Source organism: Sciurus vulgaris (assembly GCF_902686455.1).
Source record: "Sciurus vulgaris genome assembly, chromosome: 15".
Lineage (NCBI taxonomy): Eukaryota > Metazoa > Chordata > Mammalia > Rodentia > Sciuridae > Sciurus > Sciurus vulgaris.
In genome coordinates, this window is record NC_136476.1 from 69770004 (window position 1) to 70044371 (window position 274368).

The window sequence follows — 274368 nt, forward strand, 5'->3', positions numbered from 1 at the left end:
AAGGATCTGCTTTTCTCTCCTTGGATTCCTGGGTCTCAAATCCCATATCTTTCTCTTTCTTAGTTCACATCCTCATTTTAAGGAAGAACAACCTTAAAGAGCTTCCTAGGTCATAGTACACAGGAAATGTGTTGAGATTCTGCAGGTCTGAAAATCTCTTTTATTCTGTCATCACTTTCAATTTTTCATTTGACTGAATATAGAATTCTGACTGGGATGTCATTTTCCACTCAGAACCTGGAAGGCATCCTTCGACTGTCTTTTCATTTCCAGGTCTGCTGTGGAGAATTCCAAAGTCATTCTGATGCCAAATCAGATTTTTATCTTCTGCACTTTCGTTCTTCTGGTAGATTGCAGAATTTTACTTTTTCTTCTCTTTTCTGAAGTTTTATGATGATATGCTTTATTGTGGTTCATTTTTCTTTCTTTCCTTCTTCATTGTGCTGTACTTTTGGGAATTCCTTTTGGTACGAAACTTGTACATTTCAGTTCCAGAAAATTGTTTAAAATTGTTTCATTGATAATTTTCAGGTCCTCTGTTTTATTCTCTTTTTGGAACCCTTCTAATTTCCTTTCTTCTCATCTTTCCATCTCTTTGCTTCTTACTGTGCTTTTTGAGAAATTTTCACAAGTTGTTTTCCCCAAAAACCTATTGAACTTTTTAATCCTGCCAATTAATTTGACTTGGTTTTAATTTCCAAGTCACCCTGTGTTTCTGCCCTTTTAAAAATAGGATCCTGTCTTTTGTGGATGCATTGTCTTCTCTCTCTGAGGACATTAGGACATTAGTGCTAGTGGTTCTTCTTCATGAACTTCTTTCTGTTTCAATTTCCTCTAATTGCTTTCTTCTATTGATTTGTTCATCTGTCTTTTATGTATCCTTTTAATGTCCAGTAATCTGTGGCAGTCTCTTGATTGAGAGTGAGAGACTAAAAGTTTTATTAGGTGAAAGGTATAAGGAGATTGCATGTGTATCTCTGCAACATTTCTCAAATTATTCCATACTAAAGAGTTTAAAAAAAAAAAAAAAAAAAAAAGACTGGAAGTTCTGAGTGTTGGCTGGGGCTTTTAACTGGGTTCTCTACTGAAGGTTAATATTTCTGGATCTTTTGTTGGGAAATCCCCATTATCAGTCTTTGTGTTTTTTTCTTCTTGGGCTGTTTACATTCCCAAGAGGAGACTTCTAAATGCCTCTGTCTGCTGGGCTTCTAGGAACTGTGGACCTTAAGAAAAGCTGGATCTCCAAGGAAGGTCTTAAGTGGCATACTGGATACAAATTCAAAATGGAGTCTGGTAACTGTTTGCTGACTGTGGGTCATTCACACTGTGTCCCTGGAGGCAATGCAAACTTAACTTTGTGGCATTTGCCTGGGCATGTTCCTGTCTCAGTTGCCAAGATAACACACCTCTGGAATGTTCCATTTTACTACCTGGATGTAACCAATGGGCTATGCCCTGCAACCGACCGATCAGTACTGAGTGCTTCTCCCACACTGTACCCTTCATTTAGACAGTGGACCAGGGTGGAAGCCTGAGTGGGAACTTTCTCCGTATGAGAGTTGAGAACAGGGTGATATCTGTGCAGCTAACTGTCTTAATCACCAGGATGCAGGCAGTTGCAACTGCACCCTCAAAAGCCAATACAGCGCAAACAGGACTGCTGGGCCCCCGTGCTTATTGAGGTTGTTAAGAAATATTTGCCTGAGAAATGTGCAGCTGCCTAGAAACCTTATCTATCAAGGACAGGGGGGGCCTAACTCCAACTCAACTCCTGCACAGTTCACCCCTTCCCTCCTCCCTTCTTCCTCTAGGACCGTTCAGTTCTGGTGGGACCCAATGAGAATCAAATAGATTGGCAGGACCCAACCAAAGGAGGACTAATGTTTAGCTGTTCAAATGTTAACCAATTAAAAAGAACACTGTAAAACTGTTTGCCTTTCATTATAAAAGCCTGCTCAACAAAGGCTCAGGGCCTCTTAGCGTCACTGGTTACCGAGTGCGTGGAGGACCAGGCTCGAGCTTGCTAATAAATGACTCTTTGTTGCTTGCATTGATCGTGGTCTCTGGTGGTCTTTGTGGGGTCTCGAGCCGCTGGGCACAACATGAGCAAACCCCTCTCTTTGTTCCTTTGGAGTATGCTTTCCTTTTGTATTAAAGGCTGTGTCCTCCTGAGGTAGGAATTTGGGATTGAAGGGAAAGATCCTGACTCTCAGAGAAAGCACCCACAAGCCACTGAAATGCGGAGAGCACCCATAAGCAATTGTGACTCCTGAGTGACATGCCCTTGTAACCTGAGTACAATGCTCAAATGTGGGAAGAAGTGGCATGAAATTGTGTAGTTCCACCTCTAGTCCAGTCCCTGGTGATGACCTTCTATCAATCCTAATACCCCACAGGTGGCTATCTCTCTTGAAATTTCCCCCATTCTCCCTTGAATGTGTTCAACTTTCCTAAATAAACCTCTGTCTATGCTTTTGAATGCCATGTGCTGAAATTCTTTTCGGTCACATATGCCAAGAATCCCTCTGGTTCTTCTCTCTGGAAACTCCTCGGACCCTTCAGAGACACGTCTTCTCCTGTGACATTCCCAGTTTGCAAACTACTTTTTGAAATAAAGCCTTCTTTTAATTCTTTCCTAGTGAATTTTTGTTAGAAGAACTGTCACTGTACAGGGTTCCAAGGGAGACCTCGACTTGAACTTTCTACGTACTTGACTATTGCAGAAAGGAATTTAAGGACAAGTCAGCTCTTAGTATCAAAGATGGATGTTTATTACAGAAAACGGAAGTAGACAGTCTCAGAGTAGAACGAGGATAATCTTGAGAGCAAGGCACTATGTGAAGGCTGACGTTCAAGTTTTTATTAGGGTACATAATTTAGTTGACTATGTATGATCTGAAGGAGCTGGGTTTCTCATGGCTGGGAAATATTGAGCAAGATGGTGTTCACCCACTCGGGAGTCTGGTCTGGTAAGTAGGCTTCAGCTTACATCAGAGTCTGGCAGTCAAGTGGTTGATGGGGTGAAAGGGCCAAAGGGTCATGGTCCAATCCAGTATCAGCTCCTGGTCTCATGAGGTTAATGTCTCTTTCTATTGAGGTCTCATTCCTGTTTTGCTACATTCCAGAAAACTTATAAGGAACTGGAAAGTTACAAAGTGATTTATGGGCTAGCTGTTCACTGTGTCCTTACATTTTGGCCCTTTTTTGTTCCTTCAGCTTCTTTATCTGGTTCACAAACTGTTTATTGATTGTTTGTTCTATATTTTAACAAGGATATTTATCCTTTTGCGACTCAGTGTTCTCTCATTATCCCTGAATTTCTAACTCAGAATCAAGAGTGGAAGGAGGCTAGGAAACTCAGAATTCAGTATGTATAGTAGTCCCTGGGAATCCGGGGATTGAGTGCAGGACATTCCCCTCCCATACCTGAATCCCTTACATCAAATGGCACTGTATTTGCATATAGCCTGTGCATAACCCCCCGTAATCATAAGTAATCATCTCTAGCTTACTTATAATACCTAATACAATGTAAATGTTATGTAAATAGTTCTTATACCTTATTGTTTAGGGAATTACAAGAACAGAATGATGGGCTAGTTTAGTACAGAAGCAATTTTTTTAGAATATTTTTTATCTACAGTTGGTAAGTGTTTTAGTCAGTTTTCTTTTTTTCCTGCTGTGACCAAAAGACCTGTCAAGAACAATTTTAGAGAAGGGAATTTAGGGGATGAAAATTTGGGGGGGCTCATGGTTTCAGAGGTCTCAGTCCACAGTGGAACATGTGGACCCCAGGATCTGGCACCAAGAAGCAGAGAGAGAGAGCTCTGCTCAACAAAAACAAAATATATACCCCCAAAGCACCCCCACAAGGAACCCACCTCCTCTAGCCACATCCTACCTGCCTACAGTTACCACCCAGTTAATCCCTATCAGGGGATTAATTCACTGATTGGGTTAAGGGTCTCGACCCAATCATTTCACCTCTAAACCTTCTGTGTTGTCTCACACATGAGCTTTTGGACACATATCTAAACCATAACAGTAAGATCCACAGAAACACAACCCACTGATATGAAGGGCCAACTCCATGTAGTCACTGATCTACCCTCGTGTAGGTCTGGTATCTCCAATCCAGGGGCCTTTCTATGCTTTTGCTGGAATGCATAGGGATATTTCCCTACCAGAAGGAAGTAGAAGGATCTATAAATCTAAACTGCTTAAACAGCTTCTGACCTTTCCGTTTCCCTTCTGGACTCATTCCAGAGTTACCCAAGGCTATTAGTTCCTGAGCATCTTGCAAACTCGTGAATCAATTTTCTTCTCATCCCCACTACCTGCAAAAGATTCCATTTTCCAGTTTTCAAAATGTCACCACTGCTGCTGTGTGCTGTCTTATTCCCTGTCCTTGAGCTTTTGTCTCATTTTCTACCTTTAAAAAAAAAAATCCCTCTATTACAATTTTAGTGGGACTTTAGAGGAATCAAAATCTGTTGTGCATGTTTAGTTTGTTACCTTTGTCTTTTTCTTTTGCACAGTTTTTACATGATTATGGAATATTAGCCTCCCAGAAACAACAGTAAGAAAAAAGACACAAACACGCTCTGAATTGCTTCCTGTCTCTTTGGCAAGCGTGCTTGTTCCCCTTTTTCTGTTGGATGTTTGTGTAGACAGTTGATAGTAAAGGAAGAAAATACTTGGTGTTTTCGGAAGCAGTGACTCTCACAGGTGTGCCTGGACTTTTCTGAGGAGGCCTGGGACCAGCGAAGCCTGTTCAGAGGAAAACTGAGGAGAGACGTGATGCCGGAGAATTAGAAGAAAGTGGTCATAGTGGGTATGGGCAACTCCTCACCCCTAAATATCCACCAGGTGGCATGACTGCACCTTAAAATTGCTAAAAACCGGGGTTCATGAAATACTTCAAAGTATGGGATTCAGCTTCAAGAGTTGTACTTTTTCTTCTGCCTTTTCAAGGACAAGGATAAAATGTTTCTGGTCCTTTCAGACAACATAAAGGTATTTACACTTTAGAGTTATAAATGTGCATTTCTGAACCATTATTTGACCCAGTCATCCCATTCCTAGATTTATACACAAAGGACTTAAAATCAGCATACTATAGTGATACAGCCACATCAATGTTTATAGCAGCTCAATTCACATAATCTAAACTATGGAACCAACCTAGGTGCCCTTCAATAGATGAATGGATAGAGAAACTGTGGTATATATACGCAATGGAATATTACTCAGTCTTAAAGAAGAATGAAATTATGGAAATTGCTGGTAAATGGATGGAACTGGAGAATATTATGCTAAGCGAAATAAGCCAATCCCAAGAACCAAAGGCCAAATGTTTTCCCTGATATGTGGATGCTAATTCATAATAAGTATGTTGGGAGGGGAAAGAATAGAGGTATTTTGGACTAGACAGAGGGGAGTGAAGGGTGGGGAGGGGATACGGCAGTAGGAATGATAGTAGAATGAATCAGACATTATTACCCTATGTGCATATCTGATTACATGACCTGTGTAACTCTACATCATGTACAACCAGTCAAATGAGAAGTTATTCTCCATTTATGTATGATACATCAAAATGCATTCTACTGTCATGTATGACACTTGTTTTGCTATTATTCACTACCAAAACCTTGGTAAGGTGCCCTTAGTTGTTAAATGAGGAAAGCAAACTACAGTAAATCTGTACAGTGTGCTCCCATTTTCTAGAATCACATGCTTATCTTTGTGGATGTTTAGAAAAAGTTCTCAGACCAGATACCAAACTGTAAACAGTTAGTTCCTCTAGCAAATGTGATGAAGGGTTATATTATAAACATTGCTCTTCTATTCTTTTGTACTACTTGATTTTTATAATAAGGATGTATTTTTATTGAAAATGAAAATCTAAAATCTTGTTTCCGATCCTATTGCTTTTCCTTCTTAAAATGTATTTTACTGTGACCATTTACTTGTCTATCTTCCAGCTTGCTGTAAGCATGCTTAGGGTGAGGTGCTGTCCACCTTGGTCTCTCTGAATCCCTAACACTTGGCACTGAATCTGACACCTAATGAGTACTCAGTTAATATTTTTCGAATACCTCTTCTTAATATTTCTGGACTCTCTCCTGTTCCACTTTGTTGCGGGTACAGACAATGTGTACACACATGTAGGATGTGGTAGATACTCTAGTGGACTGTGTATAAGGTATGGTAGCAGAGAGTGAGGGGCAGAGGAGGAAGTGGCTGATTCCATTAGAGATAGCACATTTCTGAAAGTTCTTCACAGAGGTTGTGATGCTTTAAGTTTTGTTTGGGAGAGAATATACTGGAGAAATGCCAGACTCGAAGCAAGTATCCCTAATCCACCTTTGAATGTTTGAATGTTTATCTGTGTAACACCTAACATAGCCTGCTTCCAGATCTGTAACATCTGTAACATTAGAACATCATGAAAATCTAGTGTAGTGGTGAAGGTCACTTTAGTAATGAATGTACTCAATATTGTCATTTAAAAAGCACACAGATTCTGGCAGAGGGGGTCAGTAGGGAGCGGGAAAGGCATTCAGCTTCAGACTACCTGTGCTTGAAAGAATTCCTGAAGTATTCCTTTGAATCTACTGTCGGAAAATCCAGCCTTCCTCGGAGCTGTCCACGGTGCTGATCTCACTAAGGGCTTTAACACTTGCTACTTTGTAAAGTAGCACAGCTCTCAGTCGTGGTATTCTACTGGGGGTCTGCATTGTTGCCTCCACCTCGTCCATAAGGTGTTTATTTACTTATTTATTTATTTTGGTTTTGTTAATATTCCTTATTTTAGCATTTCTGTAATCACAAAAATGAATTTTAAACATCAGATATACCAAAGTTAGTCTGGTATACCTGGCTTAAGCACTCTACAACACAATGTTTAATCTTCAAGTTCAGCTATGATACTTAAGTTGTCACCAATTTCACTCCCAGTAATTAGTAATACCAATCACCATTACCACCCAAATTTGGTTTAGTATTCTAGGCACAGGTGATGTAAGAATATCTTCATGCAAAACCAGCAATTGCCTGCACATCTTTATTTGTGTACTCCTAATCTCACTATCTGCCATCCTGTTACTCAACATTATCTGGACAGCACAGAGTTTGTGCAAAACTGGAAGTGTCACGAAGAACAGTGACTGTTGCCTGGGTTCATTCATATCTTCTTGTTGACTGTGAGTCTCAGCAATCAGACCTCAGCATCTTCCTCCTCAACAACCACTTCATCACCTTTGGGAGCCACTCCCACCAGCTATGTTCTCCCAGCAGGCCCTGCACTCCCCTCATCCAGAAGATTTTAGCTACAGGAAGTGTGCCCATCTTCTGAGCCCTGTCATTGGCTCAACCTCATGCCTTACCCATTCCCTGTCTGCCAATTCAGCCCTGTGAGCCTTGTGGAAGAAGGGCTGACTCAGACATGTTAGATGATAGATGGGAGTTCGCAGCACCCACTCATGGTTCTGCAAAGGCAGGGTGGAGCAACTTGTATTTTTCCATATTCTCTGGCTTCCTGAGAGGAGGGTCAGTCTTTACTTTTTTATTTATTTATTTATTTGGTCAGCAGGGATTGAACCCAGGAGTACTTAAACATTGAACCACATCCCCAGTTCCCTTTTTTTATTTTGAAATGGGCCTCACTAAGTTGCTTAGGGCCTTGCTAAACTGCTAAGACTGGCCTTGAACTTTCAATCCTCCTGCCTCAACCTCCTGAGTTGCTGGGATGAGAGGCATGTACCACCATGCTGGGTTCCAGTCTCTAATTTTAAACTTCTGTGGAGGAAACTCCCATAAAAACTAAGGAAGTGTTTAGCTCCTAAAGAGCAGTGGTTCTCAACCATTGAAACTTGGCAATGCCTAGAGAAGTTTTAGGTGCCACATTTTCACAACCCAGGTATAAGAACCACTTCCTGAAGATCCAAGATGGCGGACTAGAGGGAGGCTGTGTTCCTTTGCTCTGTAACGCTGGATTCAAGCAGAGGATATCTGTTTCTTGGTGAGGCAGTTTTGCTGCTTATCGATCCCCTGGTGTTTACCCATTTGTCTGCTGTGATGACCTGCAGTCTGCCAGAATGACACCTTTTTTGAGAGCAGATTGCTCACTGTCAGGTGTCTATCATCCGCCATTTGCCTGCCCCTCACCTGTCCATCACCTGCCTTACTCCTATCCATCACCCAACGCTCGAGGTTCACCTCCCAATCGTTCGACAACAGCCAGCAAACTGATCGCCAACCGCCAGTGGAGCACCAGCTGCCTGCTGCTGCCTGGAAGTTCACTGTCACAGTACTTGCAGGTTTGATCACACGTGGCTGCCACCATTTTGAGACAACAGCCAGGCCCCATAGGACCCCTGGCCGGACTGACTGAGCCCCGTCTCCAGGATCCCTCAGCCCAACTGATCACTCCCTGCCTCTGGGGCACATCGACTGACTGCTCCCTGCTGCCAGGACCCCCAGACCAACGGACTGCGCCCTATCACCGGGACCCCAGACCGACTGATTGCACCTGGCCTCCAGGATCCCACAACCACACCAAACACACAGGACCTCCAGGACCCCTGCCAGACCAACTGCATCCCGTCTCCAGGACCTCCAGCTGACCACGTCCACCCGTGAGCTGCAGCTCCCCATTTGCCAACACATTTCGAAGCCAGAGCAGCCATCTTGGATAATCCTGGAAGCTGTAGCTCTGATCTTCGGGTGGGACAAATCCCATCCTGAGACACCTACTGGAGGCTTGAAGTTCATTGTCAGGTACTTCTCATGCATCAGGCTACTGAACACTGGGAGGTTTCATTAGTATATGACTGCTATACGGTAGATTTTCTTTTTTCTCCTTTTTTTAAAAAAATTAAGTTTTTATTTCTTTACTTTTCTTGCTCTCTTTTCCTTTTGTTTACCTGTTCCCTCAGAGTCTCTTTCTCCCTTTTTTGCATGCTAACATCCGATTTCTTTTGATTACACTCTCACCGTTTCTATTTTCTAGAACTTCTGTATATTCTTTTCTGATTTCATTAACAGCCACATTCTACATCCCTCTGCATCCTCTTTGTCCTCCATTAGAAACTGCAGACCTTATTACAAACCTGTTTGTTTTACCAAAGATAATATTTGAACTCACTTTGTTTATTATGACAATTTTGTTATTGTCCCCATAGGGGCTATTTGGTCTAGGATTGCATAGTGTCTGAATTGGGCACTGCTAATATTGATCTTCCCTTAAAGAAAGGGTTTTGGAAACCTATAGGGCCACTATAAGCCTATAGGGGGAAATCTGCAATACCCCAGATCTGCACTGCTAGAGGGGAAGATACATGAACAACATGAAAAAACAAGGGAAGAAAATGATCCAAACAAATCTAGATTCTATAGTAATAGAATCCAATGACAGTATGTTAGAAGAAATGTCAGAAAAGGACTTCAGACTATACATGATTAAGATGATTCGCGAAGGAAAGGATGAGATAAGAGAGCAAATGCAGGCAATGAATAATAATACCAATAAGCTGAAAGAGCACCTGCAGGAAGCAAAAGATCATTTCAACAAAGAGATAGAGATTCTCAAAAAAACCAAATGGAAATCCTTGAAATGAAGGAGACAATAAACCAAATAAAAAACTCAATGGAAAGCATCACCAAAAGACTAGACCACTTGGAAGACAGAACCTCAGACAATGAAGACAAAATATTTAATCTTCAAAATAAAGTCACCCAAACAGAAAAGGTAGTAAGAAATCATGAACAGAATCTCCAAGAACTATGGGACATCATGAAAAGACCAAATTTAAGAATTATTGGGATTGAGGAAGGCCCAGAGATACAAACCAAAGGAATGAACAACCTATTCAATAAAATAATAGCAGAAAATTTCCCAAACCTGAAGAATGAAATGGAAAATCAAATACAAGAGGCTTACAGAACACCAAATGCACAGAATCACAACAGATCCACACCAAGGCACATTATAATGAAAATGCCTAACATTCAAAATAAAGATAGGATTTTGAAGGCCGCGAGAGAAAAGCATCAGATTACATATAGGGGGAGACCAATATGGATAGCAGCAGACTTCTCAACCCAGACTCTAAAAGCTAGAAGGGCCTGGACCAACATATTTCAAGCTCTGAAAGAACATGGTTGCCAACCAAGAATCTTATACCCAGCAAAACTAACCTTCAGATTTGAAGAACCACTCCTATTGGCTTTTAAAGGATATGAGCCAGGAATAATATTAAATGTTCAATCACACATAGAGGAGCCCCCTACAACATAGAATTATCTGTTCCTAAATGTCAGTAGTGTCAAGATTGAGAAACCCTTCCCTCAAGTTGAGGCTTTGGGGATGGTAACTAGGACTTTTCTGGACATACTAAGGTCTGGCTCAATGTTCTAGATTTATCAGTAACCACCTTGGATAAGTCACTGAACTGTTCTGAGATTTATTTTTTTGTTGTTTTTGGAGGGTTTTTTTGTTTTGTTTTGTTGATACCAGGCATTGAACCTTGAAGCACTTAACCACTTAGCCACATCCCCAGACCTTTTTAATATTTTATTTAGAATCAGGGTCTCACTAAATTGCTTAGGACCTTGCTAAGTTGCTGAGACTGGATTTGAACTTGTGATCCTCCTGCTTTAGCCTCCCAAGCTCTTGGGATTACAGGCATGCGCCACTGTGCCTGGCTCATTTTTTTGTTTTTTTTTTTTTTGTTTGTTTTTGTTTTGTTTTTTGCGATGGGAGCTTGCTATGTTTTCCAGGCTGGTCTTGAACTCTTGGGTTCAAGAAACCCTCCTGTTGTATTCTGAACTTTTTCTCTGACACACCTTTCAGTCATGATGCTCTGCCTCATCTTGGGCCCAGAGCTGTGGAGTCAATTAGCCATGGACTGAACTTCTGAAACTATGAGCAAAAATAAAGTTTTCCTCCTGTAGATTGTTCTCATCGGGTCTTTTGTTCACAGTAACATAAAACTGACTAAAACAAGCAATGACTGAAACAAAGACAATGAGAAGAGAGGTGGGGACCAGACAGTCCAGTGAAATGAATGGTGACCTATAGTAGGACCAAAGGGCAATGGTTATCCCCACTCTAGCAGGAAGAGTTGGAGATAAACATGGTGGTGGATCCATTACTGCATATTTCAAACCTGAGAAGGGGGCTGCCTGAGAGAAACTGAATTCCCCCTTACTTGCTACTCAGGTGTGAACTTTGGAAGAAATTCCATAAAGGAGACTCAGACTTCAGATGGAATGGAGGAGATGCCTTTCAGTCCAGACTGTCTATTATTCTCTGCCTCTGTCTCACTGCACAGGGATGAACTCTTTGACACCTCTCATGGTCTTTCTCTCCCTTCTGCAGGTAAAGCTGGTCAGCTGCCAGATATCCATTTTGGGAAACCAGGAAAGAATCCAAAACCAGCCTCTGAAATACTGGACTTAAGAAGACTTCTATGACCAAGCTGGAATGGGGCACATAGTCCCCTGGATGCTGGGCTACCTAAAATTACCAGAATGTTCTTCATAGAACATGAGTGTGTGGCACTGGGGGTGTGGGCCTGTGTGTATACTTTTGTTCACATGTACATATACATATATGTTTACTGCACACATTTATTTACACTCATAGAGGTATCTCAGTGCATAGCTACACGTGCAAATAGAAATCGACCTTGTGCATGTAGATTCCCTGAGGTCACAGTGCGCCTCTGTTTTTCAAAGCAAGCCCATTGCTGTGTAAGGAGACCTGTTCTTACCTTTGGCCATGGGTCAACTGACTGTTTGTTGATGACCCCTGGGGCTGTGTTCCAGACTGATCTCCCAGAGATTTCTTTCCAGATTAATGTGGAGGAGGAGGCGATAGCCTTGAGCTCCATGGACAGAGCAAAGCCATCACTGCTTCTGTTAACCCAGGGATCAGCATCAGCACCCATAAGGGGTTCAACTCCAGAGCTGCAAAAGCCCAAGTGTACTGTTCGCCAATCCCAAAGAGAGAACTTGGAGAACTCGATGGAGAGGGTTTGGGCATCTTATTACTCTCCTGCTCCTCAGTAGCAGTGGGCAAGGGCAATATGGAGGGCCACACCACACCTACAAGCAGAGGGAACAGATAGGATTCATCATGTGCCCACTGCAAAGACAGGTTTCTTCAGATGTTTTATGAGTCCATTCCTTTACTTTACTACCATGATCGCTTTGCCTTGATCCCCCAATGGCTACAAACGAGGGAAGTGACTCGTTTCCCTTCTCCTTACCTGGGTTACGGTGTTCTTTGAAGTCATTCTCCTCTCATTGCCAGGAACCATGGCGACATGGTAGGTGCTGACTGGTGTTCACCCAACGCCAGGCAGCACGAGCAGTTATTACACACCCAGGTCTTGCCAGCACTGTCACCAGGCACAGTGGTGGCTTGTCGCTTTTGTGAAAACTTCATGCCTTTACTCTAGAAGTTTTCCTTTCCGGAATGCCTGTTCAATGTTTAGGGTCCATCTCTAGAGACACTGCTGTGTTCAGGAAGCTTCCCCTCTCCCTTCCTCTTCTTCCAAGTTGGAGTTTGTCACTATTTCCCAATGCTTTCTTTGCGGAGTACGATATAACAAATTTGACATGACCCTGCCTCTCCAGGTTGAGTGTGGGAAACATGATGTAGCTGTTTTGGCATCTGCCCATCTGGTGTGATGCAAGGCATGTAATGCATCCCGATGTGCCATTGATCCGAAAAGGCTCCTCGTCCACAGGCGGTTATGTCCCTTGGTTGGCATAGGAGGAGTATACATACCCTTCCTCTGGTCAGGTAAGGAACACTTAATCACCACTGATCTCCGTGCTAGGCTGGAGGGATAAGGGTTTGTAGACTGCATTTCCTGTCTGCTGGGATCTTATAGGCTACAGACAAAATACAGGAATGTAAGTGCATTCCTTTAATGAAGTCAGGGACTGGGTGCGGATGTTGAAGTTGCACACATTTGGGGCTAAGAGTAACTGCATGGGCGTCGTTGCTCACCGTGTGGCCTAGTGCTTCAGGCACTGCATGACCTGGGCCAGGGCCTAGTGGGTAGGGGCAGGGAAGCCATGGCTGTCAGGACCTTGGGGCTTCACTCCTCTGCCAGGATGAAATGCCTGGGTGGGAACACAATGGTTCTCATGTTCCCAGCTTGGTCTCAGCATTCTGCTCGGTGTCTGAGGGAAGAAATGGCAATTCTATTCAAACCTGCGTCATCTCTCAACCACATCCCTGGACTCCATGAAAATCATTTTCTGTAGCTTGTGAAATAAATATAGGATAGAAACAGATGGTCTGGAGGCTCTGGCCCCATCCACCTTAGCCCGATCAGTATTCAAAGGAACCATTCTCAGAGGATTCCCTGCTTTATCAGCAACTTTGTGACCTTGGGCCAGTCATTTGTCCTCTGAGCTTCAATCTCAAGGCTGTGAATCCAAAAAGACTGGGACCAAAAATGCCTTGCTCACTGCTGAACTCTGACCACTTAGCACTGTCTTGACATACAGGTACAACCCATAAATATTATCTAAGTGTGCGGATATATCTTGTCTGCTCTACAATATGTTTTTGGACATGCTAGATGCTTGTACTCATAAAGCTGAGTGGGTTCAGTTTAAATCATGATCTTATTTTGTCTTTTTCTTCTCCATTGAGGATATTCTCATATCTCAGAGGTTGTTCACACATTCCTTAAATTAACTGAAAGTACAGGGGTCATGCAAAAGATGAGAGCAAGGGTCATTCTCCCTATTCTTGGGAGACTAAATGGTTTGGGGTAGATGTTCCAGAAGCCAGTTTGGTGGAGGGAAAGGCTGGGCGTGGTGGTGCACGCCCGTAATCCCAGCAACTCAGGGGGCTGAGGCAAGAGGATGGCAAGTTCAAGGTCAGCCTCAGCAACTTAGCAAGACCCTCAGCAACTCAGTGAGACCACATCTCAAAACAAAAAATAAAAAGGACTGGGATGTGGGTTCAATCCACAGTACTAAAAAAAATAAATAAATAAGAGCTGGTGGAGTGAGAAATGCCATGGTCTCGGGGTAAGGAAACCTGTTTCCAGGCAGCATCAGTCCTTGTGTGAACTGAGGTAGGCCTGACCGTGGACTCTGTAGCCCCCTCCCCTACCCAGAGCACCCTCTTGGAGTAGCCATGGCTTAAACTGGTGGCAGTTTTCTACTAAATAATTCTCATGCTCACCTCTTTGTGTCAGGGCCACACGCAGCCTCTTTTTGATGTGCATGTTGCATGTGAAGATTGCTAGAGAAAAAGCCACCACCCCTTGAGGCTGTGGCCTAGTGTCTCTCTTAACTCACGTGTGTGCCAGATCCCTCAGCAACAAGATGTTGACTGGTGCCAGTCACTTCTTGGTACCTCTTGATGTGAAAGAAGAGACGATTCAGCTGCACATTCAGGACAGGGAGGGACTGCTGCAGGATAGAAAGCCCAGGTCTCAGAGTTGGAGCTGAAAGCATTGCGGTCCAGAGCCCCGGAGACTGTTCACAAGAGGCTGTGTGAGCTGGACAAGCCATTAGGCATCTCCAGACTGTCACCTTTGGGAGGGTCAGTGAGGTGACGCATATAAAAGTGTGTTCCTTTATTAAAGAACTGCCGAATCCTAAATATTTACACTCTGCCTTGTCCTGAAGCTCATGTTTCCAATAAGAAAACTGTTAGAACTTCATTCCTCCATGTGAACTCTTGTCTAAGTAATCTTCTCCAAACCCTGAGATCATTTCCCTCCATTACTCAGAGACTTTTAATGCAGGAATTTTTACTATTTTCTTTCCTGTGAATCTGATGGGAACTATGGATTCCTTTTGGAGACATGCCCCTGCACACATACACACAACGTTTTGTGTATAATTCCTGTGGCTATTTGACACCCAGAAAGTCATGGATCTGGGTTTTAAAAATCCAGAAAAGTCCAGGCACAATGGTGCATGCCTGTAATCCCAGAGGCTGAGGAGACTGAGGCAGGAGGATTGTGAGTTCAAGGTTAGCCTCAGCAATTTAGTGAGGCTCTAAGCAACTTAGTGAGCCCCTGTCTCTAAATAAAATATTATAAAGGGCTGGGAATGTGACTCAGTGGTTAAGTGCCCCTGGGTTCAATCCCTGGTACCAAAAAATAATAATAAATAAATGTCCAGAAAAGGAATGTTTGAACTCCAAAGCATCTCAGGATTCTTTATACACTGGTGGAGCTGATGTGGACAGCGGCAATGTTCTGCCCTGCAAAGGAGTGGTCAGTTCAGACCTAGTAGTGCTGACTGTCCAGGCAGAATTCATGCCTTTGGATACCTTTTCTCTCATCCTCCTTGCTCCTCAAACACCTCACCTCACATGGATCCATGGCACTGGTGTGGGAATACACACAGTGCTGAAGCAGCTGGAACAGGTGTAATTCTTCTGGCGATAAGTCAGGGCTGGCTTCCAGCTCTGCTCTGCCACCAATGCTGCTGGGTCCTTGGCAAGCCTGGTCCCTAGGCTCCAGGCCAGCACTCCTCCCTTCCTGGGCTCACCTCCACCTGGAGGGTCACATTTGGAGAAACAGGCTGCCTCCTGGGAGAGCACCCAGATTGAACAGGGGCTCCCAGGCAACCCAAGCAGTACAGAGAAGGATCACAGTGCAGGAGGTAGGGACTCACACAATGCTTTCTTTGATATGTGGTAGGAGGTGTCACGTCCTATCCCCAGATAAGAGAGGAATGGGAAGTGTCTCCCATCAGCCTCCAGAAAGTTCAGAGCCAGGGTACTGCTCCCACTGTGGTGTCTTGTTGGAGATCCAGATCTCATGCCGGTTCAGAGTCTGTAAGGTAAGAAGCTTAGAAGGAGATGTTCTCAGGAGACCAGGATGCAAGTGCAGCACCTGGGATGTGACCTTTGCTTCGATACTTCCTTTTAATTCACACTTTTTGCTTTGCCTACGAAGGGGGTATAAATACCCAGACTCTTGACACACTCACTGGGCTGTGACAGTGTGAGAAGAGTGAAATTTCCACGGACTGCCCTCTTAGGGTGAAATTAGGCAAAACACAGCATTTGTGGACCAAGTGTTCTTAGATGCAAGATGCATCTATAACGAGTGTCCATGCACAGCTGGGAGAGCAAAGAAAAATTAAAGCTGCTTTACAAAACTGGCACAAGAAAGAGTAGCAGCTAAACTTCCAGGGAACTTGTGGTGAGACAGAATGCCCTACCAGGTTACTTAGCTTCATGTTTCTTTTTGAAATCTTTTTTCTTTAAGTAATGGGTTGCAGGTATATATTCTGTCTTTTTCTAATAAAGCTTTGATAGCATCTGTTGGGATAGTTAAATGACTTAGTTAAGGTTTGCACAGAAGTTTCCCCCAGGTGCCGTGAGATGCTGTGTAACCTGGAAACCGACAGAGCTTCAGGGCAGCTGGGTCTAACTGACATCACTGCTCGCTGTCTGGCTCGGCTGAACTGCCCCAGTGCCCTGCCACTCATGCAGGTGCTCCAGAAAATCTGTTCAGAGTCCAAGCTGCAGTTCTTGGTCATGGGTCTCCTCAGGGAAGAGTTGGGGTGAGGCAAGGACAGGGCTAATAAATCACCTGGCTCTGGCTTCTCTCAGGCATCTGAGATTTTTCTCAAGCACTGATCAAAATGAGCACCAGCTCCCCCCAGTGGCCAATCCCCATTAAAACAGCGAGGCTTTCCTCCCGGCTGTAGTTGTCTTCTCTAGGAAGGTGGCCGGTCATTTGCCACAGTGACTGAAATACTTGAAATGTGGCTGGTCCAGATTGTGCTATGCTGTAAAGGTAAAATACACTGGATTTCAAAGACCTTGGATGACAAAAGAATTGCACTAAATTAATACTTTTTGTATTAGACATTGAAATGAAATCTTGGATATATTTTGTTAAATACACTAATTCGTTAAAATTGATTTCATTTGTTCCCTCTTACTTTTTTAATGTGGCCAACTAGAAAACAGATATGTAACTTGCATTTATGTTTCACTTTATATTGCTATTAGATGACACAACTCAGAATAAATATGATTTCAGATATATCTGAATATACATATTTAGCTTTGCCCCCTCTCTGGATTAAGGTCAGGAATTATGCCTTTTCTGTATGTTACCTCTCTGTAGGGCCTAGGCATTCTTAGAAAGCTCTGCAGCTTTACACACTCCTTATTTGTGGGCATGACCCTGGAATTGTAGACAAGCTCTTGTCTAATCCTAATGGAATCACTGGACCAAACCCTCTCAATCCAGAACAGACCCTCTGTTGGGAATGTAACAGAAGCTGGTCTAGATCTGTGAAGAGTTTGTATTCTTGTGAGGGAGGTGGACACAGTTGCCTCCCCTTCTAATACAGCGGTTCTTCACCAGGACTGCACACCAGAATCTTCTAGAAGCTTTCTCAAAGTCCCCATCCCTAGGTTCCACCCCAGAACTACTGAAGTAGTATATTTGAGGCTACCTATAGTATGTTTTTTAAGTTCCTAGAAGTAATGCTTTTAAAAAAAAAATCTTTATTGAGGCATAATTGAAATACAAAAAAATACTTGCTTATAGCTAAAGCATATAATTTTGGATTTTGGCACATGTACACATCTGTGAAACTCTCACCATAGTCAAGATGGTGGGCATGTCCATCGCTGCCTGCGTGGTTTGCTTTTTTGGGTGGTACTGGGGCTCTCACCAGGGCTGAATGTGCTAGGCAAGTGCTCTACCATAGGCTTCATCCCCAGTCCCAGCCTGGCTGTTCTGAAAAATCTCCCCAGCTGATGTTTCTCTGTTCCTCTGGCCGGAGACCTATCTTAAGGAGGACAGTGTGATAGAAGGATCATGAGCTACGGGAGCTCACAGGATCTGGAGGCTAGTTAGCTCTACCTGGGATTAAAAGGGAGGCATTGAGGAAAAGACAGGCTTTGGGTTGGGCTTTTAAGAATTTGGTCACATGGAGATGAGGAGGCATCTTTTCTCACCTTCTGTCTGTCCTCCTCACTTTTCTCTATCCTCCTGGCTTTCCACTCTCTCTAGCGCACGCCCTTTCTCTTTTCTTCTTATTTTCTCTCCTACCCTGCAGGGAGATGAGGAGGGAAGACAGGAGCACGAGAGAAGATGGAGGAGTAGAAAGGCATTGGCAGGAGGCCTGGGGACAGAGGGAGAGCAGACAGAAGGAACAGTCTAGACCAGGTCAAGCAAAGTCTTTATGGAAGAATTGGCCCTATATGAGGAAACCATTCAAGAGGTTTCAATAAGACAGGGGTATGGAACGAATGGCCCTCCAGCACCATTTGTAGAACATGCTGACAGTATCAGTCATGGTTTTTAGTTGCCAAGAACATAATGAATTCTAGCTCCTTTTAACAAAAGAGATATCTATAAGTTACTAAGGCTCTACCTCCTGCTTGTTCTCTCTTAAGTCACCACTTTGATACACCCTACCCGACCAGGATGTTAGTACTGGGGGGAAAAAGTCAGAGATTAAGAGGAGAAAATCCCCACAGTCATTTTGCTGATAAGGAAGTTGAAGCCCAGGTAGCGACAATGGTGAAACACAGGCTTGAAGACTCGAGGTCTGAGCTCTTTTCATGAACTGCTTCAGTTCCCTCACTAGTAAACTGAGGAAAATAATAGTGCTCAACCCATAGTTGTAAGCTCTTAGCACTTAGAGGTAAGCTTTCAATAAATAACAGCTGTTATATAATGCTGCCTGCTCTTCCCATTGATATCAATCTGATATCCTGCACTTATTTGTCAATATGGGGTTTTTTTGTTTTTGTTTTTTGCTAGAACTGCCCCAAACAGACTCATCATAAAACATTTCATCATCTGCTGTGATTGACTGAGAATAGATTGGATAAATAATGATCAGTGAGAGCCACAAGACTTGGAGCATATTGTTTAAGAGGTGGGAAGATAAATGTAATATTGGGAATGATTCTCCCAGATGTAGAAGAATAGAGAGCCTGACAGATAAATGTCGTGGAAAGGAATATCTGGGCTCCACTGGCAGCTCACAAAGAATTATTGTCACTGTGTGTCTGACCTTGCCCAAAGTCCCATGAAAGGGAGGCCAAGTCCTTGTGGCCATAATTACCCATCTTCAGAACACAAAACAAGCTGTGTGTGTGTTCTTGCCTCTCTCCATACGTTGCACAGAACTTTACCGTTTATCAAGGGTGTGACTTAGGCGGACTCAGCTCAACTTTACAGCATTCCTGTGCAGGGGTCAGAGAATATCTCCATTTCACGGGATTTATAGCTCCATTTTATAAGCTAGAAACAGATGCGGAGATGTTGTACAATTTTATATAAGGTCACACATCTAGGACATGGCTCAGCCAAGACCCAAACTATAGCCTTTGATTGATTCCCTACTTAGTCCTGCATAAGTCTTTTCTCCAAAGGACAGCACTGAACAAGTGATCTCAGTGCCTTCCATTGTTCTACTCAAACCAGAAATGCTCTGGGAAACTTTCTAAAGTTCGGTGTGACAGTCATATTCTTTGTTCTCTCTCTTTCTGTGCTTAATTTGAGCTATCAGGAAACTGAAGGAGTTAAAATTTAAGTGCCCATAATTAAAGCACAGAATCTGTAGTCTAGCAAATGAACTTAGGAAAAGAAACAAAGAGGGACAGGCCTGAGGCCTGAACATACCTAAACAAGCCTAAAATAAGACTGCCAAAACATCAAAATCTAACTGGCCATGGAGGATAAACAATCTCCACAAGGCCGTGGACCATCTGGTGTCACCCACTTTCCCCCTTCTTCCCTTTTCTTTAAGGTTAACTTGACCCCTGCTAACCAAAATAAACTGCCCTACCACATTGCTGGAATGTCAATTTGCACGTACTACTTGCTGATGTAATCAATGTAGTCATGTGCCCGCTTATGTTTGAATCAGCCAATTATGTGTACCCATGCCAAACTCCCTAACTTTTCCTATATAAACCCCTGACTTCTGAGCCTCGTGGTCAACTCCTCTATCTCCTGCGTGAGATACGTGTTGGCCCGGAGCTCCGTTATTAAAGTGCCTCATGCTTTTGCATCAAGCCGGTCTCTCGTGCTTCCTGGAGCGCGCCATCCTAAGACTCGAGTAAGGGTCTTCCTTTTGGGGGGGTCCTACAAAACTACTTCAGAGCCCTGGATATACTGCCTAGTGTGCTGTGATGGAGCCCAAATCAACATAATGGAGGATCACCAAGCATTGGTGCTCCAGGAAATCTCAGGCCCCATGATGATGATTCGCTATTTTAAGTAATCACATTTCTGAAGAAAATAATATTTCTGACGATTATAAAGGATCCCTGGGTACCTGTTATGGTTTGGATGTGAGGTATCCCCCAAAAGCTCACATGTGAGACAGGGCAAGAAGGCTCAGAGGAGAAATGATTGGGTCGTGGAAGTCTGAACCTAATCAGTGAATTAATCCCTGATGGGATTAACTGAGTGGTGACTGGAGGCAGGTGGGGGTGTGGCTGGAGGGAGGGGTTCACTTGGGGTGGGCTGTGGGGTATATATTTTGTATCTGGAGAGTGGAGTCTCCTTCTCTCTCTCTCTGCTTCCTGATGATGCAAACTACTTCACTCTTCCACTATGATGTTCAGCCTCACCTTGAGCCCAGAGGAATGGAGCCAGACTTCTATGGACTAAGACTTCTGAAACCGTGAGCCCTCAAATAAACCTTTCCTCCTCTACAATTGTGCTAGTCAGATCATTTAGTCACAGCAGCAAAAAAGCTGACTAAAATAGTATCAAAGAAAATAACCTGACACAGAAATGCCACTCCTAGATAATCAATAAAAATGAAAGTATATGTCCACAAAATTACTTGTACACGAGAGTTCATGGTTGCTGGAAATAACCCAAATATACATTGATGGTAACTATCCATGTGGTGGAACTATATACATCAGTTAAAAAAAAAAAGAACAACCCACAACGACATGGATGAATCTGAGATGCTGGTTTAACAAAAGCAGCCAGACATGAAAGAATACATATTGTATGATTCTATTTAGATAACTTTCTAAAACAGAGAAAACAGAAGTATATTAATAAAAATCAGAACAATGGTTATAGAGCGCAGAAGGGACAGTGGGAAAAATTGACTAAAAAGGGGCATAAAGTAACTATCCAGAATGATAGAAAAGTTCCTGTCTTGTTTGGCGTGATAGCTTTACAGGTGTATCCATTTATCAAAACTCACCAAAGTGTACATTGAGTAAATTAATTAGACTTCATTAAATTATATCTTGTTTTTTAAAATCCAGATGAAGGGGAAGTTAGAGTCACTTTAGGAAAATGTTTTCAACCGTAACCCACAGACACACTGTTCTGCTGCTTACGGTTCCACAGGTCAGTGGAGGCAGATGGCCACTTAGGAAGATTTTTCAGAAATGATCCTTGGCTTTGTGCTATTCTGTCAACCATTGTTGACTGAGCACCTACCATATGCTAATATCTAGAGGTAGTGGGTCAGGGATAGAGAAATAAGACTCAGGCCCAACCTGGAGAAACCCACAATGGAAGGTAGGAAATCAAGGATCACTAAGGAGGAATGAGGAAAAAGCACCAAAAATTGTTTAAAAGAAAGTGCTCCCAAGACAGTGCAGCAACGTGGATGGAGGCAAGGGAAGCTGAGCCACAGCATTCAACCGCACACAATGGCTTCTTTTACCAAACCAAAGTGTAATCGAAGTGCTTGAGTCTGTCTCTCACCAGCTGTGTGTCCTACAGCAAGCTACTTGGCCTGCCCTACAAAATGAGGATCATCATAGCCTATGTCATCAATTTTTGTGCTAATTAGAAAAAATAATCCAGAATGAGTGAGTGGCACAGAGTTAGGTGCACAGTCGATGTGCAGTATCTGTTAGATTCCATCATTGTTACTACTGTCCTTAATATATGTCAGAAACTCAGGTCCTGAGAATTTAGAAGAAAACTCCATGTTCTCGTGGCAGGGACAGAGAAGGTGATTGATCATTATCATATGGTAGAGACTGGGACAAATAAGGAAATTCAGAAGTTTTGAACTATAAATTATCTTTATTCCTATCAGAGGCCCAGAAGAAGAAATGACTTCCTTTTGTTTTTAAGGCAATAAACAACACAGTCTGGAATCAGACCCCCTGAGTCTCAGTCTTGGGGGACATCTACTACATTTATTCTTCTGTAGGAAAGGGTCATGTATTCTTGCTCTTTCAAATTCTCTAGGTCTCTGATTATGGCTTTGTAGAAACAGCTATCTCTCAGTGACTGGAGAGACAGGTTAGGTGACCTCTTTATTTGATCCTTGTGCTGAATCCATTTACACTGAAGTGACTCTCCGGGGCTGGGGTTGTGGCTCAGTGGTAGAGCACTTGTTTAGCACATGTGAGGCACTGGTTTTGATCCTCAGCACCACATAAAAATAAATAAATAAATACATATAATAAAGATATTGTGCCCATCTACAAGTAAAAAATATGTTTAAAAAAGAGAAGTGACTCTTGGCCACTCTCTAGAAATCGCCAGCCCCATCTTCCTCTCTGCAAACCAGGCAGGGGCCTACAGAGGAAGACGGTAAGGAAGGGTGTCACAAAGCATGAAGAAATGGGAACACGCTGATCTGAGGGTAGGAACCCAGACAGACTGGTCCTGGGTCTGGAAAGACACGTTGCAATCAATGCTGGCTCTGGGTGGAAGCAGTGCCAGCCCCGGGGTTTGCCAAGTGAGGGACGAGGGGTGTGGACGGCCCATTAACCCTACAGTGCTCATGCCCCAGATTTACCTCCCAGGGGCTTCTCAAGGCCAGCAGGGAGTCTCCAGCTCACACACTCAAACAGACCGCTCACTCTGCCTTCCAAGCCTGGAAACAAATCCACCAAGCACCATGCACATACTCATGCACAGTTGCACACACTTGTTCACAATGCTCTAACATACCACACACTCACTGCCCACACATCACACACAGGGAGGCCCTCACCCACCACACTTTGCTGACCTCTCTGCCAGTGTCCAAAGGGGCTAATTCAGGCTTGTTTGGGAGAAATGCCTGGACCTCCCGGTGCTCAGCAAGAAGTCTCTCTGACCTGTCAACATCCAAACAGTTCTGTCCTGCAATCCTTAGGATACAAATGGGGTGAGGTGTTTGCGGAGCGAACAAATAAACCATCAACTGTTTGTCATTTGATTCTTCAGATTTGCCTCTGAGTCACCGTCGCAGTGTAGTATCTATGAGTCAGCTTCAACAATTTACCACCAAATCTGCACACATCCCGAGTTCAACTAAATTAAGTATTCCTTAACACTGATCCTTTTTTAAAAACTCATCTGTGAGGAGTCTCAAACAAAGAGAAAAAGACAGAAACAGCACTAATTGTCCAGTCCCCCTCACACCCCCAGCCGTGACCAGGCACTGAAGAACAGAGGGTTGAACCTGCTGCATCTTAGGACAGAGGTTGCTCAAAACAAACCTGATATAAGTGGGCTCCTCTTGGGTCATTAATTAGGTACTATTGTCTCTTCATTCCTACCCAGAGAGAACAGAAGGGACAGGCTGCGTATCAGAAGTGTTCTCCAGGTTGGGTCATAAAATACTTACCAACCACAGCAGCCTAGAGCTAAGACTCATTCAAGTGCCTGCCTGACTCCCCGCTGAGAAACAGCTTTTGCTATGAAAACAGAACAAGCTTCTGTTTTCCAAAGAATTGCTCTCTTTGGATCCCTATTGCTCCTAAACAATGTACCATGTAAACAGTAATTGTGTGGATGTTAGCAACCATTCTTTAGTTTGTACCTAGGTAAGGGTCTCCCCACCTGTCTCCCCCAAGGCGACTGAGGTCTATTTTTTATTGGCCCCCTTCTTCCTCAGACAGAGGAAGAATAAATACTTTACACACTTCCAGAGATATGGTAAAGAAGAATATTTTTGCAGTTGGGTTCAACTTCCAGTATCAAGAGATCATTTATTTATGGTATGTTAGGATCAAAAATAAACATCGTAAATCAACAAGTGGATGTTAGAAAGATCTAGTTGCAACTGGATCTTTCTAACTGTGATGGGCTGACAGATCTGACTCCATGAGAACGTTATAGGCCAGACTCTAAGGGAAATGACTAAACAGACTCCATTTTGCTCTGAGACTCCATGTTATGTAGAAAATAAGCTTCTCCCATGGGAACACCCCGCCTCTGTGCCCATCATCAGTAACTTGGTGTGACATGTTTAATAATATACAATGGCAATTCCTATGTAGTTAAGAATTGCTCTCTTTGGATCCCTATTGCTCCTAAACAATGTACCATGTAAACAGTAATTGTGTGGATGTTAGCAACCATTCTTTAGTTTGTACCTAGGTAAGGGTCATTTTGACCCACTTCCCCCTCTGTTGATGATCTCATGATGTTAGTTTGTAATTTCGAATCATAGCAACCGACACTTATGATTGATGTGATTTTTCGTATAAGAACCCCTACAACCCTGTGGTTGGGGCTATTCTCCCAATAGCCATTTTTGGGGGCATTGTGTGAGACAGTCAATTGGCCGGCTTAATAAAGACTCTCAAATTTGGACTTCTCAGGGGTGATGGGTCTGTTCTTAAGTTGCGCCCCATAACACTTACCAAGGGGAGAAAAACTTGCTGTAGAAAAAAGTTTACATGCCCAAGCTGAAACCTGATTTGCCTAATCTTTCCCTAAGATTAGGAAATAGTGTCCAATCAGGATCAGGTTGAGATTTTCAGGAACACATTTAGGACTTTGCATGCAGCAGGGATTGTACATATGGAGGAAGAAGTGGTGACAGGGGTCCATTGTTTTCATAAGATTTGGCAGTAGAGGGTCAAGATTCATGATAAGTGCTCACTTTTAGAAAGCATTTCTACATGTTTGTACACCTGAGTTCATAGCCGTGTTGTTCACAAAAGCCAAAAGGTGAAAACAACCCAAGAGTCAATCAACAGATGAATGAATAAATAAAATGTGGTCAATACATACAGTGGAACATTATTAATCTTGAAAAGGGAAGGAAATTCTGACTCATGCTATTACTTGGATGAACCTTGCAGACATTATACCAAATGAAATAGGTCAGTCACAAAGGGACAAATACACGAAGTATCTAGAGTCAAAATCATAAACACAGAATACAATGGTGATTGCTGGGTGCTAGAGGGAGGAGGGAATGGAAGTTATTATTTATCTGGTACAGAGTTTCAGTTTTACAAAGTGAAAAGAGTTCAGGAGATCGGCTGCTTAACAATATGACTATACTTAACAATATAATTGTACAACCAAAAATGGTTAAGATGACAAACTTTATGTTATGTGTATTCTGCCATGACTTTTGTAAAATTATGAATCTGCTGTCAAAAAGCTGGATGGGACATGAACAATTCTCTTTTAAGACCAGTTTGCCTTGCAGATATGGGACAGTCTGAGGACCTGGCCTTTAGAGTTCAGTGACACTGCGATAGCAACACATTAAGTCCTCTCAGTGTGTAGGGACTGGGAGTCCATGGCAGCTGGAGTGGACCAACCCAGGGACAGGGCGGGAGGAACCTGTGCCTGTAAATTCTCAGGGGTTCCCCTCCTCAACTCTGGCCTCAACGATGAATTGACCCACACAGAATTTAACCTTCCCACGGAAGCACAACACGCTGTCCTCTTCGTTCTCAGCTATCTAAAGGGCTACTATTAGCTCTGGTTTGCCTGAAAGAACTTCCGGACAGGCAAGAAAATTATACATGTTGATGCTCCCTATAATAGCCTGAAAAATGGCCCTAAAAATACCCAGGTCCTATTTCCTGGAACCTGTGCATGTGATCTTTCAAGGCAGTAGAGCCTTTACACATGTGATTTAATTAAGGATCTTAAGATGGAGAAATGATCCTGAACTCTCTGGGTGGACTGCAGAAGATTCACAAAGGTTCTTAAAGGAGGGAGGCAGCAGGGGCTGATGCAGAAGAGAGAAGGCCACGGGAAGTGTGAAGATGGAGGAAGACCTGCCAACCCTGAGCCAGGGAACACAGCTCCAGCAACTAGAGAGGACAAGGACCAGGAAGCAGACCCTGTCCTGGAGTCTCTGGAGAAAGTGCAGCCACTGACACATTGATATCATCCCTGGAGACCTGCTTTTGGTTCTCTGACCTCCTGGATTGTACACAGGATGCTCTAAGCCACCATGTTTGTGGTAATTTGATATAGAAGCCATAGGAAGCTGATAGGAAACAGACCCCGCCCAAGGCAGGATGCTGGCCCTGGCTCTGCCTTATCCCAGCAGGTCTCAGAATCACCAGAAGAGGATGAATGGGAAGTCCTGACTCTTGGGAACAGAGGTGATTAGAGGCACCACACTTCCCTTGAGGCTCTCTCCTGGAAGTTAAGGGAGCAGGGACCTGACCCGGAGGAGGCAGCACAGAGTTCTCCAGCATGGGGAAGAGCACCAGCATAATCCTGGCTCCCCAAGAATTGGGAACCATGCCACCAGAACCTTGAGGAGCTGCCCCCGGGTGCTCAAGTGCTCCAGGTGAGCAACATTATATGCAGGAGCAAGGAGAGACATCAGGATCCTGGTGGAGGTAGATCAGTGCAGAGCTGGACTTCGGCTCTGATGGTCAGACTTGGGAAGAGAACCACAACTCCAGGCCTCTGAAAGGGGCAAAGCCTCCGGGCTTGGGTTTATGTGATGGACTGGCCACAGGTGACTCTGCCATGCACATTTCCTAACAGCGTCCTGAGAACTCTCACTGGAACAGACCCCACGAGGGCCTGGGACCCCCACACCACAACCCTGTCACAGCTGCCAGGTGAGCAACAGCCTGGCCCAGAAAGGCGAAGAGGAGAGGACCGAAGGGCAGGACGCTGCCAGGATCTTGTCAGCCACCTGCCCCACTTCTGTTTAAAGTTTCTTACGACCTCAGACACCAGCCGGGGCTGCCTGACAAAGCCTCACTTTCTATTTACCCCTCTAAGTGGACTGTTGATTCATAGGATGGTTGTCTCTCCCCGGTCTGAGTGCATGAGGCAGGGTCACGTCCAGGTTTGCGCCTTTGTCCCAGGGCACGCTGGAGTACAGCATTCTCCCTCTGTTGGCTGAATCCCACCCTGACATTATTCCTCCTGGGGACCCCTGGGGGCCCACTGAAAGCCAGGCCAGGCCTATTGTGCTAAGCCCCTCGTTTCTCACTCCCTCTTCCAGGGAGTTCTATTTGGGGTATGAGTGGGAGGATGCCGCTCTTCTTGCTTCTCCATAAATTATTTTCTCACTTCTCTCATCCTAACCCAAACTGCGCATCACTTGCAAAACCGTGGGTCCCAGTGGCTGCTTCTGATTCTATCCGCCGACCCCTGCCCAAGGGCATGGAGCACAGAGTGACTGCCTGCAGGGATTCATTCATTCACTCAACAAACATCTTCAGCAGTAGTGGGACACATACTCTGTTAGGGACCCCTTGGTGATGCCAGCCTCAAGAAGCACAGAAATCCCTGTGCTCCTTGAGCTCCCTTTGAATGGAAAGTAATAACAAATAGGATGCTATGAGGGGCTTAGTACTACGGGGGAAAATGAAGGTGAATCCTCAGGACCGAGGGTGAGAGGAGACTGCAGTTTTAAATAGGGTGGTCAGTTGACATCACTAAGAGGGTGACATTTGGCAAAGAAAAGATGCAGGTAGAAAAATATACATTAAATAACCCTTTGTTGCTTCTTCCTTGTATGAGGATAAACTCTTGACTTTAAACATAGATTTCAGGTTTTTAGTGGTCTGGCTCCTGTTTTTTCCAGCCTTCTTAGCAACACAAAGTCCAGTAAACACACACACACACACACACACACACACACACACACACACACACAGAGTTTCCACACACTGCCCAACCTCAAATGTACTCATAGCACATGTATCTAGGGGTATCATGCTAGAAAACACGAGGGGTGAACTGACTAGAACTGCCTGGAAAACATGCAGAAGTCCTGGCCATAAAGTGCTCCACTCCACACTCAAGCTCTCTTTACCACAGATTATCCGCATGCGCAGAAGCAGTTATAGGTGGTCTGTTCTACCACTCATGTACAGATGAGGAAACCAGGGCCCAGAGAGAAGCACTGGCATCCTTGGGATCACACAGCTTTTCTGCAAATAAAGGTCAGATATTCAGCAGGAGAAGCATTGGGTGCATGTGGTTTTCCTGCGAGACTTCAAGTTCCTCTATTACCTCAGAAGGAGAAACGACTGGTTGGATTTCCGCTCTACCAACTGATGTGGATGAGCTCAATGCCCAGGTTAAAGGGTCCCTCTCTGATCTCTGTGACATCTGAGGCAGCGCCTTCTTTCCTTACTGGGAATGCTGTCCTGGGCTCCAGGTGTGTCTGGAAAGACAGCAATAGACTGTTGTTCCTGGAGAGAAAGGGACTTCACAGGTTGTCAGAACAGAATCTGGAAAGAATCTATTACAGATTAAGGGCTGGGCAGCTATGGTGTGATCTTATGATCTAGGACTCCATGTTCTGCACCCAGGTCCTCTGCCTGGGGACCAGAGGAGGGGGTGCTTTAGGACCGTAGGGCTAAGTGTTGTAACCATAGTACCCATGAGGAAGTCAGAACTGTGTGAAGGTCATCAGATGGTGACAAAGCCAGAGAAAACAGTCAAATCAATGAGGCTGTGTAGATCCTTCCTCGTGGGGTTGGGGAAAGGGGTAACTGGGAAGTTCACTGCTTCCCAGAGGAGGCCCAGGGAAGTAAAAAAGTACACCCCAAGTCCAAATTCCTCTCTTGCTCTTGGGGCCCAGAAAGTTCAAATGTACCCCCGTCCCCATTGCTTCCCCATGGCCTAGCACACCCCAGGACATCCATCCCTACCAGACCTTCTCACAATGCCCCTGTGGTGTTCTTTCCCTAAGGCTGCCCCATTCCCAGACTGCTGCTCCCTAACCCTCCTCAGCTTTCACACTGGGGCTTTTAGAAGCCGGTGACCTTGTCCAAGTGGCTTGACCTTTTGCAAATGGCTTTCTCTCATATGACAGAAATACTTGCCAATAATGATGACAATAGCTTCCATTTATTGAGCAAGCTCCCACTGCCAGGTTTTCTGCTGAGAACTTAACACATGTTTTCATTTAGGTCTCACAGTACTCCTATCAGGAAACCCAGGCTCAGAAATGTAAAGCAGTTTGCCTAAGATCCCACAGCTAAGACTCCCAGGGCTCAAGATTTGAACTGAGGTCAGAGGCCAGGCTCAAGGTCTCTGCTAATACTGTCCCCGGTAAGGTTTCTGGGAAGAGCACCTTTATGCATAGGATGGTTGGCAAAAAATTACTAAACATATTTAAAAATTAAAGACAGTTCAAAGTCCTTTACCCCCCAGAAAACTCCCCAACAAAAACTGCATCAATGAAATGAACAGGCGATACACAGGATTGGAAATGAAACCAGAAAGAAAAAAAAGTTTATCACCCTAGAAATCAAACAAATGCAAATTACTGCCATCTAAGAAGATAATGAGAGGACAGCCCTCAGGAGACACTCAACCCAGGCACCCTGATCTTTGACTTCCAGCTTCCAGAACTGTGAGAAATAAATTCCTGCTATTTATAAGTCCTCAGTCTATGGTACTGTCATGGTACAGTCTATGGTTCAAACTGTCTAAGACCACGTATTACCTCTAAGAAAAACCCAAAATGTGTGCAATAAAGGAAATGTAATCATAGCGCACAGGCGCACACACGCAAAAGAAAAGGGAAGAGAAAGGCGTACCAATTTTCGCGCATTGTTTTGCTTATCAGAGAGGAAAGGGTAATTCTGAAGAACAGAGACCTTAAAAGTCTGGGGCGTAACTGATATAACTGCTCCTGATTTCTTGCTATTACGTTCATAGCATGGACCTTTTAATTTCCAACTCGTGTTAGGCTTCACTTGGTTTTTGACAGCGAGCAATAAACACTTTAATGATAATTGCCAAGACAGGCTCAAGTGCAAAACAGTCCGGGGCGGAACCCAACGTGGGCGGCTCCCCGCTTGCTTGCTGGCGACTCCAGTGACACCTGCCTCGGGGACCGCGATCCGGGGTCCGCGCGCGGCCGAGGTCGCGGCGTGGGGCGCGCGGAGACCACAACTCCCAGGCGCCCGCGCGCCGCCCGCCCGGGACCACGTGACCCGCGCGGCCCGGGTCGCTGTCGCGGCGGCTGCGGGTCGGAGTAGCCTCCGGGAGACCCGAGCGAGCAGACGCGGCCCCGGGCCGCCCCGCGCGCTCAGCATGGCGGTGAGTCCCCCGCACCACACCAAGGAGAGGACGCGGGTGGACGGCTGGGCGGGGTCCCCTGGCGCAGTCGCCGGGCACCGCAAGATCCTCGCCGTCCCTGGCCCCGGGGCTGGTGAGGGCGTGTGTTGGTGGCATTGGCACCGACCCATCAGGGTTGGGGGACGCGGCAGGTGGGGCTGGCAGTGTTTCTGCGGGTTTCTGTTTGACCCAGCTGGGAGTCAGTCCAGCCAGACCTGCGCGGCTGCGGCGCGGCCAGCCGGTGCGGGCGCGGCGAGCGAGGACCGCGGAGACCACGGTCTCAGCCCCGGGCTTTGACCAGAGCCCGCGGACTGATGGTGTTACTGGGGGGAGTCCCACCCTGGGGAGTCGCCGCGCAGTTCAGGCTGCGGCTGGCGCGCACTTAGCGCACACCCCGGCCCGCGCCGTGCAGCTGGCAGGTTCCCGGTCTGCTTAAAATAGACCCAGCTACTTCTCATCTTCCCTACACTTTGAGTCAGAAAGTAGCGTTTCCGCTCTTTCCTTGGTAGGGTTCACCTGGGCTTGAGAGAATGCCAGCTTCCAAGACTGGTCTCTGAAAAACAAATAAACAAAAAAAATCATATTTCTTTCTTCATCCCATGAAGAAGTCATAGAATCAGAGAGTCAGGAAGCCTATAAAGACCCTTAGTCTAACGCCCACCCCCATCTCCTGCGGTTCCTCTAAAAGGGAAAATAAATGGGAAACACTAGAAAAAGTTCCCCAGCCAGTCAGCGCTGGCACTGGGACACTCATCTCCCTCCGAAGCCTGTGGTTGGACAAATGAGGGAGATTTGCTCCAACTGTAAGTACCCCAAATGAGAAAATAGGGAAGAAAACAAGTCCCACGGATTGCACCCTCCTTTGCCCCAGCTCCTCCCCTCCCTTCCCCTCCCAGGGTGTGGCCCTGAATACAGCACAGATAAATTAAAACTTCCAGAGACTCAGATTCATCCCCAGTGGGAAAACAAGATTGGGTCCTGCCCCTTCCATATCTCACCACAAAACCCTCTAACTGAAAATTGCAGCTGGAGTCCCCTCAAGTCAGGGTGTGTGATTTAAATCCTTTAATCTAGGGAAAAAGAAATAGAAAAGCGGGGAAGGCCAAGTGACTTTCAAGTCCTTGTCCCTCCCTGCTTGGGACTTCCCAGGAAAGTGGAACTGATGCTGATGCTGTCTCTGGGCACTTCCTGCTCTGAATCCTGCTCTGAACACTGCACAGTCCCCATCTGCCCCACTGCCTCCTACTCCTCCTATTTCAAAACTGTCCTGGCACCTGCTCCCAGCATTCCCCAACAGTTGCCCCTAGGTGGCTTGGCTGCCCGCCCCCCAGTTGTGCCTTCCCGCCTCTGACTACATACACCCTGTTGTAATCACCTGTTGGCTTTGTCTCCCCTGCTCCGTGAGGGTTCAGAACTTTTCTTACTAATCTGTGTATCTGCAGGGCCTATGTATCCCTATCTTAACAAAAGGAAAAGCTGCTTGAATGAATTTTGCCATCTGTAGGTGTTCTGGTCCTCAGCAAAAGGTGTGCAGTCTGTTTTGAGCTCCTGAGGTGGCAGTGCACACCCAAGGATGATAGAAGGAACCAGTTGTGGAAACTCCCTGCCGAGTGATTAATTAGCCACTGGAGACATTCCATTCATGCCAGCTGCTTTACCAGCTGGACTCAGAGAAGGAATGATGGGCAGAACCCCCTCCCCCTGACCTGGCATAGATAGAGCTGGAAGCTTCTGTTAAAGTCTAATGAGTGCAATGCCAGTATAAATGGAGTTTCACAGGCTATTTATGCCCATTCATTTTTGTATGTTAATCTTTTGTGAACATTTTGCTGTCAACAAGTATCTTTTGGAAATTCCAATAGGAGATATCTGGATAGTGGAATTCAAAATGAGTTTTACTTTCTATTTGGTAGTTTCAGCATTTTACATTGAGCAAGTATCACTTTCATATGGAGGGGATGAAAAACTAGTTTTATTTTTAAATTCTTCAACATAATTTTTAAATGACTGCTTAGATTTCCATCTTGAAGCTATTGCATAATTTACCTGACCAGGCAGGAGAACATCATGGTTCAGATGTTTTCTCAAAGTGTGGCCTCACAGATACCTACCCAGAAGCACCCAGAGTGTTTGTTGAAAACCAACACAGGCTTTCCAGAAAGATCTGTGGCTCTGGGTACCTGATCCCTGAGTGACCTTGGGCAGATAAGTGGGCCTTTTTGTGCTTTCCTTGTCAATTTAAAGGAATTAATAATAGCAGGAAACTGCAGAGATGTCGGGAGAGTGACTCAGATCAAGGATAGTGTGGTGAGCACAGTGCAAGCCCATGCAAGCCCTTGGAGGACACACAGCTGCATGACTGTTCTGTTCAGTCAGATGTTTTTACATTCCTTCTCCCTCCTGCAGATCTAGGAGCTTGGCCCCTGTGTAGGCACAGGTGGGGGTTAGTGGCACAAGTCACACCCCTTTGGGAACTGAAAGGTGTGTTTGCTGAGTAGAATGGCCAGCTCTGCCAGATCCAAAGCTACAATGTCCAGGACTGAACACAGGGATTGACACATACATGGATGAGTTCCCCTACTTAACCCACAAACAGAGGCACGTTCATTTTCTGTTTTATCTTTTTCTTCTTTTACTGGGTTTCCAGGTAGGAGTGGAATTCAAACTGGGAGCCTGCCTGCTTCCCAGGGGCCTGTGAAACCCCTGGTGAGATCAACCCAGGGGAAAGAGTTCTGAGTCCAGGCCCCATTTTACAGATAAGAAACTGAGGTCCAAAGGGGGCTTCAAGTCAGTTGCTCAAGGTCACACAGCTGGCTCCTAGCAGGGCTAGGAATGAGAACCAGGATGAGCAGCTTTAGAATCTGTGTGTCCTGACTGCTAAATTTTGCTGCCTCTATTCATACTGTAACAAACAGAGTGGGTACTGGAATTCCCTGAAGGGAGCTTGTTAAAATCATGTGTCTCCCTCCTCCTGTGACTCTGCCCCTGGACTCCAAGGGAGGAATCTGAGGAGGTCCAGGCATTGGCATTTTTATAAGGCCTTGGATATTCTAAGGAGGCATTGCTGTCCCTCTTCAGTAAGCCACTTGCCAGTGTGGGGCACAGTCTGGCCTGTATCTTCCAGGCCAGGGCACATTCCACTGCACCCCGTCATTCACCTGAAACTTAATCTCTCTGTGTGGATCTGGGTATAACAGCGCCCCTCACCCACACCTGTGTTCCGCTCCAGCATTTTTCCCTCTCACCCCTTCCCTTCCTCTTTGCCTTTTCATAATGTGTTCCAGCTGTGATCTCCTGGGCCCTGGCCTTTCTTCCCACTCCCCAGATTAGTTCTTGTCTGCTTCCCTTGTTTATTCTCCTTGGAAGGGCCTAAGCACAGCTATCCTAATTTGTGCAGGGTCTTTTTATCATGTATTCCTTCCCCCATCCCATTTCTTCCCCTTTTCTCCCAAAGTAGCCATATCTTGTAGTTCTGCTGTTTTCACGTCTTTCCACAATGCTAGAACTAATAATCAGCCAAGCTTGGTGGCAGACATCTATAATCCCAGTGATTTAGGAGACTGAGGCAGGAGGATTGCAAGTTCCAGGCCAGCCTCAGTAACTTAGCAAGGCCTTGTCTCAAAATAGAAAATTGAAAGGGCTGTGGATGTAGCTCAGTGGTAAAGTGCCTCTGAGTTCAATCCCCAGTACCTAAATAACTAAATAAAAGTAACAATAAAAGACAGCTCATGCTCTCCTCTGTCTGGAAATGCAAACTGCCGTGGACCCCTCTCCACATCTTAGCATCTGTTTTCTTCCTGTGTCCAGTGGAAGCCAGATCAGAAGACCTGGGTTCTAGTTTTGAGGCTGCCGGTAACTCACTGTGTGACCTTGGGCATGTCACACACTGTCTCTTGGGCTTGCTGTACTGTCCTGAGAGGCTGTGTTGAGAGCACAGAATCCGATGCCAGTCTGTCCAGGAAAAAATCCTAGCTGTGCAACTTGGCACGTTATTTCAACTCTCTGTACTTTAGTATTCTCATCTGTAAAGCAGAGCTAAGAAGAGTACTTCCTGCTTATAACTGAGTGAAGACGTGATGTTTTAGGAGTGGCGTTATTTCCCCCCCCCAATATGAGCAGAGGTTACTCCCAGTTAGCCCTTCCCCAGCGTATGTTGTGGGGTACTCGATGAGGGGATACTCAGCAAACTGGGGAATAGTGTTTCAGGTTCAGCCTTCTGGCAGCAAAGAGAGCAGGTAAACTTGCCCAATTCCAGTTTCTCCCAAATTTACTTGACCACAGAATCTGTTTTCAGCCTGTGGTTCCCATGGAACCCTTTTGAGAAAGGCCCCTCCAGCTTCAACAGTATGGGAAGGTCAACTTTGCTCTGTCACCCTGTGTGGATGGCCTCACGTGTCTTCTCCCACCTTTCCTGGGAGGGTCTCAGGACCGAGATGCCCTGACTAGCAGACCTGGTTTGTTCCAAATCCTGGACCCAACCTACCATTCTTTACTATCTCCTTTGATCCTAAATTTTGAGAGAAGTGGAGAAAGCTAGGATGTGTATGGCCCGTGGTTTCAGGCTGTCACCTGCAAACTCAAGTGTGTGGTTTCCAGGAGGCCATGCAACGCCCACTTGGCATAGTTTCCAGACAAAATGGCAGCTACCTAATCTGCTTATCCTTCCACCCCACCCACTGTGGTTTGCCTCTGCCTGTGTGCTCCAACAGAGGGCTGCCACAGCCTTCCTGGGGGCCACACTCCGTCCAGGTCCTCTCCCTTGAACAGGGACTGAGAGCGGCCAGGCTTCACGTGAAGTCTTGGGTGAATCCTTTTCCCTCTTGGGCCTCACCTTCCTCAATGGGAAATGCAAGGGGTGGAGAGGGACGGGAGTTGGACTAGATCAGTGTTTTCCAGACCAAGTTTCAACAGAGTCCAGACCCTTGCCTATGTTGTCTGGCAAACGGTGAAAACAGAACCAAACGTTCTCTGAGGATACCTCTACCTCTGACACTCGAGGATTCTAATATTTGGCCATTGTCTTAGAAGGCAGAGTCTCCCACTGGCTGATCCCAGCGTAGCCACGTTTCCTTGGCTGGGTGAACCCTGGCAGTGTCTGCAGGGCGACTTTGCCTGAGGCACCTTACCTGGTGACTAGCAGGGCCCTTACCTTCCCTGAGAGGGTGATCCAGAGGGCCTTAGTCTGGCCTTCAACCTGACTGGGCATTTAAAATCTCCATCCATCTCCCATCTTACCTTCTTTTGGTGACTGGGAGACTCAGAGTGTCCTAGAGTGCACAGGGCTTGGGAATCCAGCAAGCCTTGCTTTTAAGTCCAGCTCTGCCACTTCCTAGCTTCATGACCTATAGATGACTTAACTGTGGTGAGACTGATTTCCCTTCCTGTAAAATGGGCCTAATTGTCCCCATCACACAGAGGACTGTTGTGACACTGAGATAAGATAATGTGTTAAAAGCCCTGGATGCCACTCTGAACATGGGGTGGACTCTTCGAGATGGGCAGTAGGCACTGCATGACTATTGCTTTTACCTTGAGTCCTTCCCATAAGGCCAAGAATGCATGTGGGGCAGAGCCATTAATCCTTCTCCTTAATGCTGGGCGCAGAGCTGGACTTAGGAAACAGTGAATGAGTGGACAGATGTGGTGTACAGATTAAAGATAGCCATCCTTGCCCCACCCTATGACAGACACCACCAGATCCTGGACTCACCAGGACAAAGAGAACCCTATGCTGCCTTGAGGAGGTCATACTGGAGCTCAGCAGAAGGGCTAGGACCCAGGGATAAGAGGAAGCGGTCACTCTTCAGTCTAGTGCTTCATCATTGGATGTGGAGGGGACATCCCTGCATGGCCTGAGGACACCATGACATCCTGAGTCTGGTTGGCCCTGTGAGGGTGGGCACTACCTCTCCTTTCCTTCCACATGGAGCAGAGCCAGCTCAGTTACAGCTCCACTGCTGACCAGCATTGGCCAGCCCCTGCTCAGTATGACCTCAGTTGGCTGTGACGACCTCTGATGGCCCTTTCAACGTGTTAAGTCCTGCGACCCTATCTTTCTGGGGCTCCAGAGGAGGCTGTTGAAAAGCATTAGGAGCCAGGGCTTCCAGTGTCCTCAGCCCCCTGTGATGCAGATTCCCTGCTCTTTCAGATGCATTTCATCTTCTCAGACGAGGCTGTGCTTCTGTTTGATTTCTGGAGTGTCCACAGTCCTGCAGGTAAGAACCAGCATGCTTAGACTTGCAGCTTGGGAAGTCATGTAGCAGCAGGCAGGGGAGAACCTGGATTCTCTTCATTCTCTGTGGCCTTTAGGTGAGCCTGACTCCTCTGGCATAAACATTGAACAAGAACTCAGCATTTATGATTCCACACGCAGCCACTGCTCCTCTGAGTGCAGAGGGTTCCATTATCTCACTGATCCTCACAAGAGCCGGGGGAGGCAGCTTCGCCCTCTTTCCAGGGAAGGAACTGAGGCCCGGAGAGGGGAAGTGCGAGGGCACACAGTCAGTAAGCATTGAAGCCAAAAGTAGATCAAGGCCTCCTGTCGCTTCCTGGTACCTCCCTCATCCAAGTTCATTACCTAGCACTGGCTCAGAAGCCCGCAGCAGCTGCTGCAGCCTTGAACTTGGGATGAGACCCACTTGGAAAGGGAGCAGTATTCCTTTGACTTGAAAAGGAAGAGTTTGATACTAATGCAAATCAACTAAATAACTGTCTTAGAAATAGACTAGAAATAGCTCCAATGACCATCATTGCAGGTTTGGATCAAATAAATCAAATAAATCAGGGTCATCTCTAGAGTGGATTACCATTCCGTTAACTGTTGCTAGGTTGTAGATTAGAACAACAGTCATTTTATTATTCTCTCTCAAGGTTCTGTGAGTTCACTGGGCCCAGCCAGTGCCCTTACTCATGGCCACTTGTGTAGTGCAGTTGGATGGTAGCCGAGGAAGTTATCCTGAGGACTCACACTCTCCTGTCCAGTGGCCGATGCAGGTTGATCTGGGGCTTTTGGCTGAACACCTACATGTGGTGTCTCCTATGGCCTGGGCTTCCCTGTGGCAGTGTGGCTAGGTTCTAAGAGTGAGTGTCCCCAGAGAGCAAGGAAGAAGAGCATGAGGTGTTTAAGCCCTAACTTGGGAAGTTACAGCAAAGATCTTCCTAGGTCAAAGGGGAGGGAACACGGCCTGCACCTCTTGATGGCAGGAGTGTTGACATTGTAAGAAGAACACATGGATGGGGTATGTTGGGGTGGCTGTCCTTGGACAATACAGTGTGTCCCAGATACTATGAAGCCAGCAGGAAAAATAAGGCAGATCTGTGTGAACTCAGGGGAACCTGCCAGTGAAGCTGGGTGCCGAAGAGCACACAGAGGGAAAGCCACGTTTCACAGGTGAAGGCCTGAGCACTGAGTAACAGTGCTGCTCCGGGGAGGAGCGCCGGGCTCGGGGGCTGGGAGGAAGCCTGACTTCACCATATACCCTCTTGCACTGTTTCCGTTTTTAACACTTGTGTGCAGTCACCTGTACTTTTGTATTTTAAAAATCTACTTCTCATGCAGATGATTTTCTCTGTGAAGGAAAAAACTCAACCTGCTTCTGTTTGTTTTTTTAAACTTAACAGTTCCATGGCCACATTCGTAGGTTTTCCCCACACGGGCCAATTTTCTGATCCCAGTTATGATTCAGTTCTCACGTGAACTGGAGTTAGCAGAGACCCCACAGGGTAAGAGCAGTCTCCTAAGTTTTCCAGTCGGCTATAAAATTAGGGTTCCCATGAGCTCCTCCTTGGTTTGATTATTTGCTAGAATGGTCCACAGAGTTTAAGGAAATAGTTTCCAAGGCATGATGGATTAAGTCATTGACCACCAGTGATCATCTCAACCTTGAGCCCCCCTGCCCTCCCCAGTGGTTGGGTGGGGTGTAGAACTGAAAGTTCCCACCCTGTAATTATAGGTCGGTTGCCTGGCAGCCAGCTCCATCCTGAGGCTGGCTATCCAGGAGCACCAGCCACTTGTCATCTCAATAGCATACAAAAAGACACCACCAGCAAGTCTCCAAGGATTTGAGGAGCTGTGTGGCAGCAAGCCAGGGAAGATTCCAAATTGATATTGCTTATGTCACAGAGCCCCATATAATGCTTTAAGGTAGACCATTTATTATCTCTCCACTTGCAAAAAAAAAGTAGCATTTTTTTCTCCATTATAAAAGTAATACTAACAGAAAAACATGTTAAAGAATTAGGCAAAAAGAAAATAGAAACTCACCTGTATCCTGATTTGCAGAGATAACTTATGACCCCTTTATTGCATCCTTCCTTCCAGCTTTTTTGGTGTACTTACATATAAATAGGCCTTTGCTGTATGCACCAATGACAGTGACAGCAATTGTGCAGACTTCTGGGAGGACCAGACAGATCCATGCCACTTGACCTCTTCCTCCTCCCTTCCTTCCTTTTTTCCTTTCTTCTTCCCAAAATTATACATATTTTTGGAAGTACCATGTGATATTTCATAGACACGTGTACACTGTGTAACTTTCAAATCAGGATAAGCCTATTTACTGAAGTATTTATGGTTTTTTGTGGTGACGACATTTAAGATCCTTTCTTCTAGCTTTTTTTGACATATGCCAACATGATCAGTATGAGTAGTCACCTTAGTGATCATGCCGTACTGGGACCTACTTCTCAACTCAGCCTCTTTTGACAGGCATGGCCCTTTCAGTGCTGGTGGTTCTGCTCCTGGCTGTGCTGTATGAAGGCATCAAAGTTGGCAAAGCCAAGCTCCTTCACCACACTCTGATGAGCCTGCCTATCGGCACCAGCCAGCAGCTCATCTTGGAGACTGACCGGGATTCTGCAGGCTCGGACTCACCCCCAGCCAGCAGCACCAACCTCAGGTACAGGCACTGGGCATGGGGAACGGGCAGATCCTCACACTCACCCTGAGAGGAGGGCTGGACACAGAGATCATCAGCCCCTGTGTGCAGAAAGGAACTCCAGGCCCAGGAAAGGACCAGGACTTGCCAGAGTGGTGACGGTTAGTAAGGTGAACTAGCACTTGGGTGTCCAGATGCCTGAGCCAAAGCTCTATCCACAGCCACTTAGGAGGCTCAGACAGATTTCTGCAGGGACTTGCGATTTCAGAACTCCCGTGCAGGCCCCTTTCTAGCAACATGGGTGGCCACCCAGCCCTCCTCCAAATCTCACTAGGCTTCCAAACCTAGGAAGGGAGCTGCAGCTGCCCTGAAGCAAATGGTAAGAATTGGTGTCAGCAATGTAACCCATGTGGTGGGGGAGGAAGCTCCCCTCTTTCCTCCTTTCCCACTCTGATTGGTTGACTTAGGGTCCCCAGTCTGTCCTTAATCCAGCTTCCCCTGTGCTTAATAAGCCTCCCTGCTCCATCACCAGCCAGTTTACAGGGTATCTCAAATCTTCACAACCATCGTGCAAGGGAGTTCCTACTCCTGTTTCACTGATGAGGAAATTAACGTTAAGAGAGCTTAATACATTAGTCCTAGGTCAAATTTAGTACATGGAAGAGCTAGGAACTCATCTGTCACCAAAGTCCCTGCTCTTTCCATTGTCATCCTGCCTCCCACAGTAGGTTCAGGGGAGGAAATCTGCCTTAATGATGATTTTCTCTTATCCCTAATAAGATAAGATGGATTACATATACCATAATTTTCCCATTTGCTTAGGATGCCAGGAAACTCAGATCTAATTGTTGAGATGACTCTCTAAAAAGTAGCCTCTTGAAATGAATGGTGGCACATGCCTGTAATCCCAGTTTTCCAGCTACCTGGGAGGCTGAGGCAGGAGAATCACAAATTCACAGCCAGCCTGGGCAACTTAGCAAAACCCTGTCTTGAAATTTTAAAAAAAGCTGGGGATGTAGCTTAGTGGTAAAGTGCCCCTGCGTTCAATGTGCAGTACTGGGGGTAGCGGAGAGTACTCCCTCCTGGGTTAAGCACATACTATAGCTCAAGGGCTTTCTACTTCCTGTTATCTACTCTCCGCCTCCAGCTCATTACCAACATTAACTTGGTTCTCTTTTCTATCTAGGTGGTTTTTGTGTCATTTTGGCCAGTCTCTAGTCCACGTCATTCAGGTGGTCATTGGCTACTTCATGATGCTGGCTGTAATGTCCTACAACACCTGGATTTTCCTCGGTGTGGTCCTGGGCTCAGCTGTGGGCTACTACCTAGCCTACCCACTTCTCCGCCTGGTTTAGCTGGCGAGGGATTTGCAGGCACTCAGGGCTGGAGGGAGCTGGGCACCCTCTTCCCTTTTCCCCTGGCGACTGTTTCTCACCTCCTTCTCAGCTCTGGGCAACTTGGAGCTGAAGTCAGCACTTCCTCCCTGGAGTTCAGAGGCCACTGCAGCCACCTCCCTCCTTGGCCAGCCTGCACAGGGCCTGGGCCTAGTCTGGTGCCTTAAGAAGGCTGCTGTGACCAATGGGAGAAAGCAGAGAATACAGCCTGGGGACAGGGTTGCTGAGCCTAGACTCATCCCTGTGACTCATGAATACGAATTTCCAAAGATCTTTGGGACAGGGAGATGGGAATCTGGGTGATGAAAGCCACAGAACCTGGATACCCTCTCTCTGCTTTGTGCCTTATCTACAGGAGCATCTTCCACTGGACTTCCTCTTGTCTTTGGGGGACAGAGACCAAAAGAGCTCCTTTTTTGATCTTCGTGCTTTTGGAACACATAGTCTATTAAATGGATCACATTGACAAACTAAGATTTTACATTTTCCCCACTGAACTCCTGATTGGCAGTTTTGCACATTCATACAAAAAGTTTTTCAAAGCAATGATTTCATCTTAGTCCTGATGGAAGCCAGCAACTGCTGAGACCCGTCTCCCTGTCTTGGGGAGAGAATAAGTGACAAGTAACTAAAGGCAGTTTGTCCTGAGCTCCTCCCATCAGATGGCACTGCCTGCAGAGGAGAGCAATCTATAGGCCAAGGTGTCTGGGAGCTCCTCGTGGCCTCAGTGCCCCCCTCTTATCGGATCCTCTTTTATCACTGCCCACTCATAGCGACCTGTGGGGAAACAATTCAGTCACTGAAAATACAGATTAAGCCCAAGGGGACACTGACTGGATGCAGTGAGCAGTCAAACCAAAGCCAGTGCATTTTTAGTTAGGTGAACTCTGGATATTTGAGCCTCTTCACTTTACAGAAAAGAGAAGAGATCCAGGGAGAGAAGATCGCTGCTGTGGACTATGATATCCAAGTTCAAGTACCTCACAGGCTAGATGAAAAGATGGTCTTAAGCTTTGGGAATTAAAAACAATTACATTTGAATAAATACATATTTTTAAACAGTCTGTGACTCTGTCCTCTTTCCGGCAGTAAGCACACATAGCCCTGTGACAACCACAGGTGCGGAGGGAAGGGGCGCATAGGCTGCAGGTGCACTCGTATAACTGTCCGAGGATTGAAGACAACAGCTCTGTGCTTAAGAAAACGGAGCCCTGAAACACTGTGGCCACAGGTAGGCACCCAGAATGCCAACTTGGTCAACATTCTTTGGTTCATGTGACAAACATCAATCAGATGCCTGCTATAAAAAAGTACCTGTCACAGGACCGTCAACACCATGAAGGTTATTAGCACCTCCTCTCCCTGAAGGCAGAAGCAAAAACATAATGACCACTTTTAAATTTATAATAAGAAATCATTGCCACAGAAAGTGTGCCACGTCTAGGGCTGCTCGATACATTCTCCTCGTGCACACAAGGAGCGGAAAGCTGCCCAGTGCTTCAACAAATGGAAGATTTCCAGTGTCCCTTGTGGTGCCAATGGAGCCGCCTCCACCCATCATTAGGTCCTGACCCACGAAGGCTCCCTCCCCTGGGGCACTGCTGAGATAGGCATCTTCAGGGGTGATCAGCAAATGCCTCAGTTTGACAGTTGTTTTAAATGTGGTGATACATTTGAGGATTTTATTGTATAGAGAACTTTAAAATTTTTTCTGATTTGTGCTCTACAGAGTGATTATATAATTAGACTGAGTAAGCAATCCATTGCTCTCATTACAACAGCCTTCAGAGCCAAGTCACAAAAGGTGACAGACTCCCTATTTAGAATTTAAAAAGTTTTACAAACACCTGGCAGTGTTTTAAGCATTTTATACAAATATTAGCTCATTTAATTCTCACAACAAGGTAGGGACTACTTCCGTCTTCATTTTAGAGACAAAGAAGTGGAAGCAGAGAAAGTCACCCCACTTATAAGAGGCAGAGCCAGGACTTACTCTGAGTCTGTTTCTTCAGTTCAGATGAGGGGGCTAAAGCCAAAAGGGTAAGAGAGTAACTTGGCCAGGGCCCGCAGAGCTCATGGGGCAAGGAAGTGCACTCAGACTGTGAGACGCTGTAGCCTGAGCTTTTTGTATTTTACCATAACAGGAGGGGAATTCTGTCTCAGGAGATCTGGGGTGGGGCCCAGGACATGAATTTCTAACAAGCATCTCTGGCTCCTTCCCCACAACCCAGTAACTGTTTGGCAAGGGTGGTGGCCCAGAGCCCAGGCTCTCAAACCACACAGCCAGGATTTGAATTCTTGTTCTGCAGATCACTACCTATGCATTTGACAAGGACTGAAGACAACAGCTCCATTTTCTCCTCTAGAAAATGGGAATAACATCTCTATAGTGGTTGCTAGAGAGGAGACAATCTGTGTCAAGTGCTCCCCGGGGCACCTATTTGCTAAGTAACAAAGTTTAATACTCAGTCTGCCTCCCAGGTCCCCATATGGGAGACAACACAGAGCCTATAAGGGTATCTTGAGCTAGACAGAGTAGAGTTCAGGTTCCTATCTTACAAACATTTAAAAATCAGAAAAATTTCTGTCTTAAATTGTTATACTTTTTGAAGACTGCATAGTCTTTGGAAATCCCAGAACTAAATATAATGACCATTATATTTTCTAATTGCTGTTCTCCACATTAGTCCTGGTCCTCTGAGTTCAGAGGCAACGAAGCTGCTCTCAAATTGAAGAATCCCTTAGGTGCCATGCACATTGAACATTAAGGGTCTTCCCACCTTCTCTGCATGGCTTCTGAGGCTGTAGGACTGAACCTACAGGAGTAAGCAGGTGACAGGCTGGTCCTCAGCAAACCACAATGCCCTGAGACTTAGGAAGCTGGGAGAGCAGAGTGGTGCTTTTCTTTGAAAGCCTAAAAGTTCCAGGGTTAGGTGCCACAGGGAACATAGCACAGTGCATTTGTGCACGTTAACTGACCCAGTTACAACTCTTATCCTTAGATTCCCAAAGAGGAGCATAAGGCAGCTCTTAGGACGAAACTCAGTTTCTCCCCAAGGGCCCGAGTCAAGTTTCTTTATAGACATTTATTTTAGTTTGGTTAATTTCAAATACTCATTGACCTCCTGTATAAGATTTAAGGCAGAGATAAGAGACATGTCCTTGGACCACAGGCCAGACTGCTAACTGACCTGGGATCAAGATGATGTAATCTCCCCTCAGTTCTCCAGGGAGACCTGCCCCCAAGTGACAGGTCTTGTTGCTGGGGCACAGTTGAGCCCTGGGAGGCAGATGGAGGGGTGTCTTGGGTTAGTCTGAGAGAGACTGAAGAGAAGAGAAAGCTTGGAAGGGGGCCGGACTCTTGTAGGTGACTGGCTGGAGGGGAGCCTCCAATCCTTCCTCCAACTGGGACTCGCAGGCAGGACCACAGTGGGCTGTTCAAAACACCAGTTCTGAAAACAGGGTCACGATCCTCTTTGCCAGGTCAGGTGTGGTGCTGAGAAGGTAGCTAACTACCTCCGACAGCCAAACTACTGTCCTCGGAATGTTCACCTTGACCTCACTCTGTGTTTGCTTAGACCCAGGGCTGGTTGTGCAAAATCATGCTTAGGGAAGGGTTGGAAGAGAAACCTGTGCACCAGTTTCCTGGGTCTTCATCCCAGCCAGTCATTGTCATCATCATCACCGTCATCTCCAAAAAGGGGTGTTGGGGGCGGGCGTCCCTTCATGCTCTGACAAAACAGGAAAGAGTAGTCAGTCCTCACTTGTCCCTGCCCCACTGGACTTCCCACCTGTGATGTGCAGTGGTCCAACATCTGTCCCCAGCTCCAGATTAGAAAGGAGGTGTGCTGGAAGGAGAGGCCTGAGGCCAGCGAAACTTGACTTCCAGCTAAAGCCAAGACAAGCAAGCAGAGAGGGAAGCCGGCTTTCAACAGAGACAAAAAAGACCAACTTTGTTTGGCTAATTCTGTCATTTATTTGGGAAGCACATGTATTGAATTGACAGATTTTCCTCCCGTGGTAACTTACACATTTCATGTGAAGAAAAAAGGGTCACAGAGAAGATGGAAGTGGGAGAAAAGAAACAGAAGCAGAGCAGCCTGAGGGAGGAGGGAAGATTCAGGAAGATGATGGGAGGTTGGGAAGAACAGCCACATCGGAAAAGACTGTTGTTGTGGCCTAAGGTAGCCTGACTGGTTCTGGATGTGACCTTATCATTTGAAAATGAGATGAGTTTAATTTAGACGCTTGACCACATTCCCAAGAGATGAAAAAACCCAGGGACCCAGGATCCAGCTTCCCACAACCCTAGTCTCTCTGACTCCACCTTTGGTCCCACCAAACAGGTAGGGGAATAAAGGAAATTAAGGTGTCTAGCTTGGATCTTACATGTTCTCCAAAAGCCTGTTTGTTAAAGCTTAGTCCTCAGCGTGGTGCTATTAGGAGTGTGGAAACTTTAAGAGATGGGATCCAATGAGGGGATTTAGGTGACTGAAATGTGCCCTTGGAAGGGGAGAGTGGGACCCCAGCCCCTCCTTCCTCACTCTCTTTCACTTCCTGTCCATGAGATAAATGGTTCTGCTCTTCCACATATTCCTGCTATGAGGTGCTGCCTCCCTCCAGGTTCAAAAGCAACTAAAACCTCTGAGATTGTCAGCTAAAATAAACCTTTTCTCTTTATAAGCTGATTACCTCGGCCTTTGGCTATTGTATCAGAAAGCTAACACAAAAGGCCCTCTAGGGGACTCTCCCATGCTTTTCGTGACTCGGACTCCTGGTCTTTGGGAACACATCCCACGGGGGCAGCAAGAATTGATGCTAGAGACAGGTATAAACTGAATTGTCTCTACCAATGTACTTTCCGCTCTGTGAGCTGACCAGGATCAGAAGCCTGCCCAAGGAGTGGCAGCATAGTGTGCACAGGCCTCTGGGCTGGTCCACTGTCCAGCTTCTAACAGACCTTGTGCTTTTCCCTGGGCATCAACTAAGTGATCTCTAAACCCTGGCAGTATAGAACCTTTAAGTATAGCTCAGCACTTCTGCTTTTTTTCTGGCTAAGATTCTGGTTCCACACTTACCAGCCATATAACCTGAGCTACATTATTTAATCTTCCTGAGACTCAGTCCACTGATCTGAAGAAATGGGATAAGAGTGCCCACCTCACTACATTAATAAAGGATTAAATGAGAAGGTGAAGTAGTTCTCAGCATACACACTATATTTAGGGAAGTCCCCTGAAACATGCATTTTTTTCCCCTTTTATCCCCCCTCTTTCTTTTGAGTACAGAATTTGTACGCAGCATTCTCAGATGAAAATCTAATTCTTGGGTAGAAAGTCCAGTGGGAGGAAGTGGTGCACTTCCCCTGAAGGCAGTTGGGCAAGAGGGAAGTGCTCTGGTATGTACGAGCTGGACCCTGGATCAGTCACCACCTTTTGACAAAAGGCAAAACCCACTCTGGATGATGCATGAGGGAATAAATCTTGCCCTAGTTCAACTTTGTATTTCGGTCCCTGGAAACACAGACTGAGTGTGAAGTTCATCTGTGTTCTCTCACACATTTCACGGCAGTGAAATTCTCATCCCTGCAGGCAAAAGGGCCTACTGGGAGCCAGCGCACTGAATCACCACAACGGGGAACAGCGGACGCAGGAGCCGGGGCTCCACTCGTGCCCTGTCAGCAGCTTGCCTGCCAGCCTGCATTTTCATGCTCCACAGAGCAAGGCTAGGCTGTCGTACTGAGCCCGTCTGCTGCCGGCGAGTGTTGTGATGACAGAAGAAAGCAGCAGTCTGGAAGCAGGCCAAGTGAGCAAAGGTGATCAGAAACAGGTGGCCTTACCCGGAGCCTGGGGTTTGACCTCTCACTGTATCATTAGCTGCGTTGGTGGCTTTAGGTTAAGTCATCCTTTTGAAGCTCAGTTTGTTTATGAATAAGGATGCCCCAAAAGATAATCTGTAAAGTGCTCCCCCAAATTCTAAAACATAAATAACATCCTAGCAGATGTAGGGAAACCTGAGGCTTCAAAATGTCAATGCAGGACTAAGCAGCTCAGCTTCCTCACTTCAAGGGGGACTAATTCCCAGGTGGGCAGAGTTCTGGTTCTCACTCAAGAGTAAAGTGATATCTGACCATTCCCACTGTGCTTACATTGCTGCCCCCTCCCAGTCACAAGCCTGCTCCCACAGGACCCTGCACACAGAGCCCAGGGGGTAGGCCACCAGCAAACTCCATTTCTCTTCTCTGAGCCAGTGGGGAAGGGCCCCCAGGTGGTGGCATGAGGACTTGGCAGGGCCTGGGACTTCCTTACCACCTCGTCTTCATCCTCCTCCTCCAGCTGTGCTTTGGGCCTTGGAACTTTTAGAGTTGCCCCTTGAAACAGTTCATCCTCTTCCCCAGAGAGACTGAAGGAAAATCAGATCATAGAAGATGTTGCTGTTCCTGCTCCTGGCCATAGTGCCCATCAGCTACAAAGGTCCCAGGCTGCTGGATGGAATCACTCAGTAACACCTCCCTTCTCCACTTCAGTGTCTCCTCCCGCAGCCAGCGGTGGCCCCTCCATGGCCTACAGCCCTAGTGGTCTCCTAAAGCTAGCAAATCAGACCACATTGCTCTTCTGCTTTAAATCCCTTAATGTCTTCTCACTATACTTCCATAAAATCCAAACTTTTAACAGACGTAAAATCTTGTGTTTGCTGTTCCCTACTTATTTTCCAACCTCAGCTTAACACCATTCACCTCTTATTTAATGTGCTTTCTCTTAGTGTCTTGATTGTGGCTTGTCCCTCCCACCACAGGGCCTTGGCATATGTGATTTTCTCAGCAATCTCTCCTTCCTGCTCTTGGTATGGGTGGCTCCTTCCCATCCTTTTAAATGTTAAATGTTATCTTCTCAGAATCCTTCCCTAACCAGCCTATCTAATGTAGAATGTGCCCTCTTTATTCTTTGTTATAATACCCTGTTTCTTTCCTATTTTTTTTAGCACTTACCCTACCTTTGTAATATATAATAACATATCTCTTTGTCTTTACCTCAAACTATAAGCTCCTAAACTCATGAACCACATCTGCCTCGCCTATACACTATACCAGGTGCCCACTACTGAGCCTTGTACATGGTAAGCGTTGTTGAACAAATATACAAATGAATGAATGAATGAATGAGTAAACCACTCAATGTCTGAGGAATGAGTTGCCAGTTATGGAAAAAGCAGACACAACCTTCATTTGTAGCCATTCTGTCCCTGACACTGTGCTCAGAGAAACATACCTGGAATGCTGAGAGCCATGGTTGGGTCTGAGGGCTGTTCCTGCAGCTGCAGAGGTGGCCTCCATGCCTAGTGGCTCCTCAGAAGGACCAGCAGAGCTGGTGACATCCTCATCTTCATTGAGCTCTGGAGGCTGGGGCTTTCCTGGGCTCTCAGGTCCTAAGGCTGGTAGGTCCCCCTTCTCTGGGTCTAAAGTCAGTGATGATCTCCTGGGGCTTTCTTGAGGTGGGCCATCTGGGGCTGCCCTGAAATGCACTGTTCCCACTGGGTTGTCAGACTTGGTTGCCAGTGGGCCAGCAACAGGTATTTCCTCACACTCAGAGTTCATCGGTATAGGACCTGGAGGCTTAGGTGGAATCGAAGTTGGGGGCCCCAGAACTGTGTGAGATGAGGTACAAGCTGGTTTGGGTGAGAGGAAACCATCTTTGATCTCTGAAAGTGCCTCTGCAACTAGCTCCCCTTTCCTTCTCTGTACACTGTCCTCAGGTGTGGGGAGAGCCTGTGGCGGCAATGGGGTGACCTCTTCCACTACCTGCTCTGACAGCACCTCGGCAGCCACCTGCCCCTCCACATTTGGGGTTGGGGAACACAGCCCAGGTGTGGCTGAGGCAGACTGCTCCTGGGAAGGCTGCAGAGGCTGCTCATCTTCCTCACTGCTGCTGCCTCCCTTCTCTTGCTCCTGCTGGTTCAATAGCTGTAGAGTCACCATCTGTTCAAAAGCCGAGGGGGAGGAGATGGTCACTGAAAGGAAAACAGCATGAACTATACTTTCTCAGTCCCCATTAACACAGCTGTCACCTAATTCAAATGACTCTGCCTCTCCCTGTCCATCCAGGCACAGTAGCTCCAGGCATCCCCATTACTGGTCAACCTAATTTTTTTGTCATGATCTCTTAGAAGGTCGTTAAGCAACAAAACACGAGTTCCAATGAAACAGTTGACAGCTGGATGGCTGTACCTTGATTGTATTCATGATGGTCCCCAGAATGGTCCTGCCATCATAAGATTCCTCCAGCTCAAACTCTCCCCGCAATGACTGGAACACCTGGTTCATGATCTTCTTGACCTGTGTAGAGACCAAACATACATGCTGCCAGAAGCAAGTCATTGAGAGTTACATTAAAACCCAGAGAGGGATTTGGACGGCTAAAATGAAGCCATATTAGAATCGCACAGAGGAACACAGCTGGTCGTGCATGGACACACTGAGCTATGGCCACAGAGAGGACAACACTGAATAACAAGCACACTTTGATAGAAGGGCCAGCCATGAGAGTTCCCTATCAAGGGCAGGCAAACTATGGCATGCCTGAGACTGTCTGAAGAGCACTTACTGACGCCTCCCTCCCACCATGAGCTCCACTGGGAGCTGTCCTGGGCTACAGGATGAGTGGCTTGTGGCTGTGGAGCACACTTCCACCCTCTATTCTGTGATTTAGAGCCATCAAAGCCTCAGAAGGATAGGGCCTTAGGGTTTGCCATCGGGGTGATAAGTTCCAAAGAGCTAATTTTTAAATCAGACAAGTAGTGCACCACTAAAGTTAGAGAGAGCTACCAAGATAACATATTGGCCACATGCTTTCTGAATGCCTGCTATGCACATCCAAAGCCTTCATATGATAGAGTCTGCTGCTTCTCTGAAATACCAGCTCACCTTCTCTGAGGGATCAGTAGCAGCTTCAACCCCAGACATCTGGGACTTGCTCTTCTCCTGTTCCTTGATGTGCTGTTCATTTTGCTCTGTGAGGGCTGTGACTTGGGCCTGGAGGGCTAAGCACTGTAAAATGAACAGACTGCAGCTGTGGCCTTGGGAACCTGGGCTGCTACATGAAGGTCAAGAAATCCAAGCAGAGGTGAACCACCCAAAGCACCAAGTCTTAACCTAACATAGGTCTGCTGGGACCACCTCTGTCTTTTGCCACTCCACCCCATTTGCTGATGCAGAGCATTCTATTTTCTTAACACTCAACTCACAACTTTCCCAGCAAGGTCACCTGACCTGCTCCTAATCAGATCAAGAACAGAATGAAAAGGAGAGGGGGTGGTAATAACTCTAGGCACATACAGTATTAGGAACAACCTATTCATCTATAAGACGGCCTTCAAGGTCTCTGAGTTGAAGGCTTTCGACTGGATGGATCCTGAAGGAAAGGAGCTGACCTCCAGATGTGGGACTTTCAGACCATGACCCTAAGCCATCTCGCTCCTTTTCATGCCTAAGGATCCAATGTACCCAAGCTCCAGCCCATCCCAGTGCCTGTGCCCAGGATGTCCACCTCCTTCTCTGCCTTACCACAGCTATTAGTTCTTGGCTCTGCTCAAAGGTCATCTCCTTTGGAAAGCCTTCCAGCTCCCCAAGCTCTTCCTCATCTGGGTTCCACGACACTTAATGCATGTCTTTGTTTCTCTATCTTGATTACAAGATTCTTGAGGATAGAATTCTTTGTATGCCCTTCCTCTGGCACAGTGGCCATGACACAGCTGATACTCTATACATATTTGCTTTAAAAAAATGAAGGACCCAATAACAATGAGAAACATGTTCCAGAACACTAGTGCTGTTTTTCTTTTTCCAAGTCATTAACCTGTCACCTCATCTAAGTATGTGAATGATAACTGGAAAACTAGGGGGCTGGGGTTGTGTCTCAGTGGTAGAGTGCTTGCCTAGCACATGTGAGGCACTGGGTTTGATCCTCAGCACCACATAAAAATAAAATAAATAAAATAAAGGCATTGTGTCCATCTACAACTTAAAAAAAAAAAACTGGGGAGTTACCCACACATGGTTTTGTTTTCTATTGATATCCAAAAGGATTGACAGGACTTAAAAGCCTGCTGACCTCCAATTAACTGAGCTGCTTAAGCTACCTGGCCCAGGGAAAACAGACCTTTTCTTGAAGGCGTGTTAGCTTCTGCTGGTGGGCATCCCTCTGCGCACACACTTCCTGGTACTGCTGCAGGTGCTCGTCCTTGGCGGAGGCCAACAGATGCTCACACTTTGCTTCCCACTGGGTCTGTAGCTCAGCCTGCACCAGAGACAGCTGCCAGGAGGAAGCAATGACCATGCCCTGGGGGTCCCCGCTGAACCAAGGAAAGTCCACCCTTCATAAAGTAAAAGACTACATATACTTAATAGATTTCATCAAGAAACAACTGTTTGAAAGAACTTTATTACTTTACTTTTGGTACCGGGGACTGAATTCAGGAGTGCTATACCAATGAACTATATCCCCGGGCCCCTACTCTTTTTATTTTTTTAAATTTTGAAGCAGAGTCTGGCTAAGTTGCTAAAGGTCTCACTAATTGCTAAGCCTGGACTTGAACTTGTGATCTTCCTGCCTCAGCCTCATGTGTGCTAGGATTACAGGCATGTACTACCATGCCCAGTTAAGATCATAATTACTTTTAAAATAAATGTACTTTTTAAGTGGAGGAAAGAAGATGTCACTGGTTGTCAGGACTCTAAAAGATACTCCAACCAGACAAATGTGTGACTGTGCAGACCTAAGTCCCTGGAAGGCAGGGCAGGGCAATAATGAGGTCATCACTTTTCAGGGTTTGGACCCTGAACTTCATAGGTTCAAAACTATTTCTTTTATTTTTTGCAAAATTCCCAGACACGATCAAATCAAGGGCACCAATGCATTCTAGTTATAGATACATGCACATATAGATTTTAAAAATACAATGAAAAATGTAAATGTCAAAGGGACTAGAGATCCAGCTGCGTCCTGCCACTATCCCTGGTTTCCCTTCCTAACTACCTAAATAAATCCCTTCTTTTTTCAAGGGTGATAATGTACCTGAAGGATGATATCTGGTAGTTGAGAACTTTGCATGTTGGGAATTTTTTTGTACAGTTTTTTTCATGTTTATATTATATAATTAGATATTAACTTAAAGAGAAAAGAATCTGGACACTGTAGTGCACACCTGGAATTCCAGCAGATTGGGAGGCTGAGACAGGAAGATTGCAAATGCAAAGCCAGCCTCAACAACTTAGCAAGGGCCTAAGCAACTTAGTGAGACCCTGTCTCAAGCTAAAAAAATTTTTAAAAGAACTGGGGATGTGGCAGGGGTTAAGCGCTCCTGGTTCAGTCCCTGGTACAAAAATAAAAATTTTAAAACATAAAAAATAAAAAAAGGAAAGAACATTCTCCGCTTGATCCTGGCTTTCTTGCCTATATTTGGATTATCTTTTTCCACCTTTCTCCAAGGTGAGAATATCAATTGTGAGAAGTGTCATTCTAGAGAATAGGGTAGAAACTAAAAGCTTTTCTTTGAGTCTTTTTCGTTTGAGTTCTTCACACTTTTATTTCCAGAGTTTCCCATTACCTGCTCTGCAGCTGCTTGGTCTGTGGACACTCGGGCCTTTTTCAAGAGCTGTCGAAGCTTGTCCAGTTCCTCCTGGTGTGACTTGCGAATCTCATCCATCTCCTCCTCGGCCTGGCAGCGCTCTTGAGCTGACTTCTTTTTCCTTTCTGAGAGGTTCTTGAGAACAAGAGAACCACCATCAGCTCTATACAGTTAACACAGGATAAGCAGGGAGGGGGGAGGTGCTCTTGACCTCCATGGGTCCTTACTCCACTTATGAAAATTGTTCATTTTTTAGTTTAGTTTTTTCTCTTTAACATTCTTGGCTACTGAGAGAGAAAAATTGTGATGAGAAGGCAAACAAGAACTTTATCTACCACCCTATCAAGAACTGGGGAACATCCTTACTCTGACAAGGGTAAAGGAAAGCAGACATTCTCACACCTTGCTGGTAGGAAAATAATGTTTATACCCTCTTTAGATGGCAATCCAGTGAAAAGCTTCCAAAAATATGCATACCCACAAATTCCGCAAATTGCAATTTATCTTAAGGAAGCAGTAAGTTATTTACACAAAGACTTGTAGTAGTGTCTATAGCAAGGAAAGACTGAAAACAGCCAAAAGATCAGAATAAATAGTTTTAAAATGCCCTAAACTGAACAATCATAAAATAAACTGTAAACATAGGTCAGATAGTTTTCCTAAAAAGAAAATGGGCCCAAACAGCCTTACTAGTGGCTTTACTGATACCTCAGGAAAAGTCTTTTTTTCCTTTCATATTTAAATTGTTCTAGAACACAATGCAAGATAGAAATCTTCCCATTTTGTTCAAAGGACCTAGTAGTTGCTTGATATTACAATTTTAACTAACAAAAGATAAGGAATAAACAAAGTTAAAAGAGAACCAACTGGAAAGATATTTGCAATACTTGGCTGATAAAAGATAGATACTCTTAATAGGGCTTATAAATCAAACTAATATTCTAATAGGAAAGAGAAGGAAATTAAAAAGAGAATTAACAGAAGAAATGCAAATAGGTATAAATATATGAAAGTTTTTCTATTAATAAAAATACAGAGCAAAACAAGATGGTATATTCCACCTGTAAGGCTAATAGAAGATTAGATAAAGTGGTGTCTGTAGTGTTGGGAGGAATGTGGAGAAATGGGCTTGCTCATTTGGTGCTGGAACTGTAAGCAGCATACTCTTCTTTGAGAATAAGCAATATTGATTAAAAAGATTTTGGATGTGCTGTATTCCCATCGATCCCAAATTCTAATTCAAGTAATCCATCCTTTGAGAATGCTCATGTGAATTTGCAAAGGTAATTATACAGAAGGATGTGCACAGAAGCTTGAAATAATGAAAAAATAGAAACATACATATCCACTGATAAGTAAATAATTAAATACATTGTGGGAAAGCCTCACAGTAGACTACTATGTTGTAGTTTTACTGTGTGGTAGTTTAAATAGAAGGAGAAAGATCTCATTCTTAAGTAGCAGTGTCCGTAGTACTTCATTACAAAGCATTTAACATAAGCTCATATTTTAAATGCTACCATATATGTATGTTTAAGTGAGTATGTATGTTTTATGCATACAGAAAACACTCTGACAAAATCACACATTGTTTATAGCTGTTACCTCTAACACATGACATGAGCCAGGGGACAAAGACAACATTTTTATTTTATACTTTTCTGTATTAATGTGCATGTTCTAATGGATACAAACTATTATAATTTTAAAAGGAAAATAAAAACAGATAAACAGCTATTCCTGGCCATTAGGACCCAAGAGAGAAACCTGGCATGTGGAACTTACCTTTTCTAGGGACTCCTTCTCAGCTCGTAGATCAGTCAATTCCTCCTCCAGGGACGTTACTTTGAGTTCTAGTTGTCTCCTGCTCTGCTTTTCACTTTTGAATTTGGACTGTGCTTGCTCTGAGGTTTCCTGGAGCTCTGGAATATTAAAAGCAGGAAGACCTGGCTGCAGAACCAGAGCCACCACGGATGATGTGGCATTCCAGAAGCTCGTTCAAAGCTGCATGCTTTGGTCTCCCCATCCTACCACACAAGCAGCCTCCTCTAAGCTCCTGGCATCACCACACTGACCTGTGATAAGAATTATCAAGTCACCAACCCACAGTTACCTAGAATGAGTTATCTCTCTATTATATACATATCACCTTCTACACATGTAGAATGGAAAAGAAATGTTCCAGTCGGACACCTTCAAAACCAATCAATCCTAAATTCCATTTCAGTCACCATCTTACCACATTGCCTGGGTAAGATAGGCTCAACTTGTCTGGTAGGACACTCTACCAAAGTTTGTTTTTAAAACAACCCTTCGCAAACAAGGTTTTTTTGGATATTTTTTAAATTTAGTGCACCAAAATTTATCTCTTTGAAAAAGCTTCTGAGGAAACTGTCACAGAGCAAGCACCACAAAAGCAGAAATGATATATCTGTATGTTACTCAAATCTAAGATTGTCCAGCACATTCACCTCACATGGGCGCAAGTGATGCTCTAAAAGGAAAGGGATGTATCTTTAAGGTGTCACTCTGCCAACTGACACCAGTGCTTTCTATCTAGTGGGCAGTGAGCTTGCTTCCATCCAACTGTGCCGTTATTCCAGTTACCTCCTTCCTAGTGCTCCCATCTGTGCACTCCACACTGGATGCTAAACACCAGGGCAGATGAGTAGATGTGCTGGTCATCACGAATCTTCTATCCATCACCATGTCCTGGGCACCACTTTTGTGCCAGGCACTGAACTAGCACTTACTTGAGGAAAGGACTTTGTAAAGATGAGCAAAATACCATCCTTGCCCTCTAGGGACTAGCATTCTAGAGGGGAAAATAGACATGTAAATGGTGCTTATTGAAAGCTAACTGCAAATATGGTCATAATAATGCATTAAGAATTCAAGGATTTTAAAGAAAAAGATTTGATGTTCTAGAAAACAACTGGGAAATATTCCAAAAGAGGCAGAATTAGAAGAGGATTGGAGGCAAATTCTGATGAACGTGGGCAAACCAAGCCCAGAGAACAGCAAGATGAAGAGCAAGATGGGAGTGAGCTGAAAAATAGCCAGCAGGCTGTGGTACAGAAGAATTAGGATGAACTGGGCAAAATAACAGAAGATGAGCCACACAGCAGGGCCTTAAGTGCCAGGCTGAAGAGTTGCAGTCCCTCCTACAGAAGGAGAAACTGTAACAGGAAGTACCTTTCTTCTATGTCCACTGAGTCATGAATTAGAAAGACATTAACTCTTCCAGGCATACGAGGCCAGTCATAAGCACCAAAGATGTTAAAACAACACTTTCTCAAACAAAGGGGAATGATGGCAATCGATCAATTCCAAATGAATGGAGTCAGTCCTTTTGTTGTCATTTAGGTAAAATAATCATGTAGGTTATATACTTTACCTTGATTGTTGACTCAGTCCTTTGCAAACTTCATGATCATTATGCCAATGGGACTGAGAGGAAGGAAAGATTTTCATTCCTTAAGCTTAAGTGACAACAGTGCCAGCATCCCCAGCCACCAACATACCTGAGAGCTCTGCCTGCAGTTTGGCAACCTGGCCCCGAAGAAGATCTGCCTCCTTTGAGCTTTCTGTCAGCTGCAGCTGCAGCTCTGTTTCCTTCTTTTGGTGTGCAGTCATTTTGAGCTGCAGGTGAGAGACCTGGGCAGTGGCTGCTGTTAACTCTTCTGTCACCTTGGCCTAAATAGTAATAAAAGATGATGTCACCTTTTTTTGTCTCTAAGTAATGAATAACTTTACAGGACTAGGATGACTGAGCTGGTGGAAAGGAAGAAGCTAAAGCTACCCTTAACCTGCCTTGAGCCCAAATCAAGCCTTAAAAATGTGCAGCCTCTGACTCAATTCCCTCCCAGAAATTTGTTCTTAGAAAATAATTCACAAAATTACAAAAATTTTGCTGGGTGCAGTGGCACATGCCTATAATTCCAGTGGCTTGGGAGGTTGAGGCAGGAGGAGCACAAGTTCAAAGCCAGCCTCGAAATTTAGCAAAACCCTAAGCAACCTATGAGACCCTGTATCATAATAAAAAATAAAAAGGGCTGGGGATATGGTGGGTTTAAACTCTGGTACCAAAAAAAAAAAAAAATTACAAAAATTTTGCTCTAAAGCTGTTCAATGCAGTATTGTTTAAAGTTGTAAAAGAATGGAAAACATAAAATGCTAAAAACAAACTTGATTAAGCAAATTATATATATCCATCCTATATGAAGCTATTAAAAATGGTGTCTGAAAGGAACACTTAATGGCATGGAATAGTTACAACCTATTGTTAAATGAAAAATATAAGTAGATTATCAAATAGTATGTTAGATATAATTCTGTTTTTATAAAATGAACACATTCATGTGAAGAAGGGTGCTGGAAATAAAATGTTTTTCAGCAAGTTAATCTAGATAGAATTATGAGTGCTTTATATTTTCTTCTTACTTATCAGATGATATATTTTATAAATGAATTTTTTGAAAAGATGTTTCACAAATAATTCTGTTGAAAATATAATGTTTCTGCTGCTCAAAAATTAAAGATATAAAAAGTAAACAACAAGAAGTCTCTCCCATCCCTATATACTTCTGCTTGACTATGCAAAGGTAACAAGATAAAAAGTTATTTTTCATCTTTCCCTTCTGTGTAAAGTAACTCTTTTTACAAAAACTAATATGATTCTTCCCCCCTTTTCATACAAAAGAGAGGGCAAACTATATATATTCTCTATTAGTACATGCAGATCTTTTTCCTATTTCTTTTTAAAAAATATCTGTATGGTATTTTACCATGTGAATAAACTGTATTTATTCGCTATTGCAAGACACTTGGTTGTTTCCAGTCTTTTCCCATTACACAAGACACCAATGAATAATCCTGGACACATGTCATTTCATTGGGGTGCAGGAGTGCTTTTAGAGGATTCCCATACGCAGAACTGCTAGATCATAGAATAAATACTGCTGTAAATTTGTACAATATCATCGGTTTCCCTTCATGAACCCTTTTACACTCCTACCAGTGTTATCAACACTTTTCAAAAATTTTAATTTCTACAAATCTGAAAAATGGTATTTGTGCCATTTTCTAGCTTTTCTATGATGAACATGCATCTTCTTAGTAATAAAAGGATATTTTAAAATCTAAATTAAATACCTTCAAATGTCTCATTTGTGCCTTCTTACAGTGTTCACTGGCCTACCTGTTTTAAAAGTGTTTACTCTTTCACTTATCCCAAAGCCTTTATCAGCTTTTTAGCTTCCATTTAAAATCTGACATTCTGACTTTCAACTTCTGCATCTATAATTCCTCCTAGAAGCACTTTAATTTCCTTGACTTCTTCAAGTATTTTAAATGGGGCTCTATACTAGCCAAACATGGACCTACATACTGTATAAAGAACCTAAATACTCTCAACCAACATCTGATGAAACTGAAATGACTATCCTGGAAAACTCTCTAATGATATTCTGAATATTAAAGATGATGATAACAAAGATGATTAAAAGAAATGTCAATAAAAAAGAAACATCCAACAAAGGACAGAAACCACATCCACTTCACCTAAACTGATGTGTTGTTGTTGTTTTTTTTTTTTTAATATTTTTTAGTTGTCAAGGGACCTTTATTTTATTTATTTATATGCGGTGCTGAGAATCGAACCCAGGGCCTCACACATGCTAGGCAAGCACTCTACCACTGAGCCACAACCCCAGCCCTAAAATGATGTGCTCTTACAACGTACAGGAGAAATCAGATGGCATGAGAGGCAGTGAGTTATTCATCTTGGGCAACCAGTCTTGTTTCCTGGACAACTATGTATTTCTGCACATGTATTTCTGTTGGACTTTCTCTCCCATACTATTATATTGCTACCACTATTACTACTTCCATATTACTACACTTTATACACATTTCTGCAATTGTCTAATTCTTACTATCATTTATGCTTTCTTACAGTGTTCACTGAGCCTACCTGTTTTAAAAATGTTTATTCCTTCACTTATTCCAAAGCCTTTATCAGCTTTCTAGCTTCCATTTAAAATCTGACATTCTGACTTTCCTAAGGGCAAGGGAAATAAAATGAAACTGTATATAAAATAAAAATGGGCTATGAATGAGAATCTGAGAATACATATAACCTTTGGAGCAATCTCAAGATACTTAATTTTGCTTTTTGGTAGCCTCAGGTTTTTATCTGTAAAACTCAGCCATGAAGAAGAATGACATTATGGCATTTGCTGGCAAATGGATGGAACTGAGACTATCATGCTAAGTGGAATAAGCCAGTCCCAAAAAGTCAAAGGTCAAATGCTAACATTAATCCAAAATGGGAAGGAGGGGAGATTAAAAAAACAAAAAAGAAAAAAAGAAAAAGGAAAAAAAAAGTGGGGAGAGGGAATTTCATCAAAATAGAGGAAAGACCAGTAGAATAGATGAAGGGGATTAGGAGGAAGAAGAAGGGATGGGAAAAGGGAAGAGCAAGGAAACAAACTGACTAAACTTTCACATAAGCATGGATGTGGCAGGGTGGGTCCAGTGTCAGGTGTGTCCACAGGACACTAATAAAAAATAAAAAATAAAAAAAACAGTAAACCATAAATGGATTCAAGAGGGATGGGCAGAGTGGAAGGAGGGGAGAGGGGGCAGGTGGGAAGTGCTAGGGACTGAATCGGAGCAGGTTGGGTTTCATGCTTTTGTGAGCATGTCAAGATGGACCCTGATGTTGTATCAAAACTAAAAAGAACAGAAAAAAAAAAAAAAAACAACCCACAATTGACAATGGCATCTAGAACTTTCAGATGTAAGCGTGGTTTTCATCTGTCCCATGTAGAATTAAGTTTCATTTGCTGGCCCATGAACACTGAATAGATACAGAGTCCAGAGAGCTTTGCATCTATTCATGGCTCAAAGAGTTCACTAATACCAGACCAAGTACCACCCTCACAAGACCTTGTAGCAGCTAGGACCCCCTGGGAGGGACACATTTCAGAAAAGAGGCAATGGAATGGACAGTCACTCTCCTGCCAAAGGACAAGCAGAGTGGAAGGTTATGCACAAACTTTTTTCTCTCAGGTCTTTAGCCAGAAAGACCTACTGGAAATAGAAAAATTCTTTTACCCCAAAACATATGTATACACACAAAGAAATCTGTAATATATTAACAATGGTTATCTTTGAGTGGAAGGATTATGAGTGATCTACATTTTATGTTTGCCTATCTTTATTTTCTAAGTTTTCTAGAATAAACAGATCCAACTTTTATAATCAGAAAAAAGTATATGTATATATCTGTGTATGAATTATGTGTGTGTGCATTATATGTTATGGTTTGGGTATGAGGCATTCCCCAAAAGCTCCTGTGTTACTGCAAGAGGTGAAATGATTAGACTTGAGAGTTGTGACCTAACCAGTCCATCCCAGTTTGAATGAACTAAGTAGGTTGTAACTATAGGCAGGTGGGGCATGGCTAGAAGAGGTGGGTAATTGGAGGAATGTCCTGGAAGGGTTCACGTTCCCTGCACCCTCTCTCCTGCCAGCTGCCATGATTGGAACAGTTCTCCTCTGCCACACTTTCTGCCATGATGTTCTGCCTCACTTGGGGCCAGAGAGATGGAACTGACCAACCATGGACTAAACCTCTGAAACCATGAGCCAAAATAAACTTCTCCTCCTCTAAGTTGTTCTTGCCAGGTATTTTGGTCAAAGAGAAAAAAAGCTGACTAACACATTGTGTATACAATGACACTTTTAAAAATGTCAAGATAGGCAATATCAAGTGAGAAAGAAAAATAACAGATGCCTATACCGTGAATGGGACTGCTTCCTGATTCCCACCCTGACTCCCACTGCCTGCAGGGATGAAAGGAGCTTGATTATCTTTGTTTAAGAGGAGAGCTCACTGGGAGACCATTAAGTAATAAGTCAATTAAAGAAAAAACAAAAAACAAAAAACAGGGTGAGTCAAGACTTAAAAAGTTTCACTAAAATAATAGTGACCATGTAAAGCATATGGTACCTGGTACCCTAGTCATCAAGAACAATGACACTTAGCCCAGGAGATTTCCTCAAACAGATCCATGTAAAGCAAGGGATCTAGAGCCTAGTGGATGTTTGCCACGTGGTAGCTGTGACTCCTGTTGCTATGACTACTACTGTTTTTGCTACTACAAATAGATTATCTACTGGGTTCAAGAGACTGTCCCAGACATCTTTGGGGTTTAGCAGCATGAATACAGTTGGGCAGATTGACAAGCTAATTATGACCTGTAGGCCAAACTGGCCTACTGCCTGTTTCTATAGATAAAGTTTTATTGGAACACACACACACACACGCATACCACTGATGTTCAATATGAATCATGTGTTGAATTTTGAAAAACAAAGGCAGTCCAGAAGCCAGGTGTGGTGGCACATGCCTGTAATCCCAGCTACTTGAGAAGCTAAGGCAAAAGAATCACGTAACTCCATGAGTTTGTTTGACATTGGTGCAGGCAACATAGCGATATCTTGTGAAAAACAACAAAAAAGCAAGCCAGGCATAGTGGAGCACACCTATAATCAAAGCCACTTGGGAGGCTGGGGCACGAGAATCGTAAGTTTGAGGCCAGCCTTGGCAATGTAGCAAGGGTCTAAGTGACTTAGTGAGACCTTATCTAGAAATGTTAAAAATGAAAAACTAAAGAGAAGGGGTCCTGAAGATACAGCTTAGTAGTAAAGTGACACTGGATTAAATCCCCAGTACCAAAAACAAACAAACAAAAATAATTACCAAATGTGTGTAGCTACCACTTTTGGAGACTGTGACAAAAGAAGTGAATCCTGTACCTGGGTAGATAACAGAATTGAGAACTTTTTAAAGTTCTATCTTGGCTGGATATACTAAATTAGAATTTATGGAGGTAGGGTTTAAGAATATATAATTACAATCAAGCTCTGAAGCAGCCAGTACACTGGAGAGCCACTTTTCTTTTCTTTTCTTTTTTTAAATAATTTTTTAGTTACAGATGGACACAATACCTTTATTTATTTATTTTTATGTGGTGCTGAGGATCGAACGCAGTGCCTCATTCGTGCTAGGCAAGTGCTCTACCACTGAGCCACAACCCCAGACCTGGAGAGTCACTTTTCTAGAACAAGCTATAGAAATCACTTTTGCCCTATAGTAATAGTGAGGACAAACACTATTTGGATGTCCCTAGCAGACCAAGGGGGAATGAAAAATAAAAGAAAAAAAAATGAAAGGAAGAAGTAAGAAAAGGAAAATAAAAAATAAAAGCAGAGAAAGGAAAAACAGTAAAAGGTACAAGGTGAAATGATTCCAGTACCACTTGATATGAATGTTACAGGTTGCACATTTGGATCTAGGAATTAACAGTCAGCCACAGCAAACAAGTGAGGGTTTAAGGTAGCAGAGGAGCATCAGAACTGGATAGGGCTGTGCAGGGCAAGGCACTGCATATCTGAAGATCAGGGGTCAAAGACCTGGATACTATGGCTAAGCAAGCTCAAAGATTAGCATAAGACATTCATGAAGGAATCTTTATCATTATCAGAATATGAGAAAGTGAGTGAACTATACAAGTTAAAAAGTACACTCCCAACTTTTCATGTTTTCAAGGAAACCTCAAATATAAATATAAACTTCTTTCTTTTGGGGGTACCGGGGATTAAACTCAGGGACTCTCAACCACTGAGCCACATCCCCAGCCCTTTTTCGTGTTTATTTAGAGTTAGGGTCTCACTGAGTTGCTTAACGCCTCGCTTTTGCTGAGGCTGGCTTTGAACTCCGATCCTCCTGCCTCAGCCTCCTGAGCTGCTGGGATTACAGGCATGCATCACCACACCCAGCTTACTTCTTTTTTAAAATTCTTGAGAAAATAGCAGAAAAAAGGGTTGAGATCTCCTAGCCTAGGAGCAATGTCCCAAACAAGAAGGAATCCATTCTGGATGAAATATATCGCTGGAGTGAGGGGACTGGGCTCCAGAATCAGTGATTCTGACCCAAGACCAACTAGGGTCCTCAATGCTGCTCCAGAAACAAGTCAAAATTTCTAATTCTGAAAGAACTGAAGTCACAGCAGTACTCTGAATCTGGGTTTCCAGATGAAAGAACAAGTTGAACCCAGGAAGCTCACCTAGACAATCTCAAAATCCACTACACATTTGTTACCTGGCACAACAGGAATTTTCTGTTGATCCTTTAAAGAATAAATTTAGTCTCTTTCTCTTTCTCCCTCTTCTCCTCACCCTCTTCTTTCCTTCTCTCTCTCTGTCTCTCTCTCTCTCTCTCCCCCTCCCTCCCTTCATCCCTCTCTTTTCTCTCTTTTTGGCACCAAGGATTGAACCCAGGATGTTTTGCCATTGACCTACATCCCCAGTCACTAAGTTGCCAAGGCTGGCCTTGAATTTGTGATCCCACTTCTTCAGCCCCCTCAGTGACTGGTTTACAGGTATGAGTCACCATGCCCAGCTTAAATTTAGTTTCAAACAAGTTGCGTAATGCATACATTAATCAAAAGACTAAGATCAGTGATTTGTTTTTTGTTTTGTTTTGTCAGAGATAGAATCTTGCTGTTGTCTAGGCTGGCCTCAAACTCCCAAGCTCAAGGTCAGCCTCCCAAGTAGTTAGGACAATCAGCATATGCCAGCACCTGGCCAATAATTGTTTCTGAGTCATCTTATTGCAAAGCACATTATAAAACAGAAATGCAGATGATGAATATATGATAATCTGTTCAAGTTCTCTTCCCAAACATGCAAACATTCTGCTGAGAAGCCGCCTGGTAAATACCTACATTGGACCACTCCTCAGCTCAACACATCCCAACCTGGGCTTTTCTCTGCCCAGTTAATTTACCTTCTCTTGTTCAGCATGCAATACCCTTGCCTGTGTGTTTTCTGTGGCTGTTTGAAGTGAGTTGTTCCTCTTCTCCATCATCAGGTTACTCTGCTCAACATACCTGTGACAGAAATAAGGAAAAAGAAAACATTTATCAAGCACTGAATGTATGCCAGGCACAACCCAATGCACATTCGGTCCTCACAACACTGCTCTGAGCTCTCATCACAAACCATACAAAAGCATTTTATTTTCCTTAGCTCTGCAGTAATCAAGTTGGAGGCAGCAAACTGGGTCAGAGGTGAATTGCTCTATATAACAAAGAGGAAAGGAATTTAAACGGCTATGTAGAAATGGGGAATGAGGAAGGAAAGAGACAAGAGTAAGAAGGCTCCAAGAAAGAGAAGAGATGAAAAGAAAGGCAGTTTTCCAACCCCATCACATGGAAAGCAAGCAACACCATTGGAGAAGAAAAACACAGGAGAATTTTTTTTTTTAAGTGAAATGTGTTGTAACATGTTCTCCTAGCACCCCAAATCTTCAGAAGGATCCACAAAAATTATAAAATGCTTAGGTTTTACATGGGAATCAGTGACGTTCTGGTTGGTAAAATAGTCAGCCTGCATGGAAAAGAGAAAAGTTGACATCAGAGTTTTCCAAATATTAACACCATTTTTGGAGGTGAAGAAACCAGGGCCTGCCAGAATAAACAAAATGCCCAGAGATACACAATAAATGAGGGCAGAGTGAGAAGCAAAATACAGGTCTGTTTTACATCATATCCCCTGAGTTCTTTCTATTGAAAAAGAAAATTGGCAATAATCCATAGGACAGGCAGGAAACAAATAGCAGAAATAAGGCTGGGGGTGGCTCAGTGGTGCAGTGTGTGCTTAGCAAGTACGAGACCCTAGGTTCAATCCCCCGCATCACCAGAAGTGCTGACCTAAATAAACATGTGTATTAAATTGGGCATGTACACATTAAATCCTTTTATCCATCCTAGCCAGGCCCCGTACCTGTCATTACCTCTGATTCCGTTCAATGAGTTCACTGATCTTGTCATTCTGTTCTTCTATCCGACTGCTCTTCTCAAGTAGCTCTTGCTTCAATCTTTCATTTTCCTACATTCAAAATGTATGAGGTACAAGGTAAATGTAAGAAAAGTGCCAGGTAAAAGGGAATCACCCTGCACTGACAGGTGACATTTACAACATATTTGAGACAAAAGTTAGGTCTTATATCCACTCAGTCATAATAATAGTTAAAAGAGCACATCAAATTATACCCAATGTATAAAAATCACTCCAATGGTTTAGATGCATAAATGACTAAAAATGAAGAAAATTCTGAAATGGGGGCAAACGCACAGCTGCCTTTTGACTCTATAGATAGGATAAGTCTGGACCAAATTAAGCCACAGTGGAATCTCCAGAATTTCCTAAAAGTAGCATTTATTACATGCTGGGGTGGAGGTTTTAAAGACAGCACCTCCGGGGAAAGAGCACGGGCGGGGCCTCCAGTTCAGTGTTCTGTTCCCCTTGCCCTCACCTGAATGATTCTCTGAATGTTGCTCATGATCATGCTTGTTTCCATCGTCACTGACATGCTAGGAAGAAGCATGGAATTGCCAGCACTCTGCTTCTGTAACTCTTCAACCTACAAAAGGGATGCCAGAGAGACCCCATAAGAATGCTTAAAATAGAGAAATAGAATTTACCCAAAATCTCACCACTTTTTTGAGAGAGCTAATGTGTTTCTGAGATAATCTGTAAATGAGAGCTAGTTTTTTCCCAAAATAAAGATAACTACTATTCTAGGAAAATCACGAGTAACTACTATGAATACAGGAAACCAAAGGAAAATTTATCTATAGCTCTGGTTACTTCCCATTTATAGCCAACTTGTACCCCCACTTCCAACCTAATCTCAACGCTGATTTGGTCACCTTAGTCATGAGATGATCCACTTTATCAGCCACTTTGCTGACTGCCATTCGAATCTCAGTGTTATGTTGCCGGGCTTCGGTCATAAGAAATGAAGCCATGTCGCCTGATCCTAAACAGACATAAGCCAAAAAGAAACTTATGGGGAGACTAGCATGTACACATTTTTTTAATGCAAAAAAAAAATTGGACTATATACAATGTACAAAAGTAGCACTTTAAAAAGCAAGATTATCCTTTGATGATACTTATATATAGCTGTGTCCCTGGGAAGAGAGGGGAATACAGTCAGAGAAGGCTTCACAGAGGAGATGACAGCCTTGACATGTGATAAAGAGTTTCCCATAGGGAGAAGGGAAATGGATCCCAAACAAGAGCTGTGTCCAGGAAGCTCTTACCACTCTGGAATCACAAGTTATACTACAGGATGTGCTGGCTTCCTCCTACCACTGTCCTAATACACAGGTGCTTACTAAGCAAAAGACAAACGGCAGTGAGGCATGGTGACATATGCCTATAATCTCAGCAACTTGGGAGGCTAAAGCAGGAGGATCACAAACAAACTGGAGGCCAGCATCAGCAACTTAGTGAGACCCAGTCTCAAAAAAGGACTGGGAATAGAGCTCAGTGGTAGAGCTACAAGGTGCAATCCCCAACACAGACCAAAAAATAAAAATAAAAACAAAAAAAAAACTAAAGAACAAGGCAGGATACCATCACAGCTGTTTACATTTCACTTTGCTTTATATGTTCTCATAAGACACGCAGACTTGTACTTACATACAAAATACCTGGAAAGTTACCTAGGTAACTGTTAACGTTGATTTCCTATAGCCAGGGGGATTTATTGATTGGAAAGAACAGTAACTTTTAACTTAATACTCTTTTGTACTGGGGATTGAACCCAGGGGCACTTAACCACTGAGTCATATCCCCAGCCCCTTTTTTTATATTTTGCTTAGAGACAGGTCTTTATGAATTGCTTAGGACCTCACTAAGTTGCTGAGGCTGGTTTTGAACTTGTGATTCTCTGGCCTCAGCCTCCCACACCACTGGGATTACAGGTGTGCACCACGGCACCCAGCTAAAGGTATATTACTTTGATAATTTAAAAGTCACCAAAGTTGCTTTCACGTGTTACTGAACACCCACCCAGGAGGCTTTACGCTTTCTCCCAGTTTCCTCCTGTGTTTGCTCTTTTAGTGTTTTCTACAAACTCCAGCCACTCTAAAAGGAATTCGAAGGGCTAGTGGGAGAAAATGCAAGAAACAAAACACAGAAAGTGGGCCTGAGGGGACATTTTGGGGATGATGGAAAGAGCCTAAAAATGGACTGTAGTGATAGATGCACAACTCTGAAAATGTCCTCAAAAAAATCTTTGAATTGTATACTTAAAATAAATGAATTGCACGGTATATAAATTATACCTCACCAAAGCTGCTAAAAAGAGAAAATAAAAGAAGAGAAGAGAAGAGAAGAAAGAAAAGAAAAGGGTAGAGGGCTTTGGGAGTGAAAATGAAAACAATGTGAAGAAGGAGAACGTGGAGCATGGTGGGGGCAGAAGATGAGTGACACAGGGAACAGTGCCCTACCTTGGAAATGGGGAGCCTGGGACAGTGGTGCTGGGTACAAGGGTCGGACAGGCTGCAGCTGGGAGGTGACTGTTGATGCCTGGGGATATGTGTAGGCGTGCACACCTGCATAGGGCTGAGAAAGGGCCAAGTTACTGCCACCTTATGAAACATTCATGTCTGTCTTTCTTTCTTTCTTTTTTTTTTTTTCTTACAATTTCCTGTGATTGAATAAAGCAGATAAGCTGGGAGGAGCTCAAACTTACTGAAGCTGGAAACAAATGAGATCAAGGTTAGACAGTGGGCAAGAACTGAAGCAGAGCTGTCTATGGAACCCAGTAGCATCCGATCATGAAGCCCCACTCACAAATTGAGGGGTGAGTATCTTGGGTCATCACCCAGTCCTCTGTGATAAGATTAAAGAAAATACGAATTCATTCCCCACCATTAGGCCTATTGCTTAACACATTTTAAAACTAAGTAAGTTCTGTTTAGTTTTTGTTGAGGCAAAAAAGGAGAAGTGTTCACTGAGATTCCAAACCAAATCAGCCAACTTCCAAAGGATGCCTCTCCCCTGTTAGATTCTGACACTCATCTGTGTGACCAAGAGCTCTCATTTTGCTTTAAACCTCAGTCACCTCAGCTGTGAGATGAAAATAATAATATCGCTTCATAGGGACTAAATGAAGTGATACAGGTAAAGTTCTTAACAACTGGTAAATTAAGTGCCTCAAAACAGCAGCTACTGTTATAATGAGGAAGTTATCCATCCTCAGAATAAGGAAATCCAGCTCATTTCCAGGGACAGCCATAACTACCCACCAATTATTTAAACCAAAAAAAAATTTTTTTTTCCTCCCTGAGATGATAATTCTCCATTGAGGGGGCAATGGAACTTTTTTCAGTTTTAATACTCTCACATTAACAGGGCATAGCCTGCCTACTATCACTGCCACCTCTTCATCAAGAATCCCAAGGAAGTAGCCCCTATGTCACAGGGAGTCTGTTTTATTCATCAAGTGTGCTGAGACAGAAGAAAGAGTCTATAACCCTAGCAAACAGCAGAAGCAGACAGGCTGCTGTCACTGCCTTCTGTGATAACAGAAGAAAATCTAGTTTAAGAGATCACTTTTAGAAACTAACTGGACAGCAGAGGCCAATTGTATTTTCTGTACAGCTTCCACACTCAGCCTATAGACATTCTGCTGGGAATTGTGCAGAATGTTAGCTACCAACCCTTTGATAGAAAAGAACAAAGAGGGTATGGATATACACCCCTTGACTAGATACGAGTGAAAAGGAGAGGAAACATATATCGACTGCACCTTTGCCACATGCACCGACTGAACTTTTGCTACGAGCCAGGCTCAGGCCTTGAACTAAGTGTTTGGCTTGCTCTTGCTCTGAATCTTCACTAGAAGTTGTAAGCAGGTGATTCTTTACCCAGTTTAGAGGTGAGAAGGTTGTGAAAATAATAGCTTTGAATTACTATGTTTTTAAATGATGTTACCTGAAAGGACTGGGCATTTCCAGACACAGTTGAGTGGGAATCAAGAGATGCAACTTGCATTAAGGCAGCAGCAGGTGTTTGGAGCCCAGAAACAGATGCCTGAGGGGCTAAGATAAAGCAAGACATTTTCACTGTTAGCCCCCTTTACTTCTTGGTACAAAGGTAAACTAGAACCTTCCATACCCCCATGCTTCAGACTCGACCACTTCCTCACCTAGTCTCTGAAAATGAACTCCACTGGTGTCCCAGCAATGGGCCAGTGGAAGGAAACAGTATTCTCACATGCATCTGACTCAGACCTTTGATCCCATCAGCTGACAGGATGTATACGATAACACACAGGCAGATGTTTCAATAGCTGAGTGCACACTTCCAAAACTGACAATGCAATGCAGCACAAGTCATGATAAGAAAGCCAAACACATCTCCGGATCTGAAAATGCCTTACCCAGGGACCAACGAATAAATTTTGCACTCCAGCTTAGTCCTCAGTACAAAAACAACACAGTCTAACTATCTAAGGAACAGTGATGACAATTTTGGTGCTGACCCAATTCAAGGGCACAGAGCCTCAGAGAGGTTCCTTTCTTACCCTGTGAAGTCATCTGTGGTAACACTGGATGAGCAGGCTGAAGAGAGGGCTGGACAGATGGAGTCACCAGGGGTTGTCCAACTCCTCGCTGAGCATTCACATCCTGAAATGGGTATGAGGTTTGGTCACTATGTGTGGACCCTTAACTGATGACTGAGCCTGACTGTCTACCCTAAACCTACATCTAGCACAGAGTTTACAGGCAAAGGAGAGGAAGGAAATGCAAGCAAAAAGCCAGGAGCTGAGCGTGTGGGTTGTGGGGAGGAAGCACTCAATTATGCAATAGAGGAAGAGCTCTTCTCCATGAAAACCATAGCAAATAATTAAATACAGCTAATTTCCAGAAACATTCTGTTGTTGATATTTCAGAAGCAGCCAAACTCCAGCAGCCAGCTCTCCGATATGTATAGTTTCCCAAACCAGCAGTTACCTTGACTGATCTGGTCTGTTCCTGCAATAGAGAGGTCTCTTGTAAGAAAACCCCAAAATAATCCAGCTTCTTCTCTTCTGCCAAATAATTTCCATAGGCCTCAAGCACCCAATGAAAATTGGATAGAGTCATTGACCCTTGTTAACATGCTGATTTGTGGTAATATAGTTTTACATTATTTTCTGCATTCTTTCTTTTTATAAAACCAAAGCTATAACTCTAAATGAAGTTATTCTATATCTTCACGTTTCATGTAAGGAACAGAAAATCCTGAGGCACAAAATTCTGCTATACTGTAGTTCAAGGGCTGAAATCTCTTGGCCATTCTTTTACTTCAGAACTTCCTCTCACCCCCTGATAGACTTCTGGAAAAGCATCCTGGTTTTAGATCATTACCTCTCTAAATCAAATTAAATGTTTAACAGTGGAAAAAAGGAATTATGATAAATTGAGATTATAGAAATGTGGGTTACCTTTAAAGGCAATAATGCTTTGCATTATTTATTTATATTACTGATATTAATAAAGATGTTTATAACATTACATTAAAAAATCAGGTTGCAAAGCAATTTATTAAGAATACCTTTTTATTAATATTTTTCTTTATAATTTTAAATTATTCTACAACAAATAAGTAGCACTTTAAATTTTAAATAAGAATATCATATTATTCAAATTTCATTTCCAGAAACCAGATAAACCATAAGAAAACAATATTCCTCAGAAATCCTCTCATCTTTAAAATGTTAAGCTCTAAGTAAGAGCTTGCCCAGAAGAAAGAAAACAAAATTATAAAAAATAAAATCTATTTCATACATTTTTTTCAAGAACATTATCTTTTCTTCATTTTACATCAAAGGAAAAAAATCCTAAAGAATCAATCTTTTGGGCTGGGGTTGTAGCTCAGTGGTAGAGCACTTGCCTAGAATGTGTGAGGCACTGTATTTCATTCTCAGCACCACATAAAAATAAGCAAAATAAAGATCCATCAATCTTTATCTTTATCTTAAAACTTTTTTTTTTTTTTAAATTCAATCTCTTACATATTTCAATTTAATTAAGAAAGGATGGTTTTATTGGGCTGGGGTTGTGGCTCAGTAGAAGAGTGCTTGCCTAGCATGTATGAGGCACAGAGTTCACTTCTCAGCACCACATAAAAAAATAAAGATATTGTGTATATCTATGACCAAAATTAAAAAAAAAAAGAAAAAGAAGAGGAAGAAAGTGTGGTGTTATTCAATAAGGAGCTTTGCCACTGGGTAAAGAAATAAGTTAAAATTAAGTCATTTCAGATCATAACATACACTACATCCTAGGCAGACTAAAAATGCAAATCTAAATATGAAAAAATAAACGGTTCTAAAAAATAGGATGTTTCTAATATCTGAAAGTGGGAAGGCCCTCTAAGCATAAGTCAAAAGCAAAAAAGGAGAGAAAATCGATAGATATGATCTCAAAATTCTTGAACTTCTACATAAAAAAAACAAAAATACCACATTCAAAGTCAAAAGACTTAAGAGTTTGACCTTTAAGTACCAGACAGCACAAGTGGGAAGAATAACATTTCCTAAAAGGATCTAAACATTCCCCAAAAGGATCTAAACATTCGACTTACAAATAAGAATTGAGCACCTGTTTTGGGTTGGGCGTCCTGCTGCCTAATGACTAATCTTCACAGACAACAGAAATTCTAGCAAATGCAGTTCAGTATAGCTACTTTACACTGCCTAAGTCGTGTGGTGGATGTATGGAATTACTTCATTTCTCAGGGAAAGTATTTATCAGATTTGAAACATACGAATCAAGACCAACCTATCATTTTTGCATATAAACTCTCTTAAATAATATTCTGGATTAGAGGCCTAAAATGCAATCATTTTAACCAAAGAAAAGGAGATGAAAATCTTTGTACTTCTGGTTTCAATAAAGTCAGGGGGACATACTTCAATTTCTGAGTCATTGGAATCCAGCTGTGGTGGAAGAATGGGCAGCATGGGCTGGCCCATTTTAGCCATTCGAGAGATCAACTTGGCCTTGACTGTATCAGGACTCTAAAAAGAAAGAAAACCACACAAATCATTGTGACTAAAGTCTCTTACCTTCAGACAGCTCTATTTCTTTTTTTCTTTCTTTTTTTTTTTTTTTTTTAGTGTTTTTAGTTATACATAACATTAGGATTCATTTTGACATAATTATAAAAGCATGGAATATAATTTGCTCTAATTTAGTCTCCAGTACTTCCCCTTTCCCTCCCCTTCTCCCTCCCCGTTCTCTTGGCTTGACTATACACAGGTCCTGTGCTAAAAGTTTCTATATCCACTAAATGGCCCAAAGTGTGTCTTCAGAATTGAGAGTACATACCTGAAGGTACACAAGATGATCTCCTGAGGGAAGAAATGGTTACAATCTTCTCTCTTATTATTTTTCAACTATAAACATCAGACATTAAGTTTGTTTATAGGAATTAATAGTACTTTTATGCATATACTCTGTTGATAGATATATTTGGATCATGTGCTCATCTCTCTTAACCAATGGAGGTACATAATATATGATACATCAAGACAGGAGAGAGGACTAGTTACATAAACCATATCCACGCAACACAATAGTTTTGTGATCTACATTTAAAAAAAAAGAAAGAGAAAGCTCTTTATGCACCAACATGGGAAGATACTATTTAATGTACATAGTATGCTATTTTGTATGTGAGAGTAGGGAGGAATAAAGCATGTATTTTCATTTTATTGCCCCTGTATAAAGAAACATTGAAAGAATATATAAGAAAGTAGTAGCTGGGCACAGTGGTGAACACCTGTAATCCCAGCAGCTCAGGAGGCTGAAGCAGGAGGATTGCTGATTTCAAAGCCAGCCTCAGCAACTTAGCAAGGCCTAAGAAACTCAGCAAGACCTTGTCTCTAAATAAAATACAAAAAAGGGCTGGGGATGAGGCTCAGTGGTTAAGAGACCCTGGGTTAAAAAAAAAAAAAAAAAAGTAGTAATGGCAGTTACCTAAGGGGTGTGAGATGGAATAGGGTAGATGGGAACAGGAATAGGAGTGAGTCCTTGCAATGTGTATCTCACTATAGTGTTCTGATGATTGCCATATGAATTACCTATTCAAAACAGAAAAAAATGTAAATGTAAAAATGAAAAGAAAGCCCAGGAGAGGTGGTACATGCCTGTAATCTCAGAGGCTCGGGAGGTTGCAGCAGGAGGGTTGCAAGTTCAAAGCCAGCCTCGGTAAAAGCAAGGTGCTTAGAAACTCAGTGAGACCCTGTCAGGGCCGGGGATGTGGCTCAGTGGTTGAGTGCCTTTGAGTTCAATCCCAGTAAAAAAAAAATAAATAAACATAAAAATGGCTAATTTTACATTATGCAAATTTGGCCTCAATTTCAAAGAACAAAGTTATGCCAGTGTTGTTGTGGTACAGCCTGTAATCCCAGCTATTTAGGAGGCTGAGGCAGGAGGATTTCAAGTTCCAAGCCAGCTGGGCAACTTAAAGAGACCCTGTCTCAAAATAAAAATAGGTATACAAAGGGCTGGGAATGCATGTAGCTCAGTGGTGCCCCTGAGTTCAATCCCCAGTACTGCAAAAACAAAAACAAAAACAAAAACAAAAAACAAACAACAAAAACTCCACCAGAACAAAAGTATAAAAAACAGGAAAAAAAAGTTGAAGGTGATTAGTCTACCAGAAGTTATTGAAGAAATAGGTAACAAGAATAGTTGTGGCTAGAGTACAATAAAATCCACACTGCAAAAATTATTGTGACTGTTCAAATATCTGAGATTATGATTTTTTTTTTTCTTCTGATTCTTTGGTTTAGTCTTCAGGCTTTATGGGATCACTGTTTACATGTATCAAACCAACTGTTTGCTTAATAATTTCTGCTTTGGGATGAACATAAACAGGCAAAATAGGGTTTGAGAAAACTAAGCAGGAGGATCACAAGTTAAGTCTTTATTGACCTCTTACAGTATGGCATACACAACACTAAAAACTCCATAAGCATTATTTTACTTAAAAATCATAAAAAAACTCTTCAATATTGGTATCTGCATTTTACAGATGAGGAAATAAAAATGAAGTTTAGAGAAGCTAAGTTGCATAAGGTCACAGAAAATAAGTAGTAGAGAAAGCCTAGGATTAACTACGTAATATTCCTCTTTGAATACACTATGTTTTTTTTGTTCCAAATTTCTTTATTTAAACTCATTGAAAGGAATAAAATTATATTTAAAAAAAGAATAATCTCACAAACTGAAACAAAAAGAACAAGTTGGTAGGTTTTCCTGAAATACAGATCTAATTAGTTGTAGAATGGACTCCTTGTTCCCTACTTTTGTCAAACAAACAAAAAAATGATTTTTCCTATTTAAGGCATCTTAAAAAGTACTCTGAATGCTAAACAGGTTATTCAGGTACAAAGTTTCAGCCCTCCAACAGGGATTAAGAAAAATCAAAGGCTGCTACAATTTCCTTCCTTTTAATATCAAATTGAACATGCTTCTACTTTTTATATAAATTTGAGAATGTCACATGACCAAAATTTCAAAAATCTGGTCCTATTTTAGTAAAATCTTATAACTTCTTAAGTTAGAATGTCCAAAGTATCTGAGTTGGCATCCCACTGACTGAAAGGGTCCAGACATAGGAAGAGCTGATCTACTTAAATATTGCCAAAACCAGTCAAAAAGCAACCATCCCAGGAGATCTGGATCAGGTAGAAATTTATACCACAGCCTAATTCCTAAACCAGCAGACCTGCCCACAAAACAGATCAAATCCAAATGGTTCATAAGTAACACAGAGTAAAATTACAGAAAAAGTCACTTTATAATTCCCAAAGCTCTAAACTTAGTCATTCCCACACTGGGTTTCCCCTCACTTTTATACTGATAAATATATCAAACTAAAAACTTTCATTCTTGACTACCTCAATAAGATAATGAAGACAATTGTTAGCATTTTCATTCTATGCCTAATTGCTTGAGTGTGCTAGTTTTGATTTACACAGGTAATAAAAAGCTTAAATCAATTTTTTAGAAGTTAATAATAGTATTCCTAAAATTGAATGTATTTTAATCAATGATCCCTCCCCCACCCAATGTCATTCTCCTAATAATAATCACAACTACCACTATTAAAGATATGCTTCACATAGGCTCTGAGTGCAGAGCTTTACAAATATTTCTAGCCCTCAAAAGAGCTGTAAAAGAAGGCTTCAGATATTATTTCCATTTTCATAATAAAGAAGATGAGGATGAGAGAAATTAGATAATTTTCTCAAGGTCCCATGCTTATAAGAATCAAGATATTTTCCCACTTTTTTAAATTAATGCATTATAGTTGTATATAATGGTGGAATTTGCTGTTACATATTCATACATGCACGTAATATAACAATATAATTTGACCAACATCACTCCCCCGCACTTCCCCCTTCCGCCCTCCCCCGCATCCCCTCGTCCCTTTCCTCTAATTCTACTGATCTCCCTTCAATTTTTATGAGATTCCCCACCACCACCTTTCTTTCCCTTTTTCCTCTCTAGCTTCCACATATGAGAAACAACATATGACTCCCAACTTTCTGAATTTGGCTTATTTCACTTAACATAAGGGTCTCAGGTTCCATCCATTTTCCAGCAAATGACATAATTTTATTTTTCTTTATAGATGAATAAAACTCCATTTTTGTGTGTGTGTGTGTGTGTGTGTACATTTTCTTCATCCATTCATCTGTTGATGGACACATAGGCTGGTTCCATAGTTTGACTATTGTGAATTGTGCTGCTGTGAACATGGGTATACATGTATCACTGTAGTATGATGACTTTAATTTTTTAGGATAAATATCAAGGAGTGGTATAGCTGGGTCTTTTGAGGAGCCTCCATACTGGTGTCTGTAGTGGTTGTACTAATTTACGATCCCATCAACAGTATAAAATAAAGTATCAAGATTTTAACTCAGGTCTGTCTATGCAAAATCCCAAGCTAAACTACACTGACTCCCACATAGGAGAAAATAAATAAAGTAACCACTGATTTCTAACCTAAATCAAGGGTTCTCAACATTTTTTTCCCCTCTAATCTAGAAAACCCTAGGCACATGAAACATGACAGTGTTTTATAGTCTGTAGGTCATGGTATTCTACTGTGTGGATATGGTTTATACAACTAGTCCTCTCTCCTCTCTTGAGGTATCAAACTTTTTTTTATTATGTATCCCCATTGGTTAAGAAAAAATGAGCACATAATTCTGAATATGTCTATCAATAGATCATACACATAAAAGTACTACTAATTCCTGTAAATAAATTTAATGTCTGATATTTATAGTTGAAAAATAATAAAAGAGAAAGTTATGACTATTTCTTTCTTTCCCCACGAGATCATCTTGTGTACTTTCAGGGGTACATACTCTCCATTCTAAAGATAGCACTTTGAACCGGTTAGTGCATACAGAAGCATACCACATACCACATACCACATACCACAGGGTCTATGTATACTAAATGCCAAGTCGGAGTTAAATGGGCCTGACTCACCACTGTCATCCTAGGAATATGAAACCTCTATCTGCTGGGGGTTGAGGGAAACAGACTCTTATACTTACTGTATTGACTGTAAGCTGTTCACCGAGGGAGTTAGATTTGGTACGAAAACCCGGCTCCCTGAAAGCAAATAAAACATAATCACAAATCCATAATCACAAATCCAGATTATACTAGACAATCAAATTGTTTTTGAAAATGTTTGCCAATCTAACAGCTATAAAACAGATTTTAAGCAAAGCATGGTGGCACATGCCTGTAATCCCAATAATTTGGGAGGCTGAGACAAACCATCAAAAGTTCAAGGCCAGCCTGGGCAACTTAGTGAAATTCTATCTCAAAAACAAAAAAGGGCTGGTGATATAGCTCAACAGTAGAGCTCCCTAGGTTCAAGAACTAGTACTATAAAATATGAAAACAACTCAGAATTGTAGCTCTTCTTTCGTTTTCATAATCTTCAAATGTTAGTGAAGATAAACAACTTCCAATTCAAATACTTATTATTTATATTTTTTCCATGAGTATATGTTTTGTATTTATGCTCCTTGCTCAATTTTCTTGAGCAAGTTTTGCAGGTATCCTTATCTGACTTAGTGCTTCTACAGACTATGAATGTTAATACTCTGTCAGAAAAATCTGACACAAATTGTTTCCCTGATTCCATTTTTTCAGATAATGAAAAGTACTGTAGTTTTTAAAAAATTTTTAATAGTTGTAGATGGACAACATGCCTTTATTTGTTTAATTTTATGTGATCCTAAGGATCGAACCCAGTACTTCACAAGTGCTAAGCAAGTACCCTGCCATTGAGCTCCAGTCCTGCCCAGTACCATAGTTTTTAACTATGTCCCTATTTCTGAACTCCTCTAGGAATCATTTTTATGAACACTAAAAGAGCTTGATACAACTCCAGTGTCTTACACTGATTTGAAAGGCATCGATGTGGGTGGTGACACAACAGGATCAGCAGAAAGGCTGTCAGCACCAGGTATGGGAGAAGGGGCCGCGGAATCCCGAGAACTAACACTCTGCCCATCAGAGCCAGAATCTCTGGCAAACTTCACCTAGGGAAAGAACCAGCACAGGTGGAACAGGCTGCAGGTATCTTTTCCCCTCCACACATCTCTCATTTTTCTTATTCCTCATCACACAAGCCATCGCCTGTTCATTGTAGGCAAATCAGAAGATTTAGAAAAAAAGATAAGGTCATGATCTCTTACACTTCAACTACCATTATATTATCTGTGTATGTGTGTGATGTGTATTTTGTATTTTTTACAAACATGGGGCCACACTGTTTTGTAACCTGCTTTGTTCACTCACTGACATATTAACATGTTTCCAGGTCACTAAATCTTAATTTCCAATTTTATTTTTAATTACAGACGAGTACATCTAACTTGTATTTACACCCCTTTCTCAATTTTTCTTCCAGAGTTTTGCAGATATCCTTAATCTAACTTAGTGCTTCCTTAGACCACGAATATTAATACTTTATTAATATGACTTCAGAAAAGGGTCATTCCCTTTTCTGCCATGATCCATAAGGAAAAGTTTCCAAAGGATTGATTTTTGGAATGGAAATCATAAATATTTATGCCATTGCAAAATATACTTTCCAGTGCCTCAATATTAGACATTCATCTTATTTCTATCATAAGTAATGCTTCTATGTAGCTTTATTTCTACATCTTTGCACATGATCAATATTTCTAAAGTATAAATTCCCTAAAGTTAAAATATTATATAAAAAATATGCTCAGCTGGGCGTGGTAGCGCACGCCTATAATTCCAGCAATTCAGGGGGCTGAGGCAGGAGGATTGGTGTTCAAACCCAGCCTTAGCAATTTAACGAGGCACTAAGCAACTCAGTGAGACCCTGTCTCTACATAAAATACAAAAAAGGGCTGGGGATGTGGTGTAATGGTTGAGTGCCCCTGAGTTAAATCCCTGATACTCAAAAAAAATAAAAGATATGTTCTTTTAGGGCTTTTAATAAATACCATTAAACTTCCCACCAAAGTGAGCTAATTCATATACCACAAGCAATGTATAAATCTTTCTCAGCAATAACAATCTCTGTCATCCTTGTCAATTTAATATGCATATATAACTATAGTTCTTGGACTATTGGTAAAATAGAAAATTTTTTCTTATGTCTACAAAATGCAGTCTTGATAGATTCATGTGGACTTGTTACCCACCATCATCCATGACTTCCTCAAACTCAAAGGAAAATGGAGAAAGAATAGAAAAGCTGTTAAAAAAAAAAAAAAAAAAAAAAAGGCAGCTGGGAGCATGTTATTGAAAAAGAGCTAGACTGGTTCAAAGGTGTCCAATTAGCACAGACATAGAGGACAGCACATTCTTATTGTGTTGTGGCAGGGTAAGAGCCACAACAAAGATGTAACTATAAACTATCTGCATTGTACTTTACAGTTTACAGCCACCAACACTATCATATTTAAACCTAATCATCACAGTGTAAAGCAAGCAGGGTCATTTGGAGGGAGGAGTCAGTCTTAATTAACCACAACTTGTTGCTATTTTATTAGAGAAATTATATATTTTCATAAAGTTTTTAGATGCTACTAAAAGCTAGGGTACAAAAAAGTTAGTTTCTGAACTCCATTCCATTATTTGGGGAAAAATAATCGTTTCTTTTAAAGCTTCCAGAACTGTTCTATGAATGCATGTGTATACATGCATCTTGCTGTGTATATGTGTATACACATCTATGTATATAAGCCTGTGTATATAAAGATGCATAACTATGTATGGTCACACCATGAGATCAGACCACTCATGCTGCTCTGCAACTTGCTTCTTGTACTTAACAATAGGTTTTGGATGTTTTTTAAGAGGCCCATAAAAAGTCTATTCTATGAAAAAAGTAAAAAAACAAACAACCCCACCATAAAATAGCCAGTCTTTTAATGATGCACACTTAGGTGGGTTCCAGTTTTTTATGATTATAACAATGTATTAGAGGAAGGAAAACATATACACATATAAATATATATGATGTATATGTACATGCTCATGTAAATATATACATATATTTTTAAAATATTATTTTAGTTATCAATGGATCTTTATTTAATCTACTTATATGTGGTGCTAAGAACTGAACCCATGCCTCACACATGCTACGCAAGTGCTCTACTACTGAGCTACAACCCCAGCCCATATACACATATGTTGATAGGATAAATTTGTAGCCATTGAATCACTAAGTCAAAAGGTGTGTAAATAGGGGAGAAACCATTATTTTATGGACAAAATTAAAAGAAGTTTAGTGTGGAGAAGTCATTTACTTGAAGTCACACCTCTTCAGACTCTGAATAGAGGACCAGGAAGAACATAAACCTTAGTCTTTAGATTCCAGAGTTATTGCTCTTTTCAGCTATATCATTTCCACTTTTCAAAAGAAATTTATTTCTTCAGAACCTTCAAACATATTGATTTAGTTATTCATCTTATTTAACTAGCAAAAAAATACTCAAAGGACTCATCAAACACAACAAAGCAGTTTTACTTACCCGCCTAACCTCCACTTCAAACACCAGGATTGAGTCCGTCGACTGAGTCCAGCCTATTACCCCTTCAGAGCCAGCAGCACAGGCTGGAGGGATGATAAGCAACCTCTTTCCTCCTTTTCTCATTCCCAGCATTCCATCCTCCCAGCCCTTTAGGAATAAGAGATGAGGGAGGCTTATCAGACAAGAAACTCCTCATAAAAGACAAAGTGAAGTACAGGAGTTGTCAGTTTTCACTTGTTCACTTTCAAAAGGTTTAGACTATGCTTCCAGAGGTCAAGTTCAACTATCCTCCATGTTGGTTATAAAAAATATCTAGAATCTAGTTTCTAAAATTACTAGTGAAACCTGGCATATCTGGGGTTGAATGAAATATACTTATCTTAGAAGATGAGAGAAAATGGGAAGAATAAATAACAATAAGTGAGAAATAAAGGCTATTATATATGTTTTCTAGGTACTATGATTGTCTTACATGCATTATTTTGTTTAATCCCCCAAGTCTCATAAAATTGATAGTATTATTCCCAATTTACATGTGAGAAATCTGAGGTTTTTGCAAGTTAAGTAACTAGCCCAAGATTATTCAGTAAATAAGTTGTTGAGCTATGTATGATTCAACATGAGATCTGTCTTGCTTCAAGGATCATGTCTTACAGGAAAAGGTCTCCAAAGAATTCTGGGAAAAGTAGTCATAAACAAAGCAATGGAGAAAAATATTTTGCCACATGAATGAGTGAATACAGTACAGTGCATCATCATAAAACGTGTGTAAGATATTCTTTATTTTATAAAACACCTGCCCAGTTGGTAAAGACAAAATTCACAACTTGAACCCAGGTCTGAGATTCCAATCATAGAGCTTCTCCTGTAATGTCGTGCTTGTAAAGCAAACCAGGCACATGAGAATCAACCCATTACCACACACTTCTAGAGGAAATAGTTTCATTTTTCCCTGTTAGGCTATAGGAAGGATGTAATAATTTTCAGAGCTACAAGATGAGAAAGAAAGGGTAGGAGTTACAGAAAACAAATGTACCCATCTTCAATATAGAGTCTCATAGGTAAAAATCTCCCAGATGCAGAGAATGTAACACCTTTTTGCCTTCCTGCTATTCAACCAAGTATTTCAACCAAGTATTTCCGTACTCTCAGAAGATATATCCAGGTCAGAAATGCCACAAAATTTAGTCTAAGTTCCAAACTACAGTTAGGTCTTTACCTTGATGACTTTTCCTGATCCTAATTTCAGGCGAAGCAACTTATCTTTGTTAGTAGTAGAGTCAAAAACCTGCAGTTCAATCATAGAAAATGAGGTCAGTTAATTAAAAAATAATAAAAATCATTAAGACATTCAATTATGTATCAGTACTTCTTGAATAGGGAATGTCAAATATAATATGAATATTTTCAGATTCTTAATCTGAAAAGATGGTGCCACATATTGGTTAAAAGGTATTATCATGATGAATATCTCAGGGACAACAATGTCCCACATTAGAAAAAAATTTCTATCACTGTGTATTTAAGTGTTTTTCATCCATAAAGCATTTTCAAATAAATTATCTCATTTGATGCTGATGCCAATCCTGCTAAGTAAATAGAATAAGTGGATCATTAACCTCCATTCCAAAATGGAAAAAAGGAATTAAGAGCTTAAGTGGCTTGATTGAGGTCAATTTAGGATAAAACTGGGAGTTGCGTTCACATTTTTAAAGTAATAAAGTCATAATCTAAAGATCTTTGTTATGTCACACTGTCTTTGATAGCTTCACAATATCAAAACACAAGCCCAACGTATTTACTGTATCTGCTGTAAGAAAAACTATGAGGAGGGTCTAAAAAGTAAGATCTAATCCCATAAGACCACATTCAATTTAAAACTTATGTGGGAGGACAAGACACATATGAACAACTGGTAAAAATGATACTTGGAAAACTGGTTTATACTATCCTGAGTAGAAGAGAGTGGCACCAAGCAGATTTTATAAATTGTTATTTCATGAATGTGCCCCCAAAGCAGCTGTAGTGACTAAGAAGGGCTCCTGAAAGAATTCTATTTGCCAATAGCAGCAATTCACTAATAATCCCTTCCACACGAATAGCCCTCATACTTACATGTACTTGCAGGGTACATTCTCTTACCTGGCCCAGCACATGATTCTGAAAGAGCCAGCCAGTATAGGCCACTTCTAAAGAATCTCCAACTTCCACACCAGGGCCCTCAGCCACAATGAGGTCCTGAGAGATCACTGCATCCAAGGAAGAGGTGCTGTTGCACTTGGCAATGCCCACCTGCAAGACAAAAATCGAAGTCACATTAATTTGGTTTAAACTCAAAATACTCATTGGAATCATTATTGCCAATCCTCTTTTTCAAACAGCTGCATCCACTACCAAACAGGTTACATGTTTAGAAGTGAGCCATTCCAAAGTCAGTAATCTTGCCAGGAATCAAAGTGCCTAAGAATATGGCATTCCAAAGTTAGTAATCTCTTCAAAACTCAAAGTGCCTAAGCAACTGTCTGGGACAAATCCAGGTGCTGTCAGTTCTTAACTCTGCTGTGGCAAAATAAATTAATCCCCACGTACCCAAGAGTCCCCTTTGTAGAATGAAGAAAAAAAAAAAAAAAAGGCTTCACCTATCTTATAGGGTGGTTATGAAAATGAAATGAGTTATAAATAGGGTACTTGTCAGCACACCTGGGAAATAACAGTAAGTACTCTATAAATATTAGTTGTGATTACTACACTGATTTACAGTGTCAGCATTAGGAACCTATGAAAGAAAGGGGAGTTTCTAAATAATTTCAAAAGGTACTCCTAAAGACAAAACAAAGTTGTATTCCCAGAATTCTCATCACTATCACTTACAGGATTGGCTGTATTATCTTAGCATAAATCTTAAATAAAGAAATCAGGGGCCTGGGGTTGTGGCTCAGTGGTGGATGGCTTGCCTAGCATGGGTTTGCACTGGGTTTGATCCTCAGCACCACATAAAAATAAATAAAGGTCCATCAACAACTAAAAAATATTTAAAAAAAAAAGACACATATTTGTGTCTATGTAAATAATTATTCTATAGTCAATGTTTTAACACATATTATAAACTTGCTACTCATTTTCTTTTAAAAAGTTTTATTATTGCCATCAGATAAATACTAACTAAAACAATAGGATATCATCTTCTACAAGATGAATAAGACAAAGTGAATAAGACAAAAAGGAAAAAGGATCATTCTAAATGCTAGTGAAGACATAGGGAGAGAACTAAAATGGGTGTGAAATAGTAAAATCTTTCTAAAAAGCAGTGTGTCAGAGTCTGTTCAGAATTTGAAAATAATTTGACCCAATAATTCACTTCTGGAAATACGTGAGGGAAAAAGAGGATACAGACATATATTTTAGAAATGCTCACAATACATAGTATATTTATTTCAGAGGCTGAAAACAACCTAAAATTTCTAAAACCAAAGAAATGGTGAAATAAATTCAGGAATATCCGTTATATACTAAACGTCTGTGTCCTCCCCAAACTCATATGTTGAAATCCTAACCCCAATGTAATGGTATTAGGAGATGGGACCTTCAGAAGGTGATTAAGTAACGAGTGGAGCCCTGGTAAATGGGGTAAGAGCCATTACAAAAGAGACTCCAGAGCCAAGTGTGGGGCACACCTGTACTCCCGAAGACTGAGGCAGGAGAATCACAGGTTTGAGGCCAGCCTCAGCAACTTAGTGAGACCCGTCTCAAAATAAAAAGGGCTGGGGATGTAGCTCAGTGGTAGGATACCCCAGCATTCAATCCCCAATCCCCAGAACCTCCAAAAAAAAAAAAGAAAAAAAATAGAAAAGGGAAAAAAAAATAGGCAAGGGACTCCAAAGAACTCTCCCTTTTTATAGCGAATTGCAACTCAGAAAAGGGCCCACAAGATCCCAATCATGTTGAGATCCTGGTCTTGTTCTTCCAGCCTCCACAGTCATTAGAAATAAATTTCTCTTGTTCATAAAGCCATCTAGTCTTTGGTACTTTGTTATAGTAGCCCAAATTGACTAAGAGTGTCTTGGTACAGAAGGAGGAGGCAGACCACTGAAGCTTCTTTAACAAGGGCATTAATCCCATTCATGACTGCAGAGCCCTCATATCCAAGTCACCTCCCAAGGACCCCCCTCCTAAAGGCCCCACCTCCTAGTACCATCACTTTGGTGGTTAAGTTTCAATACACATTTTCTGGAGGATGGGCACATTTAAACCATAAGCAGACAATATCCATATTTTGCAGCTTCAATAATGCTTCCAAACAATTTTTTCATGAGGTGGGAAAAGACTCTTTTATACATTGCTAAATAAAATAAGCAAAATATGGAACTCTTAAAGAAGTACATCTATTATGTACATTATGCATATATAAAAAGGAAATGTAATATTACTAGTAGTTACTCTGGGTAGTGAGACTGAGTGATTTTTAAAATGCTTTTCTACATTTTCTATGATGAATATGTGATAACAAAACACTTTAAGATTTGTAATTATTCCTTGAGATAATTAATGTAGCAAAAATGTTTTCATTAAGTAAGCTTATATTTAGCTTTTTTTTCTCTTAAAAAAACTCACCAAGCAATTTCAATAAGAATTGCTATTATTTTCCTAAAATGCAATAAGCTAAAGTGACAAATTTAGTGGGTTTCTTATGCTTTTCACTAGCAAGACAACAGTTATAGGTTTGCCATGTATTTTCCTAAAATTAAGGCAGACCCCAAACAAGTGCTCTGTCTTCACACAGGAAAAAGTATGATGGTGTCACCTGCTTATTGAACTCCATGGCAGCTTTTTCCGACTCAAACATGATGGACCAGTTTTGTCTCTGGTCATCATAAAAGGTGCTATAGTTATTGGGCCGAACCTGGGAAGAGGAGAAATATTAAGATAATTCAACCACAAGCTGCATAGTGGGAAAATCTAACCACATAAGTTCATAGACAAGGACTCAACTCAGGTAAACCCAAAGGGAGGAATCAGGGACCTTTCTTCTTCCCTCCCACCCCGACCCATCATTCCTCAGTCCCCATTCCCAGAAGGTAGCCAAGAGACCTTTCTGAAAGGCTCTGTTACAGATGCCCAGGGCTGAAGCAGTGGATCTAATTTCTACCAGGTATATTCAGACTCATCTCTCCTGCAAACCAATCCCAAAGGAGCTAATGATTCCAATATGGGAAGTCTTACCATTAGCTCAAAGTTCAGATGAATTCTAGCAACAGTAACAGGTTGTTGTTGACTGATATAAAGAAGAATCTTATACTGTATTCAAGCAAAATGGGCAGAAAATGAAAAGAAAACAAGTTAAAAAGCAATATAAAACCAGTAGTAAGACACAGGGCTGTGCTTCATATACCTACAAAACTCAAAACTCTGTTCACCTCTTACAGGTTCAGGTTTTAAATTATATCTTCTTATAGTCAGTTTATTTCTTCTAATTTTGGCCTTACTCTTTAACTGTAATAAGCAATATCTTTGTCAGTGTTTTCATTCATACAAGTGGAGAATAAGAGGTAATTGACTTGTTGCTTAAAAGAAAACACAATTTTTTTCAACTGCAGAAAATTGTAATAGTAAATTGCACAAATCTTAAATATACAACTCAATGAATTTTTACACATACATATGGGAGAGTACTTCCAATACTCTAGAAGCTCTCTCAAGACCCTTCCTATTAATAATACCTACACTGAGGTACCGTGACCTCTATACTGATTTTGCTATTCTTAAACACATATGAATGGGAGGCTAGTGTGTACTCTTGTCTTGCTTCTTTTGCTCACAAGGTAAGATTAAGCCTTGTTACTTCATATACCAGATCTTTGTTCTCTTTCATTGTCATATATGTCATGTATTCTCTTCTATGAATATACCATATCTATTCATCCTTTCTCCTGCTTCATTTTAAGTTGTTTCCAGTCAGAGGCTACTGTGAAGAGTGCTTCCGCGAACACAATGCATAAATGCTGTCTGGAGTCCACAGACATTCATTTCTTTCAACCTACACAGTTTCCTTTAATATTTCATACAGTACAAATCTGTGGACAACAAATTCTCTCAGCTTTTGTTGGCAAACTTATCTTGCCTTTTTTTTAAAATATATTTTTGTGGATACAGAATTCTACATAGGGGTTGGGGTACCTAAAAGCATACAAGGCCCTGGGTTTAACCCCCAGCATTAAAAAAAAAATAATAATTTAATGCACAATAAAATGCCACTTCACACCTACTAGAAAGGCAAAATTAAAAAATAAATAACAAGGTATTGGCAAGGATGTGGAGAAACGATAACCCTTCAGGGCATGTAAGAATGCCCAACAGTATAGCCACTGTGGAAAATAATTTAACAGTTCCTCAAAAAGTTATAGACACAGAATCAAGGAAAGCTTGTTCAAAGTCAGAGTGGCCAAAGCTAGGCCTCATGGGCCAAAGAGCAAAGTTGAAAATGCAAAGGAAATGTTCTTGAAGGAAATTAAAAGTGCTACTCCAGTGAACACACAAATGTTAATGAGGTGGAACAGCTTTAGTGCTGTTGTGGAGGAGGTTTCTGTGGTCTGGATAGAAGATGAAACCAGCCATGACATTCCCTTAGTCAAAGTGTAATCTGGAGCAAGTCCTGTCTTCAAGTGTATAAAGAATGAGAGAGGTAAGGAGGCTGCAGAAGAAAAGTTTGAAGCTAGCAGAGTTTGGTTCATGAGGTTTAAGGAAAGAAGTCATCTCCATAACATACAGGTGTGAGGTGAAGCAGCAATGTGTAGAAGCTGCAGCAAATGCTGCAGAAGATCCTGCTAAGATAACTAATGAAAATGGCTATAAAAACAATGGTGTTCAATGTGGATCAAACAGCCTTTTATTGGAAGAAGACGCCACCTAGAACTTTTATAGCTAGAAAGGAAAATTCAATGCCTGGCTTCAAAGCTTCAAAGGGCAGCCTGGCTTTCTTGTTAGAGGCTAATGCAGCTGATGAGTTTAAGCTGAAACTAATGCTCATTTGCATTAGTCTGAAAATCCTAGGGCCCTTTAAGAATTATACAAAATATACTCAATCATGTTCTATAATGAAACAACAAAGCCTAGATAATAGCACATCTGTTTACAACATGGTTTACTGAATATTTTAAGTCCACTGTTGAGGCTTACTACTCAGAAAAAAAGAATCCTTTCAAAATATTATTCCTAACAATGTACCTGGTCTCTGAAGATCTACGACAGAGATCCATAACTAAATTAATATTGTTGGGGCTGGGGAAGGTGTAGCTTACTGGTAGAGGGCTTGCCTAGCATGTCTAGGCCCTGGATTTGATTCCCACAAAAAAAAAAAAAAAAAAAAAAAGATTTTTTTTTTTCATGCCTGCTAACAGCATCCAATCTGCAACACACAGATCAAGTAGCACTTTTGACTTCCAATTCTTATTATTTAAGAAATACATCTTGTAAGGCTACAGTTGCCATAAATAGGGACTCCTCCAATGGATCTGGATGAAGAAAACTGAAAATCTTCTGGAAAGGATTCATCATTCGAGATGCCATTAATGACATTCATGATTCAAAGGTGGGGGGTGTCAAAATATCAATAGGAATAGGAGTTTGGAAGAAGCCAATTTTACCCTCATGGATGACTTTGAGAGATTCCAGACTTCCATGGAGGAAGTACCTGCAGATGTGGTGCAAACAGCAAGAATTAAAGTGTAGCCTGACAATGTGACTGAGTTGCTGTAATCTTATGATAAAACATTAACAGATGAGAGCTGCTTCTTATGAATGAGCAAAGAAAGAGGCTTCTTCAGATGGAATCTACCTCTGATAAAGATGCTGTGAACATCGTTCAAATGATAACAAAGGATTTAGATTATATAACCTTAGATGATAGGGCAGCAGCAGGGTTTGAGAAGACTGCCTCCAATTTTTAAAGAAGTTGTGTGGATAAAATGCTATCCAAAAGTTTGCATTTTACAAAAATCTTTCATGAAAGGAACTGATGCAGCAAACTTCACTGTCTTATTTTAAGAAATTGCCACAACCACCCCACCTTCAACAGCAGTCACCCTGACCAGTCAGTTAACAACAACGAGGCAAAATTCTCCACCAGCAAAAAGAAATTATTACTTGCTAAAGACTCAGAAGATCATTAGCATTTTCCTATTTTCAGTTAAGATATATACATTTGTTTTTCTAGACTTAATGTTATTGCACACTTAATAGGTTACAGGATAGTGTGAACATAACTTTAACAAGAATTGGGAAACAAACAACAGCAAAAACAACAACAAAAAACCCTCATGTGACTCACCTTATTGAGACATTTGCTCTATTGTCATGGTCTGGAACCAAACCCTCACACCCTCAGTATCTCTGAAATATGTTTGAAGTCAAAAGAACTGAAAATAGGAACTCAAACATGTACTTGTGTGTCAATTTCATTGCACCGTTATTTACAACAGCCAAAGATGGAAATGTTCATCAACTGATCAATGGATAAACAAAATGTCATATAACAAAATATTAGTCAGTTATGAAAAGGAGTGATGTATTGGCACATACTGCAATGTGGATGAACTTTGAGGATATTATGCTAAATGAAATAAGTCAATCACAAAAGGACAAGTATTATATGATTCCACTTATATAAGGCATCTAGAACAGGCAAATTCCTAGGAATAGGAAGTAGATCGGAGATTACGGAGGAATGGGGGAAATGCTTAATGGTTTAAGTTTCTGCTGGGGATAAGAAAAAGTGGAAAGAGTAGTGATAGTTGCTCAGTATTGTGAGTAGAATTAATGCCACTCAACTGTGTATTTAAAATAGTTAAACGGCAAATTTTCTTTTATAGATAGATATAAATACATAAATAAATAAATATTGGCCCTCCATATCTGTGGGTTCTGTTCCCATGGATTAAAAATATTTGGTGGAAAAATTTTGTACACACCAAACATGTATAGACTTTTAAAATCATCTTCTGTAAACAATATAACAACTATTTATTTAGCATTTATATTATATTAGGTGTTGTAAGTAACCTAGTGATGGTTTAAAGTATATAGGAAGATATTCATAGAAATACAGCCCTAGGCCAATAGGAAACTTGATCATGCAGATTTTGGTATCTGCCAGGGGGGTCCTAGAACAAATCCCCATGGATACCAAGGAATGAGATACAGAAAGAGAGAGAGGCAGAGAGAGGGTGGGGGGGTGGGGGGGGGGGAGAAGGAGTTTATTTCCCAGATACTACGAGACTCAGAAGTTTCCCTCTGTATTTCTGGTACAACCCCTGGACTTCCATACCATCCCAGTACTTAGCAAATATCCTGAGGGAAAAAAACGATCTTGTGTTTGGAGATCCTCTGATTTTTCCAATTTCTTTTTTCTCCATACCTGCTACCTAATCTACACCTAAAACTAGCAAAAGACTCAAGAAAAAGAAACAGTTATCTCATTGGCTCTTCCTTTTCTGAAATTTCAGTTCATCTAGTCTTCAACATTTTCATAGTACTCCAATGAATTTTAAAGTATAATTTTTCCAATTCATGTACTTCTTTATAATTGTTGGAGAGGCCTGCTACATCCTATCTGGTGGTAAAGTATGGTGAAGTTCCACTACAAGACTTTTTAAATCCAAATGGCAACTCCTAGTGAATCAACAGATCTAGATAATAATCATCAATGGCTGATAATATAAAAATAAGAGAAATGATCATTATTTCCTCCTGATAGGATTATGACAGATTTAAGGGATACAGCAACCAATCACAATGTATGACCTTATTAGATTCTGATTCAAACAAATTTTTTTAAAAAATCCCCATGGATACCAAGGAACGAGATACAGAAACAGAGAGGTGGGGGGCGGGGGGATTTGAATACTAACTAGCAGGAATGAGATTGAGAAATTACTGTCTGCTTTTTTTTTTTAGGTGTGATAATGGCATAATAGTTTTATTTTTTTAAATATCTCATCTTTCAGTGATATATACTAAAGTATTTACAGCTAAAACTGTATCTTGGATATTTGTTCAAAATCATCTGAGTGGGAGAAAGAGGACAGTATAGGGTTATAAAAAAAAAAAAGACTAATAACTACTAGTAATAATCACCTTGGTGTTCAATATCCAAGGCCTACTTTTTTAATGAGTTTCAAATTTTTCACAATTAAGTTTTTTTGTTTGTTTTTAAGACAATGTTATCCATTATATTAGTTATCCTGGACAAGTAATCTTAACTCCTTGCCTGAAAGTGTCTGAGGAACATGGAGTCCATATTCTCTGGATTCCATGAATTTCTATGTTTCTAGAATTTCTTATGTTTACCTCAACAACGTTCAAAATCTTCTGGAGTAGTATTTGAAGATGGATACAATCCATACAAACAAATTAGTTCAGGGCTTTTAGCCATATCTGCTTTTGACCCAAACTACTATTATACTATGATCAACTGCCCAATCTTATTTTCAAACTTTCAAAAGATAAACATCAGTTATTAACATAAGCATAAAGATATGCTGCTTGAAGTCGTATGACAAACGTTCATAACACAACAAAAGGATGTCCTTGATAAACAGTTTACTCTAAAACCCTCCAAATTCTTAAGCTAGGATCATTTCACAAAGATGTCTAAAGATTTTGAGTAGTTGAATCTGTTTTAACTCGTAATAGCAAGCAAACTGTGTTCATTTATTAGATCCTAATAATACACATGCACATTCAAAACCAGCAATCATTCTGACACATGAGACATTGGGCATGTCTGTTCCCAGATTTAAAAAAAAAAAAAAAAAAAAACAGCTCACTAGGATTATTTGAAGCACTTGAATATGCATGAGATGCAGGGCGTTCTCACCTCTCTGGCTGTGTGGTTCCCCAGGACTGCAGCACCAAATTTGCCCTGCTTTACATACTGACCATTTGTGCTACTGAAGTAAAACAAACAAACAAACAAAAAAAAAAAACAAGGTATTAATTTTAAAAATTTTTTTAATTCATTCTAATTTGTTGTATTAATACTCCTCTAAACTATATAGAACCAACTTTCTCTCAGTCATCCAAAAGGAAGAGTCTAGTCATTCAGCCTCCAGAAAGGGACAAAGTATGAGCAATTTATAATTTAAAGCCCTTACACAACTTCTTTATTCTTTAAATGTCTATTATTCATGATATCTCAGTGCAGTGGCTTTCTTTGAGAACTCAAAAAGGCAGTTGTTGGTTATGAGCACTTCTTAAAGGCGACAGATGAAATAATGGCTCTATAAGTTTAATGGACAGAAATCTCCAATTGAAATGTTAAAAGTGTTACTAATATTCAGAATGTGGAAGGACTGAGTAAGTAGTTTGCAACGAACAGAGGCTTTCTGAGAAAAGACAGCAACTTAATCGCCGTCCCCTCTCCTCCACCAAACTTCAGAGAACTTCCCTTCTCACTACTTACTATCGATATGCATGGACTGCTGTTGCAACCAGTACTGTGGATGTGCCCGCTGCGGTTGGTGCTGTTTTTGGTGTTGCCTGATTTCCTGAAGATGATGAAAACAAAGTTGTCAATCATTTCTTGCTTGACACTGATTTTTAACCATTAAACTAGCTTTAAAACTTTTTTCTATATTTTGTAGTTAGTATTAAAATGCATTCATATTTCATTTGATCCACAAGATAATCCCATGACCTTGTCTTGGGGTGAGGCAAAAGGCTTTACGTATCTAAGTGCCTTCCACAATGACAGCAATAAGCCTAGGAGTAGAACTCATGACTACAGCTCCCAAGCCACAAACCACAAACAAGTCTATGAGCTGGACTAGAAGCACTGTCTGGCAAGACCAGTCCTATTGCCTCTACTTTGTTTTCTCTATCCAATATTTTCACAACTATGATATATAAAAATAGATATTCCCCAGATTTTGGGTGTAGCTCAGTGGTAGAATACTTGCCTCCCATGTACAGGGCCCTGGGTTCAATCCCCAGTATCACAAAAAATAGTAAACTAATAAAAAAATAAAGTTATTTCCCTTTCTCTTCCTTCTGGGGTAGGAAATTTAGGGTGATATTTAAATGGTGCCCATTATTTAACTTCACAAAGTACTTTGGAATAACACTCATGTTTTAAAATTAGAAATTTGTGGCTGGCGGGGCTGGGAAGATAGATCAGTTGGTAGAGTGCTCACCTTGCAAGCACAAGGCCCTGGTTTCGATCCCCAGCACCGCAAAAAAAAAAAAAAAAAAGAAATTGTGGCTGGGGTTGTAGCCCAGTGGTAGAGTCAGTACTTAGCATGAATCATACTCTGGGTTCAAACCCAGGATTTAAAAAGTTAGGGTATGGGGAAAACCCTGCACACAGCTAGTGTCATAGAGGGATGCTGTGAATGAGTAGAAAGGACAGAGTAAAGAGAACAAAGTTGTTTGTTCCTTCCTTTTACATGGGCCATACATAAGGGATCTGTTACAGCTATGCAACTCTAAACACCCTGGTAAATATCCTCAGTGCCAGCATTGTGCTTAGCATGTAAGAGGCACTCAATACTTTCTTTAATCTTCATTCAACAATTATTTCATTCAATGTCCCTCACCATCTGCTCTGCTTAGGATTATTATTATCAATCCCTTACTTCTATTTGGGTTCTTATACAAAGACAGCAAAGTGTAAAGGAAGGAATAAAAGCTAATGAATCAGGTGGATCAGGATTCAAATTTCAACTCTTGTCACTTAGTACTGACCTTGATCAAATTCCTAAACTTCTCTGAGCCTCTAAAATCTGGTTATGTCACTTACTTCACAGAACTGCTGTGAGAATGAAATAAGACAACCTATGTAGAGCACCTGAGGCCAGACACATAACAGACATTTAGAAACATGAGTCCCCCATTCCTTTCATTCAGCAGAAGTGTATTCAATAAATTCTTCCTGTGTTCACCTTGATAAAAGATACAGGACTTACTTCAATGCTTGTCACTATCTAGTTAGGAAAAATTTAAGTCAGCACACAGCTAACCCATCCAGGTGCAAGAAGTGAAAAGCAGTTCTTCCTTCTCACTGAAAACATTGAACAGTGCCTACTTAGAGTGACTTGGGCAGTTCTGGAGGGCAGCATGCACCTGGGGTGGCATGCATATGGGGCAAAAGAGTTTACCATGACTTTCTCCATTAGTTCCCAACAAAGGACACACTATCTAGCTGCTGGAACTCAGGATTCCAGAATTTAAAGAGGCATCCATTATTGGGGTGACTTAGCCAGATGGTCAAGGATGGACAACCAGGCATATGGTTTTTGCAAGGCTGCTTATGACTCTAACTAACCTGTTAAGGCGCCATCCAATGCCTCTTAACTTACCTGTTGCTGCTGTTCCCTGACTTTTCTTAGGCTGCTTTGGAGCTGTATACTGGAAGAATTCATTTCCATGGCCAGCAGCAGCCTGATCCAGTCCAAAAAGAGAGGCCAGTCTGGCACTGTTAGTAGAAAATAAAAATGATATTGCATTTGACACATCCCAACCTTGGAATCATTATAAAAGTTGCTTACCTACAACCTTAGCAAATACCTCCCCACCATTCAGTACTGAAAGTAGCAGCTCAGAGTCTCTGTAATCAAGATTGCATTTGAAGGTCGAGGAAGAGGGAGGGGCTCACTAAATCACATGGTGGTGGACCACCACCCCAAAGCACTAACACTTAGGGGATTCATTGAGGAGGAAAAAGATGAATGACTTGGTTTGGTCAGCTGCAAACCAAGGGTCAAAGTTCAAAGACCATTAGCTACAAACATCATGGCTCAAGCCCAAGGTACCACTGAGACAGAGGAAGAAGTCAAGGAAGAGGAAACAGAAACCTCAGATTTGTTCTTGCATGATGATGATGACAAAAATGAAGATGAATATAAGTTTCATTCATGGCAAAGATGAAATCTGATGCAAGCTATATAATTTTTAGGAATATTGTTTAGAAAAACTTTTTTAAATTATTTAATAAAGTCAATGAGCCAAAAAATATTTTTTTTTATTTTTCTTTTCAACATTGTAGGTTTAAGGACCACAAGCTTGCTATTTAAACACATCTTATAACCGTACATGATATTAAAGCACCAAAGGCCTAGTGACTTTTATGCAGTTATGAAGATCCACAGGAATGACATACATAATCTCTAGAGTCTTATTTTTCATACTACCTGTTTTTGTTGCTATTGGTGTTGGATTATGATGTAAATGACAGGTATTCAGAAATTTTATTTTGGATTATAACATGCTGATTAAATTTCATTAAATGTCACCAAAAAATTGCATTTTTATTCTGAAAGCATCAGCTGACCTCGTCCAGCCACTGGAACTTGGTCAGTATGTTTCTTCTTCCTGCACCTCAGTTTCTCCATTTAAAAACAGAAATGATTAGCCCAGATGCTGTGTTTATTTGAACTATAAATTCTTGCTCTTAGCAAATCACCTACTAATCATTCCCTCTCCTGCTTTTTTATTAGTTGATTAAATTGTAATGAAACTGTGATACAAACTCACCATCAGATGTAATCTCTTCTATCATTTCATCTGCTTGGAGGACTATTCTTTCATCATCTCTTTCAGGTATCTTATATCCCATTTCTACTGAAATGGGTCTTACTAAGGTCACTGACGGCCTCTTATTATTAAACCCAGCTTAACAGTCCTTATCTTATTTGACTTCATGCTACCTTTTTATACTGTCAACTAATTTGTTCTACTATCTCTTCCCTTGACTTCTCTGGGGATATTTATGGGACTGGAAGGAGGGACAGGTCTTAATAAGACATCAATAAACACTAATGGGATCCCTCTCTTGTTTTCTTCCCATCTATCTTTCTCACTTAACTTTCTTAACTTCTGTTCCTTTGCCCGTTCTTTAAATGTCCATGTCCCCAAGGTTTTAAACTCTCTCCCTTGGCAACCTCTTTTATTTACCTTGGTAGCAAAGGCTACCCAAATGCAGATAAGCTCAAATCTATATTCCAAGTCCAGAATTTGCTCCTGAGTACTAGAAAACAGATATACCACAGGCAACCCAAATACAAGCCCAGACCAGAGCTCATGTCCTCCATTTCCACAGCCCCAGGAAAACCTATTCTTCCTCTTGTGCTCCACGACCATTCCTGGGTTCAATGATTTACTAGGACTCAACTGACTTGGCATATAGTTCAACTCTTGACTAAGATCTATACATTGAAAGGATATACACTGGCCAGGCATGGTGGCACATGTAATCCCAGTGACTATGGAGGCTGAGATGGTAGGAGTGTGAAGCCAGACTCAGCAACTTACCAAGACCCTAAGCAACTTAGTGAGACCCTGTCTCAAAATAAAAAATAAATAGGGCTGGGGAGTCAGATTGGTGGTAAAGTAACCCTGGTCCCTAGCATCAAATAAAAACAGAGAGAGAGAGAGAGAGAGAAAGAAATCAGAAAAGGTAAAAGGTACAGGTAGCTAAGTCCAGAGGAAATCAGGAACAAACTTCCAAAAGTCTTCCCTCAGTGAGTGAAGTGACAGAAGACATACTTAATTCCTCCAGCAATGAGTTACAACAACTGTATAAAGTACGGTCTACCAAGGAAGCTTCTTAAAGACGATTTTTACTGGGGTCAGATCACACAGAAAATCTGTGCCTAACATGTACCAAAACTCTAGATTCCCAGAAGGAAAGCAGATGTACAGTATAAACTATTGTTTGTACAAAAGTTTAGGCACAGTGAAACAATCCCATCATTTTATTAACACTTTATATCAGTGTGAGGAATTGTTACCAGTAAGTTTTCAGATGCCAAACAAGTGGCAACTTTGTAAGCAGGACTTTCTAAGAATTACAGTCTTGGGTCTGGTATGTTAACTCTTTCTGTAAACATCCCCAGCTAAAACAGAAACTTGAATATCGTCCTTGATTTTTTTTCTGCCCTATGGTCATGGTCATGCCCAATCTCCAAGTCCGTTTGATTTTATTTCCTAAATGCTTCTTAAAGCCATTCACTGCTCCCCATCCTCTCTGCCACTTCCCTAGTTTAGGCAGACATCACAGGTATCTAGGCTTTAGTTATTTCAACACCTCCTGATTCATCTCTCTGCCTTGGTTTTTATCTGCTTCTTATCTATTCTCTCCACTGCACCCACAATGATCTTTCTAAAAACCAAATTTGACCAAGTCTCTTTCCTCCTGAAAACCCTCAATGACACCTCAGTATTACCAAGATAAAAACCCAAACTCCATGAGACAGTTTTACAACTTTAGGACTTCACCTCTCCTTATTTCCCAGATTCCTACCTGATCATTTCTTATCTCCACCTGTGTGCTACAGCTAACCAAAGAATTTTAATTTCTCAATATAAAACAAGATATATTCTGGGTGGTGCTGGAATCAAAGTCAGGACCTCACAAATGCTACGCAAGCATTCTACCACTAAGCCAAACCCCCAATCCAAGGCAAGATCTTTTTAATCTCTGGCCTTTGGACATGCTGCTCCCTCCATCTGAAACTTTCCTCCTGTTCCTCTTTTCCCCCGGAAGATGCCCCTAATCTAGGTTAGATGATCCTCCTGGAAGCTCCCATAATTCTCTCTACTTCATTAGTTCAAGAAATACATTTCAGGCTGGGGTTGTAGTTCAGCAGTAGAGCATCTGCACTACAGAAAGAAAGAGAGAGGGAGGGAGAGAGGAAAGGAGTGAAGTGTGTGGGGAGAAAAAGAGGGTGGGAAAGAATGAATGAATGGTTGTGCACACCTGGAATCCTAGCAACTCGGGAGACTGAGGCATGAGGATTCTAAGTTCAATGCCAGACTCAGCAACTTTGTAAGGCTTTACGCAACTTAGTGAGACCTGTCTCAAAATAAAAAATATAAAGGGCCAATATATAGGGCTGGGACTTAGCTCAATGGTAAAGTGCTTCAATACCCAGTAAAAAAGAAAAAGAAAAAGAAATGTACATCAGACACCAAGTCAAGTGCTAGTAAAACCTTGGTGAGCAAAACTGGATTCCATTTTATTTTACAACTCACGTTTCTATTTTATATAATCTTCATTGAAAACTGGATTCTGTTTTCAAGGAGTTTATGATCTAATGAGAAAAGAAGACATTGAGTGATATATGATTGCAAATTATGAGATACATTACTGGGGCAGCTATTGTGTGGCATTATACTCCATAGGGATTAATAGAAATTATTCAATTATTTCTCATATAACATGGTAATTGATTATTTATAATAATTACCACTTGACACCATATTTTAACCAGAGTTTGGTATATATGCTTAATAAATGCTGTTATTTGAATATGTCCTTCAAAAAGCATGTGTTCCACCTCATGAATTGATTAAACTGAATTATAAAAAGGGCTTGAGGCTATAGGTGTGCAGCAAGAAGGCTCTAGACAGATGCTGGCACCTTGATATTGTGGGACTTCCCAGTCCCCAGAACTGTGAGAAACAATTTTCTATTCTTTATAAATTAGTCTATTGCTAACAACACAAAATATCTCCATTTAGCCAGGACAATCTGGGTAGATTCCCTAGAGGAAGATTCTGGGAGAGCTGAGCAAAACTTTTAACATAGTGAAAAGTTAATCAAGCTTAGAATCTAGGTAAGATATAATAGCATATGCATAATAAGAAAAAGCATGCCCTCGTACAATATGAGTACTGGTTTTACTATTTTAATTTTGCAAGTATGTTCATTTTCAAAGTCAAGACAGAAGTGTCATAGGTAAGCTGTGTTTCCATAAATATCCTAAAAGCCAGTCAAATGATGATTATAAAATCAATACAAAAGCCAAGTCAAACTAATTAGTTTTCAGATTAATTCCATTTCGTATTAACATTTTAAAAATGAAGTCTATACATTCTTAGGGAGATAAATTTCTGTGACTTACTATTTTTTCTACTTACAAGATATCCTAAGATGCACACAATCTCCCTGAACATGTTAGAAAGAATGGGCTTGCTAATTCTACACTTGATATCTATGTTAATAATTGATGGGAAAAGTCATTATGGTGTTAATATTTTAAAAATAAATGTTAGCCAGTGCTTTAGTTGCCAAGGTCTTTACCTCATCTTAGTTTTATATTTGTTTCCTTTTCTCTTTAAAACAAAAAAAATCCATTTATGCTATATCGATATTTTAATAAACAGGCATTCTTTTTGTTAGTAAAGTACTTTTTTCATGAATTGTGGCATCAAACATCTACTTACACAACAATGATAATGATAATGTCACATGGGCAGGTCTGGTGGAATACACCTGCCTGATTTCAAGCCAGGCTCCATTACTTTCTATCTATGCCACCTTGGGCAACTTACCTCTCTGAGTTGTTCCCATCTATAAAATGGGTATAATAGTTAAAACTACCTCAGAGGGAAGGACTAAATATGATGTGTGTGTGTGTGTCTATTACTAGGTACAGTACCTGGCACTAAGTTTTTTATACTTGTGAACATATCCTAATATCTCAAAATGCAAATTGAAGTCAGATACTATCATACGGAAGATAGCAGGCTTCACTGATGCACAAACTAATCTGCAAGTATGAACTGACATTAGTATAAATATAAAACAACAGAACTGGGAAAGTTTATCCAAGGCAAACCTCATTATTTAATAGATTAGGATATGAAGGGACAAGGATGACTTGTCCTAAGTCACACTCCTAAAAGGAATGATTTATCATTACTAATGCTAATCAGATTTGCCTACACATACCTCTTACATATTCTAAAAAAAATGTATTTATAACTAGCTCCTTAAAATGCTTTGAAAAGAGCCAGGTATGGTGGCACATGCCTATAGTTCCAGATATTTGGGAGGCTGAGGCAGGAGGAGCACTCAAGGCCAGAGGTTGGAAGTCAGCTGGGGCAACATAGTGAGACTCTACCTCAAGAAAACAAACAACAACAACACAAACAAAAACCAGTTTTGTGATTATTATTACTGCATTGATTTTATTCTACTACTAAAATGAAGTTTCTTAGGGGTAGGAACTGAACCTTACTCCCAACTATTAACTGAACCAACTATCAATCACTTAATAGGCATTCACACATACTTCCTTATTTTCAAAGTTGTAATGGTGGGAAAACAAAACAAAAAAAAAAACCTATCTCCTGATTACTCTTTCTAGCTTAACCATGGACTTTAAGAGGCCCAGGAACGTGAAAAGGAGATTATCTGTCATCTAAATGGTCATCCTAGCCACTAATATTCCTGCTTCTATTAGGCTTGAATATCTTAAGTAGGATCAAGTAAATCAGAGAGTTAAATAAAGAGATTTGAAATTTAAACAAATATATCTGCAGAAAATTAGTTATAAAAAGGGAACTGAAAAGCAACTTCAGTGTTCATTGTCATATGTTCTACTTCCTTGGAGAAACCAAAGGAGGAACAGCTAAATCAGAGAATGCTGATGAAACTTCCCTCGTCTCAATTTTTCTTCTTCTTTTGGTACTAGGGATTGAACCCAAAGGCACTCTATGATAGAGCTATTTTCCCAGCCATTTTTATTTTTTATTTTTTATTTTGAAAAGGTTTTGCTAAGTTACTTAGGGCCTTGCTAAGTTGCTGAGGCTGGTCTCAAACTTGTGATCCTCCAGCCTCAGCCTTCCAGGTCACTAGTATTATAGGTATGCCACTGCTCCCAGGCCTATTTTCAATCTTAAATTTGATTCTGTTTTTCTGGGTATTGCTGGGAACAAAAATAAATTATCTGATTAACTTTCTTGCAAAGTCTTTCATCATTAAATTAGCTGATATATGTGTCTAGGAAAGCAATCATGTGCCTAGAACTGAGTGTCTCAAGTTCTCGATAAGCCCATGCAGGAAAGCAGAATAGTTGATTCACCAAGAACTTATCTTGGGGCAGGAATCCGGAAAATGGCACATGACCAACATTGTCTATCTGGTAATTTTCAGTCAGCAGTGGATTGCTTCACTCATGAGAGCGGGGAGCCTTAACATTCCTTTACAGACTTTTCCAGATACTTTCATATAGTGAAGAATGTGAATTTAAAGTATGCCTTGAAAATGCCCAATGTACAGCCACATGCAAAACAGGTTTGTATGAAAACATGAATTCAAAAGGCTGACTACACAGCCAACAGCAGCAGGGAGACTGGACTGGATGGTGATTTTAGTGAATGTTCTGGGTCAAACAGGGAAAAAAGGAACCAAAGCGAAGTTTAAATAACTAAGCATCTGAAATGACTCAAAATGGAATTAAGAGGATGCAGGCCATGAAAAGTTAAAGCAGGGGTAAAACGAAGTGGTGAGTGAAAAAAAAAAAAAAAAAAGAATGATAGGTAATACAAAACTAGTCAGTGGATGTCCACAAAAAGAGTCCAAAAGATGGTCAATCATTTTATGTTATTCATGTATTTAACTCTTCAACAGGTCTGGAAGGAACCTGAGGGTTGGGATAGCAGCTTAATCATCTTCATAACCTCTTAGCATTTAGTCGAACGAGGAGCATGTTGATATGCTCATCATTCTTCAGGATGCACAATATTTGTAAGGAAAATGGTCAAAGAAAGGCTATGCAAAGATCAGAGGTTATCAGCTAACAAGTTTGGAGAGTCAAGGTGTCTATCACAACACACGGGGAAACACACTAACACAATACCAGGGAAAACGCTAAACTACTGAAAGCGACAAGGTCTTGCCTCTCTGAGGACTTCTACCCCAGGCTGGTATACATAATGTTTTAGGACAGGAGTTAACACTGCAGCCTCTCACAATGGCTTTAAACTTTTGGGTTTACAAAGTGCAATTTCACAGCTCTTATTCAACAGACACTGATGACTTACTATGTGACAGGTCCCATGCTGAGTTCTAATCAGAAACGAACAATATAAGCAGTTCCCTGTCCTACAAGTAGATTATAATCTGCTAGGTTCGGCGTGCAAAGACAGAGACAAATACGCCTGGTAGTCCGGAAAAGGAAGAGAAAGTATTTTATTCTGCCTGGGGTGATGGGAGAGGGAAAGCACCAAAAAGGTGACATCCGATCTAGGCCTTGAGGAATGCTGAAGCCGACCCACCAGGTCCTGGTTCTAAAGTGTCACCGCCTGGTCCATGGTTCTAGAAGACAAAGTCTCATACTGGCCCCAGCTGACTCCTATAAAAACTCGGAGGCAGGCAGTCTCATCAGCAATCACCCCCATTTCACTGGAGAAACTGTGCCCCAGAGAGCAGAAGGGAAGCCCAGAGTCATACTGCGTGTCAAGGAAGATGCCTAGTCCAGAACCCAGATCCACAGACTCAGCGCAGTTCCGAGGTCTGCTCAAGATTCTGAGAAGTGTAAGCACCGGAATGTGGTCAGGGTCTGGACCCGGAAGTTGGAAAGAAGCCTGAGAAGAGATCGACCCCCTCCAACCATCCGCCGGTCCTCTGTCAGCCATGCCCTCTGGCCCGTGCTTCTCACTCACTCACCCGCCACTGGGCGAGAGGAAGTCGGTGTCGTCCTCGTCCCCGGCACCGAACATCGTGCTCGCTTTCGCCCGGCTGTCGGGAGAAAGCCGGATGTTCCCAGGGCCTGTCACCGCCGACGTCGTAAAATGTCGCGCTGGCGTGCTGTTTTCCGGCAGGGCAAACTCGCACGGTTGCTCGGCCGAGAGGAGACTAGACTCTGGAGAAGGTGGAGCAAAGGCAAATGAGAGGTTCGCGCCGGCACGACGTGAGGCCTCTCCTGCCCGCAGAGGGGGGCGGGGTTCCGAAGGTCTGCTCGTGGATTGGTCAGCGAGCCTAGGGGCGGGGCGGGAACCCGCGGCCTCTGTGGCAGTCGTGGACACGTCGAGCCGGGCAGAAGTAGTAGGGGCTTCTGAGAAGTCCTGAGTGGGTGACGAGCTCAGGTTCTGAGAGCGAGGCACCGGTGGCGGGACTCGACCTGGCAAGGTAAGGCCTCCCCGCTACTTCTCACAACCCTGGCATGGCCACCGTCCTTCTCCCTCCTGGACAAGGACCCTCCGCCGCTCTTCTCTGCTGGGCGGAAGGAGAAAGATCCCGGGACTAGAGTCTGGAGACCTGAGCCTTGGCCTGGCTCCTGCAGTGACATAGCTGGAGTGACCTTAGGCAGGGTGCTCGGTGCCTCAGTTTCCCCCTCTATGCAAAAGGCAGTGTGTCCAGTGCCTCTATATACCAACCTGTCAAGAAGCTTTTAAACCTCAGAGGTCATCGAATCCAATCCAGGTCCTCTCGTAATCCCAGAATTTGCAAATAAGGAAACGAAGGAACTAAGTACTTGGGTGAGTAGTCCGAGGTCACGCAGAGTAAAGGGCAGACTGGGACTGGATTCCTGTTCCTTCGATTCAGGATTTAGGGAGCTAATGGGTGAACAAGAACCTTAATAGCCCTTAAACGCTGTGTGCCCGTATAGCGTGGTCTCGCTGGACTGTGGCGTATGTCAGGGAGCCTTAAAGGGGGAAACCCCTTCCAGAGTACCAGTAAATATGGTGCAGAAAAATTGGGATATTCTGGGAGTGGGTAGTGCAAAGGAGAAAACTTTGGAGACGTTAAGTCCCCAGCCCAGCCTTGGCCTGGTTTTGCTGAGTCTTTCTGCAACAATCCTAAATCAACATCAGTTTACACCGACTTTTCTGCCTCCAGTTTCTACCCTCTGTGTCTTACATAAGTATTTCTTTGGTTAACCTGGCATCATTCTTGGAACACTCTTGAGGTAGTTCTGGCTTAACCAAGCTGTGAATAAGCAGATAGTGTCCCAGTGTAGCATCCATTTCCACAGGTCTCACTGGAGTTCTTTCGCTGGGGTCTTCCCCCTCATTGGTCCTATAGATGCCCCTTACCTGAATGTTTAATCTCTTAGCATTATATTGAAGTGAAGTTATTGGTACTTTCCTCCAGAGAACTTTGTACCTCTTGGCACTTCCCTTTATTATAGTTTGTATACTACTAAATTGTAAGTCTTCTTGCCCATAATGAGTTCTCATTAATTCTTTATTGGTTTGAATAATGAAATTTATCCTTGTTCCTGTATTCCTTCATTTACTTAGATATTTTTCCCGTGTGACCCAGAGAATCCAGCCATGGCTCTTGCCTTGTATAGGTAGCTTCCAGAAAGATAAAAATGCTGTATTGGCTGTGAACTATCTGGGTTGCTTACTCCCTTTTGTTAATTGAAGGTGATTGTACTATTGTCTGAAACTCTAGGGGAGGGAAGAGAGGGGAATAGGATAGCTAAAAATATTATATGTAACTATAATTTTTGTAAGTAAATTACTCCTCTCTTTAACTGAGGATAGGGCTGTTGGTCTGTTTCTTATGTTTATTTTGCAGATTAAGATGGTTAAAGCAGTGAAAGCTAACAGTGTTAAATCAATGATGCGAGTTGAATCTAAGCATTATAACTGGAACCTGTTGTAGTAGATCCAAATAGAACGTGAACTTATCTACCTCTGGGAGGAAAAGGAACTGGATAAATGAACTTGTCTACCTCTGGGGGTGGAAATAAACTTTAGCTCTTTTCTAGTCCCCCCTCCCTAGTATGTGTCACTGCAGCGCTTAAACTTTTGAGTAGTGTTTTTTTGTTTGTTGGTTGGTTGGTTGGTTTGGTTTGGTTTGGTTTGGTTTGGTTTTTTTGTTTTTGTTTTGTTTTGTTTTGGTAGTACTGGGATTGAACCAGGGGTGTTCTATATTCCTATCCCTTTTCACTTTTTGTTTTGACACAGTATCTCACTAACTTGAACTTGAGATTCTTCTGCCTCCGACTCCCAAATAGCTAGGATTATAGCCATATGCCTCGGCGCTTTTAAAAGATGCCAAGGGAACCTTTGAACTCTTATCTTGCATTCTTGGATAGAGGTGTTTTTTCCAGAAGGTTTTAAGTGGCCTTTTTCGATATTTGGGAATCCTAAAATCAACCTTTTTGGTGATTGGGACACCACAAACATGCACACCCAGGTTACCATTGTGGGGACAGGTGCCGGTTTTACTGGCAGTATGAGAAATAGAAAGATGGTGGCAAGCATTTGACAGTCCCACACTCAGATCTGCAGGATTGGGTGTATCTGAAAAGCAACCATCCTCCTGAATTAGAATATCTCCAGATTGACAGTATTGGACAAAGAGTCAGGAAACTGAGCTTCTGTCCCAGCCTCTTCTAACTCACTCTGAGCTAGGACCAGGCTCCAAAAACACTTTGGAGTGAATCTCCTTTCACACATCTACCAAGTGTTGCTGGGCACAAAGGTAAGCAAGACACAACCCTGATCTCGTTTAAATTAAGTATTTTTGTTTAATTTTGTTTTGCTTAAATATACAGCTTTTCAGTATATTCATAAAATGTGTTGATCTCCTGAAAATTGACTGAGAAACATTGATTTTAATAATTACTTTCAACTTACCAGTAATTTTGCAAGAGAGAATTTTATATACAAGTACACCTGTATTAACCAGTGCTGGTGAATGTGTTTTAAAATTAATGAAGTTATAGCCAAGTTAAATTATAGATGTGGTAAAGGGATTTGAATTGGATATAAGTTGGGGGGTTGGTATATTGTTCTGTTCATTCCGTCACTGAAAGAATGTCAGAATACTATTCAAGAAATATCATCTGAAAGCCTACTATGTGTAAGGTACTGTGCTGGGTGTTGTGCAGGATAAGAAAATGAGTAAATCATTGTTTTGTCCTCAAAGAGTTTACAGTTCAATAGATTTTGAGTACACAAATAACCATAACAGATGACATAGTGAAGTAAGGCCCATAAGAAGAAGAAATTATTGTAGGATTTCAAAGGAGGAAGAGATCATATCTAGTTTGGAGGAGATTGTAGGGTTAGATCATAGGCTTTGAAGATGAGCAGGATTCCAAGTGAAAGTGAGGAAAGAAGACTTTCTGAGTTGAGGGGGCAGTTTTGGCAAACACACAAAGATGGGAAAGAAGGCACAAATTTCTTACAAGACAGGAGTTGTCCTTTTATCTAATTAAGTTACAACCATTAGTTGGTTAACTAAGTAAATTAAAGTAGGAATTATAAAGTAGGAATTATACACGTATTATACACATTTTACACATTTTACTCTAACTTAGAATATAAACATCCTTTGCAATTCTTTTAACCTCAGACCCACCTTTTTCTTGGAGTGTTGGTCTTAGGGATGAACAAACTACAGGCAAATCCTACCCCAGCCCCCTGTCTGTTATGGTAAATAAAGTTTTATTGGAACACAGTTGTGTTCATTTATTTACATATGGTCTCTAGCTACCTCATCCTACAAGACAGTGATTGCAGCACAAAGGATTTCTGCACAATGCCTAATATGTTCACTGTTGGGCCCTTAAGAGATCAAATAGAGGCCTTCATCTGTGATTTCTTTAAAATGCAATGAATAAAGTCACTTGCAAAGCAGTCCCAGTACAGAATATTTCTAGGTGTTGATGGAATTTCCTCCCAGCCTTTATGCTGTACTTTTCCACATACCTAACAGCAGATTGTATATATCTGTGTGGCTCACCTTGATCTAGTCTTTCCAAAATATTCAATTTGATTTTCATAGAAACAACTACTAGAGAGGCTCTGTATAATAGTAACTATATTAAGCTCTGGAGTCAAATTTCTTCGCTACTTATTAGTTGTATAGGCCTTGGGCACATTGCTTGGTTTCTTCCTTTGTAAAATAGGGGTAATGATAGTATCCATTTCTTTGGGTTCTTGTAAAGATTATATGAGTTAATTCATATAAAGCGCCAAGAACAATGCCTGGCAGGTAATAAGTCCTTGATTAGTGTTAGCTGCCACTATCATTTTTCCATTTATATTTCATTACTTTACATAAAATGAAGTTAAATTATATATTTACAACAATAAACACCAACAAACAACAATTGATACCCTTCCTAAATACACAGCCTCCTGAGGGGAGAACAGAAGTATTTCTTCCATCATGTTGGAGGATAGCCTAGCCATTGTGTTGTCAGGTAAGTTGCTTCAGAGTTCTGTGGGAGAATTACAAAGCATAAGACAACAACAGTGGATTAAAATTGAAAAGGAATCCAGAGCCATATTTGCCAAGATAACAAGTTTGTCCTTACATCAGTAGGAAATGAAATTCTTTAGAATTTTTTATTCTAAAGACATGATTAAAACCTGATTAATGTAAGAAAAAATTAACATGGTTTAGGAGTGTATGAAATAAAAAGTCAACCAGTACCTTGCCCCATTCCATGTGAGTAGCCCCTTTATTTTTTCTAATAGTCCCGGAACATGGGGTTGCAAGGATTGAACAAGATCAGTCATGATAAACACCATTTAGGGTAGTATAATTGACCTGTTGAAAACTTCCATCCAATTTCCCTTTGGATTAGAATCTCAATTTTGAATTGATAACAATAAAGGTCTCGGACTGAATGGGAATAAAGTAAAAGGACTACTCTGAAGGTAACAGTTCATACTAGTGAGAGTCTCTGATCCTTTTTTTTTTTTTTTTTTTTTTTTCTTTCTTTTCTTGCAGTGCTGGGGATTGAACCCAGGGCCTAAAAGCTTGCAAGGCAAGCACTCTACCAACTGAGCTATATCCCCAGCCTTCTGATCCTTAAATCTATTCCTCTCCCTCTTGTTTCCAACTTGGCACTAATGTTGATTCCTCTTTGCACTTTCCCCACCAGAAGTGCTACAAGAAGGAAAAGATAACACAATTATCACTAGAAAAACAGATATTTGCAGTGACAAAATGACTTCAACTAGTGAATGTCAGGTAAGTCATGACCAGGCAGCACCCAAATACCTCCCTCTGTCCTTTCAAGTTGGCAAGGCAGGCATGATTGGAGAAAGGGGAGGGAGGCCTGAGGAAGTTGCTGATGCCACATGCAGTTCTTAGCACAACAAAGCCATTTGAAAAAAATCACTTGTCTCCCATAGTTTGTGACTAAGTATGACAAGTCATCAAAAGTCTGATACTTAATATATTACAATGAGTAGTGTAGGCCAAAAGAAATCTTATAGCAGGTACTGGAAAGGAAATGCTTTTGAAGTTTCATTGCTTTGAGTAATATCATTTCATGATTTAGGTAACATCCCCAAGCAGAGGAGGGGCCCATCCTTAGGAATGCAAAGCCCTGCAGAGAAGGAAAGGGTTGAGAAGGGTCCACCCTACCTCTTTTCCTTTACACAATGGCCCTGGGGATTAGTATACAACCTGCTTTTGTAGACTGAGGACATTATGCAAGAGCATAATGAGATGGAAGCCTGCCTCTCAAAAGTAAGTACAAGAAATGATCTGGAAGGAACACATAAAGGTACCAGTGACATGTTAAAGGACCTTTTTTTAGCCAGGTTGAATCTTTTCCTAAATAGATAGTAAAGTTATTATAAGACTGTGATAAGTGTTTGTATAATCTTGAGGCAGATTAGAGAACCTAAAATGTAGTCACTCAATTTATGAAATGAAAGAGGAATGCTCTGTGTCCCCACAGCCAAGTTGGAAACAAGAAGGAAAGGAATAGACTTAAGGATCAGAGACTCTTGGTATGAATTGTTACCTTCAGAGGAGTCATTTCATTTTATTCACATTCACTCTCAAACCTTTGTTGTTCTCACTTCAAAATTGAGATAATAATCCAAATCATCCTACCCTTTCTTTTGGCTTTTTATTAGCTCTCATTCAACCCTTTGCATAATCTCTATCCTGTATATCTCTGACTGTATTTTAATCATGCTTCCCTCTTCACCAGACTGGGCTTCTTTAGGATGGGGATTCATCATAGTAACTTAATGCAATAAATATTGAACGAATGAGTGAATCAATGAATGAATGAATGAATGAATAGACCAAGTTCCTCAGGATCACACATCAGATCTAGAACCCAGGTCTTCATTAAATCATCTTTTATTAATGTTTTGAATGGGCATAAATTCTTATTATTAGTGTAATAGATTTAATTTCATTTTCCTACTGAATGAAAAAAAAATAGTTCAAATGTTTTTGAGTTTCTGTCTCACACCATATTAATTCCCAGGCAAACCAACAACACTGTAATCTAGACAGTCGAAATTGTATAATCCCAGAGACTTGGAGGCTGAGGCAGGAGGATCACAAGTTGAAGACCAGCCTTGACAACTTAATGATATCCTGTCTCAAAATGAAAAGGGCTGGGGATATGGCTCAGTGGTAAAATGCCCCTGGGATCAATCCTTGGTACTGCAAAAAAAGAAGAAAAAGAAAAGGTTAAACATAGAGAACTTTTGTCTGCCTTTGATTATACCAAGAAGATAGTTAAAGAATGCTCTGCTGATGGATATATATCTAATTAGTGTTCTTCAGATCCAATATGAAAGGCTGTATACTTTAAGTAACCCTATGTGTGACTTAGAAATCTCCTTTCTGAGATTAATTTTCTTATTTCATGAGCCAGTAAGATATTATTAATAATATTTCATACTTAATATACTTTTGAATTAGAAAGTTTATTTTATCTGAGCCTTACAACTTTGTGAGATTGACAGTGTAGATATTTTTATATCTGTTTTACAGTTGAAGAAAATAGTCCTTATTGGGTTTGGGTGGTCCACTTAATGTAACATAGCTGATGTGATGAACTTAGATCTAGTGCTCACAGTCTTTGATGCATAACGCAGCATTTCCTCTGTTCTCCTACTATCTAGAAAACACTCTGAAATATTTACATAAATCATACTAAAGTAGTCATGATTAGCAAACTAGAAATGTGTCAGGACTCCAAAGAGTCCTGTAAGGGGAGTATGAAGTGGGCATCTCATGATTGCATTATTCCAGTTTGTGGCTTAACCAGCAACAAAAGCCATCAGAGAAGTGGAGTGTAGTAGCTGGGAGATCCACTCCCCATTGGACTTAGGCCCTTCTGTCATTGCATAACTAAAGACCTTTTCAGTTTGTTTGTTTGACATATCAAATTTGAGTTGTGCTATTGGGACCAGGCAAATAAAAGCTTTTCTAAAGGCCTTTGTGAAGAATGTAGTTGTATATTTGATCTTCTTTGTACAGAAAGGTGGGAGTGGGCAAGAGAAATAAAAGCTGCTATGTTGTTTGCAACCACAACAGGATATGTGAAGCTCAGAAACCCCTCCTGTTCAGCCACTTCCCAGCAAACCATCCAGAGAAATGGAGGATTGAGGAAAGAGGTTAGCCAAGTGTTATAGAACCTCATTTCAGAAGCTGATGTTCAACTGAATAGAGAGCATATTAGTGTCAATTTAAGAATATTTGCCCCAGTTTCCCCATCTGTAAAATAAAGGGATATGGCTCAGTGGTAGAATGCTTGCCTAGCATACACAAGGCCCTGGGTTTAATCCCCAGCACCATAATAAAAAAAATAAAGATTGGATTTGATAATAATTTAATATTTAAAAATACAACAATATGTATAGCCATCTTCCCTTTTTGCATTTTTAAAAAATAATAGTATACAGTACAACCGCCCTTTTGTCATTTTATAATATATCTTGGAGATAATTCTATATCTCTGTGTAGAGCTTCCTCATTCTTGTTTATAGCTGTAAAGTATCTTATGGAAATATGATAACTTGTTTAATCAGAGCCCAGCCAATGAGCATTTAAGCTGTATTTTTTTCTATTTTGCTATTGTAAATATGCCTGCAATGAATAATTTTATACATATAACAGTATGAGAACTGTTACAAATATATCCATAGGATAAATATTTAGAAGCTGGTTCAAAGTGTATATGCATCAGACTGATAACCGAATTCTTCTAGTTCTGATCTGTAAGACTTTAATTGCCAATGAGAAGTGAAATAGTTGAAAAGTGTCATTTTTTTGGAATGTCTTAATTTTTATATCTTATTCAGAGACCAAATCTTAAGTAAGGGCCATACATAGGTAGCTTCATCAAAATTATATTGAATTGCAGACTGCACTAAAGTTACCTGTGTTGCAGTCTTATGGACTCTTCTAGTGTTTTTCAGTATATTACTTAAGAGTTAATTTGCAAAGTGAATAAGGATAAACTCAGAACAAAAGGAGACTGTCCCCCAACTGTGTTTACCAAGTAGAGGATTCACATTTGCTTTTTATTACAATTATGTAGGGAATGAAATTGAAAGGCAAAACAAAGAAAACCTAACTAATATCTGTTTGTTTATGTGTTTTTACTATCTTCCCAGATATTTAGATGATTGTAGGGTTTGTGGTAATTTTGTGAAGTGTGTGATTTCACAGTCACTTTTCTTTTTGAGATGCTAGGGGCCATAAAGCAGGTCAGAATTCTGTCATCCACTCATGTCTTGTTAACCTTCCCTACTAACCTTCCCTCCCTCTATCTCTTTCTCCTTCTTCTCCTTCAAGGTGCCATAAGCCATTTATGAAATTTGTGGTGTGCAATAGCAGGTTTAAGGCAGAGCCTTTATCCTTTTTGTCCCTGAATTCCCTATGGTCCCTGGGACAAAAGGTACTTGGTAAATATTTGTTGAATTGAATCAGAGTAGATGTCACTTATTCAGCCTCTATTTTGCTACCTTCTCCAGTATTGTATCTGTCCTTTTCCCTACACCTTTCAAACCATCCCTTTGCACACTTAATATGGTTTGGGAAAGGACAAGAGAGCAAGTAATTATCCTAAAGAGAAGCAGATGTCTGTGTTTAAGTATATGCACACATATATCTTTCTAGCTCCCACTGCCATTCTTAGTGCTCCCTCTTAAAAGTTGGAAAATTATTTATTTTGTTATGCACTGGTGGTAGCTATGGAGTTAGGCATACTCGGTAAGAACAACATAGGTCTATACAAACCAAAATAAACATGTCTTTTATTCACACGAATCCCATTTTATGTGTGTGAAATCATAAAGATCAAAGTGAATATTAAATTAATATGAATTTCAGCTTATAAGTGAATGAAGCTATACATTTAAAAGACACAATTTGATTAATTATAATTCTTCTGATTTTAGAATAAGGAAAACTGTGGACCATGCTTTAAACACTCATAGTCTGTATGTGAAATAGCTCTGGTAAACTCTGTGAGATTATAGATAACCAAACCCATTTGTGGCCCACAACTCTGAGGACAGAACTATAAGGCCTAACATGCAGCTCTCTTAGGTAGTCCTTCCTTTCCAAATGTAAGTTTTCCTCAGTGCCAGAGCCCCTGGGGCAATCTCTGCTGAATGATGGAAGCTAGGTGCCTTTGTTGGGCTTCTTTGTGCCTACTTAGACAATCTGTGAAAGTCTCACACCAGACATGGCGGTGCATACCTGTAATCCCAGCTACTCAGGAGGATCACAAGTTCCAGGCCAACCTGGGCAATTTAGCAAGACATTGTCTCAAAGTAGAAGGTCTGGGGATGTAGTTCAGTCTTACAGGAATTGCTTAACAACATGCCTGAGGCCCTAAATTTGATCCCCACTACCACCAAAAAAAAAAAAGGTTTCATGAACTTTCTAGAAAACTGGCCATAAAAAGAATTTCCTCTATTATGGTTTCAGCAAGACCACAGGACACATGGTGCTCCTATAGCTTAGAATTGTTAGGACTCTTAACTAGAATGTAGACAGGATGGACAACAATAAAGTAAAATGTATCATATTTCTATTTCAAGATGACATTTTGAACCAATCTCCTTTTCTTTCAAAAATCCTAGTGAAATTACCATAGAAATAGAGTAATAAGAAAAACATTGTTTAAAATCAGAAAACAGAGGCAGAAGCTAGGAACTTTGAAATGTTTAAAAGAAAATAGGATGCAGATAGGAGTCGGATTGAAGAAAATGACTGACCACATGATTATATAGGTGAAAGACATCCTGCCTGTAAAGTTAAATGGCTAGTACTCACTAGTATTCCCCTAAGGTCCCCCAAATTGAGAATTGAAGAGATTAGAAAGAATGATTGGCTATGGGATAATCAATGGAGGGCAAATCAAAGGATTTGGGGAATTCTACCAATGTCTAGTTTGGAGAAGACACTAGATTAAGAAGTAATAATAACGATTCTGTCAAGGGCTTACTATATTTAGGCTTTGTGTTTAAGAAAGTGTCTAGGGCTGGGGTTGTGGCTCAGTGGTAGAGTGCCTTGCCTAACATGCATGAGGCACTGGGTTCAATTCTCAGCACAACATATAAGTAAACGAATAAAATAAAGGTCTGTCAACATCTTAAAAAATATTTTAAAAAAAGAAAGGTTTAAATGCACACTGTCGTGACACAGTGCTGTGGTCATCCCTCTTATAGAGGAAACTAACCTGCTCTCTTAGCCACTTGGCCATTGCTTTAGTGAACACCTGATAACTCTTAAAACAACACTATGAGATAGATTTCTTCTATTATCCTTATTTTAGAGCTGAGGCACAGAGGTGTTAAGTAATTTGCCCAAGGGCCCACGACCAGTAAGGACAGTTTTACCAGTTAGAGAATGAATATAGATCCCTTGCTGCATTTGGAGAGTTGCCATAACAAAGAAAGAGAAAATATCTTTTCTGCCCACAGCTTCCTTCTCATGATTTGTGTTTGTGTTTGGTGGGCTATTCAGGATCTCAAACCACATTCCAATCTCAAAAATGCAGTTGTTGGGTAGGGACAGACTCTGGAGTGGTCAGCTGGGAGCAGATCTTAATTCTGAGTAATCATATTGGGAATTGCAGACCATAATTTCTTCATATAGAGAGAATTAAAAAGTCTCAGCAAAATGGTGCACTTCCTGTTTGAGGTCCATCTTTCTGGTTGTTCAAACCCCGTTTCACAACGAGTATAGAAAAATAAACTACAGAAAATACATACTTTCCCCTTCATCTGAAACTTCAAGATTGTATTCATATTTGAGAAGAGTTAAGAAAGATGAAGGAGTCTTTGATTATCAGGTGATGGTAGGTGTAAATTTTTAGTGAGATTATACTAGTTCTGTGCCCTTGTTGGAATTTCAAAATAAACAAATACTGTATTTCAGTTTCTGGTTGACTCTTCGGCTTTTTTTTTTTTTTTTTAAACTCTCACTCGTTAAACATCCAAACCTTAGATTTTGTGTATAGTATCTCCCCACCGCCATAGGAGATACATTCCAAGACCCTGATGTCTGAAACTGCAGGTAGTACCAGTCCCTACATATATTTTGTTTTTTCCTATACATGCATACCTGTGATAAAGTTTAATTTATAAATTAGGCAAAGTAAGAGATTAACACCAATAATAATACAATAGAAAAATTATAACAGTATATGAAATAAAGTTATGTGAATGTTTTCTCTCTCTCTCTCTCTCTCTCTCTCTCTCTTTAAAGATACCTCAAGTGTATTGTATTCACCCCTCAAATCACAGAAAGCAGAACAGTGAATAAAGGAAGACTCTTGTACTATGTATCTGTGTTGTACATCTCTGTAATCAGAATTGTGTTTGTCTAGTTTTAGAGTGCATAAGAAGTCCTGTTTGGTTTGATAAATATCTAAATATTGAGGCCTTACTCCCTGGAAGGCAATTCAGTTATGTGAAGTAGGGGCCATAATTTTCATTTTTAGTCAAATGTCCCTGATGATTTTGATTCAGGAGGTCTTTGGACCATACTTTGAGAAGCACTCAACTTATGAGGAAAGTAATTAGCATTTATTATTTACTATGCATCTTATTAATGTGTCAGTCACTTTCATATACATATTTGCATTTGCTATCAATAATAATGTGAGAGTTTATTGCCCCAGTTTTATGTGTATGTATTACTTGCACAAAGTCTTAGCAACTTGTTTTGAGTTGGCAGCAGAGCCCCTGGTAGTCAGCAGTCTGACTCCAAGGACAGAGAAGGTTCTTGTTCTGGCTGTTTCTGCTTAGGCAAGGTACCTCTCAGAGGAGATTTTTCTTTAAGATTGGCAAATTGGAAAATACTAGATGCTCAGAAATGTGTTTGATAAGCCCCTGAAATGTTATAGTAGCTAAAGCATATCGATTATTATTCAGAGTGCATTTTAAAAAACAAGTAGGCTTTTGCTTCTCATTAAAACTATTATATGCATCTAAACTTTTCCAAGGCTCTAAAAATGAATATTTCATCCCTTGACTAAGGAAACTGTGACCAGAAAGACTAAATTATCTAATGTTACAGAAGACCAGGGATAGAACTGAAATTTCTACTCTTGTGTTCTTTCAAATTCTAATCATTATAAAGGTTGAGGTAGGCTCCCACACATATATTACCTGGCAATTATCCAGAAAACTGTTGCGTCACTGGTTGGGAATGACGACTCTTTGTGACAACATTTAATATTTGAAAGTTCACACAAGGTATTATAATCAGAGGTGTTCTTGTATTTTGAAGGAGTAAAATGTGACTTTTTATGAATTATTCTCAAAAATTCCAACAATGAAAATGTAGAATGGCATTTGGGTAAAAGAATACTGAAATGTGTTCTTTCACTTAGAGCCATGTAGAGGTAGGTCAGCCAAGAACAGGTCAGTTTTAGCATCTATTCTGTGCCATAAACATGGTAGAGAGCATGCAAGCACAACTGTGGAGGTAGGTAACAATTAGATTTAGCTCCTCCTGGACTGCTTAATGGGCAAGAATTTCATAAACTTGACAGAGTGCTTGAATGACTTGACATTGGTTTATCCTGAATGTACAAAATATCCAACTATGCCTTTTAATTTTTATTTTATTTTGGGGGGATGTATGTAGTGTGTGTGTGTGTGTGTATGTGTGTGTGTGTGTGTGTGTGTGTGTGTGTGTGTGTGACTGGAGATTGAACCCAGGGCCTTGTGCATGCTGCACAAGCACTCTACCACTGAGCTATATCCCCAGCCTTTTTTTTTTTTTTTATATAGAGTCCCACTGAGTCACTCAGACTGGCCTTGAATTTATGATATTCCAGCCTGGCACCTCCGGAGTAGCTGGGATTACAGGCATGTGCCACCTCACTGCTCAGTTACACCTCTTAATAGGAATAGGTTTATGTTCCTTTTTAAGTTTCTTTCGAAACTATTTCTGCTTACTTATCTCACTTTCCCTGGTTGCCCCCAGAAATCAAAAAAAACTAACTTTGCACTGAGACAGGGACATAACATAGGTGGGTAGAAGTACTATTTTATAAATAATAGAAAGAACACTGGACTTGAGTCAGAGTCAGGGTTCTAGTGACTCACTGTCACTTGATTAACTACTCTGTGACCTGGGCTAGTCAGTTAACCTTTTCTATCTTGATTTTCATCTGTAAAATGAGTAACCATTCTTCTTTAATTCAGACCTGCCCTTTAAGTGGAGTTAGGTTTGGAAACATCCCATGCTGTTGTGGTTCATTAATATTCAGAAAAAGTGTGCCTGGAAATATGCCACAAAAGTTAAATGAAGTTACTATTAGACCCCCCCATACTTAAAGTCAATCAAATACCAAATATTTCTTTAATACCTATGTAAAAGACATTATCCTGCTTGTGTCCTTAATCTGTGCCTACGACGCATCATGCCAGCAAATGCTTTTTCTTTGACCTCATTGTTCAGCACTCAGAGCAGATAATGATTCACGCTGTAATAATAGCACTTTTACCTTTATTATATGCTATTTCCCCCTCATTTTTCCCCATTAACTGTCTTATTTGAATCATTTAACTATCCTGAAGGTATACAAAACAGATACTGTCTCCATGTTCACATGAGTTTCAGAGACACTAAAACTCAGAGAATTAAAGTGGTTCTCAATGGGGTGGGGTGATTTTGCCCCCCAGGGGACTTTTGGAAATATCTGTAGACATTTTTGGTTGTCACTATAATGGGCAGAAGCTAGGAATACTATTTAAATCCCTACAATACATAGGACAACTCATACAATAAAGAAGTATGCAGCCCCCAATGTTCATAATGCTGAGCTTGAAGAAAGTATTTTATTCAAAAGAACTCAACATGATGGAGTTGGAACCAGAATCTAGATCTTGGACTCAGTCTAGTATGTTTTCCCCTGTCCTTACAGCAGAGCATTAAAAACTGGAATTGCATGAATCCTACACTAGTTGCTAATGTGTGAGAAGTGGGGTTTATTTTATGTCATTGTTGAATATGTACAGTTATAACATAGATTGTGTAGTTCAGGTAAAATCTATTAGGCATTTACAGTGTGTCTTACATTCTGCTGCCCATATTTCTCCTGAAACTTAGTCTGCCTTCATCTTATTTATTTATTTAACTAGCAGGTGCGAGACTTGAGTCATTTATCAAAGTGGTTTTGAAATCAGTGCAGTCCCTTTAGCAACCTCCATGCAGAATGCTCATTGCCAACCTAAAGACCCATGGGGCTTTTACAGGAAATGTCACTAGGAGACTCATCTAAAAATTAGCAAAGTTAGACTTGAGTACTGTCTAACTCCACACCCTTAACAGTAGTCAGTAAACTCAACTCTCCCTTGTATGGCTTGTGACTTGAGAAGCTCTTAAAAGCCAGGAATTAATTTTTCTTACTAATCCTTGTAGAATATTCTTTGGTTTTGCCCCTCAAACTCTATTGTAACCCAGAATCAGATGGTTCTTCTCCTTCTAAAGTTTTAACATGTCTTTCTGTATTCTGTCAAATTAAACAATTATAGCCCATGGCTCTCTAAAGATTTTTTCTTTCTTTCTTTCTATAAATCTGCTTCACGTAAGAACTTGAACTGGAAATACTGTTAGGGAAGGACAAATAAAGACCAGTTATTCTACATAGAAGCCAATATTTTAAAACATAAATCTGATCACATAATTCCCCGCTTACTACCCTTAAATAGCTCCAGTAACCCTCAAAATAAAATTTAGACTCCTTAAAATGACCTTTGAGGCCTTCCTGATACTGCTTTTGCCCCTCTCTGTTAATTCAATACCCAGCACTACAGAAAGAGTCTCTTTAGCCTCAATGGCCGCCCCTCCTCTCCCTCAGTGTGTTGTGTTCACATTTACCTTGCGTGCCCTTGATAAGTCCTTGCTCTTTTACCAAACTCCAGTAATATTATCAGTTGCTTAATGTCACCTTCTTAAGGCGGACTTCTTTCTCTTCCCACCTGTTCCACCCCGTCTAATTGCTTCTCTTGCTGCTCTTCTTTACCTCAGCTCTGTGTTTTTACTTCCTTCATACCGCTCTCACAAGTTATAATTGTTTATGCCTATGCATACTTATTTGCTTACATATTTAATGAAGGTTTCCTCCTTGAGAACAGCACCACAAAGGCAAATATCTTATCTTTTTGCATCTGGGTCCTTATAAATAGATACTGAACTGCACACAGATTTGGTGGGTTTTTTGTTGGTTTGTTGGTTTTTTGAACCCACATGCTTTACCACTGAGCTACATTCCTAGCCCTTTTTATTTTTTCTTTTGCTGAAAGTCCTGCTAAATTGCTAAGGCTGGCCTTGAACTTCAGATCCCCTGCCTCAGCCTCCCACAGGCATGTGCCACTGTGCCCAGCCCACATGGATTTTCTGAGAATTAATAATAAATACTTTTTGAATTAACAAATATTGGTTGAATATTCTTCTAGAGGCTCTAAGGAGATGGAAATTAAAATGCTTCAAGGAACTTCCTATGTAAATAACATTTTTTATCTTGTTTTTTAAGAACTGTAAGCTAAAATTTTCTTGAGAGAAGATTACTAGGGAATTTCAGGAATGAAAGAGCTTTCTTCTATTAGGAATTCAAGAAAAAAACTCATGGAAGAAGTGACATATTAACTAACCCTTTAAGAATGAGTTAGATTATAACTTACAAGAACAGGTGCCATGTTTTAGCTTTATCATTCATTCTGTCACATTTTTAGTGCATAATACATGTTGAAAAAATTGCAGCAGGATTTTTACATATACAGAAATGGAAGGGAAAAGGAATCCCAGAGGATGACACAACCCAAGAAGAAAGCACACAGGGTGTCAAAGTGCTAAATTTGAAAAGTGAGATCAGTTTTAATAGAATACAAGGATATGAATATGAACAGATTGACATAAGGCTGGAAAGCTAAGCCTGTAACAGAAAGACAGACTTCAGTGTCAGTCGGCAGGCATTAAATCACTGTGTCAATATCAGAAGCGGGGCTGAAGATAGCTAGATTTCTCTTTGCAGTTCCTCTTTGTGGATCCTAAAAAGCAAATCCCAGCTTGGAGAAATACGTACAAATAGTAAGCATCAGAGTATAAAAACCACTTTAGCTTGGCGTGCTGATTCTTTGACCAACATTATCACCATCAAATAACAAGATTCAGATTCCTATGGTGCATCTTCTATATTTGGCTTTACTGAAAAGAGTGCATCCATTTCTAAAGGGAGCAACTTGCCTGAGGAGTCCCTAGTGCTGTTGCAATAGTGATTATAGAATTTGTATAGCATGAGGTGTTCCATCACTGACTTCCAAAGTCTTTCCAGTGCTTAGATTCTGTGACCTGATAGGACACTCAGGTTGTAATTTCAGGTGATCTGCATATAGATGAAGAAATGCCTTATGCATCTCTTTCCAGGCCTCGCTGTTTTGAATCAGACTTCTCTCCTTAGCTGGATTAATAAAGAGTAGCATCCAAGAGGGGCTCATTAACTATCTGCAGTTGAGAAGAAATTTTGAAGAAATACCTCCATTCAACTGTTTCTCCTGCCTTTTCTCCATACCGTTCATTTGGTCAACATGATGTCAGAAAGAGACAGATTGAAAAGATTTCAAAAACATTTTAGGGTATATGGTGAGACCTACTCCCAATATGGTGGAGATATTTAGTGATTCTGGAACTAGCCTTGGAAGAGTGGGAGGATTTGTTGCATTAGAGATTGTAAAGATGGACATTCCAGACTGAAGAACAGTGAGAGGGATGGGAGGCGTGGAGGTTTGTCCTAGGAGCACTAGAAACAGACTGTCAGACTCTTTTGGCTGGAACATAAGGTACACGTAGGCAGAAAGGTAGGTTGAGATCTTTGTTTTAGAGGCTTGTGATTTCAGACCAAGGAAGTTAATAAACAATGGAGAGGTTAATAGGTAGTGGAATTTTTTGAGCAGATAGAGTCATGCCTTAGGTAGATTAATTTGAAATATCATTGATTTATCAAGTGGAATGAACAGAGGCAGGGTACCATTAGGAAAACCCATGTTTGTAATAATGTTGCTAATGTTGAAACCCAGAGGCAGGCTAGGTCAATCTTCTGAATTACTGGGGATTAGGTCAAGTGACCAAAATTATGACATTTGTGGATGTAAAACATTTCACTGAGAAAAGAGTAAAGCTGATACAATGGACCTGGGAGTGAGGAGATCCCGAGGTTCTAGCAACAGTACCTCCACAGCCTTCTAGTATAGCCTTGGACAGGCTATTCAAGCTCTCTCTAGGCCTTGGTTCCTCCATCTTAGAAGAGATATTATGAGGATAAAGTAACAGTTGGACTTATAGGAAGGAATGTTGTTATTTCTTTCCATGTCACTTGTTCAGGTTAAATGCAATTATTTATTTTATAGATATAAAGAGTAAAAGCACTTTTAAGTTGATCTTATCTTACAGTTTGCTCTGTTTCCTCTTCTGCCCTTTTTTGTGTCTCTTGTCAAGGTTTAGGCCCTACAGACTTAATTCATGTGCAGGTCTGAGCAGTGTTTCAGACCACAGAAAGGTCAATAGCTGCTAATGTCCTCTGCTGCTTTTCAAAACAGGTGTGAGTTTTGTTTACAGTTGCTCTCCTCACGTTTGTCTCAAAACAGATATTTTAAAAAGATATCTACAAAGGCAGATTAGACCAGAAATGTAAATGTTCAGATCTTCCAAAGAGCTTTGTGGTTTCAGGCTCTAGGTTTTTAGGAAATGAATAGTTGGAACAAGGTGAATTTATAATACTTTTCCAAGTTCAACTTGCTGATATTCAACTACATTTTGTTACTTCTTGAGATAGAGCTACTGAATAATTTCTAAGCATATCCATCAAATATTATCTAGTATTTCAGATTCGTTAAGGTGGTAAAGAGGAAATTGAGGTTTTTCTCAGTGTATCATTTAAAATTAAGGAATTATTTTGTCTAAAGTTGCCAAGGGAGAGGGGCTGGAGTTGTGGCTTAGTGATAGAGTGCTTGCCTGGCATGTGTGAGCACTGCGTTTGATACTCAGCACCACATATAAATAAATTTTAAAAATCCATTGACAACTAAAAATATATATGTTTAAAAATATATATATTAATAAAGTTGACAAGGGAGAAATGAAGAAAAAAAGGTAATTTATTTCCACAAACATTATTGTAATCTACTGCGTGCAGGACATTAGAAAATGCAAGAAATCCAAAGATAAATAACATAGTATCCTAGCTGGGTGTGGTGGCATACACTTGTAATCCCAGTAACTCAGGAGACTGAGGCAGGAGGATCACTAGTTTGAGGCCAGCCTCAATAATGTAGCAAGGCCCTAAACAATTTAGTAAGACCCTGCCTCAAAATAAAAAATAAAAAGGGATGGGGATGTAGCTCAGTGATTAAGTGCCCCTGGGTTCAATTCCCAGTACCAAAAAAAAAAAAGTAAAAATAAATGATACAGTCCTCACAGAGCTTACAACCTAATAGTAAAGACAAGGAAAGAAAGGCATTATGTTCTCCTGGAATCTGAACTGAGAAAATGTAGAATTTTGTTTTAGCTCTGAGTAGAACTCTATTATATAATTTAATTGTTCTTATAGTTAAGGAAAATGAAGCTCTAAAATATAAAATAATTTGCCCAGTATAATATTTATCACCCATGTCTCTTTTTCATGTTTAGTTTTTTTTCTTTATATTTTGTTACATCTATGGTAATTGTATGGTCCGTTCACATTTGTTCAGAAGAGATAGATGATCTAGGACATTTGAAAAATTAAGTTGGACATTGGCATGCTTTCTCTTGGAAATGATAGCCTTCAATGACTGTGTAATTCATCATGTAAGCAGTTCCTCCAGGATCTGTCCTGCCCAACAGGTTTCCCATCTCCTTTGCTCAGTCTGAGCAGCTTAATAAGGTGGACCAGATGAAGTTTATGATAGAAGGGGTGACCTTGAACCAATATCTGGAAATAAAGTGTTTTTTTCCTTAATCTGATTAGAATCAAATGACATGTTTGCTTTCTGTCTTTCTGTGGTTATAGTTAGAGAAAGATTCTCAGGGCAGTTCCTGACTTATCTTCCTCTTTGCTTAGTGGATAGGCTTAGCCAAGATCTTCAGAATAAAAGAGTTGCTCCCTGTAATTCATAGCTGCTGTTTTATTCTTTTTAAAATTTGTCAGTCCATGCAGCATTTCTTGTTTGCCTAGATCATCAGCCCCTCTTAAATGAAGACTCTTCAAGTTTTAAGTGTAAATGTTTTAAGTGCTTTTCCCCTTTGTGTATTTGGCAGTTGGTTACTTTTGATGCATCCCAGGAGTCTTATGTATGAGTAATTCAGCCACATAAATTCTGCTGATACTTGAGTATGTAGACTGTGCACAGTTTGGTTTCTTTCCTTGAATGTGCTTGCAGGGACTCCTATGCAGATTATCTGAATTAGTAGTACTCTGGTATGTGGTGAAGAAAGAAAAACTAACAATGATAATGATTACTAAAATCTGCAAATAATTGCTAAATTAATTCTTGGCCAGTTCTGTCCACATCTTTCTCAGCCTAACCAGTGCTATGAAGAACAAGAAGTGAGAATTTGTGAGAATTATTTTTATCATTATCAACAGAGGCAAAAAGTCAGAAGGTAAAAAGGGTAGCCATTGTTTTATTGATAGAAAATTTTAAAGATAAAAATCTAAGCCAGACATGGTTGTCCATACCTGTATCCCAGCAACTTGGGAGCTTAAGGCAGGAGGATCACAAGTTTGAGATCAACCTGGGCACCCTGTCTAGCTAGATACTGTCTCAAAATAAAAATGAACAGGGCTATGGGTATTGCTTAGTGGTAGAGAGCCTGGGGTTCAATCCCAGTACCATCCCCACACCCCAAAAAAAGATAAAAATCTAAGGATCCTTTTTTGCATATGCGAGTATACTGGTAGAACTAATGGTGGTGGTGAGTTTTTGGCAATTATTTTCCTGAGTTCTGAACTGCTGTTAGAAGCCTACATTTGCAGTAAGTGCTATATGTCAGTTCCTGTCACTTAATCTGGGGAGAATAATATATGTTTGAATGTATATAATTTTAAGGTCTTGTATGTCTCCTTTTTTCCCATTGACCTGATCTATTTTCCTACCTCCTCCACTGATTATTTTACTTACCCAGCGTAATGGTATTGGTGTGGCAAAACTTCCACAGCCGTAAATTACTGCTAATTCTTGCTGAGACCTATGATTTTCTCAAGCCTAATACCTCCATAATAGGGATTGAAAAAAATTAAGTATCCTTATTACCACTGCACTTCAAGAAGGAGCCAGGCCAAGAAAAGGTAGCTAAAATATCCAGAAGGTTCTGTGGTCATAGCCATACAATTTCGACCACATTTCTGCAAGTGAGCGTAGGAACATGAGGCCAGGGGCCGGGTGGGAGGGAGGTGATGAGATGACATCCTAGCCTTCAAGGCCAAGGGTCTTTTTCCTCTAAATTGATCAAATTGTATTTCTTCCTCCCACTTGCTAGGAACTCAACATTGTTTCCAAACTCTAGTACATTTGCCTGGAATGCTGAATATAGATAGATAACTATGCCTTTTATCACTGAATTATATCAAGGTCTCCCCTTGAGTCCTCCATTTCCTTCACTGCCCTTTTTGCTAAAGGTCAACTTAAAGGTGGACTTCATAAAGCCATCAAGAGAATTTTAAAGTTCACCTACAGGAAGATTCACCTATATAGTCTACCCTCAGAGGTAGACTCTCAAAATAAGGAAGTCTTGAAAGCTTCTTGAAGCAAAGCTAGACCATTTCTCAGAATATCTACTGACCCCATAAGGTCATTAAAAAGCAGAATCAGTCCAATGAAACTTGTTGCTTGATCATGTGGACATAGTCCGTAAGCCAGAATACCTGTTTATGGTGATGTGATGACTTTGACCTTGAATTTCCCATATCTGTGCTTGTCAAAAGCTTGTAAGCCACCAATTATAAGTAATGGCTATAGAAAGCAGAAAAACAACTAGAAAGAGTTCTCTTTGTATTATGTTTTTACAGATCTAAAAAGGAACATGAACCTAATCATTTTAAAAAATAAAAACCTTCTTTCTTATCTCTTATCTTGGAAGTCAGGACAGATTGTAGGCAGTCTCCAGAAAATAAACAACTTAACATTCTTAACTTTCAATCTATGATAAAATCTACCTACAACTTTGTTGCAGTTCCGGATTATATCTGCCTCAGCAAGGGAAGAGGGACTATGTAGCAAATGTACGGACACTTCTATGTAGTCTTTTTATGGGGTCTAATCTCCATGGTCCCTACGGATTATTGGTTCTCATCCATCCTGTGCAACACCAGAAAAATATGAGGATTTGAAGCTTAGACTAAGTCTGTGAGAAATAATGCCTATGCTTAGACCCAAAATGGTCATCAGAATATAGCCTTCTTGCTAACTTCCTGACTTCTTTCATTAAATTCATGTTTATTTTGCTAGCTATTTTAGATTTTGCAGAAGTCTGACCCTTAAGCATTATAATGAGTCTTTGTTAGGGGAGATGGGACAGGAATAGGGAAAACTTTTTTAAATAATCCTCAGAGGAAATATTTATACCTTTGAATACAAGGAAGTTTTGAAAGCTATTTGTTTAAATACTGCACCATATTTACAAAATGAGGGAAAGGAGGAAGCAGAAAGAAATTTGGAGCTGGCTGACATTCAGTAGCATGTACAGCAACCTGACTCTAATAGCACTCAGGGCGGCAGAAACAATGGCATACAGCCAACTTCCAGTACCTAACTGAAGACAAGATAAATGTTCCCAGGAAACCCAATAGTGTAAAGCCTTCCTGAGAAAGTGATTTCTGAACTGTTCTTCATGAACTCAGTTCAATGTGAATTTGTACTTGATTTTTTAAAATAGTCAATTCCTAGGTCATTTGTCCTCACTTTAAAGATCCAAGAAGTGTTCTGTTAGAAGAAGGAGCTCTTAGGAACTATTCACATGCCTGTTGATAGCCACTTCATGGTCTTAAGAGTCAACATAGGCTAAAAGGAACTCTAAAATGGTGTTTGCTATATCTTCTCCCACAAAGTTTGCTTATTGGATTTTTCCCATTCAGGGCCTTTCACATAATGATAACAGCTACCATTTGCCAGGCACTGTGCTGAGTGCTTTTATGTATGTCATCTCATTTAATACTCCCAGCATCCCTCCTCCAAGTTCAACAGTCTGGAAACCAGCTCCAGAAAAACTAAGTAACTTTCTGAGATCAAACAATCAGAACACCTTCCAAATTCTTTGACAGACATTTTCCTCTTGTATAAAGTTCCCTCATTCAAAATCTGTTCTAGATTCAGATTCCTTTGAATTCTGTTAAGGAAGACTAATACACCTAAACTGACAAAAATATAAATGAAAGTAAAATATTTTTAATCTTTCTTCTAGCTATAAACTCACCTTGGTAAATAAAAAGTTGTAGGTAGATTTTATCATAGATTGAAAGTTAAGAATTTTAGGGCTGGGGAGATAGCTCAGCTGGTAGAGTAAGCTTGCCTCACAAGCACAAGGCCCTGAGTTCGATCCCCAGTACCACAAAAAAAAAAAAAAAAAAAAAAAAAAGAATTTTAAGTTGTTTTTCAGTTTTATCCCTGAGTTATCTATTCAAATTTTTTTGTTAGCTTTCTTCTTTGTAAATAATTTGTAAACTTGATGAGATGTAATGATAAGAGGAAAAGTTAATGGTGGAGGTTTTTGCCTGGAATTATGTACATAGGTTATCCTAAAAAATAAGAAATTCAATGAAGCAATAAAAACCATTTTACCAAGAGTTTATTGAGGTTCCACCTATCACTCATTACTCTTCTGCTGGTTCCTTTACATAATTGCTTTATAGTCAGGAACCCTGATTTCATAAAAGTGAAGTTCAGCTACTTTGAGGACCTTGAACTTAGTTCTTAGAAAGAGATGGTGAGGATGGAGCTAAATTAGAGAAAATCGGTCTTAGAGATAAAGATTGGCTATGTAGTTCAGAGAAACCCAAATAAGCCAAAGCCAGAATAGCCCAGCTCATGATTGCCATGAAGTTAAACCATTCCCTTCAGATTAGAGATTGAGAGAGCAGACAGTATTGCTGAGTCCCTGGACTTTGACTTATTCTTCAATACCCATTTTTTATTCTGGAAGAAGCTGGGCTGGGTCATCTTAGTAAAGCTATTAAAGGAAATAGATGAAAACCAACAATACCAGCTTACTTCCTGTATGTAGAATTTCTGTTTTAGAGAATGAGTTAGGTGTGTTTTAGAAGGTGGGTTATCCAAATACAAAAGGCACATCACATCAAATAGTAGAGAAAATATCACTTTTATTTATTATGCTTTAATAATTAATTCATAAATTTCTCCTCTTTTGGTATCACTTAGGTTTGACATATGCCAATGGGGTTTTTCCTAGAATAATATTTTTTATTGTTGCAATGCTGGGGATCAAACCCAAGGGGCTTCACACATGCTATACATTTAAATGCTCTACCACTGAACTGTAATTCCAGCCCAGCCTAAAGCTTTTAGTGACCATAAGAACTCACCAGGTTTGGGTTGAGTTTGAGCCTATGGTGTATATTCATATGTTCATTTCCACTAGATTTATACCTTCTTATACAAATACCACCAGTAAGCCTTCCATAGGATTCCATTACAGAAGTGCATTGTCCACTGACAATGAAAGCAAGTAGATTCTATTCCTGCTCTATTTCCTGTATGTTTGGATGTGAAATGTATTATGCACAGATGACACTTCAAAACAGGTTTGCAAAGTTTCTTTGAAATTTAGACATGAATTCCTGGGTCATTGATATGTCCAAAGATATTTGATAATGTAGTATAGAGGAACAGATTTCTCTAATTGGTAATGAGAGCCTTCAAAAATTGTTAGTAGGAAGAATGTTGTAAAAGTTCACCAGGAAATCAAGGGTTCATCTTTTAGGTAGTTTGTGGTGCTATGTTCTTGCTTTTTTAAAAATCTTTTTACATGTTGTCTTATATTCCAAATGCACATTATGACAGTTCAGTTTCACCTTTTAGATTTTAGCCTTAAAACTCCTTGAGGAAAGACTATCTGGTTCATTTCTGTTTCTCCCTCAAGTCTTCTACAACAGACAGTACTCAACAAATGTTAACTGCCTCTTTGTGGCCATGAGTCATGTTGATAATATGGAATGAAATTACCCTTATGGTTCTTTAATGTAATCATCATTTTCCAGACTCTTCATTGGAAGAGAACAAAATTTGTGACTTCTATTTTGGTTTCTTTAAAGGATGTGTTTACAGTCATTCTGGCTGGCAAAAGCCTTTTCGTCCTGATTTCACAGGTTATGAGTTGAAGAGGAAAAAATAGATGGCTGAATATTTGTGTATTTGAGTTAGACACATATGGCCACCTATGTAAATCATAATTCATAATTACTCAGATACCAGAGATCTCTTCATCCCACCATAATTTCCTTTTTGTCAGGAAACTGCTTACCCACTTACTGATTGTCCTGTCATTGACACTTTGAGCATGCTTTCTGTGTATCCTTTTATTTAGTGTTTACTACAAAACCTTTGTAAGGCTGGGGGAATAGCTCAGTGGTAGAGCACTTGCTAAGCATGCCTAAGGTCCCTGGGCTCAATCGCCAATACCAAAAAAAAAAAAAAAATGGTGGACAAAGACCCTATTAAATATCTCTTTGTACCTCCAATCCTGCCCCTTTATGACAGTGGTTAGTAGGACCAGACTGTCAAGTTCTATAATTATAAAATAATTTAGTGTCTGGCATGAAAGTTTTTTAAATTCAGAGCAGAATTTGATTATGCCTAACAGAGGCATCTCATTGTCCTTTACTGAAATAAGCCAGTTTCTTAAGTCCACTTAAAAATCATGGGGTAGAAGTTGAAGAGGGGAAAATAGATGGCTGAATATTTATGGTTTTGAGTTACACACACGTGGCTCCCTGAATAACTCTCCTATCTAAAGTATATCTCTCCACTACCTCTTGGTAATGTTGTAATATTGCCCTGTATATATCCTCTATAGCACTAATCATACCCTGAAATTATTCTTCTATTTATTTGGTTCCTTATCAGTTACCTTGTTTGTTTTATTCACTGTTGAATTACTAGCACATAGCTCAGAGTTTGGCCTATGATAGGAACTTGATAAATATTTCAATCAATAATTCGAATGAATAATGAGAAGCATACTTGAGCTCATGAATGTGAATACCTGCTTGGAATTTCTGACACCCACTCTTTTTCCCACAAATTGGAATTGAGAGACTTGTAGAGATTCCACCAAGACCTGCCTCTCCACACACTCCAACTTCCTACTCCCCTGCCTTGGTTTATGTGTCAAGTTGACTTTTGCAATAAAATGCTAAGTGATAAAGATACAAGGCTGACTATGCAATGTCTAGTCTTAATTCAATATAGAATATCCAATTTATACATTGTTTTTCATGTTAACTCTAATGTCCTGATAGGATGAAAGTGTATCTTAGGTCCGAGCACACTGCTTGCCTCGGGCAACAGTAGACCTTTCTTCAAATTTAAATTAGCTGAAGGCTGGTTTCCTGTAAGTGAAAATAGAATCGGAATATCCTGATTAAACACAGGCTATCCCCTTAGGTGACTTATCTGAAATATTAGCTTTTTAACTGCTGACATTTATGATTAGAAAGCCTTAGGGTAATTAAATTTCATTAATGGCATCCCTTGTACATTAGTACAAATTATCTGTTTCCTGCCAAAGAAGCTGCTTTTCTTCTCTTTATCTCATATTTGAATTTGAACATATATTAAACATGTCTTTAAAAAAAACAACTGTTGGGCTGGGGATATAGCTCAGTTGGTAGAGCGCTTGCCTTGCAAGCACAAGGCCCTGGGTCCAATCCCCAGCACCTCAAAAAAAAAAAAAAAAAACTGTGTACTAGAGAATAAGACTGATCAAATTCTATTAGGTACATGGAATATGGCATAGTGAATCCCACTATTATGTACAATTATAATGCATCAGTAAAAAATTTTTAAATTGGGGGGCAGGAAGAAACAACTCCGCAGAATAAGTCTTGAGTGTCTTAAGCCATAGGTACAGATCTTTCTACTATAGTCTCCAAAGGTGTTCCCTTATAATCCAAGTTACTTCTCTCTCCATCTGTAGATTATGAAAAATAATTCTGAGTGAAGATGCTAGGAAAGCATTCATTCATTCATTGCATGAAATTCTATATAGACAAAGTATCAAGAAACAATATTTTTGTATACTTAAGCAAAAATAATTCTTTCTCTTAAGAGACTCTTTTGACAACTTTCAACTTCTCCTGGGAAAATGGACCATTCCCATCATATGGGGATGAACCATACGAACCACAGTAGCACCATGCCACCGACTCACCATCACCCGACCACCTCAGCCTCGCACTCCCACGGCGGAGGAGACAGCCACATGATGATGATGGTGAGTGCTGGGAGAGGCAGCACAGGCCCTGCCTCACTCGGGTCGCAGGGGTAGTGGGAGTTTAGTCCTGGAAGGTTGTTATCTTTAAAGGTCAGCTAACTGATGAGGAAGTGCTAAAGCAGATCCCCAAACATGTCAAATGGTTTGCCTATTACATGTGGCAGGTTACTTACAGCGTCACACCAGAACAAAGATTTTTAGAGACTCTTTCTTTTCTTTTCTAGTCCCTTCTTTTGAAATTCACCCTTTTCTGGATTAAGTCCTGGGCTTTATGCTTTGGGTAGAAAGAGAAGAAGACCCCAAGTGCTGGGGTGGGGACAGGAGAGTGCTGCTGCTCAGGGCCTGCGGCAGTAATGCTAAGATGATGGGGAAGGCTTTCCACTTCGGTAAATGTCCCTTCTTAACTCTTTACCCACACCTGTTACTTTTAAATGTGTTGAGCCTTTTTGCCTGACACTTTCATTTAGGATCTTCAGTCATTTCTGATGAACTTATTTTGGTTTTCTGGCAGCCTATGACCTTCTACTTTGGCTTTAAGAATGTGGAACTATTGTTTTCTGGTTTGGTGATCAATACAGCTGGAGGTGAGTAAACCATCAAGTGGTGTTTGAAGGTGACAGTCATATGAAAGACAGTGACAGAGAATTTGGAAACCCAGCACCTCTTTCTGTCCAAACTACTGAATTAGTACAGTCATGTCACATAACTACTCTGCTTCCTGTCCTCTAAAAGTAGTGCTCATTTTGGCCCTTTGGTTCCCCTGGTAAACCTCCCTTAATTAATGTGTGTGTTTTGTAACTCTGAAAAATAATTTAGATACCGGATAGGAGTCTTTTGCAATTCATTTCCTTTCATCCTTTTCCAGAGTGTTTCCTTGTTTGATAAGTTAATGGAACTGGACTGAAGACCAAGTTCAAATAACACAAAATAACCCTAGGTTACAAACTACTGAGCTAGTCTAATTCTCCTGTTTCATAGATACATTAAGCCTCAAATAGCGAAATGGCTTGCCCAAGATCCCATAGAGTTAGCATGTCAGACCTGGGACAAGGACCCAGACATTCTTGGAGCTGTCTGGGCTAGTGCTGTTTCTCGGGTACTAAACTATGGACAACATCTTTCCCAATTCATAGAGTCATATCCAGTTTTAGAGTAGGTGATAACCCATCTTTTTGTGTCTATCATGTTGCATTAGTATGCTTTAAATTCAAATTGCAAAAGCTCAATAGTCAGTTGGACTGCTTTAGGTACCAGATGTATCTGAATCTACACAATAGGTTTTGGGCTCTTATATTAGTTCAGGTATTGTGTTAAATTAGCAGGGTGATACATTATTGTCATTATCAACACTTCACAGTGCAAAAACAACATTGAAATGCCTATTCAAGAAATGTAGTCAACAGAGCTCGCTGGCATATGCCTATAATCCCAGTTACTTGGGAGGAGGATCACAAGTTCGAGGATGTTCTTAGGGAGACCCTATTTTACAATAAAAGGTAAAAAGATCTGGGGTGGAGCTCAGTAGTAGGGTACCCCTGGGTCCAATCCTGAGTACCAGGGGAAAACAAGAAGAATGTAGTCAGCAATTAAAAATAGGTTGTTAACAGGAGGCTGAGGCAGATCATTTGAGCTGAGGAGTTCAAGACCAGACTGGCAGCATAGCAAGGCCCTGTCTCAAAAAATATATATTTTATTCCCCTTTTTGATATTCTACAAAGTTTAAATGTAACAGAACTGATTTAATGACGTCAGGTAGCCAGACCAAAGGGTATTGTTCAGGTGATTTTTTTGTATCTTAATCAGAAAGTAAGCCTAGCACAGTGGTGCATACTTGTAGTCCCAGCTACTTGGGAGGCTGAGGCAGAAGGATCGCTTGAGCCCAGGAGTTTGTGATGAGCCTGGGCAAAATAGTAAGATCCTCTCTGGAAAGAAAAAAATGTAAATTGGGTGTGTAACTCAGATAGATTACATGCTTAGCATGCTCAAGTCTCTAGGTTCACTCCCCAGCATGAGAGAGGGAAAGAGTGTTTTTCAGCAGAAGCCATGGTTTTCATTAATGACATCCTGGCTGCTCTTTTATCTGAGTAGGTAAAGAGGTAACAATATAAAAAACTAAGTGTTGCAGTACTTTTTCTCTGCTGTCTTTCTAACTGGACAGCACACTGGCTAATGATTTGGCACAAGTTTGACAGTACCACCATCTTTTCCTTCCCCACTTAGAAATGGCTGGAGCTTTTGTGGCAGTGTTTTTACTAGCCATGTTCTATGAAGGACTCAAGATAGCCCGAGAGAGTCTGCTGCGAAAGTCTCAAGTCAGCATTCGCTACAATTCCATGCCTGTCCCAGGACCAAATGGAACCATTCTTATGGAGACACATAAAACTGTTGGGTAAGAAAATTGAACAAATCCAGATGGAAGTTCTAGAGAGCTGGCTTAGTAGAGCTATTTTATTAGCAGCTATCTGATTAGCCTCCAATCTGAGGTAGTGGGTCTGTGGGACCTCGATCAAAACTGGCTTTGGGAGGTTTGGGATTGTGGATTACAGTGGATCAAAGCAGGAGTAATAGGCACCTTTCTGCAAACACATGTTTGTTCTGAGTTGTAAGTACTGATCATTTTGGAAGGTCAGTAAGGGATCTGTGTTTTAAACTATTTGCCAAAATAATAATAAAAGTTGGGAACTTTAAGTGATGGTATAAAAGAATGGCAGGATGCAAATGATTCCTTTCCATCAAGCCAGTTCTATCTTCATTTTGTTTATAACATAGGAGTTTACTAATGTCTATTCTGTCTTAGAGAGTATTTGGATGACAGTTGGTTTTTCCCAGTGATCAGGAAATGCTTTTTGAGATTCAGATTTATTACAAATGTAGGTCTTAAATCTATGCAGTTCTGTAGACCAACACCCTACTTTTAAGCAAACAATATTATTTATTTCTATAGCACTGATGGGCTTATTGAGACTCAAAAAGGTGTGACTTACCTGAGGCGATAGTTGTCAGTTCTCCTGTGATCTCTACTATAGCACCCAACTTCCACTTCTGGATTCATTTTTGTAGAGTGTGAACTTTGCAAAGTGGAGGTCCCCAAAATATTCAGGCAAAGGGGCAGGAAATGTAGCTTAGCTTACCTAGCCTGTGTGAGGCCTTGAGTCCGATCCCCAATACCACAAAAGAAAAACAGAGTTTAAAAATATTCAGGCAAATAAGTGTGGGAGGGTGGTTTAGGATCCAAGGGGGAAATAAATCAAGATCCCATCTCCTCCTTTTCCCCACTCCCAAAAGGGTACCTCCTTCTGCCTCATAACCCATCTGACCACTGCTTACAAGCCTGGCAGCCCCATGGTGTTTCATTTCAGGTGCCAATAAGCAACAGCATACACACAAGTACCTGCCAGTTGCCAGGGTAGCTGTGAGGCTGAGCTCCTAGGCACAACTGCTCCGCTCTCTCCTGATCTGCCGAGCTCCCGCTCGTCTGATGGTGTGTCTTCTTTATCCCCAGGCAGCAGATGCTGAGTTTCCCTCACCTCCTGCAGACAGTGCTGCATATCATCCAGGTGGTCATCAGCTACTTCCTCATGCTCATCTTCATGACCTACAACGGGTACCTCTGCATTGCAGTGGCAGCAGGGGCTGGAACAGGATACTTTCTCTTCAGTTGGAAGAAGGCAGTGGTAGTGGACATCACAGAGCATTGCCATTAACATCAGATTCCATGGTGTGGCCTTATCGATTGCAGTAGGAAGAGGTTCAAGACTGGAAGACATGGTTCTCCAATCATCCCTCTTGCTCCTCCTTACACAGACACACACACCTGCTGAATAGAGGTCTAGTTACAGTCTCCGAGGTAAAGTGGTAATCTCCCAAACTGTTTTTTTCTAATAAGCTAAGATTCTCATTTCTCTTGAGAAGCCAGCTGTGAGATGTCTTCTTCCTCCTCATCATCCTAGATCCTTGTCTAATCCAGATAGCTTCCTAGTGGATGACTTATTCATCTGCTTCCTTTTTTAATCTTCTGGGTTTTCTTTGACAGACAATATGTGAATTGGTGGGTTTTTTCTGGGTCAGTGATGATAGGGATTAACTTCAGTCAGTGATGGTAGCTGAGGGAGATTCTTGCCCAACTAAACTCAGGACTTGAAAATCATTTTAGAAAATAAGCTCCAGTCCTTGAACTCAATGAGTGGGAACAACATTGTGCCTTTCTCTAGGTGTGGTGTGTTGCACCAAAATCTTTGTATCAGGGGAGGGGTGGTTTGAGACTAAAACAGGTCTAGAGCTTACAGAATGTGTATCCTTGGATCGTTAACTCATCAACATGTGTTCCCACTTAACATTTTAATTAGAATGAGCTTGCCAGTTTAAAAAAAAAAAGACAATCAATTAGAGGAAACTGAAATAGATATTTTTAAATAAAACCATTGGTATTTTACTTTGACTTTATACTTTGGTTTTTCTCAGCTGAATTTAGCTAAAGGGTTTGAATTCTTTTTTCCCATTGTTTTCATGTGTCTGCATCTAAACCAGTGATTTTTCAGCCTTTAGCATGCATCTTAGAATCACCTGGAGGGCTTGATAAGACCTTTGTGGCTGGCCTCAACCCAGAGCCCCCAAATCGGATTTTCTAAGTTCCCAGGTGATATTTCTGCAGATGGTCCTAAGGACCAAACTTTGAGAATCTCTGCTTTAAACTGAGGAAGTGTCACCTGGGGAGGAGAGTGGCTCCCTGGACATGAAAATTTGAATTGCTGGTTGGTAGATGGTATGTCTGAGCATACCTCACATAGTGAATGCTGCTGGTTGATACTTAATCATTCCACAAACATCTCTTCAGCTTCCGCTGTGTGTATGCACATGTGTGAAGGACTATAGCCAAAGTACTTTTAACAGCATGTATGAAGTCACTAGTTCTTATTTTTAAAGATCCGTGGTTTCTTGGAAGTAGTTTGAAAGCCCAGAGAGACCTTTGATCTGTGGTGTAAATCAGATAGGCATGGGCTAGAAGGGCAGAAGTCCAGCTCTCTTTGGAGAGATTTAGGTGTGGTCTGCTGTTGGCCAGCTTTTCTTCATCCTCCACTATCCATGCCCCCCTGTGAGGCAGATCCTCATCGTCTGTGTGACCATCTTTATCTCTTGGGGACTTAGATCACAAGTGGCCCAAACCTCTTTTCACAATGAAGAGTCACATTGGATTTTTATTCTGTTCAGTCTTAGTCTATACTGCAGTCTTGTTCCCAAACTACCTCTTTAAAGTGATTCTTCCTGTGCTGGTCTGTTCAATCCTGCCCTCCTTGGTGCTAGAGCTGTTGTGCCTCAGGGCAGAGGAGACCAAAAAAATGCAGCTATCTTGTGGGCCTGTGTTGTGGTTTTGAAGTTTGTACTTTCTCTGTGGGTGCCAGTTAAATATTGGAGAGTGAGGAATGTGTACTTCTATGGCTTTGAACCAAGAGAGGATTATGGCCTACTGGATTGAGGTTAAAATCCAAGAAGCAGCACTTACAGCTTTGTGCTTTTCTCTCATTTCATCCACTTGTAGTGCTGATACTTAGCATGAGCCAGGAATGACCGGTGCTGACAAGCCCAGCATTAAGGTGGAAATAGCCTGTCGTGTCAGAGCCAAGGGATAATAAAACCATGAGGAAAACGTAAGAATCAATGCTCAGTCGTGACTCTGGTGCTCTCTAGAAATCTCAACACGAGCTACTATAAACTACCTTCCAGAAACAGGATCTTATCAGTGAGATGAGAAAAATCAAGGCTAGCTAGACAAAGTGCTGTGAATTTTAAACTCACCAAGAAACCTCAGTTTGGGACATGTCTTCGGTGTTCAGGGTGGAGAAAATCTAAAAAGACTGTATTTTAGAGATCCTCAGACTAGGTTGCCAAAGGATAAAGCTAGGGAAGGTGAAAAACGTGAAAGCTTAAGTTCAGCTCCATCACTCTAGCTTTATCTCAGTGGTTTTCACTTCTGCATCATTTAGAATTTACTGCCTGACCTCTGACGTTTTTGGATTCTAAACTTCTCTTTTCCTCCTTCCCTATTCATATCTACTAGAAAACTGTATCCCCATTTCTTAGACCCTTACTCTGCTCTCCTCTTCCTTGTCTTTTCTCCCACACGGTCTAGTCTGTTAAATCTCCCCAGCTCTCCTGATGCAGTGGGCATTGCTACACTGGATATAAATGCCAGTCAGAAGTTGGTATCAGCCGGTAGAGACCTTAAGTATGCTTTTAGAAGCAACTGCCCCACTAGAATTTCTCTTAAGGCTGGGTAAAGGGCTACCTGTTACCCTCCCCAGAGTTATAAAATTGTAGGTGCTGCCCCAATCTATGATGGAGGAACACTCAATGCCCACCAACATGGAGTCCAGTTGTCCACCAGGAGAATAGAAATAAAGATTCTCTTCACTACTGCTATCTAGGGTTGCCCTGAATTTCCTTTCAGTCCGTGGGTACGTAGGTTCCTGTCACAAGGGGTTCCTTTTAAAGACCTGGGGGTGAGGCAGGGGGTACATGTTCATGTCATTTAATTTTCATCCTGCCCCCTCCAGCTGCTTCTTCAGAAGATACATCTAAAGATACAAAGTCTGCATTTGATATAATGCCTTAATCACTGGGTCTACAATTCACGTTGACTGTCTTAGATTGTCAGCTCCTGGAGAGCAGTATTGCTGTAGTAGGAATGTTTTAACATGTCATGTGCAAAAGAACAAAATAAATATTTTGATTTTATTTTACTTCTGCGCATGTCTTTCTATTCAGAATGATGATCAGAAGCTGGTCTCTTTACAGTCTGCACAGAGCCTGGCCATCACCATGGGTTTTCAAGATGTCGGAACCTCTTAGGTGGCATGATCCCGTCACTTTCATCTCACTCTCCTCCCATGAGCTAGTACATGCCACAAGATCCACCTGACGCTTTGCATGAAAGACAGGGTCTTAATGAAGCTGCAGGTATTCCAGTACACCAAGGATTTCTGCATTTTAAAGCTAACTTTTTGCTGGGCGCAATGGTATATGGCTGTAATCCCAGTAGCTTGGGAGGCTGAGGCAGGAGGATCGTGAGTTCAAAGTCAGCCTCAGCAAAATCAAGGCACTAAGCAACTCAGTGAAACCCTGTCTTCACATAAAATACAAAATAGGGCTAGCTCAGTGGTCAAGTGCCCCTGAGTTCAATCCCTGGTACCCCCCCCCCAAAAAAAAAAAAAAAACCTAACTTTTGTCACATCACAATCCCTTCCTGTGTTTATGCCATCAGACAGGAGGCTCCGAGCCATTTCCAAAGTTTACTAGCAAACTTGCAATGAGCATTGACCCACCTATTCCTTTGGAAACACCAGAATGTTGTTATTTGCAATTCCTGCTGGCCCTCAGTGGGCATCTTCCCATTCAGTTCTACTCCTAGTCTCTTCCTTTAAACATAATATTGCACTTCAGAGACAATGGGTTTGAATTTAGCCTCCACCACTTACTAGCAAAGTCACCTTAGGAAAATTACTCTAACAACGTGTAAACCTTAGTTTTCTCATTTAGAGGAAGGCAATAGCAGCCCATCATTGCATTAGGCATCCAAGGCATAGTATATTTTTGTTACCTACTGATTATATTGTTCCATCAGTTTTCAAGAAAATGAAAGGTTCTCTCTTCTGGATCAGGTTAGTATCTCTTTATAAGCATCTGATCAACTTCCTCAGTTTGGGGCATCCAGAACTGAACAGATCCTAATGCAGAATTGATACATGTCATTTCAGTTGTGCCAAAGGATTTATAGTTGCAACAAGCCCTAATTACTAATGTAGTAATTATCTCATCCTATTTATAAAATGGTGTGGAAATACCCTGAGACCTGTAAACAGCAATCTCTCATTTTATCCAATATCCTCCCTTTCTTAGACTTTGCTGAGGAAGACTAAGATAGCAACATAACAAGGAAGTCTAGAAGCATGGGTTCAGAAAGCAGACTGCCTGCGTTCAAACCTCAGCCCTACCACTCAACTGCTGAGCTCTAGTTTTACCTCCTGTAATAGAATAAAGTACCCTCTTTATAGGTGTTAAGATTAACAAGGTGATCTGCACAAAGCATCCCTCGGTGCTGGCTATTAGAGATGAGGAAGACGGGAACCACAATGTTTTCATGCTTCTGTGACAATTCATGCTGGGAAGTCATAAGTTCAAAGGCTAAGGCAGAGTCTTGGTCCTCCCTCTTTTGGTTTATTTGTGGATTTTTTGTTTGATTGGGGTTTTCCCCCTTCCATAGGCCTTTACAGGCTTCAAGAGAATATAACTTGATTTCCCTATCTGGAGCCGGAGTCTTGGGGTTTCATTACAACTGTTTTTAAGACAGTAAGGTAACAACTGGTGAATCCTAGATAAAACTGGAAGAACAAAAGTTTTGTAAGGATGTCTGGAGTAAAAACAGAAGCAATCCCATTCTCCCCTTCCATCTCCTGCATTCAGACTTAAACTATCCCAAAAAGGCTAGGCAAAATCCATCAATTCTCTTTAGAACTGATGATTCCAGAAGTGATTAATACCACAGCTGATGGTTCCCTGCCATCGAATTTAATGATGAAAACAGTAGGACACAATTTGAAATTATCCTCTGAGCTGCTCTTGAATGGGTTCCCACTGGAAAAATTCTTAGGCAAGTTGAAAAAGAAAAATTGAAATAACTGTAACACTGTTAGAATCCCTCATATTTTGCTCCACTGCCTGTCCTCCCAAAGTTGCACACAATACCAGTTACAAAGCCGTTCTGTAATCAGCTCTGGCACCTACAACTTGTTCAGGTTTGACACAAAATCACTAGACTCTAATCTCCAAGAGGGCAAGGATCTTTGCTGATTGGCACGTGGTAGGCATTCAGTTCTTGCTGAATAAAGTAGTTAAAAGAAAGTGATGGATCAACCAGAAGATTGTATGCTTTGGGTCTCTAAGTAAAGACAAAGAATATTACCACCCCTACCTCCACCCCCACCCCGTACTGGGGATTGTTAACTAAGTTGCCCAGACTGGCCTCAAAGTTGCGATTCTCCTACCTCAGCCTCCCAAGTCACTAGGATTACAGGTTTGCACAACCACACCCAGCAGCAATTACCTTTCAAAGCCCAGGGGTTAGCAGTCCCACTATGCTTCATCAAGGATGTCTCATGTTTTTCCAAAAATATATTTATTTTTAAAAACAAAAATCAGATAGTTTTATAGAGTCAGATATTCCAGAAACAAACCAGAGTTCAGAATCCAGCTTAGAGTGAAAGTTGAACATGAGTAATTTCATGCAGAAGTGATTTCTCTCTACGGGAGGTAAAACATTCTGCTTGACTGCAAGCACTCAATTCTCTAAATCTGATTGTACTTCTGCCGTCATTTTATTCCATTCCAGGGCTCTGACATGCAAAAGAATCCATCTCTAAAATTCAAAATTTCCAAATTGAGATGAGCGATTGCTGGGCTTGGGTTGGGGTTTATAACCAATTCGTTCATTAATCATTTGTTCCCGGCTCTTGGGGTCATTGCTGAGCCCAGTGGCTCCTTCTCCGTCACTGCCTCCTACAACATCCACGTCTTCCTTCTGTTTCTTACGGGTCTGCAAGTATAAAAATTTTTAGGATTTAAAACAACATTTTTTAAATTAGCAAATGTTTATGTAGCACTCATCATGTACTAAATGGGCTGTGTTAAAGGGTAGGGTTTGGGACCAAAAAATAATAAACCCAAATCCTAGGTTTAAGATACTGATGGGTACAAGAGAGATGCAGGCATGCAGTGATAAAAGATAGAGACTCTAACGCTCCAGGACGTCATGGGCTAATAGGGAAACAGGCAAATAGACTACAATAATATAGGGTGATCGGGGCTATGACAGAGGGAGGCTCACACTGCCAAACTCAAAGCAGAGTTGGGGCTGTGGAGGTTCAGGGCAGGAAGCTGCGACTGGAAAGACAGGAGAGCAGACGAGGGGACCAAAGGTGTTTCAGCAAATGCATTATTCAAGAGAACACGTGGGAAAATAATAGGCAGTAAAACAACCATCAAAAACCTACAGCCTGACTGACTCCATGAGCCTACAAGTCTAGAAAGGTTTATGCTCTCTTAAAAGATCTGTGTTTGGGGGCTTCGTTTTAGTTTATTTTTAATTTTCTTTTTAAATTTCCTTTCTTTCTTTCTTTCTTTCTTTCTTTCTTTCTTTCTTTCTTTCTTTCTTTTTTTTTTTTTTTTTTAATTCTTGGTACCACCACTGCAATTTATAGGGCAATATTCATGATGTAATGAAAAGGGGAGAAAAAAGCTGCAACAGATACAAGACCTTAGTGTACGTGGAACTGACCCTACCCTGCATTAATCAACAGCTGCTCTTGCTGCAACTGTGGCTCTTGACAGTCCTGAACAAGGGGTTCCTGTTTAAACTGCAGTGACCTTTCTGACTGTGGACCATTATTCTTTCTGTGGCAGATTTTTACAATCTCTCTAATGCATTTGGGACAACTGTCTCCAACTAACTTGTAGCATTCCTGACAACTTGCCCGTTCTCTCCTAAGAACCATAGCCTTTTCTGCTGTGTTTAGAACCCTCTGCTACCATATCCATCACCATAGGGACTTGCTTAGGGAACGTCGTCCACCACAACTGCCCCCTTTTGTGGGTCCATAAATCAACTGCTATTTTCCACCAAAACTTCCAAATTCATTACAGTTCCCATCACCCACCATAGTTACCACTTCCAAAATTTCTTCCACTGCAACCATCATACATCTGCTACCATGGTTTCCGTATTACCACAGCCCTCTCTACTAATATAACCAGGACCACCCTGTGACAGCCACCACAGCATCTCCATAACTCCCTCTGCTGCCACCACCTGCACCATTATAATCTTTTCTTCCACCAAAGTTTCCACCCTGGGGGCTGGGGTTGTGGCTCAAGGGTACAGTCCTTGCCTGGCACGTGTGAGGCCCTGCATTTGAGCCTCAGCACCACTTAAAAATAATAATCATAATATAAAAGTAGTGTATCTATCTACAACAAAAAAAATTTTTTTAAAAAGTTTCTACCATGGCCAAAATTACTTCCACCACCTCCAAAGTTTCTTCCACAACCCATAAAGTTGACAGATCGGTGGCATCCCTGATTTATTTGTGATTCAGCAGACTGAATCTCTTGTTAGAAAGAGATCATTTTTTAAAAAAATATTTTTAGTTGTAGATGGACACAATAAAATATTTAGTTTTTTATGTGGTGCTAGGGAGCGAACCCAATGCCTCACAAGTGCTAGGCAAGCACTCTACCCCTGAGCCACAACCCCAGCCCTAGAAAGGGCCTTTTCACTTTATAATTATGCTCATTAATAGTGTGGTATATCTGAACAGCAACTTTATTACTGTATCATGAACATCAAAAAAATTTTCTTCACTGTTAGATGTCCACCAGGCTTATAGAATCCTCTCTGGAAATAGCTCTTTGGTTCTGCTTCATATCCATGAGCCTTGTATGGTCACACACACATTCATCCACCCCTTTTTTTTTTTTCTTAGTTGTCGATAGACACAATACCTTTTATTTTATTTATTTACTTATTTTACATGGTGCTGAGGATCAAACCCAGGGCCTCACACATGCATGGCAATCCTCTACCACTAAGCTACAACCAACCCCAACTCCTCAACCACCCTTTTAACACAAAAAGACTTCAAATAAGCTGAGGGTGTAGGAGTCTAAGGTTCAGAAGTTATTGTTTTAAGTATTTCCTAAGGGTTTGAAAGTTGTATTCTCACCTCCAAGTCCTTCCGAATGCTCTCAAACTCTTCAATGTCATCAAGCTTCAGTTCCAGGCGTGTTGGTTTCCGTCGCAGCATACTGAAATCAACACTAAGCCAGACCTGATGAACTACTGAACTATTTTCAACTCTGTTCAAAACGGCAAAGAGGAAGAAAAACTGCAGGTGATAAGTCTCAGTTACAAGTTGTAAGCATCTAAGGTGAATGGAGGTATTTAAAAAACTCATTTTGATTTACACACAGACTTGTAAAGTCTTCAGATGCCTAATTACTACATTTTTATTACATGATGGAGATCCACAACCCTGTAATTCCAAGATACTCTCATTTCTGAAGAACTTACAACAGCGAGCAAGCTGCCTATGATAGAGAATTCTAGGCAGCAGTCACTTAAACCTAGAACTCCAGTCACATTTAGGAGCAGTGTGGTGGTGGTCGCATATGCCTGTTGCTCCAGCTACTCAGAAATGCTTGAGCCCAGGAGTTCAAGGCCAGCCTGAGGAACATAGCGAGACTCCATCTCAAATAAATAAATAAAGCTAACTATCACATCTTAATTGGGTAGAGTTAGGGGCAGAATGAACAAACTATTAAATTTAATCTGCTGTACAAAAGAATCATCAGAGATTATGATGCTAAAGTCAGTTTGCCAAATCTCATGGAAACTGTGAACTCACCAATTCACAGGATTATCCTCAGGATCTAAGGAAATCTTAAATGGAGAAGTCATTCATTAAACAAACTTCCTGTGCTCCAGCTACAGAGTTAAAAGGGACAGTCGCAATCTGTCGGGAAAACAGACAAGGAAACAGAAAATTGCAACACGGTATAAAGGACAACTCTGATGAGGGTGATTCAGTGCCATCACACAGCCACCCAAGCCAGGCCAGGGTGCATGTGGTGGACAGGGACGTTAGGTGAGGTGTCTTGCGGGAAATGATGTCCTGGCTGATTTCTGAAGGGCAGGTAGACAGATAAGTGCACAAGAGGGCACTCCATGAGGCAATGCTTGTGTTAACAAACACCATTTTATAAGAAAACAAAACACTCCCCCAGTTGAGTTTAACATCTACTGAAAACATCATCTTTATATTCTCCATGGCATCCAGTAGAGTAAATTTCTAAGAAGCAGTCGATAAACGTTTGAATAAAATAAGAGATACAAAGAAAGAAAGAAAGGAAAATGAACTCTCCTTGGGCTCTGTGCGAGGCTTTTGCATTCCCATTCTTTATATTCTTATTTAATGCAAAAACTCTGTGAGGGCTAGCAAAATTATCCCAATTTTACAGATACAGAAGTGGAAGAAAGCTGTTCATTTTGGTTGATAATGTTGGCCTCTTGTAAAAATCATACATAGGTCAATATAGTGAGGATTAAATGACAATGATGCAAATGACAGTTTTATTAAAGTATGTACAGATAGAAATTACTGTCGTATTTATCTAGGATGAAACAAAGGACAGTGAAGTATACAAAGGAAGAAACATTTCCTTTTCCCATGGGGTTTTGGATAGATACAGGTGATATTATCAACACAAAACACTAACACATGACATTTCAAATTGTTCTGTACTAATTCTGATACTATCTTCTGCCAGAGTGCAAAATAAAGAAATGATAGAGGAAGCCAAAGCCCGAAGGGGATGGGGAAGGGATGCTTAGAGAAAAAAACAACAACAAAAAAACTAGCTGGGTGGGGTGAGGGGCACAGTGAAAACCTTGCCACGAGGCGGCAGTACAGAGCAATAGTTAAAAGTGCAGGCTCTCCAGGCGAAGGCCGAGGTTCAGATCCCACTACGTTACCGATCCTGAACGATTAGCGCCATTTCTCACTGGATCTCAGTTTCTTTCTATACTCTGTTGTATGAGTTAATTGACGTAATGCATGGTAAGGTCCTGGAACATAACTTGGTATTTAGTAAAGCGCTCAAAGAATAAAGCGCTATTATTTTTTAACTGTTCCAGGGACAGGGTCGGGGAGGGAATCTGCCCTTCCGCAAACACGAGTATTTTGAGACTTCCCCCACCCCCCTTACAGGGGAGAAAACCTTGTCCTGTTCATCTCTGATGCCCCAACACCGGCGGAGCACTGGGCCGTACGGAGAGAGCTGCACGCAGTTTACCTGAAGCCTTCTTACCCATCATCTCATTCTCTATCCGACACAAAGAACAGGCTGAAGACGACAAAACAAAATCAACAACAAAAATCAGGCCGAAGCTCCTCCGCCACGTCTTTATTTTACTCTGGCGCTAGAGGGCTCTTCCAGCTTAATCCTGCTGCGGCCCAAATCCACCGCGAATTCGCCCAGCTCCGAGGGGCCCCCGGGAGGACTTCCGGACATCCCTCCTCCCGCAGCTGCAAAGTTGCACTCAAGCTCTGAAGAGAGAGTTTCCATGGCAACGTGCCCCTCTGCACAGAGACCACCGAAAGCCTCGAATAAGCCCGGGGACCTAGGTTCGCCCCACAGTTCAGCCCCGAACCGCGCGACTCCGCGCACTTACCTCTTTTCAAGCTTTGGCCCCTTCCCGGAACCTGGGCTCCCACCACGAATCTGGTGCAGAATCCACCGAACTACATTTCCCAGCCTGCTCTGCACCTCCCTTCACGCAGAACCTCGTCTTCTGCGAGCTTCTCGGAAGCGCTGTAGATCACGCCCCGCCCCCATTCGGCCAGAAACTTTGCTACTACGACTCCCGTCATGCCCCGCGCCCCTAGGGCGCCGCGTCCGCTCTTGACCTACTTCCGGCAGGTGATGCACTTCCGCTTTGCTAGGCGCGCGGTGGACGGTCTGAAACCTTGAGCGCGGCTTTCGCTGGGCTTGGCGGCTCCGGAGCCCAGCATGGCTTCCTCACGAGCCTCCTCCACGGTACAGAGCTCTGGATCTCAGTTCACTGTGGCAGGGAGCCGGAGAGGGTGGGGTCCTTGCGGGAAGGGGCCGTTAGGGAGCGGGCCAAAGCCGTGGAGGGCCGAGGAGGAAGGCTGTGGGACTCTGGTGTCCTGGAGAGCCCAGCTGCGTTTTCCTGGTCCCCAAGAGCTTTCATGTGCTAAATCTCTCTAGCATCTCTCCCGTTACGCCCGAACGGTAAACACTTCCTCCGACTGGACTAAAAACTGTGCTCTGAAAGGAGGAATGCCCTGGCCAAGAGTTAGGTTCTCGTAATTGTAATGAGGCCTTCTAACTCCTAATCTACTCAGTCTGAAAAAGTTTGAAATGTATAAATCAGTAACGTTGTAACTTGTTTCCCTTTAGCACCGCGTTGATTATACCTGTTACCCTTGGTATTTCCCCCGTGATGATCAATAAGCCCTGGAAGAATCATAAAACCGATTGCACTTCCAACAGATTGAAGTAGACATGTTGCAAAGCAGATCTTTGATTAAAAAAAAAAAACAAAAAAAAAAAAAAACAGGACTTTACTAGTCTTTTGTTTTGTTTTGTTTTGTTTTTAATCTTATTTCCTACCGGCCAAATTTGAGTGAGAGAATGAAATACCCTCTCCCCACCCTCGCAAATCAGTGAATTTCAGAACATCTTAACTAGTGCTGAAGCTGCCTTTCGGATTTTGGAGGAAACAGGATTGACACTCAGGATGAGCTTCATCCTTTGGGGAAGCCTGGTAAATTTCTAAGATAAAGTTTTAGGTTAATCCAACCTTTTGATTTCACAGGCACCCAAAACTAAAGCACCTGATGACTTAGTAGCTCCTGTTGTGAAGAAACCACACATCTATTATGGAAGTTTGGAAGAGAAGGAGAGAGAGCGTCTGGCTAAAGGAGAGTCTGGCATTTTGGGAAAAGAAGGACTAAAAGCAGGAATTGAAGCAGGAAATATTAATATAACCTCTGGTAAGATGCAGATTCCAAGTCCATCTTTACCTTTGTGGCTGCAATTTTCTGTAATGAAAACCTTCCCAAACTTAAATACTACTCATTTTATAATGTCAAAAAATTCAGTCTTTAAACTTGCATCTATTTTTGTACTTTGCCTATCCTTCTTAGCAGAATTCAGAGATTTTCTTTAAAAACTTTTTATGCAGTTTTTGCTTCCATTAAGTATTAGTAATTTTATAAATTTATTAGTGTGTATTTGGGTTCACATTGATTCTGTTTGTCTTCTGGAGATCTAACAGTTCAAGCATTAGTTTGGAACTAGAGTTGTTAATATTCTTTATTTACTTATTTTTCTTTTTGTTACCCCAACTGAAATAATTTTTTATTATAAAGATAATAGTAACTTAATTTTTAAAGCTCAAACTGTATGAATTACTAAAAATACATTCTTATTAATTGAATGTATTTCTTTCTGAGAGTTTTCACACAGCTATAAAAATACATAATTTTATTCTGTAACTGAAACCATGATATATAAATTGTTTTTTAACCAGCATTTTTCACTCTATATATTGTTGGTGATATCTTTCTATGTCACTAACAAGAGTTCCACTGTATTTTTAAGATAAAATTATATATATTTATCATAAAGTCAAGACAGTACAAAAGGGTATAAGATGAAAAGTCCTCTACAGGAAGGACTTTGTCAGGTTTCTCATCCTCCCTCACATTTTCTTTTCTACATCATGTGCTTTAGTAACTTTTTTTTAAGCCTTTCTGTTGTTTTTAAGACTGTGTCAGTATTGTACCTCTCATTTTTCCTTTAGATGTGCATACCCAGATATGGATTTTTAAAAAACTAGTTGCTAGATTTTCCAAAAAGCCTTGTAGTTAGGGAAATTTTATTTTCCTGGTAATTATTTCCAGTTTACTAATTAATGTTTTATGTGTCCCTGTACTGGGACTGTTCTTAGCAAATATTTTTAGTTAAAATAATATTTCTAGTTCACCGGATTAGAAGGTCTAATAAACTCATTTGCTAAAGATATTCTGTACTTTTTCTGATCTCATTTAAACTGTGTTTATAAACTGAAAATGGTAAATTATAAAGTGTGTAATAAGCAGTTACCTCTTCTTAGGGTCATGTACGTACTTTGTTAGAAATTATTTCGTTCCCCCTATTTAAATAAGATCTGGTGAGTGTGCTGATATTGCCTATTCCTTTTATAGGAGAAGTATTTGAAATTGAAGAGCACATCAGTGAACGGCAAGCAGAAGTATTGGCTGAGTTTGAAAGAAGGAAAAGAGCCCGGCAAATCAATGTTTCCACAGATGACTCAGAGGTCAAGGCTTGCCTTAGAGCCTTGGGGGAACCTATCACACTTTTTGGAGAGGGCCCTGCTGAAAGAAGAGAAAGGTAACCTTTCTAAATAGGTCCTTTTTTTAAAATCCATCACAAGGTTCTAGCTTCAAATTCAGTTGATCCTCTGGCTGAATCTTTAATAGAAGTCTCAGTGTTAATAATATCTTAAGTTGTGTTTATATAGTTTTAACCTATAGGCCAATTTTTACTCCAATACCAACTTTCCTTTGTGGGCTGTGTAGAGGGTGCTGATACACTCCTGTACCATCCCAGTGTGAAGTTGTGAGTTGCATAAACAGTTGTTGTTGAGCTTTGAAATTTTACACATCAAACATGTTCTATGTCAGTGACATAAAACATAGTTTTGTATGTTTTTGGATATAATTACAGAAGCACTATCCTTGGATAATGCTCCTCTTGTGATTTTAAGGTTGCACAGGGTCATAGTAATATGTACTTTTGAGGATTTTCTCCTATCTCTGTATCCATAATGGATCATCTCTCCCCTTCATCATCAGGCTTCTTAGAGAATTGGTTTATGTTTACTCTCTCTTTAAAGTCCTCCTTTCTTTTAGGCCCCTTGCATAACGCTTGATCCCTAACATCTTGAAATTACTCTTTGTTAAGATGCCAAACCCATCTTTACTAAGACTAGCCCTAGTAGACTGTCTGCCACTCTGCCTGAAACTTTTCCTTTCCTTTATTCCCATACAACCAGATCCTTCTGATTTTCCTCCTATCTCTCTAGCTCATTCTTCTCACTTTCTCAACCTCTTTCCTGCCTAACCTTTATAGGCTGCAGTTCTTTGTCCTTATCCTGTACTCACCCTGGGAGATCTGAGCCACTCCATGGCATCATTTACTATGTATATTCTGCTGACTTCCAAAAATCTCTGTTGCCTAGATATCCTACAGGTACTTCAAACTTGAGACAGCTTACTTGATATTTGTGCCCCACTCTCCTATTCCCCTTCAAAATGGCACTGACATTCCCACAGTTCTCATTTGAAAACCCTCCTTGCCTCCTTTGTTGTCAGTCAGCAAAATCTAATCTGTTCTATTTGTGAATGTTCCTGTAGTCTACCTATGCTCTTTCTTCAGAGCTTTCTCATCCAGATAGTTGGTGACTGCTGAAAATGTGTTAATTGCTTGCTTAAAAACCTACAGTTTCTGAAACTGGGGGGATAGCTCAGTATTAGTGCACTTGCCTAGCATGCACAAGGCTCTATTTTGATCCACAGCATTGAAGGGAAAGGGGGTACTACCAGGTTTTCTTTTTATACTTTGAATAAGAAACTCCTAGTCATGACCAAAAAGGTCTTCAAACTCACCTTGTTCTATTCTTCCCCAATTTGCTAGACAACTACATTGGTTCTCCTGAATACTCAAGCTCTTTTTGTCTTTCCACTAAATTTTTCTCTTTTTGTTCTTTTGTCTTTTAGAGTCTTTTCAGTCTTTTGTTTCAGCGTAAATGCCAACTGTTCAAAGAAGCTTTCCCTAATACCTGATCCTTGCAAATAAGCTCCTCCATTATTTTCTATCAAAGTGTTATTTTTTTATTAGCCATTTCAAAAGACATACTTTTTATTGTTATTTATTGTATGTCTTCTTCACCATCAAATTCTACCTTGTTTCTTTATTCTATTCCTTGAGTGAATGCCTTGAATCCCTACTGCCAATATCTTAATTCAAGGCCATCATTATGACTCAAAAGTTTCTACAACAATATACAGTGTGATTTCCCAGCCTTTATTCTTCCCTTTTCAATCCATTCTCCATACTTTTCTAGGGCTCTTTCTCAAATGTAAACTCTTCTTGGCATAACACTAACAAATATTTTGACCTGGCTTCTACTTAAATTTCCAGCCTATCCTTCACCAGTCCTCCTTGTACCCCATGCTTCACCTTTACTGAACTATTTTTGTGATTCCAAGCTCAACATGGTTTTCTTATCTCCAGGCCTTTACATTTGTTTAACCCTCTGCCTTAACTCTCATTTCTCCATGTTTTGGGGTTGTTTTTATTTTTTGTTTTTTGTTTTATGGTACTGAGGATTGAACCAAACAATGCTCTACCACTGAGCTACACCAGCCCTTTTTTATTTTGTTTTGAGACAGAGTCTCACTAAGTTGTCCAGACTGGCCTTGAACTTGGAATTCCTTTGCCTCAGCCTCTTGAGTCACTGAGTTTACAGGTGTGCACCACTGCACCCAGTTCATTTTCCCATTTTTGACGCTTTGGCCTGACTACTTGAGGACTCAATTGAGATAACACCCTTTCTGTGAAGCTTTCCCTGGTCAGTATAGGGAAGCCTAGGTCAGGTGCCCTTGCCGTATTCCAATGTAGCACTCTGCTTACTGCTGTCCTGATACTTAATATAGTGTACTATATCTCCCTGTTACTTTCTGTCTTTCCCCCACAGCTATGCTACTTGGAACCCAGAACTATTTCTCTGAATTATTGTTTACTTAGTACCTCAGTTAGTATCCAGTGTATTGTGCCCTTCAGTGGGTTGTGGCTATCTTTACTGACCAAGGGTAGCAGTGTACAGGGTGGTTGACTCCAAATGGAATAGGAAATTGCTTGTAGTTGAGTTTAGGAAATCTTCAAATAAAGAAGATGGGGTGGAAGAAATCACATGAAAGTTTAGGCATATCTGTTTGACTCTTACAGAAGGTTGCCGGAGTTGTGAATGGTGAGAATTGCAGATGTGCACTTCTCCCCACACATAACACCTATAGTTTTTTTTCCATGGTTTCAGTTTTCCATAGTCACCCACAGCCCAAAAATGTTAAATAGAAAATTCCAGAAATCATTTAAATTTTAAAGTGCATACCATTTGGGTAACATGGTAAACCCTTGCACCATCCTATTCTGTCCCACCAAGAGAATGAGTCATCTTTGCAGTACAGTAAAGTATTTTTGAGAGAGAGAAAAGAGACCACATTCACACAACTATTTAGTTTATTATTATAATCTATTTTATTATTGCTGTTAATCTCTTCCTGATTTACAAATTAAACTTGTATGTAGGAACAGAAAGAAAGAGAAAAAAAAAAAAAAAAACTGTGTATATATAGGGTTTGGTACTCCCTGCAATTTTAGACATTCTCTGCGGATCTTTTTCCTTTTTTTTTTTTATAATAGGGATTGAACCCAGGGTGCTCTACCACTGAGCTATGTCCCTACTTTTTATTTTTATTTTGAGACAGGATCTTTCTAACTTTCTGAGGCTGCCCTCAAACTTGAAGTCCTCCTGCCTCAGCATCCCAAGTCACTGGGATTACTGGCCTACACCATTGTACCCAGCTTCTCCAGGAATCTTGAAATGTATCCCCCTGTAGGTAGGGGTGGGGACATGGACGACTATACTTTTTGACAGTCTTATCTCAACCACGTTTACATACTGATCTTTTTGTGTCACAGGTTAAGAAATATCCTCTCAGTGGTTGGTACCGATGCCTTAAAAAAGACAAAAAAAGATGATGAGAAATCTAAGAAGTCCAAAGAAGAGGTAACATATGTCTTTGGTTTGACAGTGTAAACATCAAGGAAATGGAATAGTTCTGTTCTCAGTGGCTTGCTTTGCTAGAATAAGGGGAGAAAAGACTTGAAGGGTTCTTCCATTCAGAAGCAGTTTCTGGCAATGTTTGTGATTCTTGTGTGAATATCAATGGATCTAAGTGAGTTTTCTATTCAGGAGAGAACCATAGCATTCTAGGTGAACTCGGAGAAATCAGAGCCATCGAATAAGACATGGAAATGCAGTAAAAGCACATATGGCTGACTTAATCCTAGTACTGAAATAATTCATTCTCTTGGGCAGTTACAATAGAGAAATGACAGCTCTGGGAAGGGCAGGTTTGCTTCAGACTTAACATTTCTGCTCTTTATTTGCCTTTCAGTATCAGCAAACCTGGTACCATGAAGGGCCAAACAGCCTGAAGGTGGCTAGGCTGTGGATTGCTAATTATTCACTGCCCAGGTAAGCAGCGCCTCTAGAAGAAAGAAGCATATTTTTTCTTGTTTCCTCTGAGAGAATGAGGATTGACTATGTGAAGATAGTGGTGGTTCTATGAAACGTGTGAACCCTCATTGACAGCCCCTTTCTTCCTGGTAGCAGTGTTATTTCTGTGTCACAGGGCAATGAAACGCTTGGAAGAGGCCCGTCTCCATAAAGAGATTCCTGAGACAACTAGGACCTCCCAGATGCAAGAGCTGCACAAATCCCTCCGGGTAAGGTTTTTACAGTGATGTTCAATACCTTATATTACTAGATTTTCTACTTTGGCCCATCTCAAGGAAGGTAAAGGCCATTACCATTACTATTCCTCCCTGCAGGATCTTGTGATATGCAAGGCACTGTTAGTTAAGGTGGCAGGAACCTGCTGGACTTTGTACGTGCAGAGGCCACTGGTTCTATTTTTGACTCCTCCCTTTTAATGTGTTGCAGCTGTGCCTCAGTCGGCTACGTGGTCTTCTGTTGATATTTGCTGACACAGAAGTTAGTATTACTGAGGCTAGAATATAGCTGGAGCTCCAGATAAGCCTGATTCCATTCACCAACACAAGTGTCTCCTAATAACAACATTGAAAGTATAAAAGTCTTGGGGTGGGTTAAAATTGAAAGCTTTCCCTTTTTTTTATGGTGAAAAAGCCAAGGAACTTGGCTTACCCTATTGGGTTACCCTATTAATGTTGTCATTTGTCTTTTCTATTTTTTAAGTCTCTGAATAACTTCTGCAGTCAGATTGGGGACGATCGGCCTATCTCCTACTGTCACTTTAGTCCCGATTCCAAAATGCTGGCCACAGCTTGTTGGTAAGTTCAATTTTACAGTTGACATTTTCCTAAATGGAGACAGATCCAGAGAAAAATTAGCATTTGTCATAACTGTCTAGTTCTACTTCCTCTGTTTCTCATGATCACACCAGAGTACATATACTACATGATACAACATATCTTTGTTTTACCAAGGCCCCAGAGAACCAACATATGTAGCAGACTCATGTTCTTGACACTGGCATTTTGAAGCAGATCATATAGTTAATTTATAGACCAAGTAGTATTCACACCTCAGCATAAATAGCTGTTTCATTTCTGTTTTTTGTTTGAATTCTGTGACCTACCTAAGATACATAATCCCTATAAGCTTCAGTATCCTTATATATAAAGTGAAGTGAGCTAGCATTTGTAAATCATTTTGCCTTGATAATGCCTAATATGTGGTAACAAGTCAGTAAGTGTTCATTTATCTTTATTTTCTACTTAACACATATGCAGAAACTCTTGGGATGTAATAACTTTGTTTTGTTTTTTGGTTTGTTTGGTTGTTTTTTTGCAGTGCAAGAGTTGAACCCAGGGTCTCGTACATATTAGGCAGTGCCCTACCACTGAGCTATACCCTCAGTCCTGTTTTGCTTTATTTTGTTTTTGCTTATTTTGTGGAATATGGTATCTAGTGAGAGAGGAAGCTTATATTAAATACATAGGAATTACTTAGCTAGGCAGAAATTGAGACTGTGGTCCAGGAGAAAGCCAAGAACTCTAGAGATCACCTCTCCAAGCCTCAGTTATCTTAATTATACCTTACAGTGATTTTAAAAAATCTTTGTTTTTTTCTTTTTGAGGTGCTAGAGATCAAACCCAGGCCCTCGCACGTGCTAGGCAAATACTCTGCCGTGGAGCTACATCCCTAGCCCAGTTACCTTAACCATAAATTATAAATGGAAATTCCTGCTGTACCTCATGTTTGTTATAAAAATCCTTTGAAATAGTAGCTACAAAAGTAATTCTTAGAAAATTTCCAGAATAAAGGTTTTTTTTTAAGTTTAGAAACTTTGTAGATGACAAAATGCTATCATATTTAAAATAGGACATGATAGTTTCATTTGTTCTGTCTTCCTCACAAACTGATCCAGAAATTAAGGAGAATAGTAGTAATACTGTTCAGTAGGGCAGCAGTAGGGTCCAAGAAGCCTCTGCTTCTCTGAGACCTGGCTGTATCTCTCTCTTCTATAACCCTTCAATTTATTAGCCTGTTATTATTTATTTATTTTCTCTCTGCCACTGTAAAATATATAGGGGGTGAGAAGAGATTGTCCTTTAGTAATGTTACCAAGGTACCTTTTCCTTCCCAGACCAACCCTGGCTGAGATGCTTTCCTTTATATTTGATAGGAGTGGGCTTTGCAAGCTCTGGTCTGTTCCCGATTGCAACCTCCTTCACACACTTCGAGGTAAGTTAGTCTTGTTTAGACCTGTTTTGTTCCCCACCATGACCTCTAATAAGTTCTTAAACTCTGCCTTGCACTCAAACCCAGTACACACGGCATTGATTCTTGATTCAATTTGTTGTCGGCCAGAATATAATGACTTCATACTTATACAAGCTTTTTCTCATATCCATCCACACTCTGGCATTTTATGTCTAAACTAATCAACACAGACCTTTAGTGTTTTACTTTTTAGATCTAATTTAAATATTAGTTTAAAATAGTTTTTTTTCTTTTTAAATGTTGAATAGTCACTTTATTTATATTGAGGGGTGGTGTGTACTGGCAATTGGACCCAGAGGCACTTTACTACTGAGCCACATCCCCAGCCCTTTTTATTTTTTAAGACAGAGTCTCACTGAGTTGCTTGGGGCCTTGCTAAGTTACTGAGGCTGGCCTTGAACTTGCAATCCTCCTGCCTCATCTTCCTGAGCCACTGGGATTATAGGCATTTGCCTGGCTAAATAGTCACTTTAATACTTTATGTGTACACACATATTCCCTGACATATTCTTATCTGTGTTGTTCATCAGTCTATATTTTGCTATAGGTTATAAAGAAGTGAGAACCCTTTAACTTTCTTCTCTATTTTAGGCCATAACACAAATGTAGGAGCAATTGTATTCCATCCCAAATCTACTATCTCATTGGACCAAAAAGATGTCAATCTGGCCTCTTGTGCTGCTGATGGTTCTGTGAAGCTTTGGAGTCTTGACAGGTTAGTATTACCATGCATAATCAGACTGCCATCCCTAAAGTAGATAGGTCATTGGTTGGCCCTCAGCACCTCAGGGTTAAAAATCTGACATTTGACCCCTGAAATAAACTAGGAATTAAGGTAAATTATTGTGAAAATATAATGGAAGATTTCTTTTTGAGACTTTTTTTTCACCAGAGGAGTTGTGCCAGGTTTTTCTTACTTATTAACGTTGAACCTCAGTTTGTGCCTGTAGCATAGTGGCACTGTTTCCCAGCTGCAGCTGTTTTGGAAAGAACCAGCCTACCTCCTCCACAGTAGATTAACACTGGAGAAATGTACGGTTTGGTAGATGGACTGAGGAGAACAGTCTTGGTAGTCTGTTGCTTCTTAGCACACAGCCATGGGGGAGAGGAAAGTGAAGTTCTGTCTGGGAGCACTGCCAAGAAGCTGTGTCATCTCCCGCTGGCTCCGTCTTTTACCTAGCATATATTTATCAACTACAATAGGTTTGGGGTTTTTATTTAATTATTTTTGCTAAACCCCCCACCCCGCCCAAAATTGTGGGTGTACCCTATTGGTTTAAGACATCTGAATTCAATTGCTTAGTTTTCTTTCTTTGGGAAAGCACAGGAAGGTTTTTATTCCAGAATCTTTTAAAGAGCTAATTAGTGTCTCTGCTCTGCCAAATAGGGTCTTATCTATAAGCCAGCAAGTTTTAATTGGCTTTGGTAATACTTAGCAATGTTTATTCCCCTGGGGCCCTGGTTAGTTCTTTGTATGCACATTAGCAAAGTTCCCTTTTTAATTGCCCTCTTTAGGGTTCATGTTTATTTCCTTTCCCTTGTGTTTGATCTTTCTGTGGGTGCTGGGTAGCAGAATTTCATGACCATCAAAAGGAGGCCAAGCCTCTCTCTACTTAGGAGTTCCTTTTTCCATTTGGATTCTTGAATCGACTAAGATTTGAGAAAGATTTATCTGTAACCCACTTGTACTAAAGCAGTTTGATTTCTAACTATGATTTCAAAGTATGTTTTCTTTCCAAAATCCTAGTACTACTTTGGTGCAAAGTGACTGTCTTGCTTGCCAGGCAGATGTATATTACTTTTCTCTAATACTAAATGGAATGGCATTGAGAGTTTAACAGAGAATTAAGGTGGTAGTCAACTGGCCTTATGGTCATGTGAAATAGTCCCAAATCTTTTAAAACCTTGGGAAGGTGCTTAATTATTGTTAACCCTAACATAAATAAGTATAGTTACAATTTAGCCACTTGAAATGTACAGAATGGGTATATCTCCACAACAATAAATGAATCCAATAAATATTTACATGACTATAAAATGGTTTACTTGTCTGGTTCCTTTTCAGTGATGAACCAGTGGCAGATATTGAAGGCCATACAGTGCGTGTGGCCCGGGTGATGTGGCATCCATCAGGACGTTTCCTGGGCACTACCTGGTAAGCCATCCCATTATCGTCCTGTTCATGCAGGCTTGTGGCATTTTGTTAATTCTTTTTCGTTGTCTTCCAGGTAAATTTGTAGAGCAGACATCTTCTAGTAGAATTTTCTTGGACTGCTCTGAATCAGAATCAGAGAAAAGAATATGACATAGTGAGGGCTAAGTGTATTTGCTTTTAAATTGTAGTGAGTACTTAGAGATGGGTTTTTACTACACATTGTATTAAAATTCCTCTGGCAACTAATCAGTTTCCCTTTCTGGTTCTGTAGGTTTAGTGAGGCTAGAATCTGGTGATGAACTTTTTCTTTCATCCAGTGAGATGAGTTTATTTTAAGTATACAGTTCAGTCTTGACAAATGCCTACCTACCATCTGTGTGACTTACACCCTTGGCAATACAGGGGAAGGTCCCTCGAGCCCCTTCCTACTCAGTTCCCCTTTCTGAAGCAACTACTCATTGGATTTGTCATTATAAATGAATCACCTCTATTCAGACTGTATGGGCTCATTTGCATCTGTTTTCTTTTCACCCAGTGGAACATTTCTAAGATTCACATGTTGCATGTATCGGTAGTTCCTTTTTATTGCTGAGGAGTGGTGTATTGTGCACCTGCGCCACAGCTGGTCCTGTGATAGACACTCAGACTTGTTGATCAGTCAGAATAAAACTGCTCTAAATGTTCTTATACCAGGCTTTTTGCACATGTTTTTCTTTCCTTTCTCTTGTGTAAATTCCTAGGAGTACATTTGCTAGTTCACAGGATAGATGCATATTTAACTTTTTTAAAACTTCCAGCATTTTTTCAAAGAGGTTACATCATTTTACATTCCAAGAATTCTGGTTGCTTCACATCCTGGCTAACATTTGGTGTGTCAGTCTTACCAGCTTGTCCAGTGTAGCAAGTGTATAGTGGTATCCTATGTTTCTAATTCTTTTTTTAAAATTTGTTTTAATTAGTTATACATGATAGTAGAATGCACTTTTTTACATCATATATAATGGAGTATAATTTCTCATTCTCCTGGTTACACATGATATAGAATCCCATTGGTCATATAGTTATATTTGTACATGGGGTAATGACGTCTGATTCATTCCACTATCCTTCCTATCCCCAAACCCCCTCCCCTCCCTTCAATCCCCTCTCCCTAATCTAAAGTAACTCGTTTCTAATTCTTATTACCCTAATGACAGTTGGTATTAATACTTTGTCATATGCTTACCATTCATTTGCATATCTTCTTTTGTGCAGCATCTAGTTGCTTTTTCCCCTTTTTTTTTAATATATGTATTTTTTAGTTGTAGATGGACAGAGTACCTTTATTTTATCTTTATGTAGTGCTGAGGATCAAACCCAGGGCCTCACGAGTGCTAGGCAAGCACTGTACCACTGAGCCACAACCCCAGCCCCATGTTTTGTCCTTTTTTTAAATTGAGTTTGTCCCTTTTTTTTTTTGGGGGGGGGGGGGGTCTCTTTTTCCACGTGCATAACTAGTTATTGAAGAGACTTTCCTTTCTCTATTGAAATTGCTTTAGCACTTTCATTAAAAACATTTGACCAGATATATATGGGTGCATTTCTGTACTCTGTTCTGTTCCATTCATCTGTTTGTCTAATTGTTTTTGTATGCCCAGCATCCATTATAGGGCCTCGTCATTCAATGCATGAGGAGACATAATGACAAAATGAGAGGAGAAAATTGGCAAGAGAATCTTTACTGAGCCATTTCTTAGGGAATTCTGTTCTTTAAATAGTCACTAAAGTAGATTTATAGCAAGTCCAAGGTTTCCCTGTTAATGCCTAAGACATGCCAGTCTTACTTGTTGAAGTATTGTTTATTCCAGAAAGGAACTTCTTACTCATACTGTTGAAAGAACAGTTTTGGAACCATAAGTTAAGCCACAGTTACTGATAGTAACTTGCACATTGTAGAAGCCAAATCAACCTGCTGGTTGATTGCTAGTGTAATTCTTTTTCTTAGTTATGACCGTTCATGGCGCTTATGGGATTTGGAAGCTCAAGAAGAGATCCTGCATCAGGAAGGCCACAGCATGGGTGTGTATGACATTGCCTTCCATCAAGATGGCTCTTTGGCTGGCACTGGGTAAGGTTTCTTCCACAAAGCCGGGGCTGCTCAGTAGTGTCACCTCTCAGATGTGCCTGCTTCCCCACAGAACTGGATTCAGAGTGTTTATTTATATTATTATTTTGTCAGGGGACTGGATGCATTTGGTCGTGTTTGGGACCTGCGTACAGGACGTTGTATCATGTTCCTAGAAGGCCACCTCAAGGAAATCTATGGAATAAATTTCTCCCCCAATGGGTAAAATAAGCTCACTGAATAAGGGGTGGAGAGGGTTCTTGGTCTGTCACTACTCTGTTTTCTAACTTTTATACTACATCTGATCCATAGCTACCACATTGCAACTGGCAGTGGTGACAACACTTGCAAAGTGTGGGACCTTCGACAGCGGCGTTGTGTCTATACCATCCCTGCCCATCAGAATTTAGTGACTGGGGTCAAGTTTGAACGTAAGCTTCCCTCCTATTTTAGGCCTAAACACCAGACAGGTGTTGCACCTCAATGGCATGCAGTCCAGGTGTTAGCTTAACTTGGAAGTAGAATAGCAGAGAATCTGACCTCTGTTAAAGGAGCAAGTTATCATTTCCTTCCCTCTGCTGTACCCCTGGGCAGAGCTATGGCAAAGCATGTTTCTCGTTGCCAGGAAGTAGACTTGTGAATACTCTGCTTCATTCTTTCCTCCATGGGTGTTCCAAGCACAGGGTATCCTTAATATTCCTATAAGTTATATTAATCTTGTCTACCAAGGAAAGCCAAATTCCTTAATGATGTCACTTCTCAGTCTGCTTGTGTTTGTCCCCTTTTCCTAGAGACCTCCTAAGAATATAGAATCCATGTATTGAGTTTTTAATTTTTCTAACTATAGAAATGCCTTCTTTTTCAAAATAGTATGTTTGGGTGGTTTTTGTTTTGTTTTTGTTTTTGTTGGTAAGCTCTTGAATATTTGAATTCTTCAGGCATCTCCCCTTCTTTTCTCCCGTAGCTATCCATGGGAATTTCTTGCTCACTGGTGCCTATGATAACACAGCCAAGATCTGGACCCACCCAGGCTGGTCCCCACTGAAGACTCTGGCTGGCCATGAAGGCAAAGTGATGGGCCTAGACATTTCTTCTGATGGACAGCTCATAGCCACCTGCTCATATGACAGGACCTTCAAGCTCTGGATGGCTGAATAGGCAGGTCATGGAAGAACGACTCCACCCTCAAGCTCTCCAATAGGAGCTATTTTCCTCAAAAGAAAAGAATTGATGTATTTTGTTCTATCATGTTTTCTGCCAATTACCATGTATAGACCCTTGGTAGATTTGGATTTTCATGTCAGCCCAATCCTTAGGTGATGGTGAACCCCTTTCATGGTTGGAAATGTAATTCTCGTCTTCAGGCCCTGCCACAAACTGCCAAGACATTTTTTTATTTGTCTTTGTTTGAATGCTCTCAGCACTCAGGACTGTGACTTGAAACTTGGCTTTCCATGACATGGTACATGCTTCAGGACTGCATGTGATCCATTGAGCAAGGTGACTGGACCATATTCTGAAACCCCTTGAGGAAAGAGACACAGCTCACCGTGCATTGGTTGAACAATGCCTCACAGCAAGTCCCTTTCCTGCCAGTTGAGAATGAGAGGTGGTGGAGTGGACAGCAGCTATTCTGATGGTTATATAGTGAAGCTCTGACCCCTTCCTATGAAGTTCTCTTGGAATGCTTACTGCATCAGGAAACTCCAAACTGAACCTTCACCTCATCAGAAAATGCCTTCCATTTTGCTTTGAAATTTGACATTCTTCATGTTACTCTAAAGCAAGGCCACTGTGTCAGGAGTCTAAGAAATTTGTAGAAAGCAAACATGATGTCTCTATTGTACAATCTCCTTGCCGTTGGTTATTTAAAGGATGTACTTCATATATTAAAAGGTACTTCATGTCAAAGTAACTGGAAAAAATCCCTAACAGGCATTCCTAAACATAAACCATTTTTTCTTTATTACCCACTTGCTAAGAGTAACATCCTACTATGAAAACTATCCTTTAAAATTGTTTTCTACATTTAAGCATTTCGGAACCCTAGTCATCTGTCCAAGGAGTCCCTTTTTTTGGTTTGGAATATAACAGATAATTCCAGATATGGATCACTACAATTTCTGTCTCCTTAGCACTCTTAGATTTTTAATAGGGGACTGTTGGCCTGTGAGCCATACCACCAGTGAGCCCTGTCTGGGCTCCGTAGTTTTTGCTTTTCAGGCCTGCAGTCATTGCCTTCACCTTACCCCTGGCATACATTTTCTGGCCTCTGAAATGAGTAAATTCACACAAAAAGAGGGATTTAGAAGAAGGGCGTGTGTAAGGAAGAGTTAAACAAGGGCTAATATGATGGTTTCACCATGAATGTTCAAAACCCCTTTCATTCGCCCATCCAGAGAGATTGATGGCGGCTTTGGATCTCTTCTGCAAATTATGAAAATGTAAATGTAGCTAACATACTGTTGTTAATCTGATTTCATTTATAACCAAATAGTTGTGTTTCCTAAGTAGTTGTTAAACCTCTGAATCCTCAGGTCTGTCCTCATCGGCACTGCATTGTTGTTTAGTCTGTTGTTTCCTTCATAGAAAAACTCCATCACCATTTTTGTAGTACATATAAAATGAACATGCGTGTACCCCATGCAGCTTGGATGTGGTGGGCTAACAATGCTTTTCAGTTTCTCAGATTTAAATTTTACTATTCCCTTTAGACTTGTCTTTTTGTCTGCTTTTTGGTAGAGATTCATGAGATGGTAGTTGAGTTAAAAATATTTCATCTAAGCCTTTAATAGAACAAGTGTGTGGTAGAATATACATTACCTCAAACACCATTGTAAGAAAGTAGTAGAGAAGCACAAAGCCCGGGTTGGCATTTCATAATACTGAGCTGAACATCGTGGCCACCACTGAACAGAACACTTACTCCCTACTTAGACACGTGCCAGCACGTTCAGACATCTCAGTGGTCCTCATGGTCATATGAGTATTATTCCCTTTTCATAGACAAAACTGAGGCTTCAAGAAGTGACTTCCTCAAAGTTATCCACGTACTAAGTTATAGAACCTGAATCTGAACCCTAATCTGCCTGACCACTTGATCTTATGAAGAGGTTCCACAGGCTTTCTTGAGCATGTTGGCCACACTGGCTACCAGGCCAGTGCAGCTAGCACGACCTCTTTCCTCTATGAATCAGCTTTTTAACTCTACCTTGTGTACTGTCCCGTTCACAAATCACATCATCTCTGACCTCACACCAAATGGAGTCATTTCCCACTTTGGCCTCATGAACTTCAGAGGAGCCTTTTGGGTTACTACTCAACAGGATAACTGCCTTTCAAGCTAGATTTTTCCTTGCATGGAACCATCATAAGACAGCAGGTCTCAGTGTCCCTCACCTCTGGTCTAAATGCAGAAGCACAACCCACCCCGCCTATTGTGTACCAAAGGTGCTCCTAAGAAGGCAGGACCACCTCACGGTTAGAACTACTGAATGTGAAAATAGAAGACACTATAATGTACTTACTCCCAGAATGTACATTCTATTTTGAATGATCGTGAACAAGGTAGTCAAGATTGCGGAGCCTTGGTTTCATCAAGACGGGGAAGACACCGAGACCAGTCGGCCCTGGTGCGGAGGCAAATGCTCCTTCCTGGCTCTTCCCAGTTCCTCTCTCTGTCCCCTATCCTGAATAGCTTTAGCCTGTCTCCTTTTGACAACGTGGTGAGATCATTGCCTAACTCGCCTGTTGCAAAGCTAAGGAGCAAAGACGTGTAGAGAAATGAAGTCAACGGGGAGCGGTTCAGTCCCAGCTTCAGTGTAATTATCTTGGACGGCGCCAATGGAGAGGTGGTTGTTAGTCCCTGGCGGGTTACGTAGGCAGTTTTCCAGTTGGGTAATGGAGAATTTTTCTGCACATTGGAGCTTAAAAAACTTGCCTCTTTTTTAATATCTTGTACATTATGACCCCTAAGAAGGATTTATAGTGGATACATACTTCCATTAAACTGAACATGATTTAGACCAAATAAAACTAACTCAAGTTCAGACAGTTTATTTCACCAATTAAAAAAAACTCAAAATGTCAACTTTTTGTAATTGTGTATGTTAACCACTTTGGGATTGTTTCAGAACTCAAGCCACCAGGCAAACTAAAAGTAGGAAAGTAGAAATCAGGGTTTCAGACCCTGCAAGGCAGCAACTTGACGCGGCAACCTCAGCTCCAAATTCTAGCTCCTCAGTTCTTGGTTTCTTCATGTAAGAACCAGGTCCCCTGCCTGCTGTGGCCTGAGATGGGGTTAAGGTTTTGCCTCTGTCCAGGCCTGCATCCTGCCTCCTGAGGCCGGAATCAGTATCACAGGAGGGAGTCAGGAGGGAGTCAGAGCTCTACCCTGCACTGTCTAATCAGACTTCTGCACCCACAGAGAGAATAAAGGCCTGTTCCTCCAGTCTCATATTTATTTACTTATTTATGGTGCTAGGGATGGAATCCAGGGCCTTGCACATTCTAGGTTAAGTGCTCTCCCTCTGAGCTACATCCCCAACCCCAAATCCCAGATTCTGGGTTTTTGGGTTTTTTTTAGATTTAAAAAAAAAAAAAAAAAAATATATATATATATATATATATATATATATATATATATATATATATATATATTTGTACTTGTGGATGGACACAATACCTTTATTTTTTTGTGGTGCTGAGGATCAAACCCAGTGCCTCACACATGCTAGGCAAGCGCTCTACCACTAAGCCACAACCCCAGCCCAAATTCCAGATTCTTAATCTGTTGATCCTGGTTCTTTCACCTTGAGACTTTTATCTCCTGACACTCCACGAACTACGTGCTGACAAGAGGTTGTCCTGTGTAAGAAGCAGCTGACAGCACGTCTTCCCTGCTGCTAGGGGCCATTTGCCACCCGTGGGTAATCTTATACTTTTCTTCCCTTCTGCACTCAGCACCTGCCCAATTATTGGTTGTAGAATGAATAAATGAATGAATTAAGGAATGCAGACCATTTTTACTGGGACTGGTGGAAAGACATCCAAGGAGAAAGCTGAAAAGGGAGACAAGCACATTTGTCCACAGAATTGAAACTTATTTTCCAAATGTTCTAGCAACACATAATGAAAACAGCAAATAAAAACAAAAAAACTTTTTAAAGGTGAACTGAGTCCAAAACAGCTCCAAGTAGAGATGCAACTTGCTATTTGGGCTAGTCAGGTCCCTGGATACCGTTGTCCAGTCCTTTGGCACAACTTGCTGTGTGGCTCTGTAGCCACACAACCCCTGGTTTGCACTCAGAGGCCTCCATGTCTCCCAGCCTTTCGGCTGTGCCCCCACCGGCACCCACATCTGCACTCACCATAGAGTCTTCTCTGCTCCCAGAAGCCAGTGGGGGCCTATCCAATCTGCACCATAAAATACTACAAAGGAAGACAACACCAAATGAGGCTCTGCATCCCCAGCCCCAGCAGTGACTGAGAAAGGCTTGGTTCCTTGTCGTCCAGAAACAGAGTGCTCACCCCACGCCCCAAAGGAACTGCTTGGTCCAAAAGATGGAGAAGATGAGCAGCAGAGTGACGCTGAGGATGATGGCCATCAGGTAGGCGAAGATCCGGAACTGAGGGTTGCGGAAACATTCCCGCAGAGAGTAGTGGCTGGGGATGGGGATGGGCATAGGCCTGGTGGCCGGGGCCATGTCCTGGGGAGGTGTGGTCTGGTTCCCAGGCTCAAGGCCCAGGTCCAGCGTGTAGACCCGAGGCTGACGCAGGAAGTAACGGCTCTTAGGCTGGTCCTTGAGACAGAGCTGTCGGCCCTCCAGGATGACATGGTGGGGCTCCAGGCGGAGCAGGCTCAGCATGGCAGTGTCCGTAGGCAAGTCAGTGACAGGCTGCCCTGAGGCCAGCACGGTGGGCTGGCGACAGAGAGGGCAAAGCAAGCGGCGCCGGGCTGGAGTCACCAGGCTGAGGTGGGCCAGGCATTCCACGCAGAAGGAGTGGCAGCAGTCCAGCACTTTGGGGGTATGGAAGGTATTGTTGAAGGGGTTCCAGCAGACAGGGCACTCGGCCTCGAGCTCTCGGCCCCGCGGCTCCGTCATCCTCACGGGGCCTCACGGGGGATGTCCTGGCAGGAAAAAGGAGCAAAGGGGCACCCATGAAGCTCCGTCCCTGAGCTTGGCCTGAGGCTCAGAGCTCTGTGGCCTTCCGTTCAGTCCCATTTTACAAACGCAGCTTAGGTTCAAAAGCATTTTTTTCCAGATCATCAATTCCTAAGCCACCTAGTTAACTCTAAGGCTACACAGCTGCCCCTCCATCAGGGTGAAGGCCTGAGTCACCACCACCCGCAGCCAACAGCACCAGAATGAGCTGGCATTGCAGGAACTGCACCCTGGTTTGGAGATGCTCCCCGCGGTCACGCTGTGGGCCCTTGACTGCCCTGAAGTCAGAAAAGCGGACGGACCACGGTCAGGGGTTTTTGCTAGAGGACAGATACTTCCTTCCCTACTACCTTAAATCTCTGACCAGGACAAGATGGTCTTTGTCTGTCCTTTGTCTGTCCTTCCTGTGGGGACAAATGCTAGGCCCTCTTTCTCTCCTCCCCATGGTCTAGAGGGCCCACCCTCCAGCCTGCCTGGCCAGCTCTTTGGCCTGCTGAGGAGGCCCCTGGTAAAGCTTTTCCCCTTGATCTGGGAGCCTCTCTCCTCTGGGGACCGCCCCGCTCAGGCCCCAGGTCAGTCCTTGCAGAGCCTCTCCCTCGCGCTCAGTCTCCCTTGGATCCTCCACCCTGTTTTGCTAGGGAGACCATCAAGACACCCACCTGGGCTTCTGCGAACTGCAGTGGGATCAGGCAGAACTCAGAAGTGCCTGAGGTTCTGGTCTCTCCCTCCTGAATCCACAAAGCTTTGGGAAACTGCCTTCTCACCACCAAGCCCGGGCCGTCGCCATGGCAGCGCGCTCACAGCACCTGGAGCTGCCAGGTGGCCCAGGCTGCAGCCTGTTGAGTGCACCTGCCTGGAGCCAAGGCCAGAGAGCTGGGAGGTTGGGGACCTGATTTTCCCCCACACACACCTGGGGCGTGGCAACCGATTGAACCTGGAAGCCAAGTAGCTGCATGATTGTGGGTGGTTCTTTCTAGACCTGAGATCCCTGGCCTGGAAAGGCAGGCATGCCAATTTCCTCTCTGGATCATGGAGAGGGTAAGTGAGTCTTCCGAGCTTCCTCTCCCGTCCTTTCTTTTCGCAAATGGCTGGTATCTCCTCCTCCTCCTCACACAAAAGAGCTGCCTGCCCTGTGTTTCTATTGCTGCAAAATTCACCTACTTCACAATCTAAAACCTCTGAATATCAGACTCATCGAGCCTGCTTGTCCTCTTCTGATCTTCTAAGGCGCCTACTATCTGGGCAAACCTTGCTGCCTTCTGCTTTGTTCTTAGAACACAGCAGCCAGCGCTGAGATCTTAGAGTCCCACAGCTGGCCATCCTGCCAGCCCTGGGGACTTAAAGAGAGTAGTCAGAAGGGAGGAGCACCAGCCCTGCTTCCCTGCTTCAACTCGAAATGCTTGGCTTGTATCCATCTCTCATCTTGGTCATTTAAATTATTTAAAGAGTTGAGTTTCGTGCGGAGGGAGCAGTTTAAAAACCACTTCTCCTTCCTAACCACTTACTTTACTTTTGCAGATGGAGATAAGTGACTCACCCAAAGTCACCCAGCTGGTTCTGTGGTGCCAAGGATCGAACCCAGTACCTCAAGCACGCTAGGCAAGCGCTTTGCTACTGAGCTACAGCCCCAGCCCCAAATTATAGCCTATTTTCAAAGATACACACCCACGGGGAAATCTGTCTGGAAAGATAAGCAGACAAATGTCAACAGTGGCTGTCTGGGGGCAAGACTCTAAGTTTTGTTTTATTTTTTAAATTCTCATACCTGAAAATTCGAACTTTATTCCAGATAAGCTTGTCTCACTGTCCTTAAAAATCTTTCTCCTTTCCCCTCAAATCAGAGCTAGCATGGAGGGCTGAGGAAGAGGAGGATGGTGGCCACAGCCTGGCCCTTATCGGTGGTGCTTCCCTCAGATACCCACTGTGCTTCCAAGGTCAGCTGGCAGGAGGCCAGTCCCTCCAGGAGACACTGTGCCATGGACCCACCCGCCACCCCTAGACCAGGACAGCTCAGGGACAGTGAGTCCTCAACACCACCCTAAAGTCATCTCCTCACCTGTGCACGAGTCATTACCAAATACTCACTGCCTGCAGTGACACTCCATTGTCCCCAACGCCAATGTGACAGAGACAGGGAACTGGCACATCTGAGTTTACAGAGGGTCCCTGTCTCACTAAGACCTGTGTGACAACACAACTAGATAGCATAATGGCCTTTTGCCATTTGTTTCCATTTGCAAAAGGCCATTTGATTCTCTAAACCTGCACTGTAAAGGAGGCAGAATGGAAGTAAGAAGCATGCAGGCTTTGAAAGCAGGCCCTTGCTGATCCTGCATGGCTTAGTCTCCGCACTTCGTGTTCTTCTGTAAAAGAGGATAATGACCCCACCTGGCAGCTCTGTGAAGTGCCCAATAGAACTCAGCAGGGGTTCAGTACAAAGTTAGCTTGATCATTTTTACACCCATTTGACAGATGGGGAAGCCAAGGCACAAGATGGCAAAGAAAGGTACTTATCTAAGGCTTCAGAGCTAAAGAGTGGCTAAGCTTGAAAAATGAGCCTGGAAACATGCGTCCCAGGCCAGAGTCCACCTGTATGGCAGCGCTGTGTCTCTAGACTCCAGACCCTGTGACTCTGCGCCTCCATGACCCTACGTGGCTCTCTTGCCCTTACCTGCTCCCTTGGAGCCTCCTCCTGTGGCCCTGCAAGCAAGTGCTCTGTGCTGTGACTTCTGCTTCCAGCCTGCCTGGAGCAGGTCTCATTTGCATGGGTCTCAGCAGCTCGTTCTAGCTCTCTCTGCGCCGCCGGTTTCCCTCTGATGACTTTGGACTCTTTGTGTACAGGGACCACCTGGAAGCTTCAGTCTCTTCATCCTCCCCCCGTGAGTCACTCTCACTCTTTCTCTGAAGGGGTGGAAGTCCACTCACCCTCACAGACCTCCGTTCTGTGTGGGGCTGATCTCCTTCCGCTATCCTGGACTGTGCTAGCCACTTCCTGCTGACCTCTCTTGACTCTTGCACAGCCTGGCTTTAACCAAAGGCAGGGGACCTCTGAAGACCCTTCCCTCTTCTCAGCACCTGCAATGAAAACAAAGAGCTCTTGCAAAATACAAATAATCCAGTGGAAAAAATGTCAGAGGAGAGGCAGTTTAGAATAAGCAGGAAGAGTCTGGGTTCTCCAGCAAGTTGGACTTGTAGATCTGAGCAGGGTCAGAGTCCTCACACAGAATCCAGACTCTTCTTACTAACAATGGAGATGAGCAAACTATTTAATTTCTCCAAGTTTCAGTTTCCTCCCTGAAAATGGGGATAATAATTCATGTCCTTGATCTATAGATTAAATGAGATAGTACACAGAGAGTATAACCTAGTGAATGACACACAGAAACACAAGTAAATGTTAACTAGACCTGTTACTATTTTTAAAAATTATTTTTAAGTTATAGATAGACACAATACCTTTATTTGAGCTATTTATTTTTATGTGGCGCTTAGGATCGAACCCATGCTAGATAAGTGCTCTACCACTGAGCCTCAGCCCACTATTTTTACACAATCAGGCAAATCATGGGAAAAGGGAAGCAAATGGAATATATGTGTATGTATATGTATATGTGATAAATATATACATGTGTGATGTGTGTATATATACACATATTACATATGTGATTATTATACACATGAAAATATAAACAAACATACATATGTTGGTTCTACAATCTGTGCCACAGCCTCACTGTCTTCCAAAAGCATTCCATCACCCATCTCATGTCCCCAATTATATTCACATCCCCTCTCACATTCTCCTTGTACTTACGGTTCTCTGATTCCTTTTGTGATCTTTTCAATGACATTTGGAGAAAAAACAGAAATAAATAAATGTATTTTATTGGGGACAAAATCAAATGCTCTAATTCCCTCATTTGATTTTTTAATTCACTTCTATTTTCGAATAGGCAATACATTCACATGGGTCACCTGTGAGAGGTTTGATTTTGCAATGCATCTCTCCTCATCCGGCCACCTGATTTCCCTAGAAATTAAGGTAATATATTATGTTTTTTGTGCATCTTCCCAAAGATGAAAATGTCCAAACAAAATGTCTATGTATTCCTCTTTCTCTTTTTACCCAAATGCTCACATTGTGAACTGTTCTGCACCTTTCTTTTTTCACTTAATAATGCACCTGAGATGTCACTCTGTGTTAGTACATGGTTTTCTTCAGTTTTTAAATGGTCATATTTTGTTGATTAGCTATACCATAAATTGCTTAAACAATTGCCTACTGATCTAATACCTTAATTTAAAATATATAACTATTGAATGGAAGAATAAATGCAGAAATGAGTACAGGCTTCAGCTTAGCTTAGAGTTGTGTGAAAATAAAATTGTGGACTTTGGGAAGTTTGAGATCTCTGAAGAAGACCTCTCAGCGATTTTCTGAGTAGAGACAGAGTGATGTGATTCAAATTAATACACATTACTTCCAGTTCCTCTCAGCTTTGGAATTCCCTGCTTTCCTCTATCACTGCTATTTAACTAAAGTTAGTGGGGATTCAGGACACGAGGATCCAGTTTGTATTTGACAGTTTGGAAGACATACTTCCTGGGAAACCATGAATATGTGCATATACTCTGTCTTAATAATTTAATTCCCAGGGGTATCCAAAAGATATGTTTTGGTTGCATGAAGATGTTCATTACAGTTTTATTTTAACCACAAATGACTGACAACAGCCCAAAAGTCCATCAGTTAAGTAGATAACTGTATCATCATTTAAAATGATGTTGTAAAAGACTTGTCATTGACTTGTAAATATGGTCACAATATACTGTCAATAGAAGAAGGAAAACAATTTACAAATTGATTTATATAGTATGAGCCGATTTTATAAAGCCAAATTTATGTATAAAGACTGAAAAGCCCTGAGGAAAATGTTACAATGGTTATCTCTGGGTGAGAGGTACTAATATTTTCATTTTCTTCTTGCCATCCGTATTTCCTAAGTTTTCAAATTAATGCATATTATTTTTGTAGTAAGAAAGCTATCTTAGAAAAATAAGTTAAGTTCAAGTTTTCTGCTACTCAGAATCCAGAACTTAAAAGGTAAGCAGGCTGGGCAGGTAAGAAATCAGTCAAGGCCCTGGAAACAGTGAAATAAACAAGACAAGCGGGGGTCCGTTTTCCGGGTCACTAATTGTTTAGTGGTCACTAATTGTCTAGGGAGCAAATGCATCATCGTAATGTCTGTGGGTGGTCAGGACTACAGAGTCCTTTGCAAACAGTGGAAAATTTTTCTGGGGAGATACCCAGGAGAGATAGTGAAGCATCTCAGGAATTCCAGAGTTTAATTTAGTTCATGCCTGGGGTGGGGGTGGGGGGTGAGGCCAGCCAGCTGGAAAAGCGCCTGGCCTAAGCAGTACCCTGGATCTGGGCGAGCAGAGTCATGAGATTTGGTGGAGTCGAGCCAAGGTGTGGCACAGGAGCAAGTGCTGGTACAAGCCATCTGGGATGGAACAGGCGGAAGCAGGCAGGTCAATGGGCAATGAAGGATGGAGAAGGAGGCCGTGACCGAGGCAGGCTTTGATTAGGTGATGGTCATTGTTTCCTTTGGCCAGGGCACCTCTCCCTGTGGGGTACGACATTGTCTCCACTCACTGTGTTGCTTCAGACTGTCCAGAGTTTAGGACAGCCCAGCCGCATAGGCATTGCCTGGAGATGAGAAATACAGGACTCAGAATTTGCATTTTATAAGCTCCTTATAATTCAGAGACCATTCAGATTCAGAGACACATTGAGTGTGAGTAATGATTTGGGAGAAATCCATTCAATAGATGCTCCTTGACTCGGCCTGATTATATTCATCTACAAGTTCATAAGGGACATGGCAGCCTAGGGAGGGCTGGTGAGTCCCCACCTGGGAATGGCACGCATCAGCTTTGTGTGTCACCAGAATTTCCATCACAAGTCACAGTCCCTCAAGCAAAACCTTTGCAGCCAAATGTGTTTTAGAGCTTTTCATATTTTAGGAAGGTAGTATGCATTTGCCATCTATTGAACAACTCTCCCAGTGGGACCTGGGACAATACTCTGCAGTTTAGCATGAATGTTGACACAAAAAAGAATAAACACAGGATCAGATCAAGTTTGGGCACAAAATATAATGGAAAAATATTTTAGAATTGTGACTAAGGGTTATGGGCTGTTTTCTTTTGTTATTTTATTTTACTTTTAGACTGTGCCACTTGAATAAAGTTAGAAACACTGATACTGATACTATTTCCCAGCTTCAGACTTGCAGGAACTACACGATCTAGATTGATTGATTGGTTGATTGATGCAGTACCAGGACTGAAACCACAAGCTTTCATGGGCTAGGCGATTGCTCTGCCACTGAGCTACATCCCCAGCCCTTTTTTAAAAATTTGAGACAGGGTCTTACTAAATTGCCCAAGTTGGCCTCAAACTTGAGATCCTCCTGCCTCAGCCTCCCAAGAACTAGATAGTCTTTCATCTTTTTAATCAGGTCACATCTCAGCAGGCATGAATATTCCTAGCTCAACTCAAGGAGCACTTGGATTTTGATGAAATTAAGCCATTTCACCCCCATAGACACTACATGTCAAAACTGAGGCTGGAAGCCATATGGTCCAGTACTGTCCTTCCCCTGCCTTTCCTGAAGACAGTGGGTCTGAGCTCCTGTGCACACCTCTGCCTTCTCGGTCTTTGTGTGCTGTGTGCAGAGGGCAGGCTTCAGCTGCAGGCTGAAGGACAAAATACCTTCTGCACACACTGGCTGATATGTTTAGAAACGCAGGCCCTTGACTGACAGTTCTTTGCCAGCTAGTCTGTGAATGAAGCATTTGGTCTTTCGACCTCTCAAACTGACAGCCACATGAGGTCCTTGGTGTGAGCTGGCCCAGGCCTCTGGCAGGTCCTCCCATATACTCTGGAGCATTTCTCTGGATGAGCCCTGCCAGGAAGACATGGGCAGCATGAATTGAGGACTCTTCATACAAGGAAGCTTCCAGAAGTTCTCAAGGACCTTTTCCAAATGGCAGGAGATGAGGTTGTCAGACCAGGCTCCCCCTCTGCTTTTGTAATGCTTAGATGGCAACATGGACCTGGTATGGTTGCTCCTCTTCAAATTTCACGTTGAAACTTGCCATTGAAAAATGATGGGGCATTTTTTTTTTTTCAGTACTAGGGTTTGAACTCAGGGCCTCAGACAGATTAGGCTATTGCTGGATACATCCCCAGCCCTTTTAAAATTATTAATTAATTAATTAATTAATTAATTAATTAATTAAGTTACTTATTTGCAGTACTGGGGATTGAACCCAGGGGTGCTATAGCACTGAGCCACATTTTCAGCCCTTTTATTTCTTGAGACAGTCTTGCTAAATTGCCCAGGCTGGCCTTGAACTTTGATCTTCCTGTTTCAGCCTCCAAGTAGATAGGATTAGAGACATATGCCACTGTGCCCCATTGTGGGGCCTTTGAAAGAGGTGATTAAGTCATTAAAAGGGATTACTGCTTCCCTCACAGCAGGAGGGTCATTCTTGCAATAGTGGTTGACATAAAGCCAGCTCAGGCCCTCTGACTTGTTTGCTCCACGTGTGCCCGTTTGCCCATCTGCATTCTGCAACAAGTTGAAGCAGCACAAAGCCCTTACCAGTTCTGGGTAGAAGCCTCCAGAACTGTGAGCTAAATAAATGTCTTTCCTTTATAAACTACCCAGTCTCAATTCTGTTTTAGCAACAGAAAATGGACTGAGACAGAAAATTGGTACCAAGCAGTAGAAGTGACCTTGCAACTATGTGATGGGAAGAGACAAGGAAGAGTTCTGAAGTGAATCTAGGAAAAGACTATTGCTATAAATAGAGCATTCAAGAAGATTCTGGTGAGGGTTCAGAAGACAAGAAGACCAGGGAAAGTGTAAGACTTCTTAGAGATTACATAAATGGTCCTGACTAGAATGCCTACGACCATCCTGATGAGGTCCCAGAAATGAGGAATGTTTTACTGGGAACTGAAGTAGAGGCCATTCTTATTATACTATGCGACTGTAAAGAACCTGGTTGCATTATGTTCATGCGTAGGGCTGTGTGGAAGGTGGAACTTAAAGAGTAATGGGCTAGGAGTGCCGGCAGAAGAAATTTCTTTTCTGTTTGGACACAGTGTCACACACCTATAATCCCAGCTACCCTGGAGGCTGAGGCAGGAGGATTGCAAGTTAGAGGCCAACCTGAGCAAATAAAAAATAAAAAGGCTAGGGATGTACCTCAAAGGTAGGATGCTCCTGGGCTCAATCCCAAGTACCAAGAAGAAAAAGAAAAGAAAAGAAAAAGAAAGAAAGAAAGGAAGGAAGGAAGAAGGAAGGAAGGAAGGAAGGAAGGGAGGAAGGGAGGGAGGGAGGAAGGAAGGGAGGAAGGAAGAAAAGAAAGAAAGAAAGAAAGAAAGAGAGAGAGAGAGAGAGAAAGAAAGAAAGAAGGAAGGAAGGAAGGAAGGAAGGAAGGAAGGAAGGAAGGAAGGAAGGAAAGGAAGGGAGGAAGGGAGAGAGAGAGAGAAAGAGAGAAAGAGAGAAAGAGAGAGAGAAAGAAAGAAAGAAAGAAAGAAAGAAAGAAAGAAAGAAAGAAAGAAGAAAGGAAGGAAAGGAGGGAGGGAGGGAGGGAGAGAGAGAGAAAGAGAGAAAGAGAAAGAGAGAGAGAAAGAAAGAAAGAAAGAAAAGAAAGAAGGAAAGAAAAAGAATGAAAGAGAAAGAAAGAAAAAGAAAGAAAGAAGGAAGGAAGGAAGAAAGGAAAGAAAGAAAGAAAGAAAAAGAGAAAAGAAAGAAAAGAAAGAAGGAAAGAAAGAAAGAGAAAGAAAGAAAAAGAAAGAAAGAGAGAGAGAAAAGAAAGAAAAGAAAGAAGGAAAGAAAGAAAGAAAGAAAGAAGAAAGAAAGAAGGAAGGAAGGAAGAAAGGAAGGAAGGAAGGAAAAATGAAAGAGAGAAAGAAAGAAAGATAGAAAGAAAGAAGGAAAGAAAGAAAGAAAGAAAGAAAGAAAGAAGGAACGAAAGAAAGAAAGAAAGAAAGAAAGAAAGAAAGAAAGAAAGAAAGAAAGAAAAGAAAGAAAGACAGAAAGAGCCTCTTGCCCAGGCTGGTCTGGAGTTAGTGCCTGGCTCAAGCCATCCTGTCTCAATCTCCTGAGTAGCTGGGACTACAAACATGCACCACTGCACCCATCTAGAGTAAACTTCTAAGCAAAATATAGAAAATACAGAAGAAACTGCATGGTGACTTTTAACCACTTACATTGATATGAGAGAGCAAGGAATGATTGAAAAACAGAATTTATGATTTAAAGAAAACAGTGTAAGAGAACTGGAAAATTAGCAGCCTAGACATAAGAGGGGAAAATCTTACAAAGGTACAACCAAGCAACCCGTTTTCTTTGTTTTTGTTTTTTCTCTTTTTAAATAAAAAATTTGGTTTATATCTCTTTTTTGTTTTCTTTTTCTTTTGGGTGGTTCTTGTCTTTAATTTTTTTTATCTTCTACCAAGCAACCCTTTGATAAGAGATTAATATGCCCAGTGTTGTGCAGCAGAACAAATTGAAAAAGGCCCCAAGGACGTTTTAGAGATCTTTGAGGCTGCCCTTCCAGTCACAGGCCCAGCACCCAGCAGAGGGGCGCCAGGGGATTGGCCTGGGTTGGGCCCCAGGACTCCACTGCCCTGGCTTCAACTCAGGACGCTGCCGCTCAGGTTTCGGCACAGCCCTCTTTGGCCAGCCAGTCGTGGCTATGTGGGTGCAACTCCTACCACTGCTCCGGAGGCCTTAGCCGCGAGCCTTGGCGGAGTCACGTGGTGTTAGGTTGCAGGTGCGCAGAATTCAAGAGCGGAGAGAGCACGCTGCGCACTCCACCTGGATTTTAAAAGATGCTGGGGACACCCTGCGGTGGGGGCGGCAGGCAGAGGTCTGCCACGTGGTGGGGGGAGCTGCTTCGGAGATTCCCTACTAGAGCAATCCATAGGGGAGGCATCAGAACGAGACCCCCCGCCAGGGACTCCGGAACATGCCTGTCCCGGGAAGCTGCAGGCACGTGTGCAACTCCAACCTGGGGGAGCTGCGTGAGCCTGGGGTAGGGCTGCCCCATATCCAAGTGTGTCAGGAGGTAGCACATAGCGTGAAAGGTGATCTTTAAGATTTAATGTCTGTCCAGGCACAGTGGCGCATGCCTGTAATCCCAGCAGCTCGGGAGGCTGAGGCAGGAGGATCGCAAGTTCAAAATCAGCCTCATCAATTTAGCAAGGCCCTAAGAAATTTAGCAAGACCCTGTCTCTAAATAAAATACAAAAAGGACTGGGGATGTGGTTCAGTGGTTAAGTGCACCTGAGTTCAATCCCTGGTACCTGCCCTTCCAAAAAAGACTTCAATGTCCGCCCTCCTGGGGTTGAACTGGCTTGGGACCTGTCATTCCTTCCTTCTGTACCATTTCTCCCTTTTGGAATGGGAATATCTACCCTATGCCTGTCCTGTTTGTTTTGTTTTGTTGGTACTGGGGGATTGAACTCAGGGGCACTCAACCAATGAGCCACATCCCCGGCCCTATTTTGTATTTTATTTAGAGACAGGGTCTCACTGAGTTGCTTAGTGCCTCGCTTTTGCTGAGGCTGGCTTTGAACTTACAATCCTCCTGTCTCAGCTCGAGCCACCGCACCCACCTTTTGTTTTGTTTTTGCACTGGGAGTTGAACCCAGGAATGCTTTACTACTTATTTTGAAATAGGATCTCACTAAGTTGCTAAGAGTCTTAAGTTGCTGAGGCTGCCTCAAATTTGTGATCCTCCTATCTCAGTCTCCCGAGTAGCTGGGATTATAGTTGCTCACTACTGCATTTTGGAAGTAAATAACTTGTTTTTTGATTTTGCAGGCTCACAGATGAGACTTTGGACTTTTCAGTTGGTGCTGGAGAAAAATTAAGTCTTTAGGGATGGATTGTGGGAACAAGCTAAGATTTGGGGATGAGTCATGAGTCAGAGGGGGCAGAGACATAATGCTAAGATTTGAATATGGTTTGTCTCCTCCAAAACTTATGTTGATATTTGTCCCTGTGAGTGTTAAGAGGTGTAAGGGCCTGAAAGAGGGTATTAGGCCATAAGGAAGAATTAATGCCTTCTCTCTGGGGTGGTTCATTTCAGTCCTGCTGCCCCTCTCCTCCACATATGCCATTTGCCCTTCTACTTTCTGCTATGCATTGAAGAAGCACAAGGTCCTCACTGGAAGCCTGCATGATGCCCTTAGGTTTCCAGCCTCCAGAACCATGAGCCAAACTTCTTTCCTTTATAAATTATCCAGTCTCAGGTATTCCTTTATAGTAACAGGAAACAGACCACAACAGGACCCTTGGGTATCAAAACCAGGAATCCAGAGGTCTCCTACCTCTTCTGGTCTGCGGGCTTCCTTTTCTGCTTTTCCTCAGCCCTCCTGGCCTTTCCCCTTTCTCTGTGGCCACACTGTCTCTCTCATCTGTCCCTCTCTCTATAGCTGTACAATTTCCCTTCTCTCAGGAAGGAGTTTAGTTTTTAACTTTCACCAAAGATATGTCCACTATAGGAAAATTAGGAACCTCAGATGAATTATCATTGAGCAATGGTAGGCACATTCTAGGGTCACTTCCTGAATTTTATACCTTAGCGATGACGACAATTCTACATGTAGGAGCTATTATCACCATCTTCTTCATTTTGTAGATAAAGACACTGAGGCATAAAGAGGTTAAGCCACTTCCCAAGGTCACAGGGCTAGGAAGAGGCTTGCTGGGATTTCAAGCAGGCAGAAGCCTCATGTTAGAATCTACAGCCTCAACCACCAGGGCTCAATGCCACCTGGAAGGAGAAAACAAACCCATCCAGAATCCTACATGCAGAGATAATCTCTGACACATTTGGAGATGCGTGGCCTTCTGTTTCTTTTCTTTATACAGAATTTTTAAAGTAAATTATTGTGTCATCCTCTGTGTACTATTTTGTAGTCTCTTTTTTCACTTTATCATCTTTCTATATAATGAAAGTCTTTCACAGTTTTTTCTTCAAGATGAAGTTTGTCTTACCTTTTTTCCCCTTACTGTCTTCCGATTATAAAAGTGGTATAAGAAAAATCTGCTTGCTTGTGTAAGCATAAAATAGGATGCACTAGCTGCTGGTCTTGCTGGTTACCTCCAGAGGGAGCCAGACGGAAGGCAGACCGCCTTGAGAGGGAGACTCCATTGTGGAATCTTTTGGACTCTTGTGACTATGAGAATGTATTATCTATTTCAAAAATAAGTTTTAAAAATGAAAATGCTCCCCCATCACAAAAGTTAAACAGATATGTCCCAATTGTAAAAAATTAAAGAATACAGAAAGGAAAGCAATACATTAATCTTTACACTCAATATCTGGATAAAACACCATCCATATTTTTGCCACATTCCTTCCAGGTCTGTTGCTGTGGCAGTACAGATGCCCATGCGGATGTTGCTACTGTAATGGTGTGAGGCTGTGCGGTTGGTGTTGTTACTTGCTCTTTTCACTTAGGGTGAATTGTGGGCAACACTTCATGCAACTTTATTTTATTTCATTTATTATTTTATTTTATCTACATTATTTCTGAATAGCAAGTCATTTATTGGTAAGTACATGTTTTCATCTGCAGTAATAAATTCACTTGAACAGGAGACAATAATCAAGTCAAAAGAATAAATACTTGCCAATCATCAGAAAAATCTGTGGTCAATGGGGCTGCCTTGTAGAGATCCAAAATCACTCTGAGGCCAAGTCTTATATTTTTGTCCTTTTATTAGTCCATATGAAATAGGTCCATGATACCTGGAATCTGTAGAATTCTGTAGATTGTCACCTTCTACCAAATATGACCCAATGGCACATAACTATGGCTTTTAAGGAAGTCTGACAACCCACATAAGGTGGCATGTTTATAATTCCAGCATCCCAGGGAGCTTCATCCCAGGAGGCTCCCAAGTTTGAGGCCAGCCTTAGCAACTTAGTGGGAACCTGTCTCAAAATTAAAAATACAAAGGACTTGGGAGGCAGTTCTGTGATAAGAGTACCCTCTGCGAGGAGGGAAAGGAAAAAGAGGGAGGAAGGTAGGCAGGATGGGATAAAGAAGAAAGGAAGGAAAGGAAGGAAGGATGATCTGACGGACTAGTGGCAAGGACTTTGTCTCCTTCTAAACCAATTACTCTTATGAATATTTGATTTTGTATTACTCAGGCTTTGCAATCATAATGTCACTTCTTTGAACACCACAAAAATGTAGGCTAGAATTTTCTGCAAAGATAATAACTGAATTTGAATTGTAGGGTTCAACACTGGTCCACAACACATTACCAACATGCAAAGGACCATACAGCCATATTGAATAGTAGAGTCAACAAGTTAAAAAGTTTGTTCCAGAACGCCATGGTTCTATACAGACTCTGCCATCATTGACCATAGGTCTATTCTACAATTCATTTCATTAAAAAAAAAAATTAGTTGTAGATGGACAGCATGCCTTTATTTTGTTTATCTTTAAGGATCAAACCTAGTGCCTCACACATGCTAGGCAAGAGCTCTGCCACTGAGCTACAGCCCCAGACCTCAATAACATCAGGTTTCCAGGAAAAGCAAAACAAACAAACAAACAAAAAAACTAAAGCCTATCTTAAAGCTTATGTGGGTGGACCGTGGTTTCAGGATTCCTCTGACACCAAAGGACCCCCAAAACCCCCTCACCCTCATCGAGGGAGGCCTTTCTCTTGCAGTCTCATCTTGTATATCTACATGGTTATTGGTCATGTGAGATTAACAAGGGACTAGAAGCCAATTTCCAGATGAACTGAGAGTCCAGCGTCTGGACCTGCAGCACCAGGTAGCATTAATCCCTCCACCCATAGCTGGGCCTGTTGATTTTCTGGGTGAAGACTTTGGATAGGCAGGATTCTGTGTTCCAGACCTTAAAGAGAGAACATCTGGGAATGGACTGGATGTTCCTTCTGTGATGTTTAAACCAATGTCAGTGATTCCCTAGGTACAAACTCCTCCTACTTGCCACTTCCTCTTCAACCTCAATGCCCACAACCACCTGGAAAGCACCACCGAAAGAGAGGGCCTTGCTGGAAGAACCAGGCTGCATGTCCCAAGACCTGAGTTCCCATCTGGGCTCTGCCACATGCTGTGTGACCTTGGGCCAGCCACTTTTTTCCACAGAACAGAGGTTATGATCTCTATCCTGCCTATCTCGGTGTTTTCTTCCCAGAAGACTCAGATGAGATGATCGTGAAGGTACTATGTAAAACACAGGGCACTGTAAAAAGTCTTCTGTTAAATTCTGACCTCTTCACTGAAGGCATCAGGGAGAGGGATGGATGTCAAGACCAGTTGGTCCAGGTTCCTCTGCTGTTGGCTCCAGGAGCTAACCCTCCCATGGGACACTCCTCAGCATCTGGCTGGAGAGTTCAAGAGCACAGTGTTGGCTAGGGTGTGGAACAACTGAAACTCTTCTACACAGTCAGTGTAAACTGGTACAATTTCCTTGGAAAACTGTTTGGCAGTATCTGTGGAAGTGATGCTGTGCAAATATCTGATAGGCCAGCAAGTCCATTGCTAGTCACAGAATGAGCAATACATGTAGATGTTCACCAGAAGACTGTTATCAGAATGTTCGCAGCAACACTACTTGAGAGAATCTGACACTAGAAACTGAGTGCCCATCCATAGATAAATGGATACATCACAATATTTTCACACGATGTACACTGAGCAGTGAAAAGGAGTGATGTTCAGCTACAACAGTGTGGATCGGTCTCACGAACGTGTGGAGCAGAAGCAGCCTAAGACAGTACATGCTTCTTCCACTTAAATCTCTTGGGGCGTAACAAGCCACTCTGAAACTTAGGGTCTAAAACAACACTGATTTATTATTTCTCCTGAGTTTGTGGGCTAGCTCTGTGTTTCTCTTTGGATATCCTGAGTTTACTTACAAGGCTGCACTGAGCTGCAGAGTTGGCTGGGTCAGATGGCCCAAGGTGATCTTGTTCACGTGAACTTGCTCTGGTGATGCTTCTTGGTTCTTCTCCATGTGACCCCAACGATCTTCTTTATGTGGTGATCTGAGGGCAGCGGTCCAAGAGGGCCAAAAGTAGAGTGGCAAAGCATCTCAAGGCCAGCCTCAGGAGGCCCACAGTGCATTCCTCTGCATTGTGTTGGTCAAAAGACCGGCCGAGGTTAGAGGAGCGTGAAATAGGCTCTACCTCTGGACGAGAGGAAGTCATGTTATAAAGGGACACACATTCAGCTATGGGAGAAACTCGTGGCCATATTTTCTATCTCCACAATACAGTTATAGAACATAGAAAAGCGGCACAATTGATGGATGCTGTGACAAATTCCGTAGTGGACAGGCCTAAAGAGGAGTATGAGGGAAACCATTCAGGTTCCTGGATATATTACCTTCTGCATCTAAGTCTGCTTATAAGAATTAATTCAGTTAAAATTCAACAAGTTGTACCCTTAAAGGCATCTGATTTTTTTTGTATAATTACTATACTTGAGTTAAAAGTTAAAAATTATACAGTGGTTTAAGAGCAAGATTCGTTTCCTTTGCAGTCAAAGGCCAGCCAGTCAGGTTGGCAAAGTAGTTCAGCTGTTTGAGATTATTCAGGGCCCCGCTTCTTCCTGTCTTGCTGTTCCATCACCTGTCCCCACCTGAGTAGCTGCAGCAGTTACTGGCTGTCTGAACTCCACTAGTGGGAGGGACCCCAGGGACAGTCGTGGACACACATTCCTTTCAAGCTAGTAAGGCGGAAATTACACACATCACCTGCATTCACAGCCCACTGCCCAGAGCTGATTCTCATGCACACACAGCTGGAAGGCAGGCTTAGCTGGCAGCCTCTGCCAAGTTCAGGGAAACAACCAGAAGTCTACTGCACCTTAGATGATGAAGCTGTTCTTTAACAATTGTTTTCAGAAGGCCATTCAGAAATAGCTAAGTTCCTTTTTCTTAAAGTCAAAGATTAAAAACCCTGAGTAACCTGAGGTCTGAATTTTGCTGGTAACTCCTATGTCTAAGTGAAGGCCATTAATAATCACCATCTGTTTTCCTTAAACATATACATACATCTAGATGGTAACTAACTATATACATTTGTTTAAATTTTAAATATGTGGCTGGCCAAATTCCAACAGCTTATACATTTTCCTGGAAAAAGGTCAACTGTCTTTGGAAAATTCCTTTATATGATTTTAGAGGGGTAGCCACTTATATGACGTGGGCAGTGAACTTAGCTGCCTGTGTCTTAGGTGCTGAGTACTCAATTAGGGCCTACTAAAACTAAAAAATGCTCTAGAAGTATTAGCACTTATTCATCTATTTTCTACTTATAATGTACGGATGAGGAATTCTGACATCGAGCACCCATGGAGAGCTGAGGGAAGGGGTCTCCACCAGTACAGCCTCTCAGGCTCACTCACCAGAGCCTGTTTTCTTACTTGCCCTCCTATAGCAGCGTCTCCTCCTTCCCTGGGACCGCCTCCCTACCCACTCCTTGGGTTTTTGACTTGTGCCTACTTCCTTCTAGCAACATTAGCTGCAGCACTAAGAACCCGGCTTATGCTAGGATTTTCCTGAGAAACCTTCTATGGCCCCCACACACCTGGTCAGGAGGATCTCCTTGGAGCCAAGCAATAACGGGGGCTAGCGGTGCATTTCAGCGGTGGAGTGATGACCTAGCTTGCACGCAGCCTGGGCTCCATCCCCGGCACCATACACATCTGAAAAACGGAATAACTGGTCCCAAAAGTACAAAAACCATGTCCTGGTCTATAGAATTTCTAAAAATGAACAGCAAAACTCTGTGACATCATGAATAGACAAGGTACAAAGGAAAACAGACCTAGTTTCAAAATCTCAACTCTTCCTCTTCCTACCTGTGTAACTTTGGTTACACAGGGGCCAATCAAAGTACCAACAGTCTCTGGGCCTCAGCTTCCTTATCTGTGAAATGGGAATAACAATGGGAATTGCAGTGATCCTTTTTAACCCTCTGAAGGAGCTCAGTCAAGTAGGTTCCACCACTACCTCTTTGTCCTTCTCGAGTTCAAAGATCCACAACTTAAGGTTAGGAAGTAATTTCTAACAAGACTGGACGAAGAAGTAGTAAACATTTATTTTGGAAAAGAGCATTTAGTTTGGAAAGAAGATAATAAATGTCTACACTGCCATTTGTCAGTACCTAGTACCTTGCCTAGCATTTAATATATTTTGTCCAGTCCTCAAAACAGCTGGTGAGGAAGGAACAATTGGGAGCCCCATGTTATAAGGAAACAGATTTTATAACTTGCCCAAGTTCGTCCAGCTAAATGGGGACGTGAAGTTTCAAACTCAGGTCTGACTGCACTAGCTTAAGAACAAATTCTGTCACTGGAGACAGCTGGGGGAGGGGCAGAAGGGAGACAAGGAAGCTGGCTGCTGGCCACTGGTCTTAGGGACAGGCAGAAGCCAGAAGAGACAAATGCAAATTATTTCTTGGGCTGGGACTCACCAGAAAGGGAATCTCCAGGTCTCAGTTGTCTTACTCTTGGGTTCATCGGCAGGAGGGACTCCATTTTCCCTCAAGAAAAATGGGCTGTGAACAGCAGGCTGGGGACTGACTCCTGTGGCCACACAGGCTGATCTGAGCACCCCACCCCTCATCATTAAAGGGGGCTCAATGGTTGGGGCTCAGTTGACTCCATCCACTTATGCTGTCTATGTTCTCTATTTCAGATATTCCCCCACTGCCCTGTTCTGGTCATTCCGGGGTTGGGGGGACATGCACACACACACACACACATTTAATATATATTTATACTATTTAAAATATATTTATTAAACATATATTTTAAATATATATTGTTAAATATATATTTAATGCATATATTTAAATATATTTTAAAATATTATATATTTATATATAAGTATTTATATATTAAATATAAATACTATATATACACATTTTACAGATATATATTATATATGTGTATATACACAATTTTATTTAAACTATATAATAAATATATATTTTATATATATGTATATATACACATAATTTTATTTATAGAAAACTATATTTTATATATATGTATATGTATATATACACACATATAATTTTATTTATAGAAAACTAAATAAAAATATTCAAATTAAAAATGCAATGTTTTCAGCCTTACTCTCTAAACCTCTCCCTTTCCTTACCCATGGAACAGTCCGGGTGATGCCCCTGTGCTGGTCAACCACTTGAGACCATCTTAGGGGCTGTTTTCCTGCCACCTCAGCAGCGCTGGTCTAGGGAGGCCCAAGCGCAGGCGGGGTCTGCCGCCCCTCCTGCCCTGGGTGGAAGCCAAGGCTCTGGCTTTCTACCCAGCTTTGTTCTTCAGGCTGCTGAGGGGCAGTGCCAGCGCTTGGACTATGGCAGATGGTCCACGTCCTCTATGGAGCCGAACTCTTCTTTCCTATCCAAATGATTTTTTGAAGCGACAAAAGCTTCTGTTCCTGCTGCCTTTTATTTCTTCTTTCTTTTGTATTTACTTCTTTATCTATTTTGTGGACATACACTGGAAAGGCGAGTCTGACTGAGTCCAGCTGTGCCTCTGCGCTCACAGACACATCCATCACTCCTGCGCCTCCAGGTCACTGTCTTGAGGAAAACTTTTTATTTTTATTTTTTTGGAAGAGTTGACCCAAACACTCACTAAAACACTGCATTTGGGTTTAACTTAGATTGTGAACTTTAGGTTTAGTCCATGTTTCTAAACTTTTTACCTGATTTTGACTCACTGAACTTAAATTGACTTCTAATACTGATATACTTTCTAAGTAAATGTAAGCAAAGAACACCAGGCCTACATTCCACCCCCCCCCCCCCCCCCAAAAAAAAAATAACATAGAAAAACACAAAGCCACACAGAGGAAGGAGAGGCTATGGTTTGACATTGTCTGGTGAATATCTCTTGGCTTCAGAAAGCTGCCACTTCCTTCAGTTCCAGCCCTCGGCTGTGGTCCATTCGAAGTAAGTGAATTCCTCTGTTGAAACTTGCACATAATAAGGAGATGGGGTCACCAACAGCCAGGGAAGTCAAGGGTCCAGATCCATCCAGAGACAAGGTGAAAAGGCAGGCTGGGGGGAAGGGGACATCTGCAGTTTAGGCCAAGAGTGCAATGAAGTAATACATGGCTTAATGACATCAGGAATTTGGGAAATGTATCATTAGGCAATTTAATTGTTATGCAAATATCCCAGAGTGTACATGTGTAGTAGGTACAGCCTACTACACACCAAGGCCATATGGCATATGCCACTGTTTGTTGTGGTCTATGGTTGACTAAAACGTCATTTTGCAGTGAAGTGACTGTATCATGAAATACTGAGTCCTCCTGAGAAATCCAAGGAAATAAAGCCTGTGCTGTACCTGTCCCACCCACATTCGAGGCCCCACTTGCTTAAGGGGAAGGTGCACCAGCGGGTAAGGCAGAACTTGGGTCAATGCCATGACTTCAACTGCACAGAATGGGGCCCAGGCCAAACAAGATCTATGCCACCAAGAAGCACGTGGAAACTGGGGGGTCACCTGCTCAGGACATGCTAAAAGGTGCCCTCAGTTACCTACCCAGAACCAAGGCAGAGCAGGGGCAGGGAAAACAGACAAGGACATGATCTGTAGCTGTTGGCTCCCTTTAAGATAACAGAGAATGGGGACCTGCAGGCAGTCTTTGGGGGTGTCCAGCTGAGCTAGTCTCCCTCCATCTGCATCTCAAAGGCCACTCTTCTAAGAACTTCAGGTACACACCCAGTGGGCTGGGCATTCATGCCAGCCATTCCAGTCAATGCTATCAGGCCCTGCCTTCCCTAATCTTAGGTTCATGATCATTAAACCAAAAATGTGCTTGCCTACCACCCAAGACTGTTGCAGCTGGGCAACTGGGAAAGGCAAATCCAGGTAAGAGGACAACAGGCGTGTCTGTGCTATGGCTTGTGGCCACAGCTGTTTGCAGAGAGCCATTAGACATGGTCCCAACTCAGGGTACCCTTTCTTCCCCTGGAGCAACTGAATTTCCGGAGAATATCTGCTGGAAGGATGTGGTCTGAAGCTCTCTAAATCACGCATTCTTATTCTAGGGAATTCTCTCTAGGGCAGAGCAGCACAGGGACAGCAGGGTGCTAGGAACACTTATTCATAGCATTTGTCCCCACCATGACCAGCATTCATGTTACCAAAGGTTTAAAAACTAGCTCAAAAATTGCTGAATATCACAAAGATAGCCTCAGCAACTTAGTGAGGCCCTAAGCAAATTAGTGAGATCCTGTCTCAAAATAAAAAATAAAAATAAAAAGGGCTGGGCATGTGGCTCAGTGGTTTAGCACCCCTGGGTTCAAACCCTGGTATGAAAATAAAATAAAATTGCTGAATGTCTAACAATTGACCAGTAGGAGCCAGTTCCAGCGTATCCAGGACTCTGGGGTGCCATGCTCCACAGACACTTTCTCTGGTGCTTTGAAGTATCATGGCCTTATTGTGATCTTAACCAGTTTCAGGGTCCAAATGGGACAAGCCTTTCTGAGACTATCCTTACTGCCACAGAATCCCACCAAGAGCTGAAGCTTCAATTTAATCTCTGAAAAAGGAATTCAAATGTGGCAATTCTTGTTCCCCTTTCCAGATATTTTGAGCTTCGCATTAAAACTTGATGAGAAACTTCAGGGAAAAAGAATGTAAGAACCAAAAAGATTTTATTTGGGTTCTCAGGAATGACTCTATACATCATGGGATACTTGGTGATGGTTTCTACCCAGAAGTTGACCAGAAAACGACTGGCATCTAGGTATCATCTCTTGACCACTTAGGGGACAAGACCTTGGCAGGAGATGCCTGGCTTTCTACATGATTAATAATGGGAAGAAAGAATTTTAGGACCCTGTGTATCTTTGAGAAGCACTACAGTAGGCTCCTTACCTCCAGTATCTTGGTTCCAAAGCTTCACCTTGGAGTCATGTGAAGAGGTAGCAATCACAGGCACCAATGCCAACGTTCTTGGCAGAAAGACACAGGATGCAACTGTCTGGAAATGCCCCTTATACTCACATATTCTGTTTCTTGTCTGCCTTAGGTCCCACAACTGCAAAGTAATGATATGGACCAGCTTGTACATACACTTTCCTCTAGCTTCACACATGCTTCATTCACTACTGTCATCTTCCCAGCCTCCCATGATCCTCCTGTTTCTCCACTTACCTACTCACGAAGCTAATGAACATCTTCTCTTCATCCATCATACCCACCCACCCATCTACCTACCCGGTGATTTGCATCAACTATGTCCCAAACAACACTGGTTAAGAAGTGCCAGAAGGGCTGTTGCCTTTTTCATGATTAGGGGAGTAAAAGCTCCCAGGCCTGCAGCATGATGGAACAGTATGGAATTTCTTGCTTTCCACGACAACTCAAGAGCTGCCCTTATACCAGCTTCTTGGCATCTGTGGGTCCTGTGGGACCCTGCAGTTAGGAACACCTTCTCATAAACATATATAGGTGCAAATTAGTGAGACCCTGTCTCAAAATAAAAAATAAAAATAAAAAGGGCTGGGGATGTGGCTCAGTGGTTTAGCACCCCTGACATTTTGAGATAATGCCTAGAACGTATGGTAAGGGAAGTGACAGTCCCACCAGTTCCATTCATTGGTATAGATCAGGTCATACCTGGAGAATAATGTTCAGGGAGGAAAGCAAACTGAGCTGTGTACAAAAACAATGAAGTCACTGGAAACCATGAAATTCATTAGCCCGGAGATGAAATCCTACATCCAAAGCTTACAATCGGGCTGGGGATGTGGCTCAGTGGTAGAGCACTTGCCTAGTATGTGTGAGGCACTGGTTTGATTCTCAGCACCACATATAAATAAATAAAATAAAGGTACTGTGCCCATCTATAACTAAAAAAAAAAAAAAAAAAAAAAAAAAAAAATCATATAAAGAAAAGCTTGCAACATCCCAATCTGTCATTCAGTGGAGGTGTGACTATGTACAGCAGAATATTCTGCTGGCCAGGCCTCTATTCCCTCATCAGTAAAATGGGAATTATAACAGTACCTAAGTCACAGGGTTGTTTTAAGGATTAAGAAAGATAGTACATGGAATGTGCTCAGTCCAATGCCTGGTGTGTAAATAAATGGGAGCTGTAACTCTTCTATTTGAAAACTACATAATCTTTTTAACTGATACTCTACAGTGATGAACCTAAGATACTATGGAGGAATCTAGACAACCTATCCTGAAATTAACTGCATGGAAGGCACACGGGTAGGGATAGGGTGGGTCCTAGACCAATCTAGGAACTCCACATCTCCTAAAGAGCTTGAACTTCCTTTACCAAGGCCAAATGTACAATGGGAAGACATCTGGCTCTTCAAGCTGTCCCTCCCCAGATACTCTTGTGGAAGAAGCAACATTAGCAGGCTGGTTGGTTCTGTTTAGCGCCTCTCAATCTTGACTCTCATCCTGTTCCTTTTGTCTACTATCAATTTACAGAGGCTTAAGTTATTGGATAGTTCTTAAAAGAAGCCCCTGGAATTTAAAGAATCACTCACAGTTTGCACGTGAAATAGGTCTGAGCCAACAGCAGAGCCTGTTAGTTCAGCTAAAGTCATGAAGCCAGAGTCAGTAATTTGTTCATCGGTAACCAGATCCCTGGACCCCACACTGTCTCTTACTGTGGCTTCACAGCCTTCGCCTCCAAAGCCATTGCTGCAGGAGATACACTTGTGGCCATCCATGCTGACTTCGCAGTAGGTCTGAATGTGCTGCTTTGTGGGAAACATGTGAGCGACCTGCAGTCCCCGACTGTCCCACAGTCTGAAAGAAATTGAAGCAGAAAATGAGTTTAAAGTAAATGTGCCTGAAAAGACCTGTAATATCTCACTCACGTAAAGTCTTGGCTCTTTGCTACGTAGGCCAGTCAGAATGGAATGCCATGATTTACCTAAACGTAGCAACCTGAATCAGTGCCATCTCCATGATGCTAAAGTTGACAGGAAATAACCAAACTGAGTGATACCTGAGTTCTTTCTATTTTGAGATCAGTTAATAGGAATTTAGATCACACTTTAATTGTACAAGTCAACTTGTTAATTTTGTTCTTCAGGACACTGCTTTCAATAGACAAGAGGTTATTTCTATGCTTATAATTTTAATTTTTTAAAGGTACTTTTTATGATATAGAGAGCAGTCATCATTCCAGAATCAAATTAAAAGATTTAGAGGCCTTGACCCTGGATTCCATGGGAGTGTTTTGTTTTGCCTGATCTCACTGTTACCTCTTTATCTCATTCTTAACCGTTTTCTAAATAGAATCTCTTTTGAGAAAGTTTCTAGTTATGCACTCCAGTTTAAGAACTACTGTCTTCATTTGACTCCCCTGATGTAGTTTCTGACTCTGTTTCCCTAAGAAGGGCTTCAAATGAATGCTGGGGGACTGAGAACCCCAGCAGCCATGCAGGGTTAGCAAGTGGAGCTGGGTAGGCTAATGGGTGGGACGAGCAGATGGCTGATCCTAAGGTTAATCTGAAGCCATCACATAATAGGAGCCAGATGGGTCAGCTGCTCTCAAAACCATCACCTGTACCCAGATGATCCATGGGACCACATCAAAGCAGCCCAGCACCAGCGTGGGGCAGACAGGAGGAAGCCCCTGGAAAGGGCACACCGTGGGGAGAAGCAGAGTGGGAGCAAAGTGACATAAGCATGGGAGCCACAAACCTTCACCAGAAACACCTTCACCGCCACTCAGTAGCCCACCTGATGGTTTTATCTTCAGAGGACTGTAGTATATATGGTTCTCTGGGGACCCAGCACATGTGAGTGACCTGGAAACAGCAAAATTTTCAACACTTCTCCATACCAAGTCATTCTTCTGCTGTGATTCCTATAAATGGTGCTAAATATCATCTCTCTACCTCTTCTCAAGAATTCCAAACTAGTAAGTTTGATTTAGAGGGATTCAATGTTTTGAAGATACTCATCCATCAGGCTCTGACTGTATCTCCTTGGTTATCAGCAGTAATGGTGGAAGCTAGACCAGCTATGCCACCAGAAGCCTGTGGGCAGCCTAAGAGCAACTGAAAGCCAGCTAAGTGGTAGGGACCTGTTGGCAGTGGCAGCCAAGAGAGCAGCCCCTGTTCTGAGGCAGGACCAGGGAAACTCTGGTCTTCTATATCATGGGGTTCTGAAGAGTGACAGTTGTCCTTTTTATCCCTGCAGCTCCCTGCAGGCAGTATGGAGCAGTTGTCAAAACAACAGGGAAATGGGATTTTCACTACTTAAGTACAGCAAACATCCAGATATCCAGAGGGCAGCAGTAAGTACATCTCCCATGGACAACTGTTTACAAAATTAGAAAAGATGAACTTTGATGACCACTAAAGAAGCATCTGCCACATGGCAGGCACAATGACAGGCATTTCACATACATAGATTATCTCATTTAATCTTAACTATCAATATAATTCTCCTCATCTGATAAATGAAGACACTGAGACTCTAAGAGCTTAAGTAACTTGGTGTAGAACAACCAGGAAGTGAGGAAGTGACAGGCTCAGAGTGCAAAGCCAGGGCTGGGGACGTAGAAGGGGCAGAGTGCTTGCTAGCATATTCAAGGCCCTGGGTTTGATTCCCAGCACCACACACACACACACATACACAAACTGAAAAACAAATCCACACAAACAAATATTTAAAGTCAGGTATGACTGACCTCAAAGGCCATGGAATTCATATATCAGCCTGCCAGAAAACAAAAAGTCTTCAGAAACACAGTAAAGCTGGGCATGGTGGTGCATACTATAATCCCAGTGGCTCAAGAGGCTGAGGCAGGAGGATCACAAGTTCAAAGCCAGCCTCAGCAACTTAGCAAGGCCCTGAACAATTTAGTGATACCCTGTCTCAAAATAAAAAATAAAAAGGACTAGGGATATGGCTCAGTGGTTAAGTGCCCCTGGGTTCAATGCCCAGTACAAAAAAAAAAAAAAAAAAAGCAAATTACACATGGAACAAAAGGTGATGCTTATTTCTATGTATTATAGAAGGAAAAGAGGAGCCACCATATAGTACACACAGTACACAAACTGTGAGCTCTTGGTACACAGAACTGAGATCTTTGTCACTAATCACATTCCTAACAGTGTCTGGCCCACACAAGAAATGGATTAGTTATATATTGAAGGAATAGTTGAAGATACCATTTTAGATTCCAGCACAAACTAGTGGAATCTTTCTTGAGATCATCCAACTCAACAACCCTGAGAGGCCAAGGAAAGTTAGTAGGGGCTGCAATCAGGACCCAAGGTTCTGAGGCCTGGACTTGGGTCTCCTGATCTCTCTCCTGTTTCTCTTTCTCTCTGTTTCTCTCTCCTTTTTGGTGTTGGAGATTGAACCCAGGGCCTTGCTCATGCTGAGCATGTGCTCCACCAACAGTACTGAGCTGCTAGCAGGCCCTACCCTTGCCTCACCCCATGCTCCCTCTGCTGCCCTGTCCTGTACCAAGTCTAAATTCATACCAGGTTCCTGGAGACACAAGCTCTCTCCACACACTGTCCAGTTCCCACGTCCCACAGAAGCAGAGTGTTGTCCCGAGAGCCAGTGCACAGCTGTGACATGTCTTTGGAAGCAATGACAAGAAGATACCCATGAGACAGAACTTGCATAGGGGCCTGGGAAAGCACGAGGGTGTTGGGAAGAGATCTGTTTTGCTTTACCTGGACTCACGGCCAACCCAGTGACCACCATGGCATGGCCGGACAGCTGCTGCCTGGGCTGGGAGGAATCATGCAAGTCCCACATCAGGACCCTCCTGTCCCGAGAGGCACTGAAGAATTGGTCTGACTGGGGCATACAGGCTACCTGCCCAGAGAGGAAACAAAACCAGAAATCTACCTGGTGTGCTTACCAGACTGGATTCAAAATGGGGAAAAGATTGGTGTGCATAGCCCCCTCCCCATTCTCGAAGTTTAATACCTAAACTTGAAATCTGTGATTGGGAAGCATGGAGGCTTTCTCCATGATTCGCTAACTCTCTTCTCTTTGTGAAGCAGATTCTCTCCCATCCTTAAGGTGAACAGTTAAATACCTCACCTCTTCCATAAGGCCTCCCAGACCACTTTGCCTCCACAGCTCTCCCCCTTTGGGGTCTCCTGCAGAATGTCCTCTGTGTGGTCCCTCTGGCACTGTCAGCATCCCTCAATGGGCGCAGCGTACAGCTCCCTCCTACCCGTCTCAGGGATCACCTTGTGTTCGCTCCTATTTTATGTTGTAATGTCATTGATTGTATTTTGTTTTAAAGAGGGGTTTTAATTATATTTATTTTTAGTCACATAAAGATCCATTTATTTCTACTTTACCAAGTGACCAAAGAATTCTATTTGGAATTAATACTGGATCTTCTGATCTCTACTGAGATGATCAGAGAATCATATATATCAATTTCCTAATAGCAAACCATTTCTGCATTATTGGAATAAAGTTCAGTTAGTCATGGTATGCTATTTTTTAGTAAAATGTTAGATTCTATTTGTTAGTACTTCATTAAGGTTTTTTTATTTCAATATTTGTAACAGCCTATGAGGAGTTTACTCATGATCTGTTTCCCCATTCTTATTTAACAACAAACCTCTATATTGTCAGATATAGCAATGTACTCCTATCAGTGCAGATTTCCCAGCACACTTGAAGACATAGATAACCAATGACATGTAAGTAGAAGTGGGATTTATAGGAAACCCTTTAAAAGGGGCTGACAGACACAACCTTTGCTCTTGCCCTTTCTTTCCTCCTACTGCCTTGAGATCAGACATGAAAGGAGCAGCAGCAGTCGTATTGTGAATAGGACGTAATTTTGAAGAAGGAAGCTAAGTTCTTTTATTTATTTATTTATTGATTGATTGATTGATTTATATTGGTACTGGCGATTGAACCAAGGGGCACTTAACCACTAAGCCACATCCTCAGCCCTTTTTGTATTTTATTTGGAGACAGGATCTCAATGAGTTGCTTAGGGCCTCACTAAGTTGCTGAGGCTGGCTTTGAACTGGTGATCCTCCTGTTTCAGCCTCCCAAGCTGCTGGGATTATAGGTGTGCACTACCGCACCTGGCTGGAAGCTAAGCTCTTGTGATACAGATAAGAAATATAGAAGAAGCCAGATGCAGTGGTACACACACCTGTAGTCCCAAGTACTCAGAAGGCTGTGGCAGGAGGATCATGAATTCAAGGTCAGCCTCAGCAACACAAGCAATATAGTGAGAATCTGTCTCAAGAAAAGAAAAGAAACACAAAAGGAGTCTGACTCCATCATGACCATGAAACCACCATACCAAACTATGGCTATGTGTTTAAGGCACTGTTGTTTGGACTTTCTGTTATTTGAAGCTATGTCTAATTCTACCTAATGCAGGTATTCACTGGTCTGCAATTCCTCCTATATGCTTTGTAGGTTTTCCTACTGATGTTACAATAGCTTTGTAAAAAGAATTATGAAATTGTACCTTTTTTTCTATACCTCTAAACAGTTTAAACTGGATCAGATCTATGACTTCTTGTGAATTTGAAATGATTCTTTTAAAACCATCAAAACTCTTGTGACAGGTGATTCTGTTGATTCTTTTATCAATTCAAAGTGAGTCTCTATTTCATTTAGTGTTTTTCTGTTGCTTTGTTTTGTTTTTTGAGATGGGGTCCAAGTATGTTGCCCAGGCTGGCCTCACACTTTTGATCCTCCTGCCTCAGCCTCCTAAGTAGATGGAATTACAGGTATACACCATCATACCCAGATATTTAATGCTTTTTACTTTGCACACAACTTTGTTTGCTATTACTACCATGACTCCTGCATTTTTTGTGTTTGTATTTGCCTAATATATCTTTGCTCATTTTTTTTTTCCTGTTCTGATATCTTCCATGGTGTCTTTTACATTGTGATCAAATACACATAACATTAAACTTACCATTTTAAACAGTTTTAAGCATACAATTCATTCCATCAAGTACATTCACACTGTTGGGCAACCATAACCAAGATCTATCTCTACAACTTATTCATTGTCCCAAAATGAAACTCTATACCATTCTCCTCTCTCCCCTGGGCACCAATATTCTACTGCCTCTATGAATCTGACTGCTCTGAGGTCCCTGCCTCACAAGTGGAATCATAGTATTTGTCATTTCTGTCTTGCTCCTTTCACTACACATAATGTTTTCAAGTTCCCCCACATTGTAACATGTATCAGAATTTTTTTTTTTTTTTTGGTACCAGGGATTGAACCCAGTGGCACTTAACCACCAAGCCACATCCCTGCCCTTTTTATTTTTTTATTTTGAGACAGGGTCTCACTATGTTGCTTAGTCCTCACTAAGTTGCTGAGGCTGGCTTTAACTTGCAATCCTCCTGCCTTAGCCTCCTGAGCCACTGGGATTAGAGGTGTGCACCAGAGCACCTGGCAGAAGTTCATTCTTTTTAAGGTTGAATACTACTCCATTATACATTTCCATATTTTGTTCATCCATGTGTTTTTGGACAGCCATTTGGCTTACTTCCACCTTTGTCTTGCTCTGCTCTGCTTTTCCTGGAGCAGAGCCTCACAGCATCAAATGAAGCCTTTGTATTTTTCCTTAGGACTGAACAATCACTCTTAATATCTAGAGCTATTAGATATTCCTTTACTAAGTTCCAGATTTCCTTCATAATAATCATTTGACAATTACCTTGGTGATTTCACGTTCATGTCCTTTGAACCTTTTCACCACTTTTCCAGTTTTCCAATTATAGGCCACGACTGTCTGCAGAAAATCATTAAGAGCAGGTTAGTCATTCCATTTTCATTTAACTGAAACCCACCTTTACTTCACTTCCCTCCTAATTTCTCCATCAAGGGACTTGTTTCAAGCTCTAGGGTTTTATCCCGTGCCCTTCCTCATGTTCCCCTGCTTTGAATTTCTTTTCTTTCTTCTTGTTCATTCCCCTGTGTCTCCCCGAACAGGGCCATTCCTCTAAACCTTACTTATGGTTCAGGAAAACATTCCCCAAGGAGCATGAATTCACCTTGAGATTTTGGCTGTAGATTCTGAAGAATTCTGCAAGGGATTAGATTACTTTCTTCCTATTGTATTGCACTTTCTTAAAGTATCTTTTTAAAATTCACCATCTCAACCACTTCTAACTTTACAGTTAAGTACTGTTAAGTATATTCACATTATTATGAGACAGTCTACATTTTTTAATTTTAAAAACCCTCATAATCCCATCTGCCAAAGAGAATTGTTAAAATTTTCTTTCTACTGTTTCCAGGCATAAACTTTAATATATTATCATAAGCATTACCCACCCCAAACAGGGCTTGAAAAGCATTTTCTGAGTCCCCATGGTTCACTGCTAGAGAGCAAGGAGCACATGCTATAGTGGACCCAGCCCCTTTTCCATCTGACCTAATTAAATACCAGTTTCCTAAACTGCAAAATGGAGAAGATAATATTTACCCTGTTTAACACCCATGGGTGTGAGGGAAGATCATATAAATGAAACTTCATACATTTAAGATGATATAGATTTTAAAACAAAATGCTGTTGATTATTATAATATCTGATTTCACAGGTGTAAAATATGAAAATAAGTGCATGTTAGAACCAGTGAAATACAGTAAGCAAATGAAACTGAAAGATTTGAAAAGGCTATTGAACATGAGAGGCATTATTAGTATCATTTACTGCAAAAAGAACCAGCATTTTTGCTACCAACGTCCCAGCAGGGAGTGCGATGGCAGAGAGAAAAGCAATCAGACTCAAAGTGACAAGGGGAGAAAAGACAAAAACATACAAGGAAAGAATATGATGCACTCTGGGGTAGATTTGGCAAGAGAACCATAGAGAAAAAACTAGAATGTTCTTTTTGCTGACAACTCCTATTTCTGCTATAGCTGTAAAAGTGTGTTGGCTGGAATAGTAACACCTGCCACTTACAAAAATCATGTAGGTGATCAAGCATAGTGTTAAGAATCTTACTTATGGTCTCTCATTTAATCCTCGCAATCGTCCAGTGAGGTTGACATTATCTACATTTAACAGTTAAGGAAGCTGAAGCTCAGAAAATTTAGACTTACCCAAAGTAATAGAAGTGTCAAAGCAGGGATTTAAACCCAATCCTTTTTTCTTTTTCTTTCTTTTTTTTGGGTCCCAGGGGTTGAACCTAGAGCAGCTTAACCTTTGAGCCATATCCCCAACCCTTTTCTTCTTTTTTCTTTTGAGACTGGGTCTCACTGCTAAGTTGCTTAGGACCTTGCTATGTTGCTGAGGCTAGCCTCAAACTTGCAATCCTCCTGTCTCAGTCTCCCAAGTCACCAGGATTGCAATAACTTTAAGCCCACACAGTACACTAATCAGCCCAGCTGCCAGAAATGAAAACCTGGACTTTCTAAGTATCTTCTTTTTCCTGCAATGAGTTGTCTTCCTTGGAAATGCTGAAGACCTCACCTTATCTTTTCCTCCAGAGACACAAAGGTCTGAGTTCAGAGCAGCAACGACAGAGACAGCGTCCACATGAGCTGGGCTATACTCTTGAAAAGCTTTCGTTTGAATTCTCTCTTCTATAATTCCATCAGGCCTGCTAAAGAAAGAGTGGAAAATGAGAGGCCTAATGCCTGGGAGTGGGCAGGGGAGCAACAGTGTGAGTGACAGGAGCAATTCAGGCAGGGCTGAGGGGATAAAGGAAAAGGAGTAGAGAAAGGAAACTGCTGGCATTGCCTGAATACTATTTATTCTGAAAATGCTCAGAATGACTGAATGAGTGCAATCTTATAAAGGGGAATCCTGAGACCAGGAGTCTTTGCTTGAACTAGAAACAAATCCCAAAGGTTATTCTGCACCCCTTCCCTTAATGGGTGTAGATACTAGCTAATAGGCTATTTCTTAACCAAAAGAAAACAGACCAAACAGTTCAGGGAAGGTCACTACCTTATTCTCTTTCTTTAGTGAAGAGTTTTAATGGGGGCATGATAAACCTAAGGATCCCAAGTCAACCATGGTGGTGTATGCCTGTAATCCCAGCTACTAAGGAGGCTGAAGCAAGAGAATCAAATTTGAGGCTAGCCTCAGCAACTTAGTGAGACCCTGTCCCAGTGGTACAACACTTGTCTAATGTGTGTGAGGACCTCAGTTCAATACTCAGAGCTGCCAAAAACAAAAACAGAAACAAAAACCAGACCCTAGGGAGAACTGCTGTACCTGTATTTGTAAGTGCTGTGTTTGAGTTTGCTCTGCAGTTTCCCCATTACGACACAAAACCTACAGGAAGCCTGAAGAGGAGTGTGTTTCAGTTGGCATCTGAGTAGCAGCATCCCTTGTAGTTGATGGAAGCTGTATTCCCTGTTTAGTAAAAAGAAGAACGTGTACTGTTAAATTTTTTTTAGTTGTCCATGGGCCTTTATTTATATATTTATTTATATGTGGTGCTGAGAATCGAACCGAGGGCCTCACGTGTGCCAGGCAAGCGCTCTACCACCGAGCCACATCCCCAGCTCCATGTACTGTTAATTTTGTTAGGCACAACAACAGTAGCATGACTATGTTAAATTATTTAAAAACAAGAAGACTAATTGAATGCATGTGCTTTTCTTCTTTAACCTGCTTTACTCTTATGGGATTACAGGTGCCAATAAACCATTAGCAGAAAAAACAAAAGCAAAACTAACTTTTAAAAACACTAAGAATTATGTTTAAACTGATTTAAATAGTATGCAATGTGTACCAGTATTGCAACATTACATGGTACCCCATTAGCATGCACAATTTTGTTTTTATATATTAGTTTAGAAAAACATTAAGAAATTCCTCAACAGTTAAACATAAAATCGGCCTATAATCCAGCAATTTCACTCCAAGGAATTTAAAACAGGTGTTCAAACAAAAGTTGGTGCCCAATACTTACAGCAGTACTGTTCACTATAGCCAAGAAGTGAAAAAACTCATCAATGGGATGAGTGGATAAACAAAAAGTGGTCCATCCATATAATGAATATTATTCAGCCGTAGAAAGGAATGAAGCACAGACACATGCTACAGCAGGAGTGCGCCTTCAAAGTGTCGTGCAAAAAAGTCAGACACAAAAGACCTGCTGTATGATTCCATTTAGTGAAACGTGAACAGTGGGCAAATCTACAGCGACAGAAAGCAGATTAGTGGCTGCCAAGAGATGAGGTAAGGAGGGACTAACAGGTACAGTATCCTTTGGGGGTGACAAAAATGTGTGGAACTAGACTGTGATGGTGGCTGCACAACAGTGCCTGGGTACTAAATGTCACCAATGGTAAGTTTTATGTCATGTGCACTCCATCGCAATAACATAAATACTAAGCATGTAATTGAAAAAAAAATTTTAAACTACATTAGTGAAGCTTCTTGGTTATTCTAAAAAGTTATAACCCTTCTTGGGCTCAATTATTTTTAAATAATTGCACTGTGGCACTTAAATTGGCACACAACTATCACAAGGTTATCCTGCAATGAGATGCTATAGATGACACTAAGTGAGACAATATAATGACATAGACCAGCAGTTCTCAAAGTGTGATCTGGGGACCAAGGGGGATTCCTCATTCTTTAAGGGAGTCCAGGAGGTCCTCTTCCCTCCAACTGTCTCTGTGTGAGACATGACTTTCCCTTCCACCTTCAACCTAAACAATATATTGCAATAGATTGAGTGCAGACACAGATGAGAGAATCCAGTTGTCTTTGTTTAAGCCAAACTTGAAAGAGAGTTAAACAAAATTAAAACAATACCATTCTTTCCTACTAAATTCTTCTGGAAAGTTTATTTTCTATCCTAACATGTAATAGGTTTTTTTTTTTTTATTTTTAGAGTTTGGTTTTTGTTTTGCAGGGCTGGGGAATCATACCTGACATACTAGACAAGTACTCTAATTTTAAATTTATCATTTTAATGTCAATAAGAGGTTGGACAAGCAGGAACCTGAACGTAATCTATAACTTACATAAACAAAACTTCTTCATGGTCCTTGATAATTTTTAAGAGTGTAAAGGAGCTGAGCACGGTGGTACATGCCTGTAATCCTAGCAGCTCAGGAGGCTGAGGCAGGAGGCTCAAGAGTTCAAAGTGAATCTCCAACTTAGCAAGATCCTAAAGCAACTCAGCAAGACTCTGTCTATAATTAAAATATAATTAAGATATTAAAAAGGGCTGTGGATGTGGTTCAGAAGTTAAACATCACTGGGTTCAATCCCTGGTATCAAATAAATAAATGAATGAATAAAAAAATTAAAAAGAATGTAAAGGAGACTTGGAGGCTTGATGACAAAAGTTTGAGAACAACTGATCTAGAAATTAAATCATGTTAATATAGGATGACATATATTAGCCATAAAGAATAAAAGCAACAATTGTTTTCCAGATTTATTTACATGGTTTCTATCAACTAATAAGGACAGAACTAAAAAGAAAAAAGAATGAATTATGCAATAAAAGATGCCCATCCAGTCCTTCACTCAAGAAATACTCTCTAATCACCTAATTTATTGCATGCCCTGTACTATATGCTGGTGAAATAGAGGAGAGAGGGATATATATATACAGAGAGAGAGGGAGAGGGAGAGAGAAAGAAAGAGGAAAGAAGGGAGGGAGAGAGAGAGAGCCAAAGATGTGGCCAGCAAGAACACTTACTGGGACTGAAGGAATCTGATTCGGGGCTAATTGCAGCTGCTTCAGATTCCATGTCCTCTGTAACTATCTACCCCCTAAGATGCCAGAAGGCTGAGGGAAGTAAATTAGGCAGTGGGAATGCCCAGTGCCCATTTCTTCTAGAGTATGCTTGAAGAATAAGAGATGAGTTTCTTATGGGTACAATCAGCCTACTTCTAGGAAGAACAGGCTCCAGGGAGCAGCTAAAACTCACCAAGTTAAGAATTCTTGGGGCTGGGGCGTGGCTCAGAGGTAGAGTGTTTGCCTAGCATGTGTGAGGCACTTTTTTCAATTCTCAGCACCACATATAAATAAATGAATACAATAAAGGTCCATCAACAATATATATATATATATATGCACATATATATATATATATATAAATAATTTTTAAAAAAGAATTCTCATTCACACTATTACCATTAAAAAATTGGAGTTTTTCAGAAGAACTTCAACCTACATTTTGAGGAGTTGCCAGAACTGATCTCTTAGGAACAGGTAACCAGTACAGAAGCGCAATGCAGCGACAAGAACACAGCACGTGGCATCAAGAGCCCTGGACTTTGGCCCCAATGCTGCCTCATCTCACAATGTGTCCTTCAGTGGCTGCAGTCCTCACTCTTTGTCTCAGTCTCCTCATTTAAAATATCAGGACACTAGACCAAATGATTTTTAGTAGACAATGAGCTCCATAAGAAGAAGGGCTCTGCTGGGTGTGGTGGCGCATGCCTGTAATCCCAGGGGCCTGGGAGGCTGAGGCAGGAGGACTGTGAGTTCAAAGTCAGCCTCAGCAACTTAGGGAGGCTCCAAGCAACTTGGCAAGACCCTGTCTCTAAATTAAAGACTTGGGATGTGCCTCAGTGGTTAAGCACTCCTGGGTTCAATTCCTGGTACAAAAGGAGGAGGAGGAAGAAGAAGAAGAAGAAAGAAGGAAGAAGAAGGAGGAGGAGGAGGAGCAGGAGGAGGAGGGGCAGGAGGAGGGGGATGAGGAGCAGGAGGGGGAGGAGGAGGAGGGGGAAGGGGAGGAAGAGGCGGAGGAGGAAGAAGAAGAAGAAAGAAGGAAGAAGAAGAGGAAGAAGGAGGAGGAGGAGGAGGGGGAGGAGGAGGGGGAGGAGGAGGAGGAGGAGGAGGAGGAGGAGGAGGAGGAGGAGGAGGAGGAGGAGCTCTGATTATTCATCTCTGTACCCCAAGAGGCCCTTTTAGTTCAGACATTCTAGGATTCTACATGATAGATCACAAGATGTGATTTAAAACAATTCCAGGAGAGTTTCCAAAAAGCTTGGAATGTTGTATTGTTGATAGATAGAGGGAGCAGGGATTCCTGTCTGCCAGCCTAACCCATTTTTCAACATTGTCATCCAGCTAAAAAGACATGCCACCCATAGATCTAGGTCATGGGAAATTGCAGGTGCTATAAATGGACTGGCTGTGCTTAAATCTGATTGGATTCTTAGCTGGTATCCCCAGAGAGCCATACTCCCCAAGTGAAGAGTATTCATGGGACATTCTAAGGGAAAAAGATAATTTTTAGGACTACTTACCCCCAAACCAAAAGGATCTTCCTGGTGAGTTGCCATTTTTAATTATATGTAATGTTTATCCTTTGGAAAATAATTCAGGCAGCCACTTCCTAATCTCTGTAAAGATGCTTGAGTTAATCTCTTCTCTAAGCATCTCTTTGCACTGAAAAGAGATTTATAAAGTAAATAAAGACCTGTTTAATTAAAAATATTGCTAAGTGTCATTTTGTCTTACAAAGAAAGGAATAACTTCAAAATTCAAATAAGGCTCACATTTCCACCAATGGGGGAAAGTATAACATAATGTCAATTATACTTCTATTTTTAAATATGCAAAATAGAATATATCTAATTATATCATTAAACATTTTTATTTTACTCATAGTATAGTTCATTGAAAACCTTCAGAGTTGACTATTCACTTTCAAAGTTCACTGCTTTTGGGCTGAGGGTATGGCTCAGTTGGTAGAGTGTTTGCCTCACAAGCAAAAGGCCCTGGGTTCAAATGCCCAGCACTGAAAAAAAAAGTTCACAGCTTTTATAAAAAGAAAAATTTCTCTTGTTTTAAATAAGTATAGGGGCGGGAGAGAGAAGTGCTGAGGAATGATATTGATTAAACTGTGTGTATGTATTGTGTGTATGTAAGAATAGGTAACAATAAATCCCATTGTTATAATGCACCAATAAAAATGTGGAAAAAATTTATTAAATTAAAAAATAAATAAGTATGAACCACAAAACCTGAGATGGAAGAGCTTTTTGAAATCACCACATATAAATCCTTTAGAGACCTGGAGAAAGCAAAAACATTATTTGCTTAAAATTATAACCAAGCTGAATATGGTGGCACCTGCCTATAATTCCAGTGTCTCAGGCTGCGGCAGAAGGATCAAAAGTTCAAGGTTAGACTGGCAACTTATAAGGATTCTATCTCAAAATTTTAAAAAATTTAAATAAAAAGGGCTGGGGTATGGCTCTGTGGTAGAGCACCACTGGGTTTAATCCCCAGTACTGCAAAAAGAATTATAATCAGATAATCTTTTGACTTCTACCCCAGAATGTCCATTATAAACAACTACACAGAAGAATTTTACTGCAGTTTAACTCTAAGAGTTCAAGTGCACTCCAAAAAAACTTTTTTTCAGTACTGGGTACAGACCCAACAGGCGTACCCTGAGCTACACCCTCACTCATTTTAGAAGAATTGTTTTGAGACAGAGTCATGATAAGTTGCAAGGCTGACCTTGAATTTTTGATCCTCCTGCCTCAATCTCCCAGGTAACTGGGGTCATGGGGGTATACCACCAGCCTAGTTAAATACATTCTAAGTATTGATTGACAATGTAGTTTATTTTGAGAATTAAGAGAAGTACAGAATAGTCAGAATAACATTTGGTTAAATGCCTTAGTTATCAGAATTAGACAGGATTAGGCCTGAATTATAATTCTTCCTAGGTGTTAGGCAAATCACTGAACCTAAGTCTCAACTTCCTATGTGCTGTGGGGGTAATAACTCTATCCCTGTCTTCTGGAAGGGTTAAAAATAGCACTTAAGATGTGTCAGGAAACTCTCCATGTATCACATATTTATTAATTCACTTAATAAACATATCTCTGAAATAGTTACTATAGACATTCTGCAGATGAGAAAAGTAAGACACAGAGATGTTAATAACTTGCTCTTGTTTACATTGTAAGTTGCAGAGTTGAAACTCCAATCCAAGCAGTCTGATTCTACATGCCCTGCTCTTGATCAGCATACTACACTGCACCTCTACAAAACCTATGCATAAAAAGCCTCCAGTTCAACCTGCCAAACTGTTAAAAATAAGGTATGTTTACTAAAATAATTGCCCCATCAGCGATTTCACTCGCGTTAATATTGTTCATAGTACATGTATATTAAACATATCCAACATACACGGCGATCACATACAAACTGATATGTGAGTCTGGAGGATACTAAACTGAAGCCAATTATGTCCCCTGACCAGAGTGATGGATCACAATAAGAATTATGTTATATAGAGAGTATGGGATAGGAAGGACAGTGGAATGAATCAGACATCATTACCCCATGTACATATATAACTGTATGAATGATGGGATTCTGCATCGTGTATAACCAGAGGAATGAGAAATTATACTCCATTATATATGATGTATCAAAATGCATTCTACTGTCATGTATAGCTAATTAATACAAAAAAGTAAAAGAATTGAGTTATATAGCAAGGCAATTTGAACTCTTGAGAATAGGCCAGGAGGGGTGATGCAAGTCTGTAATTCCAGTTACTAGGGAAGTTGAGGCAGGAGGCTCAGTTTGTGGTTGGCCTGAACAACTCAGTAAGACCCTGTCCCAAAAATAAAAAATAAAAAGATCTGGGGATATAGCTCAGTGGTACAGCATACCTGGGTTCAATTTCCAGTACAGAAAAAAAAAAAAAAATCTCAAGAACAAAGTATATGTACTTGGTTAATATCTATGTTGTTATTCATTATGAATAGACTGAACTAAAAAATGAAAATGATATCAGGTTATTTTCCAATGTTTATATTACAAATATGTAACATACAAGAGAGGAGGTTTAATGTCTTGTTTTTGATGGTGCTGGTGATTGAACCCAGGGCCTCAGACTTGCTAAGCAAGTGCTCTACCACTGAGCCACACCCTTATTCCCAAATTTTTTTCTTTCTTGTGGTACTGGGGACTGGGGATGAACCGGGGTCATCAGCCTGCCTGTTAGGTAAGTGCTCTACCACAGAGGTAAACCCCCAGCCTAAGAGGAGGCTTAATGTCTTGTTAATTTTTGTTATGTGTGCTTTGAGCATAGCCTGGGAGAATGGATGCAAGGCAAATCATCTGTTGAATAAATGAATGGCATATGAAAAGGAAGCATCATATGGGTGGGAAGCTTTTTAAGGACCCAATATAAAGACTCTTTTAAAATGGCCAGTAACAACACACTGCTTAACAACACATTCCTCAAGGGACAGTCACCCTGCCTCATTCCAGATTTCAGCTCACAATGGACAGAGGGACTAAATTCCATTATGGCTCTGATGTCCCTTTTGGTCCTAGGTGAAACCAGGACTAAATCTGGACTCCAGAACCTATTTCTGTCACAAATCTATTTTATAAAGACCTTGAGATACATAGTGACCACTCTAAACAACACAGAGGATTTTTTTTAACTCTCTGGTACAGTATTCTTAAATATATTTCACTATATATACAGCTGTTATATTCTACCATGAAACTGGGACCCAGAAGGTTATGACTTGCTAAAGTTCATAGGGGCAGAGCTGGGTGAACTGGAACTTATTTCCTTGTAATTTCCGGGTCACTGAACAACGTAAATAATAATTTCTTTTTTTTTTTTTTTTTTTGCGGTGCTGGGGATCAAACCCAGGGCCTTGTGCTTGCGAGGCGAGCACTCTACCAACTGAGCTATCTCCCCAGTCCAATGATAATTTCTTATCCTCCTTCTCTTCCCAAATCTTCCTCTGCACACATCTAACCTACACTCTGGGAGGCCAAGGGATACTTTTATTTTTCTTTTTGGTACTGGGAATTGAACCCAGGGCCTCGTCCATGCTAGTCGAGCACTCTTGCTGAGCTACAAATCCCACCCTAAGACCAAGGCATCTGAACCAATGTTCACACAGAAACGAAACGACAGGTAGAAATAGGTAGGTGGTCTGGTTCGAGCCTCAAATGGTATAGACAAGGAAAACCGTGGCCTAGAGTCACACAGGCCTAGAGCCAGTACCAGGTCAGAACTCCGAAGGCTGGGGACAACCTGTGCAGTTTTTCTTTTCTGGCTCTTCGGACCACAAACACTCCTCTCCCTGTCCATTATGCGAACCGTTAAAGCTTATTTTGAAGCGTACGTGGGCGGGAAAGAGTCCCTCAAGAGGGAAACCTTACCCACCCAGTCCAACGCAGACCCTCAGAAACCCCCTCTCCGCTCGGGCCAGGTGGGGGGCTGCGACACAGAAAGCGCGAGGACTCCCACCTCGGGTTCCATACCCACCCGTGGCTGGTCGCGCGGACGCCAAGGCCCGCGGAGCCGCGGAGCCGCGGAGCCGCGGAGCCGCGGAGCCGCGGAGCATCGACAGAGCATCCGCAGCCTCCACTGCCCCCGGCTCCTCCGCCCCTAGCAACGAGGCGCGCGTCGCTAGGGTGGGAGTCCCGGCGAAAAGCCTCCGGGCGTCTTCCGCAGAATAGGAACCTAGGTTCCGCTCGCCGGAAGTCTCCTGAGCCGAACCAAGAGCTCTTTGCCTTGTTTCCTTTTTTTTTTTTTTTTTTTTTTTTTAATTCCCTCACATTTTTAAAATTGGTGCATTATAGTTGTAGATAATGATGAGATTTATTCTTACATATCCGTACCTGCACACGGTATAGCATTATCATTTGGCCAGCATCACTCCCCAGCGCTCCCCCACTCTCACCCCCGCCTCCCATGCCTTGGTCCTCTTTACTGATCTCCCTTCGATTTTCATGAGATCTGTTTCCACCTTTCTTTTCCTCTTTCCTCTCTTCTTCCGCATTTGAAAACATAATGTCCCTTGACCTTCTGAGTTTGCCTTATTTCGCTTAACAGAATGGTCTCTGGTTTCATCCATTTCCCCGCAAATGACATGATTCCATTTTGTTCTTTATGTAACAATGCCTTGATGAGATCCAGAGAAGAGGGATGTGCCCGAGACTGTGTTGCCTAAAGAATCTATATAATCGCCCTCCTACTTGGGAGGCAGGAGGATCACAAGTTAGAGGCCAGCCTCAGCAATTTAGCAAGACCCGGTCTCAAAATAAAACAGAAAGGGATGGGGACATGTAGCTCAGTGGTAGAGTGCTTGCCCTCTGTGCCAGGCCATGGATTTGATTCCTAGTACTGCAGAAAACAAACCTATATATTCAAAGGAAAGTAGCACCTCTGTAATAACCACGGAGAAAGCACTTAATAAATATTATTTTTAAAATTATTATTTGCCCAGAAAAAAGGTGTTGTCCTGTTTCTTGGGAGTTTTCCCTGATTCCTCCTTTCAACACTTCCCAAGCACCCTACCCCCTCCATTATTGTCTTTGTTTCATTTTATTTACTTATTTTTTGTAGTGCTGAAATTGAACCCAAGGTTCAATGTAACTCAGTAGTAGAGTGCTTGCCTAGCATGCACAAGGCCCTGGGTTCTACCTCCAGAACCACACATATGCACACAATACACACACACACACACACACACACACACACACACACAGGAATATACATATACGTATATATGTACTTTCATGTGTGTGTACATACATGTTCTTGGCTCTCTAAATGCCTGAATTGGTTGCTCTCTCCTGGACTTGCCAGGTTTGGTACTGTTCCTCCTATAAAGCAAGCTGGACCTAAAAGCCCTCTGGAGACAACATCTGGGCTCATCTGGTTTGGTCTAACGAGAGTAGAAAGGACTCCCACCTTGGGAGCCAGGACTTTGCCACATGGGACCCATGTGCTCTCAGTTTGTCTGAATTGACATGCTGCCAAGTCATTTTAAAACAGTAGCAGTTGAAGCTGGTTTTCTGTGAAAAGGTCACAGGAGGAAAAGAAGCCACATTGTTGATAGCCTTATTGCTACTCTGATGAAATGCCTCCCATCCTGGCTACATAGATACCGGATTAGAACGGGCACAGGACTCCACTAAGCAGGCAGGGAGGCTGTGTCTGCCATTGAGGAGCAGACCCGAGGGAGGGGAGAGGCAGGGGAAGGATAGTTTTTCCAAAAGATTTTCTGGATGTTCACTTGAAAGCAAAACCTTGGACTGGGGGTTAGCTCAGTGGTAGAGAGCTTGCCCAGCATGCTCAAGGCCCTGGGCGCTCAATCCCCAGCATCAAAAAACAAACAAACAAACAAACAAAACCCAAATGTTGTACACAAGCAAGTGAAAGGGCAGGGTATGAAGTAGGATTGTCACAGCAGAAGCTCCAAACCTCAGTTCTTGTGTTCCAATGAAAGAAATGTAAAGTCAGACACCAAAAGTCGTGCAAGAGAACTTTATTATAAGCAAAAGTAAAATAAAGCTCAAGCAAAAAACATTTTCTAATCCCTGGCTCAGGAGGATGAGGCAGGATAGCAAATTCAAAGCCAGCCTCAGCAACTTAGCAAGGCCCTAAATAACTCAGCGAAACCCTGTCACAAAATAAAATATTTTTTTAAAAAAAGGGGCTGGGGATGTGGCTCAGTGGTTAAGTGCCCCCTGGGTTCAATACCTGGTACAAAAAAAAAAGCACTCTAGAGGGAGGGAGAGTTGGTTGTCTATGAGCAGAAAACGACAAAAGAAACAATATTGCTTCCAAATTTATTACTGTTGGACGTTTGCCCTGAGAACTGGGGTCCACCTCTGTCCTTTTCACCTACCAGGTGTTCAACTGCTTCAGGGCATCCAGTGGTGGAGTTTTTGGTCCACGTTGGTCCTCTCTGGCGCTGTCACGGTGGCCAGCCTCTTCAGGGGGGCTTCATCTGCAAGTCAATCCTATGCTAATGTGGGTATTGGGTTCAGTGACTGGTCAGAATTTACCTTAGTGCACCTGCACTACTGAGAAACCTGTCTCCTGAGATACATGGAGACACTCAGGGCCATGAAGCCCAGCTTTACACCAATCTCAGTAGACCTGTTAAGAGTTACTTCCATTAATCCTTCTTTCTTGACATATTTCTTTAATTGGCTCCCTTTGTTTCTATGTGTTCATTCTCAAGGTTTACGCACTTGGTATTTTTCTACAAGTTATCTGACTATCCGTTTGCCCTAAAAGTAATTTAAAGACAACTTAAAGAAAACCTATGACCTTGCCATGCATTTCACTGCTATTGCTAATTACTATCTAATAGGATGTGCACATAATCCCTTTTTTATAAGCATAATTATGCTTCTGCCATAGGGGTTAATAAATGCTTTATTCTAATGTGAAGATCTATAAACATACTTGAAGCAGGTTTTTGCACCATGTAAAATGTATGAGGATCATTGGTGAAACAGGAGCAGAGTTAAGAGCATTTTTTAGTATTAAAAACTCAGAGAAGGGGCTGGGGTTGTGGCTCAGTGGTAAAGCGCTTGCCTAGCATGTGTGAGGCACTGGGTTCAATTCTCAGCAACTCATATAAATAATAAATAAATAAAATAAAATAAAATAAAGGTAATGTGTCCATCTACAACTAAAAAAAACAAAACAAAACAAAACAAAAAACTTGGGGAAGGAAGATGTAAGTTGTTTACGTTGTACCTAAGTTGCCTATTGGATTATACCAAGGAAGCAGGGAGAAGTGTTTGTACTTCCAGACTGTTTTGTGTTCTGAGCAGGATGCTGTGGTCCCTGGGGGATCATGATGGGATTTGAGTTAAGGATTTAGGGTTTTAAATTGATTTTGTTTTTTAGGGCTGGGGATCAAACCCAGGGGCTCACATGTGCTAGGCTGGTATTCTATCACTGAGCTACTCTCTGAGCCCTGAATTAAGGTTTTAACATATTGGCCTATAGTTTGTTAACTGATTAACTTCTCCCATCTCTCCTCCCCTGTTGCCTCTAATCCTTGTAATTAGATTTAGGACATCCTGGAATTTTTTTCTCTTATCATATATGATTTTTTTCATACCTCTTATCAGTACTGACATTATATTACATATCCATTTGTTTTATTGGTACATGGAAGTAAACTTTGTTCTTTACTCTTATATCCCTAGGGTCTTAAAATAAGGCCTGGCACACAGGCAGGTGCTCAATAAATCTGTTGAATGCCTAACATGTAACAAAGATGTCCATTCTTCTCTGTCCCCAGCTCAGGGTACACTGCCTATACAAGCCTTAAAAGTTCAAGTATAGCTGGGCTCAGTGGCACATGCCTGTAATTCCAGCAGCTCAGGAGGCTGATGAAGGAGGATCACAAGTTCAAGGCCAGCCTCAACAATTTAGCCAGGCTCTTAGCAACTTAGTGAGACTTCATCTCAAAATAAAAAGTAAAAAGGGCTGGAGATGTGACTCAGTGGTTAAGTGCCCCTGGGTTCAATCCCTGGTACCCCCCAAAAATTCAAGTATAGCTGGGCACTATGGCACTTACCTGTGATCCTAGCAACTCAGGAGCCTGAGGCAGGAGGATTGCATGTTTAAGGACAGCCTAAGCAACTTGGCAAGACTGTGTCTCAAAATCAAAAATAAAAAAGGGGCTGGGAATATAGCATAGTGGTAGAGCACCCCTGGGTTCAAGTCCCAGTATAGAAGAAAAAATAAGTATAGCTCTCCCCATGCCCACCAAAGCTCCAGAGAGCCCTGCAGAGTTCTAAGCAGCTTTCAAACTTTTTTGACCATGATCCTGGAAAGAAATACATTCTATCCCCAGGGCCCATGTGTGCCCTTGCGTGTACTTTATATACTTTAGCATGAACATGAGTGACTCCATTTTGGTCTGGTCTGGTCTGGTCTGTTGGGGCCTAATGTGGGAGCCTAGTCCAAAATAATTGTCTCGCATAAACTTTATTTAACTACATACATGTAACTGAAACAGCAGTTACATGTTAGAAGCTTATTCATGCTTTCTTTCCTTCATTCCTCCCTTTTCTTTTTTCCTTCTTTCCTTACTTCCTTGACTTGCTATCCCCACCTAATAAAGCGTAGCTACTGCTTAGGGTGCTGTTTAGTTCAGAGGGCTTCTTTGCATTCTAATCCTGTAGTGACTGCTAAAAATGCAGATTTCGAGCAGCAAACTTAATGAATCTTCCTAGGAAGTTTCCACTTCTCGCCATCCCCAACTCCTGTTCCCACTCCCCAGTGATTCTGAAAACCATGGCCTGGGAGTTGATGAGTATCTTGGGTCTGGTGAGTGTCCTTCAGGGCTTGTTGCATGTTTCAGGAAAGGGCGGGTTCTCCTCTAGTTCCAGTTCAGCTCAGCCCATGAGCAGTGGAAGGGATAAACTCCACACCCCTCCCCCCATCTGGGATTGAACCCAGGGGCACTTAACGACTGAGCCACATCCCTAGCCCTTTAAATTTTTTAAAAAAATTTATAGACAGTGTCTCTCTGAGTTGCTTAGTGCTTCGCTAAGTTGCTGAGGCTCGCTTTGAACTTGCAATCCTCCAGATGCCTCAGCTTCTGGAGCCACTGGGTCCACTCCTATCTTAGTCCTTTGCATCTGCTTGTCCCTCTGCTTGGCAGCTTATCTAGTGATTTTGCTGTGGCTTTCTAGGCCTGGCCCACCCAAGAAAGAGGACCAGTTTTCCCTAAGGGCCACACAGCTTCCTGTCCTTGTCTTCCACAGCCTCTCCACACTTATAAGGAAATGAAACAAAAATTCTGACCACAACCTCTAATTACCATGGCCCATTTCCATCGCCACCCCCAGAAGAGGTGTTATGAGGTCATCACCCTCCCACTGGATATGCAATAATCTTTCTCTTCGCTTTCTGTACCAGGGACACTACCACCTCTCCAAAGAACCTCACGCAACTTACATTTGGAAACCTCTACAAATATATTTACAGACTCTCTGTGTGCCATAAAAATATTAGCCCCTGCTGTGTATCAAACTCCCAAGCAAAGCACTTCACAGATCACATTTAATTCTTGAAGCAGCCCTCTAAGCTAGATTCTATTCTCATCACCCTTATAGTAGAGAGGAGGAAACAGACCAGAAGGATCAAGTAACCTAACCAAGGTCCCACAGCTATAAGTGATGTAGCTGGGATGGAACCACTCTGCTCTCTCTAGTCTCCTGGTGTAATATTTGTCTGCATGAGGCAACACAGTGTCCATGCTGGAAGATGACACCATTCAGAACTGCTCAGGTGGTTCCAGGCTGTTAGTTGCCCTTTCATCCCTCAGGGACTAAAGCTATGGGGCTGCAGAGGGAAGGGTTCTATCCCTCTTATGTAGTGGTGATCTAGAGGGACCTCACAGGAGAGGTGTCTGAGGCCCCATGAGCCTCAGGATCTCTTCCAGATTTTGCTTCCATTTGTATCCACGTGTGATGAACTTAAGAAAGCTCTCCAACACTCAAGATCTGGGCTCTTCCCCTTTTGACGGAGCTGTCTGCACAGCTCTCTGCCAAGACCCCTTCGGATGGAGTTTGGGCTTGGAGAACAATGCTTCCTTCTATGCCTGATGGGCTGCTCTGAGTCCCCAACAGAGAGCTCAATCTGGCCTCAGATTGATAAATCAGATCCTGGGGTAAGAAGCCTTTAAATAATTTAGGTACATATTAGCAGTTCTTTCTGAAGTGGGAGGATTTTTCTTTTACAAGCTTATATGCACATTCCATTTTCTTCAAAATAAACATTTGTTACTTTTCTAAGTGCTAATTAAAAAACATCCAAATATTCAAACTGAGGAAATGTGGACGTAAATACTGCACTTTGGGAAAATCGACCTTAGATGCGTGTCACTGGGCTTCAATATGCAATTTAAAAAGTATTCATCATAGTAATCCCCTCCCCCCGCTCCCGGTACTGGGGATCGAGCCCAGGGTTCTTTACCCGTGAGCCACATCTCCAGATCTTTTAATTTTGAGATAGTCTTGTTAAATTGTTGAGGCTGGCTTCGGATTTGGCAAACCTCCTGCCGCAGCCTCTGGAGTAGCCGGGATTAGAGGTGCACGCCACCGCACCTAGCCCTGTTTTGAGTTTTAATTCATTTACTCCTCAGCCTGAGTCTATGAGGCGGGTCCTCTCCCCGCATCTTACTGGTGAGGCCGCCGAACCGCTAAGAGCGCTTTGAGCCTGCCGCGTGACAACAGCCTAGTTTTAAACGACTTGTGTAAACTGCCTCTCAAACAGGGCTGTTGCGAGGATTACAGGATAAGAATGCTTGCAAAGCGCTTAGCAAAAGCCTGGCCCTTAGTAAGTGCGCAATAAATATTCCTACGGTCACGGTGCCGTTCGGTGTTTTGTTATGTTTTAAAAGCACGCGTACAACAGGACTCCACTGGGCAATCAGAGCGCCAGCCACGCGGGTGGGACCCGGGCGGAAGGAGGCGGAGCCGGGCGCGCGGCGCTCCGGGGCGGGGCAGGGGCGGGGCTTGGGGGGCCCCGCCCAGCAGCACCTGCGACAGGTGGAGCGCGCGGCGCGCGGCGCTCGGCCATGTCTGCGGAGGGCGCCGGGCCGGGACTGGGGCTCGGGCTGGGGTCCGAGCCCGGCCCGCTCTGCCCCGAGCACGGCCAGGATCTCAGCTGGTTCTGCGGCTCCGAGCGGCGCCCCGTGTGCGCCGCCTGCGCGGGGGTGGGCGGCCGCTGCCAGGGGCACCGCATCTGCCGGGCGGAGGAGCGCGCCGAGGAGCTGCGGGTGAGCGGGCGTGGGCCCCGGAAGGCGGGGGACTCCGGACCGAGGCGGCGCGCCAGGCCAGACAGGCAGGGACCAGGCAGCCTGGATCGGGCTCCTCGGGCTTGGCCTGTAGAGCGAGGCGGTTAAAGGTGTGGCTTGTGGAGTCAGGTTGATCCGAGTTCGAATCCCACCCTCTTTCGTGCTCCCTGTGAGTCACAGAATTCCCTGAGCCTTAGAGTCTTCATCTGTAGTTGGGGGCGATAATAATAATAATAGTAGCATGTGTTTATTATAGCAGACCTTTGATAAAACCGTGGCCCTCCTCATCCCTGGACTCAGACCCACACCCCTACCGTTCAGGTTTCCTGGTGAGGTGCACTTTTCCCCTTCCAGGATTGGCTTTGACAAGTACAGTCATACTTCAAGCTGGTTTCTCCTACATAAGTGGAGGGGGCTGGGAATATACCAGGAGATTCCCTTTCACCTGAGGTTTCTTTTCAGCTCCACTTTCAGCCTGGTCGCAGGCTGGTCACCTGTCACCACCCCTCCCTTGAGCTGCTGAGATTGGAGAGTCAAGTCACCATGGTGCCTCCTCCCTTCTTCTACCCTAGCTGTGGCCCCTGGGGATTTCCTTGCAATTTGATTCTCCCAACCCCACCCTGGAGTTCAGCCCTGCTGTCACTTGAGTGCTCTCACTGGGGACTTCACCTACTTAGTCTGAACTGTAGTAAACATGCCTTACAAGGTGCTGGGACCAACAGGGGTTCAGTTATTCAGTGACACCCCAAAGCTCCTGATTGGTCTTACATGTCAACAATAGTGATGATGAAAATAAACTTGCATAAGGAATAGGAACCTCTCAAATTCCAAAGCACTGATCCACCTGTCATCTCATTCCATCCAGACAGAGTCTTTGAAGTGGCAGTGCTGCTCACATTCTACAGATGAGGAAACTGAGGCCTTGAGCCAGGCAGTAACTCCCCCAAGGTTCCTAATTGTCAGGGGCTGAAGTGGGGGCATTCACTGACTAGGCAAGAGAAAGCCACTCTTTGGTTCAGTGGCCAGAGAAAGGAAGTGATGCTAATGAGATTGAGAATTTCATGAAAACCTTAAAAAGTAGTTTTGGGGCACATCTGAGTGGTGAGAGGGGTGAAGGCTGGGGCAGGGTGGCAGACCTGGTACTTATTTTGGTGTATACTCTGCCTCAGGGCCCCTTACCTGATCCTCCTCCCCCCACCTCTCATATTCACAGGTTTTGCCTGAGAGGAGGTGGGCCTTGCCCTCGTCCCTTCCAGTTAAGAACAAACAGTGTCTTTAGCACACTATCCCCTCTCTCTCCAGCAAAGAAATTTCATACCCGGGCAAGACTGTTACTGAACTGGACAAAAACAGCACCCAGTTCAACTGCTCTCTTACCTTTTGGAGTCCTGCCATGTTGCTTTTCAAAAGCTGATCTCAGTTCTTCTAGTCCTGTGATGCGTGCTGATCACAGCTTCCTTTGAGTCAGTTCAGTTCTAAGACTTTGCATTTGGACCTGTGATTTGCCAGGCTAATTTCTACTTGTGAAAAGAATGATTTACAAGGACTTCCTGGAGGAGATAACTGAGTTGCTGAAAAGTAGATGGAGTAGGGCAAAACTCTTAGGGGAAATCGTGGAGGGACTGCTGCTTGGGAGGGCTCCAGCTGCTTTCTAGAGAGATGGAGTGGAAAAGCAGGGCCTCACCATGTCGCTTAGAGTGGATCACTTCTCTGTGGGCCTCATTTGCCTTATTTCTAAAACTCTTCCCTGTCCCCATAGTTGATGCTTGTAGATTTGGGAGCTGTGAATTGCTGGCCCTCTTGAGGTCAAGGCAGTGGGTGTTCATTCCTTCAACAAATATTTATTTAGGGCCCTTTTGTGTAGGAATTCCCTTCTAGAGAGTAGGACACAGAGAACAGGTCAAAGTTATGGTGTTTATATTTCAGTGGGGGGAACATAAACAGTAAAAGTAAGCACATGGTATATAATCAGAGAGTTACAAGTACAAGGGAGAAAAATAAAGCAAAGAAAAGATTGGGGGAGGGCGAGTGTCAGGGAAGGCCTCTCCAAAGAAGTGACATCTGGATGGAGTGAAGGAGAAGACACATACATGGAGACTGCTTCTGAAGAAAGAAGGAAGGTGCAAAGGCACTGAGGTCAGGACAAGTTTGGTGTCTTTAAGGAACATAAAGAAGGCCATTGAGGAGAGTGGTAGATGACATTGAAACGTAGGCAGAATTATGTCAAGTAGGCCCTTGTTGGCTAAGGTAAAAAGATTGGTCTCATCAGGAATATATTGGAAAGCCACTGAAGGGTTTTGAGCAGGGTATGGCCTTATCTGTCTTCCTTAAAAAAAGGTGGCTGATGGGGAGGGTAGAGGTTGAGACCAGAATCTTGCTTGGAGGCTCTAACAGGGTTCTTGTGAGAGATGATGGTCCTCTGGGTAGAATAACAGGAGTGCAGGTGACCACAGTAGTCAGAAGACAGACTTTGGATAGGGCTGATTAGACTCACTGATGGTTTAGACGTGGGTTGAGGAGAAACTCCTGGGTTTGTAAGGTCTGGGTCATAGACTGATAACTGATGGTGCTGTTTCATGAATGGAGACAACCTGGGAGGAGTGGTTTGAGGAGCCATGTTCTACTCAGGAGCAGGTGTGGAGAGTCAGCTGGGTATGAAGGAAGATTGAGAGTGTAGGGGAGGAGGTGACTGTAACAACAGGTGATGGGGTGTGGGGATGAAGAAGGAAGTGAAGGCTACAAAAGGGATGATGGGTAGCAAAACTTGGTGAGACTGTTGTCTTGGTGACCCAACTGAGCTTGGATTCTAGAGCCAGAAGAATAGGACATGGCATCCTAGAGGCAGAAGAATAGGATGAGGCATCCTTCACATGAAGATTTTGGAGACAGTATGATTTTTGATAACAAGGTCGAGGATATGACCATGGGAGTGGGTGGCTGAGGTAGGGTGCAAGGAGAAAATCGTCAGAATGAGTGAATGGCTCATATGTGTGGCTAAAGACTCTAAGAGGGTTGTTTGTGTTGCAGAACAAGATTGTGGACCAGTGTGAGAGGCTGCAGTTACAGAGTGCTGGCATCTCCAAGTACGTGGCTGAGGTCCTGCCAGGGAAGAACCAGAGAGCAGTGGTAATGCTTCCCCTTTCTCTCTGTGCGCCCTTCCCAGGATAAGACCCTGACCTTAGGAACTTGGACAAGTCTAGGATCCCTTCCCAACCTCACAGACTCATTTGTGGTACTAGCAAAGCTGGTAGGATGTCCAGGAAGGAAGACTTCCCCTTTTTCTGAGACTTGATTTTGCCATCTGAACAGAGTGAACTCATTCCTAGTACCACATTGGGTACAAAGACTGCCAGAAAATTATTTTCTTGGGTGTCTTGGGGTAGAGGATCCAGAAGGATAGCATTCTTTTTTCTTTCTTTCTTTTTTTTTTAATCAAGCAGTGCTCTTAGTTACATCCCCAGCCCTTTTTAACTTTTTACTCTGAGATAGGGTCTTGCTCAGTTGTCAAGCCTGTCCTTGAACTTGTGATTCTCCTGTCTCAGCCTCTCAAGTAGCTGGGATTCCAGGCATGTGCCACCTTGCCTGGCAAGAGTAGCATTCTTTCACCATCTAATTATTTTGTACCCATTCCCAGACTTATAAAATTACTTAGGGACTTTTACGGGAACTATTCCTTATGATAATCTTATGCAACAGGTGACAATAATATCCTGTTTATAGATGGGGATATGGGTCAAATGGAGGTTAACTGATTTATCCAAGGCCACACTTCTGAGAGAGTCATTTCTATGACCTGGACATTCAGAGACCCAGAACAGTGCTTCTTTTCCCACAATAACTGTTGATCTTTTTCTCAGTGGACTTATTGCCACTGCTGTGTCTTCACTGTCAAGTATGCCTTTCAGGGTAGGGGTTATGATTTTGTTTCTTTACATACCCTCCCTCATAGTACCTGGAGCAGACTTGGCACTGCCCTAATCAAGGTTTTTTTAATTACATGAAACAAAACCCAGTTGAACTAGCATAAGCAAAATAGGGAATTTCCTGGCAGGATATATGGATCCCTCAAGCTTAAAGGAAACTAGAAGCAGGAACCAAAAAGTTGCTAGGCAGCTACTCTGTTCATCTTTGCTTCAGTTTGCATGATGATCTCTATATCTTAATCCCCTCACCTGCTGCTCCCCGATCCTTTTTATTTTCTTGTCTTATTGCACTGGCTATGATCTTACTTCAGTGTTGATTGAAAGCTACCATAGCAGATCCTGACTTTAAGGGGGAAACTTCCAACATTTCATCATTTTATTTAACAAATCCTTTGTGAGTACCAACTACGTGCCAGACACTGTTGTCCTATGTGCTAGGCATTCCATAGTGAACAAACCATATAAAAGTTCCTGTTTTCATGAAGCCTACATTCTTTTTTTTTTTTTTGGAGTACCAGAAATTGAACCCAGGTTCACTTAACCACTGAGTCACATCCCTAACTCCTTTTTGTCTTTCACTAGAGACAGGGTCTTGCTGAGTTTTTTAGGGCCTTGCTAAGTTGCCAAGGCTGGCTTTGAGCTCACGATCCTCCTGCCTCAGCCTCCCAAGCTGCTGGGATTGCAGGTGTGCACCACCATGCCCGGTGAAGCCTACATTCTTGTTGTGGAAAAGGAACAATAATAAATAAAAACAACGTGTCAGAAGGTGATACCTGATAAAGGTAAATGTAAAATAGGAAGGGGAACAGGATGTGTTGAGGACAGGGATTGCAATTGCATGTGCCGGGATCATAAATGACCTCATTAAGAAGGTTAATATTTGCATAAAAACCTAGGAGGTGGGGGAACAGACCACACCTCTGAGGGAAGAGTGCTGAAGAAAGGGCAAGTGCCAAAGCCCTCGGTGGGAGTGTATGTGGCATGCTAGAGGGGCCACAAGGAGACCTGGGAGGCTGATAGAAAGTGGACAGGTGGGAAGGCAGTAGGAGATGGTATCAGAAGGGCAGCAGAGAGGAGAGCTGGACTGTATCCTCACTGGCTGTGCAGGAGCTTTGCCTTTCATTGTGGGTATAATGGGAAACCATAGGAAGTTTTTGAGCAGAGTAAGATGCTGTGATTTAAGATTAAAAAAGAATACCCTGGCTGCTATGCTGAGAAATGACTATAGGCAGCAAGAGTAAAAGCAGAGAGACCAATTAAGAGAGAGTCCAGGTGGGAGACAGTTCATACCCAAACAGGTTCACTTAGCCACTCTTTTCTCCCCACTAAGCAAGTCGTGGAGCCTCTGTCAAACAGGGATGACCATTTCCTGCACCGTATGAAGCAGGCCTTCAGAGATAGGACACAGGAAAGTGGCTGGGTGTCCCTGGCTCTCTGACACTAACGCAGTTCTGCTTTGTTTTCTGGCAAGAGTACAAGTGCAGGTGCTTTGTGCAACGGATGCCTTTGGGGAGGATTGGTTACCAGGTGGCATCTGGTGTTGGGGAATAGAGTTGGCCCAAGAGTCAAGAGAATTGGCTCCTGGTCCCCCTCTACCACCCACTAGCCACGTGCATGCTACCGAGCGATTCCTGATTGTCAGGAAAAATTTCCCATTCAATCATCCAGTCAATATTTGGGTACCTGTTGTATGCCAGACACTGCCAGGAGTTAAGAGAGGACACTCATTAATTTCTTGGGCTAGGAGTTTCTTTTAGGCTCCCTCTGTGGCAGATAAAAACTATTAGGAACTAGTTGGAACAGCCTTAGGAAGTAATGCTTTTTGTCCTTATACAGAGTGAAATTCAACTGGGCCACTGTTGTATGATCCTAGGGATGATTTTTTGGGCCCTTTTGCCCTGCACTTTCTTGAATTCTCTGACCTTGGTCCCTTGGCCTTGCCATTCCCAACCGTGACAATAATAAGCAGGTGGTTCTAATTGATCTCCACATCCTGCCCAGTTCCTTCATTCTGTGATCATGAGGTACAGCCTATCATCTGGATCTCACATTTCTTCCCCCGAACTACATTTTGGAAGTTTAAGGCTGGGCTGTGAAGTAAATAGCTTAAACACTATTATTCCCTTTGGTATGTCCATTGTGGACATTGCTAGCCATCTCAACACTCCTTCCTTCTGAACCTAGATGCTCCTAATCCAGACTGAGACTTTGCCAGGACCTGAGTCCTCATTTTATTCCTTGTCAGAGCATGGCCAGTTCAGCAAGGGAACTGGTTATCCAGCGTTTGAGTCTGGTGAGGAGTCTGTGCGAGAGTGAGGAGCAGCGGTTACTGGAACAGGTGCATGGCGAAGAGGAGCGGGCCCACCAGAGCATCCTCACCCAGCGGGTACACTGGGCTGAGGCTCTGCAGAAGCTTGACACCATCCGCAACAGCCTGGTGGACATGCTTACCCACCTGGATGACCTCCAGTTGATTGTAAGTCAGGCAAGAGTGAAGGTCAGATGCCCCAAAGTTTGAAAACACTGAAAATGTATATATTGGTAGGAGGTGGGTGGCAATGAGGATTTGAAGCAGGACTGAGTGACAAAGATTACTTGCTTGGCTAAATTTTAGTCTGACTTCTGAATGTTTTCCTAGGCCCATCTGTGTACTTCTTTGTAAAATCTAGTTTTTAGCAAAGAAGCCTGCTAAGTCAGTTTAGCCAAAACCCCCTCATTCTTAATTTCTGATCATTCTCAATACCAGATTGGGCTCCTTATCCTCCACCATCTTCAGGCGATGTCTGATCATCCTGGCTTGTCTTCAGCAAGAGTCCTATTAAGTTGACTTAGCCAACTTATCCCTGATATTTCTTTTTGGTAAGAAGATAAAAACTATTAGGAACTAGTTGGAACAGCCTTAGGAAGTAATGCTTGGTAAGAAGAAATATCTCTATTCATTGACTTCCAAGATGTTCCTGGACTGTGAACTCCCACCTGCCCATGTTGAATTCAGAGTTGAGTCCAATCTCCTCCCAGCCACCAGGGTTCCTATACCTATTCTCCATGTTCTGCAATAAGGTCTTCCATACTGTACTTTAATAATTACCAGTGAATATTTTCTTCTTTAACATGAGGCCAGAAAAATCAAATTCTAAAAGGGTTTGGGTACCTAATAGTGATATTCTTTCCATAGTACGCACATACTTACTGATTGCCTGTTCCAAGCTAAGCATGCCCCTTTGGGGCAGAGTTACGGGATAGAGCTACCACCTGCTCCCAGCCTTATGAAGGAGATGAATATGTAAACCGAGACGTCGAAGGATATATGATCACTCAGAGCTAGGGACCCCACAGAGAGTCAGGGGAGGCTTCCTGTAGGAGTGATGACTAGCCATGTTAGTGGGAAGGCGGGGAGAGTTCAGGAGTGTGCAGAGGGCACGCTGCACTGGAGGGAGCTGACAAGGGCTCCAGTGTGAAAACAGCTCATCTCTAATCCTGCCAGGAATCATCACGATTGATGTTTGGTATATAATTGTTCAGAGTATTGTATAGATGTACAGATGCCTCTACTTTTGAAGGGACAGTGTGACATCAGAGGACAAGGCCAAGCAGAGGAAGGAGAATGTGGAACAACTGGGCCCTCCGACTGCATTTTCAAGTAGGGCAGTTTCCATGACTGCCCTGCTTTGTGCTTTCACCAAGTCACCCAGTGTTCATACACAGAGCACATTCTGTCCCAAACACTGGGGCAGTCACAATAGGAGATCCAGAGAGTCCCAGCCATCCAGGAGCTGAGTCTTCGTGGGGGATGTTGGCAAATGGGTGACAGTCCTGAAATGGAGTTGAGGGAAACCCAGGACACTGCGGGGGAGGAGCAGTAGAGTGATTCATCCTGTGCATTTGTCATGGGGGCGTGTGAGGAGAGCAACCCCCACAACTTGGTTCTGCCTTAAGGGAAGGAGCAGGAACTTTTGTTCTAGAGTCTGTGTCTACTTGGAATCCTCTCTACAGTTAAATATGTTCAAGTTTTGACTCCTGCTGGGTTTCTGGTGCCCAGCCTGACATTGTTTTCTTTTTTTGCAGCAGAAGGAGCAGGAGATTTTCGAGAGGTGAGTATGGCCCCATGATTTGCTTGGGTAGTCACAGACCCCTAGGCTTCTCCCCAGTCTCTGCTCCTTGGAGAAAGCCCCAGGCATGTGACTGAGTGATGTCCCTGGAAGGCTTGATGGTCAGGGTCTTCCTGCCCCTGGCCTAGACAGCTGCTTAGACCCACATGGAAGAGCACTGAAACAGGTACTTACTGACTGGAGCCTCGCCATGGCTTCTTTTTGTTTGCTTGTTTGCTTTGGTTTTGGTTTTTTTTGTAGTATTGGGGATTGAACGGGGCCCTATATGCTAGGCAAGTGCTCTGTCACTGAACTACATCCCCAGGCCTCACCTTGAGCTTTTAAAAACTTTTTTTGTGCAGTGCTGGGATTGAACCCAGGACTTCTTCCATGTTAGGCAAGTGCTATGCCTCACCCTCAGCCCACTATGGGCTTTTTTTTTGGGGGGGGGTACAGGGAATCGAACCCAGGGACCTTAACCACTGAGCCACATTCCCAGCCCTTTTTTACGTTTTATTTAGAGACAGGTCTCACTGCATTGCTTAGGGCCTTGCAAAATTGCTGAGGCTGACTTTGAACTTGTGATCTTCCTACCTCAGCCTCCCAAACCATAGATCATGGGCTTCTTAAAACATTATCCTGTTGCAAAATGTGGTCATCCTGTCCAAGGGTTTTATGGATAGTTTTAGCATCTATTGATAATTCCTGTCCGAGTTATTTACTTGTTCGTTCATTTACTTATTGTCAATACAGACTCATGGATTCTTATTTTATTCAACGCATTATGGTCCTTTTAGTGCCATTATTAATGTTGATGTTCAAGATATCCCAGAATTGGCCAACTGGAGCCCCTTCAAGCTGGGTCCCGTGCCTTTTTAAAATAATTCCTCTCATTCTTTGAGCACTTTCTTGCTCTGGCACAGGAAGCTATCCCAAGCTCAACTTTGTTCTTTTCCTGCCTAGGCCCTGGAGTCAGTTATTTTTCTGGGGGCTTGGTTTCTTTAAGTAGGGAGTAATATTTGGAAGCCAATATCTGGAGATGAAGTATAGTCAGTGCTATTGATAGGTCATTGCTTCCAGGTCTTCTCATTGAACAGTAGTCAGAACTAGGTGTGTGTGTGTTTAACTTTTTTTTTTTTTTTTGGCACCAGGGATTGAACCAGGGGCATTTAACTGCTGAGCCACGTCCCCAGCCCTTTTTTAGTAGTTTATTTTGAGACAGGGTGTTGCTAAGTTGCTTTGAACCTCATTAAGTTGCTGAGGCTGGCTTTGAACTTGTGATCCTCCTGCTTCAGCCTCCTGAGCCACTGAGATTATAGGCATGTGCCACCACACCTAGCTAAGTAACTTTTTTAATGCAGGAGTTTGTATCAGAACTTCCAATTCTAACCTAATGCCACAGGGTTTTTCCATTCCTGTGTTGTTCTATTTCTGCCTGGAGACAGGACTTGAATCCATCTCCACTTTCTAGCTGAATGCCTTTCTCCTATCAAGTGGGCTGACTATAACTTCCCAGATTGTATCAAAGTTTAAGTGTAATTCTGTGTAGAAAACAATAAGCCCAGAGCCCAGCACCTGAATAAATGGCAATTCTCCCTGCATAGCACCTTATGTTCTCAAATTACCTCTCAATAACCAGTGGCCCTTCTTGTGTGACCCTTCAGGGGTGTTTGCATTTTACAGGCAGAGAAGGGGCTACACCTTCTGACCAAGCCAAGGGGAACATTACTGCTGTAGTGGATTTTCAAGGAGAGATTCTTTCTGGATATGATGTTGACATGGAAATACCACACAGGGGTTCCAGTAGCCCAGATCCTAGTCTCAGCTCTGCTACCAATTTATTGAAGGACACTCATGAATCTCATCCCCATGGAGCACACCACCTCCAGTTTCCAATGCTCCCATCGTGTGCGCGTCTCCCCATGAACCGTGTGTGTGCTTTGCTGGAAGTCAGGCTCCTGGGAGGCGTAGAGGAAATGACCATCTTTCCTTCCCTTTTTTTTTTTTTAATACCAGGGATTGAACCCAGGGGCACTTAACCACTGAGCCACATCCCCAGCTCTTTTTATTTCTTTATTTAGAGACAGGGTCTCACTAGGTTGCTGAAGCTAGCTTTGAACCTGTGATCCTCCAGCCTTAGCCTCCTGAGTTGCTGGGATTACAGGCATGTACCACCATCCCCAGCTGGCTGCCAATCTTGATGTCACTGTGGTAGTAGGAGGCTTTTACTTCTGTCCTCCTCCACTCACCCCATAATGATCCAGATACATTTCTAGGAGCTTCCTAAATCTCTGTCTCTCTCTCTCTCTCTTTTTTTATTTTCCCTGCATAAGGACCGAGGAAGCAGAGGGCATTTTGGATCCCCAGGAATCAGAAAAATTAAACTTTAACGAGAAGTGCACTTGGAGCCCACTACTGACCCAGCTCTGGGCGACAGCGGTTCTTGGGTCTCTCTCAGGTTAGGAGCTGCAAGAGCCTGATGTCTTCAGGAGAAACTGGGCTTCTGTCTGTCTGTCTGTCTGTCTGTCTGGGGTTTGCTGCTGGGTCACACTGGGTACCATGCTTCTGGGACGATAGCTTAGGCAACCTGAGGTGCCTGAAGTTGGCTGCTCAGTGGGGCTGCAGCTCTGGACAAGGCCGAGCAGCTGGGCCAGGGTCTTCTCATTTCTAGACCAATCTGCTGTGCGTCTAGGGTTGGGTCTAGGATTGATTTTGTTCCTGTGAAGCACATTCTCCTTACCTTCTGCCCTTCTAGGGCAGCTCATTGATTTGTTGGAAACCTCAGCTTTCTCTTTAAGAAAATGTAACTGATGGCAACCTGGAGGGCATCTGGACCAGGGATGATGCTGCCTGGCTTTGCCTCATCCATGCACTTTACAGAGACTCAGGCTGGCTGTGGACCTGACTCTGTGCTGCATGCTGGGGCCACACAGGTGAACGTGACCCTGCCTTCTACCTCCAGGGATTCCCACTTAGCTTGGGGGTTCTTAAAGCACACTTCCCCCAGGATGGATAGAAGCTTTCTACTCCCAGTGGTAGTCTTTGCACAATTCATGGATTGGTTAGGTTGGTAGATTGACTGTTTTTTCTATTTTAACCCTGCCCCCCTGCATATTATCCTTATATTTTTGATGTAAACCATAGTTTTTCTGATCTAGGTTCTGGTATTAGATGGTGCCTGATTTTTCAGCAGCCTGTTAACTTTTGGAAACTGCATGTCTCATACTTCCTAGCTTCAGGGGCTCTGTCTCCAGGGTAAGGCATGTCTGGAGGACACAGACATGACCCGCTAGCAATCAGTATGACCAGTGCTAGATGCGGGAACAAAATGCTGAGTCTTTATTGGACCCTGCCTCCCACTCTCTGCGTAATTTCTGTCAGAGTTTACAGTTGAAGATCTTGGACTGATAATAACTACTGTTATCACGGGTACAATTGATTGAGTACTTACATGTTAGGTACTTTACATGTATTTTTTTCATTTCATTTTCATGACTACGGTGCGATGCTCTTTTGATAGCTGTTCTACAGATAAGGGCACTGAGGCTCAGAGAGAGAAAATGGCTGAGTCTCAGTGCCAGTGAGTGACGAGGAAGCCTGTGCTATCTTATGGGATCAGGTTGGAGCTTTGCAGGAGGGGCCTGGATGACTCAAAATTGTTTCTGGCAGGCATGGAGGAAGTCCGCATTGAGGAGAAGACTGTCAGCCCCTCCCTGCAGTTGTCAGAGGATCGAAGGACCCTGACTTTCAGTGCCAAGAAATCCAAGGCTTTTGCAGATGGCCCAGAACGCTTTGACCACTGGCCCAATGCCCTGGCTGCCGCCTCCTTCCAGGAGGGGCTTCACGCCTGGATGGTGAATGTTCAGAACAGTTGTGCCTATAAAGTGGGCGTGGCCTCAAGCCAGCTGCCCCGCAAGGGTTCGGGAAGTGACTGCCGCCTGGGCCACAACGCTTACTCCTGGGTCTTCTCCCGCTATGATCAGGAGTTCCGTTTCTCGCACAACGGGCAGCACGAGCCCCTGGGGCTGCTGCAGTGCCCCGCGCAGCTGGGCGTGCTGCTGGACCTGCAGGCGCAGGAGCTGCTGTTCTTCGAGCCGGCCTCCGGCACCGTGCTCTACTCTCACCGCGCATCCTTCCCTCGGCCCCTCTTCCCAGTCTTCGCTGTGGCCCACCAGACCATTTCCATCATCCACTGACCTTTGGCACAGGGAGGCCACCTCTACCTCCCCACCACCTACTCAGGCCAGGCCATGTACCTACTGGATGTCCTTTCCCCAGAAGATGTTGGGGTTTGTAAGGAGACCGGTCCATGCCCAGTGGGCAGCTTTAGGAGCAGTAGATATGTTTCAGATCTGGACACATCCTTTAAATCCTGGGCATCTGGAGAATCTGCCACTCCTGTACTGTGTCTCCCAAGTCTACTACACATCTGCCCCATGTGGTGTCTCGTTCACCACTTTATCTCTGGCAACCAGCATGGTATCTGGTGCATAGTGAGGAAGCAATAATTATATGGTGAGTGAGTAGATGGATGGACAGATGGACAGGTGACTAGGCAGATGTAGTTTCTGGAGAAGCACTTCAGCCCTCTGTCCCCCAGCTTCTCACGTGTGGAAGGGATTCTCTGCAGAGAAGCCTATGGCTGAAGACTTATCCTCTTAGTTCAGTACTTCTCAATCTTTTTCATGACATGGCACAATGAGAAAATATTTTTGTAGTACACAAGGACAACCTGAAAGGGATTTAGAATCCCTGGGAGGCTGCTCCTGGAAAGAAGAATCTGACCTGGGAGTGCCCAGGTCCTGCCCTGAGGGATCCCATCTCCAGAAACCTATGGCAGCACAGCCAGGGCATCTGCCCCAGACCTGGAGCCTGAGTGCCAGCTTGTGCCCACCCATGATAATGGGGATAAATGTTTCTCTTGCTGTAACTGATGAGTGCCCCTGTGACTTAAAAGTGAAGACCTGGGATGAGTTTCAAGTCAGAAAGAGCCAAGAGGACTGAGGACTGACCTTAGGGAGCATGGACATGATTAAAGGTTTTAAAAGACTTGAAGACTTCTCAGATGTTCTTTGTTGGTAACTGGCTAATCCTATGCTGGCTGTCTTAACCCTCACACCCAGCTCAGCCTAGCAGAAAGACCTGGGAGACATTTACTGGGATTAAGGGGAAGCCCTTAGTGTTTTCCTTCATGAACTGATCCAAGAATAGTGGTCATCAAACTTTTATCCAGGAACACTCTTAAAAAGCATCTTTACTCTGGGCATGGTGGCACCTGTCTATAATCTCAGCAACTCAAGGCTGAGGCAAGTTCAGTCACAAGTTCAAGGCCAGCCTCAGCAACTTAGCAAGGCCCTAAGCAACTTAGTGAGACCCTGTCTCAAAATAAAAAGGAAAAAGGGCCGGGGATGTAGTGCAGGAGTAGAGCACCCCTGTTCAATCCCCAGTGCCAAAAACAAGCTTTACCAGGGCTGGTGCCGGAGCTCAGTGGCAAGAGCTCTTGTCTAGCGTGTGAGGGGCCCATTTGGGTTCCATCCCCAGCACTGCAAACATAAAACAAAATACTACCTACAAATGAGGGCTCTGGGTCCAGAGAGGAAGTGAACCAGAGTCCTTCCCACTTTCTTTGGGAGCCACAGAGCAGTTTGAAAATCTCTACTTAATCAGGAGAGGTCACAAAATAAGACTGGCTGAGGTCAGTGGACAATGAATAAAATCATCCAAGATTCAACAACTCCTCCGCCTCAGCTATTTCTGGCCATGCAGTAATGTGGTCCCAGAATGGATGGGGGCAGAGATCTTTAGAGAAAAGCTGAAAAGTCCCTATCTTGATATGGAAAAAAGGATGTTTTTATTTTTCATTGCAGTGCTGGAATGGAACCCAGGGCCTCATGCATGCTAGGCAAGTGCTCTACCACTCAGCCACACCCCTGCCCTTTTTGTGGAATCTCTTGTTAGATTTGCTTAACAATTTACTTAAAGAAATTGGGCTGATTAAATACATAGGCCGCTGGTTGGCAATTCTTGGTGGAGATGATCTCCAAGGTCCTTGCAGCTCTGACACTATAGTTCATGACCTGTATCTTCATCGCCTGACACTTGGGAATTACTATTGAACTGCCTGGCCTTGGTGCTAGGTCCAAGGGAGACAGACACAAGTGGTTTGATCAAGTTTGAAGGAATCTTTCCCACCTTTGCCTGGGCACAGCCCCTGCCCAGAAATCTGGGTCAAAATCAACCTCTTCTCTTTGGCACCTGAAGACCCCAGTGCCATGCTCTCCCCCACCCCCCACAGCAGCCTTCAGTTCACAGGTCATGAGCATGTTGTAGGAATGTCCCTCATCCTTCTACCCATTCAAATGCCACCCTCAACTTCACCACCAACTTCAGGCCCTTTCCAGAGCCCACCTAATCTGTTGGCACTGGCACCCACACATTTGTGCCTGCCTGTGCTTTTAACCTATAATTAAAACTTGTACCTGGCCTTGGGCAAAGCAGAGAGATGGGGAGACTAGTGCACGAGTGAGGCAGGAAGACACGGAATTTAAACCCCAGCCTACTCCTTTAACCTCCAGCTGTTTTAACCCCCATCCCTGAGCTCCAGTCCTTGTACCCTGTGGTCTCCGACCCCCATGCTGGCTCCTGTGACTGGGGTGCCCTTTAAGAATGACATTACTCAGGGGGCTGGGGAGATAGCTCAATCGGTAGAGTGCTTGCCTTGTAAGCACAAGGCCCTGGGTTCGATCCCCAGCACCCAAAAAAAAAAAAGAATGACATTACTCAGGATACCTTTCCTATTCTCCCAGGATCTCTACTGTGCTGTTTCATGTGACAAAGGTCCCTGTCCACTTGAAACCTGGTGGTCAAGCCAATGGGCTTTGGAATCAGATGTGCCTAAATTGGAACCCTGGTTCCCTTGCATGCCGACTGCAGCCATGTTACCTAACCCCCAAATCTCCATTTTTTTGATTTGTAAAAGGGGGTCACACCACTTATGCCTGCAAGGGAGCTCCGAGGGTCATAATGCAGATAAAGAACCTAGCAGAGTACCTCACATAGGTCAGGCAGGCATAAGCCATCAGTCTAACTTCCTGTGACCAATTATGGTGTTTCTTGTGTCAAATTTCCTGTTCAGACTATTCATTGTCCCTATAGCATGGCTTAGCATCCTGAGTTTCAAACTAATCTCTATCTAACCTCAGGCTTGGTGAGGGGGTGGATCTTAAAGGCTGAATAATAAAAGGAATTCTGCTTCAAATTATTATTTTATAATGGGGTTTCAGATCTCCAATGACAACAGAATCTTGCTGCTAATACAAAGTTTGAAAATGCCCATATTTTTGTTGCTGTTTTTGTTTTTGGTGGTGCTAGGGATGGCACCATGGCTCATACATTCTAGGCAAGCACTTTAGCACTGAGCCACACCCCCAGTGCTAGAAAGTGCTTGGTTTTGAAACTAGTTGGGCCCTCAAGGAATATGGATGGAGGTGAGGAGGACTCAGGTAGAAATAGAACACAGGTATGAACGAGTGAGCTCACAGACCTGGAGCTGGTCAGTGTGGCAAGGCTAAAAGCCCAGCCCTTATTTCTGTATCATCCGAACAGGTTTGGAGGCTGCAGGGGAAGAGCACAGTCCAGATCTGGGAAGTAAGAAGGGGCTCCCGGTCTCCAGTGTTTGTTTAAGCTCAGATACTTCCCTCGCCAGACTCACAGCGCAGGGGTTGAGCCCTCCAGGCGGTCAAGGGCAGGCAGGAGATGGGACAGTGATGGAAGAATATGTTCTTCAGGTACAGAAGCCCTGATGGCAAGGTCCAGTGGCTCTGGGCCAACCACCAGAAAGCTGTGCATGCCTACAGCCTGAGCCCCTTGGTAATCACAGAGGTAATTGTCCCCAATGTGGGCTGCTACTGTTGGTTCCATATGAGCAAGCCGCAAGGCCTCATGGAAAATGCGGGGGTCTGGCTTGGGCCAGCCGGCAGCCTCAGAAGTCAACACAAAGTCAAAGTGTTCCCGCAGGCCAAGACCCACCAGGATATCCTCTAGGCGGCGGTCAAAGTTGGAGACTGCTGCCAGCTTCAGACCCCGCTTGCGGCACCCTCTCAAGGTGGTCTCAGCCCCCTCCAACACCTGCCAGGTGCAGGGGCGCCTGAAGTCTTCATACAGCTGGTCAGCGATGGGGGCCACAGCTTGGGCATCCTGGACACCTGCCAGGTGGAAGGTCTGTAAGATCACATCCAGCCACCACTGGCGGGAGGTGAGGCCATGGCTCAGGCCGTAGTTAGGGAACCTGTGGTTCTGAGCCCTGTACACCTGCCTGAAGGCTTGTCCTAGGGTTGCGGCCTCCACCTTCAGCCCATGGGCCTGGGCCTTGGTGGCATACTCCTCCCCTACAGGACGGCGAAGCCTGAGCAGTGTGTCCTTCACATCCCATGTCAGGAGCCGTAGCTGCAGCCGGTGTGCCATGGAGGAGGCCAAGTTCACCGTGGATCCCACAGTCCAGGAAGATAAGAAGCTGGACAAGACTACCCTCTATAACCTAACTCTTTTCTTTACAGGCCTGGTGGGTCAGATTTTCTGCTTGACCTGAGGTACTTCAGACACGTCTTCACTGCCCAAGATCCTAGAATGAAAAATAGCAAGTGAGGTGGAAGTCGAGGCCCTGCCGTTAGAGAGATTGGCTCCAAATTAGTGCTGCCAATGTGCAACCATAGGAAAGTCATTCCGAATCCCTGTCTCGTGTAAGAGGAACGCGATGACGTCAGCCTCACAAGATTTTGGGCTAAATGAGAGCATTTGTTCATTCCAAACAAAATTTTGGGGCACATTTTTGAGCTAGATGCTGGGGAACAGGACAGGTTTCCAATCTTTGTGGCATTTATAGGCATTAAAGAATAGGGGATATAGTACAGGTGTACTTGAAATGTGTGCTTGTAATGCCAGCTAGGTGGGAGGCTGAGGCAGGAGGATCACAAATTTGAGGCCAGCCTGGGCAACTTAGTACTGTCTTAAAAAAAAAAAAAAAAAAGGCTGGGGATGTGCCTCAGTAGTAGAGTGCTTGCTACCCACCATGTGCAAGGACCTGCGTTCCACTCCCACTACTGGAAAAAAAAAATAGGGGACACAGACATTAGACAAAGAAATACACAAGCACTTAATTAAGCATAGCTGGGCCCTCAGGGAATATGGGTGGAGGTCAGAGGGACTTATGGTAGAAAAGGAACACAGGTATAATGCATGAGCTCAGAGACCTGGAGCTGGTCAGTGTGGCAAGGTTAAAAGCCCAGCCTGCCTTGCTGTATCAACAGAACAGGTTTGGAGGTTGCAAGGGGAGGGGGACAGTCCAGATACGGGAAGAGAAATCTAGTCTTTGAAGTCAGGGAACATTCTAAGCAAGTGACATTTTGGTAAAGATCTGAAGAGTGAATATGCAGGAAGGGGAGGTAGTTAAGTGTTCCTGGTAGTAAAAAATAACACGTGCAAAGGCAAAGAGTTGGTACTTGGGAAGACTGTTCACCTTAGGCAAGGCCTTGCAGATTAAGGTAAGGAAACAATTATGATCACTATTAGTGTTACTACTAATGTTCAAAGACAGAAGGGACCTTTCAGACCATCTGACCAATATCCTGGCTGCTGAGTAGAGAGACTGAGTCAGAGACAGTTACCTGCCTAAAGTCATGGTGAGCCAATAAACACTGCCAGGACTAGAAACCAAACTTCCAGACTCTTTTGTGAGTGCCCTCTTCCTTTGCAGGATGCTTAGACACATTTGAATCTTTAAAAACACCTCTTCTGGTGAACTTGTATATCACAGGACACAAGGACAGAGCAGTCTGTTCCTATCTTTAACCCTTCCTGAGCCTGGCTTCTTCATCCTTCCTGGAAACAGTAACACCTGCCTGGGTTGGAACCACAAAAGAATTACTGACTCGATGCAGAGGAAACGCATTTGTCAGGCTGGTGAACACAGGTTGCAAGAAGCTTCTTTCCTAGACAGCTGATTCCAGACGAGGCTATTCAGTTGAACCTAAGGGGCCAGAGTCCACAAAGTTGTCAGGCTGTCGGTGAAGGAGGGGCACTCTGGTGAATCTGGGGATTAATCTTAGAGGAAGTGTGACAAGGAAATGGGTTTGTCTGCCTGGAACTTAGGGAGACCCACTCAAAGAGCCTCTCATTTTGCAGGCGGGCAGATGGAGGCCCAGTGCCTGGCGGGAACTTGTCCTGAATCACACAAGGCGCCACTGGCTCAGTTAAGACCAGAACGAAGGGCGCCGGCTCCCGACATACAGTTTTCCATTTTTGGGAGCTGGGGTTGGGGGCTCTGGGTGGCAGGCCGGAATGGCTCACCCTTCTTCCCCTCCTCTGGGGATCGGTGGAGCAACGTCCAGGTGGCGGGGAATTAACGCAAAATCTACCCGGTAGTTATGCCGAGTGCTGCGTGACCCGGGGCACGAGGGTCCCAGGGCCCGCGGCTGGGCCTGGATCCCTAGTCCTCTTCCCGATTTCAGTGCGCTCCCTCGGTTCGGCGCCTATTCGGGGGTCCAGCACCTACCTGGCTTGCAGGAAAGGTGGCCAGAAGGCCGCCACAGCCCCAACTGGCTCGGAGAAGACCCGCAGCCGCTCCGCGGACACCCAGTTCCCGCTCCGCCCCTTCGCTTCGCCCCGCCCCGCCCTCCTAACGCGGCTGGGTCAACCTGAGTGGCGCTTTGCGCGTCACGTGGCCTCGCTGCGCCCCTCTACCGCCCCGCGGCCCCTTCCGTCACTTTACACTCTTCTCCGCCACTTCGTCGCCTCACTGCACCTCCTTGGCTCCTCATCTAGCGCTCTTCCGCCTCCACCCGCGTCCCACAGTCTCCGTGCACCCTTTCGCTGTCTCTGCGCACCCTCGCTGGCCCTCACCTCATCCCCCATCCCACGATCCTCTGCCTTCCTTGGGTGGGGCACCTTAGGAGGTGCCCGTGCTGATTTCGGAGTAGGGGGATTTGGGACCCAGCCTGGTTTATCGAGTGCTGTACGGATTTCGGCAAGGCGCTGCCCCTCTGCCTAAGACTGCCCATCAGTACTAGATGGGAATCTTTGGGTTGGAGACTGGTAGCACCCAAGACAACTTGCTGAGGGTGGGTAGAGTCCTCTGCAGTAACAGCTGCTTTAAAAAATTCTTAAAAAAAAAAAGTAGTGTTTTTGCAAAAGTAGTGCTTGCTCATCTCAAAAAACTTTACAAATACCTATGTGATCAAAGTAAAAAGCTAGAACTGCTTCCCTAACTTCATTCATTCACCAACTGCTTAGTAAACATGCCTGCTCTGAGCCATACCGGATTCCTTACCGAGGATGCCGCGGGAAACAAGATGCTTCTGGCCTTCCTGGATCATGGGAGGGAGAAAAAAATCAAGTAAATCCATAGGACGAGGTGAAAGAGTACTATGTGCGGTGGAGGCTCAGGGGTGGGGAGGAAAGAAGGGCTCCCCACTCCACACCACATTTTTTTTTTCTTCCCTCCGCCCCTCTTTAAGGGAACTTCCTGTATCTCAAGGCTGGTTTGTTTGCTTGTTCAGAACCAACTCACCTTCACTGGGTGTAAAGTCATAGAGCTGGGGTCCAGGAGAGAGAACGATTCTAGGGACTTACCTGCAAAACAGGTTTCGTGTCACAAATATGATTCCCAGATGGGGCTGGGAAGGGTGACTAGGAAGTCAGAGGTACACCTGCTTTCAGAGAATCAAGGAATGTGTGAGGTCGCCAGCTGTTCAAGGTCACCTAAAACCTAAGCAAGTCCTTAAATTCTGATCCCAACTCTGCTATCTGACCCTTTCTGAACCCTATGTTCAATTCTTTTCCTCTCTGGGCCTTAGTCTCCCAGTATGCAAAATGGGGGGTTTGGACAAAATAATTTCCAATTACTGTCCAGGCTAGCTTTTAAGTTGATTTCCAAGATTATTAACTTTGCCCATGTGAGGTTCCTCCATACGTAAATAGTGCACAGTAATGTCTACATCAGGATTGAATGAGATCAGCTGGAAAAGTTCTATGGGAAGTAAAGATAATTTTTTTCAGATGAGAAAATTGAGCGCCCCAAAGTCACATACTATTGCAACCCAGGGCCATTGCATTGCACACCTTCAGAAAGGTGAATACGCCTCCTGCAGTCATGGCCCCGACTTAACAGTTTGTCTTCTAGGACCTGCTGTACATTTTCTCTGGGTAACTTTTTCAGCAGACAAAGAGGAATTTGCAGGGGAAAGCCAGTGACAGGTCCTTCATACACTGGAACAAACTTTGTTTTGATTTGCAAGTTCAAAACTGGATATATTTAATGGATATTTTTCTGCTTCAATTAGATGACAGGAACCCTCTGACGGTTTCATCCCTTGACTATCTCGTGTGGATTTTGGTCTCATGATTGCTTCTGGGGACACCTGTCATGTTATACTATATACTGAATGCTAGCCTATTTCTCTTTGGAAAACTAAGGGTTTTGTGTGTGTGTGTGTGTGTGTGTGAGCTTTTTCCTTGAGTGTCTCCTATTGAAAGCACTATATAAATCCAGGTTGAGCCAAGTAGGTACATGTCTCTGTTTACTTTTAATTTTTCACTTTTTTTTTCAGTGCTAGGGATAGAAGTCAGGGCTTTGTGCATACAGGAAAAGCACACTGCCATTAAATTACACCCTCAGCCCTCATTTATTATTTAATTTTTAAATTAAGATACCCATAGAGAGCTGGTTTAGTGGTGCCTGCCTGTAATCCCAGCTACCTGGAAAGCTGAGGTTGGAGGATCACAAGTGTTTTAGTCAGCTTTTTATGCTTCTGTGACTAAAGGGACCCAACTAGAATAATTTTAGGGGAGGAAAAGTTTATTATAGGGCTCACAGTTTCATAGGACTTAGTCCATAGAAGACTGGTTCCATTCCTCAGGGCTTGAGGGAAGGCAGAACATCATGGCCAGAGTGTGGCAGAGGGAAGCCGCTTACATCATCAGGAAGCAGAGAGAATCTGTCACTCTCCAGATACAAATATATACCCCAAAGCCACACCCTGATTCCTGCCTCCTCCAGCCACACCCCACTATCAGGGGATTAACTCACCAACTGGGTTAAGACTCACAACCCAATCATTTCACCTCTGAACATTCCTGCATTGTCTCACACATGAGCTTTTTGGGGACACCTCACATCCAAACCATAGTAAGTTTGAGGTCAGCCTAGGCAATAGTATCAAAAAATAAAAGATCTGAGGATGTAGCTAAAGATGTGGTAGAGTACCCCTGTGTTCAATCCCCAGTGCTGCAAACAAATAAACAGAGAAAAATGCTAAGAGTTGTGCATGTCCTTGAATTTTCACAAAGTGAGCTACCAGCACCTGGAGCAAGCAAAATATTTCTAGAATTCTAGAGCCCATCTGCTTGCAGCCACCCCCAGATGTGGTCACAATTCTGACTTCTAATTGCATCTTTTTAACTGTTTTTGAACCTTATACAAGGGAACAACACAGCATGTATTATTTTTCATCTTCTTCCTTTTGCTTAAAATTTTGTTGGTGTTATAGTTGAGATCCAGGTCCCCCCAAAGTTTCATGTGTTAAAGGCCTGGTCACCAGCCTGTGGTGCTGTTATGAGGTGGTAGAAATCTTAGGAGGTGAGGCCTAGTGGAGGTCACTGAAGGCATGCCCATGAAGTGGATATTGGGATCCCTACCCCTCTCTGGTTGCCATGCACTTCCGCCATGATGTACTACTGCCTCATCAATAGTCCAAAAGCAACTGGGTCAAATGATCATGGACTGAAACCTCGGAAACTGTGGAAATAAATCTTTTCTCTTTTTAAGTTGATCCTTTCAGGTATTTTGTCACAGCTGACTAATAGTAGATTCATCCATGTTTTCATGTAGAGCTGTAGTTCATTCTCATCCCTATACTATTCCATTTCACTGTTGATGAACATTTGGGTTATCTTCAGGTTTTAGTTATTGCATATATTACAAAATGTTGCTATGAGCATCCTTTTTCTTTTCTTTTTTTTTTTTTTTTGGCAGTGCTGGGGACTGAACCCAGGGCCATGAACATGCTAGGCAAGTGCTTTACCACCTAGCTAATCCACAGCCCAATTATATATTTCTGATGGTAAGTACCCAGATGGGGACTCACTAGTGCATAGGTAGGCTTCAGAGACCGGGTCAGTTTTCTGAAGTGGCTGTGCCAGTAGTATCTGAGAGTTCTAGTTGTTCCCCATTCTAGATAATTGGCATTGTCAATCTTTCTAACATTAGGTATCGTGATAGATGTGTGGTGGTATCTCAAGGATTTACCTTGAATTTCCCCACCAATTAATGAAGTTAATACCTTTTCATATGTGTATTAGTCAAGTTTTCCTTTATTCTTATTTGCACAACTATACACAAATGTTTCCTTGTCATATATATTACAGATATCATACATATAAATTTCCTTTAAAACCAATCTCTCACCCTTTGCCTCTTCACAAATCCTTCCCCAGTTTTGTACTCTGGGCTTGGAGTTAGGAGGCTTGATCTGCCATTAGAAGTGTGATTTTTGGACAAGTCTCTTCTCTGGGTCCGTCTCCCCATCTGTGTTAAACTGAGTGATCTCCAAGGTCCTGCCTGATATTCTGATCACAGCTTCTGTGATTCCAAGAAACTTCATGTGGTAGAGACGGCCATTGCCTCCAACATCCATTCTTTCTATCTTCCTTCCTCTGGAACCCTACAGTTTTAGCTGAGCACATGCCCCCACCCCCAACAATGGTGTGTGGACAAAAAGGATGTAACTTCTAGATCTTGCCTGTATAAAGAAGGGTCATGCTCTGTTACCGCCCTTCTCTTCCTGTTGGCTAAGAGGACCTGATGGAAGGAAATAGAGGTTGCCCTCTGTGGCCACAAGATGGAAGTCAAGGTGTGTTGAGGATGAAAGAGGTAGAAGCTGAGATACCCCCACCCCACACACACACCTTGCAGCTGACTTATGAGCTTGGGGTTGCTTAGAGAGATGTAAATTTCTATCTTAAGCTAGTGTTATTTTGGCTTTTTTCATATCCACTGATCCTGAAATGCAGAGAATGACGGGGTCATCTTTAAGGAGCCGAGTCTTAACAACATAAAAGGAGATAGCCATACAGACTTTGGGGGGATATGTTCCAGGCAAAGGAACCATTGGTGCAAAAGCTGAGACCTAGCCAGCCTCTGCAGCCTGAGGCAGATCAAGCCAATCCTGGTGCACCACCTTCCACTCCATCGTTCACAGTGACTGAGCCAACAGGTGGTTCTGACCCAAGCAGGTCCAATCAGAGATTGCCAGCAACTGATTTGCTAGGTAGCTGATAGACCAGAAAGGATCTTTCTCTGGGATTATAAATCTTAATGACCACTTAAACCTAGAGTTAGTGGGGATCATGTTGCTGCCAAGTGGCAAAAGCCAACCTGAGAATAATGCCAAGTGGTGGCAAACCCGGATGAGAACTAGAAGGGGACAGAGTCCTCCATGAAAGCTTTGACCCTGGATCCACCCACATTTGAACTTCTCATGATCCAGTTATGCAAATCAGCCAGCTCCTTTTTCATTTCTGAACTGGGTTTCAGTCACTTGCAACCAAGAGCTCCCAGGACAATCTAGGGCATGGTCTGCTGCAAGTCATAGACTCTAATGTTTGGAATTGGGGCTGGGAGCTGGGAGCAGGGAGCAGGGTGCAGGGAGCAGGTCAGGATTCTCCCTCTCCTATTGGGTAGTTGGTGATCTTTGCTCTTAGGTAGTGAAGTGGCTGATAAAAAAGTCTGTAGAAGGGACAAGCTACAGTCTGAGTTGGCACATTTGAGAGGGAAACAAGAAAATCAAGTCTTACTAAGAAAGGCCCTTAATGCTCATCAACCCAGTGGTGATGCTGGGAGGTCAGATCATGTGTCATGCCAGGCTGTGAAAGTGGAGTCCTCTGTCCAGGGATAAAATTACTTCTAGCAAGGGCAGGTCATTCTTCCTCTGTTCTTCCTGGTGCTCCAGTCACACCAGCCTTGGGCTCCTCTAGTTCCTTCTAGCCCCAGGGACTTTGCACAACCTTTCCTTTTGCCTGGAATGCTCTTGCCCAATCATAGCTGTCGCCCATCCAAATGTCAATCCTTCAGGGAAACATTTTTGATCCTCCAAAGCAGGTCAGGTCCTGTAGCCTCTTTCACATCATATGAGTCTTTGGTGCATCTGCTTCCTGGTTCTCAGGGACACTGATCCTCATGTGGTGCAGTGTTTACCACATGTTCCCCAAGTGGTCCGGCCACACATTTGTCTGCCTTCTTTGAACGGTTTGTATTAAAGGGCACCATCTGTCTCCCATCTCTCTGTGCCTAGAACCAACCAGGATCTATACTTGCTCAGCAAGGATGGGTCTGAAACAGCTAGACAAACCTTGCCTTCCACATCAATCACTTTAACCAGAAATAAGTGCAGGGGTCAGAAGGCAGGAGGCCCAGAAGCTAAGACAGATAGTTTCTGGTCTGGTCTATCTCTGGCTCAGCAACAACTTATCTCTCAACTAGTGATGTGAGTCCTAGGTTGTAGGTGCAGACTCAGGCTCCTGGAAGGAGAAGCTTTGGGACTCTTCAAGCTCTGATTTTGGCTAGTCACCTTCCAGAAAGCTGAGAACAGGGGTGAGATGAGGTCTTAAGGTGAGTTGGCCACAGTTCTAATGAAGGACACCAGGAGGTGGAAGGGACTGGATTGTCTGTAGGAGCTGCCAGGAGTTTATAATTCTAAATGAATTAATTTATTCTACATTTAAAAATGGGCTGTACTGTCAGGCGTGGTGGTGCCTGCCTGTATTCCCAGAACTGAGGAGGCTGAGGCAGGAGGATCCCAAATTGGAGGATAGTCTCAGCAACTTAGAGACCCTGTCTCAAAATGAAAAAAAATTTAAAAAGGGCTAGGGTTATAGCTTAGCAGTGAAGTGCCTATGGATTCAATAACCACTACCAGTGTGGGGAAGGAAACGGTTGTGTTGTCTTAGGGTCTGAACTGACCTTGTTGTGGCCCTAGAGTGGGGATGCCCTGTCCCTCTGCAGATGGGCAAGCAGACTTGCACACTGGCTTCTCCTCAACTGGGCCTTAACTTTCACTGGGAGGAGATCTGTTGTGTCAGTCTTAGAACAACTGCAAGCATTTGTGAAGTTGCCAAAGCTAAAACCCCACAAAGACATCCGTCTCCTTTTGTCCTCTTAAGTCTCCCCAGGAATTTAAAGCATTGGCAAAATGTGTCCCCCGCCTTCAGCTTGGGGTGTGGTTCAATGGCAGAGGTGCTTGGCTAGCATGCATAAGGCCCTGGTTTAACCTCCAGCACAGGGGGTAACATCTTTCGGTGGCCGCACATTAGACAAGAAATAAAATCTCAGCTCACTACCAGATGTGGGATTTGCCCTTTCTACCCACGATCCTCTTCCTCACCTGCTCCCAAAGCCCTGCCAAACTCCTCTCACCACAGGGTCATGGTACACACTATCTTCTTTTTTGTTCTGTGGCCTCCATCTTTGTAAGGGTCTTTCTTGTCCCTCTCAATCTTAACCTTGAAGAGGGTCTCCCAACCATGCTCTGGAGGGTCCTTCCCTTTATTTTCTGAGACCCTTCCTTTTTCAAAGTACTTATCATAGTCTGTAACTGCTCTATCTGTTTTCTTATCAGTCTTCCCCATTCTCTTTGTTTCATTTCCAGGAGGCAAGCTGTGGCCTGTCCTGCTGTATTCCTGGCACCCAGTGCTGTGCCTGGGCACAGAGCAGAGGTTCTCAAGAACTATCTTGTACATAAAAAGCCTTTGGTGGTGGTGGCGTCCCCAGCAGTAAGGAAGTCCCCCTTTGCTTCTGGATTTTGGTCCTCATTCATCAGTCCTTCTTCTCTAGGTCTAGGCTGAGTAGCACAGGAGCTCCCAGGTAGCCTGGCAACCACTGGCTTGTGTGAGAAACGCTGTCAGGTGGAACCATAGCACGGTCAGCTCTGCACCCAGGGCTGTCGAGCTAGGCCTCAGGCCCAGTACCCAGCTCTACTGCTGGAGGCCCCAGGCTTTCCAGAGCTTACGAGGATCCAAGATCACCATGCTCCAAGCCCCTCTCCCAGGCCCCAACCCTGGGCCCCACCAAGCCTGCCCTGGGGACTCTTGGTTGCTGTCAAACTGAAGCCACACCTGAGGAGGGCTGGGGGTGGACAGATGAGCCTCAGGGCTGAGCTCAGGCAGGGGCGGGAAGCTTGGAGAGCCCGAGGACGCGACCAGGAGCAGTAAGATTTAGCAAGCTGGCAAAAGCCAGCCAGGGTGCTGGGTCCTGGCCGGCATGGGAGCAGGAAGAGGGCACCGGGCACAGTTCTAAAAGCAGCCTTTACTTTGGTTTTCACTTCTCCAAGGCCTGGGGAGCCTTCTCAAGTTCTAGTTCTTGGGTCTTGTATACTCCGTTACTCCTTCAGCCACTGCAGGAGCTGAGGCGTGTAGTAGGTGATGATGATGTCAGCACCTGCGTCAGGAGGAAGCAGGAAGTCGGGAGGGGCACGGCGTCAGCACAGCCTCTGGGGTCACAGCACAAGACCAGTCCCTGCTTCAGTCAGCTCCAGACCCTGGGGGACTCCTTTGCTCCTGCTGGGCCTCAATTTGCCAGCACATGCAACGTACAGCAGGGGAAGCAGATAACGGCGAGCTCCCCTCCCATGCCGTATGGGGAAATCAAGGCCAGCGCAATGATGGGACTGGAATAAAGGCACTCTGCTTCCTAGGCTAGGCCTTTTTCCCTGCCACATCACCCTGGAGCACCTGGAAAGGGCTGACTGAGCCTGTACCCATTGTTCCCCACAGTGCCTAGTGAAGAGCCAGAGTGCCAAATCTGCTTCCTGTTTCTACAGACGTTTCTGCTGAGTGGGGTGGGCAGGGTTCTGCTGTTAAATCCCTGGCCCATCAGCCTGAAGCTGGAGCCCATCCTAATGACCAGGATAGTGTGCTATGCTAATAAAACCTGCTCCCACTATGGAGTAATAGGCGTATGCTAATTGTACATATTATCTCATTTAATCCTCAGGACAACCAGGCACCAGGTATCATCCCTAGTTTACAGACAAGGACATTGGGATTGAGAGAAGTATCTTGTCTAAGTTTTCACAACCAGAAAGCAATAGAGGGCTCTGTTTTCCTCACTGTTCCATGTTCTGTTCTGTCCTTTGACACCTTTCCTCAATCTGTGTCTATATTTTTTTTGGTGGTGGTGGGGCACCCAGGGGCTCTTTACTACCAAACTACATTACTAGTCCTTTTTATTATTTATTTATTTATTTATTCATTTTAAACTAAAGCACCAGCTTCTTCAATAAACATTTAATTTTTTAAAATTGTAGATGGATACCTTTGCTTTATTTATTTATTTTTATGTGATGCTGAGTATCAAACCTAGTGCCTCACCCATGCTAGGCAAGAGCTTTATCAGTGAGCTACAACCCCTTACTTTTTATTTTGAGACACAGTCATGCTAAATTGCTGAGGCCACCCTTGAACTTGCAATCCTTCTGCTTCCCAAGTTGCTGGGATTACGAGTATGTGCCACTACATCTGGCCTGTGTCTGTTTAGATGCCTGTATTTGCAAGCACAAGAGTCCAGGCTGTCTCATGACTTCCTTTACCTATCTGGGCAAAGTGCCATCAGTCTCTGGGGTACAGGTCATAACCCCCATACCTGGCTCTTACCTGCTCTGCGGAAGGCGGTCATGGCCTCCAATACGGCAGCCTTGAGATCAAATGCCCCAGCCTGGGCTCCGTGCCACAGCATGGCGAATTCTCCAGACACGTGGTACACAGCGAGGGGGAGCTGGGGGTGCTGCGGGGGGCAGCCATGGGAACGCAGCTAAGGTGGAGGGTGGTGTGCTCTGGAGTGTCCCTCCCTCCCTACACCATCTGTGACCACTTTGAGCTCTAGTCTGAGTCACTGCTCCTGGCAGCCCAGTCTGTTCTAGAACTGTCCAACCAGAGCTGCTCAAAGGCTCCTGTGAACCCTGGCACAGAGGCCAGGTGGGTTCCTGGGCAGGAATGGGGAGAGAGACCTCCTACTCAGGTATAGACTGCTTCCAACTCTGAGATGCCAGAGTCCCTCAATCTAAGGCCCCAGCATCTGTGGGACTGTCCCAATCCTCTGAGCCCCTCAAGTCTGCTCTGTGCTCACCTTGTCCTTCACCTCCCGCACAATGTCCAGGTAGGGCATTCCTGGCTTCACCATGAGCATGTCAGCTCCTTCCCGGACATCCCGGTCCTAAGGGATGAGGGTAAAGTGTCTGACAACAGCATTTATCTGGGAAGGGAACAGGCAGGGAGGGGTGTGTGTGTGGCTCAAGCCTGGTCACTTACCACTGCTCGGAGGGCGAGGCCCCGGGCTCCAGGGGGCAGCTGGTAGCAGCGGCGGTCTCCAAAAGCTGGGCTTGACTGAGCAGCGTCCCTGCAGAGCACAGTCACTATGTGGGCTCCAGTTCTGGGCTGATGGGCCAGGGATTTAACAGCAGAACCCTGTCCACCCCACTCACCGGAAAGGTCCATAGAAACAGGAAGCAAATTTGGCACTATAGCTCATCACTGATACCTACGGGAGACAATGGGTAGAGGCTCGGTCAGCCCTTTCCAGATGCTCCAGGATGAAGTGGCAGGGAGTGAAAGGTCTGAGGCTGAGAAGAAGAGTGCCTGCATTCTAGTCCTTCAGGAGCACTGGGTCTTGATTTCCCTATCTGAGTTGCAGAGGCTGAGACAGACCCCAAGCCTAATCCGGAGCTGGCCTCTGTTCTGTGATGCTAGGTACATGGACACAGGGCTGGTCCAGGCTCTCTCCACGCGCCCCCCACCCTCCTCTGCACTCCCTGCCCATACCCTGTTGCCAAGTCCATGTGCCATCAGGGCCTCCTTGATGGCTTCCACTCGTCCATCCATCATGTCCGACGGGGCTACTACCTGACATCCTAAGGGGCAGAGGGTGGTTTTCAGAACTCTGGGACCCTCCTATCCACTATGCCACCTCCCTGACCCACAGGTGTCCATACCTGCTGGGGACTCACTCACCTGCCTTGGCATAGGCCAGTGCCACCTCTGCCAGTCGCTGGCGGCTTTCCTCTGCCCTGAATGCTCCATTCTCACTCAGGAGTCCTGCAGGACAAGATGGCTGGGTTTGGGGGAGTGTCGTGGGCCCTGGCCTGTGCCCACCCTGGAAAGAACTGGGCAGTGGGTGTGGGTGGCAGCAGAGCTGGTGGGAGGGAGGGAGCTCACCGCAGTGACCATGGGAGGTATAGGGGCACAGGCAGATATCGCAGGCCACCAAGAGGTTGGGGAAGGTCTTTCTCAATAGACGGATTGCTTCAATAGCTGGGGACTTCTCAGAGTCGGCTGCAGAGCCCCGCTCATCCTAGGGGCAGGGGAGAAGAAAGCTGTGTGTCTGCTACATGAAGACTGGGAGGACATGGTGGCCAGCCATGACAGAGTGCACTCCCGCTCTCACTTTCTGTCACTGTCACGGCCCCTCAATAAGGAAGCACACAGAACTGTGCCCACTGCAGAGGACACAAGAGAGACCTAGAGAGGGGACTGACTAACCCAGTCAGGGTGTCACGGCCCTACTTAGCTTCCTGACCCACACTAGTACTGTCTTAAGGGCTGGGACTATGGCCGTTCACTTGTGTCTCCAGAACTAGTACAAGACAGGAATAAGGATGCAGTCAGTGTGGAACCCCAGCCCGCCCTCGCCCCACCACCTTTCTTATCCCTTCCTCTAATTCTTCACCTTGGGAACTTTGCTGGGGACACCAAAGATCAGGACGCAGCACAGACCCTCTTCCACCAGGGGCCTCAGCATCTCTTCCAGCCGGTTCACGCCGTACCTGGGAGGGGGTGGGGAGGGACTGAAGGGAGGCCCGTCCCAACTCCTTGGCTGTGCTTCTCTTAAGAGTCAAGCTGCCCATGGCACCAGCAGGTGTGAGCCTCAGGACAGGGTGGAGAAGGAACACACCCACCAAGCAGGTGGGGAAATCAAGCCCCGGACAGCGGAGCTATGGGATCTCTGTGGCAGCTCCTCCAAGGTGGTCCTAAGAAACTCCCATCTCAAGTTCAGCTCCCCATGCAGCAGCCTGCCTAGGGCTCCCTGGTGACACTCATTACTTCACGAGGCTGCCCCTTTACTGTACAACAGCTTTCATCCCAGGGAAACTCTTCTCTCCGGTGATCTGCAGTTTACCTCTGGATCCTCTACCTCCTGAGTCTGCTTCTGCTTCCGGTTACTGCCCCCTGCAACATTTCTCCCTCCATCACCCCCTTGCCCTCCCCAGCATGCCTCCTACCTGGCCACTCCTGGGAGGCTGGCAATAGGCTGTATGTCATCAGGAACATCCCTGTAAGAGCAGGGGGTGGGCTATGGATTGGTGGCTGTGGGAAGGGGTGACTGGGAAGGATGGTTGGGAAACTGGGAAGGAATATGGGAATGGAGATGGGGGGAGGGGATGGGGTCCAGTGTCTGGCTCCCCTGGCCTGAAATAATAATAGGAACAAGAATAACAGTGACAATAAAAGCAACTGTACTAAAAGAACAATAATTACAGGAAGGAGTTAAGTGATTAAGAATGTGGACTCTGACATCAAACAATCCTTGCTTCCTATTCTAGCTACTTTCCAACTGGGTAATCTAGGCCCAGTTATATCATCCCTCTGAGCCTCAGGTCCTTCATCTAGAGCCTGGATAGGATCAATTCATTTATTCAACAAAAGTTTACTGAACACTTATTATGTGCCACGTACTAGTCTAGGTGCTGATGATACAACAGTAAACAAAGCAGGTCAAAATCCCTGCCCTCATGGAGTTGGCCTTCCTGGAGACAATGTTTATTCCTTCTTCATACACATGCTGCCAGGACTGGATGAGATGCATGCAGGATGTTCACACAATACCTGGTACACAGTAAGTACTCAATAACTGTCGGCTGTTGTTATTATTAATAATCACGATTGCATGATTATTATTCCTAATCCCCTTCTACGTGGACATAACACTTTACAACTGACAGAGCCTTCTCCATTTCTGTTGTCGATTCCGAAAATTCAGGCTGGCAGGCAAGGCTAGTTATTCTTATTTTATGAAGGGGAGAACTGAGGTCTTTTCAAGGTTCAGGCCTTTCCTAAGACTACTGTCCTTAACCCGGTTGGCTGCTTCTTCTTCTTCTTTTTTTTTTTTAATATTTTTTTAGTTGTCAATGGACCTTTATTTTGCTTATTTATATGTGGTGCTGAGAATCGAACCAGTGCCTCACACACTAGGCAAGGGCTCTACCACTGAGCTACAACCCCAGCTCCCAAGTAGGCCACTTCTAATACTTTGAGTTTCCAGGTGACAGTCCATTTCCCACCCCGCTGTGGTGTTGGGGATTGAATACAGCGCCATGCTTATGCTAGGCAAACAATCTACCAATGAGCTACGTCCCCAGCCCTTTTTATTTTTTATTTTGAGACAAGGGCTTGCTAAATTGCCCAGGCTGGTCTAGAACTTGTGATCCTCTTGCCTCAGCTTCCTAACTGGGATTATAGGCATGTGTCACCATACCTGGCTGTGATGGCCCAATTTACACCTCCCACCCCCAGCAATACTGATGCCTGCTCCAGTCACACACCTGCCCCCACCCTGAGCAGATCAAAGGCCTGGCCCATTCCTGGGGACTCACGTGACAAAGATGGGGTAAATGAAGTTGGAGGCACTGAGGGTGGTGGCGGCTGTCTGCCAGGTCCGAAGCAGCGGGTGGAAGTAGCCACTGTGCAGAACAGACTGAGGCTGCATGGTGTGGGCCAGAAGACAGCCAGCTGCTTCTCAGGGGTGTCTGCTGTGGGCTCAGCTCTGCAAGGGGCAACATGAAGTATGGTCCCTGTCCCTGAGAGATGGTCACATCTGAAAGACAGCTCTTCCAGATTCCTGCCTCCCCTCACTCTAGCCCAGGGCTACTCAGAGTGGGGTCCATCAATCCCTGCTGGGCTACAGCACAGTAAGTCTTTAGAAACTTCATAGCAAAATGAATCTAATGAAGAAACCCCTGAGTTTGTTGTGTATGTGACTGCTATTAAAAACAATTAAGAACAATTTCTGGTTATTAATTTTGATATTTTATCAAACAACCAATGGACTGGAAATTTAAAAAAGGAACAAAAATAGAACTAATTCCTTCCTAGGCATACTTTGAGAAGCACTGATCCAGACAACATTTAAGTTTTGTTCATTTGTGAAAAATGCTCATTTTCGCAGCAGAAATTTTAGAGAATATAAGTAAGCAAAAGGAGAATTTCCTATAATTGTACCTCAAGCGAAGTGCGGCTAACACCTTGCCACGGGAACTTCCTGACATGCACTTAGAGGGTAAGACCATACATGTGCTGCGGACAGAGGAGCTGAGGCACCTGCACCCTCCCCACCTGGGTGACCACGAAGGCTGTCTCCCAGCCAAGGAGACTCCTGCACCTTCTTGCTCTGAGGTGGCAGCTTGTCCCTCTGATGGAGAAGGCTTGGGCAATCTCTACAGCCTCACCACACCCACGTCTAGGGCCTCTCCTCCCCTACCCTGGCGAGCTTTCTTCTTGCCCATGCCGCAGCCTCTCTTATGTAACAGTGCTTCTCGGCTCCGTCTCATCTTGTGCCAACAGCTTCTGCGGGGCAGGGTCCAGGGTTAGTTTATTTTCACCTGCCCCCCTACACTCTACCCACACATGGACTCTGGCACGCAGCAAGTATTTAATTACATTAAGTACAAGACAATATGCCCTCGTGCCAGAGAGGTGCTATGAGGCAGGAGGAAGCGGGGCATTCAGGTGTTTCTTGAGTATCTGCTGTGTGCCACCCACACTGGGCATTCTCATAGGTGACCTCTCCTTGAGTTCGCATGTCAGGCAGGGCTGATGGAGTGCACTTCAGAGAGAAGAAGCTCTGCCACAAAGGAGTCATGGTTTCTAAGTGGGTTAGAGAGCAGAAGAAGCTTCTGGAAGACCAGGGCTTGAACTTAATTTTGCAGGATAAGTGGGTTCAGCTTGGTGGGGGAACGAGACAGCTCTTCCTCAGGAAGGGAAAAAAGGGATGGAGTTGGGGGTGGAAGATAGCTGTGGGCTGTTCTGAGGACCTGAGGAGGCAATGGAGCTGGAGCCCCTGTGGAAGGAGGGGAGGGGAGAGGAAGGCAGCGGGCCAGGGAAGATTTCTGAGCAGGAAGTAGGGGAGTGGCTGGTCAAAACCTGGCTTTAGGAACATAAATCCTCCCACTGAGCAGAACAGACCGGAAGCAGAGGACAGGGGTATGGGAGGTCTGAGGGCGGAGAAGGAAGGGCCATAGCGATGCAGCTAAGAAGCAGTCTCTCAGGGCGGATGTGCTGTCTGCCTGACCCAGAGGGTGGCGGACGGGGACAGGGCAGGAATAGGGTGATGGGAAACCAGGCGCGCAGAGGAGATGGAGGGCTTCATTTCAGACATTCCTTTTTGGAGGTGCTTGGGAGAACACCCAGTAGCCAGGTGGTATGTGTGCTGGCGGGAAGCCACACAAAAAGTGGGGGTGGCAGTGCCAAGTGCAGTTGCTCCTGGGACAAATGGAACTCAAGACCCAGAGGGGGCAGGGACTCACCCAAGGTCACACAGCGCATTATAAGCTAAAACAGCAGGACTACAACCCTGGTGATCCTTCAGTGCGCCAGGGCTGACTTTCTGCCCAATCTCTCCAGCCTCTTTGGCTCCCTCCCAGCTCTGGGGCCCATCTTATCCCATCTTCCTCCTTGGTGGGGTTGGGGTTATCAGAAGCCGCACAGGGATCCACCCTACCCCCACGCCCCAGGGTGGGTCAGTCTCATCACCTGACACAGGGGCAAGCCAGGGCTCCCCAAAGATGTCTTAATCCCTAAATGAGCAATCATTCAGCAGATATGAGGTTCTGTCTGCTCCTTTTGTGCAAGATTTTGCTCCCCTGTCTGCCAGGAATTAATTCAGCTCAGAGCAGTCAAGTCACTTGCCCAAGACCACACAGAAAGTAAGTGACTGAGTCAGAAACTAATTTTTTTTTAAACTCCAAATGCAGGGTTTTATATACTATCACCCGCTATACTGGTCAGTGTTTGATTTAGTAGGTATCTCTCTGCAATGGATGCTGGAAAGAAATACACTGAGTGTATTAATTAGGTGCTGGGTACTTTATGCTTATATTATCTTAATTGTAAGAACTGTCCTTTTAGTCATAGGAAATGGAGGTTCCAAGAGGGTTTATGTGACTTGCTCAATGTCATTCTGGAGAGTATAGTCAAATTTTGAAACCAGGTTCACATGTCTCTGATTCATTTCCCTGAGCAACAATCTTTTGTAGCAGGCTGTGGGCTTCTGGAATTCTCAGCTGCATTCCACTGGCCTCAACTCCCCACTTCCTTTAGGAGGCCCACTGAACAACTGCCTTCTGCCTATAAGAAACCTCTAGTAGGATTGCTTATGAGCTGGGCTGCCCAAATTTCACCCTGAGGAGCCTGGGAGAGGTGGGGAGGGCACAGGAGAGGGGGAGGCGGCCTTGCTAAAGCAGTTCCATTTTGATCTGGTTTTTTTTTTTTTTTTTTTTTTGATGGTCAGAGAGATAATACATTGAAAAATGGTGTTAGTCCTGGAAGAATTAAAAAGTTGAAAATCACTGATCCTATTTAAATTTTAATATGGAAAACGGTGCAGAGAGGCCACAGGACTTGCTTGAGATCACAGTGAGTGAGGTACAGAGCTAGGAAATGACCCTGAGGCTCTTGGTTCAGGTCCAGTGCAGTGCACTGTGACCACATAGAGTCAGTCCATGACAACAGTGGAGTGGGAAAATGCCCCAAGTCACATTTCTGCTTTGCAGAGTCAAATCAGGCCAGGGTTTAGCTTTGTGAAAAGTCCCTCAAAATTTGGTAGGTTTTTGCACAGCGGAAGGGCATGTCCCCTAAATTAAGGGAGCTTGCAAACCTCAGCTTAAATCCTGCGTCACCACATTTATAGGAACAAGACACCAGGAGGCCCCACGCCTTCGCTCACCCACATTAGAACAGGTTAGTTTTATGGAAAGCAGTACAGGGTAGCGCAGAAGAAACCATGTTGCAGGATCAAGCTGGCCCAGGTCTGGTCTGTGCTCTACTCTAACCTTGGCCAAGGTCAGCCGTCTTTCAGGGCCTTCATTTCATTATCTACCAAATGGGCTGACATTATCCAGCTTGTAAGGCTGCAGAGAAGATTAGGGGTAGTGCTGAGGTATGTGTCTGGCACCAAGGAGCCACTCAATAAACAAGAGGCTCATTTTATTATTAGGAGCAGGGCTGATCTGGAACAAAATCTCCTGGTACAGTCCTGTGCCTCCTGCACCACACCCTGAAGTGAGGACTTCACTTGAAGTTGTTGTTTAGGCCCTGTGGGTCACAAGATGTTCCAAGGTCCCTGCTTCCTAGCACCTAATGTGGTGGAGGAGAAATAAAACCCCACACAGATACCAGAGTAGTGGAGTGGCCCGGGTGCTGTGGGAGGATCCTGTCTCTGGGAGTCAAGAAGAGCTTCAGGAAAGAAAGAACACTGAGGGACAGACTTTCAAACTGGTTGTGAAGGTCTTGTCTTTCTTGGCTGGCCACATCCCAACCTGGGACTAACCTAACTTAGATCCTGAGAGTGGCCACCAAGCGGGTGAGAGAGCCGCAGGTTGTGCTCCACTGATTCCAGAGGCTGTGCTCTTGGCCCAGAGTGATGGGAGCTGCTACGAGCTCTGGCAGGCTCTGCCACTGGCTCAGAAGAAGGCAGTCAGAATTGCCAGCTAGGTAGAAGAGCCAGGGTTTAGAAACCCAAAGCCCCAGAAAGGCCCAGGACAGCAGCTGCCAGGCAGTTCTGAAGGTTCAAACAACCCACATTTCTTGAATATCTACTCTGTACCTGCTGCAGTGTTACATATAGGGATTAAAGAGAAAAATGAGGACCCAGTCTGGTCCTGGGACTTTGAAAGCCCTAATCTCTGGGCTCAGCGATTTGTAGCTAGGAGAAGCTGCCATTTCCACAGATTCCTAGAATATCCTTGCTATAAGGTTTCTTGAAGCTTGCTGATTGCATCACTGAAACACTGGTAAAATTGGGCTCAGAGAAGGGCAAAACACTGACCCTGGATCCTGCAGCAGGTTAGTTGCAGATCTGGGCTAGAATTCAGTTCTCCAGCAGCCCAGTCCTCAGTGCCCACCATGACCCTTGGTACTGTGACAGATTTCAAATTTTATTCCTAGCACAGTTGGACTTATGAAGAGCTACAGGTGAAGAAGATTGTGGTAGGGAAGGGGTAGAACCCTAAGCTACTGGGCGGCTGGCGGTAGAGGGTGGTTAAGTGTGTGGGCAGTGGAGTCTGGCAGATGGTTCTGCCACTTTCCGCCTGTATGACCTCAGTTTCCTCATCTGGTAAGTGGGGACTTGAACGGACCTCAATGGGTTGTTGCACGGACTGAATTGGTCAAGCATGCAACGTCTAGCACAAGCGTTCTTATTGTTTCCACCTCTCTCCTCCAGCCTGCAAGGCACCTCGGGCTCCGCACTGATGCGGATTGCTGGCGGTGCCCTGGGTGAATCCAAGAGAAGAGGCAATAAGCGGGAACTCGGCCTCCAATCCCGGCTGTTGCAGTACCATCTAACCCAAACAGGGGCCCATGGAGACTCGGTCCCCAGCTGCAGCGCCGGAGCTTCAGGCACACGGCACAACCTAGGGACGTAGGGCTTAGTGCAACTGACCCCGCTTCGCTCAGAGGCAGATCTCCAAACCCTCCATCTCCCGGAGCCCAGCCCCACTCACCGCCTCCTTGAAGACTCCGAACCGCTGCTCCACACACTGCAGTGCCGGGCTCTAGTCTCCCGGGGCCCACGTGGGGGCGGGGCGGCTCACCCGGAAGCAGCTCCCCCCGCGGCCCGCCCTCACCCGCAGGGAAGCCACGCCCCCCGCGGTCACTCTCCGGGAGGGCAGGTCAGATCCCCGCGCCCCGGCCCACGCTTATCGGACTCGAGACCTGGCCAATCAGGTATGCCGAGGGGCTGGACAGCCAGCCTCCGCCCGCCCCAGGGCTGGGGAAATGAGCGAGGGAGCCCACCCCGGGGCTCCGGAACCGCGCGGGAGGGCCCCATCGAGTGACCACTTCTCGCAGGCTGGCACAGCTCTGGGTTCATCCCTAGGTTTGCTTTACTGTTCTTCCCAGCCTCCCGCAGCCTTGGCCCTGGTTCCGTTTTTGATGAAAGAACAATTGGATGTCAAGGACATTAACACCACCAATAATGCCTAACACAATAGTTTAATCAATTTTTGCAAACTGAGCATTTAAAGTTGTTGAGTTCAACACCACACTGTCTTCCAAGTTTTTAGAGAAAATTTATTCCAGCGTAATTACTCAGGGTCTATTCTGTGTCATGGGTTGGGACACGTGATGTACAAAGAGGCATTAAAAAAAAAAAAAAAAAAAAAAAAATTCCCAGGGGCATCAGACCTGACTAGGAGGGGTACAGTGAGAGATCTGAGCAGAGGTTTATGGTTGGATGGGAGAGGACTTGTAGGAGCAGGAGGGATCTGATGAGGTTTATGGGCCAGAAATGAGAGGGGAAGTGGATTGTGGTTGTGAGGGAGTCGCTAGAGGAAGGCGTGGGAATTAACTGCTTCATTTATTACAGGGTAATGAAAAATGTGTATGCATGTATGTACGTGTGTGTATAGTACTGGGAACCGAACCCAGGGTGCCTTACACTGAGCTACATCACCAATCCTTTTTACTTTGTATTTTGAGATAGGATCTCCTTAGCTACCGAGGGTCTAAGGTTGCTCCAGCTTAGCGAGAGCCTGACTCAAAATAAAAAAATTAAAAAGGTCCGAGGATGTAGCTCAGTGGTAAAGCACTCCTAGGTTCAATCCACAGTACCAAATAAATACAATAAAAAATAAAATGGTTTATTTTGTGTTCTGTGAGTTCTATCTCAATTTTAAAAAAGCTATTTCACTGGACGCAATGGGGTATTCTGGAATGGAGCTGTAACAAAAAAGATAGTATTAGGAAAACTGGTGAAATATGAGAACACTTTGGCCTTTAAATTTTTTCTTTGATTTGACAAAATATTCCATGGTTATGTAAGATGTTAATGTGGTGGCTTGAGAGGCTGAGGCAGGAGGATAGTGAGTTTGAAGCCAGCCTCAGAAACTGGTGAGGCGGTAAACAACTCAGTGAAACCCGGTCTCTAAAATAAAATACAAAAAAGGGCTGGGGATGTGGCTCAGTGATTGAGTGCCCCTGAGTTCAAACCATGGTACCAAAAAAAAAAAAAAAAAAAAAAAAGATGTTAATGTGAAGGGAAGGGAAGTCGGGTGATGGTTTATGAGACGTCTGTACTCTTTGTAGTTTTCTGTAATTCTAAAATTGCTCTAAAATAAAAAGTTTATTTAAAACAATAACAGAAGCATTGTCAAAGGCTGTAGGCACACAATCTATTTTCATAAATTAGTGCTAAGATCCTGACAAGCCACTTCTAAGCAGGCTCAATTGCCATTGGCAAAAAGAGGGGTGAGGCTGCAAAAGTAGTTTTGAATGGGTTAGGACAATCTCCTACTCCCCAGAACCAGATTAAAATCTCTGGGCATGAAGTGTTGTGTTTCAGAAAGAAAGATGAGAAGAATCACCTGTTTGGTAACAAACCTTCAAAATCCAGATACTACTAAAGGAATGATAGAGATGTGGCTGGGGAAAACTGATCCATGTCCTCAAAGATTCTTCCCAGTTGTTAAATTCTGTAGGTTTTTTTTTTTTTTTTCTTTCTTATATGTATTTTAGTTGTAGATGTACACAATATATTTACTTATTTTTATGTGGTGAGGATTGGAACCTAGTGCCTCACACATGAGAGGCAAGCGCTCTACCACTGAGCTACAACCCCTGCCCCTAAATTCTATAGTCTTAAACCATAGTCTCTTTCAGGAAACATTGCTCTCAGAAAGTTAGTTTGGTAGGGAATGGGGCAGGATGAACTAAAACCATATAGGGGAGCTTTTTTGGATTCACTTTTGACTGGAGCATATACAGCTTTATGTTGAAGATTAGCATAGATGGTAGGGTGAGCTCCTTACAACTGGTTAAATATGGACTTATGAACCCTTAAGTCCATACTTTCTAGGCAAGTGCTCTACCACTGAGTTATATTTCCAACCCTTTTTTTGAAACATCTCGTTAAATTGCCCAGGCAGGTCTTGAACTTGCAATTCTCTCATCTTAGCCTCCTGAGCAGCTGGGATTCGATGAATGACACTGTGCCCAGATTGAATTTAATAGTAAGTGGGAAATGACTGTAATACAGCCATGTTCCAGAATGATCCACTTGGCAAGCAGAACACCGGGGAAGCAGATGAGGCAGGAAATTGAGCTCAAAGGAAGCCACAGGAGTCCAGATGGGACCTGAGGACTTAGCCTAGAATAGTGCTTATGGGAATTAAGAAAGGATGTTTCTACTGTGGAGCAGGAAAAAGCCACTAAACCAAGTAACCACTGGGTTCTACCTTTGTAAAATATCATTTATACGTTTATCTTTTGAAAAACTTTATTATATAGAGTTGTGGTTGAGATAATGGAGATAACAGCAGTGCTGCTCCAGAGTTTTAAGAGTTAATACTTGAGAGCATTTAGAACAGTGCCAGACACAGGATGGGCTCAATAAACGGCACTGCTGAGAATCTAGTATGTATAGGGTGCCCAGCAGAGCCACTAAATGCAGCACCCTTGCCTGTGAACGAGCAGCATCTGCTGGTCATACAAGGTGATGCAGGATTCCACATTGACAAAAAGTCTGGCCCAATCCATAACTCAAATACCTAATGGGGCATGATTAGTGGATCTTCTCCAAAAACACACACCCTACAAATGTATGTCATGACTTTACTCTCTTTTTTTTCTTGAGAGGGGGTCTCAATGTGTTTCTCAGGCTGGTCTTGAACTCCTGGACTCAAGGGATCCTCCCACCTCAGCTTCCCGAATGCTAAAGCTATTGGCGCATACCCCCACAGTTAGCTAGTACGTCATCACTTTAAGCAAGAATTGTTTTATTTGTACAAAGCATTATAACCTTTTTTTTTTTTTTTTTTTTTTTTTTTGCGGTGCTGGGGATTGAACCCAGGGCCTTGTGCTTGCAAGGCAAGCACTCTACCAGCTGAGCTATCTCCCCAGCCCGCGTCATAACCTTTAAAACAGTCTCATTTCTCAACAAACTTTCCATTGTATTCATTTAACAAATTAATGGTCTTAAACTATATACCACACTCCCTTGTCAAATCCCAAGTTCTCAACTGAGACAAAAAAGTGCTCTGGAACACCGAATGGAAAGAGAAAAGGCTAAGAAAGGCCAACAGAGATACTTTAGAAGAAGTTAAGGGGGATTTTTTTGGGTGTGGTAAGAGATTTAATTCATGAGCACCATCAGATTTCCCTCAAAGCTTCACAAAATAACTTTAAGATATGAGATTAGAACTAAGGAACCTGAGAAACCTGCACTTCAGGATATTAAGCAGGAAATCAGAATTCCTAGATTGTGGATGAAGTGAGTAAAAGAGGGAAAGTAGAGAAGAATAAGAGAAAAATAGGAAGTGAGATACACAAAGGGAAAAAGCTGTGCCTAGAGGAAATTGTCTGAAACTCACAATGAATTAAAGAATGAAAAGACAAAGACACAGTCTGGGAGATGGAGTATAAGAAGAGAAAGCCTAGGTTCTGCATCTTCCAGGAGGTGACTATAAATCCTAAAGCTGTACAGTAGTAAACAGTGAGGGACATCTAACACTATGCCATCTGTTTTATAAGAGTAAGACACTGGCATCTCTGCTTGACTAACTCCAATCAATACTGCTAATTTAAAAGCATATGTCACCAGAGTGCAGCCATCCTACAGGCTGTATGTCTATAAGCAATCTAATAGGACTGAAAGCTAAGTGGGATTAGAGGAAATGAAACTCAAATTAATGCAAATGTCAAGTGATGGTCAGACAACTGAGTTATTTTCCCACAGTCTTTTAGTAGTTTTTTTTAAAGCTAAACCATTCTGACCATTCGTAATGAGCTACTATTGCCAAATACTGTACAAACAGGCTGACCATGATCAAAACTCCAATTTTTCCTGAGCCTTCACTGCCTCTGTGATATGGAACATGGCAGGCAGCATGGAAGTTATTACTTTTTTGGAGGTGCAAAGAGTCTTGGGATCAAAAACTACCTAGCCATAAAATGTAAGGAAACAAGAGATATTAATCTGACTAATAAACCATTCAGAATCCCTTACCAAAAAGTCATAACTTCAGACTGATTAAGCAAAACAGGATTCTGTCACTCAGATGCTCTTAGTCTGGGAAGTGCTGGTTTTGATGATAATTCTAGTCAGTTTTTATTCTGATCTTCTCAGGCAAAGATCAAACTTTGTCTGCTCTGCCCAGCAGGAAAAAGCTTTGCATAAACAGGTACCACAAGTCAGTGTGGTAGCTTCCACAGTGCATGGTCTGCCATCCCTATTCAATTGTCTACGTCCTCCTCTTCGTTTTGTTCTTCTTCTTCCAGTCTCTCCTCATCTTCTTCATTGTCCTCATCCCTGCTCCTGTCTTGTTCTTCTGAGTCTGTTTTTTTGTCTTTGTCCTTCTTCTTTTGCTCTGAAGCTTCCTTCTTACCTTTTTGTTCCCGCCTATAAGCTGTAAGGAAGCAGGAGGGGATTAGGAGGGTTGGAAGAGGGAATGAGATGCTGTAGCAGCAAACTCCGTGATATAACTGGAAAAGCTGTGGCTGAGAAGGAAAAATAACCTGCCCAGCATCACAAACAGATCTGAGGTAGCAACTGAGTCACATCCAGTACTGGTTTACTGGACTTAAAAGGGACCCACGCTGAAAGCCTCAGGGCCAGGTGAACAGGTCACACAGGATGACCATCTTCTATGTGCTTTAGAAAATGGAAGGCTCGTTACCTTCCAGAGCTTCTTTTAAGGGCGTTATGAACCTCTGGAACTCCATTTCTTCCATAGCTGAGAGCACATCACTGGCATTGAGCGTCTTGCGTTTCCCTTTCATTGCAAAGTTGTTGGCACTGAAAGAAGAAAGAGCAAGCGCTGGCAGGCACCTCTTGCTGTGTGCCAGAGGAGGGGTGGGAAAACTACAAGGGTATGAGATGCATGGGTTTTTGTGTGACACGGGTAAGTCCCTCCTTTTTCTGAACGAAAGGGCTAGAGCAAAATTATCTTGTTGTTTAATGTGCTACACAGCTTAGGAGGGCTGTGAATCTCTCCCCACTGAGATGGGAGTTTGTCGGGGTCTGTGGGTTCCAGACCACGAACCCGAGCCAGGTCCCCTGCGCCTCCCTCATCCCCAGCTGATCCGTGCCTAGCTGTGCCCCGCTCACCAGGATGTGGCGTACAGCACGAAGACGCTGGCGGCGCGGGAGATGGCGCTCCGGGCCTCCTTGGAGATGTTGACACCGTCCGGGAGCTGTAAGGGGAGTCGGGGTGAGCAAGGCGGCCAGCCCAGGACCTGCTTCCCTCCTGCCCGCTCGTCCGCTCCCGGCCCAGCAGCTCACCGCCTCCTTGATAATCCTGGTGATGACAGCATTGGGCAGGTTTAAGTCCTCTGGCCTCTCCGCCATTGCCGCAGCCGGGTCGGAGCTTATTCAGCCTCAGGCGTCTTCTTCAGGCAGCTACCGCGTCCGGACTTCCCGCGTCGCTACGGTCTGACCCTCCAAGGCTTCCGTTCTGCCCCACGTTGCCCGCACTGCGTCCCACAGTGCCCCGCGCGCCATAACCGTCTCCTGCCCCAGCCCCCCATCTACCTCAAATCGTTGCTGCTTCCGAAGTTTCCACATGATAGAGGTTTTGGCCCGCCACGGCTTCCGTCCGGCCCCACGGTGCTCATTTCTCGCCTTTACGCCATTACCACGTCTGGGAACTTTTTCCATGAACTTATGTATGGCCCACTGAAGCTTCCGTCCGTTACCCATCATGCTCTGTGCCGCTGCTAGGCGACGGGGCGGCCTAACTGCTAGCTTGGGGGAAGGCAAGGACTGAGCCTGTTGGGCGGGACGCCCCCTGGTCGGGAGGCGGGGCCTGGTGGGCGGGGCTTGTTTTCCCCTGGGCTTCAGAACCTCAGCTGTTTGTGGTCGGGTTTGGTCTCGTGGAGCGGCGTCTCTCTGAGGCCCGTGTCTCACTATTGTTTTCCCTTGTTCGGAAAAAAGTGGGGAATTTTTTTCAACTCTTCGGGAGCGGATGTCTATCCTTAATCTTTTCTCCCCTCACAACTTTGTTATACTAGTAAAAGATAAGTTACTTTTTTTTCTTCCCCAACGAGAATTATTTTGCCAGCAAGGCCCTAGTGCTGGCAATGTCGCGACACACCTGATTAGACCTCGGTGTACAATTCGGATTGGGCAGGTAACGAACGCCCAGCTCCTTGTAAGAATAATACAGCATCAAGAACAACCTTTTAAAATTGTATTATTATTATTTTTTTGGTTCATTAAATTGTTCATTGTTTATCTTTCCCTGTTAAAATCTTTACCAAGATTTTGCAGTGGCGTTTTAAATTGTATTATTTTCATAATAAGTAAGTTAAAAACTCTCACTCCCACTGAGAACTAATACTGCCTTTTTTTTTTTTTTCCTGGAAACATGTTCTCTTAAGACTTTGTTTTTCCTGTTTTTGATGTAGACATGATTACAGAGAATTTCCCTATTAGGAGAAAAACAACAGAGCAAATGTGATGATAAATGGCAACTGAAACTGCTTCCCTTAGAGACTGTCAGGTCTGGTGGGGGAACTCTGCACTTGGATAGAACAGGCCTGGTTTAAAGACGTCAAAAGCTGCTCAGCTCCAGCCAGTTACTGTCTAGTTGGAACTGGGCCCAGTGTTGTAAGACGTTTTGATCTCTAAGAGGAGCCAGAAGTCTGAACGTTATGGACTATTACAGTTTTAAAACACTGGTTCAAAGTGCCAGCCAAACTAAACAAGTCAAAGGCTAGGTGCAATCCCAGGCCAATAGTTTGCTATCTTTGATCTAAGTTATAAGTTGTTTAGGACAGGGAGTCTGTTAAAATATTGGCATCCTTTCCTTCTCTCCTTCATTAATCATTAGATGTCACCATCTCCAAAAAGCCTTATCAATTTACAATCAGTGAAGTCACAGAAATGCATTAGATGGCTCAAACCTTTGGAATACATGCTTCATGTTTCAATATGCTATAATTCTCATGCAGACTGATAAAATACCAGCAAGGAATGGGTTTGCTCAAATCACAAATCAGATTTGCAGCTGCTTCAGAAGCCATTAGCTTTTCATTTACTATGCCCTACCTATATACCAGACCTTTTAATATCCATCAACTAATTTTTTGTAATGATTGTGAAACAGGCTATCATCATTTTATAGGAACCTGAGGCTCAGATTGGTTAGGTCCAAGGAACTCAGCTATTAAATGACCAATTCTGAAGTCAATCCTTTCTTTTCCTTTCTTCTTCCTTTTTTTCTTTTGGTACTGGGAGTTGAACCTAGGGGTACTTTGCCACTGAGTGACATCCCCAGCGGCACCCCCCCGCCCCACACACACACCCTTTTGAGACACTGTCTTGCCAATTGCTGAAGCTGACTGGGAATTCAAGATCCTCCTGTCTCAGCCTCCCAAGTAGCTGGGATTACAGGCATGGGCCACCATACATGGCTGAAGTTGACCTGTTTTCAAACTCTTGATATTTGACCTCATGCTGAGATACTTTCATGCTTGCTTGTTACTGAATCCTAAATTATCTTGTGACCACCATTTACCTATATGTGCTCAACAGAAATATTTTATAATTTGAATCCAAATTAAAATTGACTACATGACTAATGTGTAATACTCCCTAATCATGTGGTTGTTGATTATCTAGTGGGCTAAAAGCTGCAGGATTAGTCTTTGTGCTAAGCTATGGACTGGCCAGATGAGAGTCAATGGGATGAAACCACCTGCAACATGGCTGTTTGTCAGCATCCACAATGCTGGGCAGCTCTCCGCAGGATTGAGAGGGGCCATCCTCGAATCCTGGCCTCACCCTGCAAAACTCTGAATATTGAAGGTGAATTAGCTAACCCCTGTCTTTTTCCTGAAGAGGTCCTTAAAGGGTTAATGTTTGACTCCCTTTCTGCAGTCAACTTGTTACATTTTTCTTCTGGTCTGCTTTCTCAGAGAAACCCCCAGTGGTCACCATTGTAAACATCTCAGATTCCTGCTTTCCGGCCAAGAGACTTGTTCATCAACAGTTGTCAGAATTTACCTTCACCAAGGCTCATTCTTTATTGTCTCAGGGTTCAAAGGTTGATGCCAGATTCCAAGGGAGGTAAATTATCATGGATTCTTCCTTTAACCAACTGTTGTCTCAAAATTCTAGATTGTGGGGGTGCTGGGGATGTAGCTCAGGGATGGAGCTCTTGCCTAGCATGCACAAGGTACTGGGTTCAATCCTCAGCTCAGAAAAGAAATTCTAGGTTGTGATTTCCCTTGCCCTTGTAGTAGGTTTTGAGAAAACTGGATTAAAAAGGAAGTATTAATTTGGTTAGAGTATTAATTTGGTGAGTAGGTGATGGGAAACAAAGAACATTTTTTTAAAACTTTTTTTTTTAGTTGTCAATGGATCTTATTTTCTTTACTTATTTGTATGTGGTGCTGAGAATTGAATGCAGTGCCTCACACATGCCAGGCAAGTGCTTTATCACTGAGCCACATCTGCAGCCCCATTAAAGAGCATTTTTGCTTGTGTTTTAGGAGTTGGTAAATTTGTGGCTGTATTGGTTTGTACTTCATTACAAAGTACCATAGACTGTGTGGCTTAAACAATGAATTGATTTTTCTCACAGTTCGGGAGTTTGGAAGCTTGAGATCAACGTGTCAGCAGGGTTTTTAAATTTTTTTTAGAGGTGGGGGTACCAGGGATTTAACTCAGGGTCCCTCAACCACTGAGCCACATCCCCAGCCCTATTTTGTATTTTATTTAGATCTCACTGAATTGCTCAGCACCTCACTTTTGCTGAGGCTGGCTTTGAACTCAACATCTTCCTGCCTCAGCCTCCTGAGCTGCTGAGAGTACAGGCGTGTGCCTCCCTGCCCAGTCAGGGTTGGTTTCTTTTGAGACCTCTTTTCTTAGCTTGTAGATGGCTGTCTTCTCCTGTGTCTTCAATGGTTTCTGTGTTTGTGTATCCTAATCTTGTTATATAAACACAACAGTCAGAGTGAATTAGGGTTCACCTATGTGACCTCATTTTCCTTCATTATCTTTTCTTTTTTTTTTTTTTTTTTGTACTAGAGATCAGACTCAGGGGTACTTAACCATCGAATTGTGTCCCCAGCCCTTTTTATTTTTAATTTTGAGACAGAGTCTTGCTAAATTGCTTAGGGCCTTGCTAAGTTGCTGAGGTTGGCCTTAAACTTGCAGTCTTCCTGCCTCAGCTTCCCAAATTCCCAGATTACAGGGGTGGGCCTTCATGACTGGCTTCATTTTCTTTTTAAAGACCCTCCTTCCAAATATAATCACATTTTGAAGTATTGGGGTTAGGACTTAAGCAGATAATCTTGGGAGACACAGTTCAGCTTCTGTAGGTTATCAGGAAATGTTGTCCACACATATCGTTGTTCTTACTTTTTAGGTATGGAATTTTTTATAAGCTTCTGGAGACAGAAAAAGTGACTTTCATTTTTGGCTCACCTACAGAGTCTAGGCACCCAATCTTGCTGATATATGAAACCAAGAAACAACTATCTGTGGAAAACATAAACTTTTAAAATTCAAAGACTCTATCGCCTGGAATTCAAGCACTAGTGTTGGCCCTTACAGTGATTTCTTTTCCCTGTTCCATGTTAGCAGTCCTTGTTGATTTTTCTTAGGCTAATGATGAAATAAGAAAGGGTCAGACTACTTTCAGGTTCTCTAGGACTTGAACCTTGGGAGAAAGTTAGCATCTTGCAGCCAGGACCTGAAGTGTGTTTCACATTCACACGCAGATACACAACACATGTCCTCCCCTACCATGCGCAGGTGCGCAGTGTGCTGGGAGAGACTGGCCTCATCCAGTCAGTTCAGGTGTCCTTGTATTAGGGTTGGATATGGAATATCCCTCAAAGACTCATAGGCTGAAGGCTTGGTCCTCATTGTGGCAGTGTTCAGAGGTGGGGCTTTAGGAAAGTAATTGCATTAGAGAACCAGAACCTCATCAGTGGATGAATCCATTGGTAGATTCATTGCTGAATGGGCTACTGGGAGGTGGGGGGAAGTGTAGGAGGTGGGATCTAGTCAAAAAGAGTGGCTTGTTGGGGGTGTGCCCTAGGGAAGTATATCTTGTCTCCAGCCCCTTTCCCTTTCTTTACTTCTGGCTGCCATGAGGTGAGCCACTTGGCTTTACCATATCTTTCCACCATGATGTTCTACTTCACCATAGGTCTAGAGCAATGGAGTCAGACCACCATGGACTGAGACCTCTGACTCATCTTGCTCATTTTCCCCTTTGTTTACTGTAGAATAGATCTAGACCTGCCCATTATGGAGCCTCTTTACCATCTGATTCTTCCAGTCATAGAAGACTAGAAGTCTTCTCTTCTCCGCCATCAACTTTGCCTCTGAGCCATACTGGTTTTCTAACTGTGCTTTTCTGCAACTGATGTTTGCTTATGCAATTTACCCAACTTTAAAGGCCCTCTTCTTAATGAAGACTGCTTCATTAAGACCCTGGTGTGGCCAATATGGCCCTGTGAGATCCTGTCTTCCTAATGGGCCTTGTCTTATGTTTCTCTCTTCCTTGTTCAGTAGGTTCCAGCCATGTTGCTGTTTCTGTTCCTCAAAGACTCCACACTGCCTGCTCCAGGGCCCAGGACCTACTGATTCTTCTGAGTGGAGTAGTTTTCCCTAGAATAGAAATGTCATCCAGGGTTGGGGAGATAGCCCATTTGGTAGAGTGCTTGCCGCACAAGGACCTGGGTTCAATCCCCAGTGCTGCAAAAAAAAAAAAAAAAAAAAAAAAAAAATGTCATCCATCAAACAATAGCTCTATATTACCTCTTCCTTGCAGCCCAGTAATCTCTCTTCTAGTCTGTCTCTTTGAATTTGCTTATTGTAAGTAGCTCATGTAAGTGGAATCATACAATATCTGTCTTTTTGTGTTTGACTTGTTTCACTTAGTACAATGTTTTCAAGGTTCATTTATATTGTAGCATGTATCAGAACTTCAGTACTTTTTTTTTAATCTTTTTGGTGGTACTAAGATTGAACCCAGGGATATACCATCCAGTCTTTTTAATTCTTTATTTTGAGGCAGGATCTTGCTAAGTTCTTGAGGCTAGCCTTGAACTAGCAATCCTCCTGGGTAGCTTGGATTACAGACATGATATAGCACCATACCTGCCCTAGAATTTCATTACTTTTCAAAGATGAATAATATTCTATTGTGTGTTTTGTTTATTTTAACATTTTGTTTATTTAACATATCTTTAAACAGTGCCACCAAATGTACTTAATACACTTCTATTGAAGGTGATGCCCTTGTTTTTCTAACTGGAGAACATGAGAGACACAGGCTGTGAATTTAGTTTGATGCAACAAATAATTGAAGTATTTGCAGTGTGCAATGTGTATTAGGAGCCCCTACATTCATTTGGTTAGTATTAAGTCCCAGGTTTTCCATAGATAAGTAGAAGGATTTCTCTGATAGCACTAACTTTATCATTCCCATGTCTTTTGTGTCTCTGTTTCATGTTTTAATCTCTAACTTTTTAGGCCTCAGAAATGTTTACCTGATAGAAGTCCGATCAACTCTGCTAAGAGATCTTCCAAAGTAAGTACAAACTAAAAAGGTGCTTCCTCAATATTTTCTTTTTACCAGTGAGAATATTTTATTGCTTTTAACATTATTTTTTCAGGATGTCTGTAATCTCAATAATAATAATAATAATGATAATAATAACAACAGTTGTCTAGTTTTGGGCCCTTATGATATGCTGGACTCAGTGCTAATGCTATATTGTCTTCAGGAATTCCAGGTACAAGTGGGATTGATGAGAGGAGGTTTGGTGTAGGTGAGAATTTTCTGTCTCCATCCTGCATAGATTCAGCTTCTAATGTAAACATTGGCATCTCATAGTCAGGGTTGTTAGAATCTTAGAATGTCAGACCTAAAATGGGACTTAAGGTCATTTAGTCTGATGATATTCAAACTTTTAAAAGTATAATATGTGGTAAGAAATAAGTTTTACAAACAAAGCATCCTGGAATAATTCTTACCCTAGATGTGTATGTGGGAGCTCTGATATTTTGTTTTCTACTCTATTTAATTGTTAAACAATTTGGGCTTTGATTAACAAAATTCGATTGCATGACCTATGAATAATTGCAGTTGTAGTTTAAAAAACAGTGTGGCCTGTCCCATACATCTTACAGATAAGGAAACTGAAGCCCAAATGGGAAGTGATTTACTAAAGCAGGTGGTAAATTTGTGTAAAATTAGAACTTTAGGAAGAAAACCCCTCCCACTTGTCTGAAGTTTAGATCTTACTGGATGTCTTTTAAAAGAAAAAAAGGGCTGGGGATATAACTCAGTTTGTAGAGTGTTTGCCTGTCAAGCACGAGGCCCGGGGTTCAATCCCCAGCACCACAAGGAAAAAAAAATTTTTTTAGTTGTTGATGTACCTTTATTTTATTTATTTATTTATATGCGGTGCTGAGGATTGAACCCAGTGCCTCACACATGCTAGGCATGTGCTCTACTACTGAGCCACAACCCCAGCCCCTGGATGCCTTTTATTTAGTTTTTTTTTTTTTTTTTTTTCCATGAGATGTGTCCCTGTTCATTGTCTTGTGGTGGCTAATGTAAGGGATGAAGAGATGGTAGGTGGGTTTGAATGGACAAATCACTTTGCCTCTTTAACCTCTTTAGAATAAGAGAGTTAGGTTTAATTATTTCTAAATTAATTGTCTGAATAGATACACATGAACATGATTTAAATTCAAAATGCATTAAAGAGCTTATAATGAAAAGGATTCTCCTTTTTTCCCCCAAGCCAATTATCTCCTTTTCTCAGGGCAACCTTATTTTTAATTTTTTTTTTTTTGAGGGAGTATATATATCTTTCAAGGAGTAGGGATCAAATGATTTATAAGGTTTCTTTGAGCCCCAGTGTTGTAGGATCCTAAATAACTAGATGTGAGAAGAATTAACACTTTAACTTTTATGTAGATGCCTCTAATTGTAGACAGGTATAAATAAAAGTAGAAAATTTGGTTCTGTGTGCACTGGTTCTCTCCCTGCTCCCCAAATGTTCATGGTCTTATCTGCAGGGGTTCTCAGTCTTTGGAGTGGAGTGGTGTTCCCCTAAGTAAACTCCAAGGCACCAAGTGGGACGGGGTTGGAAGTTGCTAAATTCTACTCTAATGTCACCGGGAAGCAGGGAGATTATTCATTTGAAGATGCTTACTCTTGCAGAGGACTTGTATGATACCTGGTGAAGTAGTTTGTTCTGTGAAAGAATCTTATAAAAAGCTATTTGTGAATGGGAAATGTCTTTTTATCATCTCTGGTCCACGGAACTTTTTGGTTAGCATGGTAATTCGACCCTTAGTCTGCTACTGAGTACGAGCAGCAGCCTGGCAACTTAAGCCATACATAGCCTTTATATCCTTCTTTTAGCTTCCAGTGTTAAATTTGAATAAGACAAAACTTCCTTGTCCTGAAGATGTCAGAAATATGGTTGTAATCTGGATTCCAGAACCAGAGAAGAAGGAGAGGTGAGTATTGTGTTAGAACTTGGGGACCTTTGATATTTATGTTCTACAAATCCTGCAGTCCTATGCAGGCCTCCTTATTGTGATTTCCCTTTTAGCTACTTCATTGCAAGCAGTTGGAGAACAAGCAGAGGTGATTGTGGTCTCCTGCTTCTGCCTCTTACTACACTGGAGTTGTTTTACGCACCTTGAGATTCATGCTGTTAAGCTTCTCTATATCTACTTCTACTTGGAAGTAAATAGCATACAATATAGGGTCAAGTTTGTGTGATATGATTAAAGATTAAAATGCTTTCTATTAGTTTTTCTTATTAGCTCTCAGAAACTAGTAAAATAAACTCATGAAGCATAGGAACCTCTGCTCTCCACCCCAAGGTCCAGAACAGTGGTACAAAATGAATAGCATATAGGACTTGTGTACAAAGCAGAGCATGACAAAGATCATTTGGTGAAGGTTCAAAGACTTGCTCATGTTGACAGTCATGGGATATGTTTGGTTTTTCTTCTGTGATCTCTGAGACTTTCAGATTCTTTTTTTTTTTTTTTTTGCGGGGGGTGGGGGGTGCTGGGGATTGAACCTAGGGCCTTGTGCTTACAAGGCAAGCACTCTACCAACTGAGCTATCTCCCCAGCCCCCAACTTTCAGATTCTTAAGTGATTGTTTGAATTAGTTCCTTTCCTTTCTTCTTTTTGTGGTGCTAGGGATCAAACCCAGGGCCCCATGCCTGCTAGACAAGCTGCATCTCAAGCCCTGAAATACAGGGCTAGCATGTCGGCTCATGAGACAATCAGAAACCAGGGCTCCTTCTAACTTCTGGGCTACCCCATGGCTTCTGTCTTCTAAGTGGCTCCATAGGTGCCTTTTAAGGTCTCATTTGGCCATGGGAGTTCCAGTAGCACATCCATTTCCCAGGCAAGAAGGAGGAAGAAGATAGAGCAAGAAATACTTCTTGAGTACCTCCTCTGTGCTGAGCAGTGAGGATCCAGTGGAGAATCAGGTAGATTTGGTCCCTGTCCTCCTTGAGCCAAATGGAGAAGTCAGATATCACAAACATAACCACACTGAGGTATATAATTTCTAATTTATATTCAGGCTATGAAAGTAAATTACTGGGTTGCCTGAGGGAATGTTGGGGACCTAATTTAGATGTGCACATGAGGAATCTTTTTAGCAACAGGTACTAACTCCCAACTAGTCATCTTTGAGTACTAACTGTTAGCACAAAAAGATCGGGCAGGATGCAAACCTCACACATCATCTCAGCTCTTTATTCAGGGGGATGAAATGGTGCCCATGGACCCACTCTCCTGGTGGAAAATGAGCCACCAAACAAAGAAAGGGACTGGGTTTATATAGGTTATATTGAGGGGTGGTCTAGTGAACATATGTCAGTTTTGCTTAGTAAGGAATGTGGGCCTTTCGGTCAAGGTCTGTGGCACAGTGCCTAAAAAGGATTTTGCTTTGGGGGAGATAACGCCTCCTAGAGACTGTTTCTTTTGAGGATAATAAAACATCCTCTTTGCCTGCAGCCAGCATCTGGAAAACTTTCGTCTTGGGAGATAAAAACTGTCAATACATGGCCTTCCTTTTTACTCCCTTTTCTTGTCCCCAGTTTTCACTATTTTGGGAATTTCTTATTCTCCATATCCATTACTAATAGAGAGGTAGGAATTTTCATTATTCATAGTGACCTGGGTGCTTCTGTTTAAGATGTCTGAGAATAAGTTGTGGTTGTTCTTATTTCAAGCTTAGCTGAGAAGACACATGCTTTTCCCAGCCAGTATGAGAAGAAGAAAAGAAAGAAATTGGCAGTGGTGAGTTCGATGTTTTGTCTAGACCTTTATTTATTTATTTAAATATTTTTTTTAGTTGTCAATGAACCTTTGTTTTTACTTATTTATTTATATGTGGTGCTGCGTATCGAACCCAGGGCTTCACACATGCCAGGCAAGTGCTCTACCACTGAGGCACAGCCCCAGCCCCTTGTCCATACATTTATGACATTACTCTGTATGGTTTATTTTTGTCCTCCTTTCTGGTCTCCCCCACCCTCATCCCTGTTTTCCTTCTTAAGTGAACAGAATCTTCAAAAGAAAACCCTTATTTAGGAATAATTACCAAACCTCTTCAGACTCCTTTCCTAAGTGCTCCTTGTAGGGAAGTGAAAGCACCTTGAAGAGGTGACAGGGGGATCTATTGGGGAGTCAGGGGAATTTATTGGTTAGTTAAAAATTAATCTACAGTGTGATGAAATAAAATTCCAGTGGCCCAGGAGTTAAAAGACCTGGGCTTCCAACTCTAATTCTCCCATTTATGGACAAATGTGACCTTGAATAAGTCACGGAGCCATAGACTCCTGTGTCTCTGAGACTAATGTTTTGGTCCATTTCACTCATCGTTGACTTCCCTCCCATCCCTGGCCCTGTGCCTGGTACATAACTAGACAATACTTATTTGTTAGTTTTTTGAATGAGTAAATGAATGACTTCTTTTGGAAAACCAAAACAACCCAAACAATTAATCCCTGTAGGATCCAAATACAATAATAGGGTCAGAAGCCTAGGAGGGGAAAATGGAGTGACCCTCATGGTGGAGAGGAGGTGGGAATGGCTAGAGTGGGACTAGAAACAAGGAGCTTCACATGTCAGGGTGGAACATTGATGGGAAGAGATGGGCTCAGAGAGAGTGTTTTAGAGCAGTCTTTCTGTTTTTTCTCTTCCAGGAGAACAAGTCACCTCTGGACCACTCTGAGAGGCAGCACACAGGGGTGCAGTCAAGGTCTCCAGATATGATTGTGCCTCCCTCTTCCCCAGAACACTGTTTTAAGCCGTTCACGACAGGCTGGACCCAAGTTGCCATGCTGCCTCAGGATCTGCTAAGGGAGTAAGTGTCATGGAGGCCTGGCAGAGTCCCTGCTTGTCCTAAAGCTGAGAAGGGCCTAAGCAGTGTGCTCTTTCTGAGTAGGACAGGGGGCAAAGTATTCTCCTGTTTGCTTACTGTTACTGGATTCATCAACAGGCAGCCATGCCAGTAATCAACCAACGCCATTTACCAAGCACCTGCCATCTGCCAGCCCTTGGGCTAAGTTCATTACCTGACTCTCATTTAAGCCCCCGCAGGAGGCAGGCACTAGGCTCTCTACTTTTTATAGATGAATTGTGGATAAGTGGGAGGCAGAATGGTATATGTGGCTTGGAGTGTAATAGTCTTCAAATTTTGTATGGAAACTGACTTGGTAAATTTTGGTAATTTATTTTGTCTCTTTCAGCTTTGTTTTCTTTGTATACAAAATGGGAATAATAATACCTGTCTTCAGGGTGTTGTAAGGAATCAGTGGTATAATGCATATGAGCCTGACATAGGGTAAATACGTAATAAACACAGCTGTGGTTATCATAGAAGCATCTGAAAGATGTTACTGAACGAATCCCTGTTGGCACAGACCTTTCCAGAACCAAAGTGGAAATGTCTTTGGATTTGGAGCCCAGTACACTTTCTCCTCAGCTGCATAGACTGGGAAGAGCCACTGTTGACTGTCTGACTGACTGGGTTCCCTTCAGCCTTTTACCAGATGGAGGCAAAAACATGCTTTCTCAGGAGATGAAGATACAATTGGCCATGATGAAAAAGAACCTTCCCCTGGAAAAGAACCGACCCGACAGTGCGCTTTCTTCTAAGATGTTTCTGACTATACACCGCCTCACCCTGCAAGTAAGAGCCACAGTGTCCCAGGAGGAGAGGCCAGCATGAAAATCCAAAGCCATGCCTCTTCTATTCCTCCTTTCTCTGCTGCCTTTCCTCTCTGCACCCATGTCCCAGAAGTCTGGGCAGTAGACACCAGTGTTGGGGAGGGCTCAGGAAGCGCACCTTTCCCTTCCTCCACCCCACCCCCTTGTGTGCAGCAGAATGCTGCATTCTCAGATGTGCTTATTGACTAGATGCAAAAATGCACTGGGGGAAAGGGAAAGACCCACAGAAGAACTTTTCTTTTTCTTCCTCCTGTAGACACCAACATTGAGACATCCTGAACATTTGAAGAAATTACACTGTAACTTGCAGAGAGAAGGTACATTTTTCCTTACTGCTGGATTTCCAGGAACCGCTCCCCCATCAGCTCACATTTCTATTGCTCTAACTTGGCCCCAGTTCAGTTATGTTTGTTGTAACAGTCAGTCACATGGGTTACATGTAGAACTCAGGAAACTCCGTTTTCAGGAAAGAACCATCCAGAGGGGGAGGGAGAGACACTGTCATTGGGGGAGGTCATAGCAGATAGTTAGCAGGAGGCTGGGGACTGTTGGTGAGAAATGGTTATGGTTGTCTGGTCACCAGGTTACAGGAAGCAGCAGCAGCAGAAGAAGAAGGGGAAAAAACCTACCAAGAAACAGGTAGGGTGGCAGTGAGGAAGCCCTGGGACATGCTGGGCCGGGAGAAGTAGGTGCAAGCTGGAATGGGAGGGAATGTCTTGAGAGGAGGGTTCTGCCTGTCCTCTTTCTGGTTGTGAATATAACGTTCCTTTCTGGTCGTATTAAGTTCCTTCTTTTCAACTTCTTTTGCAAAAGTTTTCTTTACTTCCCAAAGTCCTAATTCAGTTTCTCCTTATATGGTTTCAGGATACTGAAAAGAAACCTACAGGTGATTCAGGGAGCCAAACAACTCTACATAAGCGTTCCATTTCCATCAATCTGAATCTTCTCCATGGTAAGGAGAACACGTGCTTGGTTGAGCGATGGAATCCCAGCGTGTTCCTGAGGGCAGGAAAGTCACATATTTTTGTCATTTTTGAGACCTGCCTTTGTCAGGCACTTGCAATCCTTGAAATGCTCAGTCTCGCTGGCTGGACTACCAGATGTCATCCTTCCATCAAATATAAGTAAGCAAGCTGGGCTAGATGTCTGCTTCACATGGGGATTCCAGAGATGACTGAGCATGAGTTATGGTCATTTTTTCCTCAGATCCTATCAAGAAAAGACAGTGGCTTGAGGATCAAGAGTGGGTGCAAACCCAGGTTATTAACATGATCCTTGAGGATTCATTACCCAACAAAGCAGGGAAGAGCTGGGGTTCCTCACAAGAACTCCTAAAGAATTCTAAGGAAGCAGAATTCCAGGTCCCTCTGACTTCCTCCCACAGCCAGAGGATTCAGGAACCTCAGGTTGAAATCAGCATCTTTGTTGCCCCATCCAGAAGGCAGTAGTCAGTTCTCAACAGGTGGCCCTTTTCCCATACTGTTCATGCTGGAGGCAAGAATGGATCTCCCCTTTGGAGTCTTTATCTTGTCTGACCTCAGGGTTACAATTAATCCTGTCCTGACATTTCTCAGCTCGAGTGAAGAGTGGGAGGGATGATGAAAGACTTGCCTTAAACCTTGTAAAACCTCTGTCCTACTCAGAGTGGACATTGCTGGCTTTAACTTGAAAACAACTGTTTAATCATGAGAGTTCACTGTCCAATCATGGGGCACTGCGAGGGCTCAGGGGAGATGTTTCCTGAGAAGGATGCTGCCCTTGCTTTACTTCCCATTCCACTGCACTCTCTGATACCAGTGATGTCCTCTAACCCGAAGGTCCAAGAAGGTTCCTAAGCTTCACGTGGGAGTTAGAAGAATCAGGGCTAAAGCCCAGGGTGGGAGGTAACTTGTCCAAGGTTAGTATCCTATTCAGAATGATCACTGCCTCTCTCTTGAATTCCATTCTGGTACCTCCCACCTCCCCCGCCTCTGCCCCACCTTCCTGGTGTCTCCAATAGGAGCTGTTTTTCTTGGGTGACCATTTTGAGTCACGTTCTTAGAGCAGTGACTTGTCTTCATTGATCTGAAAAGGGCTTTACAAAAGAGATTTTTGAATTGGATCTTGACTAGGTTTGGGAGTTTTCCCAAGATGAAAACGAATTCCTGGAGGTGGGAATAACTTGTACAAAGGCATCATGGAGGAGCATGTTCACTCAGGGAACATCTAGAAGTTCACCGTGGCTGTAGTATTTAAGGGAGAGTGGTAGATCAGGCCAAAGAGGTGGGTAGGGGCTTATATAGGCTGCAGAGGCATTAGCCTTTATACTTTTAGGTAGAGTTGCTACATCTTGACCACACACTGAAACCAACTGGTAAGTTTAAAAAACTCTCAACACCTACATTATACCCCAGACAGATCAGAATTTCTGTTGCTGGGAACCAGCCTTAACTATCTTTTAAAGCTCTGCAGTGCTTCCAGTGTATGGCTACAGTGAGAAGCAGAGTTGATAGGAGCTGGCAGAAGGGCTATCTTTAGCACACACCTCTGCTGGCAACTTGGAAGATGTTTGTTTAGAGAAGGGGAGATTCAGAAAGGAAAGGATGAATGCATTCAGGGACTAGTTGAGGGAAACAGCCAATGCAAAAGAAACATAAAGCAAGAGCCTTTTATTTTTATTTACTTATTTTTTTGGTTTATTAGAAGCCAATGTGGGCATGTTAGGGAGGGCCCATAAAGGTGAATCACTTTCTAGTAAGAGTATTCAGAAACTGTGAAAGGTAGGGCTGCTGTTTCTTTTGCTGTTATTGTGTGTAGGTACCCATCTCTTAGGTTTCTTGGAGGAATTTTGAGTCTTTTAACACACAATTTTTTTTATCTCTAATTCTGTAATAGATGTAGTTACAGCCCTAGTTAAATATAATCACAAGTAGAATTCATAAGGCCTTACACAATGTATACATATTGAAAAAGCATTTGATACCCCATAAACATGCACACTTATATGTGTCAATTTAAAAAAAGAATCAGAAATTTAAAAAAATAAAAAAGGAGTTCGGAAAGCCTAACTCTCTTTTATCTGCCTCCATTCAAGGTTTGTTCTTGTCTTGAATTGGGAGTTATTTATAGATTAGGGGTCAACTAGAAGCCCAGCAATGAGGTATGAAATGCCAATAAGAAGATTGAATCGACTTTGTGGTTACTAGGTCATAGGACTTGGCTAGGTCAGAAAAGTGATATGAAATAGCAGCAGCATATGGAGGTAAAAGGAACAACTTTGAAAAAGGTGAATTTGAAATAAACTGCTAGAGCCCAGTTTATGTATAACTAACCTGAAGCACAAGCCACAGTGATTTGCTACTTTTTCTCTCCTTCCCTTCCTCCTCCTCCTTATTATTATTATTTTAGGCACCAGCAGTAGAATTATGCATGCTAGGAAAGTGCTCTATCATTGTTTGAGCTTATTGGCAGCATAGAAATCACTTTTGTAAGTGATGGCTCTGGAACAAAAATGATGTGACTTCTGCCACCTTTTATTGGTCAAAGAAGGCAGAGGTCCAACCCAGATTCAAAGGAGTGGAAATAGACTTGCACCCCTTGATGGAGAAACAGCACGTTCACGTGGGATGGGGGGCGTTGTTGACAGCCATCTTTGGAGGCAGTCTGCCTTTGGTTGAAGGCTGGGAATAGGGAGAAGTGGGTTCTGGCATCATCCCAGGGGGCAAAGAATGCGTGTAAACTTCTCTTTATTCCTAGGAGGTGGGTCTTTGTTCAAGAAAAGAATCCTTTCGAAAAGTCCTTTTAGTTTCCTAAGGTTTCGATTCATGTTTCCTTAAACCTACCCAATGAATTTTAGGATTCCATAAGGAGAAAGATGGATGACTTGAAGAACTACCTGAATTTCCTCACCAGTATGGGAAGTAAGTTATTAGGGTGGAGGAACTTTAGTAAGTGACAGAGAATAGGGAGAACTGAACCTGTGTTAATCAGGATGGCTTAGGTCCCTTGAGAACAAAGTCCTTATCTTTCAGAGAGGTCCTAAGGAAACCCCAACCCTTTCTTTTCTGTGCTCCAGTTGACATAATTATTTAGGAGAAGGTGACAGGTACAATTAATGACTTCTTTTTTTAGGTCCTGAAATAGCTGAGGCAGGAGCCACTGACAAGGATGTTAGTGCTCCGGGGGAGGCTGTTCTGGAAGCCCCAGCTGCCAGTGGAGGGAACCTATCAGGACATATGACTGGTGTAAGCTTGGACCCCGAGCCCAAACTGCTGGGGATTCTTCAGTCCACTGATGATGAGGATGAGAAGAAGCAGCCCTCCGGGGCACCGAGTGGAAAGTCTCTGCAGACATAAGTTGAAGGCATCACTTGGAGTGGCCTTATCAGAGCACGATGTTTGGTATCCTGAGGACAGTAACCTTTTGCATAGGGTAGAAAGGAAAGGGGACTTCTGTTCTCCAGAGGCTTCACCAGGGCCTGAGCTTAGAGATTCTTCATTTACTTCTATTTGCCTCTAAAATACGTGAGGGAGAAGAAGCCCTTTTAAACTTAGGTACTTCTCCATTAAGGTCAGAATAATTTTAATGATTAAACACAACTGCTTCTCAATCAGAAGACTCATTCTGTTTCTGGGAGGAGGGGAAAGATGTTTCCTAGTATCTGTTTTCTGGGTCATTCATATATTTTTTTGAAATTCTGAAAGGTTTCTAGTTGAGAAAGCTGAATTTTGCCAATGGGAACCCTCATGGTATTTCTAGATTTTCCTCACATTCTCTGGAAATTGTTTCTTTTGCAGGTGGGGTCCACAGCATTATTAAATAATATTCACTGGGTCCTAGTGTATATGGTACTGGACTTAACCTGGAAGAACTTATCACTCCAGTTTCTAAGAAACTGACTCTGCAGGGAAGTTTCAATAATGCTCATAAAGACTTAGAATCCCAGAGTCTCAGAAGTCCTCTAGCTCAGTTTTTAGGATTTTCTTTTCAGGTTTCAGTCCTTAAAAACTTTTATATATAGTAAAATTTCAAAGCTGCATAAAAGTAAAGAGAATAATATAGCAAAACTCTCATGTTCATGGTACCTGGAATGTGGTCAAGAAAGGCCCTTAACCTGGCCTCATGCTTTAGAAATACCTGCACTGACCCTTTACTGGCCACGTTGCTCCTTATGGGGAGAGAAGTCAGCAGGAGCATGAGCACAGGTTCCTCATGGAAACTGTATCTCTTCTTTTGCACCTGAAACCCTGAAATTCCCTGCCCAGATGGCCTCGCCCCTACTTCTGTGGCCTGCGTAGTACTTTCCTGGGTCCATTCTCCTAATGATAGACTGTCCCGTCAGCATGAGCACTGTTGTTTTTGAGGTGGCTAAGAGGAGGCTGTTTAAAGGTGGATGGGTCTACAATTTGGACATGGGGACTGGGGTCTCTGCTTTTGGGACCCTTCCTAATTCAGGTGAGAGCTGGAATGAGAAGACAAGGTGGACCATGGATTGCAGCTGGTTCTTCTTATGCTGTGTTCCAGGTGTTGAACCTCAAGAAATCTGTGAATTATGAATGAACCTGGCCTTTTGGTTCATGAAGGTATACTGGTTAAGGTGGAAGGATAGAATATGTTTATTATTTATTTAGTTATATCTTTTTAGTTGTCAATGGACCTTTATTTAGTTAAATTAATTAATTAATTTATTTATTACTTATATGTGGTGCTGAGGATTGAACCCAGGGCCTCACACATGCCCAGGCAAGCGCTCTACCACTGAGCCACAAACCCAGCCCCTAGAATAGGTTTCTTTTACAATTTGTTACCTTGCTTTATAATTTTTAAATGTCTAGAAATGACTAGTAGACTTGATTTTGTATTCTCTTTTTTTTTTTTTTTATTTTGGATTTTTATTCCAAGATTTGCCGTAGGTAGGTCTGGGCCTGCACATATCATTGTCTGGGAGAAATTTTAAGGAAGGAGAATTTAACCCTACTATTTATAGAGTTTGTTAGCTTATCTGAGATTCTTTTTTCTTTCTTTTTTTATTTTATTGTAAACAAATGGGGTACAACTTGTTTCTCTGGTTGTACATGAAGTAGAGGCGTACCATTTGTGTAATCATACATTTACATTGAGATTCTTATAATTTTTATTTATTTTTATTTTTGGTGCTGGGGAATCAAATTCAGGGCCTCGGCACACTAAGCAAGAACTCTACCACTGAACTGTGCCCCCAGCCCTGTGTTGCATTTTAAAGGTGAGGTCAGGGAGGCTCAGAGAGAATGTGACTTGAGTGAGCTCATCAGCTGGGAAGTGGTAGAACTGGTGACTTGAATCTGGGACACCTAGTGCCAGGTCAGAACTCCTGTCAGCATGCTACTTCTCATACTTCATTCTCTAGAGTGAAGTTTGGTTGTTCATCATTATGTTTAATTAGAGACTGACTGACTTTTCTTCCTGCTGCTTCCTCCTATAAAAAATTAATGTGGGTCCCAGGGATGGCAGCTCTTTTTTTTTTAATCGAGAAAATTGGAAACATATGCAAAAATTAATGAGCTCCCATGTGCCCGTTCCATAACAATTATCAGTTTACAGCCGATCTTATTTAATTCTCACCCTGAACTAGATTATTTGAAGAAAAGTTAATTTTATACTTACATATTTCACTATGCCTCTCTAAAAGAAAAGTATAAAAAATAACCAGAATTGGGTTGGGGTTGTGACTCAGTGGTAGAGTGCTTGCCTAGCATATGGGAGGTGCTGGGAAGCACCGCATATAAATAAATAAATAAATATCAGCACCACGTATAAATAAATAAATAAAAAGTCATCAACAACTAAAAATATTAAAAAACAATTATTTCATGACAAAAAATTAACAGGAGTTGTTCAGTATAATCAAATTATATCAAAATTTCCCTGTCTTATAAAGTTTTTATTTTTATAGTTCATATGTTCAAATTAGAAATACACACAAGATTTCTAAGTTGCATTTGACTGATCTGCTCTAAAGTCTCTTAATTTATAGGTTCCTCACACCATGTGACCTAACTATACCACTCCTCAGTATTTATGCTAAAGAATAAAAGTCATAATACCATAGTGATACGTGCATATCCATGTTTATGGCAGCATAATTCACAGTAACCAAATTATGGAACCAGCCTAGATGTTCCTTAATGAATGAATGGATAAAGAAAATGTGGCATATATATATATATATATATATATAATATACATATATATATAAAATGTGTGTGTGTGTATATATATATATAATAGAATTTTATTAAGCATAAGGAAGAATAAAATTCTATCATTTGCAGGAAAATGGATGGAATTTGAGAATATTATGTTAAACAAACTCAGAAAATCAAGGGTCATACGTTTCCCTTGTAGAGAGGAGAAGAAAAGAAAGGTGTATGTGGGTGGCATCTCATAAAAATTGAAGGGAAACCGATAGAGTAGAGGAAAGGGACCAGGGAGAAGGAAGAAGGAAAAGAAAGGGGAAATACTGGGGAATGATATTGGCCAAATTCTATTGTTTTATCATGTGCATGTCTGAATCTGTAACAATGAATCCAACGATTATATATAAGTATAATGCACCAATAAAATATGGAAAATTTTATAGGTTCCTTTTTCTCTTCTCTTAAAAGAATTGAGTGCTTTTGTTTGTCGTTTTCACATCCTTGATTTTGCTGATTTCATTCTCATGTGATATATAACATGTTTCTCTATTCTTTGGCAAACTGTTATTTAGATTGGGAGACTCGACCTGATTCAGGTTTTATTGGAAATTATTTTATTTCACAAATGTCATTGTGAAATAAATGGAGGAGGCTCATAATGTCTGTGGGTCTCTTCTCTGATCTTAGTGGCCATGACCCTTGACTGATTTTGTATATTGACCTTGGATCCTGTAACTTTGTTAAACTTGTTTATTAGTTTGAAGTTGTGTTTTTTTTTTTTAAGCGAATGTCTTCGAATTTTCTCTATCTGTGTCATCTGCAAATAGAGATATTATTCTTTCTTCCTAGACCCTCTGGTACGATGTTGAATAGAAGTGGTGAGAGTGGAAGTCCTCGTCTCATTCCTGATCTTAGGAAGGAAGCAGGCAGTCTTCCACCATGCAGAATGGTGTCAGCTGTGGACTTTTCAAAGAAGTCTTAATTAGATTGAATTTCTTCTATCCTAGTTTTGTTAGATTTGTTTTGTTTTGTTTTTAATGATGAGATTTTGGATTTTGTAAATGCTTTTTTGTCTATTGTGATGATCATACATTTCTGGGTTTTTATTCTGTTAATAGGACCTATATTAATTAATTTTTGGAATCTGTAATACTGGGATAAATTTTACTTGATCATGGTGTATACTTACTTTTATATGTTGGTAGATTCAGTTTGCTAGGGGTTTTCATATCCACATTACAAGAGATATTGGTCTGTAATTTTTTTGTGATGTCTTTGGTTTTAGTATCAGGGTCTTATAGAATGAGTGTTCCAGTTTCTTCTATTTTTTGGAAGAGTTTGTGGAAGAAAGTTATTTAATTCGTTAAATGCTGGTAGAATTTACCAGTAACACAATCTGGGACTGGGCTTTTCTTTGTGGATAGTTTTTTGATTGCCAATTCAGCCTCTTTATTGGAATTCTATTCAGATTGCCTATTTCTACAGAAACTCAGTTTCTGTAGTTTGTTTCTTTAGGACTCTGTTCATTTTATCTAAATTATCATTTTTTTAGCATATAATTGTTTTTAGTATTTTTAAAAAATCTTTTTATTTCTGTAGGATTGGTAGTAATGTTGCCTTTTAATTTCTATTCTTTGAGTCTTTTTTTTTTTTCTTGGTTGACCAGGTAAAAATTTGTCAATTTTATTAATCTTTTCAAAAAAGCAGTTTTTATTTTCATTGATTTTTTTCTGCTTAAAGGTTTCTGTTTTGAGAGCACAAATCTCCAAAGTTTATAAAGAACTTAAAAAACTTTACATCAAAAACATAAAGAACCCAATCAATAAATGGGCTAAGGAACTGAGCAGGCACTTCACAGAAGAAGATATATAAGTGATCAACAGATATGAAAAAATGTTCAACATCTCTAGTAATTAGAGAAATGCAGCTCAAAACTACCCCAAGATTTCATCTCACCCCAATTAGAATGGTTATTATCAAGAATACAAGCAACAATACGTGTTGGTAAGGATGTGGGGGAAAAAGTACACTTATACATTGCTGGTGTGATTGCAAATTGGTGCAGCCACTCTGGAAAGCAGTATGGAGATTCCTTAGAAATCTTGGAATGGAACCACCGTTTGACCCAGCTATTCCACTCCTTGGCCTATACTCAAAGGACTTAAAATCAGCATAGTACAGTGACACAGCCACATCAATGTTTATAGCAGCTCAATTCACAATAGCTAGATTATGGAACCTAGATGCCCTTCAATAGATGAATGGATAAAGAAACTGTGATATATATGCACACAATGGAATATTACTGAGAAGAATAAAATTATGGCATTTGCAGGTAAATGGATGGAGTTGGAGAATATCATGCTAAGTGAAATAAGTCAATCCCAAAAAACCAAAGACCAAATGTTTTCTCCGATAAGTGGATGCGGATACATAATGAGGGGCGGGCAGGTAAGGGAAGAATGGAGGAACTTTGGATTGTGCAGAGGGGAATGAGGGGAGGGAGAGGAAAGGGGTGAGAAAGATGAGATAGACATCTTTACCCTGTATACGTGTATGGTTACGCGAGTGGTGTGACTCTACATCGTGTACAACTAGAGAAATGAAAAGTTGTACTCCATTTGTGTACAATTGAAATGCACTCTGCTGTCATGTATAAATAAATAGAACAAATAAAAAATTATTTCATTAATATCACTCTTGTCTATTATTTTCTTCTTTCTACTGGTTTTGGCTGTGTTCGTTCTCTTTCCCCAGTGTCTTTAGGTAGAGGATAGGTTGTTGATTCCAGGTCTTTGTTGTTTTTTAACATTGGCATTTACAGCTGTAAGTTTCCCTGTACTATAGTAGTGTCCTATGAGTTTTGATATGCTGTGTCTTCATTTATCTCAAAGTATATTCTCATTTCTCTTTTGATGATTTCTTCCCCCATTGGTTACATAGGAATGTGTTGTTTCATTTCCACTTACTTGTGAGTTTCTGGATTTCTTTGTTCTCTGGCCTACGTCTGTAGCTGGGGAAGCATCTTAGTCAAGGGCCTGGTGGTAGGGTGGGGACAGTGGTGTGCTTCTCTCTGAGTGACACCTGTGAGTTAGGAGTTGAGGGCTTGGTGGATGGGTGGTGGAGGCAGGAGTTACGGGTCTCCTCGTCTTGCTTCGGCATGGAACGCTGCCCAGGGCCAGGGCAATGTCGGTCTGGGGTCCAGTGTTCTCAGTAGTGCTGTGCCCAAGGAAGAGCCCCTTTACACAGTGGGGACTCCAAGGAAGAAGGGCTCCCCACTTATACTGGCTGAACTTACCTAGAACTTAGTCTTGACTAACGGTGACTGGAGGAAGAATGAGAAATGCTGATATACAGTCCCTCCTGGAAAGACAGCCCTCCGACTTGGAGCCGGAGAGGAGAGAACTCCGTGTTCTTGGCTGAAGCAAACTGGAATGTAGTTTCTGTCTCCTGCGGGTGCTGGGGTGGGCACAGAGAGAACATGGGTCTTGGTTCATATACTTCTCACGGAATTTTTGTGGATTATCTTTTTCCTTTTTCTTTTGCAGACTAGGGATTAAACCCAGAGGCACTTTTATAACTGAGCTACATCCCTAGTCCTTTTTATTTTTAATTTTGAGATAGGGTCTTTCTAATTTGCCCAGGCTGGCCTTGAACTTGTGATTCTCCTGCCTCAGCTTCCTGAGTTCCTGGGATTACAGGTGTGCTCCATGGCATGTGACCATAGATTTTCTTGACCAATGTTTCTTCACTTGCTGCATGCCCTTTCGGCCATTTCCAGGGAATTTATTTTTATTTTTATTTTTTCAATGTTGGGATTGAACCTAGGTCTTGTGTTTGCATGCACTCTGCCATTGAGCTGCACCTCCGGTCCCCTCCAGAGATTTTAAATGTTTTTTGTTGAAAGGGATTTCATCAGTTTCTCTGGAGAGTGGTCTGTGAAGCTCCTCCCATTGTAGGTCACAGGTGGAACTATGGACTTGGCTGAGATCTTTTTCTAAAGAGAAACATTTCCCTCATCATTATTTTGTTACCCTAAGTACAGCTTGTACAGGGAGGGCAGATTAAACATTATCTCCAAAACAGATGAAATTAGAAAGCCAAATCTGTGGTCTACTCCTTCCTCTTTTCCAAACCAAATAAAAACTATGTGACATCATTTGTGTTACTAGACTGAACCGTACTGAACTGAATCAATGTCGAGAGGCATTAAAGGGGTGTTATGTGGGCTGTTCTCCTGAAAATAATTTCTTGAATGTACATCACATTGTAGAATGACTTCTATGGGCTGACTTTTAAACACTGACAACTTTCAACACTTCTCCTTAGCCTATTTCACACTCGTCCAAGGGACAAACCCTAATCAAGGGTCAGTAGTGGGGGCAAGGATTGGGTGGGGCTTATCTTTTATTACTTATTTTATCTGAAAACACCCAAGAAGAGAAGGTCTAACCAACCTTTATAACCAACTCAATTACTTTATTTGGTGAACAACTCTCAGAAACTGGACTACAAAGTCACCTCTTGAATTGTGACATATTTATGGAGTGAGAGGATATTTGCTATGTGAACACTGGTCTTTGCTTCTATGTTCAAAGGGAAAAAAACATTTGCAACCTGGAACTTGTTTTACCTTTGTCACGCTAATTCCTCAAAGTTGGATAATCACAATCAGATCTGCGGGAACATAACATGCATTCCACGTTAGTTTTCTCTGCTTTTCGGCCACTGTTTTGGTTGG

The 274368-nt window shown here is 42.5% G+C and overlaps 12 protein-coding genes and 1 long non-coding RNA gene across 36 annotated transcripts; 6 read left to right on the forward strand and 7 right to left on the reverse strand.

Moving 5' to 3' along the window:
* Window positions 1-30061: 30061 nt before the first annotated feature.
* Window positions 30062-41597, forward strand: SLC31A2 (solute carrier family 31 member 2). Of its 2 annotated transcripts, XM_079112651.1 has the most exons (4): window positions 30062-30245; window positions 36412-36478; window positions 38971-39160; window positions 40326-41597. In XM_079112651.1, the coding sequence occupies exons 1-4, from the start codon at window positions 30240-30242 to the stop codon at window positions 40492-40494; spliced, it is 432 nt and encodes a 143-aa protein (XP_078968777.1). In that variant the 5' UTR covers window positions 30062-30239; the 3' UTR covers window positions 40495-41597. The 2 variants fall into 2 exon arrangements, with proteins under 2 accessions (XP_078968777.1, XP_078968778.1); XM_079112652.1 differs by lacking the exon at window positions 30062-30245 and having other exon boundaries at window positions 36449-36572.
* FKBP15 (FKBP prolyl isomerase family member 15) lies at window positions 40567-100752 on the reverse strand. Of its 4 annotated transcripts, XM_079112576.1 has the most exons (28): window positions 100587-100750; window positions 92491-92606; window positions 90597-90681; window positions 90012-90081; window positions 84362-84436; window positions 83943-84041; window positions 81284-81433; window positions 80361-80429; window positions 79142-79288; window positions 76521-76663; window positions 75662-75719; window positions 70985-71092; window positions 68612-68714; window positions 68020-68126; window positions 66531-66645; window positions 64941-65050; window positions 64544-64651; window positions 64022-64116; window positions 63014-63116; window positions 55680-55851; window positions 53941-54077; window positions 52135-52290; window positions 50688-50840; window positions 49454-49576; window positions 48758-48865; window positions 47802-48508; window positions 46842-46935; window positions 40567-44264 (listed from the first exon to the last, which is right to left on the reverse strand). In XM_079112576.1, the coding sequence occupies exons 1-28, from the start codon at window positions 100637-100639 to the stop codon at window positions 44187-44189; spliced, it is 3642 nt and encodes a 1213-aa protein (XP_078968702.1). In that variant the 5' UTR covers window positions 100640-100750; the 3' UTR covers window positions 40567-44186. The 4 variants fall into 4 exon arrangements, with proteins under 4 accessions (XP_078968702.1, XP_078968701.1, XP_078968700.1 ...); XM_079112575.1 differs by lacking the exon at window positions 40567-44264 and having other exon boundaries at window positions 44273-46935; window positions 63044-63116; window positions 100587-100752; XM_079112574.1 differs by lacking the exon at window positions 40567-44264 and having other exon boundaries at window positions 44273-46935; window positions 50688-50825; window positions 100587-100752.
* A 161-nt stretch (window positions 100753-100913) lies between these two features.
* On the forward strand, window positions 100914-134338 carry SLC31A1 (solute carrier family 31 member 1). The gene is made up of 5 exons (XM_079112985.1): window positions 100914-101048; window positions 127437-127597; window positions 128112-128185; window positions 129822-129990; window positions 131104-134338. The coding sequence occupies exons 2-5, from the start codon at window positions 127473-127475 to the stop codon at window positions 131303-131305; spliced, it is 570 nt and encodes a 189-aa protein (XP_078969111.1). The 5' UTR covers window positions 100914-101048; window positions 127437-127472; the 3' UTR covers window positions 131306-134338.
* CDC26 (cell division cycle 26) lies at window positions 105322-142029 on the reverse strand. Of its 4 annotated transcripts, none has more exons than XR_013759607.1 (5): window positions 141516-141843; window positions 140054-140161; window positions 139373-139505; window positions 135200-137187; window positions 105322-107306 (listed from the first exon to the last, which is right to left on the reverse strand). XR_013759607.1 is itself a non-coding variant. In XM_079112986.1 (5 exons), exons 4-5 carry the CDS (start codon window positions 139451-139453, stop codon window positions 137011-137013), a joined length of 258 nt encoding a protein of 85 aa, XP_078969112.1. In that variant the 5' UTR covers window positions 139454-139505; window positions 140054-140161; window positions 141516-141787; window positions 141880-142014; the 3' UTR covers window positions 136754-137010. The 4 variants fall into 4 exon arrangements, 3 of the variants coding, with proteins under 3 accessions (XP_078969112.1, XP_078969113.1, XP_078969114.1); XM_079112986.1 differs by lacking the exon at window positions 105322-107306 and adding an exon at window positions 141880-142014 and having other exon boundaries at window positions 136754-137187; window positions 141516-141787; XM_079112987.1 differs by lacking the exons at window positions 105322-107306; window positions 141516-141843 and adding an exon at window positions 141880-142029 and having other exon boundaries at window positions 136754-137187.
* Window positions 142030-142110: 81 nt separating this feature from the next.
* PRPF4 (pre-mRNA splicing tri-snRNP complex factor PRPF4) lies at window positions 142111-157819 on the forward strand. 2 transcript variants are annotated; one of them, XM_079112983.1, is made up of 14 exons: window positions 142111-142244; window positions 143047-143224; window positions 144440-144626; window positions 147999-148086; window positions 148478-148557; window positions 148715-148808; window positions 149299-149393; window positions 150752-150810; window positions 151441-151564; window positions 152915-153004; window positions 154989-155111; window positions 155223-155330; window positions 155421-155539; window positions 156073-157819. In XM_079112983.1, exons 1-14 carry the CDS (start codon window positions 142218-142220, stop codon window positions 156264-156266), a joined length of 1566 nt encoding a protein of 521 aa, XP_078969109.1. In that variant the 5' UTR covers window positions 142111-142217; the 3' UTR covers window positions 156267-157819. The 2 variants fall into 2 exon arrangements, with proteins under 2 accessions (XP_078969109.1, XP_078969110.1); XM_079112984.1 differs by lacking the exons at window positions 142111-142244; window positions 143047-143224; window positions 144440-144626; window positions 147999-148086; window positions 148478-148557 and having other exon boundaries at window positions 148791-148808; window positions 150713-150810.
* Window positions 157820-159775: 1956 nt separating this feature from the next.
* Window positions 159776-165195, reverse strand: RNF183 (ring finger protein 183). Of its 2 annotated transcripts, none has more exons than XR_013759724.1 (2): window positions 160478-165195; window positions 159776-160168 (listed from the first exon to the last, which is right to left on the reverse strand). XR_013759724.1 is itself a non-coding variant. In XM_079113869.1 (2 exons), the coding sequence occupies exon 2, from the start codon at window positions 161210-161212 to the stop codon at window positions 160634-160636; it is 579 nt and encodes a 192-aa protein (XP_078969995.1). In that variant the 5' UTR covers window positions 161213-163211; window positions 163243-165195; the 3' UTR covers window positions 159776-160633. The 2 variants fall into 2 exon arrangements, 1 of the variants encoding a protein (XP_078969995.1); XM_079113869.1 differs by having other exon boundaries at window positions 159776-163211; window positions 163243-165195.
* On the forward strand, window positions 163155-183188 carry LOC306645788. Of its 4 annotated transcripts, XR_013759725.1 has the most exons (4): window positions 163155-163291; window positions 165226-165314; window positions 180675-180796; window positions 182439-183188. It is a non-coding gene; the product is annotated as an uncharacterized lncRNA (long non-coding RNA). The 4 variants fall into 4 exon arrangements; XR_013759726.1 differs by lacking the exon at window positions 182439-183188 and having other exon boundaries at window positions 180675-182277; XR_013759727.1 differs by lacking the exons at window positions 180675-180796; window positions 182439-183188 and adding an exon at window positions 173731-177487.
* WDR31 (WD repeat domain 31) lies at window positions 179479-200669 on the reverse strand. 3 transcript variants are annotated; one of them, XM_079113867.1, is made up of 11 exons: window positions 200617-200669; window positions 196601-196742; window positions 192590-192730; window positions 191840-191969; window positions 190078-190152; window positions 187078-187222; window positions 186880-186980; window positions 185123-185190; window positions 184039-184180; window positions 182285-182447; window positions 179479-180450 (listed from the first exon to the last, which is right to left on the reverse strand). In XM_079113867.1, the coding sequence occupies exons 3-11, from the start codon at window positions 192700-192702 to the stop codon at window positions 180290-180292; spliced, it is 1098 nt and encodes a 365-aa protein (XP_078969993.1). In that variant the 5' UTR covers window positions 192703-192730; window positions 196601-196742; window positions 200617-200669; the 3' UTR covers window positions 179479-180289. The 3 variants fall into 3 exon arrangements, with proteins under 3 accessions (XP_078969993.1, XP_078969992.1, XP_078969994.1); XM_079113866.1 differs by having other exon boundaries at window positions 191840-191972; XM_079113868.1 differs by lacking the exon at window positions 192590-192730 and having other exon boundaries at window positions 191840-191972.
* Window positions 200670-207645: 6976 nt separating this feature from the next.
* On the forward strand, window positions 207646-220974 carry BSPRY (B-box and SPRY domain containing). 2 transcript variants are annotated; one of them, XM_079112617.1, is made up of 6 exons: window positions 207646-207895; window positions 210941-211039; window positions 214082-214312; window positions 215905-215927; window positions 218258-218382; window positions 219594-220974. In XM_079112617.1, exons 1-6 carry the CDS (start codon window positions 207695-207697, stop codon window positions 220118-220120), a joined length of 1206 nt encoding a protein of 401 aa, XP_078968743.1. In that variant the 5' UTR covers window positions 207646-207694; the 3' UTR covers window positions 220121-220974. The 2 variants fall into 2 exon arrangements, with proteins under 2 accessions (XP_078968743.1, XP_078968742.1); XM_079112616.1 differs by having other exon boundaries at window positions 207647-207895; window positions 215902-215927.
* A 2206-nt stretch (window positions 220975-223180) lies between these two features.
* Window positions 223181-229491, reverse strand: HDHD3 (haloacid dehalogenase like hydrolase domain containing 3). 7 transcript variants are annotated; one of them, XM_079112646.1, is made up of 3 exons: window positions 226474-226520; window positions 225851-225948; window positions 223181-224544 (listed from the first exon to the last, which is right to left on the reverse strand). In XM_079112646.1, the coding sequence occupies exon 3, from the start codon at window positions 224385-224387 to the stop codon at window positions 223632-223634; it is 756 nt and encodes a 251-aa protein (XP_078968772.1). In that variant the 5' UTR covers window positions 224388-224544; window positions 225851-225948; window positions 226474-226520; the 3' UTR covers window positions 223181-223631. The 7 variants fall into 7 exon arrangements, with proteins under 7 accessions (XP_078968772.1, XP_078968771.1, XP_078968775.1 ...); XM_079112645.1 differs by lacking the exon at window positions 226474-226520 and adding an exon at window positions 226269-226464 and having other exon boundaries at window positions 225587-225948; XM_079112649.1 differs by lacking the exons at window positions 225851-225948; window positions 226474-226520 and adding an exon at window positions 227236-229491.
* Window positions 229492-230270: 779 nt separating this feature from the next.
* ALAD (aminolevulinate dehydratase) lies at window positions 230271-239789 on the reverse strand. 2 transcript variants are annotated; one of them, XM_079111983.1, is made up of 11 exons: window positions 239615-239789; window positions 238244-238294; window positions 237691-237787; window positions 237180-237315; window positions 236976-237059; window positions 236787-236875; window positions 236450-236505; window positions 236277-236364; window positions 236095-236181; window positions 235623-235752; window positions 230271-232554 (listed from the first exon to the last, which is right to left on the reverse strand). In XM_079111983.1, exons 1-11 carry the CDS (start codon window positions 239725-239727, stop codon window positions 232448-232450), a joined length of 1038 nt encoding a protein of 345 aa, XP_078968109.1. In that variant the 5' UTR covers window positions 239728-239789; the 3' UTR covers window positions 230271-232447. The 2 variants fall into 2 exon arrangements, with proteins under 2 accessions (XP_078968109.1, XP_078968108.1); XM_079111982.1 differs by having other exon boundaries at window positions 230271-234408; window positions 239615-239780.
* Window positions 239790-246653: 6864 nt separating this feature from the next.
* Window positions 246654-250750, reverse strand: POLE3 (DNA polymerase epsilon 3, accessory subunit). The gene is made up of 4 exons (XM_079111984.1): window positions 250513-250750; window positions 250339-250424; window positions 249908-250026; window positions 246654-249637 (listed from the first exon to the last, which is right to left on the reverse strand). The coding sequence occupies exons 1-4, from the start codon at window positions 250576-250578 to the stop codon at window positions 249465-249467; spliced, it is 444 nt and encodes a 147-aa protein (XP_078968110.1). The 5' UTR covers window positions 250579-250750; the 3' UTR covers window positions 246654-249464.
* Window positions 250751-251049: 299 nt separating this feature from the next.
* Window positions 251050-269645, forward strand: LOC306644755 (uncharacterized protein C9orf43). Of its 2 annotated transcripts, XM_079111981.1 has the most exons (12): window positions 251050-251359; window positions 252853-253038; window positions 253149-253299; window positions 256723-256780; window positions 258629-258726; window positions 260472-260538; window positions 261447-261607; window positions 262285-262435; window positions 262730-262790; window positions 263057-263112; window positions 263338-263425; window positions 266584-269645. In XM_079111981.1, exons 2-12 carry the CDS (start codon window positions 252891-252893, stop codon window positions 266805-266807), a joined length of 1263 nt encoding a protein of 420 aa, XP_078968107.1. In that variant the 5' UTR covers window positions 251050-251359; window positions 252853-252890; the 3' UTR covers window positions 266808-269645. The 2 variants fall into 2 exon arrangements, with proteins under 2 accessions (XP_078968107.1, XP_078968106.1); XM_079111980.1 differs by having other exon boundaries at window positions 251050-253038.
* Window positions 269646-274368: the final 4723 nt, after the last annotated feature.

Coding starts and splice junctions, on each gene's coding strand:
- SLC31A2 (XM_079112651.1), top strand. Junction 36,479..38,970: donor GAGTGTCCACAGTCCTGCAG/GTAAGAACCAGC, acceptor CTCTTTTGACAG/GCATGGCCCTTTCAGTGCTG. Junction 39,161..40,325: donor GCCAGCAGCACCAACCTCAG/GTACAGGCACTG, acceptor TTTTCTATCTAG/GTGGTTTTTGTGTCATTTTG.
- FKBP15 (XM_079112573.1), bottom strand. CDS start 100,639: ATGTTCGGTGCCGGGGACGAGGACGACACCGACTTCCTCTCGCCCAGT. Junction 92,607..100,586: donor TTCCTCTCGCCCAGTGGCGG/GTGAGTGAGTGA, acceptor TTCTACTAACAG/TGCCAGACTGGCCTCTCTTT. Junction 52,291..53,940: donor AGAAGGAGTCCCTAGAAAAG/GTAAGTTCCACA, acceptor CTTGTTCTCAAG/AACCTCTCAGAAAGGAAAAA.
- SLC31A1 (XM_079112985.1), top strand. CDS start 127,473: ATGGACCATTCCCATCATATGGGGATGAACCATACGAACCACAGTAGC. Junction 128,186..129,821: donor GGTGATCAATACAGCTGGAG/GTGAGTAAACCA, acceptor TTCCCCACTTAG/AAATGGCTGGAGCTTTTGTG. Junction 129,991..131,103: donor GAGACACATAAAACTGTTGG/GTAAGAAAATTG, acceptor CTTTATCCCCAG/GCAGCAGATGCTGAGTTTCC.
- CDC26 (XM_079112987.1), bottom strand. CDS start 139,453: ATGCTGCGACGGAAACCAACACGCCTGGAACTGAAGCTTGATGACATT. Junction 137,188..139,372: donor GCATTCGGAAGGACTTGGAG/GTGAGAATACAA, acceptor TTATACTTGCAG/ACCCGTAAGAAACAGAAGGA.
- PRPF4 (XM_079112983.1), top strand. CDS start 142,218: ATGGCTTCCTCACGAGCCTCCTCCACG. Junction 148,809..149,298: donor AGCTGCACAAATCCCTCCGG/GTAAGGTTTTTA, acceptor CTATTTTTTAAG/TCTCTGAATAACTTCTGCAG. Junction 149,394..150,751: donor ATGCTGGCCACAGCTTGTTG/GTAAGTTCAATT, acceptor TATATTTGATAG/GAGTGGGCTTTGCAAGCTCT.
- RNF183 (XM_079113869.1), bottom strand. CDS start 161,212: ATGACGGAGCCGCGGGGCCGAGAGCTCGAGGCCGAGTGCCCTGTCTGC.
- WDR31 (XM_079113866.1), bottom strand. CDS start 192,702: ATGCTGCTACTCAGATGCCAACTGAAACACACTCCTCTTCAGGCTTCC. Junction 190,153..191,839: donor TCTCTGGAGGAAAAGATAAG/GTGAGGTCTTCA, acceptor GATTTTCTGCAG/ACAGTCGTGGCCTATAATTG. Junction 182,448..184,038: donor GCGAAGGCTGTGAAGCCACA/GTAAGAGACAGT, acceptor ATTACTTTGCAG/TTGTGGGACCTAAGGCAGAC.
- BSPRY (XM_079112616.1), top strand. CDS start 207,695: ATGTCTGCGGAGGGCGCCGGGCCGGGACTGGGGCTCGGGCTGGGGTCC. Junction 207,896..210,940: donor AGCGCGCCGAGGAGCTGCGG/GTGAGCGGGCGT, acceptor TTTGTGTTGCAG/AACAAGATTGTGGACCAGTG. Junction 211,040..214,081: donor GGAAGAACCAGAGAGCAGTG/GTAATGCTTCCC, acceptor ATTCCTTGTCAG/AGCATGGCCAGTTCAGCAAG.
- HDHD3 (XM_079112649.1), bottom strand. CDS start 224,387: ATGGCACACCGGCTGCAGCTACGGCTCCTGACATGGGATGTGAAGGAC.
- ALAD (XM_079111983.1), bottom strand. CDS start 239,727: ATGCAGCCTCAGTCTGTTCTGCACAGTGGCTACTTCCACCCGCTGCTT. Junction 238,295..239,614: donor ATTTACCCCATCTTTGTCAC/GTGAGTCCCCAG, acceptor CTGCTCTTACAG/GGATGTTCCTGATGACATAC. Junction 237,788..238,243: donor AGCCTCCCAGGAGTGGCCAG/GTAGGAGGCATG, acceptor ACCCCCTCCCAG/GTACGGCGTGAACCGGCTGG.
- POLE3 (XM_079111984.1), bottom strand. CDS start 250,578: ATGGCGGAGAGGCCAGAGGACTTAAACCTGCCCAATGCTGTCATCACC. Junction 250,425..250,512: donor CCAGGATTATCAAGGAGGCG/GTGAGCTGCTGG, acceptor CTCCCCTTACAG/CTCCCGGACGGTGTCAACAT. Junction 250,027..250,338: donor GTGCTGTACGCCACATCCTG/GTGAGCGGGGCA, acceptor TTCTTCTTTCAG/TGCCAACAACTTTGCAATGA.
- LOC306644755 (XM_079111980.1), top strand. CDS start 252,891: ATGGACTGGCCAGATGAGAGTCAATGGGATGAAACCACCTGCAACATG. Junction 258,727..260,471: donor GAACCAGAGAAGAAGGAGAG/GTGAGTATTGTG, acceptor TCTTATTTCAAG/CTTAGCTGAGAAGACACATG. Junction 262,791..263,056: donor CTGTAACTTGCAGAGAGAAG/GTACATTTTTCC, acceptor TCTGGTCACCAG/GTTACAGGAAGCAGCAGCAG.